Source organism: Malus sylvestris, chromosome 2 (assembly GCF_916048215.2).
Source record: "Malus sylvestris chromosome 2, drMalSylv7.2, whole genome shotgun sequence".
In the NCBI taxonomy this organism is placed as follows: Eukaryota; Viridiplantae; Streptophyta; class Magnoliopsida; order Rosales; family Rosaceae; genus Malus; species Malus sylvestris.
In genome coordinates this window covers 35630124-35895658 of record NC_062261.1, presented here as the reverse complement: position 1 = coordinate 35895658, position 265535 = coordinate 35630124, and the positions used below count along the sequence as shown (strand labels likewise).

The 265535-nt window shown below is 37.8% G+C and overlaps 27 protein-coding genes, 5 long non-coding RNA genes and 4 pseudogenes across 39 annotated transcripts; 13 read left to right on the top strand and 23 right to left on the bottom strand.

The window, feature by feature from the left end:
• Window positions 1-10233: 10233 nt before the first annotated feature.
• Window positions 10234-12391, bottom strand: LOC126597682 (phenylacetaldehyde reductase-like). The gene is made up of 5 exons (XM_050264496.1): window positions 12254-12391; window positions 11484-11653; window positions 11198-11389; window positions 10815-10977; window positions 10234-10696 (listed from the first exon to the last, which is right to left on the bottom strand). The coding sequence occupies exons 1-5, from the start codon at window positions 12369-12371 to the stop codon at window positions 10377-10379; spliced, it is 963 nt and encodes a 320-aa protein (XP_050120453.1). The 5' UTR covers window positions 12372-12391; the 3' UTR covers window positions 10234-10376.
• Window positions 12392-29314: 16923 nt separating this feature from the next.
• LOC126597591 (phenylacetaldehyde reductase-like) lies at window positions 29315-33625 on the bottom strand (annotated as a pseudogene).
• Window positions 33626-35203: 1578 nt separating this feature from the next.
• LOC126597541 (phenylacetaldehyde reductase-like) lies at window positions 35204-41325 on the bottom strand (annotated as a pseudogene).
• Window positions 41326-41543: 218 nt separating this feature from the next.
• Window positions 41544-45064, bottom strand: LOC126597600 (phenylacetaldehyde reductase-like). The gene is made up of 6 exons (XM_050264399.1): window positions 44836-45064; window positions 43923-44092; window positions 43340-43531; window positions 42715-42883; window positions 42157-42343; window positions 41544-41894 (listed from the first exon to the last, which is right to left on the bottom strand). Exons 1-6 carry the CDS (start codon window positions 44951-44953, stop codon window positions 41750-41752), a joined length of 981 nt encoding a protein of 326 aa, XP_050120356.1. The 5' UTR covers window positions 44954-45064; the 3' UTR covers window positions 41544-41749.
• A 1759-nt stretch (window positions 45065-46823) lies between these two features.
• Window positions 46824-48153, top strand: LOC126597736 (uncharacterized). Its single transcript, XR_007614310.1, has 2 exons — window positions 46824-47778; window positions 47816-48153. It is a non-coding gene; the product is annotated as an uncharacterized LOC126597736 (long non-coding RNA).
• A 15278-nt stretch (window positions 48154-63431) lies between these two features.
• On the bottom strand, window positions 63432-69424 carry LOC126603662 (phenylacetaldehyde reductase-like; annotated as a pseudogene).
• A 221-nt stretch (window positions 69425-69645) lies between these two features.
• On the bottom strand, window positions 69646-73309 carry LOC126597609 (phenylacetaldehyde reductase-like). The gene is made up of 6 exons (XM_050264412.1): window positions 73089-73309; window positions 72081-72250; window positions 71436-71627; window positions 70748-70916; window positions 70153-70339; window positions 69646-70032 (listed from the first exon to the last, which is right to left on the bottom strand). Exons 1-6 carry the CDS (start codon window positions 73204-73206, stop codon window positions 69888-69890), a joined length of 981 nt encoding a protein of 326 aa, XP_050120369.1. The 5' UTR covers window positions 73207-73309; the 3' UTR covers window positions 69646-69887.
• A 3087-nt stretch (window positions 73310-76396) lies between these two features.
• On the bottom strand, window positions 76397-78283 carry LOC126597570 (uncharacterized). Its single transcript, XM_050264371.1, has 2 exons — window positions 77141-78283; window positions 76397-76829 (listed from the first exon to the last, which is right to left on the bottom strand). The coding sequence occupies exons 1-2, from the start codon at window positions 78201-78203 to the stop codon at window positions 76792-76794; spliced, it is 1101 nt and encodes a 366-aa protein (XP_050120328.1). The 5' UTR covers window positions 78204-78283; the 3' UTR covers window positions 76397-76791.
• Window positions 78284-85104: 6821 nt separating this feature from the next.
• LOC126597661 (phenylacetaldehyde reductase-like) lies at window positions 85105-87325 on the bottom strand. The gene is made up of 5 exons (XM_050264479.1): window positions 87140-87325; window positions 86392-86561; window positions 86077-86268; window positions 85795-85957; window positions 85105-85714 (listed from the first exon to the last, which is right to left on the bottom strand). Exons 1-5 carry the CDS (start codon window positions 87255-87257, stop codon window positions 85395-85397), a joined length of 963 nt encoding a protein of 320 aa, XP_050120436.1. The 5' UTR covers window positions 87258-87325; the 3' UTR covers window positions 85105-85394.
• Window positions 87326-88926: 1601 nt separating this feature from the next.
• LOC126597653 (phenylacetaldehyde reductase-like) lies at window positions 88927-90678 on the bottom strand. The gene is made up of 5 exons (XM_050264469.1): window positions 90493-90678; window positions 90080-90249; window positions 89775-89966; window positions 89488-89650; window positions 88927-89411 (listed from the first exon to the last, which is right to left on the bottom strand). Exons 1-5 carry the CDS (start codon window positions 90611-90613, stop codon window positions 89092-89094), a joined length of 966 nt encoding a protein of 321 aa, XP_050120426.1. The 5' UTR covers window positions 90614-90678; the 3' UTR covers window positions 88927-89091.
• Window positions 90679-91106: 428 nt separating this feature from the next.
• On the bottom strand, window positions 91107-93450 carry LOC126597673 (phenylacetaldehyde reductase-like). The gene is made up of 5 exons (XM_050264486.1): window positions 93239-93450; window positions 92423-92592; window positions 92095-92286; window positions 91777-91939; window positions 91107-91640 (listed from the first exon to the last, which is right to left on the bottom strand). The coding sequence occupies exons 1-5, from the start codon at window positions 93357-93359 to the stop codon at window positions 91324-91326; spliced, it is 963 nt and encodes a 320-aa protein (XP_050120443.1). The 5' UTR covers window positions 93360-93450; the 3' UTR covers window positions 91107-91323.
• Window positions 93451-94126: 676 nt separating this feature from the next.
• On the top strand, window positions 94127-97155 carry LOC126597740 (uncharacterized). Its single transcript, XR_007614316.1, has 3 exons — window positions 94127-94228; window positions 96026-96183; window positions 96268-97155. It is a non-coding gene; the product is annotated as an uncharacterized LOC126597740 (long non-coding RNA).
• A 10387-nt stretch (window positions 97156-107542) lies between these two features.
• Window positions 107543-112166, bottom strand: LOC126597630 (phenylacetaldehyde reductase-like). The gene is made up of 6 exons (XM_050264440.1): window positions 111957-112166; window positions 110199-110368; window positions 109867-110058; window positions 109260-109422; window positions 108414-108600; window positions 107543-107937 (listed from the first exon to the last, which is right to left on the bottom strand). The coding sequence occupies exons 1-6, from the start codon at window positions 112072-112074 to the stop codon at window positions 107799-107801; spliced, it is 969 nt and encodes a 322-aa protein (XP_050120397.1). The 5' UTR covers window positions 112075-112166; the 3' UTR covers window positions 107543-107798.
• A 1061-nt stretch (window positions 112167-113227) lies between these two features.
• LOC126597617 (phenylacetaldehyde reductase-like) lies at window positions 113228-123367 on the bottom strand. Of its 2 annotated transcripts, none has more exons than XM_050264432.1 (6): window positions 123155-123367; window positions 117212-117381; window positions 116706-116897; window positions 114557-114719; window positions 113777-113963; window positions 113228-113655 (listed from the first exon to the last, which is right to left on the bottom strand). In XM_050264432.1, exons 1-6 carry the CDS (start codon window positions 123255-123257, stop codon window positions 113517-113519), a joined length of 954 nt encoding a protein of 317 aa, XP_050120389.1. In that variant the 5' UTR covers window positions 123258-123367; the 3' UTR covers window positions 113228-113516. The 2 variants fall into 2 exon arrangements, with proteins under 2 accessions (XP_050120389.1, XP_050120381.1); XM_050264424.1 differs by having other exon boundaries at window positions 123196-123367.
• Window positions 123368-124541: 1174 nt separating this feature from the next.
• LOC126603644 (receptor-like protein EIX1) lies at window positions 124542-128229 on the bottom strand. The gene is made up of 2 exons (XM_050270569.1): window positions 125140-128229; window positions 124542-124941 (listed from the first exon to the last, which is right to left on the bottom strand). Exon 1 carries the CDS (start codon window positions 128227-128229, stop codon window positions 125155-125157), a length of 3075 nt encoding a protein of 1024 aa, XP_050126526.1. The 3' UTR covers window positions 124542-124941; window positions 125140-125154.
• A 740-nt stretch (window positions 128230-128969) lies between these two features.
• LOC126597722 (uncharacterized) lies at window positions 128970-129782 on the bottom strand. The gene is made up of 2 exons (XR_007614305.1): window positions 129378-129782; window positions 128970-129289 (listed from the first exon to the last, which is right to left on the bottom strand). It is a non-coding gene; the product is annotated as an uncharacterized LOC126597722 (long non-coding RNA).
• Window positions 129783-130040: 258 nt separating this feature from the next.
• Window positions 130041-132236, top strand: LOC126597692 (uncharacterized). The gene is made up of 5 exons (XM_050264503.1): window positions 130041-130412; window positions 131063-131140; window positions 131329-131428; window positions 131650-131792; window positions 131943-132236. The coding sequence occupies exons 1-5, from the start codon at window positions 130101-130103 to the stop codon at window positions 132144-132146; spliced, it is 837 nt and encodes a 278-aa protein (XP_050120460.1). The 5' UTR covers window positions 130041-130100; the 3' UTR covers window positions 132147-132236.
• A 123-nt stretch (window positions 132237-132359) lies between these two features.
• LOC126597549 (RNA polymerase sigma factor sigD, chloroplastic) lies at window positions 132360-136018 on the bottom strand. Its single transcript, XM_050264352.1, has 5 exons — window positions 135394-136018; window positions 134018-134248; window positions 133802-133942; window positions 132862-133062; window positions 132360-132718 (listed from the first exon to the last, which is right to left on the bottom strand). The coding sequence occupies exons 1-5, from the start codon at window positions 135997-135999 to the stop codon at window positions 132440-132442; spliced, it is 1458 nt and encodes a 485-aa protein (XP_050120309.1). The 5' UTR covers window positions 136000-136018; the 3' UTR covers window positions 132360-132439.
• Window positions 136019-136646: 628 nt separating this feature from the next.
• On the top strand, window positions 136647-141146 carry LOC126597711 (structural maintenance of chromosomes protein 5-like). The gene is made up of 7 exons (XM_050264526.1): window positions 136647-136856; window positions 137392-137569; window positions 137660-137813; window positions 138405-138478; window positions 139492-139641; window positions 139724-139831; window positions 140707-141146. The coding sequence occupies exons 1-7, from the start codon at window positions 136819-136821 to the stop codon at window positions 140746-140748; spliced, it is 744 nt and encodes a 247-aa protein (XP_050120483.1). The 5' UTR covers window positions 136647-136818; the 3' UTR covers window positions 140749-141146.
• Window positions 141147-141792: 646 nt separating this feature from the next.
• Window positions 141793-146322, bottom strand: LOC126597582 (50S ribosomal protein L1, chloroplastic-like). Its single transcript, XM_050264381.1, has 7 exons — window positions 145929-146322; window positions 145241-145420; window positions 145090-145144; window positions 143680-143807; window positions 142859-142942; window positions 142310-142435; window positions 141793-142215 (listed from the first exon to the last, which is right to left on the bottom strand). The coding sequence occupies exons 1-7, from the start codon at window positions 146268-146270 to the stop codon at window positions 142078-142080; spliced, it is 1053 nt and encodes a 350-aa protein (XP_050120338.1). The 5' UTR covers window positions 146271-146322; the 3' UTR covers window positions 141793-142077.
• Window positions 146323-148136: 1814 nt separating this feature from the next.
• On the top strand, window positions 148137-148928 carry LOC126597729 (uncharacterized). Its single transcript, XR_007614309.1, has 2 exons — window positions 148137-148340; window positions 148474-148928. It is a non-coding gene; the product is annotated as an uncharacterized LOC126597729 (long non-coding RNA).
• A 10880-nt stretch (window positions 148929-159808) lies between these two features.
• On the top strand, window positions 159809-164370 carry LOC126597523 (disease resistance protein RUN1-like). Its single transcript, XM_050264321.1, has 6 exons — window positions 159809-160442; window positions 160717-161815; window positions 161898-162197; window positions 162295-163167; window positions 163288-163924; window positions 164030-164370. Exons 1-6 carry the CDS (start codon window positions 159934-159936, stop codon window positions 164182-164184), a joined length of 3573 nt encoding a protein of 1190 aa, XP_050120278.1. The 5' UTR covers window positions 159809-159933; the 3' UTR covers window positions 164185-164370.
• A 185-nt stretch (window positions 164371-164555) lies between these two features.
• LOC126597703 (50S ribosomal protein L1, chloroplastic-like) lies at window positions 164556-167588 on the bottom strand (annotated as a pseudogene).
• Window positions 167589-174206: 6618 nt separating this feature from the next.
• LOC126584352 (protein RETICULATA-RELATED 4, chloroplastic-like) lies at window positions 174207-178538 on the top strand. Its single transcript, XM_050248759.1, has 8 exons — window positions 174207-174963; window positions 175457-175525; window positions 176196-176327; window positions 176422-176475; window positions 176560-176604; window positions 177489-177628; window positions 178146-178271; window positions 178364-178538. The coding sequence occupies exons 1-8, from the start codon at window positions 174424-174426 to the stop codon at window positions 178410-178412; spliced, it is 1155 nt and encodes a 384-aa protein (XP_050104716.1). The 5' UTR covers window positions 174207-174423; the 3' UTR covers window positions 178413-178538.
• A 148-nt stretch (window positions 178539-178686) lies between these two features.
• LOC126584356 (uncharacterized) lies at window positions 178687-186768 on the bottom strand. Its single transcript, XM_050248763.1, has 9 exons — window positions 186622-186768; window positions 186301-186470; window positions 181539-181610; window positions 180799-180979; window positions 180581-180717; window positions 179620-179854; window positions 179344-179383; window positions 179159-179257; window positions 178687-179048 (listed from the first exon to the last, which is right to left on the bottom strand). The coding sequence occupies exons 1-8, from the start codon at window positions 186706-186708 to the stop codon at window positions 179223-179225; spliced, it is 957 nt and encodes a 318-aa protein (XP_050104720.1). The 5' UTR covers window positions 186709-186768; the 3' UTR covers window positions 178687-179048; window positions 179159-179222.
• Window positions 181424-198287, bottom strand: LOC126603635 (uncharacterized). The gene is made up of 14 exons (XM_050270558.1): window positions 197550-198287; window positions 197347-197448; window positions 196479-196645; window positions 196158-196327; window positions 193856-193960; window positions 190356-190484; window positions 189878-190151; window positions 189603-189642; window positions 189419-189516; window positions 189199-189308; window positions 188741-188802; window positions 186622-186788; window positions 186301-186470; window positions 181424-185704 (listed from the first exon to the last, which is right to left on the bottom strand). The coding sequence occupies exons 3-10, from the start codon at window positions 196509-196511 to the stop codon at window positions 189291-189293; spliced, it is 867 nt and encodes a 288-aa protein (XP_050126515.1). The 5' UTR covers window positions 196512-196645; window positions 197347-197448; window positions 197550-198287; the 3' UTR covers window positions 181424-185704; window positions 186301-186470; window positions 186622-186788; window positions 188741-188802; window positions 189199-189290.
• Window positions 198288-199449: 1162 nt separating this feature from the next.
• On the bottom strand, window positions 199450-202056 carry LOC126584388 (uncharacterized). Of its 2 annotated transcripts, XM_050248794.1 has the most exons (6): window positions 201767-202056; window positions 201547-201684; window positions 200277-200510; window positions 200032-200071; window positions 199848-199945; window positions 199450-199737 (listed from the first exon to the last, which is right to left on the bottom strand). In XM_050248794.1, the coding sequence occupies exons 1-6, from the start codon at window positions 201878-201880 to the stop codon at window positions 199720-199722; spliced, it is 642 nt and encodes a 213-aa protein (XP_050104751.1). In that variant the 5' UTR covers window positions 201881-202056; the 3' UTR covers window positions 199450-199719. The 2 variants fall into 2 exon arrangements, with proteins under 2 accessions (XP_050104751.1, XP_050104754.1); XM_050248797.1 differs by lacking the exons at window positions 199450-199737; window positions 199848-199945 and having other exon boundaries at window positions 200033-200178.
• Window positions 202057-202088: 32 nt separating this feature from the next.
• Window positions 202089-205224, top strand: LOC126584363 (uncharacterized). Of its 6 annotated transcripts, none has more exons than XR_007610022.1 (9): window positions 202089-202416; window positions 202928-203113; window positions 203198-203311; window positions 203421-203489; window positions 203621-203640; window positions 203737-203789; window positions 203934-203960; window positions 204065-204146; window positions 204707-204724. XR_007610022.1 is itself a non-coding variant. In XM_050248772.1 (9 exons), the coding sequence occupies exons 1-9, from the start codon at window positions 202233-202235 to the stop codon at window positions 204916-204918; spliced, it is 951 nt and encodes a 316-aa protein (XP_050104729.1). In that variant the 5' UTR covers window positions 202089-202232; the 3' UTR covers window positions 204919-205224. The 6 variants fall into 6 exon arrangements, 5 of the variants coding, with proteins under 5 accessions (XP_050104729.1, XP_050104725.1, XP_050104737.1 ...); XM_050248772.1 differs by having other exon boundaries at window positions 203934-203964; window positions 204707-205224; XM_050248768.1 differs by having other exon boundaries at window positions 203934-203964; window positions 204062-204146; window positions 204707-205224.
• Window positions 205225-211480: 6256 nt separating this feature from the next.
• On the top strand, window positions 211481-216061 carry LOC126598701 (agamous-like MADS-box protein AGL15). The gene is made up of 8 exons (XM_050265061.1): window positions 211481-212032; window positions 213325-213400; window positions 214096-214166; window positions 214251-214350; window positions 214485-214526; window positions 215009-215050; window positions 215161-215336; window positions 215603-216061. The coding sequence occupies exons 1-8, from the start codon at window positions 211851-211853 to the stop codon at window positions 215685-215687; spliced, it is 774 nt and encodes a 257-aa protein (XP_050121018.1). The 5' UTR covers window positions 211481-211850; the 3' UTR covers window positions 215688-216061.
• Window positions 216062-216437: 376 nt separating this feature from the next.
• On the bottom strand, window positions 216438-217391 carry LOC126603628 (protein BPS1, chloroplastic-like). The gene has a single exon (XM_050270546.1). It carries the CDS (start codon window positions 217389-217391, stop codon window positions 216438-216440), a length of 954 nt encoding a protein of 317 aa, XP_050126503.1.
• A 2856-nt stretch (window positions 217392-220247) lies between these two features.
• LOC126598661 (probable hexosyltransferase MUCI70) lies at window positions 220248-223839 on the bottom strand. The gene is made up of 6 exons (XM_050265023.1): window positions 223282-223839; window positions 222639-222856; window positions 222158-222334; window positions 221926-222081; window positions 221259-221535; window positions 220248-220655 (listed from the first exon to the last, which is right to left on the bottom strand). The coding sequence occupies exons 1-6, from the start codon at window positions 223610-223612 to the stop codon at window positions 220423-220425; spliced, it is 1392 nt and encodes a 463-aa protein (XP_050120980.1). The 5' UTR covers window positions 223613-223839; the 3' UTR covers window positions 220248-220422.
• A 3001-nt stretch (window positions 223840-226840) lies between these two features.
• Window positions 226841-228538, top strand: LOC126598736 (formin-like protein 7). Its single transcript, XM_050265099.1, has 3 exons — window positions 226841-227331; window positions 227868-227935; window positions 228025-228538. The coding sequence occupies exons 1-3, from the start codon at window positions 226897-226899 to the stop codon at window positions 228053-228055; spliced, it is 534 nt and encodes a 177-aa protein (XP_050121056.1). The 5' UTR covers window positions 226841-226896; the 3' UTR covers window positions 228056-228538.
• Window positions 228539-233248: 4710 nt separating this feature from the next.
• LOC126598766 (defensin Ec-AMP-D2-like) lies at window positions 233249-233916 on the top strand. Its single transcript, XM_050265122.1, has 2 exons — window positions 233249-233367; window positions 233477-233916. The coding sequence occupies exons 1-2, from the start codon at window positions 233304-233306 to the stop codon at window positions 233638-233640; spliced, it is 228 nt and encodes a 75-aa protein (XP_050121079.1). The 5' UTR covers window positions 233249-233303; the 3' UTR covers window positions 233641-233916.
• Window positions 233917-243677: 9761 nt separating this feature from the next.
• On the top strand, window positions 243678-250192 carry LOC126598644 (serine carboxypeptidase-like 40). Its single transcript, XM_050265008.1, has 7 exons — window positions 243678-244163; window positions 246496-246603; window positions 246701-246975; window positions 248984-249244; window positions 249339-249550; window positions 249661-249766; window positions 249884-250192. Exons 1-7 carry the CDS (start codon window positions 243776-243778, stop codon window positions 250040-250042), a joined length of 1509 nt encoding a protein of 502 aa, XP_050120965.1. The 5' UTR covers window positions 243678-243775; the 3' UTR covers window positions 250043-250192.
• Window positions 248894-251110, bottom strand: LOC126598779 (uncharacterized). The gene is made up of 2 exons (XR_007614966.1): window positions 250947-251110; window positions 248894-249221 (listed from the first exon to the last, which is right to left on the bottom strand). It is a non-coding gene; the product is annotated as an uncharacterized LOC126598779 (long non-coding RNA).
• Window positions 251111-251912: 802 nt separating this feature from the next.
• On the top strand, window positions 251913-252818 carry LOC126603619 (uncharacterized). Its single transcript, XM_050270536.1, has one exon. It carries the CDS (start codon window positions 251913-251915, stop codon window positions 252816-252818), a length of 906 nt encoding a protein of 301 aa, XP_050126493.1.
• Window positions 252819-265535: the final 12717 nt, after the last annotated feature.

Sequence of the window (265535 nt, the reverse complement as noted above, 5' to 3'; positions counted from 1 at the left end):
GTGTAATGTTTAAGTAATGTTTGATATCATTTTTCTTTTGATATTAATTTTTAATGATATCTAATGTAAAAGTAGACTTTTTAATGCATTTAGTGAATTTTTGTTATTAATGTACAAACGATTAGGAGTTAGAAAATTCTAAGATCCTATTTTAAAAGCTCGATAAGACCCTCAAATTCCGAAGGCTAGCCTTAGACTAATTGGAAAAGAAAAAGCAGTCGTTGATTCTGTATAACATGAAAACAAAATATTTAGAGAATTTAATATTGACACACCTAAACAACTAGTACTCGTCTCTTGTGAAATATATAAAATAAATTGCATGCCTGCAGCATGATGATTATTTTAGAATGGCAATTACAAATTTCTTATAAAAATAAAGACTGAATATTTGTTTACAATCTTATTGTTCATCGTTATATAGTTTTAATTTTAAAATTTGTATAGTAAATAAATTAAATCAAACTCATTCAATTATAAATTAATGAATATATAATGAGCAAGCCGTCACTTTAGGCTGATGAGGAAAATGTTTAAAAAAAATATAAAAGAGAAATTGCATGCCTGATGATTTATTTATTTATTTATTTTTTGTTGAAGACCTTTTTCTAAAGGAGTTGAGCACAAAATCTAGGGTGCAAACATAAATTTTCTTTGTCGACTGCTACAAACCCTCTGAGAGTTTTATATTTTATTTATTTTAGTTTAAGACCACAAAATTCTAGAGTGTTTTGATGCTAATATGCATAGTATTAATAAACAAAAAGAATGTTATGATATGATTAGATTGGTAACTCCATGTGTTCATATTACAATCAACGTTGTGAGTGAAGCAGATTTTGGACTCTCATATTGAGTGGAACCTACTACTGTCCTATACAAGAATGGTATAATATCTAATATTATAACCACATAGTGTTTCTAAATTAGAAAAGACTAATCACTTAATATGATCTCTTCTTAGCCAACACCTTCTTTAAGAAGAGAGAAGAACATGTGATCACCTACAAGAGTGGGTCGTCAAAAACACAAATAGATTTTCTTCTAATGAGGAAAGGGGATCGTATAACTTGTAAGGATTGCAAAGTTATACCAGGAGAGAGCGTGGCTAATCAACATCGCTTGTTGGTGATGGATGTACATATCAAAAGAGTAAGACAAAAGAACAAGACTTGGAAGTGCCCAAGGACTAGATGGTGGAATCTAAAAGAAGAAAAACAAGCCATTTTTAAAGAGAAGGTAATCACCCAATGTGTGTGGGATAGAGAGGGGGAAGCTAGCCAAATGTGGGATTCCATGGCTAGTTGTATCCGAAAAGTAGCAAAAGAGGTATTAGGAGAGTCCAAGGGCTTTGCCCCACACCAAAAGGAATCTTGGTGGTGGAATGAGGAGGTACAAACAAAGGTGAAGGCTAAGAAGGAATGTTGTAAAGCCTTATACAAGGAGAGGACCGATGAAAATGGTGAAAGGTATAGAAAAGCGAAGCAAGAGGCGAAGAAAGCTGTCAGAGAAGCTAAGTTAGCGGCTTACGACGATATGTATAAACGACTAGATACCAAAGAAGGAGAGTTGGATATCTATAAACTATCTAGAGCAAGGGAAAAGAAGACAAGGGACCTAAACCAAGTGAGGTGCATCAATGATGAGGATGGAAAGGTTCTTGCTACAGAGAACGCGGTTAAAGATAGATGGAGAGGTTATTTTCATAATCTTTTTAATGAAGGACATGGAATGAGTGCTTCTTTAGGGGAGTTGAGTAACTCAGAAGAGTGTAGAAACTACTCTTTTTATCGTCGAATCCGGAAGGAAGAAGTGGTTGTAGCTTTGAAGAAGATGAAGCATAAAAAAGCAATAGGCCCAGACGATATACCAATCGAAGTGTGGAAACTTTTGGGAGAGACAGGTATAACATGGCTCACTGACCTTTTCAATAGGATTTTGAAAACGAAGAAGATGCCAAATGAGTGGCGAACAAGCACTTTGGTGCCTATCTACAAGAATAAGGGCGACGTACAAAATTGCATGAACTATAGGGGTATTAAGCTAATGAGTCATACAATGAAGCTCTGGGAGAGAGTCATTGAGCATAGATTGAGGCAAGAGACACGGGTTTCGGACAACCAATTCGGGTTCATGCCAGGGCGCTCAACCATGGAGGCAATCTATCTCTTACGAAGATTGATGGAAAGATATACAGATGGGAAAAAGGATTTACACATGGTCTTTATAGATTTGGAAAAAGCGTATGATAGGGTCCCAAGAGACATTCTTTGGAGGATTTTAGAGAAGAAAGGAGTACGAGTAGCATATATCCAAGCTATAAAGGATATGTATGAAGGAGCAAAGACTGCCGTAAGAACTCATGAAGGACAAACCGAAAGCTTTCCCATAACTGTAGGATTACATCAAGGCTCATCCTTAAGTCCTTACCTTTTTGCGTTGGTAATGGATGAGTTAACAAGACATATTCAAGATGATATTCCTTGGTGTATGTTTTTCGTAGACGATATAGTGTTGATAGATGAAACTCAGGAAGGGGTAAATGCAAAGCTTAACCTTTGGAGAGAAGTGTTGGAATCTAAAGGTCTTCGCCTAAGCCGATCAAAGACAGAATATATGGAGTGCAAGTTCAGTGCAAATGGAGGCCAAAACGAGGTAGGGGTGAGGATCGGAGATCAAGAAATACCAAAGAGCGACCGTTTTCGTTACCTAGGATCTATCTTGCAAAAGAACGGAGAATTAGATGGAGATCTCAACCATAGAATACAAGCTGGATGGATGAAGTGGAAGAGTGCATCCGGCGTGTTGTGTGACCGCCGTATGCCACTAAAGCTCAAGGGAAAATTTTATAGGACGGCAATAAGGCCGGCGATGCTGTATGGCACAGAATGTTGGGCGGTGAAACATCAACACGTACACAAAATGGGTGTAGCGGAGATGAGGATGCTTCGTTGGATGTGCGGGCACACGAGAAAGGATAAGATTAGGAATGAAGATATCCGGGGTAAAGTAGGAGTAGCCGAAATTGAAGGAAAGATGAGAGAAAATCGGTTACGGTGGTTTGGACATGTGCAAAGAAGGCCTACTGACGCTCCGATTAGAAGATGCGACTATGGGACAGAGGTTCAGGGCCGAAGGGGTAGAGGAAGACCTAGGAAAACTTTGGAAGAGACTCTAAGAAAAGACTTAGAGTACTTGGATCTAACGAAGGACATGACACAGGATCGAGCACAATGGCGTTCTAAGATTCATATAGCCGATCCTACTTAGTGACTTGGATTTTCCAAGTCCCCAACCAAGAAGTTTTCCTCACTCGGGAAATTAAGGGAACACTACCCCAACCTACATGCTCCACTCAGAAAGCTTCAACATACAAGCTTCAACAAAAGAAAATTCAAAGAACTTAACGAAGAAGGCTTTGGTGTATTTAACACAATACGTTGAAATGAAGGAAAGCTTATTTATTGATATCCCCGATAAGCTACAAATATGTACATATACATGAGTCAAAATAAACACACAAGAGGGAGCCTTCACAAAGGTTGCTTAGGAGAAGTCTCAGCAGTCGGTAGAGCCCCAGAAAGAGAAGGCACCGGAGGGGGATCATTTGGAGCCTCAGTACTGGACAGAACCCTAGAAGGAGGAGGCATCAGAGGTTGATCATTTGGAGCTTCATTACGCGGTACAGCCCCAGAAGACGAAGGCAATAAATGCCTTTGGAACAAACCCACAAATCTCTGATGATCAAGTAAAACCTGACCATCAGTTTCCTTCATCTGGTCAAGCTTCCTCTTCATGTTTGTAGCATAGTCATGTGCGAGCCGGTGCAACTATTTATTCTCATGCTTGAGCCCTCTAATCTCCTGTTTGAGACTCATCACTTCAGCCGCCAATGATTCAACTTGGCGGGTTCGAGCAAATAGGCGTTGGGCCATATTAGACACAGAACCTGCACACTGAACACTGAGAGCCAGCGAATCCTTAACAGCTAACTCATCAGACCGTTTGGAAAGTAGTCTGTTATCTTTGGGAGTGAGAAGGTTCCTGGCCACCACCGCAGCGGTCATATCATTCTTCATCACGGAATCCCCAACGGTAAGAGGACCAGTAGGGGAGACGAAGGATGGGCGCCATATGTTGTCTGGAGAAGGCGGGGCTGCCTCTTCAACAAGGTTCAAGTCAAAAAGACGGTCGGAGGGGCCAGACATTTTCAAAGGTGTTGAAGAGAGAAGAGGTCGGACAAATCAAGATCTTAAAAGTGCAAGAATGAAGCTTCTACTGGTGGAGATTCAAGTGTGATTTGGAACTTAATGCCAGCCCCTATAAAAATCTGCACTCGACGGAGCTTCAGAAATCGAAGAGGCGCCTGCTCAGAAATCGAAGAGGCGTTTGCTTTCTCAAAAGCTGGGCTGCATAGAGATCACGAGGGTTGATCTCAGAAATCGAAGAGGCGTTTGCTTTCTCAAAAGTTGGGCTGCTCAAAGACCACGAATGCTGATCTCAGAAATCGAAGAGGCGCTCGCTTTCTCAAAAGCTGGGCTCCCCAGAGACCACGAGGGCCGATCTCAGAAATCGAAGAGGCACCTACTTTTCCAGCCTTTTCTAGCCTTGTCAGCACCTGTCACACGCACACTCAGCTTTGCGGAAATTATAGGCATTCTGTCAAAGACTTCTGGGGAAGTAGAAAACACATGAATCTTACTGTTCAATCACCCACTTCCCACACGCAACAATAGCTCATGGGTACCACAGATAACTTTGCCAAAGTTCTCTGCCAAAGTTGAGCACGTGAAGCTTGCAGCTCCCACTACATCGCTCTGACCAAGAAGGGTAAAAGAAAAGCAAAGAAACAACACTAACAAAGTTTAGACCCATAAATTTTGAAGGTCTAGCTACCATATTATTACCCACAAGGGTAAAGGAACAGTACCACTGCTGGATAATTGGAAAGTCCCTGTGTGTCAACCTCTGTGCTTCGTGGCAAGGTAGACTAGCAAACATGCCCAACCTTTACTCACATTCGAGAAAACACTCCCAATAAGATTGCTTGCTCCAAAATCGAAGAGGCACCGTCCTCCGAATCTCGAGAGCTAGACTAGACTAGCAAACATGCCCAACCTTTACTCACATTCGAGAAAACACTCCCAACAAGATTGCTTGCTCCAAAATCGAAGAGGCACCGCCCTCCGAATCTCGAGAGCCAGACTCCCAACATGATTACTTTCTCAAAAATCGAAGAGACACTGCTCCCCGAATCTCGAGAGCCAGACCCCCAGCATGATTGCTTTCTCAAAAATCGATGAGGCATCGTTCTCCGAATCAATCGAAGAGGCGCTCGCTTTCTCAAAAGCTGGGCTGCTCAGAGACCATGAGGGTCGATCTCAGAAATCGAAGAGGCACCTACTTTTCTAGCCTTGTCAGCACCTGTCACACGCACACTCAGCTTTGCAGAAATTATGGGCATTCTGTCGAAGACTTCTGGTGAAGTAGAAATCACATGAATCTTACTGTTCAATCACTCACTTCCCACACGCAACAATAGCTCATGGGTACCACAAATAACTTTGCCAAAGTTCTCTGCCAAAGTTGAGCACGTGAAGCTTGCAGCTCCCACTACATCGCTCTGACCAAGAAAGGTAAAAGAATAGCAAAGAAACAGCACTAACAAAAGTTTAGAAACATAAATTTTAAAGGTCTAGTTACCATATTATTACCCGCAAGGGTAAAGGAACAGTACCACTGCTGGATAATTGGAAAGTCCCTGTGTGTCAACCTCTGTGCTTCGTGGCAAGGTAGACTAGCAAACATGCCCAACCTTTACTCACATTCGAGAAAACACTCCCAACAAGATTGCTTGCTCCAAAATCGAAGAGGCACCGTCCTCCGAATCTCGAGAGCCAGACTCCCAACATGACTACTTTCTCAAAATCGAAGAGAGGGTAAAGGAACAGTACCATTGCTGGATAATTGGAAAGTCCCTGTGTGTCAACCTTTGTGCTTTGTGGCAAGGTAGACTAGCAAACATGCCCAACCTTTACTCACATTCGAGACAACACTCCCAACAAGATTGCTGGCTCCAAAATCGAAGAGGCACCGCCCTCCGAATCTCGAGAGCCAGACTCCCAACATGATTACTTCCTCAAAAATCGAAGAGACTGCTCTCCGAATCTCGAGAGTCAGACCCCCAGCATGATTGCTTTCTCAAAAATCGAAGAGGCATCGTTCTCCGAATCTCGAGAGCCAGATACCACAGACCACTTTTTCAAAGTGCTCTGACAGAGTTAAAACATGTGAAACTGGCAGCTCCCACTACCGTGCTATGACCAAGCAAGGTAAAGGAATAGCATTACTACTTGTTGTTAGGGAGACTCCTATATATGTCGACCTCCATCCCCAACGGACAGGCAGACCTGCAAAAATGCTCAACCCTTCATCATATCTAAGAGGGCACTCCCAACGAAGCCTTTCGAAATATTCAGCTTTCTTTCCCCCCGATAATACCTCTGCAAACAAGCTATACTAGAGCAAGAATATCTCATATCATCAGGGTTAAAAGCAAGAGTATCCCATATCATGCTTTTTCCCTGTCTTTTCTTTTGGCCTTGTTTTTACCTGCAAGACAAGAAGAAAGAGAGCAATCAGTCAGCACTTGGAATCAAGCTTCCAGCCAGGAACTGACTGCCTGGAACCCCTTACCTGATTACTTACCTGACATTGCTCTCGAGTACTCATCTTCAACATCTTATGTTTCCAGGGAAGATTCCGCATCTGCTTGAGGAACAGATAGGGCAAGTGCGAAAGATACAAGGAAGCATGTGGAGACAAGCGTAACAACACACGTGCCGATACATCCATTACTCTGTCAAAAGAAAAAGTATCCCATATCAGCAGGGTGGAACATACTCTAGATTTGATGGACTTGTTTTGACCCTCAAATTCTTCAGTCGGCCTTATACTTTGGAGGAAACCAGAAAACCCTCCAGCTCAGTTCAAGAATAAGCCTGTGGAAAGTTACTTCTTCAAAAGCAAAAGTATCTCATATCATCTCTTCTCATTTTTCTTCTCTTTATCCTTCATGCTGCTGCAAGATGGGGAGAAGGTGAACAATCGGTCGGAGCTCTGATTGCTTACCTTGTCTATCACCTCTTTCAGCAGACCCCCTAGCTCGGCGACTTGGGGGACTCCTACTACATGGTTTGTATCGCGCTTGACCAAGCCTGAAACTACAAGTAAGCTTCAAGTGAAATTGATACATTACCTTGTGCATCTCCACCAGTTAAAGATACCACCCCTGGGTGGAGGAAGAGTACTTCCAGAGAAGATGCCACATCTACCTATGAGACAGATAAGGCAAGTCAAGACGACACCACACTCCGATACCTAGAAGTTTCGTGATTATGAGATCATTCTCCCACAATATTTCCTAATGTCATTTGTACTAAATCATTCACTTGTACTCACTAAAGGAGAGCTTGAACCTATGTACTTGTGTAAACCCTTCACAATTAATGAGAACTCTTCTATTCCGTGGACGTAGCCAATCTGGGTGAACCACGTACATCTTGTGTTTGCTTTCCTATCTCTATCTATTTATATACTTATCCACACTAATGACCGGAGCAATCTAGCGAAGATCACAAAAAGCGACCGTTTTCGCTACCTAGGATCTATCTTGCAAGAGAACGGAGAATTAGATGGAGATCTCAACCATAGAATACGAGCTGGATGGAAAGAGTGCATCCGGCGTGTTGTGTGACCGTCGTAGGCCACTGAAGCCCAAGGGAAAATTTTATAGGACGACAATAAGGCCTGCGATGTTGTATGGCACAGAATGTTGGGTGGTGAAGCATCAACACGTACACAAAATGGGTGTAGCGGAGATGAGGATGCTTCGTGGGATGTGTGGGCACACGAGAAAGGATAAGATTGGGAATGAGGATATCCGAGGTAAAGTAGGAGTAGCCGAAATTGTAGGAAAGATGAGAGAAAATCGGCTCCGGTGACCTGGACATGTGCAAAAGAAGGCCGACTGACGCTCCGGTTCGAAGATGTGACTACGGGACAGAGGTTCAGGGCCGAAGGGGTAGAGGAAGACCTAGGAAAACTTTGAAAGAGACTCTAAGAAAAGACTTAGAGTACTTGGATCTAACGGAGGACATGACACAAAACCGAGCGCAATGGCGTTCTAGGATTCATATAGCCGACCCCACTTAGTGGGAAAAGGCTTTGTTGTTGTTGTTGTTGTTGTTGTTGTTGTTGTATTTATCTTCACTTGTAAAATGATAGGCATTAGATTCTAGTGAATGGCGAGTTCGAAATATTTATTCATTTATCTCTTTGTGTAAATATTCGTTGTATAAATAAAAATAAAATATAAATGATCAATAGAAGAGTATATAATATATAATATTCTTACCATATTTTATAAAAGAAAATTGGACTAAATATCTCATATAGGATACATCTAATGTTTTAAAGTTGATGATTTTGTTTCTTTGCATATGCTTGTCAGTTTTTATGCCCCGCCGTTTTAAAGTTTCTAAATTTTGGTTTTGATACATGGCAATATTTTACATTGAAGGGGTTTTGACGTTTTTTTTGTTGCATGTGCATCCCTTTAAACCATAAAACACAATTAATCCTCCTTTTACCTTGCACAATTTATCTACTAATAAAAAAGGAACAACGAGTGACCAAGACGTCGTTTGGGGAGTTCCAAATGATGTACCTCAACGATTTGTTCAAGTATTACATGTCTTTTTGCACTTTTTAAAAAGATTTGTTCACCTTTTGCTAAAACAATCAATATTTTCAAGAGAACAACGACGAAGTACGAAGTATAAGAATTACAACAGTAAATTCTTAAAGAACTAAAATTTGAAATTCACCTTTTGTTTAAGAGAAATACCAAAGAGTTATTTTATTAAATATTGAATTGATGATTTATAATGAGAACATCAACGACTTAAATAAGTCACTTATAACTTCGTTGGGCAAATTAAAAGCTTATGAAATTAAAATGACATTAATTAGCCGGAAATCGAAAAGTCTAAAACTCATTACAAATTTATTTTGCAGTTTTGGAAGCCTAAACAGTCGTTTTTGACCTTAAACACGACGGAATCATGGCCTTGTTCTCCTCGCGATTCTCTTAATAAAAGTGAATCCGAGTACCATGTTTCATCCATAACCACATCAGATGTTAGAGGGTTCCAGTCATCTTTACTGAAGCCATAGAAGATGTTAAAACCACTTCTTGACGGAAATTTCATGCATGATTTTAAAACATTGTGTCCCCTTTAACTGCAGGGCCAACTAAATCTGCCTGAAATAAGGAGAAAAATATTCTGGCTTTACATCGATTTTGTTCAACTACCCGTCGAAAGACCCTTCTTAGACTAAATCAGCTTTGAACAATTGAAGCCTTTCATAATTCATTTGCTCCATCAAGTGAGTGCAATTGCTCTGTTTTCTTAGAATCATATTCCGTGACATAGACAAATAGAACTATTGAGTTGAACTAAGATTGCAGCGAGGCCTTTTGAGATAAAACCCATAACCAGTTCCATCGGATGGGCTGAAGAAGTTAAAGAGGATGTGGGCTCCAACACAGTTGGCCTAAAGGTTTGCCTTATATGACAAGTAGGTTTCAGAACCACAATTGCCTTTCCAGATCAAGATTTCAGAATATGACTTGGATCCTATAAATGGTTCTTTTTAAAAAAAAAAAAAAAAAAACGAGAACAGAATAAAAAACACAATACAGAATACAAAATCCAGACTTTGAAAATGAACACTAACAAACTAACTGTTAGGTAAGTTTACTGACAATACTTACTCGGATCACAAACAGTACTTTTGACAGTATAACCTCTTTGTACTCAGGGCTTCACAAGCCATGACGCTGTGTAGCCAGAGTCTCCTGTTGCAAACACAACCTTTGTTTCTCCACTCATTTTTTCTCTGTGTCTATCTCTAACAACTCCGTTACGTAAACGGTAGAGTTGATGTTTCTTAGGGTGGAAATTCACTGAAACTTCAGTTATGTGATCGGCACCCTTGTTTATTATGAACAAACACTTCGAGATCAACACCTCATCGTATTTGTTGCATAGAGATTAATTTCCAACATTTTATTTCACATTAATTGATTCAAAATTGAGTTTTGCCATGCATTTCTAAAATTTAAAACAAAAGAATTGAAATGAACTAATTTAAGAGAGTCTCAAGTCGTAACCGGAACAAATATTATTTACTGCAAATACAGTACTTTACCAGGAAATAAAATTCAACGGATTCAAACCACAGTATGGCCAAATATTTCCTTTGAGCATGTTTTCAAAATATTCGACCGACATGCATGTAAGTTGCACACTTCAGATATTGAGGAAGCCCTTCTCCTTGAGGCTTTCAATAGTGTCCTTGAGACTTGCTTCCAGAGGAAGGAAATTAATTCCCAAACTTTTTGCTTTCTCCTTTGACACTTGATACTTTGAGTCAGAAGGATTGCCAAACTCAGGAAGGCACAAAGTGGGGTAAAGTTGTCGTAAAATCTGTAGAGTATCGGGGCCGTCAGCTACTTGGCCAACTAAACAATATCTGCCATTAGCTGAAGGAACTTCGAATGCTTGAATATGGGCAGAGGCAACATCTCTAACGTCTACAAATGTATAATTTAGAAATGGTGTTTGGATACCTGAGCCCGAAAGAGAAACAAAGCACAGTGAATTGCTTGGGGATTTTTAAACGCAAAGGGGGTGAAAATTTGTCTATTGGCTAAGAACTCAAGAAGTAATTAAGTTGCGGAATTGTACCACTTATGATATTTGCAATCAGCTCCACGGAGCCATTAAGAGTTGGCTGTAAGAGTGGACCAATCACAATCCCTGGATTCATCGACACCAAGTCGATCCCATTTTCTTTTGCAAATTTCCAGGCAGCCTCCTCAGCTAAAATTTTGGAGAGCGGATACCATCTCTGAGCACATGATGAAGGAAGTTCTTATGTGATCAATAAATTGGCAGTCTTTTGAGTATTAGAAACACAATACACATCCAATGAATGTTGTTCTTTCTATTACAGAACTTCATCCATACACGTAACTGATGTAACTAGATTAAATCTTGTTGCTACTGATATTGAAATCAAACAAACTAACAACGAATACAAGGTGAAACTTGGGAGTATGCAAGCGTACCTGGTTCTGCTCACAAACAAGTGGATCTGAGTACCATGTTTCATCCAAAACCATATCAGAAGTTATCGGTGTTCTACTAAACGATACTGAAGACATAGAAGATGTTAAAACCACTCTCTTGACAGTGGGAAATTTCGCACATGATTTTAGAACATTCAGAGTTCCCTTCACTGCAGGCTCAACTATTTCTGCCTGAAATATGGAAAAACTTATCATTTCGATTTTTACATCGGAAGTCTTGAAACACATGATGGAATATTCAAAGCGTGAAGTGAAAAGGACAAACCTGTGGGTCAGTGGCTGAAAGTTGTACAGGCGATGCTGTATGAAAAACACCAACGCATCCATCAATTACGGGGTCGAAAGCTCCTTCTTCTAATAAACCTGCCTTGAACAAATGAAGCCTTTCTTTTGCTCCATCAAGTGAGAGCAAGTGCTCTGTTTTCTTTGGATCATCTGTGGCATTACACAAACAGAACTGGTGAGTTGAACTAGGATTACAACCACCCCACTGGACATACATTGAATTTTAAGCTGTCAAAAATATTAGCTATTGGGTGTCAAATACAATTGTCTCATGTCGGAGAAGTGAAAGTTCATAAGGGGTATATTAAACACTCGTTTGCTAACCATTTTGTTTTTAGGTTTTAGTTATCATTTTTGCGTTGGAGGTCGAGGAGAAATACATGAGAGAAATGAGGGATATAGAAGAGTGGAGCAAGAATGATGGGAGGAATGTAAAAGAAATGTACAAGGAAAGGCACACGAAGATTTTGTCTTCATTCATTCTTCTTTATATCTTCTCCCTCCATCTCAATACTTTATTTTTCCCTCGTTTCCATTTATACTTTTCTCATGTCACACACACAAAAGTCAAAAACTAGTAACAAAATTGTAATAAGACGGGCCATAAGTGGTAGTTCTCCCTAACTTGCAGTGAGGTGCTTTGAAATAAAATGGTGCAGATCCCACCTAGGATGCACCTAGATGCTGAAGTTAAGGACAACAATATTGTTGTAGGTCGGAAGAAGGTTATGAACTAGAAGTAATACTTACTTGGGTCGCGAACGGTAGCTCTGACAGTATAACCTCTTTGTAGCAAGAGCTTCACAAGCCACGAGCCTATGTAGCCGGAGGCTCCTGTTACACACACAACCTTCGTTCCCCCACTCATTTCTCTCTGTGTCTATCTCTTACAACTTCAGTTATATAATGGTAGAGTTGGTGGTTACTTAAGGTGGAAAGTTAGCTAAACAACTTATGTAATGGTCGAGTAGATGGTTTCTTATGGTGGAAATTTAGGTGAAGGGCTGGAGGTCTGGTGTAGGTGAAGTGGTTCTGTTGTGTAATGGAAATCATTGTTTACTATGCATATTGAAAAAAAATTAAAAACAATATGAAAGGAAAACGTTAATTATTATTTTATCTGGTTGGAAGTCATTGTTTATGTATCAAACTTTGGTTTAGAAAGGATCTGCTTATTTCATATGCTAAAACACTGCAAACCGATAAGTCCTCGGTATTATTGCGCATGATTAAAAATCAAGTTTTTTCCATGCAATTCTACCATTTTATTGAATCATACAAAACGATCTGAAAGCAACGTGACACGTCCCGACCCCGATATCACCAAATATCAGGATAGGTACGTGCTGGCTGACACCCGAGGGTGACAAAGCCATTTTAAACATGCATACAAATCAAATACTTAATTAGAAAGAAATATGTCAATGCAGAAACATGTTCAAAGCATACAACTAATCAAGAATAATTATACAAATATACGAATAAAGGAATGGGTCTTACACAGAGAAGACTCGAAGATACCTATACGTAAGTGCCCTGATCGTGGGATCGGATGCCTTGTTTCTAACTCCTGAAGGGGGGCGCAAAACAAAGGGTAAGTGAACCAAAGTTTATAATACTAATACTAATAATAAGAAAAACCATTTTCTTTCTGAACATACTAACCCCTTGTTTTGAAAACACATATACAGTAAGGCTGGGCACGGGCGGGGCCGGGCCTAAATTTGGAGGAACCGGACTCTACCCATTTTAAAATGTAATGGGTGGGTCGGACCGGGTAGAAGAATTATGAGTTTAGGAACTGAACCTAACCCGACCCATTTGAAACGGGCCAGTTCGGGGGTCTACGGGTCCAATTACTTTTTTTTTTTTCGACTTTTTGGGCATACTGCTAGTTTCTTTTTTTCTTTCTCCTTTTCACAACATCTTCATTCTTGGGGACGACAACTTGTTCAACAGCTACCCAGAATTGCAGATGCTTTGGTATAGATCTACTTCCACTCGAGCGTTCCCAAATTTAACAAGGTGGAGTGCTGAGGCCTACTTGTCGACACAACAGCACCTTCTAGACTTCTAGTGGGTCATCAGGCGATGCCCACAACCAAGAATACAACAGCGGCGAGGAGGGGAGATGAGGCAGAGGAGTATGATGGTCTGGGTTCGGTGATTGGGGTCGATTTGCCGGAGGGCTTGAAGTCGAAATCGGAGGTCAGGAGACCCTCGAAGTCGTTTATGGCGATTGGGATTTCTGGGCCTCCCTCTCTTTCCTTCCTCATCCTTGTGTTATTGGTTTTTGGCTGTATAAAAACAAATGGAAGGATCTCTGAATTCTCTCAAAGGGTAGATGTGGAATTATATGAAAAGTTAAAAAATGTTATCTTGTTGCAGAAGAGGACAGGTAACAGGGTAGATTGAGGGAGACAGTAGAGTGAGGTGGGGGAAGACTTTATTGCTTCTGTCTTTGAGTGTGGCGTGTGTGTACTGTTTCCAACAAAAAAAGCATATGTGGCTTCTTATACACCAAGCATCTGTCTTGGTGATTTTATATTATATTAATTTATAACTTTACAAGATGTGCATTGTTCGAGATGGAATTAGAAGAAACAAGTTGGGACCTAGGAAATGGTCTGGGCTGGGGGCTCGTTTCCTCAAAATCTGTTACTCGCCCCGTTAATTACATGGATCCGCCTGGCCTCGGTCTGTTCTACATTTTGAATTTTTGGACCTGCCCTGTACCTGGCCCGAACTGCATATAGCCGCCCCGACCCGGGGGTCCAGGACCCGTTTGCCCACCCCTAATATATAGTACTACATAGTAGGTTTTTTGAAAACTCTAGCATGCCATGAAAAACATTCGTAAAACATGTACGTGTAAACTAGTGCTTAGTAAAGGTAATATAAACGCCTGAAGGTAAATCCGTAAAACATCCGTAAATCACATCATTGAGGTACTCAACTAGGGGTGTCATAGTCGCCCGAAGGCATAACCATCACCCGAAGGTGAAGTTGTACGACATTGGGTTATGCCAGTGAAGAAATAATGGGTTCATCACCTGAAGGTGAAGCTGTACAACTCTGGGTTACGCCAGATAAGAAACATATATAATGGGTCCATCACCTGAAGGTGTACTTGTACAACACTGGGTTACACTAGTGAAGAAATAATGGGTCCATCACCTGAAGGTGAAACTGTACGACTCTGGGTTACGCCAGAGAAAAACATATATAGTGGGTCAATCACCCGAAGGTGAAGCTGTACGACATTGGTTTACGCTAGTGAAGAAATAATGGGTCTATCACCTAAAGGTGAAACTGTACGATTCTGGGTTACACCAGAGAAGAAACATATATAGTGGGTCCATCACCCGAATGTGAAGTTGTACGACATTGGGTTAGGCCAGTGAAGAAATAATGGGTCGATCACCCGAAGGTGAAGCTGTACAACTCTGGGTTACGCCAGAGAAGAAACATATACATATAACATAACGCACTGACACTAGCCATGGCTAGTGAAGCTGGGAGTATGTCATAAATATCATCAATTGTGTCTTATGGCCATAGACATCTACATACTCGTATTCTATGTATGTGTTGTATGATAACCCACTAGATAAACACATAAAACATATCTCACAATCTCATATCAAATCACCGGAGCTCAAAAGCTCAAAGCATCAATTCATAATCATAAATAAATCATATTCGTAAATCCATAGAATTTCATATACGAAAATCCAATAATTCATAACCTTTAGTAAAACGTAAATTCAATAAATCATCAATATTTCGTAGAAGCAATTTAAATAAATCATAAATTTTCCATAAAACATACTCAATTCATGAAATATGAAATGCATGCAAGCCTAATATTTTATAAAAACATGCAATTTGAGAAAGGGTCCACTCACAGATATTTTGTTGCCGGAGAGCTGCTCGAACTAGGGAGGATGGGATCACATCCAACCGACACACATAAACAAAAATAAAGACCATTTATAAAACTCTACTAAAATGATCGAATTTGGGAAAACGGATAGCGGATTCGGATTCGGCACATCGAAAAACCTAGTAAGGGCCTAGTTATTGGATTGTGCTTGGTTTTGGGTTGCGGGTTAGGTCGACCTGGTTTCAAGCTGTGGGTTAGCCCCTACTTTAACAAAGAAGAAAAATGGAGCTTGGAGAGCTCCGTTCATCCCCAAAACCAGACTAAAACTAGTAATTCAATATACCAAATTGAAGCCTAAGGAACAAGGAAGAATAATATACATATCATGTAGCTAGCCGTGGTCGGAGTTGGCTAGAAAATGGCTCGATAGTCCACAGGTCCTCGCTGGAAAACTGGAAAATGAAGGACAGACACGAACATGGTTAAAACCCTCGATCTTCAACCCAAAATCCACCCATATAACTAGAAAATGTCACCAAAAGTTGAGGTAAATCCTATTGTCATGCTCACCTTCGTTTTTAGGTTCTAAGTTAACTCGCTGGAGAAAATGGTGATGCTAGTCTTGGCTTAGTCGTTCTATGTAGTGGGGAAGACAAAGACATGAGACAGAGGGTCCAGGGTGTGGTCTCCGATTCCTAGGTTTTCACATATAAGAAGTGATGGTAGCCTAATGGTATGTCAACCTCGTCGTAGTCAGCGATGACAGGTGATCACCATTCCTGTTTCTATGCAATGGACACAGAGTTTAGAGAATGAGAATGAGAATGAGGGGGTTTAGAAAACCAAAAATGAATGGGTGATGGTGCGGTGGTTGTCGGAGTGGGGAGGCCAATGGTGCCTCAGTGGTTCTCAGAGGACATAGAACGGGGAAAAGTGTTTTAGGTGAGGGGTGATAGAGAGTGATGAGGGAAAGTTTCGAGAGAGTCCGAGAGTATTGGGGGAAAGGAAGACACAATGGGGAAGAGGAAGTGAGGTGTGGGCCCCATGACTACAAAAATCCACCAGAAAAATTAATAAAATAAACAAATATCCAAAACCTTAATATCTAGAATAGTGAATTGACTACTTTGCCCCTCGACTTCGTAATTCTGTAAAACGTTCATCGTACCTCCAAATTCGATTTTCCTTGTGCCCACACATTCGTAGCGACGAGTGCAACATGAATTAATTAAAGGAAAAGTTTCTACATGTCATAGAATGAGAGTCAACGGAAGTCAACGCTTTCCTCCTTAGGGGTATTTTTGTAAATTAACATTTTAAAATTATAAAACCGTAATATTTAGGGACGAGTCGTTACACAACGTCTGAGCATTTGCGTAATCAACCCCTGTGGGTGTCTGCAGATTAACGTAGGAAAGTCTCATTGCACTAACTTAACAAGTTCATATGGAAATTGCATATTTCAAATCTTGAGGAAGCCTTTCTCCTTCAGGCTTTCAATTGTATCCCTAGGAGTTGCTTCCAAAGGAAGGAAATTAATTCCTAAACCTTTTGCAGCGGATACTTGATATTTCAGTTCTAAAGTACTACCAACCTCACATCTGCTAGTAATAACAACAACGAAAAACTTAGAAGTATGCCACTTTCAGTGTAAAATTTGATCTCTCTTTTCAAAATGCATATTTTAATATCTAAAAGGAACAAAAAAATGTTTATGCAGTGTCACTGTCAAATGCACATTGTTATGAAAGCTAATGTTATTCTTCTCCCATTTGATTTTGGCTACTCATGAGTAATCTTAGTTAATGGAAGGGCATCAATTACTCACAGAAATTTTCCAATAACTTACTTGCCAGGAAGGTGCAAAGTGGGATAAAGTTCTTGTATAATCTTCAGAACCTCATAAGCGTGTGTAACATTTGAAACTAAACAATATCTTCCACTTGCTGAAGGAACTTCAAATGCTAGAATATGAGCAGTGGCAACATCCCTAACATCAATGGACCAGTAATTTGAAAGGGGTAGTGTTTCGGTACCTGCACAAGAGAGAACCAAAAGTAAATCGACTGCATGACTCATGGATCTTAAACAGAGCGATTGAATAATTCTACTGGCTAGTATAATTTAACTGCCCATAAAATTACTGTTTACCACATCAGTTGTATATTTCTGACCTTCTGATATGGTAACTTTTATAAGAGAAGGCCTTCATCTAAACTTGCCATGATATCTACCGTACATGAAAATAATTTTGACCTTCCATCGTACATTCATATTGTGCCTTAATCATGCAAGATTAGAAGGATAGTTGCTGAAGTTAACCTGTACCGATTATGACCATGATGTTCATACAAAATTCTCTTTCCTGGAGCAGACTTTAAATACGCTAAAATTCGCATAACTGCAGCCATATGATCCACACTTTGTAAGTGCAAAAACTGAATCACCACACTCACTGCATAGGCAATATCTGGACGAGTGTGGGCCAAATAAATTAGTCTCCCTACTAGTCTCTGATATTGGCCTTTGTCAATTGGGTTTTGATCCGGAAAAATCCCTAAGTGATGTTTCTCCACAATAGTAGTGTCCACAGTTATACACTCAAGCATACATGTTTCCTTTAACAAATCTAGAACATATTTACTTTGAGACAAGAAAATATCTTTGGATGAACGAGCAACTTCGACTCCAAGAAAATACTTTAAATCTCCCAAGTTCTTTATCTCAAACTCGGCATCAAGGTTTTTTTTTCTAATTTTACAATCTCATCAAAATCATCACTAGTTATTATCATAACATCCACATAAATAATCAAGGTTGTCACTTTACCGCTTCTCCGTTTCACAAACAACTTGTGATCAAAATGACTCTGATAATACCCATTCTTTCTCATGACTTGAGTGAATCTACCAAACCATGCATGAGGTGACTGCTTAAGTCCATAGAGTGACTTTCGCAATCGTCATATCCCGGAGGAAAATCCATATATACTTCTTCCTCCAAATGCCCATGAAGAAAGGCATTCTTTACACCAAATTATTTCAGTGGCCAATCCAAATTTACAGCTTAAGAAATAAGAACACGTACCATATTCATCTTAGCTACTAGAGAAAAGGTTTCCTGGTAATCAACACCATATGATCCTTCAAAGCTTCCTCCACTCGAGTTGGCACTTGAATTGACTCCACATTATTTACCCATGCTTGACGTTCAGGTGCCAGATTCTTGCACGACACATAATTGGCTATTGGATACTTCAATTTTCCTTCTGGAGAAAACCGATTAGGAGGTACACCATGATTTTGCCTTGGTGGTAACTTATATGCACTTACAACATTATTTGTGACACGCCCTGATCCCGATATTCCCCGAATACCAAGGTAGGTACGTGTTGGTTGACACCTGAGGGTGACGAAAGCCATTTATTGAAGGCAAATGCTGAGAACAAGAAATAAAGACTTATAAATTTAAAAGAATAATGAATATGCATTTTAGGAACATATTCAGAGCACACATCTAATCTAGAACACTAAAAGAATTTATATAAAAATTGAATGAATAAAAGAATGGGTCCTACACCGAGAGAACTCGAAGATGCTGTTGTGGAAGTGCCTTGACGCCAGGATTGTATGCCTCGATTCTAGTCCTGAAGGGAGCGCAAAACAAACATGAGTGGACTAAGTTGATATAGATATAATAAAATAGTTATAAACATACTAACCCTCAGGTTTTATGAAAACTCATATAACATGATTAAAATAGGTTTTCTGAAACCTATCATGCCATGCAATGTCTCAAAACATATCTCGTATATATAATAATCACTAGTGAATGTCCAATATCCCTCCAAGCCCCATGCCAACTCCCCGTCCCTGTGCCAATTGCCAAAGGAAAATCATCTTTGCGCCCTATGCCAACACCTTAACCTCGCCTGTGATGGAATCTATCCCTTGTCCCGTAGCGGAATAGAGACCACTAGGTAAGTACAAAACCATTGAACATACATATATTTGAAAAGCAACTTCATAGTATAAAGTCATCCATCATCTATACTATAAAGAGGTGTTTGAAACATGTTCTAAATATTATATAGTCATCCATCAAATCTTCTATAAAGAACACGGGTTATAGGAAAAATAGTAATAATTCAAACTAGTCTCAATAAGCATGTTATCTTATAAAACGTAATCATTAAATCATGCTTCTCATGTATGCATTTCTACTAATAACACATGCATTTTATAAGGGGTCCACTCATAGTACTTTGTTTTCGAAAAGCCACGCAACCTAACAAAGAAGGAAATGTCACAGATAATTGCCGTTAAGCACATAAAGGGTACAATTAATAAAGCTATATCCAAACGATTTAATTTGGAAAAACGGTCGTCAAAAACAGATTCAGGACGTCGAATTACCCTAACAAAAGCCGCAGGTAAATTTCTGAAAAGTCAACACGAGAATATTCCAGAGAATGTTTCAGAATATTCTTGGAAGGTTCCAGCCAGGTTTGGGTTTGGGTCCTAAAGGTGGTTGGGTTCCAAGGCCCAAAGGCCTAAACTAAAAGGGTTTTGGGTTAAAGGGTCTACGGGCCCAATGCCCTAAAGGAAACGGCCCAAAGGCCTTTAGGTTTTATAAAAAGAAAAACAAATAAATAAAAATAATTTGGTTGGCCTTATTTCGGCCCAAGGCCTAGACTTAAAAGGATTTCGATTTGGGGTAATTGGGCTAGGTCTTAGCCCAAATGGGTTTGGGTTTCAAGGCAAACGGGTTGGGTTGACCTGTTTTCATGCCAGCTTTTGGCCAGTTTCTGGGTTCCAAGGCTCATAACGTCTTCGTTACTCAACCAAATCGAGTGATTCAAAAATGAAAGTCATAGTTCTCGACAAGGCGAAGAGAATGGTACCTCGCACGACACTAAATCGCCATGGTTTGGCCGGAAAATGCCTCGAAAGCCTTGGAGGTCGCCGAAAACTGGGTAGGATTCAAATGACAATACTCAACGAAATTGGGTGATTCAAAAAGGAACGTTGTAGTACTCAACGAAACGAAGATATTGATACCTTGCATGTCGACCAACTCGCCTTGGTTTGGCCGAAAATTGCCTCGAAAGGGGCGGTGCTCGTAAAAAAATTTAGAAAAGCTACTTTGAGCTATTTTCTGTAATTCACACGTATACACCACTTAAAACAAGTTTCGATCTAACCCGAAAACATAACCCAAGGGTTTCTAGAAGCTTACCAACATTGGAAAAATGTGAAACACATCGGAGAAGACAATGAACAGTGACAACTTCACTGTGGGGCTTCCTGTGCATGGCTTGGGGTTTTTTGGGGGCTCTTCCATCCAGGTGTGCAGGTAGTGGTGCGTGTGTGTGATCACAAAGAGGAGGAAGGTGGGTTTGTAAAGTGGTGAGAGCTCGGAGAAAAGGAGTCCGAGAATGAAGAGATGGAGAGAGATAAAGGCACGGCATGAAGGGGGAGAAAGAGAAAATAAGAGGGCTAGGGAAATGCCACGTGGCAGAATAGGAAAAGGGGCCGGGGACAACCAAAATACACACAATTTAACACCAAAAATCATTTTTTTATAAAGGAAAATATCCACAAACTTGGTGAAAATACAAATATACCCTTTTTGTTCTGTAAATCCCGAAACAGGTTATTACCCGCAGAAAACTCTCTTACTATGTCTTAAAAAGCGCCATACTCAAACCAAACAAAACAAAAAATGTCGTCGTAAAACTCTATCTAGCACTAAGCATCCTATCTTGCTCAGTTTTTCTAAATGTGATCAACTACTCCAGTGTTTTGCCAACAAAGAACCCACTTGAAAACTGTACCTTGGGATTCAAGAGAAGTGGCTACCATGTTAATAGCATACCCAAAAGCTCGAGCCAAGCAAGCAGAAAACCAGAAGTCATCTTCCTCGACAAGAAGTATCTTTAGGGAGTTGTTGCAGTGCTCAAACCACCTCTCCATTTTTCCTTAGTTGCAGACTTCTAGTCAAACAAGGTCAATGTTGGTAGAAAGAAAAAGGACTCGCAAGTGATCAACCTAAAAACCCAATGAGAGCACACACCATTCAAGAGAAGTGTAAAGATCTTCTGATTCTCACCTCAACTGCGCTGTGGTGCCATTCCAGAGTGCACCAAACAGATCTCGACGAGACGAAGAGAATGATACCTCACACGACGGCTAACTCACCGTGGTTTGGCCGGAAAATGCCTCAAAAGCCTCGGAGGTCTCCGGAAACTAAGTAAGATTCAAATAAACATAACTTCTTCAATACTCAACGAAATTGGGTGATTAAAAAGGAAAGTTGTAGTACTCAACGAGATGAAGAGATTGATACCTTGCACGCCGGCCAACTCGCCTTGGTTTGGCCAAAAATTGCCTTGAAATGGGCGGTGCTCGCTGGAAAATTTGGAAAAGCTACTTCGAGCTATTTTCTGTGATTCACACGTATACACCACTTAAAACAAGTTCGATCTAACCCTAAAACACAACCCAAGGGTTTCTAGAAGCTTACCAACGTAAGAAAAATATGAAACACGTCGGAGAAGATGATGAACAGTGATAACTTCATTGTGGGGCTTCTCGTGCACGACCTGGGGTTTTTGGGGGCTCTTCCATCCAGGTGTGCAGGTGGTGGTGCGTGTGTGTGATCACAGAGAGGATAAATGTGGGTTTGTAGAGTGGTGAGAGCTCGGAGAGAAGGAGTTCGAGAATGAAGAGATGGAGAGAGATGAGGGCACGACATGAGGGGGATAGAGAATAAGAGGGCTAAGGAATTGCCACGTGGCAGACTAGAAAAGGGGCCCGGGGACAACCAAAACAGGGGTGGGCCCCTTGGGCACACAATTTAACACTACAAATCTTTTTTTTTAAAAGGAAAATATCCACAAACCTAGTGAAATACAAATATACCCTTTTTGTTCCGTACATCCCGGGACGGGTTGTTACAATAAATTCTGTCACATCCCAGTCCAGGCTCCGCCGTAGCACGATATTGTCCGCTTTGGGCCCCGACTACGCCCTTACGGTTTTGTTTCTGGGAATTCACACGAGAACTTCCCAGTGGGTCACCCATCCTAGGAATGCTCTTGCCCAAACTCGCTTAGCTTCGGAGTTTCGATGGAACTCGAAGCCAGTGAGTTCCCAAACGATATTGTCTGCTTTGGGCCCCAGCCACGCCCTGACGGTTTTGTTTCTGAGAACTCACACGAGAACTTCCTAGTGGGTCACCCATCCTAGGAATGCTCTCACCCGAACTCGCTTAAATTTAGAGTTCTGATGGAACCCGAAGCCAGTGAGTTCCCAAAAAGCCTCGTGCTAAATGGAGGTGGGCATGTACATATAAGGCACATCACCCCCTCTCAGTTGGTCAATATGGGATGTTACAATTTGGATTAGTTACATGAGCATCTATGGTACTTACCTCACGGATATTCAAAAAAGACGTATTGGATGACACTATTGAGCTAGAGAAAGAGATGGTGATATAGGTTCAGCAAGAGTCTACATATCCTCTGTTATACCAGATTTGGCAGCAGCCTGCTGCTAGTGTGACAACCCGTCCCTAATTTTATATTTTATAAATTTTAAAAGTGTGAATTGACAAAAATGTCTCTTGAGGCATGAGTGTTGACCTTCATGGACTAGCATATAGTGAGACGTACGAAATATTCTTTTAGCATATCCTTGTAGTACTCGACAATACGATCACATCGGTTAAAATTTTAGGGAACTACGAATGTGAAGTGCGATTTGATAAATACAATTGGGAGATATTTTATGTCTTGTGTTGTAAGCCATATGGAGCCCACACCCCATATTTTTCTCTTTGCCGTGTCTCCTATTTTCCTGACCTTTCATTTATTGGTCACTCCCTCTTTTTACTCACCACTCCCTTGTTGACAACTCAATCTCTCTCACTAAGGTTATTATTTTAAAAACTCTCTCTTCCCTTAATTATCATATTCTTCTTCTCTGAAAAACCAAGAGGCCATTAAAGGCTAGGACTCTGGTGAACCATAATCTAGGCCACAACCCCAGCTTCTGTTTTTCTCTTTTCCCTTACCATCTCTTCCTCTCACTTAAAACTATATGAGGTTCCCTCTCTTTCCATGTGCATCGACGCACCACCAAGCCCGTCACCATACACACACCATCATCGCTGGCTTCGACGAGCCAAATCATCAAACTACCACTACACCTCATTATTCCCCCTCTCTGTTAAGCTCAGATCGATAACATCAAACCCAGACGTGGAGTTGCCACTGTTCATCATCTTCTTCAATGAGTTCTAGTCGATTCCAACTAAGGTAAGGCCCAACAACATTAGATTTAATTTCTCTCATTGAGATTATGGATATGTGACTTATTTTAGGCATTTTGGTAAAGGGTGACGCTGAAATAACTCGAAAGAAGAAAGTTCTACAGTTTTTCCAACAAAGGCCAATGACCATTTGATAATCTTTAGGCCATTTTTCCGACCAACACCGACGTTAACTCGGCCCCACTTTGGTATGGTCTTGTTCCCTACACTTCAAACTCCAAAATGACTTTTGAAACATCAAGTTTGGTTAAGTTCAAATTAGAAATTAGCTATGAAAGTTGGGAAGAAATTTCCAGATTTCTGGAAAATCTGGCCTTGACCATTTGGCCATTTTCAGACCATTTCCCCACCCAACTCTGGCCACTATTCGACTTTAAACTGGTACAAACATGTTCCCCACATTTCTACCTTCTAGTTGGCTATTGAATCATCGAATTTGGTTGAGAATCAAGCTCGTAATAAGCTCTGAAATTCAACAGAAAAATTTGCAAAAATTATGGTGACGGTGCGTAGGCTGCGCGTGGTTACCTGTGCAGCCACCTTGTGGCGGCACATAGCGGCAAATGCAGCGACGTTGGGAGGAACCCGAGGTTCCTCCTTAGGGTCATCGACGTGCCGAACCTGAATCCGCACTCTGTTTTCCAAAATTCGATCGTTTTAAAATAGTTCCTTTATTAACCATACTTTGTACGAAAAACTCGTTTATACGTTAATACATTATACATAATTACATAATGGTTTCGATTCTAGGTGAAACGCATTGCAAGGATCTTCGAAGCCCGCGAGGCGGGTTCGACCCGACGTCATGTTCTGTGAGTGGGCATTTTGTTTTCGTATATATATAAACTTTATAGTTTCCACAAATGCTTTTAAACTGTTTTATGCATATTATGCCATGAGTTATATAATTTTAAAAATGTTGTTATGTGGTTGAGATTTATATATTTGATCATGGCATATTCATATGCATTTTACCTGCTCATAAATATTATGCTATTGTGAAATGCTAAGTCATTCTACGAGACACGCAAGTAAGTCGAGGTGAATTTATTGTATTGTTGGAATGATTGAATTGTATGGCATGCTCATATTCATATAGTCGGCTCATCATTGCTACATCAGGTGTTAGTGCTCAACCCAGGGCTAAGCTAGTCCTTCACGTGTATGTTCACCTCCCGCACCGCACGCTCACCTTGGATCTAAGTAGGTGTTAGCCTGTCATATAGGTCACATTAGGCAACTCCGACTCGTAGGTGATATGCGCATAGCCCTAGCTTCACGTGATCGTAGCATTAAAGCGTATATTATTATTACACCTAGCCTGTCGTACAGGTCACATTAGGTGACTCCGACTCGTGTGTTAGCATAAATGGATGATCAATAAGCCCAGTCGTACAAGTTGCATTAGGTGACTTCGACTGGTGTGCTAGTACAGGTTGTTGCACACATGATTATATTCATATTGCTGTTAAGATATTCTGTTGTGGCATATTTCTGGATTTACTGTTGGCATGCATTTGATTTAATACTTATACGTAATATGATTTTTGGAAACTATACTTATTTTACAACGAGGGGTTAGTTTAACTGAAAATAAATGGATTTTATAAACCTTTGTTTTTGTGCCCACTCACCATTCTGTTTTTCGCCCCTCCAGGTTTTAGCTGCTGAACATTTGTATCGACGAGGATTCTTAGCAAATCTCAGTATATGTGGCTACCTCTGAGGGTATAATCCTTATCCATTCTACTGTATTTTACTTATGCTCTGAAGTCACGTGTGAAATGGGTTCATTCACGCTCACCAGTGCACTCTTATATTTAGGCACTTTTAGGTTTAAATTTATTCACATTTTCCACATCACTACACTTTATAGCTTCGTCACCCTCCAGGTGTCAGCCAGCATAGCTCGATTCGAAGTCCTAGTGGACATACCAAGTCAGGTTGTGTTAGTTAGAATGTTGTATCTTCGGCAGAAGCTGGTAGAACACCAGCACAATTATCGACAGGACCTAGCTGATAGTCTGCCATGTTCTCGGCATATGGCAGCTGAGGCCCTACAACAGTTTCGGCAGGAGCTAGCCAAGACACCCATACACCATATTTGGTGTGTTCTTCAATGCACACTTCCCCTGATACATGACTCACATCTTCTTGTACGTTTAACCACCCAAAATCACCAAGATCAACACTAGTGTTCTTCCCTTCTTGATCTAAAGGTGATAATAACAGAGTATAAAAGTATTCAGACTCCAAAAAAGTAACATCCATCGTCATATACATATGCCGAGTTTCAGGATGATAACACTTATACCCTTTATGTTAAGATGCAAAACCAACAAAAACACACCAAAGGGCACACAGATCCAATTTACTATGATGAATCTTGTGAATATGCACATAAGCAACACATCCAACCTGTGGAATAAGGGTATTGGTAAACACGACTGAGACGTGTTCAATGAGCACTTAGAGAGGTGTACGAAATTCCACAACCCAAGAGGGCATGCAATTAATCACATAAACTGCATAGGTGACGACTTTAGGCAACAACCCTTTGAAACGGATGCACCAATAAGCAATGCACGAGCGGTTTCCAAAATATGACGATTCTTTCTCTCAGCCACCCTATTTTGTTGCAGGGTATGAAGGCAAGTTGTTTCATGAAGTATCCCGAAGAAAACTAGACAACTCAAAATTAATAGATTCACCTCCATTATTAGAGCGGAGAACTTTAATAACGGAGGAATATTGTGTTGTAATCATTTGAGAGAAAGACCGAAACACCATACTAACATCACTCTTATTTTTCGACACATAAATCTAGGTCATACATGTGCAATCATCAACAAATGTAACAAACCATTTAATTCCAAAAAGAGTACTAACAGGAGAGGGCCCCCAAACATCTAAATGTACAAGATCAAACGGAAACAATTTTTTATTCATACTAGAAGGAAACGAGGTGGGATGACTCTTAGCAAGAATACACATTTCATGATGTAAGTCTGATTCTCTTATTTCATGAAATAAACTAGGCAACATACGCCTTAAGTAACCAAAAGAAGCATGTCCTAACCGACGATGCAATAACCAAACTTCTTGCAAATTACTGGTATGGGATGCTCGAACTACACTAGCTCTGCCAAGAATGACGTCATCCACATAATATAACCCCTCTCTCTTAGTGCCACGCCCAATTATATCCTTGGTCTGAATATCCTGAAGTAAACAAAAAAGTATCCTATATATGTACTACACAATCCAATTGCTCAGTAACCTCATGTATAGATAACAACTGATGATAAAACGATGGAACAAATAAACAGTGATGAAGAAAAAGGGATGCTGTAAGGTCCACGGTGCCAACTCCAAGAATCGGAGAAGTGGTACCATTAGCCGTTGCTACACACTTTCAATGAGTCGTTGAAATCTATTTAAACATACTTTTATCAAATGTCATATCGTTTGTTGCACCAGAGTCCAAAATCCAACATGTATGATGCTCAGTGTCAGAGGCTAAAAATAACATGTCCCATAGTACCTGTATTGGACGACAACTCACTTGAATTGGTCCTAGTCAACAAGGTCTGACTTGGATCTCCAGGGCTGGGCACATCCTCTTTAGCACTAGGTGTGGCAGCAACTACAGATGCACGGCTAACACTTGCTCCATTAGCAGCTCGCTTCTTTGCACGCAATTTTTTCTTCAAATCAAGGAACCGCTCCTGTACTCCATGTTTTTGAAAACATGTATCTTCAGTATGACGGATTTGACCTTAAAAAGTGCACTTTAAATCATCTTTATTTTCTTCGATAAAAAGACAAGGATCTATCAAGGAAGATGAGACATAGGGCCTACCAATAGAAGGTGACCGAGACACCATACCATTGGTGGTGTCGGTGTTCCCCCTTGGTTGTTGATATTGCACCTTCCCATCATGGTAGCATGGAGTTGTGCTTCATGCCTAACAATAGAAAACACTTCCTCGACAAATGGCAAGGGTTGAGGCCTCAAAATATCACTACGTACCTTATCAAATATGTCATCTAGGCTTGCTAGGAAAGCATAAACACGATCTAGTTGAATTTCTTCTTGGAACGTCTTCAAGGCAATAGCACACTCCATCTTGATTATCCTTCTCTAATCCAGTTCTTGCCACACAACTTTGAGATCAGAATGGTACACCCTAATAAGACGCCCTTCTTGACAAAGCCAAAAAACTTTACCTTTAACTCATAAATTTGAGGGGTATCAGAACCATCATAATACGTTCAAGCAACTTCTTCCCATACTTCTTTGGTGGTACGAAGATGGATGAAAAAACCCATGATGGTAGGATCCATGGAATTACCAACCACCCCTTTACAATTGCATTCTCAGTTTCCCATGTCTCATACTCAGCACTTTCTTCCTTGGGTTCCTTAATACTCTTGTCATGAACCCCTTTTTACCACGTCCAACAACATGCATCTCCAATATCTTGGACCAAAGAGGATAATTTGATCCATTGAGTTTCACGGTATTCGGTACACTTGAAGCATCATTCTGTATCACTACGGGACTCAAAACTGAATTGTTGGTTGTTGCATGACCCTCCAATTTCAGCTTTGAGCTTTCCTCGATACCTGCCATCTCGACAACGCAGCAAATACACAGCACAGCATCACAGCACGGCAGCTTTGTTTTTCTGTAGAAACGCAGCAAGGAACAAGGCTGTAGATCTTCCAATACGAGCAGCAGCAGCAAGGTGGAAAAGAAAAAAAAATGTGGTTTGGGTTTACGATAACTAGGCTCGGATTCCAAATAGAATTTTACGGCTTAGTTTTCATGTATTTCATAATCCTGAATATAAGTACAAAATACAATCTTGTTCTCTAAGGAAATAATAAAAGACACGAATATATCCTTCCTAATAAAAGGACTATAATATTTACACAAATTCTATTTTTTCTACACATTGACTCGCACCAATACTCAATACTTTATTTTTCCCTCATTTTGCTTTATACTTTTCTCATGGCTCACACACAAAAGTAAAAAACTAAAAACGAAATTGTTATAAGACCAGCCATAAGTGGTATTTCTCTCTAACTTGTAGGGGATGTGTTTTGAAATAAAATGGGGCAGATCCCACTAGTATGAACCTAGATGCTGAAGTTAAGGACAATATTGGTGTAAATCGGAAGAAGGTTAAGAACTAGAAGTAATACCTACTTGGGTCTCGAACGGTAGCTTTGACTGTATAACCTCTTTGCAGTAAGAGCTTCACAAGCCACGAGCCTATGTAGCCGGAGGCTCCTGTTACACACACAACCTTCGTTCCTCCACTCATTTTTTTCTGTGTCTATCTCTTACAACTTCAATTAAACCATGGTAGAGTTGGTCGTTACTTAAGGTGGAAAGTTAGCTGGCCTTCTGTGGTTCTGTTGTGTAATGGCAATCATTGTTTAGTATGCATATTGAAAAAAATAAAAAACAATATGAAAGAAAAACGTTAATTATTATTTTATCTGGTTGGAAGTCATTGTTTATGTATTAAACTGCGATTAAGAAAGGATCTGCTTATTTCATCTGCTAAAACACTGCGAACCGACAAGTCATAGGTATTATTTCGAATGATCATAAATCAAGTTTTTTCCATGCAATTCTACAATTTTATTGAATTATACAGAACGATCCGAAAACAATGTCTGAGCGTTTGAGAAGTGAACCCTGTGGGTGTCTGCATAATTAACGTAAGAAAGTCTCATTGCACTGACTTAACAAGTTTATGGGGAAATTGCATATTTCAAATCTTGAGGAAGCCCTTCTCCTTCAGGCTTTCAATTGTGTCCCTGAGAGTTACTTCCAGAGGAAGGAGATTACTTGCCAAACTTTTTGCTTTCTCTGTGGATACGTGATATTTCGGTTCTAAAGTACTGCCAACCTCACATCTGCCAGTAATGACAACAACGAAAAACTTAGAAGTATGCCACTTTCAATGTAAAATTTTCGCTCTTTTCAAAATGCATATTTTAAAATCTTAAAGGAACAAAAAAAAATGGTTTGTGCAGTGTCACCATCAAATGCACATTGTTATGAAAGCTAATGTTATTCTGCTCCCATTTGGTTTTGGCTACTTATGAGTAATCTTAGTTAATGGAAACGGCATCAATTACTTACGGAAATTTTCCAATAACTTACTTTTCAGGAAGGTGCAAAGTGGGATAAGGTTCTTGTATAATCTTCAGAACCTCATAAGCGTGTGTAACATTTGCAACTAAACAATATCTTCCACTTGCTGAAGGAACTTCAAATGCCAGAATATGAGCAGTGGCAACATCCCTAACATCAACGGACCAGTAATTTGAAAGGGGTAGTGTTTCGGTACCTGCACAGGAGAGAACCAAAAGAAAATCGACTGCATGACTCACGGATCTTAAACAGAGCGGTTGAATAATTCTACTGGCTAGTAGAACTTAACAGCCCATAAAATTACTGTTTACCACATCAGTTGTATATTTCTGACCTTCTACTATGGTAACTTTTATAGGAGAAGGCCTCCATCTAAACTTGCCATGATATCTACCGCACATGAAAATAATTTTGACCTTAATCATGCAAGATCAAAAGGATAGTTGCTGAAGTTTACCTGTACCGGTTATGAAATTCCAAATCATCTCCACGGTGAGATTCAGTGTTGGCTGCAAGAGTGGACCTATCACATATGCTGGATGCATTGTAACCAAGTCAATTCCATTTGCTTTAGCGTATTTCCAGGCAGCCTCCTCAGCTAAAGTTTTTTAGAGCGCATACCAGTTCTGAACAAATAAAATAGTTTGTACTCAGTTCGTAGTTCATACTAAAGGAAGATAATACAGCACTGTTTTATGTTAAGGTTACTTGTATTTCTAATATAAGTCAAAGACTCGGGTTAACTATTTGGCAGACTTTGATTAATATACAGTTATACAGCCTAAATATGTTGTAGTCTTCTTTTTTCTTCGGAGCAATAAAAACAACACACAACAGATTGTTCAATGCTGATGATTGTGCTTGATTGTGTGCAGGTTTTGGTCCAAATTGAACTGCAAATATAGAAGGCAACCAGCGAGACATTTTGAACTCCGTCAACGCACAAACAAGTAAAGAATGGGGGAAAACAAAAGCAAGGATAAATTCCATCATTCATATCTTCTATAATTGCATCCAGACAACTAAGGTCACACTTCACAAAATCAGATTAAGTTTCCAATGGACATGGAAATAGAACAAATTAACAACGAATAAAATGTGAAATTTGGAGAAAGATAATATGTATTCCATTCGTAACTTGATCTTCTCACAATCAAGTGGATTCGAATACCATGTTTCATCCAAAACCACACCAGGGGTCAGAGGTTTCCCAATCACCGATACTGAAGCCGTAGAAGATGTTAAAACTACTCTCTTGACAGTAGGAAATTTCGCACATGATTTTAGAATATTAAGTGTTGTTCCCTTCACTGCAGGCTCAACTAGTTCTGCCTGAAACATGGAGAATAAGTAACATTACAATTTTTTTACATTAAAGTATTGGTTCGTTAAACATGTATAGAAACACACATGCGCTCGCGCCATGCTCCAGTAGAGAGAGAATGGATACAAGGTCAAGATTTATACGTTTTCATGCAACTGCCTTAGTCATTTCTGTTTTGTCTGGACTCTTGTTATAAGTTTGCTCTTGGACTGGATATTTCTCTGTAAACAACTGATGCAATACTATTTTCTTTTTTCTTATTGATAAAGACTTGACAATGCTTATTTTCAAAATTTTCAGCAACATAGTTGATGTTGGATAACAAGTTATGTATGTTTGGCGAAAAAAAGACCTGTAACCGACACACCATTACTAGAATAGTAGAATATTGGAACAATGAAGTGAAGGGATAAACCTGCGGGTCTGTGACTGAAAACTGGACAGGAGATGCTGTATGAAAAACGCCTCGACATCCATCAACTACAGTGTCAAAAGATCCTTCTTCTAATAAATCTGCTCTAAACAAATGAAGCCTTTCTTTTGCTCCATCTAGTAAGAGCAAGTGTTCTGTTTTCTTTGGATCACCTGCGGAATACACAAACACGACTAATGAGTTGAAACGAAGAAAACAACACACGTGTTGGGACTTATGTGTACTAGGCAAAGTGGCGAATGCTGACTACCCACAGTGAGGGTTAAACGGGAAACTTAGCTGCCCAGAAGTAGATTAATACGTTCTTTTGGGACCGATAATATTACTACAACAAAATTTATGAGTGAGGCCAAATGAACAAATTGAGACCCTACTTCTGCAATGTTTTGCCTGCTTCTAATAGAGTTTACTGTGCTGATTGCTGGTTAAGGGGCACACCCAAACATCATTACACCCACTTAGTTCATGCCTTTATTGCAAACTAATTTGGAAAAAGTTATTTCTAAATTAATTAGGATCAAATTTTGAAGAAAAATCATTTTAGTAACCCAAAAATGTAAATTGGTGACATACACAATTCGGGATTCAAATTTCAAGCAAAGCCCTGCTGCAACTGTATCGTTTTATCTATTCGCAGAAACTTTGGGCTAATAAGCTTGAGGCTATCTCCGAACGGGGATAAAAACTTAAAATTTAGGCCGGAATTTTCAACTATTCCTCTATACGTATGCACTCAAATTCTTCATCTCCCAATGCACGGGGACTCATAGTTTGAACTCCGGAGTCCAGGTCAAGATATATCAGAAGAATATGACTACTAGATGCTTCATTTTTCTTTCGGAAAACAGAACAGTAAACAACACCCAGAATTCAAAAACGAAAAGTACTCATAGAATTGTTTCGAAACATGAAGATTACATAAGAGCAAGTACAGAAATACTGACTTGGGTCGCGAACAGTGGCTCTGACAGCATAACCCCTTTGTAGCAAGAGCTTCACCAACCATGATGCTATGTAACCTGAGGCTCCTGTTACACACACCGCCCCTCTTTCTCCACTCATCCTCTCCCTGCTGGGGTAGGAGACTATCTCAACAGCTTACAATAAAAAATTGGGACAATGGGTGTTTATTTATTTCACAAACTTGTGGCCAAAATGGAAGAGTCCAATTCCACCGACTAGGTAAGTCGGTTTAGCAAGCTTATAAATATGAGTTTTAATGAAAAATTGTTAATACGGTTCATTTTTAACGTTAAGAATATTTTTAGCTTAAAAATCACTCATGGTACTATTCACTTACATATTTACTTTGTCCTTATAGTTTAAAAGCTAAAGTAGCTAAAGTTTTCAAACAATTTTCCGTTAGTTTTCTTATAAATATAAGACAGATGTATTGCGTTGTCTTTTGCTAAGCTTTCCTTTATGTCATTAATTCTAGGGAAACCAGATCAAGGATTTCGCTGACTTTTGAGTATTAGAAGCATACATACATACAGAGATACATACATACCTCGTTCTTTTGACAAATAAGTGGATCCGAGTAGCATATTTCGTCCAGAACCACATCAGAGGTCAGAGGTATTTCTTTGATCACCATAACAGAAGTCATGTAAGATGTCAAAAACCACTCTCTTGACAGCGGGGAATTTCACACATGATTTTAGAACATTGAGTGTTTCTTTCACTGCAGCAACTATTTCTGCCTGATTGTGGACAAACATATCATTTCGGTTCAAAAGTCTTGAAAGTATGTTTGGTTCTACCTGTAACCCAGTGCCGCATACACACGATAGAATATTTGAAGCATGAAATGAAAGGACAAACCTGCAGGTGAGTGGCTGGAAATTGTGTAGGCGATGCTGTATGAAATATTCCTTCACATCGATTGAGCACAGCGTCGAAAGATCCTTCTTCTAATAATCTGCTTTGAACAAAAAAAGCCTTTCTTTGGCTCCATCTAGCGAGAGCAAGTGCTCTGTTTTCTTTGAATTATCTGAAGAATGCATGAAATAATAGAGTACTATCACTAGGGACTTAAGATACTATTAAGTTACCTTTAACTTTCTTGAACAACCTTGCAGGTTGATAAATAAAAGGCATATGGTTTTGAGTTGTGGGTTGGGTTGTTTTAGTGAATTTTGTCCTTGGTTCTAAGGACAAGTTTGCTACAAGTTTTATGCCAAGTAAAAGTTTTGTCAGGGTATGTCAAACTCCCTAAATAGAACTATTTGGACGTCAAATGAAGTTATAAAACAGGCCCAAAATGGTGGTTCTCCATTTGAGGGCATTTTGAAATAAAATGGTGCATATCTCACCTAGTATGGACCTAGAAGCTGAAACTTTGACAGCCCAAATATGCCAAAAAGTCACTTTGACAGCCTTGCAGGTTGATCTTTTATTTCATCGTCTTAAATTAATCGCTTGATAGAAAATTTAAAACTTTAACATGAACAAGCTGAGAGACTCACGAACATCCTACAATTGGAATTACTCCAAATTTCAACCGTTTCGTCACTTTTTGCTCAAGAGAAAGTTGCATGTCTTACATTAGAAATATAAATCAAAGTATCAAAATTTCAACAAAATAATAACTAGAACATACTAAGAATAGAGTAAAATATATAGTATAAAATTGACTCAGCACAGGCCATAAATGGTAGTTCTCCCTAAGAGGCATTTTGAAATAAAGTGGTGCAGATCCCACTTGGTATGGACTTAGATGTTGAAGTTGAGGACAATATTGGTATAAGTCCTAAGACGCTTAAGAGGATGTGGGCTCCAACACACTAGGATGAGGAGGGCAAACCCAAGAGCGAAAACTAAGCAAGCATAATTGTGGGACTATGACCTAGTTTGGGAGTGAGGTGCTTAAAAAAAAAGCACCCATGAAAAAAAGCTGTGAGGGTTTTAGGTGTTTGGTAAACTGAAAAAAAATGGCTTATTTTGGAAGCTGCTGCGAGAATAAGCTGAAATCAAAGGAAAAAACTGAAGCTACCATTTGCAGCTTTGGAAAACTAGCTTTTTTTCAAAGCACATGAAGCTACAGTGCTTCTTTAATGAAAAGACCCACTATTAGACTGCTTTTTTTTCCAAAAGTACTTTTACAAAAAAGTTTACCAAACACTCTGCTGATTTATTTCACAGCCGCTTATTTTCACAGCACAGCCGCTTATTCTCACAGCAGTTTTTTTTCAAAGCACAGCAATACCAAACCAGCCCTATATCCCTTCAAACATTAAGTCCAAGGAGACATAACTTGATTTCAGAACCACGTTTGACTGCCCAGATCAAGATTTTCAGAATCTGAATTGGATCCTATAAATTTTTCTTATTGAAACAAAAACAAAATACAAAACCCGTAATTTGAAAATGAAAGCATCTGGTTGGAAGTCATTGTTCATGTATTAAACATTGACTAAGAAAGCATCTATATATTTCATCTGCTCAATATCCGCGAAACAACACATCATCGGTATTATTAAAAAAATTAAAGTTGACTTTCTTCCGTGCATTCCTGCATTTTTATTGAGCCATACAGAAGGATCTGAAAGCAATTTCTGAGCGTTTGTGTAGTTAATTCTGTGAGCGTCTGCAGTTTGACTTAAGGAAGTCTTAACAGGAAACAACTTAGTCAGGTACACGCAAGAGTTGAAGACGGGATTAGCGACCCCATAGTTTTTTGGGGGTCTCGCTAAGACCACTTAGTAAGGTACACTCTTTTTGGGGGTCTGCAGATTAACATAATAAAGTCTTAACAGGAAACATATTATTTTTCAGCATCTTATTGCCCTAGATTAACAAGTTTCTGTTTCAATTGCATATTTCAAATCTTGAGGAAGCCCTTCTCCTTCAGGCTTTCAATTGTGTCTCTAAGACTGACTTCCAACGGAAGGAAATTAATTCCTAAACCTTTTGCTTTCTCTGCTGATATTGGATATTTCGGGTCTGAACTACTACCAATCTCACATCTGCCAATAATGACAACAACAAACAACTTAGAAATATGCCACTTTCAGTAACTCCCGGCGTAAAATTTGATCTCCCTTTTCAAAATGTACATTTTAAAATACAAAGGGAAAAAAAAAAAGAATGGTTTGGTTCACTGTCACTGTCAAAAGAACATTGTTATGAGAGCTAATGTTATTCTATTCCCATTTGGTTTTGGCTACTCATGAGTAATCTTAATTAATGGAAACATCATCAATTACTCACGGTAATTTTCCAATAACTTACTTTTCAGGAAGGTGCAAAGTGGGATAAAGGTCTTGTATAATCTTCAGAACCTCGGAAGCGTGTGTAACATTTGAAACTAAACAATATCTTCCACTTGCTGAAGGAACTTCAAATGCCAGAATATGAGCAGAGACAACATCCCTAACATCAATGGACCGGTAATTTGAAAGGGGTAGTGTTTTGGTACCTACACAAGAGAGAAACAAAAGCAAATTGACTGCATGACTCACGGATCTTAAACAGAGAGGTTGAATAATTCTACAGGCTGGTACAATTTAACAGCCCATAAAATTACTGTTTACCATATCAGTTGTATATTTCTGATCATTTGTATAAAGTTTATTTGTTACTGGAAGCAACAAGTTGGTAAGTTCAGATAAACATTCATGCTTTAAGCCTGCCACATCTAATACGGTAACTTTAATAGGAGAAGGCCTCCATCTAAAGACTAAACCTGCCACGATATCTACCTCACACGAAATTAATTTTGAGCTTCCGTTATACATTCATACTGTGCCTCAATCATGCAAGATCAAAAGGATAATTGCTGAAGTTTACCTGTACCGGTTATGAGATTCTGAATCATCTCCACAGTGAGATTAAGTGTTGGCTGTAAGAGTGGACCTATCACAAACCCTGGATTCATTGTAACCAAGTCAATTCCATTTTCTTTAGCGTATTTCCAGGCAGCCTCCTCAGCTAAAGTTTTTGAGAGCGCATACCATCTCTGAACAAATAAAATAGTTCATACTGAGTTCGTAGTTCATATTAAAGGAAGATATACAGCATTGTTTTATGTTAAGGTTACTTATACAGTTATACAGCCTACATATGCTGTACTCTTCTTTTTTCTTTGGAGCAATAAAAACAACAAACAACAGCTAGTTCAATTCTGATGACTGTGCTTGATTGTGTGCAGGCTTTGGTCCAATATGGGCTGCAAATATAGCAGGCAACCAGCAAGACATCTAGAACTCCGACAATGCACAAACAAGTAAAGAGCGGTGGAAAACAAAAGCAAGGATAAATTTCATCATTCATATCTTCTATAATTGCATCCACACAACTGATAAGGTCACACATCATAAAATCAGATTAAGATTCCATTGGCCATGGAAATAGCACTAATTAACAACGAATATAATGTGAAACTTGGGGAAAGATAATATGTATTCCATTCGTACCTCGTTCTTCTCACAAACAAGTGGATCCGAATACCATGTTTCATCCAAAACCACATCAGATGTCAGAGGTTTCCCATTCACCGATACTGAAGCCATAGAAGATGTTAAAACCACTCTCTTGACAGTAGGAAATTTCGCGCATGATTTTAGAACATTAAGTGTTCCCTTCACTGCAGGCTCAACTAGTTCTGCCTGAAACATGGAGAATAAGTAACATTACCATTTTTTATATTAAAGAATTGAACATATATTGATTCTTTAAACACATACAGAAACAGACGTGCACTCGCGTCATGCTCCAGTAGAGAGAAAATGGATACAAGGTCAAGATTTATACGTTTTCATGCAACTGCCTTAGTCATTTCTGTTTTGTCTGGACTCCTGTTATAAGTTTGCTCTTGGACTGGATATTTATCCGTAAACAACAGATGCGATACTATTTTCTTTTTTCCTATTGATAAAGACTTGACAATGCTTATTTTCAAAATTTTCAGCAGCGTAATTGATGTTGATTAACAAGTTATGCACGTTTGGTGAAAAAAGACCTGTAACCGACACACCATTACTAGAATAGTAGAATATTGGAACAATGAAGTGAAGGCATAAACCTGCGGGTCAGTGACTGAAAACTGGACAGGAGATGCTGTATGAAAAACGCCTTGACATCCATCAACTACAGTGTCAAAAGATCCTTCTTCTAATAATTCTGCTCTGAACAAATGAAGCCTTTCTTTTGCTCCATCTAGTGAGAGCAAGTGTTCTGTTTTCTTTGGATCACCTGCGGAATACACAAACACGACTAATGAGTTGAAACGAAGAATACAACACACGTGTTGGGACTTATGTGTACTAGGCAAAGTGGCGAATGCTGACTACCCACAGTGAGGGTTAAACGGGAAACTTAGCTGCCCAGAAGTAGATTAATACGTTCTTTTGGTACCGATAATATTACTACAACAAAATTTATGAGAGGCCAAATGAACAAATTGAGACCCTACTTCTGCAATGTTTTGCCTGCTTTTAGTAGAGTTTACTGTGCTGATTGCTGGTTAAGGGGCACACCCAAACATCATAACACCCACTCAGTTCATTCCTTTATTGCAAACTAATTTGGAAAAAGTTATTTCTAAATTAATTAGGATCAAATTTTGAAGAAAAAAACATTTTAGTAACCCAAAAATGTAAATTGGTGACATACACAATTCGGGATTCAAATTTCAAGCAAAGCCCTGCTGCAACTCTATCGTTTTATCTACTTGCAGAAACTTTGGGCTAATAAGCTTGAGGCTATCTCCGAACGGGGATAAAAACTTAAAATGTAGGCCCGTATTTTCAACTATTCCTCTATACGTATGCACTCAAACTGTTCATCTCCCAATGGACGGGGACTCATAGTTTGAACTCCAGAATCCAGGTCAAGATATATCAGAAGAATATGACTACTAGATGCTCCATTTTTCTTTTGGAAAACAGAACAGTACACAACACCCAGAATTCAAAAACGAAAAGTACTCATAGAATTGTTTCAAAACATGAAGATTACATGAGAGCAAGTACAGAAATACTGACTTGGGTCGCGAACAGTGGCTCTGACAGTATAACCCCTTTGTAGCAAGAGCTTCACCAACCATGATGCTATGTAACCTGCGGCTCCAGTTACACACACCACCCCTCTTTCTCCACTCATCCTCTCCCTTGCTGGGGTAGGAGTCCTTCTCAAAAGCTTACAATAAAAAGTTTGGAACAATGGGTGTTTATTTTATAAAATGTTAGGTGAGGTGAACTTTACGGTGTCGTTATTATAATTATTGGGACCCAATAGTGGCTAGATGTTAAAAATCTATTCACTTTCTTTCAACTCGTGTTTCACGCTCGCAAAATACAAAAAACAGAAAAGTCGGGTTCGAGGCTCAAAGTTAGTACGTTTGTTTTATTGCGGTTAGGGAGTTGTTGAAATACATCGGTGAGTATTTCCGGCTCCAGAATAGGTGGATAACCATGATTTGCTACAAGTTGTTTCTTTTTTTTTTAAAAAAAAAAATAGAGTTTTCATGAAAAGAGCTTAAACTAAGTTTATTTTAACCAAAAAATCGTGCTATAACTTTAATTTTAATAAAAGTGACAAAAAAACTTTAAATTTAATGAAAATGACACAATTTTAATATAAAAAAAATAATGTGCAGATTCAGACACGGTTTATAAAATTGAAAACTATTTATAAAATTAAACGGTATTACACTATTTATTGGTCTAGTTTCATAAATGGTGTCTAGTTCTTGGTCATGTTTCATAAATAGTGCCTAGTTACTGGGTCCAGTTTCATAAATAGTATATAGTATTTAGTACAATTTCATAAATAGTGCATCTTTCTTGGTCCAGTTTCATAAATAATGTCTACTTATTGGTCCAGTTTTATAAATAGTGTCTAATTCTTGGTTCAGTTTCATAAGGTTTGAAACTTAGACCCTTTTTGGTCCCGTAAAAAGCACTAATTGAGCCAAAAACGATGAACCTATAAGTGATCATTTAGATCAAAACCTTTTTTGTCCTTAGCAAAAGTTTTCTAAAGCGGATACCATCTCTAAGCACATAATGAAGGAAGTTCTTATGTTCACCAAATCAGATCAATAAATTGGCAGTCTTTTGCGTATTAGAAACACAATACACATCCAATGAATGTTGTTCTTTCTATTACAGAACTTCATCCAGAGACGTAACTGATGTAACTAGATTAAATCTTGTTGCTACTGATATTGAAATCAAACAAACTAACAATGAATACAAGGTGAAACTCGGGAGTATGCAAGCGTACCTGGTTCTGCTCGCAAACAAGTGGATCTGGGTACCATGTTTCATCCAAAACCATATCAGAAGTTATCGGTGTTCTACTAAACGATACTGAAGACATAGAAGATGTTAGAACCACTCTCTTGACAGTGGGAAATTTCACACAGGATTTTAGAACATTCAGAGTTCCCTTCACTGCAGGCTCACAACTATTTCTGCCTGAAATATGGAAACACTTATCATTTCGATTTTTGCATCGGAAGTCTTGAAACACATGATAGAATATTCAAAGCGTGAAGTGAAAAGGACAAACCTGTGGGTCAGTGGCTGAAAGTTGTACAGGCGATGCTGTATGAAAAACACCAACACATCCATCAATTACGGGGTCGAAAGCTCCTTCTTCTAATAAACCTGCCTTGAACAAATGAAGCCTTTCTTTTGCTCCATCAAGTGAGAGCAAGTGCCCTCTTTTATTTGGATCATCTGTGGCATTACACAAACAGAACTGGCGAGTTGAACTAGGATTACAACCACCCCACTGGACATACATTGAATTTTAAGCTGTAAAAAATATTAGCTATTGGGTGTCAAATACAATTGTCTCCTGTGGGAGAAGTGACAGTTCATAAAGGGGTATATTGCACATTTGCTAACCATTTTCTTTTTAGGTTTAGTTATCATTTTTGTGTTGGAGGTAGAGGAGAAATACATGGGAGAAATGAGGGATATAGAAGAGTGGAGCAAGGATGGTGGGAGGAATGTAAAAGAAATGTACAAGGAAAGGCACACGAAGATTTTATCTTCATTTATTCTTCTTTGTATCTTCTCCTCCATCTCAATACTTTGTTCTTCCCTCATTTACGTTTTATATGTTTCTTTCTTATATCTTCTTTCTTATATCTCACCCTCACAAAAGTTATAAACTAAAAACGAAATTGTTATAAGACCGGCGATCAGTGGTAGTTCTCCTAAATTGCAGTGAGGTGTTTTGAAATAAAAGGGCAGATCCCACCTAGTATGAACATAGATGCTGAAGTTGAGAACAATATTGGTGTAAGTCGGAAGACGGTTAAGAGGATGTGGGCCCCAACACACTAGTCTAATGAGGGCCAAACCCAAGAATGAAAACTAAACAACAATAATTATGGGCCTATATCCCTTCAAGATTTCAGAACCACATTTGAGTGCCCAGATCAAGATTTTAGAATCTGAATTGGATCCTATAAAGTTCTCTTACTGAAGCAAAAATAAAATACAAAACCCTGAATTTGAAAATAAATGTTACTGAGTTGAGAAAAGGAGAAAGAAAAGAACTAGAAGCAATACTTACTTGGGTCGCGAACGGTAGCTATGACAGTATAACTTCTTTGAAGTAGGAGCTTCACAAGCCACGACCCTATGTAGCCGGAGGCTGCTGTTACACACACAACCTTCGTTCCTCCACTCATTTTCTCTCTGCGTCTATCTTTTACAACTTCAGTTATGTAATGGTAGAGTAGGTGGTTTCTTAAGGTGGAAAGTTAGCTGGAGGACTTCTGTGGTTCTCTTGTGCAATGATAGTCGTTGTTTATTATGCATATTGAACAAATAATAAAACATTATGAAGGGAAGAAATTAATTATTATTTTATGTATTAAACTTTGATTAAGAAAGGATCTGCTTATTTCATCTGCTCAAAAACTGCGAATCAACAAGTCATCGGTATTATTGCGAATGATTAAAAATTTCGTTTTTTCCATGCAATTCTACAATTTTATTGAATTATACAGAACGATGTGAAAGCAACATCTGAGCGCAGATTAACTTAAGAAAGTCTTAACAGGAAACATATTATTTTTCAGCATCTTATTGCACTAGATTAACAAGTTTCTGTTTCAATTGCATATTTCAAATCTTGAGGAAGCCCTTCTCCTTCAGGCTTTCAATTGTGTCTCTAAGACTTACTTCCAACGGAAGGAAATTAATTCCTAAACCTTTTGCTTTCTCTGCGGATATTGAATATTTCGGGTCTGAAGTACTGCCAATCTCACATCTGCCAATAATGACAACAACAAAAAACTTAGAAATATGCCACTCTCAGTAACTCCCGGCGTAAAATTTGATCTCCCTTTTCAAAATGTACATTTTAAAATATAAAGAAAAAAAAAGGAATGGTTTGGTGCAGTGTCACTGTGAAAAGCACATTGTTACGAAAGCTAATGTTATTCTACTCCCATTTGGTTTTGGCTACTCATGAGTAATCTTAATTACTGGAAACAGCATCAATTACTCACGGTAATTTTCCAATAACTTACTTTTCAGGAAGGTGCAAAGTGGGATAAAGGTCTTGTATAATCTTCAGAACCTCAGAAGCGTGTGTAACATTTGAAACTAAACAATATCTTCCACTTGCTGAAGGAACTTCAAATGCCAGAATATGAGCAGAGACAACATCCCTAACATCAATGGACCGGTAATTTGAAAGGGGTAGTGTTTTGGTACCTACATAAGAGAGAAACAAAAGCAAATCGACTGCATGACTCACGGATCTTAAACAGAGAGGTTGAATAATTCTACAGGCTGGTACAATTTAACAGCCCATAAAATTACTGTTTACCATATCAGTTGTATATTTCTGATCATTTGCATAAAGTTTATTTGTTACTGGAAGCAACAAGTTGGTAAGTTCAGATAAACATTCATGCTTTAAGCCTACCACATCTAATACGGTAACTTTAATAGGAGAAGGCCTCCATCTAAAGACTAAACCTGCCACGATATCTACCTCACACGAAATTAATTTTGAGCTTCCATTATACATTCATACTGTGCCTCAATCATGCAAGATCAAAAGGATAATTGTTGAAGTTTACCTGTACCGGTTATGAGATTCTGAATCATCTCCACAGAGAGATTAAGTGTTGGCTGTAAGAGTGGACCTATCACAAACCCTGGATTCATTGTAACCAAGTCAATTCCATTTTCTTTAGCGTATTTCCAGGCAGCCTCCTCAGCTAAAGTTTTTGAGAGCGCATACCATCTCTGAACAAATAAAATAGTTCGTACTGAGTTTGTAGTTCACATTAAAGGAAGATATACAGCATTGTTTTATGTTAAGGTTACTTGTACAGTTATACAGCCTACATATGTTGTACTCTTCTTTTTTCTTTGGAGCAATAAAAACAACACACAACAGATAGTTCAATTCTGATGATTGTGCTTGATTGTGTGCAGGCCTTGGTCCAATATGAGCTGCAAATATAGCGGGCAACCAGCGAGACATCTAGAACTCTGACAATGCACAAACAAGTAAAGAAGGTGGAAAACAAAAGCAAGGATAAATTTCATCATTCATATCTTCTATAATTGCATCCACACAACTGATAAGGTCACACTTCATAAAATCAGATTAAGATTCCATTGGCCATGGAAATAGAACTAATTAACAACGAATATAATGTGAAACTTGGGGAAAGATAATATGTATTCCATACGTACCTCGTTCTTCTCACAAACAAGTGGATCCGAATACCATGTTTCATCCAAAACCACATCAGAGGTCAAAGGTTTCCCATTCACCGATACTGAAGCCATGGAAGATGTTAAAACCACTCTCTTGACAGTAGGAAATTTCGCGCATGATTTTAGAACATTAAGTGTTCCCTTCACTGCAGGCTCAACTAGTTCTGCCTGAAACATGGAGAATAAGTAACATTACCATTTTTTTCATTAAAGAATTGAACATATATCGATTCTTTAAAGACATACAGAAACACATGTGCACTCGCGTCATGCTCTAGTAGAGAGAAAATGGATACAAGGTCAAGATTTATACGTTTTCATGCAACTGCCTTAGTCATTTCTGTTTTGTCTGGACTGGATATTTATCCGTAAACAACTGATGCGATACTATTTTCTTTTTTCCTATCGATAAAGACTTGACAACGCTTATTTTCAAAATTTTCAGCAGCGTAGTTGATGTTGATTAACAAGTTATGCACGTTTGGTGAAAAAAGACCTGTAACCAACACACCATTACTAGAATGGTAGAATATTAGAACAATGAAGTGAAGGGATAAACCTGTGGGTCAGTGACTGAAAGCTGAACAGGAGATGCTGTATGAAAAACGCCTTGACATCCGTCAACTACGGTGTCAAAAGATCCTTCTTCTAATAAATCTGCTTTGAACAAATGAAGCCTTTCCTTTGCTCCATCTAGTGAGAGCAAGTGTTCTGTTTTCTTTGAATCACCTGTTCAGTACACAAACATAACTAATGAGTTGAAAGCTGACTACCCAGAGTGATGGTTAAATGGGAAACTTAGCTGCCCAGAAGTAGATTAATACGTTCTTTTGGTACCGATAATATTACTACAACAAAATTTATGAGTGAGGCCAAATGAACAAATTGAGACCCTACTTCTGCAATGTCTTGCCTGCTTCTAGTAGAGTTTACTGTGCTGATTGCTGGTTAAGGGGCACACCCAAACATCATAACACCCACTTAGTTCATGCCTTTATTGCAAACTAATTTGGAAAAAGTTATTTCTTAATTAATTAGGATCAAATTTTGAAGAAAAATCATTTTAGTAACCCAAAAATGTAAATTGGTGACATACACAATTCGGGATTCAAATTTCAAGCAAAGCCCTGCTGCAACTCTATCGTTTTATCTACTTGCAGAAACTTTGGGCTAATAATAAGCTTGAGGCTATCTCCCAACGGGGATAAAAACTTAAAATTTAGGCCCGTATTTTCAACTATTCCTCTATACGTATGCAGTCAAATTGTTTTTCTCCCAATGCACGGGGACTCATAATTTGAACTCCAAAATCCAGATGAAGATATATCAGAAGAATATAACAACTACTCGATGCTCCTTTTTTCTTTTGGAAACAAAACAGTACACAAAACCCAGAAGTCAAAAACGAAAAGTACTCAAGGAATTGTTTGAAGACATGAAGATTACATAAGAGCAAGTACAGAAATACTGACTTGGGTCACGAACAGTGGCTTTGACGTTATAACCCCTTTGTAATAAGAGCTTGACCAACCATGATGCTATGTAACCTGAGGCTCCTGTTACACATACCACCTTTGTTCCTCCACTCATCCTCTTCCTGCTGGGGGTGGGCGTCTATCTCAAAAGCTTGCAATAAGCTTTGATTAAGGTGATTTAGGAGTGTCTAAACATGAACCTTTTTGGAAATTCAGAAAAATTGGTGTTTATTTTATGAGTAAATTGTACAAATGGTCCCTCAACTTTAATCAAATTGGAGCAATGGTCCTTCAACTAAAAATCCATTACCTTTGGTCCCTTAACTTATCAAAACGTGCAACTATGGTCCCTCAACTAAAAATTCATTACCATTGGTCTCTGAACTTTAATTCAAGTAGAGAAATGATCATTTAACTTTAACCCAATTGTAGCAATGGTCCTTCCAATATAACTCGTTTTGACAAATTTTTTGACATAATTGACGAAAAGAACCATAATTATACACTTTGATGAGTTAATAGACCCTAATTATATAAATGGTCATTCCAACATAGCTTATTTTGACAAAATTTTGACAAAATTGATGAAAAGGACTATAGCTACAAATTTTGATAAGTTGAGGGACCAATGGTAATGGATTTTTAGTTGAGGGACCATTGCTCCAATTTGATTAAAGTTGAGGGACCATTTGTACAATTTACTCTTATTTTATAGAAAGTCTGGTGAACAGTAAAGTCAAACTAGTAAGTCACTGTTGTTATTATAAATATTGGGACCCAATTGTAACAAGATATTATAAATCTATTCATTTTCAACTCGAGTTTCATTAAGCTCTCTAAACTCAAATTCTTAATTTTCTATTCACTTGCAATCTATTGTCAATATATCCATAAAAAATTGTTTACGTGGCACGAATTATTACTTTTGTCCAAAGGAGGGGAAATTGCACTATTCATATGAACAATGTTCTGGATCACATTTCAGTTTATTTACAAGATTGCCACTAGGTGAAGGCGGTTGGGTTGGTTCGTTTTGGGTTGTGTTTGTTGGGCTTACCTCAATTGTTGATGAGGCCGGTCCTTTGGGTGTTCAAATGATGGGAATGCCCTATAGGGTTAAGATCGGACGGCCTGGATTAAAAATTTGGAGGGTACTTTTGTCATCTTAATTGTTGGGACTGATTGGGATCGATGGTACTCTCTGCAAACCCTAATTGCTTCGTATCGTTCCAGTATTCAACAACAAACCCAGATCCCTAAACGCAAATTTCTTCATTTTTTCCCTCCTCCTGTTCCTGCAAGAGCGTCAGATGTATCCAGATGAGCAGATCCTCAAGTCCAAGATCGAGCTCCTAAACATGACCGACACGGTCGACTACGCCATGGACATCCACAAGTCCCTCCATTGCACAAAGATGTTCCCCAAGGTGATTAATTTCCATATTGGGGTTCCATTTTTCTTCATTTCTGGAATTTGGGTTTTAATTTCAGTAATTTATTTCTATTAATTTTATTCCCCTTTTCTTTTCCTCTTTTTCTTTCCCCTATCTCTGTAACCATCCATCAAATCCCCTCATCCCTCCCTTTTCTCGTTCTGTAATTTCCCTAAAATCCCTCACCGATTCTCTCTCACCATTCTCAGTCTCACTAGCCGCGAGGTGTTCGAAGTCGATGAGACGATTGTTATGGAGTCGCACACCATCAAGCAGATGGTGGAAGACGACTACGCCAATAATCTGATCCCTCTCCCCAATGTAACCAGCCACATCGTCACCAAAGTCATCGAGTACAGCCAGAAGCATGTCGAGCGTCGAGACGGCGATAGCACTGACGTCGGCAACAGCGACCATTAGACTATCAAGAAGTTTGTCGGACTTCATCAATGAGATCAAAGCTTATCAGGATGTTCTCTTTGACCTGGTCTTGGTGAGTATCGTGATCCTAACTCTTTGTTATTATTAGTTCAATTTTTCTGTTCGAGTCACTGCAGAGTTTTCTGTCACTCAAAAGCAGGAGTTGCTTCAGCTCTCGATTGTTCAGCAGCTGCACCAGAAACGATTTGATTTGATTAGGAGTCTTAATCTGTTTGAATAATTATATATATTGTTTAGCTGTCTGCTATACAAATTACCACAAATGAATGGTTTCTTATAGCATGCATATTCATACATAGCAAGCAAAGTTTCACTTCATTGGTTATTAAACTTGGATTTCTGGATTTTGACTTTTAGGTTGTTTCTCTGTTGCAGAGTTGGCTTCATTTCATTCCAGTGACTTTAAATAGGTCCAAGAACTCACCAAATAGGTAATTGTCTTATATCTTCTTCTCTCTTTGTGTTTACATTTATTTTTCCTGAGTTGTGTTCGAATATGACAAACAAGAACTACAAAGGCAGCTAAGAATAGCAATCCATTACCGGTTGAACAATTAATTGGCCATATATCTTGGATTTGCAGCATTTTCGTTTCGGAAACATGGGAGACTTTATGCATCATGTATATCCCTTATATATTTATTGTACAAAATATTAGTTCACTTACACTTTAATTATATTCATGGTTGTGGTTTTCAGGGTAAATGGTTTATATTGAAGTCTATTTATACTGCAATTTAATTCTATTCAATAACACTTTTAGTTATTTCTGCTCAAATTTTGGTATCTAGAAACGCTTTTAGCCTTACCAAAGCCTTCCCAGACACGCTCCTCAAGTTTATCAATCATTTGTTTTGTTCAACATGTTGCTCTTTAATATTTATGTGTACAACAACAACAACAAAGCCTTTTCCCACTAAGTGGGGTCGGCTATATGAATCCTAGAACGCCATTGCGCTCGGTTTTGTGTCATGTCCTCCGTTAGATCCAAGTACTCAAGTCTTTTCTTAGGGTCTCTTCCAAAGTTTTCCTAGGTCTTCCTCTACCCCTTCGGCCCTGAACTTCTGTCCCGTAGTAACATTTTCGAACCGGAGCGTCAGTAGGCCTTCTTTGCACATGTCCAAACCACCGGAACCGATTTTCTCTCATATTTCCTTCAATTTTGGCTACTCCTACTTTACCTCGGATATCCTCATTCCCAATCTTATCCTTTCTCGTGTGCCCATACATCCCACGAAGCATCCTCATCTCCGCTACACCCATTTTGTGTACGTGTTGATGCTTCACCGCCCAACATTCTGTGCCATACAACATCGCTGGCCTTATTGCCGTCCTATAAAATTTTCCCTTGAGCTTCAGTGGCTTACGACGGTCACACAACATGCTGGATGCACTCTTACACTTCATTCATCCAGCTTGTATTCTATGGTTGAGATCTCCATCTAATTCTCTGTTCTCTTGCAAGATAGATCCTAGGTAGCGAAAACGGTCACTTTTTGTGATCTTCGCTAGATTGCTCCGGTCATTAGTGTGGATAAGTATATAACTGGATAGAGGTAGGAAAGCAAACACAAGATGTACGTGGTTCACCCAGATTAGCTACGTCCACGGAATAGAGGAGTTCTCATTAATTGTGAAGGGTTTACACAAGTACATAGGTTCAAGCTCTCCTTTAGTGAGTACAAGTGAATGATTTAGTACAAATGACATTAGGAAATATTGTGGGAGAATGATCTTGTAACCACGAAACTTCTAAGTACCGGAATGTGGTATCGTCTTGACTTGCCTTATCTGTCTCATAGGTAGATGTGACATCTTCTCTGGAAGTACTCTTCCTCCATCCAGGGGTGGTATCTGTAACTGGTGGAGATGCACAAGGTAATGTATCAATTTCACTTGAAGCTTACTTGTAGTTTCAGGCTTGGTCAAGCGCGATACAAATCATGTAGTAGGAGTCCCCAAGTCGCCTGGCTAGGGGATCTGCTGAAAGAGGTGACAGACAAGGTAAGCAATCAGAGCTCCGGCTCATTGTTCACATTCTCCCTATCTTGCAGGCAGCATGAAGGATAAAGAGAAGAAAAATGAGAAGAGATGATATGGGATACTTTTGCTTTTGAAGAAGTAACTTTCCACAGGCTTATTCTTGAACCGGGCTGGAGGGTTTTCTGGTTTCCTCCAGAATATAAGGCCGACTGAAGAATTTGAGGGTCAAAACAAGTCCATCAAATCTAGAGTACGTTCAACCCTGCTGATATGGGATACTTTTGCTTTTGCTTTTGACAGAGTAGTGGATGTATCGGCACGTGTGCTGTTACGCTTGTCTCCACATGCTTCCTTGTATCCTTCTCACTTGCCCTATCTGTTCCTCAGGCAGATGCGGTATCTTCCCTGGAAACATAAGATGTTGAAGATGAGTACTCAAGAGCAATGCCAGGTAAGTAATCAGGTAAGGGGTTCCAGGCAGTCAGTTCCTGGCTGGAAGCTTGATTCCAAGTGCTGACTGATTGCTCTCTTTCTCCTTGTCTTGCAGGTAAGAACAAGGCCAAAGGAAAAGACAGGGAAAAAACATGATATGGGATACTCTTGCTTTTAACCCTGATGATATGAGATATTCTTGCTCTAGTATAACTTGTTTACAGAGGTATTATCGGGGGGAAAGAAAGCTGAATATTTTGAAAGTGGTGCCTCTTCGGTTTTCGAACAAGCAATCCTGTCGGGGATCTGGCTTTCGAGATTCGGAGAACGATGCCTCTTCGATTTTTGAGAAAGCAATCCTGCTGGGGGTCTGGCTCTCAAGATTCGGAGAGCGGTGTCTCTTCGATTTTTGAAAAAGTAATCATGTTGGGAGTCTGGCTCTCGAGATTCGGAGGGCGGTGCCTCTTCGATTTTGGAGCAAGCAATCTTGTTGGGAGTGTTTTCTCGAATGTGAGTAAAGGTTAGGCATGTTTGCTAGTCTACCTTGCCACGAAGCACAGAGGTTGACACACAGGGACTTTCCAATTATCCAGCAGTGGTACTGTTCCTTTACCCTCTCTTCGATTTTTGAGATAGTAATCATGTTGGGAGTCTGGCTCTCGAGATTCAGAGGGCGGTGCCTCTTCGATTTTGGAGCAAGCAATCTTGTTAGGAGTGTTTTCTCGAATGTGAGTAAAGGTTGGGCATGTTTGCTAGTCTACCTTGCCACGAAGCACAAAGGTTGACACACAGGGACTTTCCAATTATCCAGCAGTGGTACTGTTCCTTTACCCTCTCTTCGATTTTTGAGAAAGTAATCATGTTGGGAGTCTGGCTCTCGAGATTCGGAGGGCGGTGCCTCTTCGATTTTGGAGCAAGCAATCCTGTTGGGAGTGTTTTCTCGAATGTGAGTAAAGGTTGGGCATGTTTGCTAGTCTACCTTGCCACGAAGCACAGAGGTTGACACACCGGGACTTTCCAATTATCCAGCAGTGGTACTGTTCCTTTACCCTTGTGGGTAATAATATGGTAGCTAGACCTTCAAAATTTATGTGTCTAAACTTTGTTAGTGTTGATTCTTTGCAATTCTTTTACCCTTCTTGGTCAGAGCGATGTAGCGGGAGCTGCAAGCTTCACGTGTCTCAACTTTGTCAGAGAACTTTGGCAAAGTTATCTATGGTGCCCATGAGTTACTGTTGCGTGTGGGAAGTGGGTGATTGAACAGTACGATTCATGTGCTTTCTACTTCGCCAGAAATCTTCGACAGAATGCCCATAATTTCCGCAAAGCTGAGTGTGCGTGTGACAGGTGCTGACAAGGCTGGAAAAATAGGTGCCTCTTCGATTTCTGAGATCGGCCCTCGTGGTCTCTGAGCAGCCCAGCTTTTGAGAAAGCAAGCCTCTTCGATTTCTGAGATCGGCATTCGTGGTCTTTAAGCAGCCCAGCTTTTGAGAAAGCAAACGCCTCTTCGATTTCTGAGATCGACCCTCGTGGTCTCTGAGCAGTCCAGCTTTTGAGAAAGCAAACGCCTCTTCGATTTCTGAGCAGGCGCCTCTTCGGTTTCTGAAGTTTCGTCGAGTGCAAATCTTTATAGGGGCTGACATTAAGTTCCAAAGCACACTTGAATATCTACTAGTAGAAGCTCCATTCTTGCACTTCTAAGATCTTGATTTGTCCAACCTCTTCTCTCTTCAACACCTTTGAAAATGTCTGGCCCTTCCGACCGTCGTTTTGACTTGAACCTTGTTGAAGAGGCAGCCCCGCCTTCTCCAGACAACATATGGCGCCCATCCTTCGTCTCCCCTACTGGTCCTCTTACCGTTGGGGATTCCGTGATGAAGAATGATATGACCGCTGCGGTAGTGGCCAGGAACCTTCTCACTCCCAAAGATAACAGACTACTTTCCAAACGGTCTGATGAGTTGGCTGTTAAGGATTCTCTGGCTCTCAGTGTTCAGTGTGCAGGTTCTGTGTCTAATATGGCCCAACGCCTATTTGCTCGAACCCGCCAAGTTGAATCATTGGCGGCTGAAGTGATGAGTCTTAAACAGGAGATTAGAGGGCTCAAGCAGGAGAATAAACAGTTGCACCGGCTCGCACATGACTATGTTACAAACATGAAGAGGAAGCTTGACCAGATGAAGGAATCTGATGGTCAGGTTTTACTTGATCATCAGAGATTTGTAGGTTTGTTCCAAAGGCATTTATTGCCTTCGTCTTCTTGGGCTGTACCGCGTAATGAAGCTCCAAATGATCAACCTCTGATGCCTCCTCCTTCTAGGGTTTTGTCCAGTAAAATCTGACCATCATTTTCCTGCAGCTGGTCAATTTTCCTCTTCATGTTTGTGGCATAATTGTGTGCAAGCTTGTGCAATTGTTTATTTTCATGCTTGAGTCCTCTAATCTCCTCTTTGAGACTCTGTATTTCAGCCACCAACGATTCAACGTGACGGGTTCGAGCAAATAGGCGTTGGGCCATGTTTGACACAGAACCCGCACACTGCACGCTAAGAGCCAGAGACTCCTTAACCGCCAATTCATCAGACCGTCTAGCGAGCAGTCTGTTATCTCTGGGAGTGACAAGGTTCCGGGCCACCACCGCAGCGGTCATGTCATTTTTCATCACTGAATCCCCAACGGTAAGAGGACCAGTAGGGGATATGAAAGATGGGCGCCATATGTTGTCTGGTGAAGGCGGAGCTGCCTCTTCACCAATGTTCAAGTCAAAACGACGATCGGAAGGGCCATACATTTTCTGAAGGTGTTGAGAAAGAAGAGATCGGACAGATTCAGATTTCGGAAGTGCAAGAAGGGAGTGTTTACAGGAGGGAGCTCAAGTGTGTTGTGGAACAAAATTAACGCCTCTATAAAAAGAAGAAATCAAAGAGGCGCTCCTCAGAAATCGACAAAGCATCCTCTCGCAAATCGAAGAGTCGGGGCTCCTTTCTCAAAAGCTGGATTCTTTTATCAAAAGAGGAGTTTCCTTTCTTAAAAGTTGGGCTTGCTCAGAAACCACGAGCCGAACCCCGGATTTCGCAAGATCAATTTGTCCAGACGTGTTGTCACTCGTCACATGCAACTGGTAGCTTTGCGGAAATTACGGGCAGCTTTGTCAGAAAGCGCGTAATTTGTACTATTCATCCATCCACCGGCTGCCGACAATGAGTGAGAGAATAGTTCCGGTTGTGAAGAAAAGTCCTATAAGTATCTACCTTTGCCTTCCACAGCAAAGGCACACCCTCTCAGCACTTCTTCATCTCCGAGAATGCATTCCCAAAGAATCCTCCTAAGTTACTCAGTGTTCCTCATTCCTTGGGATACTCCTGCGAACAACCCATTCAAAGCAAAAGTATTTCATATCATAAAGGTTGAAAGCAAGAGTATCTCATATCATGCTTTCTCCATGTCCTTCTCCTTGTCTTTGTTTTACGACAAGGAGAAAGCGAGCAATCAGCCAGCACTTGGTATAAATCTTCCGATCTGGAGCCAACTGCCTGGAACTCCTTCCTGATTGCTTACCTAGCCTTGCTCTCGAGTACTCATCTTCTTCATCTTATGCTTCCGTTTTGTCTACCACATCTACTTGGGGGACAAGTAAGGGAGGTGAAAATGATACCTCGAAGCATGTGGAGACAATTCAGCTAGGGACAAGGAGAAAGAAAGCAAGAGGTGGGCACTTGGAAAGATTGAAGAAAGAAACAGACCAATACCTCTACCTCGTGCCTGCTCGCCGTGCTGAAGAAACAAGTAGAGAAGAATGCATACTGTGCAATTCTCGCTCAGAATTCCAAACCAGTTCGAGATCAAAGCTGTGGAAAGTCAACAAGCACGACCAATGATCACTTATTAGTTCTATTCATTGTCTTTTATCGTGATTTTCAATTTTTCGTTTGCATTATTTCTTGTGTTACTTAACTGAATTATTTCTTTTCTTTGCAGGAACTTTTGGTTATTTCCACCCTTGAAGTTGATTGCAGAATTTTTAGCTTGGGGGGTCATCGCTTGATTTTACTGCAAACTAGGGAAGTTTTCAGTCCAATTGCTTTATTTTGTTTATTATTATTATTTATTTTATTTTTATTTGCATTATAGTGTTTTCTGACATTGGGGACAATGTCCAGTTTAAGTTTGGGGGTAAAGAGTATAAAAAATGACCAAATTAAATTTTTTTGTACCTTCGACTACGAACTGGTTTCATTTGTTTTTGTGTTGTTGCTTTTTGTTTTCTTAATTAATTTTGCTTTCTTTAAAAAAAAAATTAATTAAAAAATTAGAAAATTTAAAAATCCAAAAATATTGTCTTGTTTTCCTTATTGTATTTTTGTTAGTTTCCCGACCCAATGATATAATTGGATCAAATTTGAACCATGATCATCAAGAACTTAGTTAACATGTGTTTTGTGAAATTCCTAATTCTCTTGTTAGTTTTGTACATGTTTGATCATCTTTGAAAAACCAAATGCACATAGCCTTGTTGATGTGAAACTAAAGTATGAATTAAAGCTTCATATGTGAATTTAGTGACCATATATATCCTATGTGAGTTTTTGAGCCTATTGAAAGTGTGTGCATTTTTCGTACACTCCTATTCTTTCATGTGTGATGAACTTATGTGAGATACATCTCTAGAACTTGCGTAATGATCTTTCGAAATGTTTGTCATTGATTGCATGAATTTGGAAATGATAGAGGCATTAGGTTTACCACTATGGCCCAAATAACCATGTTTCCCAAATAAAAATGATATCACTAGATTGCCAATTTGAGCCGTGTATGTTGAGCCTTTTATTTCTTATCACCAGATATGTCTACCCTTATACCTGAAACATTTTTCCTTACCCTTTCCAAGCAAGCTAGTGAGCAATGTGAGATTGTCTTATGAGAAATGTTTGTGAAGTACTTTGAAGGTGTTTGGCAAAAGAATAAGTGTGGGGGTATTTCATGTTTGTATTAAAACAAAAAAAAAAAAAAGAAAAAGAAAGATTGTATACAAAGAAAATAAAAAGTTTTTAAAGTTTCAGTTTAAGGGTGTGGTTGGAGGTATCAGAAGAATCGTTGGAGAGCTTGAGTTTTTATAAATCTAAAGAAAAGAATTGCTTGCAATGTAGCTTGGAACTTGTGTTTTCCTATTCTTTCGTTTCAATAACCCTATCCCTAAGCCTCATTACATCCAATAAAAGTCCTCTTGATTTAAGTTTTGCAATTATGACTGTGGAGAAGTGATCTTTATGCAAGCTTATGGTAGAAATTTCACATTTGATTCTTTGAGTGAAACACATTAAAACTAAACACATGTGTGATTGAGTGCATATCCCGTGAGAGGGTCGCTAGTTTGCATATGATGATTTTTAAAAATAAAAACTTGAAATTGCATTAGCATGGCTATCTCACACACTACACTTCAAGGATGATTTAAAGATTACTGCTCATATTTGAATAAGGAAGATGAACTTGGATTAACTTGTTTGGTGCTAGCTATGGTTCTTGATGATTTGTGTTCTCAAATGAAATTCTATGAGGGTCACATAGGGGGAAACTAATATTTTTCATGTTAGTACTTTTTCATGTTTTCTTTGTTTTGCTTGAGGACTAGCAAAAGCTAAGTATGGGGGTATTTGATCGGATCATATTTATATATTTTTTACTTCAAATTCACTCGTCTTTTCTTAGTTAGTTCCTTATATTTTTGAGCTATTTACCTTATTTTTATGTATTATAGGATTTGTGATACTTTTGTTTTTTTTTAGGGAACGAGTCCAGCTAGCATTAGCATGAGTGCTTTTTGCACCTACCACAAAACACTCACTCTTTTCTTATTATTGTTCTTCTTGACCACCCATTGTGGGATACCAGCTGGAGGCGTGGGAGGAGAAAAGCAGCAAGCTGCTTTGCTGCCTTAAAGAAACAAAAGGAATAATAAGTGAGGGGTCGGCAAAGGCTGTTTGGGGGGTGGAACAAAAAAAAAACAAAAGAATAAAAAAAAGAGCACTAAAGCTTTGGCAGCTAGGCACAGCATTTGGATTGGCATGAATGATGGATGACAGGAGGAGAAAAGCTGCTTAGTGCAGCGGAAAAGAAAAATAAAATAAAACGCTGCCTTGGCAGCACCAGCGCGAGAGAAGGCCACGAACAGAAAAGAAAACGCTGCCTTTGTGCAGCGAAGAACAGAATAAAAAGAGGAGGGCAACGAGAAAAAAAGGAGGTCAGGGGCGCAGGAAATTGAGGGCTGCCTTTGGCAGCGTGAGAGAAATGGCAGAGGAGGACTGACAGAAAATAGGAAGAAATAGAGGAGACGGACAGAAAACTGTGCGGAGAAAGCTGCCTTGCAGCACGGAGGCAGCAGGAAAGAAGGCATGACAGAGAGCAGACTGGCGTGAGGGCAGAAGCACAGAAACGCAGCAGATCTTATTTTCTTGGTTTTATCTTCTCAAACCCATGTTTTACTTTTAGTTTAATTTGTTTATAATGTGTAACTAAATTTATTTTGGCTAGAGATTAATTCAAAGCCATGAATATATTTGTAATATGATTTGATTACCTTCAGTTGTGATTTAATTTGCTTAACTGCTTGATTGATAACTTATTTTTGTATGTCGATTAAGGATGCATACTTAATTTACATGCATGAATTTGATGCTAGAATATAAGTGAGTTTCACCTAATCGTTATGAACTTATATTCACAAGTAGTGAAGGTTGCTAGTCACAATCACGTTAAGTAAATTCTTGGCATAAGTTTCATGCAAATCATAGTAACGAGTGCCTCGTCAATGCTTATATTTTTCATAGAACTTAATGATTTTTGCTTGTATCTCTATTATGCAATTCATGTAGGGAATGTTTTGGGTTGTCGTATGCAATCATCCAACCCAATAACTTGTGGAAAAACTGAAGGTTAATTAGTGCAATTCACGGTTAATTTGGGGCATTGAGATTTACAATTTATTGAAAGAACAACTGAAAAATCAATTTAGGTTGCATATGTGTCATGTGTGGAGAAGAACCCTCTAGCTAGTCCGTCACCTATCCTTTCACCTTAATTCATGTTTTTGTCAATTCTGTAATTTATTTAAGTTTAATTTACTTCTCGTCAAAACCAAACACCCCCCATTATTAAATTATATTATTTAGTTAGTTTTCATTGTTGTTAGTCTTTTAATTCAATTTCCGTCCATTTCAGTTCCTAGTGTCTAATTTGATTGTTTTCATTATTTTGAGTCATTCTAAGTGTGTTTCGAGTTATTAGAGTTTTTAGCCTAGTTTTGTGTCCTTGAGTCTTGTTTAATATTTTTAAATTAATTTAGGATAGATTAGGAATCCCTCCTAATCCCCGGCCTAGAACGATACCCTACTTACATCTATACTACAATTGTCAAAAAGAGGGTTTAATTTGTGTGTCAAGTAATTCTCACATCAGGGATCGGCTATATGAATCTTAGAACGCCATTGTGTTCTGTCCTGTGTCATGTCCTCCGTTAGATCCAAGTACTCTAAGTCTTTTCTTAGGGTCTCTTCCAAAGTTTTCCTAGGTCTTCCTCTACCCCTTCGGCCCTGAACCTCTGTCCCATAGTCGCATCTTCTAATCGGAGCGTCAGTAGGCCTTCTTTGCACATGTCCAAACCACCGTAACCGATTTTCTCTCATCTTTCCATCAATTTCGGCTACTCCTACTTTACCCCGGATATCCTTATTCCTAATCTTATCATTTCTCGTGTGCCCACACATCCAACGAAGCATCCTCATCTCCGCTACACCCATTTTGTGTACGTGTTGATGCTTCACCGCCCAACATTCTGTGCCATACAGCATCGTCGGCCTTATTGCCGTCCTATAAAATTTTCCCTTGAGCTTCAGTGGCATACGGCGGTCACATAACACGCCGGATGCACTCTTCCACTTCATCCATCCAGCTTGTATTCTATGGTTGAGGTCTCCATCTAATTCTCCGTTCTTTTGCAAGATAGATCCTAGGTAACGAAAACGGTCGCTCTTTGGTATTTCTTGATCTCCGATCCTCACCCCTAACTCGTTTTGACCTCCATTTGCACTGAACTTGCACTCCATATATTCTGTCTTTGATCGGCTTAGGCGAAGACCTTTAGATTCCAACACTTCTCTCCAAAGGTTAAGCTTTGCATTTACCCCTTCCTGAGTTTCATCTATCAACACTATATCGTCTGCGAAAAGCATACACTAAGGAATATCATCTTGAATATGTCCTGTTAACTCATCCATTACCAACGCAAAAAGGTAAGGACTTAAGGATGAGCCTTGATGTAATCCTACAGTTATGGGAAAGCTTTCGGTTTGTCCTTCATGAGTTCTTACGGCAGTCTTTGCTCCTTCATACATATCATGTATAGCTTGGATATATGCTACTCGTACTCCTTTCTTCTCTAAAATCCTCCAAAGAATGTCTCTTGGGACCCTATCATACGCTTTTTCCAAATCTATAAAGACCATGTGTAAATCCTTTTTCCCATCTCTATATCTTTCCATCAATCTTCGTAAGAGATAGATTGCCTCCATGGTTGAGCGCCCTGGCATGAACCCGAATTGGTTGTCCGAAACCCGTGTCTCTTGCCTCAATCTATGCTCAATGACTCTCTCCCAGAGCTTCATTGTATGACTCATTAGCTTAATACCCCTATAGTTCATGCAATTTTGTACATCGCCCTTATTCTTGTAGATAGGCACCAAAGTGCTCATTCGCCACTCATTTGGCATCTTCTTCGTTTTCAAAATCCTATTGAAAAGGTGAGTGAGCCATGTTATACCTGTTTCTCCCAAAACTTTCCACACTTCGATTGGTATATCGTCTGGGCCTACTGCTTTTCTATGTTTTATCTTCTTCAAAGCTACAACCACTTCTTCCTTCCGGATTCTACGATAAAAAGAGTAGTTTCTACACTCTTCTGAGTTACTCAACTCCCCTAAAGAAGCACTCCTTTCATGTCCTTCATTGAAAAGATTATGAAAATAACCTTTCCATCTGTCTTTAACCGCGTTCTCTGTAGCAAGAACCTTTCCATCCTCATCCTTGATGCACCTCACTTGGTTTAGGTCCCTTGTCTTCTTTTCCCTTGCTCTAGCTAGTTTATAGATATCCAACTCTCATTCTTTGGTATCTAGTCGCTTATACATATCGTCATAAGCCGCTAACTTAGCTTCTCTCACAGCTTTCTTCGCCTCTTGCTTCGCTTTTCTATACCTTTCACCATTTTCATCGGTCCTATCCTTGTATAAGGCTTTACAACATTCCTTCTTAGCCTTCACCTTTGTTTGTACCTCCTCATTCCACCACCAAGATTCCTTTTGGTGTGGGGCAAAGCCCTTGGACTCTCCTAATACCTCTTTTGCTACTTTTCGGATACAACTAGCCATGGAATCCCACATTTGGTTAGCTTCCCCCTATCTATCCCACACACACTGGGTGATTACTTTCTCTTTGAAAATGGCTTGTTTTTCTTCTTTTAGATTCCACCATCTAGTCCTTGGGAACTTCCAAGTCTTGTTCTTTTTTCTCACTCTTTTGATATGTACATCCATCACCAACAAGCGATGTTGATGAGCCACGCTCTCTCCTGGTATAACTTTGCAATCCTTACAAGTTATACGATCCCCTTTCCTCATTAGAAGAAAATCTATTTGTGTTTTTGACGACCCACTCTTGTAGGTGATCACATGTTCTTCTCTCTTCTTAAAGAAGGTGTTGGCTAAGAAAAGATCATATGCCATTGCAAAATCCAAGATAGCTTCCCCATCCTCGTTTCTCTCCCCAAAACCATGGCCACCATGAAAACCTCCATAGTTGCCTGTCTCCCTGCCCACGTGTCCATTTAAATCTCCTCCTATAAATAACTTCTCCGTCTGAGCAATTCCTTGCACCAAGTCTCCAAGGTCTTCCCAAAATTTCTCCTTCGAACTTGTATCCAACCCTACTTGAAGTGCGTACGCACTAATCACATTGATAAGTTCTTGTCCTATTACAATCTTGATTGCCATGATTCTATCTCCTACCCTCTTGACATCTACAACATCTTGTGTCAAGGTCTTGTCCACGATGATGCCAACACCGTTTCTCGTTCTATTTGTGCCCGAATACCATAGTTTAAACCCTGAGTTTTCTAGATCCTTTGCCTTACAACCAACCCACTTAGTTTCTTGTAGGCACATAATATTTATCCTTCTCCTCACCATAACTTCTACTACTTCCATAGATTTTCCCGTCAAGGTTCCTATATTCCACGTTCCTAAACGCATTTTGCTCTCTTGAACTCTACCCTTCTGTCCTAGCTTCTTCACCCTTCCCCGTCTAATAGGATCAAAGTACTTCTTTTGTGTGTCCCGTGTAAAGTTGATAGGAGCATATGCTCCCAAACAACTTTGAGCGGAGTCGTTCGAAAAGAAGTTTCTATAGCTCTCTTGCTCATTTAACACTGCATCCGGGTGCCGATGGAGATACAACGACCCTTGCTCACTTATCACTGCATCCGGGTGCCGATGGAGATACAGCGACCCTTACGGGTGACGCCCTAGCTTTTGCGCGATTTCGTTCTGGATTCATTTTCATAGTGGTCAGGATGGTAAAGGTTTAAAAATGTCTAATTTTATTCACATGTGTGTTCTTTTTCATGTGCATAAGCAAATGTACATGCATAGGCGTGGTTTGTACGTTCTTTGATTTACTTTTATTTTTATTGAGATCTGGTTAGTATTAAATTGAAATTGATATTTTAGACTCTACTCCTTATGTGGTTTTCGGGACCCAACATGTGAAGGGTTAATTCTATTTTTAGGTTGAAGGAAAATACAATGTATAATTTGGGAAGTGCTTTCAATTCTACTCTCATCTCTAATATGAATATAGATTACAACCCTGGCCCTGAGTAATCCAAAAGCTAAAATCACACCCTTTTAATCTGAACTTCATTGTAGACGTACCTCTCTTTCCCTCTTAATTGCTTTTTAGGGCTTCTTTGTTTTGATTTTCATCATCCAATTTGTTAAATTTATTGTTAATTTCAGGGTACTATCAGTTTTCTGCTGGCTCTGATTCCACACTTCAGAAAGGTATGCCTCTAATTTATGATAAATTTTGCCAGTTTGCTTCTCTTGATTTGGAAAGGTACGACTCCAATTGCTTTGTTTTCCAAAGCCATCTTAGCATCTGCATCCCCAATTGTAGAACAAAAGCTAATCCAATTGCTAATCTTAGCATCTGCATCACCAATTCACCATTATCTTTTGATTTTGAGTGCCTTTAACTACACAGTTTTATATCTTCGATATACAAATATCAGCATTGTTTTCTTTTGTTTACTAAATACATGCATAATCTGTGGTTCGTTTGAACTTTGATATATGTCAAAATTATAATCTCGCTTTATCTCTTTGTTCGCGGTGCTATAATCTGCCTTCCCCCGCCCTTTTGTCTGTAAAATGTTTGAATATAGTCATATTAGGAGTCTTAATATGATCATTCTTCTATTTCTTAGATTCGAAATGTTTTTAATCTCATTTATTTGGTGTAGCTTTGGTCATTTGTCTAAAATTTAATTAGATTTGGTCCTCGAATTTCTCTGAATTGCTAATGAATTTATTTTCTTTGGAAATTTCAGAAATTCTGGTCATGAGAGGAAGAAACTGGTTCCTTGCCATTTTTAGGTATATAATTATGCGCCCTGATTGCATGTTCAAAGCCTAATTAGTTATGTACATTTTTTATTTATCTTTGTAAAGCTTTCATGCTTGGATTTTAAATATATGATTGACTTGTGAGAAATAAATGAAAAAAAGAATCTAGGGGACATTCTTATTTTTGGATTTTCTCCTCTGCATTGTTTCTTGAATGAATTTGGATTAATAGATGCAAGGGTAGAGCAACAGGTGGGGTGTAAATAAAAGGTCTAAATGTAACCATTTCTGGGTTTAAAATTGATTAGAAAATATGAAAGAATATTGCGTTGTCTGATTTTTTTTTTGCTGTTTGCTGTTGTGACAGGTTAGTTTATTATACTCATTTTTAAAGAACTATGTATGGTAGTTGTTAAATATTGTGGCATTTGAAAATCCTTAGTTTTGTATTGGATTTCAATATTGTCCCCTACATGTAGTGATTAAAAGGCTATTGATTATTTTCAAATTTTTTAGTACAATTAGGCCAGGTTTTGGGGGATGGTTGCCTCTTTATATATTTGCTTCATTTTCTCTCATTTTGGGTATTCTTCTCTCTGTTCTGCGTATTTATTCTTTTTTTCTAAGGTCAGTTGCCTATTTTTATTTTTATTTTATGTTTTTTTTTGTGGGTTTTCAATTCGCTAATTTGTGACTCTGTGTTTAGATTTTAATTTCTTCTTTCGTTTATGATTAAATCGATGTTGAGTTTTGGTTGTTGAAAATATGATTTTTTCTGCTTAAGCTTCTTGGCATTTTTCCGGGATTTTTAGGCTTTCAGTTGCAAGGGTAACAGAAGACCCTAAAATCCTAGAAATCGGTATTGGTATTTGTATTAATGAATTTCCATTTTCTCTCCCAAAACAATTTGTTAATTGAAAATTGTTTTCTTTCTGCAGAAGGTGGTAGTGAAATTGGATTTACATAACTCCAGCCTTATAGGTATCAATTTTTTTTTTAAGCATGTCGGTTTAATTTGGCTCCGTGAAAAACTTAGAAAATAATAAAAATGTAAAAACAATTCTGAATTATTTTTCATTCATCAGCACCCACTAGGTTCTTTGTATTGGTTGAGAAGTTAATGAAAATTTGTCAAGTTTTATGTTTTTATGTATGCTTATTGTGTATAAAATGACCGTGTTTGTAAAAATTGAACCTTTGGCTTATTTCTATACAAAAATTAAATTTTTCAATCTGCTTTTCATATTGTGGAATGAGTGTTTTGTAAAAACTTGACCTTTGGCTCATACATGTGTAAACCTGAGGATTTGGAGTTGTTTTCTGTGTTGGTTATGAATTTTAGGTGACTAAATTGGTGGTTTCGTATATTAGGTTAAGTTACAAAGTAAATTTTTCCTTCGTTTTGGAAAAGTGCGTAGCTGAGATTATTTTGAAGTTCCTATTCATTACAATATTGTGATTTTGATAAGAGCTTTGTCTACATGTTTTTTGTTGAGTAATGGTTTACTTGGTTAGAAGAAACTCTTTGAGGTTATGTTAAAATTTATTTTGTAGATGAATCTAATTAGTTAAATTTGTTTGAGGTTATGTTAAAATTTATTTTGTAGATGAATCTAATTAGTTAAATTTGTCAGGTTTAAGTTATGTATGAAATTTAATTGCAAAGTTGAGTTTTTTTTTTCTGAGTTATGTTGATAATTCTTCCTAATTTTTTTGTAAATTCATAGTTGGGTTTAAGTTATATTATAAAACATGGATCATTCAAGTCTCAGTACAACTGGATGTTTACTTGCACAAATTTTTTGTGCATAGAAGTTTGTTTCTGCTTCTCAGGTTCCTTGTCCCCGTGTTTATTTAATTGTGTTTTTCTCTATTCATTTAGGCTGTCACAGTGATTGAAGATCTCAGTCAAGGTTCTTTCCCTATCATTTCAAGCTAGATTAGCTGGTGAGTGATATGTACTGGTGCGGTATCATTGGTGCTCACTTTGTATTTTACCAATCCCTATATATCTGCTCAACTCTTGGGTCAATTATTTGCCGGTAGGAATGTTTAATTGTTTGATCAATGATGTCGATTCAATTTGAAGAAGAAATAGGACTTTTGTTCAATAGGGATTTGAAATACGGATTGAGACTCACATATGAGTAAGATGTCCCAATTGTTCATTGATTCTTAGGTGCTACGTCTTTTTAGTTGCTTTGTGTGGAAACTATTCATGCCTATTGTGACTAATACATTCAAGTTCCGCAGCAACGCGCGAGCATATTTTCTCGTATGAACTAAACCTAAATCTAAATGTCTGCTAACACATTATGTCATAATTAGTGTAGAATATCGCTTGTACTAAAAGTTCAAAAACAAAAAGTACAAAACACCTTATTGGAAAATGAAAGCATCTGGTTGGAAGTCATTGTTTATGTATTAAACATTGATTAAGAAAGTATCTGATTATTTCATCTGCTCAAGCAGACATACACTGCGAACCAACACGTCACCGGTATTATTAAAAAAAAAATTTGAGTTTCTTCCATGCATTACCGCAATTTTATTGAGCCACCGATCTGAAAGCAACGTCTGAACGTTTGCATAGTCAATCACGTAGGTGTCTGCAGATTAACCTAAGAAAGTCTTAACATGAACCATTATTTTTCAGCAACTCATTGCACTAAATGAACAAGTTTTAGTGCCAATTGCATATTTCAAATCTTGAGGAAGCCCTTCTCCTTCAGGCTAGCAATTGTGTCCCTAAGACTTACTTCCAAAAGAAGAAAATTAAATCCTAAACCTTTTGCTTTCTCTGCGGATACTTGATATATCGGGTCTGAAGTACTGCCAACCTCACATCTGCGAATAATGACAACAACAAAAGAAAAAACTTAGAAATATGCCACTTTCCGTGACTCCCTGCATAAAATTCGATCTCTCTTTTCTAAAGATGTATATTTCAAAATATAAAAGGAAAAATAAAAAGAATGGTTTGTGCAGTGTCATTGTCAAATTGATATTGTTACGAAAGCTAATGTTATTCCACTCCCATTTGGTTTTGGCTCCTCATGAGTAATCTTACTTAATGGAAACGGCATGGATTACTCATGGTAATTTTCGAATAAATTACTTTTCAGAAGGGTGAAAGTGGGATAAAGTTCTTGTATAATCCTCAGATCGGAAGCTAGTGAAACATTTGAAACTAAACAATATCTTCCACTGGCTGAAGGAACTTCAAATGCCAGAATATGAGCAGAGACAACATCCCTAACATCAACGAACCGGTTACTTGAAAGGGATGGTGTTCCGGGTACCTGCACAAGAGTGAGAGAGAAGCATATCGACTACTTGACTCACTAGGTTCTTTTAAACAGAGAGGTTGAATACATTCTAATGGCTAGTTGAATTTAACGGCCCAGAAAATTACTGTAGCAACAGGTTAGTAAGTTCAGATAAACATTCATGCTTTAAGCCTGCCACATCTCGTACGGTAACTTTACTAGGAAAAGGCCTCCATCTAAACCTGCCATGATATCTACATCAGACCAAATTAATTTGAACTTCCATCATACATTCATACTGTGCTTTAATCATGCAAGATCAAAAGGATAGTTGCTGAAGTTTATCTGTACCGGTTATGAGAGTTTGAATTATCTCCATGGAGAGATTGAGAGTTGGCTGTCAGAGTGGACCTATCACAAACCCTGGATTCATTGTAACCAAGTCAATTCCATTTGCTTTAGCGTATTTCCAGGCAGCCTCCTGAGCTAAAGTTTTTGAGAGTATATTATGAACAAACACTTCGAGATCAACACCTCATCGTATTTGTTGCATACAGCCTGATTTTCAATCTTTTATTTCACCTGAATTGATTCAAAAGTGAGTTTTTCCATGCATTTCTAAAATTTAAAACAAAAGAATTGAAATGAATTAATAAAGATATATGAGATTTAAATGCCAATTAATTTCTACACTCTAGACAAGATCGTTGTAAAGAACGATTAACTGGTTTAAAATATTGTTGGATTTGGCATTAAATCAACATGACTAAACTAAAACAAGAATCAAATAAAGATTGGGATATCTTGGACGCAAGATATCTGGATTTATGTTTCCTAGTTTGCTTGGAATTCGGTTTTAGTATAGGATTTGGTTTCCTATATTCTAGAAACTTTGTGTAAACCCATGACATCTATCAGTATAAATAGATGGATGTGGGATAGAGTTTTTTGTGTGAGAGATTTGAGAGGCATAGTTTGTATACTTGAGAACACTTTGTGTTTGTGAGTTCTCTTGTATTCGTTAGTAAACAATAAAACTTTCGTTGTTAGAGAGGTACTCCTATATTGAAGGAACTCTGAAATCGTTTGTGTTTTGTTTATTGCTTGATTGTCTTGGTTTAGTTTACAACAAGTGGTATCCGAGCTTAGGTTCTTACGTGGGTTGTGACTATCAAGCAATGACAAAGACATGATTCCACTAGTGGTGATGATGTTGAAGAAAAGTCTGGCACTAGTGGAACCAAGACGACGGTTCAAAGTGCTAGGTTTGAAATTTAGAAATTTGATGGAACGAACAACTTTGCTATGTGGCAGTGTGAGGTTTGAGATGTCTTGATACAACAAGTTTGGTTGTTGTGTTAGGGGATATGCCGTTATCAATGAAGAAAGAAGAAATGGAAAGATTGAATGCTCATGCATGTTCTACGATTCGGCTATGCTTGGGAAAGCAACAGAAGTATGGTGCGATGAACATAACTTCTGCGAAGGAATTGTGGGTTGCATTGGAGACAAAATATATGAAGAAGAGTGCAGAGAATTGATTGCATCTTAAGAGCAAGATGTATAGGTTCAAGTATAGAGAGGGAATGAAGATGATTGGCCATCTAGAAGAGTTTAACAAGTTTCTAGCCGAACTGGTAAATCTTGAAGAGATAATCAAGGATGAAGACAAAGCTTTGATTCTAATGAACTTATTGCCTAAATCCTATGAGCCTTTCGTGACTACTTGGATTTATGGCGGGGAGACAATTAAGTATAGTGAAATCTCAAGTGCTCTTATGAATCATGAGGTTAGACACCTTGATAGGCAAGAAAGGAATAACTCTAAAGCTTTGATGGTGAAAGGGAGAACGAAACAAAAGAAAGGTTCGTACAAGAAAAACAGTAGCTCTCGTGCTAGAGGAGTCTCAAATAATAGGAAGTTCTTGGACAAAGATGAATGTGCCTTTTATCATGAGAAATGACACTAGAAGAAGGTAGGAAAGAAGGAGGATGGCTCAAAAACAAATATGGTTGAAGTCGAGGATGAAGAATTTGCCTATGTCCTACCTGCATTGAGCACTGTGGATTTTATGAAAGAGTGGGTGCTCGACACAAGTTGTACTCATCACATGACTTCTTAAAGGCATTGGTTTTCAAGCTTCAAAGTTATGAATGAAACTATGTATATGGGAAATGATAAGTCATGTACAACTCAAGAAATTGGAAGCATCAGGATCAATCATCATGATGTTGTGGTTCGAGAATTGTATGGTGTAAGATATGTCCCGAATCTGAAGAAAAATTTGATCTCACTAGGCACCCTCGAGTCACAAGGCTACAAGTTTTACTCTGATAACAATGTGCTCAAAGTTACTAAAGGAGTACTTGACGTAATGAAAGAGTCCTGTAATGGCTTGCCTTATGCTACAAGGAAAGACTTTGGAGAATGGAGTGGCTATGGTAGCTGATGAAGTGCAAAGTGCCAAAAGTGATTTGTATGCATTATGGCACATGAGGTTGGGACATGTAAGAGAAAAAGCATTGCAATGATGTTTAAAATTAGCAAAAACTGGAAAGATAGAGTTTTGTGAGCACTGCGTTCTTGGCAAACAAACAAAGAGTTAGCAATAATGTAATTCAATCAGTTGCTTATTAAATAATATTTTCTCTATTTTTAAACACGTTCAAATTTAACATCCCACGTCGACCAACGGAGAAGGGGTGATGTGCCTTATATGTATATGCACACCTTCATATAGCACGAGGCTTTTTGGGAACTCACTGGTTTCGGATTCCATCAGAACTTCGAAGTTAAGTGAGTTCGGGCGAAAGCATTCCTAGGATGGGTGACCCAATGGGAAGTTCTCGTGTGAGTTCCCATAAACAAAATCGTGAGGGCTCGGTCGGGGCCTAAAACGGACAATATCGTGCTATGACAAAACCGAGATTGAGATGTGATACAAAATGTCTTAAGAGGCGCATAGTACCAGTTATAAAAAAAAGTATTTCGCACGTGCATAATAATGTGATTCAATTAGTTTGCAAATGATTTTTTTTTTTTGCACAAACGATATTATCTACACTAAAGGGAGGGATAATGCTTAGCCTCACAATGAGCTAGTAATAATGTGATTCAAAAAATATGCAGCCGGGCGTAGCACGCTGTGATTCAAAAAATGTCTTTTACACGCGTGCATGAAATGCATGAAAGCTAGTGTCCTCATTAATTATAGGGAAATCAGATCAATGATATGGCAGACTTTGAGTATTAGAAACATCCATACACACCTCGTTCTTCTGACAAATAAGTGGATTCGAGTAGCATGTTTCGTCTAGAACCACAGGTCAGAGGTGATTCTTTGGTAACCATAACATAAGTCATAGAAGATGTTAAAACCACTCTCTTGACAACGGGGAATATCATGCATGATTTTAGGACATTAGTGATTCTTTCACTGCAGGCTCAACTATTTCTGCTTGAATTATGAAGAAACATATCATTCCGGTTTCTACATTTCAGAATTCTTGAAAGTACGTCGGGTTCTACCTGTGCCAGTGCAGCAAACACACGATAGTAAAGTACAAAAAATTACATCAACTATTGATGTCACGACACTTTCATACCTCATCTTTTAAAATTGACAATGTCATACCTCATCTTTAGAATTTGTGTCAATGTCATACATCTGTCAATTTTTCTGTTAATTTTTCTGTTAAGTGTTGACATGGATATATTTTTAATAATTAAAAATTAAAAAAATTAATTTTTTTACCCAACCTCTTGCAACCCAGAAAGAAGAAGGAGGATGAAGAAGAAGGGAAAAAAAAAAAAACCAACCCCCCAATCTGTAGAAGAAGAAGAAGAAGAAGAGAGAGAAGGAAAAGAAAAAAAAAAACCTACTTCGTCCCGACAAAAGTGAACTGGATTCCTCCAAGTTGGACCAGGTGGTCCCGACAAAGGCGAGACTGAAACTGATTTGGTGAAAGCCAACTCCGCATCATCAGGTGGTTCACAGGAACCAGAAGGGAAGCAGAAGTCGCCTGAAGCGGAAGCTCTTTCTGAGAATCCGGAGCCAGATGGTGGTGTCTCCAGTCCCCAACCTCCAAAGCGTGCCAAAATCAAAGAATAGGTCACATATCATCTGTTAAATCTCCATTAGACCTTTTGAAAGAGCTTCTGTGATTTTAAGATGGGCGCTGAATATTGTGAATGCATTTTTTTTTTTTTTTTTTTTTTTTTTTTGTGTAGTTGATAATTTGTAGCTAATTATTAGCCAAGTTTTGAAACTAATTATTCTCAAAACTTCAATCTCAACTTTTAAATTTGCTGTTAATAAGAATAATTTCTTATTCAGACAAATTTCCGAGCCTTTAGAAAAGTGCTTTTTTCTTTTTCCCCGAAATTCCCCAATTCGTCCGTCCCCCCACCCAACCTGCAGAAGAAGAAGAAGAAAAGAGAGAAGGAAAAAAAAAAAAAGAGGGTCCGTCCCCCCCTCCCCCGCGCACCCACCCTCTTCTCTCCACATCCCATTCCCCCCATTTTCTCCGCGCCCAAGTTCTCAACCATGAAATCGGCCTGGTGAAGGTTTCCCGATTCCACCTCAACGAGATCTGGGTTTTTTTTATTTTTTATTTGGTTGCAGGTAGTGGGTGCGAAGGTGGGGAGGTTGGGTGCAGGGAAGACAAATTGGTTTTTCTTTGTTTTTTTGTCTTTTCTTTTTTCTGGGTTGAAGTTGCAAGAATGGGGAAGAATATGAAGATGGGGAGAAGAGAGAGAAGGGGACGAAGTGTTGGTTTTTTTTTTTTTTTATACTTTTCTTTATTATTTTAATATTTAAAAAATATTAAATGATTTTTGTTTAGTTTTTAATAATTTTTTAATAGTAAATGGGTTTCGGATCAAGCTACGTCAGCATTTAACTGAGAAATTCACGCCAAGTTAACGGAATGTATGACATTGGCATAAATTCTAAAAATGAGGTATGACATTGTCAATTTTAAAAGATAAGGTATGAAAGTATCGTGACACCAATAGTTGAGATAGTTTTTTGTACTTTATTCTAAAATATTTGAATGATGAAGTGAAATGACAAACCTGCGGGCCAGTGGCTGAAAATTGTGTAGGGGACGCTGCAAGGAAAACTCCTCACATCCATCGAGCCCAGTGTCGAAAGATCCTTCTTCTAAATAGAACTTTAACTATTTAGACGCCAAATGATACAGTTTTAAAACAGACCATAAATGGTAGTTCTCCCTAAGAGGCATTTTGAAAAAAAATGGTGCAGATCTTACCTAGTATAGACCTAGATGCTGAAGTTGAGAACAATAGTGTAAATCGAAAGAAAGTTAAGAGGATGTGTGCCCAATACATTAGGCTAATGAGGGCCAAACCCAAAACTAAACAACTATAGTTATGGGCCTATATCCCTTCAAACATAGAGCCCAAGGAGAAGTATCTTGACTTCAAAACCACGTGTGACTGCCCATATCAATATTTTAGAATCTGAATTGGATCCCACAAATTTTTCTTACGGAAAAAAACGAAAAAATACAATCCCTAATTTGAAAATGAAAGCATCTGGTTGGAAGTCATTGTTTATGCAATAAACATTGATTATGAAAGCATCTCATTATTTCATCTGCTCAAACACTACGAATCAACACGTCATCGGTATTATGACAACAAACAACAACAACATAATTTTATCCCACTAAGTATTATTGAGCCATACAGAATGACCTGTTGATTAACTTGAAAGTCTTAACAGCAAAACATATTATTTTTCAGCGCTTCATTGCAATCAATTAACAAGCTTCTGTGTCAATTGCATATTTCAAATCTTGAGGAAGCCCTTCTCCTTCATGCTTTCAATTGTATCCCTAAGACTTACTTCCAAAGGACGGAAATTAATTCCTAAACCTTTTGCTTTCTCTGCGGATACTTGATATATCGGGTCTGAAGTATTGCCAATCTCACATCTGCCAATAACGAAAGCAACAAAAAAAACTTAGAAATCTTTCAGTGACTCCGCGTGTAAAATGCAATCTTAATTAATGGAAACAGCATCAATTACTCACGGAAATTTTCCAATAACTTACTTTTCAGGATGGTGCAAAGTGGGATAAAGTTCTTGTATAATCCTCAGAACCTCGGAAGAGTGGGTAACATTTGAAACTAAACAGTATCTTCCACTTGCTGAAGGAACTTCAAATGCCAGAAAATGAGCAGACGCAACATCCCTAACATCAACGAACCGGTAATTTGAAAGGGGTAGTGTTTCGGTACCTGCACAAGAGTGAGAGAAAAGCATATCGACCGCTTGACTCACTAGGATCTTTTAAACAGAGAGGTTGAATACGTTCTACTGGCTAGTAGAATTTTTTTTTTGAGAAGATACTGGCTAGTAGAATTTAACAGCCCAGAAAATTACTGTTTACCAGAGCAGTTGTATATTTCTGATCATTTGCATATATTTTATTTGTTACTGGAAGCAACATGTTGGCAAGTTCAGATAAATATTCATGCTTTAAGCCTGCCACATCTAATACGGTAACTTTACTAGGATAAGGCCTCCATCTAAAGACTAAACCTGCCATGATATCTACCTCAAACGAAATTAATTTTGACCTTCCATCATACATTCATACTGTGCCTTAATCATGCAAGATTAAAAGGATAGTTGCTGACGTTTACCTGTACTGGTTATGAGATTCTGAATCAGCTTCACGGAGAGATTAAGCGTTGGCTGCAAGAGTGGACCTATCACCAACCCTGGATTCATTGTAACCAAGTCAATTCCATTTGCTTTAGCGTATTTCCAGGCAGCCTCCTCAGCTAAAGTTTTTGAGAGTACATACCATTGCTGAACAAATAAAATAGTTTGTACTGAGTTCGTAGTTCATGCTAAAGGAATATATACAGCATTGCTTTATGTTAAGGTTACTTATATTTCTAATATAATTCAAAGACTCAGATTAACTATTTGGCAGACTTTGAGTAATATACAATTATACAGCCTACATATATTGTACTTTTCTATTTTCTCAGAGCAATAAGGACAACACACAACGGCTAGTTCAATGCTGATGACTTTGCCTGATTGTGTGCCGGTTAGGTCCAAAATGAGCTGCAAATATAGAAGGCAACCAACAATACATCTTTAACTCCGAAAATGCACAAACCAGTAAAGAACATTGGAAAACAAAACCAAAGAAGATAAATTCCATCATATATATCGTCTACAATTGCATCCAGACTACTGATAAGGTCACAATTCACAAAACCAGATTAAGTTTCCATTGGACATGGAAATAGAACAAATTAACAAATAAAATTTGAAACTTGGAGAAAGATAAATATGTATTGGAAATTGCTTTCGTACCTTGTTCTTCTCACAAAACAGTGGATCTGAATACCATGTTTCATCAAAAACCACATCAGAGGTCAGAGGTTTTCCACTCATAATTACTGAAGCCATAGAAGATGTTAAAACCACTCTCTTGACGGTAGTAAATTTTGCACATGATTTTAGAACATTAAGTGTTCCCTTCACAGCGGGCTCAACTATTTCTGCCTGAAATATGGAGAATAAGTAACATTACCATTTTTCACATAAAGTATTGAACGTATATTGATTCTTCAACACATATAGAAAAACACGTGCGCTCTTGTGGTCATGTTCCAGTCAAGAGGAAATGGATAGACAAGGTCTAGATTAATACATTTTCATGCAACTGCCTTATGCATTTCTGTTTTGTCTGGACTCTTGTTATAAGTTTGGTCTTGGACTGGATATTTCTCCGCAAACAACTGATGCAATACAATTTTCTTATTTCTTGTTCATAAAGACTTGACAAAGCTTATTTTCAAAATTTTCAGCAAAAGCTTACTTTCAAAATTTTCAGCTACATAGTTGATGTTGATTAAACAAGTTATGCTTAAATTACTACGCATGATTGGTGAGAGAAGACCTGTACCAACATATCATTACTAGAATAGTGGAATATTGGAAAGTGAAGTGATAAACCTGTCGGTCAGTGGCTGAAAACTGAACAGGAGACGCTGTATGAAAAACGCCTTGACATCCATCAACTGCGGTGTCAAAAGATCCTTCTTCTAATAAATCTGCTTTGAACAAATGAAGCCTTTCTTTTGCTCCATCTAGTGACAGCAAGTGTTCTGTTTTCTTTGGATCACCTGGGGATTACGCAAAGAGAACAATTGAGTTGAAACGAAGAATACAACACGAGTTGGGACTCTTATGTACTAGGCAAAGTGGCGAATGTTGAATACACAAAGTGAAGCTTAAATGGGAAATTGAGCTGCCCAGAAGTAGATTAATACGTTCCTTTGTACCGATAATACTACCATAGCAAAATTTATGAGTGATGCCAATTGAACAGAATATGACACTACTGCAATGCTTTGCTTGCTTCTAGTAGAATTTACAGTGCTGACTGCTGGCCAAGGGGCACAACCAAATATCATAACTTCCACTTTGTTGGTGCCTTTAATTCAAACCAATCAGGCAAAAAATTATTTCTAATTAGGATCAACTTTTGAGGAAAAAATATTTTAGTAACCCAAAACTGTAAATTGGTGACATACAAATTCGGGATTCAAATTTCAAACAAAGCAATACTGCAGCTCTATCGCTTTATCTACTTGCACAAAGTTTGGGGTAATAAGTTTGAGGCTATCTCCGATGCAAGGGGATAAAAACTTAAAATTAACCCCGTATTTTCAACTATTCCTCTATACGTATCCACTCAAAATGTTTTTACTCCCATACACGGGGACTCATAATTTGAGTCCACAACTTGATAAACTGTTTACCTGGACTTCAAGAACCAGACTTGAACTCCAGAATCCAGATGAAGATATATCAGAAGAATATGACTACTAGATGCTCCTTTATTTTTTTCTTTTGGAAAACAGAACAGTACACAAAACCCAGAATTCAAAAACGAAAAGTACTCACAGAATTGTTTGAAAAACATGAAGATTACATAAGAGCAACTACATAAATACTGACTTGGGTCGCGAACAGTGGCTTTGACAGTATAACCCCTTTGTAATAAGAGCTTCACCAACCATGATGCTATGTAACCGGAGGCTCCTGTAACACACACCACCATTGTTTCTCCACTCATCCTCTCCCTGCAGAATCGTAGACGACTATGTCTAACAATAAGCTTTGATTAAGGTGATTTTGGAGTGCCAAAACATGAACCTTTTTTTGGAACAAATGGTGTTTATTTTATAAAAATTTCGGTGAAGAATACCGTCAGCTGAGGAAATCATTGTTGTTATTATAAATATTGGGACCCAATAGTGACGACATGTTCTAAATGTATTCACTTTCATTTCGTGTTTTACTAAGCCCTTGCCAAAGTCTATCAATATATCTGTCAAAATTGTTTACATTTCACGGATGTAACCGATTGTTGCTAACATGTGCGTGCTACATATAGATCATATGGTCATAAAAGTAAAGAAAAATCATATTTATAAACTCAAAATTCCTTATTTTGCAAGTGGTGGATTGCTTAGTAGTTAGGACATTTTTCTTTAACTCATTGCGTCTCGAGTTCAAACATTCTTCCTTCTCTTAATTCAAAAGCAGAAGTACTCAAAGAATTGTTTGAAAATATTGAATTTTGATGTGTATTTGATACCTCTAACAATTACAAGATGAAACTTATATATAGGGAAAAGAAATAGGACATAAGCCTAACTTGCCTAACTTGCCTAACACTTGCCTAATTTCCTAACTTGCCTAACTTGCCTAATTTACACAAAGAATGTTGACTAGCCTAACTTCACTAGTCATCCAACATGTTTATTTCATGCATTTTAACACTCCCCCTCAAGTTGGGGTGTGGATGTCAATGACACCCAACTTGCTAAGTAAGACCTCAAATTGCGCCGAGCTTAGTGGTTTGGTGAACAAATCTGCAGGTTGATTCGAGGTTCGTATGTAAGCTGTTTGCACCATTCCCATCTGAATCTTCTCACGTACTAAGTGACAGTCGATCTCTATATGCTTCGTTCGTTCATGAAACACTGGGTTCGAAGCATGGCAGCTTGATTATCACAAAACAATGTGACTGGTTGTGCATGATTCACTCGTAAGTCCTTCAAAAGGTTCTTTAGCCATATAACTTCACAACAGGTGGTAGCCATAGAACGATATTCTGCCTCTGCACTAGAACGAGATATTGTGCTTTGCTTCTTCGTTTTCCAAGATATCGGTGCTTGCCCAAGGAAGATACAATAACCGGTTATTGACCTTCTAGTGTCTTTACACCGAGCCCAATCAGCATCACAAAAAGCTTGTAACTGTAGTGAACCTGTAGAAGGCAAAAGAATTCCCTGGCCAGGAGATTGTTTGATGTATCTGAGAACCTTATGCACTGCATCAAGGTGTGGTTGTCGCAGCTTGTCCATGAATTGGCTTAACATATTAACCACGTAAGTCAGGTCAGGCCTCGTGATGGTTAAGTAAATTAGCCTCCCTACGAGTCTCCTATATGAAGAAGGATCATGTAGGAGCGTCCCTTCAGTTTGTGTAAGGGACAAGTTTGGTTCTATCGGCAATCGTGAAGGCTTCGCACCAAGGAACCCAGCATCTTCTAGTATCTCCAACGCATATTTGCGTTGGCACAAGGCAATCCCTTGTTTAGATCTTGCAACTTCTATCCCCAAAAAATATTTGATTTTTCCCAAATCCTTTAGCTTAAAATGTTGGGAAAGGAAGAGTTTAGTTTCTTCAATTTCTCTCAAATTGTTACCTACAAGTATCACGTCATCAACATACACAAGTAATGCCATGAAACTGCCTTGACGGTTTCGGACGAACAATGAGTAATCTGACCATGATTGATGAAAACCAGCAGTCTTGAGAGCACTAGACAGCTTGATAAACCACTGTCTTGAGGCCTGTTTTAAACCATAAATGGATTTGTATAATTTGCATACTCGTGTCTCCCCCTTTCGTCCGAACCCAGGAGGTAGGGACATATAAACCTCCTCGTATAAGTCACCATGCAAAAATGCGTTGTTTACATCAAGTTGGTGAAGATGCCAACCACGGATGGAGGCAATACTGAGGAGGACACGGACGGTGGTGAGCTTGGCAACTGGAGCAAATGTTTCCCGATAATCAAGCCCTTCAATTTGACTATAGCCTTTAGCAACGAGACGTGCTTTGTAGTGTTCAACACTGCCGTCAGGTTTAAGCTTCACCTTATAGATCCATTTGCAGCCTATGGGATGTTTGTGAGGTGGTAAGGGCACAAAAGTCCAAGTGCGATTGTCATGGAGGGCAGCAATCTCTTTTTGCATGGCGTCACACCATTTTGGATCTTGAACAGCCTGCGAAAAACTGGTGGGTTCTTTGATAATGGTGAGGGTGGTGAGAAAGGTTTTGTGAGTGGTGGAGACATGGTCATAGGATAAATAACGAGAGATGGGAGGGCCACCTCAACGTGAAAGTCCTGCAAAAATGTGGAAGGTTTGTTGGTCGAGTGCTACGACGGAGTGGAGGGGGTGGATCTGGTGATGGAGTGGTTGGAGGTGGGGAAGAGTGTAGGGTAGGTGTTGATAAGGTATCTGGTGGTGGAGGTGTTGATAAGGTATCTGGTGGTGGAGTTGTAGAGGGTAAAGGAGATGATAGTGGTGTGATGTCGGCAAGTGTGGGAGATGTGGTGTTTATGTCTGCTGGTGCAAGGCTTGAATGCGACTCAAGGGGAGAGGTCGAGTCAAACGGGATAGGTGTAGTGTTTGATGAAGACGGGGCAATGGAAGTGTTACAATTTTGGAATGGAAAATGATCTTAAAAAAATACGACATCCCTAGAAACAAAAGTCTTATTGTGTTTTATATCAAACAATTTATAACCCTTTTGACCATAAGGATACCCAAGAAAAATGCATTGGATTGCATGAGGGTCGAATTTAGAGGGCCTTTGGGCATGTGTAGAAGCAAAACACAAGCTACCGAAAACCTTCAAATGAGAATAGTTAGGTGCTTTGTGAAACAGTTTTTCCTAGGGTGTTTTACCTTGGAGAAGTGGAGTGGGTGTTCTATTGATGAGGTAGGCTGAGGTTAGGATTGCATCTCCCCAAAAACGTTTTGGCAGACAAGCTTGAAAGAGCAAAGCCCGAGCAACATTGAGCAAGTGCCGGTGTTTACGTTCGGCAACACCATTTTGTTGTGGTGTGTTGACACAACTAGATTGATGTATGATGCCTTTGAGAGCATAAAATTGCTCAAGTTTAAACTCAGGGTCATTGTCACTTCGTATGATTTGAACTCTGGTATTGAATTGAGTCTTAATCATTTGAATGAATTTGACTAAAATGTCTTTTGTGTCAGATTTATGTTTCATCAAATGAACCCAAGTGCTTCTAGTGTAGTCATCTACGATGGTAAGGAAATACTTGGCACCTGAAATAGAAGCAACTTGATAACCACCCCAAATATCAATATGCAATAATTCAAAACATGATTTGGTAGAAATAGAGCTCAAAGGAAAGGGTGATCGTGTTTGTTTGGCCAATGGGCAAATTGAACATTTTTCCAAATCACAAGCTTTATTGTTAAAGAAAGGTAATAACGAAGTGGCTTTATGAGATGGGTGTCCTAGGCGTTGGTGCCAAAGCTTTGGTGCGATGGTTTGAATATTGTTGCATGTTCCTTTCCTTGATGAGTCGAGGTAGTAGAGTCCATTCCTTTCAGTTCCCATCCCAATCATCTTCCCCGAGCGAAGGTCCTGAATGACACAAAATTGGGTGAAGAAAATTGTGACATATAAGGAATCATAGGCTAGTTTACTGATGGATATTAAATTTAATTTAAAGAACGGCACACATAGGACATTGTCAAGGATAAGATTATGAGAGAAAACAACTTGTCCAATGTGAGTGACTTTGGCAACAGAACCATTTGGCAGTTCAACTGTATGATTTTCAACTGCTCGTGAGTGTGTAAAGAGACTAGGGCTGCAAACTATGTGATCCGTGGCACCACTGTCCAGGATCCAAATACTTTTGGTTCCTTTACAGGAAAAAGATAAGGCTTTACCTGAAAGTTCTTCATGACTAGAATGATTACCGACTTGATTGGCAAATGATGATTTGTTCTTGTTCAACATTTGAAGGATTTGCTTGCAATCCTGCTGAGAGAACGGGAAATTGGGCAACGTCTCATGCTTGTTACTTTGTGAAACTTGATTCCCTTTTGAAGAAAAAGGACGACTGTTTTCTGTTTCTGTGGCTGCTTTCCGTTTTCGACAGAAATCGAAGGTGTGACCTTTCCATCCACAAAAAGTGCACTTGAGATGTGCACGACAGTTTTTGGTGATGTGATTGGTTCTATTGCACTTTCCACATCGCATCTCTTTGTCTTCCGGTGTAGGTTCTTGCGACAAATTCTTCACTGCAAAGACAACAGCCTCTGGTTGTGTACTCTTCCCATTGGAAACCTCTGTCTGGCGTTCATGTCGAAGGACCAACGCATATGCCTTGTTCACCGTAGGCAGTGGTTCGAGAAGAAGAGTATTGCTTCGAACCGTAGCATACGATTCGTTCAATCCCATAAGGAACTTCATGGTTTTCTGAGTTTCAACATATGAGTTCATCTCATTCTTTGTTCCACAACTGCATGCTGGAATGGAACACAAAGTATCACGTTCATCCCATAAACTTTTAAGTTTAGTGAAGTAAGAACTTACACTCATATTGCTTTGGACGCAATCATGGATCTCGTTCTCAACATGGAACAGCTGAACTATATTCACATGTGAGAACCTCTCATGCAGATCGGTCCACATTTGTCGAGCATCCTTGTAGTTGATGACACTCCCTGAAATCTCCTTTGACATGGAGCCTAGTAGCCATGTCTTGACCAAGTTGTTGCAACGATTCCATTGCTGCAGCTCATCAGAATTGTCCTCACTTGGTTTGTTGATTGTCCCATCAACAAAACCAAGTTTGTTCATGACCGTTACGGCCATACTCATGGATTGAACCCATGTGTTGTAGTTGTCTTCCACCAATGGTTGTGGTACGAGGATTGCACCAGGTTGGTCCGAGTGGTGGAGATAGAGTGGGTGGTTGGGATTTTCCCATTTTGAATGAGAAGCCATGCCTGGAATGGTTGACCTCGTGACTGCCTTAGAGCTTGTGTTTTGTGGTTTTCCCAGATCACAGCTCTGATACCATATTGAATTTTGATGTGTATTTGATACCTCTAACAATTACAAGATGAAACGTATATATAGGGAAAAGAAATAGGACATAAGCCTAACTTGCCTAACTTGCCTAACACTTGCCTAATTTCCTAACTTGCCTAATTTACACAAAGAATGTTGACTAGCCTAACTTCACTAGTCATCCAACATGTTTATTTCATGCATTTTAACAGAAAACATGAAGATTACATGAGTGCAAGTACAGAACAGACTTGGGTCGCGGACAGTGGCTTTGACATTATAACCCCTTTGCAAATAAGAGCTTCACCATGATGCTGTGTTACCTGAGGCTCTTGTTACACATACCACCTTTGTTTCTCCACTCACCCTCTCCATGTAGAGTCGTAGACGGCTATCTCAAAACCTTACAAGAAGATTTGATTAAGGTGATTTTGGAATCAGGGCCCGCCCAGCCCAGTGCAGGCAGGGCAACTGTTCAGGGCCCAAAAAAATTAGGGGCACCAAAATTATTAGAATTATATATTTATATATATTTTTATGAGAGTATACATTTATAAAATTTGGTTCAAAGATATAGAAATTTAACTAGAAGTGGTGGTTTGTCATTTGAAAATAATAAGGAGGTCTTGGTGTTTCAAAACACCATGTGTGCTTATTTGCTTTCCATTTTTTACAAATTTCTTTTTATAAGAGTATAAATTTATAAAATTTGGTTAAAGGATCAAGAAGTTTAATTAGAAACAATGATTTTTGTTATTTAAAATTAACAAGAGGTCCTAAGTTCGAAATGCTAAGTGCATGTTTATTTTTTTCAATTTTTACAAATTTTTGTTTGGTTGTTAATTTATTTTTAGTTACTATCTAGTAGCTATGTGAGTTGTTATTTTTAAATATTCGTTTTTTATAAGAGTATAAATTTATAAAATTTGGTTAAAGGATCAAGAAGTTTAATTAGAAACAATGATTTTTGTTATTTAAAATTAACAAGAGGTCCTAAGTTCGAAATGCTAAGTGCATGTTTATTTTTTTCAATTTTTACAAATTTTTGTTTGGTTGTTAATTTATTTTTAGTTACTATCTAGTAGCTATGTGAGTTGTTATTTTTAAATATTCGTTTTAATTCAAGTCTAATCTTTAACAAAGAATAATACGTAGACCAAATTTGCAAATTATATGATGTGTCATCAAAATGTTTAATTTAGTGCCCATTTATTAATAATGCATATCAATTAAAAACTCGAAAACATCATTATTTTTTAGTCCCATATTGATAAGGTTAGTAAATAAGAAAAAAACATCTCACGATTTATTCAAAAACACATTTAAAGTTCAGATAGAAAACAAAACTCATCATCTATCTACTTGTAAGCCCAAAGTCTTTTTGTTTCCCTCTCTCAATACAAAATAAATTAGTCTTTCTGTGTTTCTAAATTATTGAGTTTGAAGCGTTTTTCTAAGTATAATTTTTTCGATGTCTTATGTGTGAAAATAAATAATTTTCTTACATAAAGTTATGACACTTTTTTTGACGTCGCCCTGGACCTCAAAAATCTCTGGACCGGCCCTGTTTGGAATATGCCAAAACATGACACTTTTTGGTATAATTGGTGTTTATTTTTATATGAAGTTTCGTGAAGATTACGGTCAACTGAGGAAATAACTGTTGTTATTACAAATATTGGGACACAATAGTGACAAGATATAATAAAAGGCACAGATCCTATAAGGGAAGGATCATCATTTTTTCCCTACATTACATCAAACTTTACTGAACCGAACCATTTATTTTTCAAATTGCATTTCATAGATTATCCTTACAAAATATCAACCAAATCGAAAATGTTTGAGATATCTAATTGAGTTAAAACAAATTGACGAACACTATATTTTAAGAAACATTGAAATTCTCTAGTGACAATAAAAAAGGTAGATGATTTCAAATTGAATTGATTTTTTGTAAAGATAATATATGAATGAAGACTCAAATGAATAAAGATTTTCATATTGAACTGTTTTTTTTTTTTTTTGTAAGAATAATCTATGAATCAAGACTCCAAAAATAAACGGCTCAGATTTGTGAACGCAGGACACGGTGAGTAAAAGAGAAAGGCTCTAAACACTAGAGCAATCCATACTTGCAAATAAATAAATTTGAGTAAACAATATTATTTTTCTTTACTTTTATGGTGAGACGACCTATATGTAGCATGTACATTTTAGCAACAATGAATTCATTCCTACCACGTAAACAATTTTAATGGATATAGTGACATATTTTAAAGATAGACTGCGAAGTGAATAAGGAATTAAGTGACAACATTTTAGTTTTAAGAGCTTAGTGAAACACGAGTCGTAAGTGAATACCTTTATCGGGCCATTTAAGGAAAAGAATCTCCATTTTTTTCATAAAAAAAAAGAAGAAGAATTAATTTACCTATTTCACACAAAACTTTAACTATCTAAATTGTCTATTTTGTAAATCACGATTCATAGATCATCCTTGCAAAATTCAATTCAATATGGAATCATTTGCTTTTAATTGTCATAATGAAATTTCAATGTTTCTTAGAACATAGTGTTCAACAATTTTTTGAAACTCTATTAGATGCCTCAAACATTTTCAATTTGGCTAAATAATTGGCAACAATGATCTATGAAGTGAAACTTGAAAAATAAATGGTTCGGTTAGTTAAAATTCGATGCGGAGGGGGCTCATGACATGTCCCCATTTTAAGAAAAAACGAGAATCCCTTGGATAAAAAGTTCGTTATAGAGATAACACTTAATACCACAAAAATAATTGACACTTAGTATTACAGTCTAGTGTCTTAGGTTCGATTTTCGTTAAAGAATAATATGAACCACATTATTGCTAGCTCATTGTGAGGCTTAGCCCACTCATCCACCCTCTTAGTGTAGATAATATCATTTGTTAAAAAAAAAAACTAACGAAAAGGACTTGCAAATTTTGAATTTTAATCAAAATGACAAAAAAGTGTTGAAAGTGAATGGTATCATGAGTAATTTTTTTTAGATTTAAAATATGATTTTTCGTTAAAGTGAACAATACCGAAAGTGTTTTGTTAAAACTCAAAACAAAAAAACCATAAAATAATTATTAACAATGCTATTAAAACACAAATAATTGCTTAAAATAAATATTAACTCTAGAATATAATTGAAAAATGTATAGTTATAAATATTTTTACAATCAAACAATTTACATTTTTTAACAAATTTATCATGAATCAAACTGAATATGGCTATGTCAACTCTATAACAAATGGTGTTATAAGCTACTACCGAATTCCGTTCCCGCCCGCGAACTTGAATTGTACTCCGTGGCAATCTGGTTGGGACAGATATAAACAGTGAATGCAGTGGCCAGGGCTTAAATGAAAATTAGGTTGCCTAAAAATAGATTAGCATGTTTTAGTACTGGTAGTTCAATTTCAAGTTTGATAACCATTTTGTTTTTAGTTACCTTTTTTTTTAATTGTAAATTGAAATCTTGTTTAGCAACTACTTTCATTAAAACAAAAACAAAAACAAAAAACTCAAAGCTCAAAACCAAATTTTGAAAATTCAAGAGAATAGTTTTCAACTTTCACTTTTTTTAATTGAAAACTAAAATGTAGTTACCAAACAAGATTTCATCTTTCAGTTAAAAATAAAAGATAAAACCAAAAGTGAAAACGATGGACATCAAATAGCCCTTAAGTTATTTTGCCAACTTTATTTTACTTACCCACAACCGTAAAGGGAATGAGAACCACATAACATTTTCTCCTCTTACACACCTCTATGTTCTCTATTTTTCTGAAGCCATCAGATTGAATAAATCAAACAAAAAAAAGATACATTTTTAAATAGAGTTGTGTAGGGGGGAGAAAAGGCAATGTGTGGTTATCATTTCTCTTGCTTTTTTCCCTTTATTTGTGTTTACTTGCCAGTAATATACATACACAAAATAATAATAATAATAATAATCTTCCAGATCTTATAGGATTCATACTCTAGCTTACACAATAACACTATATTAAATACTAATTATAACAAGGAGAAATTTTTTGTTGGGTTTTATGCCGAAATGATCTAAAATCAAATCTCAATGTTGAAATGATTAATGTTTATTATGTTGTCAATATCTTATCGATGTCTCTTCAATATTTGATTGATATTGTATTGTTCTACTGTTGATATTTAATTTTCTCAACATCTAGCGATTTTCCAGTAATCCTGATCAAGATATTAAAAATTACATTGGTTGGTGAACCATGTGGTTTTTAGCATGAAATCTTAGTTTTTCAACATGATACGTTCGAATCTGGCTAGTTTTATCAAATTATAAATGTGAGCGTGGATAATATCTTAATACTGGATACGATGTTCACTAGTAGAAAAAACACTTTGCGCGACGAAAACTTGCGCGACGCAGAAAAATTCGTCGCGCAAAGTGTGTTTGCGCGACGCTAAACACAAAACGTCGCGCAAACGGCTTTTGCGCGACGGCACTTTGCGCGACGAAGACCTACGTCGCTCAAACCAGTTTTGCGCAATGTAAGAAGACCTACGTCGCGCAAACCAGTTTTGCGCGACGTATTGCGCGACGTAGGTCTTCGTCGCGCAAAGTGCCGTCGTGCAAATCAAACTTAAAGTTTATTTATACTTTCATTAAGTATAACATAAGATTTTGTGATATCCACTTGTGTTAATACTTTAAATTGACGATCGAATTAGTTCATTGTATTCATATAGGATCCAGGAGTGTAGCTGTAAAAAATCATCAAAATCGGAGTTAAAACTACTGTTAAATCGTGATTTTTCCTTTATAACCGTCGAAATTTTTTGTCTCGTTACTTGATCTTTGCATGTTTGTTTTTTTCCATTTTTGGCGTATGCGATCTCGAAGCATATACAAACAAGTTTGACGGTTGGATCGTTCAAATTAGTTTCGTACAATGCGTTTCCCATCAAAACGATAGATTCACTAACACTTAGAGTTTATTTATACTTTCATTAAGTATAACATAAGATTTTGTGGTATCCACTTGTGTTAATACTTTAAATTGACGATCGAATTAGTTCATTGTATTCATATAGGATCCAGGAGTATAGCTGTAAAAAATCATCAAAATCGGAGTTAAAACTACCGTTAAATCGTGATTTTTCCTTTATAACCGTCGAAATTTGTTGTCCCATTACTTGATCTATGCATATTTGTTTTTTTCCATTTTTGGCGTATGTGATCTCGAAGCATATACAAACAAGTTTGACGGTTAGATCGTTATATACAAACATATAACTTATATATGTTTCCATAATTTTACAACATTTCACTGTAAATATATAAATCCAAATGCTCTTCTTGAGAAAACATTAGAAATTCGTGGTTTCATAGCAACTAATGAGTTATTTAAAAAGGTTTAGAACAAGAAAATAATTTTCATAACACAATCAAATTAGCTTTTGGTGTTGTTAAGCTTCTTTAGTCCTACAAATGTATTTCATTTCAAGCTGTATATCTTGAAATATGCATACCAAGAATGACAAAGTTCATGTTCAACCGAATCAATGATTTACCAGATTATATGAATATGTCATGACCCAATCTATGGTATGACTAATATCTCTCCTTCATAATTATTTTACAAGTAATGATAGAGAGACTAAATTGTTGACTGAATTTTGTAGACAAATTATCATGGAAGTTGATGACTAGATTATTACTTAAGTGTTGATTAACGTGGTTATTTCTTATTAGTGTCACATCATTTAGTTTGCAAATTTTGTTTACATAGCATTACTCTTACTTTACAAGTTGTCTTTTTGTCTATTCTGTATAATTACTTTTAAATTCTATATTTTGGTGTATGCGTTAACCACTAGAACATTGTCTCTTCCTCGTCATCGTCTACATCAAGAGGAGGAACGGGAGCTAGTGGACTTGGAGGTCAAGCAGACTAGACACCCAATCTTTCTCGATTTAGTGGTCCATGTGCCAACGCCGGTGGAGAAGTGAAAGAGAAAATGTAGTATTGGCACGGAATGTCAGCTGTTGGAATTTTGGAGACAACACCCCAAATGTGTATAATGTAACAACATTTATGTGCATAAAATGATCAGAGAGTGGTTTTAGTTTGTATTGCCAAATGTAAAGGAGGCTTTCGATTATTAATGTAGTCATATTTTGAGTCAATTAATTAGAGGACTCAACTTGTGTGTCTAATGTAATTAACGTGATGTCATCTATCACGAAAGAAGTTTTGTATGAGTACAACTTTGTTGTTTTATTAGTGTTTTTTGAAGTTCTTGATGAGAGAGGGCCTCTCGAATCCCTCACCAGCGAGCATCTAGGGTCTCTCAATTCCTATTGTTTGAACTGCAGCCGGAACATGATGTGATCTGTGTACTAATCCCAGCAGACCGTATTCCAGTAGGCATGTGTTGCTTTTCATGTAACGGAATCTAATGGAATTTGGAGTTCGAGAATTTTGACTTAACGAGCATCCTCCTTTAAAGATGTCATTTTTCACAGTGGCTCTTTAAAACTTAAGCTTTAGGTTTAAGGCTTAAAACTCAAATGTTTCCTTGTTATTTAAATGATTTTTTTTGTCTTTGATTCTCTATTTATTTGTCTGCATTGGTTATTTATCAAATGGTTTGGTCTGTTCGCTTACGTAAAGTTGAGACGTTGATCTAATCTGACAAGATTGCCTTAGCCAGTGTAACCCTCCTGTATGTTGCTGGACTTTACTATTCTGGACACTCTACATGAATTGTTGTCATATATTCAAGGTCTGATTGGTTTTGAGGGCAGTAAAGTACTCAGCACTGGAATTAATAATGTGTTCACAACTTTATATTATTCATAGCCTGACATGTATAAAGATCTGTAACTTGCCAAAATTACACATGATTAACATGCAGGAAATACCAGCCATATATAGAGATTAATTTGAAGGCAACTTCTGACTTTTGCAGATTACTTTCAAAAGTCTTAAAAGGAACAACATAATCTTCAACATCTCTTTGGAGTATTTTAGTAGAAGACAAACTTTATTTGCCAAAATTAAACCGATTCGTCAATCAAATTAACAAGTGCATGTCTATAAGTTGCACAATTCAAATCTTGAGAATACCCTTCTCCTTGAGGCTTTCAACCGTGTCTCTTAGACTTGTTTCCAGAGGAAGGAAAGTGATCCCCAAACCTTTTACTTTCTCCTTGGACACTTGATACTTTGAGTCTGAAGGATTGCCAAACTCAGGAAGGCACAAAGTGGGGTAAAGTTGTCGTAAAATCTGTAGAGTATCGGGGCTGTCAGCTACTTGGCCAACTAAACAATATCTGCCACTAGCAGAAGGAACTTCAAATGCTTTAATATGAGCAGAGGCAACATCTCGAACGTCCACGAATGCGTAGTTTACAACTGGAGTTTGGACACCTGAGCACAAAAGAGAAACAAATTAAGCACAATCAACTTGCATCACAAGGAATAGTGTTTAAACATGAAGGGGGTTGTACCACTAATGAAATTCAGAAGAAACTTGACGGAGAGATTAAGAGTTGGCTGGAAGAGTGGACCAATCACCATCCCTGGATTCATCGACACCAAATCAATCCCATTTCCTTCAGCAAATTTCCAGGCAGCCTCCTCCGCTAAAGTTTTTGAGAGTGGATACCATTGCTGAACAAATGAAGAAGGAAGTTCATATAAGTTTGTAGTTCATCATCACGTACTGTTTTTTCTTGTGTTAAGCTTACCGCTATGTCCAATATTTTTCAATTGTATGGGAACATTCATACCTTGTGCTTCTCGAAAAAGAGTTGATCCGAGTACCATGTTTCATCCAAAACCACATCAGATGTCAGAGGAGTTCCTGTCCCCATTACTGAAGCAATAGATGATGTTAATACCACTCTCTTGACAGTGGGGAATTTCGCGCACGATTTAAGAACATTGAGTGTCCCTTTCACTGCAGGCCCAACTATTTCCGCCTGAAATATGGCGAGAAATATCATTTCGGTTTCTACGTCATTTGTCTTGAAACTATGTTGGTTTTCTTTGTTTGCACATGGGACATGATAGAACATTTGAACCGTGAAGTGAAAGATACAAACCTGTGGGTCAATGGCTGAAATTTGTGCAGGCGATGCTGTATGAAAAACACCTACACATCCATCAACTACAGCGTCGAAAGATTCTTCTTCTAGTAAATCTGCTTTGAACAAATGGAGCCGTTCTTTTGCTCCATCTAGTGAGAGTAAGTGTTCTGTTTTATTTGGATCATCTGTGGCATTAGACAAACAGAACTAATGAGTTGAACTTGGATTACAACAACCGCACGAGATGGGACTTACATTGACTACTCTAGCTGAGGGTTAAATTGAATTTTAAAGTCCAAAATATTAGCTATTGTGTATCAAATACAATTGTCGCACGAAGATTTTATTTTCATTCATTCTTATTTATATCTTAGAGGTCGCACTTGGTGCGATGGCAAGTGCCTTCGCCCATGAGCGGTAGGTCTCGGGTTCGAGACTTGGGAGCAGCCTCTTCATAAATGGGGGTAAGGCTAGCCGACATTCACCTCTCCCAGACCCTGCGTAAAGCGGGAGCCTTGTGCACTGGGTACGACCTTTTTTTTATTCTTATTTATATCTTCTCCTCTATCTCAATACTTTATTTTCCCCTCATTGTGCTTTATACTTTTCTTATGTCTCACACACGCAAAATTTAAAAACTAAAAACAGAACTGTTATAAAACTGGTCATAAGTGGTAGTTCTCCCTAAATTGCAGTGAGACGTTTTGAAATAAAATGGGGGCAGATCCCACTTAGTATGAAAAGAACTAGTAGTAATACTTACTTGGGTCACGAACGGTAGCTCTGACAGTATAACCTCTTTGTAGTAAGAGCTTCACGAGCCACGACGCTATGAAGCCGGAGGCTCCTGTTACACACACAACCTTCGTTCTACCATCCATTTTCTCTCTGTGTCTCTCTCTTACAAATTGAGTTATCAGTTATGCAATGGTAGGGTTGGTGGTTTCTTAAGGTGGAAAGTTTGGCTCAGAAACTTAAGTGTAATGGGCAGCCATTGTTTACCATGAACATTGACCAAATAAAAAAACATTATGCAAGGAAAACACTAAGTATTATTTAATCTGGTTGGAACGTTGTTTATGTATTAAACTTTTGATTTGGATCCCATTCGGATCCAAATTGTAGCGATCCTAGGAATTCTCACATCTAAGTCATTCATCGTGCATCGTGTGATCAGAAATTTTTTGACTTTTTTTTATTTAAAATTAAACACAAATAATACATAAAAAAAACTACCACATAATATACAATAAATGATTAAAATATGAAGATTCATAGGATTCCCACAAAGATCCGAAGAAGATCCTTTTTCATAAACTTTGATTAAGAAAGCATCTGCTCAATCACTACGAATAGACACGTCATTGCTATTATTGCGATGGATTAAAAACGGAGTTTTTTTTTTCCTTGCACTCCTATAATTTTATTGAGTTGGTGATAAATAAATCTTAATGACACCTAATGTGAGAATAAGTGAGAATATTTAAATACAAAAGTTAGCGCAAAGGTGAGAGGTGACAACCACTTCCCAATCGAAAAAAATACAGAATGCAACTTATTAAAGCTCATATTCTCTGTCACTCTGATATTCACATGTTGTGTGATTTAATGGTATGCATTTGCGATGTATTTAGGGGTGTGTGGATATATTTAAGGGTGTGTTATCCACACACTCCTTTTTACTTCTTACACATCATTTATTAATTTATGTCCGTTGATCTTCTTCAATTCATCCGATCCGACGGTCGAAAATTAGAAAGGTGTGTGAGAATTAAAAAAGGGTGTGGATATCACACCTCTATATTTATGGAGCGGCGTGGAACACGGAAGTTTGTTAAACTTTTTTATTTTGTTTTGGCTTTATTATTTGAGTGATGTTAAGGAGATTATATATTTATATTATATTAGTAGTGTATTATTTTATGTAGTAAGTGATGTAAACAATTAACATCTAATAAAATAAGTTTATTAATTGATATGGTATATACACGTCATTTATCACATCAAATAATACATTTATAATACAAAAATATGATATCTTTAACATTTTTCTAATAATTTATGTTACGCGCTACCATTGAGTCTCACTTTGTGTATAATTGGTGTTTTGTTTATATAAAAAATTTGATGGTCAACTGAGGACTATTTTTTGTTATTATAAATATCAGGACCCAATAGTGACAAGATATTTTGAAAGGTACAGGCCTAGAAGGGAAGAATTTTGATTTTTTGGGGTCAATTTTAGGAGTGGGCATAAAAATCGAGAAACTGTAAAACCAAACCGAATCGGATGAAGAAAAAATCGTAAAAAATCAGGTTGGCTAAAACTGTTCAAACTTGGACTAGAATCGAACTGAACTAGTTTAAAATGGTTCCGGTTCCGATTCCGATTTTTAATTCTCAAAAATTGTAAAAGCCACACCAGACCGTCTCTATTAATTTTAAATCTAATACTTTAGCCCTTGATTTATATAAATACTGAGCCCAAACTAAAAAAATCCTATTAAAAAAAAAAAATAAAAGCCCAAACTAAAAATCTATATAAAAAAATTTCGAGCCCAAAAGCCAAACTTTTGCAGATTACTTTCCACATTCTTAACAGGAACAATATAATCTTCAGCATCTCTTGGAGTACTTCAGCAGAAGACATACTTTATTTGCCAAAATTAAACCGACTCGTGCATCAAATTCACAATCGTTTATAAGTTGCACAATTCAAATCTTGAGGAAACCCTTCTCCTTGAGGCTTTCAACCGAGTCCCTAAGACTTGTTTCCAGAGGAAGGAAAGTGATTCCCAAACCTTTTGCTTTCTCCATGGACACTTGATACTTCGAGTTTGAAGGATTGCCAAACTCAGGAAGGCACAAAGTGGGGTAAAATTGTTGTAAAATCTTGAGTGTGTCCGGACTGTCAGCAACATGGCCAACTAAACAATATCTGCCACTAGCTGAAGGAACTTCAAATGCTTGAATATGAGCAGAGGCAACGTCTCTAACATCAACGAATCTGTAATTTTTATTTGATGTTTGGATCCCTGACCACGAAACAGAAACAAAATCAACTGCTTGCATCCCAAGAAATAGTATTTAAACACAAGGGGTGAAACATACCACTTATGAGATTACGAAATATCTCGACAGAAAGATTAAGAGTTGGCTGTAAGAGTGGACCAATCGCAATCCCTGGATTCATCGACACCAAGTCAATCCCATTTACTTCAGCAAATTTCCAGGCAGCCTCCTCAGCTAAAGTTTTTGAGAGAGGATACCATTCCTGAACAAATGAAGAATGTTCATATGAGTTTGTAGTTCATCATCATGTACTACTTTTACCTTGTGTTACTGTTAAGCTTACCTCTTTGATCCAATATTTTGCAGTAGTATGGGAACATACATACCTTGTTCTTCTCACAAAGAAGTGGATCTGAGTAACATGTTTCATCCAAAACCACATCAGATGTCAGAGGGGTTCCAGTCCCCGTTACTGAAGCCATAGATGATGTTAAAACCACTCTCTTGACAGCGGGGAATTTCGCGCACGATTTAAGAACATTGAGTGTTCCTTTCACTGCAGGCTCAACTATTTCTGCCTGAAATACAGAGAGAAATATCATTTCGGTTTCTACATCATTTGTCTTGAAACTGTTGGTTTTCTACGCGTGCACGTGACATGATAGAATATTTGAAGTATGAAGGGATAAACCTGTGGATCAGTGGCTGAGAATTGTGCAGGCGATGCTGTATGAAAAACACCTACACATCCATCGACTACATCATCGAAAGCCCCTTCTTCTAACAAATCCGCTTTCAACAAATGAAGCCTTTCTTTTGCTCCATCTAGCGAGAGTAAGTGTTCTGTTTTCTTTGGATCATCTTTGTTTTGCAAAAATAGAATTATTGAGGAGGTTCAAATTGGTAATTTGGCTAGGCCAAGCATAGCACCCCAAAAAGGATGGATACGCAGGAGCTGTTATTTGCACTCCAAATAGTCGCCCTGCACTTCCCCTAATGCTTAGAATAAGAGCCAGGTGTGCATGATGACTATTTTCGAGTGCTAATGTAGATAGGATAGCAGTTTTATATTATATGATATGAGCAAAGTTTGGAAATACTAACTTGGGTCACGAACAGTGCCTTTAACAGTATAACCCTTCTGTAGTAAGAGCTTCACGAGCCATGATGCTATGTAACCAGATGCTCCTGTCACACACACAGTCTTTGTTTTGCCAGTACTCATCTCTCTCTCTCTCTCTCTCTCTCTCTCTCTCTCTCTCAAAATAGAGTTAATAAGCTTTGGTTTGGTTCAGTTTTTGTTTTTTGTGGTGAAAAGTCATCTGGACATTAAGGTCAAATAAGGCAACTTCAGTCTTCTTCAGCTCTGAATAATTACTTTATGGCAATTCATTGTGTGCTATGAATGTTTGACTAAATTTGATGTCATTCTTTATATATTGAAGTACATGTAAATTTCAAAGGGAGAAAAAAGAAGAAAATTTTGAATCGGTCTTTCATCTAACACTTAAGGTGCAGTACAAAGAACAAGAGGGAGAAATTTCTACAAATATTACGTTGGCGATGTTCATCAAATAGTTTCGAGCAAATGAGATTTGAGTTCTTGTCAAAGTGCCTTTGTTATAAGCAAAAAAGGTTAAACACGAGCAAAATATTTGGAGACCTATTAACAAAAAGAAAAGCGACAATTGGAGTGGGAGAGTAAGAGTTGAGACATCTCTTCAAGACACCAATTCATTGGGTTAACATACTATTCATAATGAAAATATTGAGTTTAAAGCGCTGCCAAGACCAAAGATTACATTACATTTTATTGTTCATACTTGAAAGCATCACTAGAGGTTGCATATGTGTTCAATCCTTCTATAAAGATTGAACTTTTTATTTAGTGTGATTTTTACACATGATTAACATGCGGCAGGAAGACTGAGGCGTTTAAATCTTGAGGAAGCCCTTCTCCTTGAGGCTTTCAATAGTGTCCCTCAGACTTGTTTCCAGAGGAAGGAAAGTGATTCCCAAACCTTTTACTTTCTCCTTGGACACTTTATACTTTGAGTCGGAGGGATTGACAACTTCATTAAGGGTCAAAGTCGGGTAAAGTTGCCGTAAAATCTTTAGAGTATCAAGGTCGTCAGCAACTTGGCCAACTAAACAATATCTCCCACTAGCTGAAGGAATTTCGAAGGCTTGAATATGAGCAGAGGCAACATCTCTAACGTCAACGAATGGATTACTGAAAGTTGTTGGGGTACCTGAGCAAGAAGGAGAAACAAAACACAATCAATTGCTTGCATCACAAGTCAAGGACAACTGTTTAAATACGAAGGGACTGGTTGATGATGTTTTACTAGCTATTAACCCAAGAAGTAATTGAGTAACTGAAAATACCACTCATGAAGTTCCGAAGCAGCTCGACGGAGAAATTAAGTGTTGGTTGTAAGAGTGGACCAATGGTTAACCCTGGATTCAACGACACCAAGTCAATCCCATTTCCTTTAGCAAATTTCCAGGCAGTCTCCTCGGCTAAAGTTTTTGAGAGCAAATACCATTGCTGAGCAAAGGAACAAAGAAGTTCATATGAGCTTGCAGTTCATGCTAACCTAACAAGATCAGATTATTTTTCCTACTGACATTGAAATATAATAAATTAACGAGGAGTAAAATGCAAAACTCAAAGAAAGATAATACGGGAACATTTATACATGCCTTGTGCTTCTCACAAAAAAGTGGATCCGAATACCATGTTTCATCCAAAACCACATCAGAGGTCAGAGGGGCTCCAGTCATCATTACTGAAGCAAGTGAAGATGTTAAAACCACTCTCGTGATGCTACGAAATTTCGCGCATGATTGTAGAACATTAAGTGTTCCCTTCACTGCAGGGTCAAGTAGTTCCCCCTAAAATAGTTCCAGATTTAACATTAAATTTCTGGAAAGTAAGCCAATTTTCAGAAAGTAATTAAATACAATGCTTTAGACTCTTCAGATTTCTTTTTTCTGGACTATGCAATCATGATGTAAAAGGGCGACGAACCTGAGGGTCAGTAACTGAAAGCAGTACAGGGGACGCTGTATGAAAAACACCTTGGCATCCATCAACTACGGCGTCGAAAGACCCTTCTTCTAATAAATCTGCTTTGAACAAATGAAGCCTTTCTTTGGCTCCGTCTAATGAGCGCAAGTGTTCTGTTTTCTTTGAATCATCTGCATGCATATACAAACGGAAATAGTGATTAGTGAACTGATTAAATTTAAACACAAAATAAGCACACATATGACAAACATCGACTGCACTAGGGAGATTTAAGTGGGCAATTAAGTTGCCCAAAAATAGATTAACATGTTCGTCTTTTGGCACCGGTGGTATTATTTTAACAAAATTTCCAAATTAAAAATCAATTAGTTTAAGAGTAGGGCCATATATGAACAAAAAAGATACTACTTCTGAAATATACCGTAATTCAAACTAATTAGAGGGGGGAGGGGGAAAGGCTCGTTTTCTTTCTAGATTTTTTTTTTTTTTTTTTTTGACAAAAGAGAGGAAAATTTTTATTAAACTATGAGGAGGAAGATTTGAATACGGGTCCTGGATGCAAGGGCGAATGCTCTTAATCTACTGAATTACATGCCAATTGTCTCATTTTCTGTCTAATTACAATTAGTTTCTTAAGCAATGAGAAGCAGAAATGCTAAGTTAGTATACCAATTTATTTTTACTAACCCAAAACTATAAATTGTTAATATACAAAACTTAACATCCAAACGAAAGCACTGCTGCAAGTCCTGTCTTTTGCATAAAAGTTTTGGATTCCAAGAACCACAATATATGAGCAAGTTAAGAAATACTGACTTGGGTCACGAACAGTGCCTTTGACAGTATAACCCTTTTGCAATAAGAGCTTCACCAGCCATGATGCGATGTAACCTGAGGCTCCTGTTACGCACACAGTCTTCCCTTCTACAGTACTCATCTCTCTCTCTCTCTCTCTCTAAGCTTGATTGTTAGTTTTTAATGGGATGATCATTTTGGCACTCATGGTCCGCCACTCTTTTTTGGCACTATCCTCCACCACTCATTTGAGGTGTTCATGATGAGGTAAGCGATTTTTGGAGTGTATAATTAGCACTCTAGACTTTAACACCTACTCCAGTCTTATGATATTGATGTGAGAGATATTTGGTTTGAATCTCATTAATAATGATTCAATACCAATTTAGTTTTCCAATTGAAGATCCCGAACTACATCTAGCTTATTATTCAAAGAAATCTGCTTTGACCTTCCTTCTAGAAAGTGAGTGAGGGCAATTTGAACATTTAGAGCATCTCCAGTAGTTCCCAATTGCGCTTGTAATTGGGTAAAACTAGGGGTGGGCACTTAAAACCGAAAACCGCAACCGAAACCCGAACCAAACCAAACCAAACCGAACGGTTTGGTTTTGCGGTTTCAAAACGGTTTCGGTTTGAAACCGAACCGAATAGGGGGAAAACGGTTTGGTTTCGGTTTCGGCCCTCCAAAACCGAACCGAAACCGAAACCGCATACCTTTATTAAATGTTAAATTTTAATTGGTTATTTTCATTGAGTCCATACATTTAGTATGGACTCAACCACATCATAACATGGCCACATAAAATAACCTTTTATTTTCTTTCTTCTAGTCTAGTCCGTGGACTAACCAAGAGTCTAAGACCAAAAACTTCTCTTTCTCAAGTTTTTATTCATCCGTGCACTCTTCCACTTCTAGTCTCCAGGCGCTGTCTCTCTCTCCCCTTCAGCCTCATTCCCTCTTCATTCCAGGCTCTCCAGCTCCTAGCTTCTAAATTTCAGAGTTCTAATATGGTAAGAACTATGATTTATAACTTGTTTTAGTTAAATTTACTTATAGATTTGAGATTAATTTTAGGGTTAGGTTTAGGGTTGGGTTTTGAATCAAAAGGGGATTTGGTTTTTCGTTGGTTAGTCTTTGATTTTTCTTCGTTCAAGAACATTAGAATGTCAATTGAAAGCATATATGATATTTGCATATTGTAGGGAGGTACTAGTTAACGTCGTGAATGATTCAAAATTTCGTAGAAAATTATGTATTTTTACCTAGAGTCTTTAACCTTGGTCCTAAAAGGCTCAAACTGCATCCTGATTATCCCGGGGTGACATGGAAGACTGAAAATGTTGTTGAACGAATGGGTTTTAATGCTTTTTTTTTGTTCTGTAGCTTTGTCTTCTTTGTTCCTTTTTGGTTGATATGGACTCTTATTTTAAGTTAAATTTTAATATTGTCACCATCAAGTTGAATTATTTTGTTGCGGTATGAATTATTTTTTTAGTGCTGAAAACTTTCCTCCGTCTCCTTAACTGGTTATGTTTAAGAAAATTCTAACTACAATCATTAATGATGCCAAATTGTTTTACTTTTAGTTTAGCTTATGAAGTAGTGTTTGGCTATTCATACTTTCCTGTGACAGTAACAAAGATAGCATACAATGTAGTTTTTAGCATTATAATAGTTTTTTCAAACAACGAAACCAAACCAAAACCGTTTAAAACCAAACCAAACCGAACCAAATGGTTTGGTTTCATTTCGGTTTTAGCTTCAAAACCGCACCAAACCAAACAGCAAAAACTTGCGGTTTTGGTTTTGGTTTCACTCAAAACCGCACCAAACCAAACCGTGCCCACCCCTAGGTAAAACTGCCTTCTTGCCCAAAGAAACTTTGCTCCACTTTTGGAAAAATGAGAGGCCTATTGGGGGAAAGGCATATGCCCATCCAGCCGCCATAAAAGTTCAAAAACCCTGACGTGGCACAATCCTGGTGTTCCATTGGTTATAATGTTGAAATCAATGGCCAAGATTATTCTAATAATAAAAAATTCAAAAAATTACTAAAAATGGTTTTATATAACTCAATATTCTTCATTTTTTACACCATAACTCAATATTTATTTTTACAACAATCTCTCACATTTATTCTCTACGTCCCAAATATTTATTTGAATTAGATTTTATTTGAGAAATAATGACATGTGAGATGAAAGCCAAGAAAACATAAATAAATAAAATAAAAAATATATTTGCAAAAGTAATCACATATTGAAGAATGATGATACAGGCCCGAGAGACCTATTCTAATAACACCGATAGTAATCACCAATTTAGTAATTATAGGTCTTACCACAAAAAATCTCAATGTTAGTTAGAGTAGGGTAAACCTATTTAAAGTCCTTATTTTTCTTTTAGCCCATTAGCCCACCGATGTAGTGTGGACTTGGATTGTCTGCCCTCTAATTGTGGTGCCCTCCCCGTGCTCTCCTGTTTTTGTGATCACGGTTAAGCCACGTCAACATTTTATATTACTATTTCTTTTTGTTTTATTATTTTTATAAAAAAATAATATAAAATATTAACGTGGCTTAACCGTGACCACACAAAACAGGAGGGCATGGGGAGGGCACCGAAATGGGAAGGCAGACAATCCAAGTCCCCAAATATATGCAAGATTGTCCGTGGAACAAATAACAAATAGGCAAGAGACAAAAGGGAAAAGAAATCTCAACTTGCAAAGATATCAATATTGCCTTAATTAAGATTTCTTAAAGACAGTGGAGGATAACAATTTCAACTTGAAATTTGTCATTTAGCGCACAAAGATGGATTTATTTTACAGCAGCGTCGACAAGTTTCAAATAAGCGACCAATTGAGGGTGCTCAGGTTGACAGCGATGTCAATTTTCGTCATAAGAAGAAAGAAGTGTTTATGCCTCCTCAATTTGATGATCATGTGCCATTTGAGAGAGATGTATGTGTTTCCTTTTCTCTCGTGACTTCTTCTGCTTTCACCATTTTGGCTTTTGTTTCTAACATCTTTCTTTATCTTCTTTAGGTTGGGCCTTCTTGTCCTTTTGATTTGGTAACTGCAGAGTTTTATTCCTATACGGAGATGCTATTTGGAGGCGACCTACCTATAGACATGGAGATCGGGGATCCGCCTGGTACAGAGCTTGTTCCAAATCCGTCGAACTTCCCGAGTTTGCCATATGTAGGTCGAGGTATGCAAGAACCCGTCATGCGTCCAACACCTTTGCCAGCTAGCTCTGAGATCTCTTTGAAAGGGCCGAACCTTAGTAGTACTGAGTAACTCATCCATCGCATCAGTCTTAGTGCGGCAAGGGATATCAAGAGCCATATTGAAGAGATGATTTATAAGTGCCCGTTGGAAGACCTTACGTTGCTCAATGAGGATTTGTCGAATCTTGTTTCTGTGATTGACAACCTTAATGTTGATTCTTCATCCTTGAAGATCATAATTGCCTAACTTATAGCCGCTTCGACTAGTATTCTTCCTTGCGTGCTATTTCCTTGAAAAAGTTGAGTCCAGATGTTAGAGCTCATCAACTAGCAACAATAAACTTGTCACTGGCTCAAGTCCGGTCTTCTCAGCAAGTTGCTTCGGGGGATTATCAAGTCACGTGGACTTCTTTAACTTCTGTCTAGGTGCGTCTAGATGCGTTGGTGCGAGAGCGAGAGCAGTTGGTAATCGAAGTATCACAACTTGAAAGTGTTATCGCGGAGCAGGGAACTACACTTTCTCAGTACCAATAGGAGATTTCACGCTTAAAACGAGAGAAATGCATGACTATGGAGTTACCCATCTTGTCTCCCACCGAGGTAAAGAGTTTGAAAACTTTGAAAGGCTTGCTTGAAGATCGCCTTCGTAGTTTTAGGGACATAGTTTTCAAGTAGTATCTTCTATTTTTCTTGTAATAAGGCTTTGGAGCCGACTCCTTCTTTTAAAGAAATAAAGTATTTACATTCTTGAATTTACTCTTCATTCTTCAAAGTGTTTTTTTAGATGGTGTGACTGTACTTGAAGTTTTGACGTTTCAAGTTGCCTACGTACCCTTGGTTGAGGAAGGATCAAGTCATAACGTAGTTCAAATGCTTTTTTTTTGTACCGTACACAGTTTATACTCTTGTGGGCCAGGAGTGTGGAGCATTTGTTTTAGGGGTAGTAGCGCTTCAAGAATCTACCATTGATAGGGCCGATCTTCAGGTCGTCTTCTGCCATGATTAAGTAGGCGCCGTTGGTGTAGACCTCTTGTATTACGTATGGTCCATCCCACTTTGATGTGAACTTGCTTTTTGTCTTGTGAGTTGTGATGATAGGCCTACGCAATGCGAGGACGAGATCTCCAATTTGGAAAGACATTGGGCGGACCTTCATGTTGAATGCCTTGGATAGCCGTGCTTGGTAGCATTCCAAGTGTTGTTGAGCTTCGAGCCTTCTTTCGTCGAGTGCTTCCAACTCTTGAAGGCATAACTTTGCATTCTCTTTATCAGTCAAGCCTTCTTATATAGCCATTCTTAGTGAGGGGATTTGAATTTCGAGCTGTAGAACAGCTTCCACGCCATATACCAGAGAATAAGGCGTAGCTTAGGTAGGAGTCCTATGTGTCGTCCGATATGCCCAAAGTGCTTCGCTTATTCTTTCGTACCAATCTCTCTTTGTTCGGCCGATCACCTTCTTTAGGAGATTGCACAATGTTTTGTTGAATGCTTCTGTAAGACCGTTGGCTGGAGCATGATACATGGAAGACTTGTGCTGCTTGAACTTGTATTTTTGGCATAACTCATCCACGAGTCGGTTGGAGAATTGTTTTCCGTTGTCAATGATGACGTAGCGAGGCACACCGTACCGGTGGATGATATGCTCTTTGATGAAACGGACGACAGTTTCCTTCTTTACTTCCCTTAAGGGTATGACTTCAGCCCACTTAGAGAAGTAATTTGTTGCAACTAGGATGTAAGCTTCTCCTACATATGACTTTGGAGTAATTGGTCCTACGACGTCCAATCCACATGCATCGAATGGCCATGAAGTAGCCGTAGGGTGTAATGGCTCAGGTGGTTGATGTATGAAGGTGGCATGGAATTGGCAGGCTTGGCACCTTTTGGCATGTTCCAAGCAGTCCTTCACCATGCTTGGCCAATAGTAACCCATTCTTTTGAGCTGGAAATGTAGCTTTGGTCCAGATTGATGCGTCCCGCATATGCCTGAGTGTGCTTCTTCCATGGCTTGATTGGCTTCTTCCTCACCGAGGCATCTCAAAAGTACTCATTCGAAAGAGCGCCGATAAAGTGTTTCTTTGTAGTAGAGGAAACGAGGTGCTCATCAACGTATTTCGGAGCGGTGTCTAGGATCATTTGGAAGTTTTCCATGCTTTAAGTAGTCGATCAGCGGTTGTTTCCACTCTTCAACATCGACTAGAAGTACTGAGATGACATTCGTATTATCTAGTAGCATTTCAGTGATGAAGGGGATCACCCATCTTTGGCAGACTAGCACATCTGCAGCTTCATCTTCTCTTAATGTCATGCTTGAGGCTAGGTTGGCAAGAGCGTCTGCCATTTGATATTCTTTTCTTAGTACATGTTCCAGTGTTACAGCCTCAAACCTTTGTAGCAATTGAGTTACCAACTAGAAGTATGGGACAAGATCATCTTTCCTCACCTCATATTCAGTCAAGAGTTGATTAATTATGAGCTTGGAGTCGCCATATACCTCGAGGGCTATGATTTCCATGTTGATCGCCATTTGGAGCCCGATGATCAATGCTTGGTACTCAACGACGTTGTTGGAGCGTAATTTGCTTAGTTGGAAGGAATAAGGTAGTATTTGTCTTTATGGCGACATGAATACTACTCCTGCCCCCATTCCGTCCGCTCGTGCAGATCCGTCGAAGAACACCATCCATGTCGGGAAGATGTCGTTGTAAAACACGTCATCGTCAGGCAAGTCGTCTGAGATTTTCCAATCAGCTGGGATTGGGTGATCGGCAAGAAAGTCTGCTAGCGCTTACCCCTTGACGGCTTTAGCTGAGACATAGATGATCTCATATTGATTAAGAAGCAATGCCCATTTAGCGAATCGCCCTGTCAAGACTAGTTTGGACATGACATATTTGACCGGGTCCGCTTTAGTAACCAAGTGGATAGTGTAAGCATGTATGTAATGCCTGAGCTTCTGGATGACGAACACCAAGGCAAGGCGCATCTTTTCTATTAGGGAGTAGTTCAACTCGGCGCCGGTGAGAGTTCGACTGAGGTAGTAGAGCGCTCATTCTTTCTGGGATTCATTCTCTTACGCCAAGAGTGCTCCAACTGAACTTTCCTGAGCGGCGATGTACAATATGAGTGGTTTCCCGAGCATAGGCGCTCCCAAGATAGGTGGACTTGACAAATATTTTTGTATGCTTTCAAAAACATTGGGGCATGCTTCGTCCCATATGAACGGAACATCCTTCTTCATGAGTCGGCTGAACGATTGATAACGCCCTGCAAGATTGGAGATAAAGCGTCTGATGAAGGCTAGCCGTCCTTGTAGACTTTTCAGCTCGTGCAGGTTTCTTGGCTCAGGCATGCTTTGAATGGCCTTGATTTTTTATTGGTCCACTTCAATACCACGATGTTTGACAATGAAACCGAGGAACTTTCTGGATGTAACGCCAAACGCACATTTTAACGGGTTCATCTTGAGGTTGTATTTTCCCAGCCTTTCGAACACTATTCGTAAATCCTTCAAGTGGTATAATCTTTTCTTTGTCTTGACCACCACATCGTCTACATAGCATTCTACGTTTTTGTGTAGCATGTCATTGAAGATTTTCTGCATTGCACGTTGATATGTAGCTCCAACGTTCTTCAAACCAAAGGGCATCACCTTGTAGCAGTAGATACTTTTTGGAATGCGGAAGGCTGTTAGTTCCTCGTCTTCGAGAACCATGCGAATTTGATTGTATCCAGAAGAGCCATCCATGAATGACAGTGCCTCATGGCCAGTGGTTGCGTCTACCATGATTTGGATGATTGGCAAGGGGAAGTTGTTCTTCGGGCAAGCGTCGTTGAGGTCTCAGAAGTCTACGCAAACACGTATTTAATTAGATTTCTTAAGGACGATGATGATGTTGGAGATTCACTTGGGGTATTGCACCTCTTGAATGAAGCCTGTTTTGATTAGCTTGTCAATCTCTGCCCCGATTTATAGAATGAGCTCGGATCGATAGCGCATTTGAGTTTGCTTTATCGGTCGCATTCTAGGCTTGACTGCAAGATAATGCACAGCGATGACAGGGTCAAGGCCAAGCATTTCCTTGTAGGTCCAAGCAAAGACGTCTTCGTACTCTAATAGCAGTTGGTAATACTCCTCTATCTCATCCACACTTAGCAACGCACTTACAAAAATAGGTTTCTGCTCTTCTTTTGTGCCTAAGTTGAGCTCCTTGAGATCATCAATCGTGGCTTGCCCCTCATCTTCAAGTTGTAGTGGCGCAGCAGTGACATCTTCTTCGGGGATTTCGTCTTCTTTGCCTTCTTGGATCGTGATGTGGAAGACATCTTGGACTTCTTCTTCAGTGTCATCCTGTCGGGTGTTGTAGCTACGAAAATCTATGCAAGCGCGAAGTTCCCTTGATTTTTTAAAGGCAACATTTAAGTCCCATCCTGATTCCATGACCTCTTGAATTAGATCACCTTTGATCGTGTTGTCAATCTCAGCTTCATCCAGGCTTGAAAGTGTATTAACAATGGTTTCTTGCCCCCTTTTCGACTGGTGAATTTATGGATGCAACGTAGGCTTCTTATGTAATTTCTTTGAAGCGACATGAGCCCATCCTTTAACTTCGCTTGACTTGAAGCATGCCCCCAGCGGTCGAGGCTACGACTTTGAGTCGAAAGAGCCAGAAGCGATGTCTTCCTTAGAGATTTCATCTTCTTTGTCTTTTTGGATATTGATGGGGAATATGTCTTGGACCTCCCCTTCAGTGTCGTCCTCTTGGGCTTGTTGGCATGAAGATTGTCCTGTGTGGATGATGGTGCGCTTTCTTACTTTCAGTGGTCTATTTGTGTCAACCTCCAAGATTCCTTGGCTTTTCATCCTTAAAGGAATTGAGCTTCATATATCATCTTTCTCTGCTAACCTGTCGAGCTTTTCTTCCTCTCCATTTCTGGAAAACTTCATGTTGTCTTCAAGTCTTTCCAAAGCTGACCGAAAAAGATGAGAGCTAGCCGTATTGCTTTGCTTCTTAGGTTTTGACAACCGTTCAAAAACAGAGCTTGGGGGTGTTAGCATGTTAAGCCTCTTGAAGATGGAGGTTCGGTTTTGACCACCAATGCGATTAAGTGCTGACGTTCTGGGTCTTGAACGATTCGTCATATCGAAGACTGACGTCTGAGGGACGGATATAGGCTCATTTTGATCTTATTCAATGCTCACACTGATGTGTTAAGTGCTAGCATTTTTTGCTTTGCTTGAAATCTTCACAAGTGCATTTGGTGTGAAACCAAGTCCAGCTTTGTTGTTGTCAACTTCGTAACCATGCTTCTTCAACTTCTTTTGAGTCTCAGTAAGGTCACGTTCTTTATTGTTGACGGTGTTTGAAACCTTATTTCCAGGATTTAAAGAAGAAGCGAAGTCGTACCTCGCTTTCGACATAAGTTTGTAGGCATTTAGATCAAAACCTTCTTCGATCCTCTTGGTTGGGAGAAAGCTTGGTTCCACCCCTTTTGGTAGAGCTTTTATAAAGCCTTGTGGTAGTCTTGCAACCTTAGCATCGCTTAGCTGTGTCAGAGGTAAAAATCCGTTCGTTTTGAGCAACTTTACATTATCCATGTGCTGTTGTGCATCGGCTTTGCCTGCTCCAGTTTCGAACGGAGATTGACCATTCTTTCTTCTCGACATCGGGATGTATCGGAAGACAGGTGTGTTTGGTCCATTTGAGGGCGTCCTACTCCCTTTGGTTGTTGCAGGTTTAGCAAGATCATCATCGCTCTTGCTTGAAGACGGTATGGCTTCTCCTTCTTGCTTCTTGGGCATGGCTTGCCACTCCTGCTTTTTAAATGTTGCTTTGCTCGTGGATTTGATCTCTTTTGGAAGACCTTCAGACACCATGTCTTCATCCATGTAGAACTTGGAGTCTGCAAAATGTGATTCGACTTCGGTGAATGGTTTGGTGTCGCCATAGATCACCTTCACTCCTTCTCAGTAAAATTTTAAGCATTGGTGAAGGGTGGAAGGTACTACTTCATTCGCATGGATCCAAGGCCTTCCTAAGAACAAGCCGTAGAAAGTTCTTGCATTAGAAGACGACTTAGGGACAGTTCATCTGTCTTAATGCCGATTGTAGTCATTGTTGACTTTGGCATGATGTTTATGGCTTATCCACCATCCACAAGCATGCGGTTGACTTTGTGCTCCCTGATGTACCCAGAGACGAAGAGATGACGGTTGTGAGGCTTGGATCCTAGCAGCAAATCTTCGTCAGTGAAGTGGATTGCGTCCTCGGTGACACAACATATGGCACATTCATGTAGTCGAAGCTTCAAGCCTTCGTTCTTGCTTTCTTGCACTTCGTGGTCATCGGGACTTGCCCAGACCGCTACCAATGCTTTTCGCATCTTCTTTGGCAATCATAGCACTTCCGCGACACTAAAGTGTGTTGGCAAACATTCTTTAAGCGTGAGAGTTTTTTCTCCCTCAGTGGCGATAGCTTTGCCTTTTAAGGGCTCTTCCATCTCTACTTCAACCATGTGACAGGCGACGGTAGTGCACTATTGGAAAAAGTCATTCGGGAAGTACTCATGCAATGAGACAGGAATGCGTGGCTCTTGATCCATAGGTTCCCCAGCATACGTTGGTTTGGCAGCTTTTCTGTTTCTTTTAGGCTTCTTACTGTTGCGGCGACGGTGCTTTCTCCCTTACTCTCATTTTGACCTTATAGCTTGTGGTCTTGGCTTCCTCGTCTTCTTATAGTTCACCAACGTCCATCCTTCTTCATCATTGGTAAGTGCACCCTGGTCGTTTGCCCTTGGCAATGGTTGCGTAGAAAGTATCGTGCAACTTGAGCATTGATAGGAATGGTCAGGTGTCGCTTGGAAAGGCACGGGATCGAAGGATCCAAATGCAATTCTAGTAGTATGTGTTGCGGCCGTGTCTTCAAGGTCGAGCTCGATTCACCTTGTTGTGCTAGCTTCATGATGAGCTCTTTGAGGACGAAGCACTTACCAACAGGATGGCTCACGATCGATGGTACTTGCAGTATTTAGGATCGTTTACGCGATTCATCTCTTCAGGCCGCTTGCATTCGGGTAGCTCGATTACCTTCTTTTCTAGCAAGTCATCTAACATTGCATCTATGTCTGAGTCAGGAAAAGGGTACGCCTTCTACTCTAATTCCCTCAAGGTGCTTTTGTACCTGTCTTGGGTGTGAAGAGGCTCATCTCTCTTTATCTCCTTTGCTTTGGTTTTGGAGGAGATCTTGATAGGCGCAGCGTTGAGGGTAAACGCTTTCTTCGCGGGCTTCTTCCCAGTTTTATCTACATTTGGGGCAAACACCTTGTCTTTCTTGAAGTTGGTGATTGGCTTTTTTTTCCATGGTGAACAATGCTCAGCTCCATGTCATGGGCACAGGTGGCTAACTTTTCGAATGTCCGTAGTTTGATACCTTGAAGGATATAGTGTAACCCCCATTGCATGCCTTGGACGCACATCTCGATTGAAGAGATCTCCGAGAGCCTGTCCTTGCAGTTGAGGCTTAGATTGCGCCATCAGTTGATGTAGTCCACGACTGGCTCATCCCTCCATTGCTTTGTGCTTGTCAGCTCTAGCATGCTCACAGTGCGGTGGGTGCTGTAAAAGCGGTTGAGGAATTTCCTTTCCAATTGCTCCTAGCTGTTGATGGACTTAGGCTCTAGGTCCGTGTACCACTCAAAGGCATTTCCTTTCAGCGAGCACATAAACTGCTTGGCGAGGTAGTCTCCTTCCATCCCCGCGTTGTTGCAGGTTTCAATGAAATTGGCGACATGTTTCTTTGGGTTTCCCTTTCCATCGAATTGCATGAACTTTGGCGGTTGATAACTCATCGGCATCTTCAAAACGTCAATCTTCTTGGAGTAGGGCTTTGAGTATAGTACAGAGTCATGCGAGCTTCATTCGTACTACGCCCTGATGGTGCTGGCGATCATCTCCTGCAACTGCTAGATAGAGAGATATCCCATAAATGTCATTGCCTGGTTTGGCTCCGGTTTCTCTTCGACTTTCTCCGCCGGAGGCTCCCCTTCTTCGTCAGCTCCTCTTTTTGGTGCATTACCCTTTAGGTCGGGTTTCTCATCGTGATGCGCCTCTAATTGGTTAACGAGTGCAGCAATTTGTGAGTCTTTTTCTTCCACAGTCCGTGTCAGCCTTGCGATTGTTTCATTCATATGAGCCAGCTGCTCATCGATGGAAGTCGCTCCAGTGGTCATGACTTGCATGGCTGAACTGCCGCTTGAGCCGGCATCGAAAAGCATGGAACCAGAGTACTTCCTTAGGCTTTCCTCCATTGGCGCCCTTAGCGAGGCCAGGGTGATCACAGGTTCGTGCCTCAGGTGCTCTTATTTCTCGGTAGAGTTGATACAGGGGTGGAAGAGGAGGCAGAAAGAGCTCTTGCCTTGCTTCGAGTTATAATGCCTGAAGTGACACCGCCTGCGACGAGGATGCTCTTGTTCTTCGCGTTGGTTACGGGAACAGCTTGAGCCTTACTTGATGCCATGTGTGTTCTTGTGGATTTGAAGATAGAGATGAGAGGCAGAGAGGTCCCACCAGGCATGCCAAGTTTGTAAACACAGAAATTCCTGTAATGAATGCGACAAGAACACGTGTACAAAATAATATTTGTATTAATGATTTAGGAGTTACAATCTCTTCTACAAATTTAGCCTCTGATTCGATCTTCGTGATGTGTAGATTTATGGATTGTGTTATTGATCCGAGTGCCGTTGGGGCTTGATCTTGAAGGTTGACGAACGGATCTTCAAGGGGCTTTTGGGCTTGGTCTTGAAGAAACGGTTGTGCGGATTTCTTCAAGGGGTTTTGGGCTTAATCTTGAAGGTTAATGGGTGAACGGATCTTTAAGGGCTTTTGGGCTTGATCTTGAAGAACGGTTGGATGTGTGGATTTGTTGATGTTTTTGATCCAAAGGGTCGTTGGGGCTTGATCTTAGGATGAACAAACGATGAACGATGAATACTTTCTTCGAGGGGGCGGTCGGGGCTTGATCTTGAAGGAGGATTTGACGAAGAACGAAGAGAGCTTTCTTAATCCTTCGGGATTCGCTTGGGTGCTTTAGAGTTTCAAAGCTTCTTGGTTTTGTTGTCATCTCCCTTTTTTTTTTCAAAATGAATGAAATGGCTTCTCTTTATAGAATTTTCCAAGGCCTAATTTTGAATATAATATTCAGATGAAATAAATCGTTTCTGCCAGGTGTTGACATTTGTCCTGTTTAATGACTTTTCCGATTTATTTTGATTTTTTCATTTAGTCACATGCTACGTGTAAAATTTATGTTACACGTGAGCGTTGAAATTGTAGCTTATTGGTCAACATTTATTTCACCGAAATTTCGATGTCTACAGGGGCGTCGGACTCCACGAAGAAGAAGGCCAGATTTCGGCCGAAAAATTGGACAAACTTTAAATGTTCATAATTTTGTCAATACTCAACGAACTCGAGTGATTCAAAATGAAAATCATAGTTCTCAACGAGACGAAGAGAATGGTACCTTGCACGACGTCTAACTTGCCGTTATTTGGCGTCGAAAACTGGGTAAGATGCAAAGGAATATAACTTCTTCAATACTTAACGAAATTAGGTGAAACAAAGAGGAAAATTGTAGTACTCAGCGAGACGAAGAGATTGATACCTTGCACGCCGACCAACTCTCCGTGATTTGGCCATAAATTGGCTCAAAAGCCGCCGGACTCGTCGGTAAAACTAGGAAAACACCTCCCCGAGTTGTTCGGTTTCCAACCAGTGTACACAAACATCAACCCTTGGGCATGAGTGTGCATGAGGATGTGGGGAGGGGTGAGGTCGCCGTGTTGTGTGAGTGTGCATGAGTGTGTGTAGGGGAGCTCGAGGAAAAGAGAGCACAAAGAGAGGGAGCACAAGAAAGTGAGGAGAGAATGAGAGGACTGAGATAGAAGAGAGATGAGAGGACTAGGATTCCCTTCCTTCCTCTTTCCATCATCTCCTCTCACATTCTCTTATTTTGTCTTTCTCTTACTATAAAAAATTAATATAAGATGTTGACGTGGCTTAACCGTTACTGTTCAATTAAGAGGGGACGGAAGGGAAGGGAGAAAAAAGAAATGAGAGAATCCTACTCCGAGAGAGAGGCTCGGGGGACAAAAATCAGGGGATGGGCCCTTGGGCTCACCAATTAAGATCCAAAAACAATTTTTTAAATAAAAACCCAAAACTTAGTAAAATTATAAACTAAATTTGGGAAGGGGTTTTACAGTAGAAGTAATACTTACTCGGATCACGAACAGTAGCTTTGACAGCATAACCTCTTTGTAGTAAGAGCTTCACGAGCCATGACGCTACGTAGCCGGAGGCTCCTGTTACACACACAACCTTTGTTTCTCCACTCATTTTCTCTCTGTCTATATCACTAACCACTTCAGTTATGTAATGGTAGAGTTGGTGTTTTTTTTTTTTTTTAATGGTGGAATGTTAGCTGAAGAATATCTGTTATGCAATGGCCCGCCGTTGTCTACTATGAAGATGGACCAAATAAAGACGCATTATGAAAGGAAAACACTTTAATCTTGTTGGAAGTCATTGTTTATGAATTAAAGATTGATTTAGAAGGGATCTGCTTATTTCATCTGCTCGAACACTGCAAATCAACACGTCATCGGTACTTGCGGCATGGAGACAGAAAAAAGAGTACGGTACCTGAACTTATTTACTCCAACGTGCACCCAATTTGTGTTTAAAAAGCAAAGAGGGCCAGTGTCTATCACGCGTTGAAGAGATTCTTTCGTGTCAGTAATTCATCACTTATTAGTTGTCTATTGGATGGTATTATACTTTAAAACACATGACAAATATTTATTGAGCGGTGAAATTAAATCTTAGTTGCGTTAGAGATTGTCCATTGTGTGACTAAAAAGTATACTCAGATTTGCCAAATTGTAAAAAGTGTGCAACCGGTGCAGATTTCCTTACCCCCTTTGTATAATCAAAAAAGATAAAATGAGAGAAATACCTGGAGACTTCCTTGGGAAAGTATCAAAGAAATGCTAGTAACAGAAAGAAAAGCAACAACTGAAGTGGAGAGTCCGAGCCAAAAAGACGACTCTTCAAGACACCAATTATTTGGTTTAACAAAATATTTAAAATGAGTTTTAGTGTCTCACGAATAACAATGGCTAGTACTTTCTCCAGACCAAATACTTCACATTTTATTTCACAAACTTTGAAGTATCACGAAAAGCACCCCTACGGTAACATTTATGAGCAGATTGGCATGATAATGTACAAGTACTTGTGTCATGATTATTAACTTAATTGCTCAACATCGACGAGTTCCATGATTAGAAGAAGTTCTTCTGCTTCAAACTTTCAACGGCGTCCTTCAAAGTCACCTCCAGAGGAGTATACACAACACCCAAAGTCTCAGCTCTTTCCTTGGATATCTGGTAAGTTGGTGCGAAAGGTTGATCATCTGCACATCTACCCAGAATAGACACATAAATTGGTTAATATTGAACATTGGAAACTCGTGTCCAAGTATTCTGTGTTGGGAAATCAAGAGACGGTGAACAAATTTACAGTACAGTACACTATCTGACTCTTTAGCACGCCATTTACTTTCAGGATCGATATTTGGGTTCGGAAATTCAAAAATTTAAACCATTCAAATAGCTTATTCAGACCGTGAAGATTCAGAAATCATCCAAAACAACAGAAAACAAAAAGAGCCAGGAATCCCTTTCACAAAACTACGTCTCTAGTGATAACCTCCATCTCAAAATACCTAATATATGCTAATTACGATATTCTCAAAAGGAAAAGCCACAGAACAGGACACTAGAGTGCATAAGTAAACAGGACCCTAGAGTGCATAAGTAAACCCACACTATCCTTAGAAGTGCCTGTAACACATGTATAATTAAGATGCAATGATGTGGCTATGTTTAGCAACTTACTTTTCCGGAAGATTGAGAGCAGGGAAGAGATCACGCAGAATTTTAACGGCCACAGAATAGTGTGCTACACTTCCAACTATAGAATACCTCCCACTAGCTGAAGGATTCTCAAAGGCTAGAATATGTGCATTAGCAATATCTCTAACATCAACCCATCTGTGAGTTGCATTTGGAAATTTTCCGGTTCCTGCATAAATGATAAATTAGGAACAATAAGTTTTCATAGATTTAAGTTTCCAGAGAAGGAGCAGCATATTGATGACACTTGAATACAGAAGAGACTGCAAATGATGAGCTCAATAAGGTCCCAATCCCAAACAATCATAAAAGATCTGTGCAAGAAATAGTAAAACGAACTTTCAATGATTGAGTTGCATTGGTTAAATGCAAGTCCTCTATTTTGAATAATGCAGAAGTTATGACAGAGCAACAGTAACTTTGCGATGAAAACTAAAAACGATGAACTCAATTATCTGAGATTCATAAATTACCAAAGAATTATGGATATGAACACACTACAAGATATGGTCTACAATATGGTACTGGATATGCGGATCCAGCGATTAAAAGCATGGTATATGATACCGCAGATATGTGCTACAATAATATTTCATATGCCTAATAGCTTTTCTGTTATATGGTCAAATATCTATTGTTGAAACCTGAAGAACGCAAGCATGCAAGCCTTCAAATGTCATTTTTATTTTTCAGTAAGAGTAAACAGGTTTCCCAACTTCAGTAAACACGTGTTTTAAGATTTCTTATAACTACAAACTTAGTCCTCTTTCCTGACTATGCTCCTAAAATTTCGTGTCTAAAGATTTTATTCTACTTCCGTAAGCGTACCATCAAAGAGTTTGAGAAGTAGCTCCGAGCTTGAGTTCAGAGTTGGCTGTAAAAGAGGGCCAATCGCCACCCCTGGATTTACTGCAACTAAATCGATTCCATTCTCCTTCACAAACTTCCAAGCAGCTTCCTCAGCTAAGGTTTTTGAAAGTGCATACCAAAGCTGATGAAAACCAAAGACGATAAGAACAATGAATGCATTTTTTTTAAAGAATGAAAGCAATCAGATTTAAATCGTATGATTCTTATCACATAATTACAACAGGTATGTCAACCAGACCAAGATAAGCAAACAAACATATGAGCATGAATTGTGCGGTTGACAAGACATGTTTAAAGAGTCGTAAAAGTTGCTCATAATCAAACTCGTTAAGAGAGAGAGAGATAACAACTGAGACATCCTTAGAAAAAGCACGATAAGCACAATCGACTTCTGCAGAGTATGTGAACAAATAAATCATTGAGAACGGAGACAGAAAAGAAAAACCAAGGGAGGACGAGTTCTTATATTAATGCATGAAACTGGAAGCTAGCTGGACGCTCACATTCCCCTTACATAAATGATAAGTCTGTCGTAAAATTAAATTAACATATGTACTGTACAAACCTTTGCTTTTTCACAGAAAGCTGGATCTGAAAACCAAGATTCATCAACTACAGTATCAGCAGAAAGAGGCTTTCCAGTAAATACAATTGATACTATGGAGGATGTTAGAACCACCCTTTTGATAGACGGAAATTTCGCGCATGATCTGAGGACATTCAGTGTTCCCTTCACAGCAGGGTCAAGTAGTTCTGCCTGACAAGATATTAAACTACCAATATTTTAGGGTCTGAATTTTAGAATGTAACAGATTATATAAACAAACAGCTCGAGATGCAAAACTTAGGTTCATGCCGCATGTAATAAAGCTCTGACAATGAAGGTGAAGAGATTACCTGTGGGTCAGTGACTGACATTAGTACAGGCGATGCCATATGAAAAACTCCTTCACATCCATCAACGACAGCGTCAAAAGATCCCTCTTCTAATAAATCTGCTTTGAACAAATGAAGCCTTTCTTTTGCTCCATCTAGTGAGAGTAAGTGTTGTGTTTTCTTTGGATCATCTGTGACATACAAAAACAGGACTGGTGAGCTGACTTACGAACACAAGTTTCCAAGAATTAAAACATTCCTTTACTCTTCTTTATCAACCATAGCTATTGTGGGAGCGAGGTGGAAAGAAATGTATATGCAATAATGTTATCGCTATCCTTTTGTATTGGTTACGAACTTGTTTGTGCCTAAAATTGGCAAATTTCACTCATTTGGGACTAAAGCCAAAGTATGGCATTTTGTGGGGATATTGTGAAATTGGGCTAGACTTGCATCAAGTGGCACATGTTAGGCTTACAGATATCAAGTGACACCCATGATTATATGATATATATACATATATATATATATATATATATATGTTTGTAGATCTTTCTCATGCAAGTGATTTGGACGGTGGAATGCATCAAATGGCTTCTTTTGATATCATTTCCTAAGGAGGTGGGTTTGGGGGAGATAGAAGTTGCATTAAGTGGCTTTGTTTTCAAACTAGGCGTTGTTTTCTATATAAAGGAAACCAAGGCATGATTATGAGGACACTCAAACAATCAAACAAATCTCTTTACAGCTGCACCATTTTCATTTCAAATTTCAAAGCTTTCTTCAATATTGCAAGCTCTTTCATTTCTTTCAATTAAAGTCAAAGCACTCTTTCAATTCATTATATCTTTGTTGTCTTTACAAGTATTCCTCCATTGCAATACGAATTCTCTTTTTGAATTGTTATTGTCATTTCAATACAAGGCACTTAAACAATTTCTCTTTCTCTTCACCATTTACATATTGTGAGTTATTTCTCTATATAAGTAAAGTCCTTATCATATAAGGCAAAGAAAGAACCTAAGTCGAGCCACTCTCACTTAATGACACAATTTTTTTATTAGAAGTTAAATAACGCAATCTTCATCACTCAAATCTCATCTACCAACAATAACTAGTGGTGCCAAGCTCGCAATCACCAATTTATTGACTAAGTAAATCTCAGCTTGCCCGCAAGGCCCATTACAAATTTGGGGGTGAACAATTTTAAATGTCCAATGGGACCCTTATGTAGAGTAAGATCTTTCTCTTTTGCCCGAAGGGCTTCACCCAGTTTGCCCCAAAGGCCCTTTCCCAAGTTGCCGGATTGGGCTGTTTCCACTTTTGCTTGCTCGACTTGGGCTTTTCCTTCTTTTGCCCGAATGAGCTCCTTCAGAGCTCAATTGGAGAAAATAACTCCTTATCTATTAATTTGAAGATGTGATATCCACACACCTTAATTAATTTTTCGCATACCTTTGTAAAATGGGATGTGTGAATAACACCCCTCTTAATTTGTTGCAGTCATTGATTTCTTAGTTGTGAAATCCCTTTGGAGTTACAGCTTAAGTCGGGTTTTTTTGTTTATTTTTATTTTATTTATAGTACTGCGTTTAAAGTGTTTTTTTGCTAATATATGAAGTTATCGAGGACTTACATAAGAAAACCCAAAAATAAACACCGAACTGAAACCCAGAAACTTGAAATACAACAATTTGACGAAGCAAGCTAAGAGAAAAAACAAATAAATTAATTAAATATCATATATATATATATATATATGTATGTATGTATACTTACTTGGGTCACGTACAGTGGCTTTGACAGTATAACCCCTTTGCAGTAGGAACTTCACCACCCATGATGCTATGAACCCGGATGCTCCTGTTACACAAACCACTTTACTTCCTCCGCTCATCCTTTCTCTCTCTCTCTCTCTCTCTCTCAGACAGTGAAGGCCTTGCAGTTGCCGATCGGTGCTTTTATATGTAGTTAGTTGCCTTGCAGTTGCCGATTGGTGCTTTTATATGCAGTTAGTTTATTGCTCTTGCTTTCTTTTTATTTATTTTTTTTTTTTTTGCCTTGGGCTTTGACTCAGTCAAGTTTTTCGTTTTTTTTCTTAGTGTTTAATTTTAGTCATTGATTTTAGTCTTTCTTTCTTTATTCTGTTTCATTTTTCTTGCAATACTACCGTCATCACAACTAAATATCTACTTAAGCAAACTATTAGTTCAAACTCTCACATATGTATTTTTTAGGATCACAAACTTTGCTTTAACATCATTTGATTCAGAGCCTAAAAGTAAGTTGTCACATCATTTGGAACCGAGACTGCGTGAGGAGACGGATTAGTCATCGATGTCACGTGGGATACCTCCTATATTAAAAAAATTGATGAAGACAAAGTACTTTTGATTTGGAGCGCTTGTTTATGCATGTAATTATGAATTCTTACTTAATTTCCCAGCACCCTCCTGTTGACTGTTAGTTAATAGTCTTGCAAAAATTGAAACTTCTGATTTTTCTCACCAGCATTTGTCCTCTGCCGCCCCTCTTCTCCTCGTTCCCAGTTGCGTTTGATTTCGTAAGCAATTTAAGGACAATTTTGAATTTTTTATTATTTAACTGACTTCAAATCGCAATCCAAAACTTAAAAAGTCGTTGATAATGCTGCTTGTTAATGCACCAAAATTTTGCTCCATCTTACCAAGCCATGAGTCAAAACCAACCATAGATTTTGGACTTGAGGTGTCGCTATGTTCGAGATGCCACTACCAAGTTAAAAGCTTGAGAAGAGAGATTCGGAAGGAAGAGAATCCTACTCCGTTTTAAAACTTGAAATTCGGTTTCTAGTTTATATAGATAAGCATATTCGGACTACTTGAGCCAAGGAGCAGACAAACTTGGACACCAAGTCAATGCCGCCATGCCGGCCACAAAGAAGTTGACAACGTTGGACACCAGCTTATACAAAAACTAATGCAAAAATGGAAAAACTAATGTGTCTGGGAGCGTTTGTTTCTGCACATATTTATAAATTGACTACTAGTTTATGAGGGAAAGTTCTAAAATTAAATTAATTTCCAACTCAGAGTGGTTGAGTTGGGATTCCACTTAATAAATTTTCGACTTGTGATGTCGGAATATTCAGGATCCAATACAAACTTCAAACTTCAAACTTCAAATTTATCCCAGCAACTAAAACGCAGTTGAAATAAATTCCAAAGTACAATTAAACTTCACAGAACGGGGTCTCGTGCAAGAGTTTTGTGAAGCGCCAATTATTTTCTGCAACGTATTTTTACGTAGTTGATAAAACGGGATTTGATGTTGCAACGATAAGTCCAACGTGACCCATGATCAGAAGAAGTTCTTCTCCTTCAAACTTTCCACGGTGTCCTTCAAAGTCACCTCTAGAGGAGTAAACTTAACTCCCAAACTTTGGGCTCTTTCCTTGGATACCTGGTAAGTTGGTGTGAATGGTTTGTCATCTGCACATCTGTGAAGAACACAGACGTTAGTTTTTTAATCCCAGACTTTAAATCTCCTTAAGTCCAAATTATCCGTCACACAAATTAGCAACTACGAAGAATGTGGACAGTATTAGCATAGCAACTTACTCCTCTGGAAGCTTGAGAGCAGGGAAGAGATCCCGCAGAATATTCACGGTGTCAGAACAGTGTATTACTCTTCCAACTAGACAATATCTCCCACTTGCTGAAGCATTCTCAAAGGCGAGAATATGAGCAGTAGCAACATCTCTAACATCAACCCATCTATAAGTTGTATTTGGAAATCTTTCAGCTCCTGCATAAATTGAATATCAGCAATGAGAATTTCTTAGCAGATTGTACGGTTTCGCAGAAAGCATGAGATCCAAACATGACCTTTTAGTTTATGATCACTCAATAGTAAATACACCTCCATGATACCCTCTCTCTTTTACAAGAAACCAATTCACCGTAGTCTACATCTCATATATACCAAGGAATACATTACCCATGTGAAGTGACATGCCAACGTAGTAGTTACACGTTCACGATGGTGCCCCCAAACCATTATTCAAGTTGTGCTAAAGGATCAGTGGTTATTCAAGGAACATAATTCCATAACTATTAGCAATTGGAGGCACGGATTTAAAGTCCACTCGTCTGTACAGAATGCAGAAGTTCAAGTAGAAAGAGTAAACCTCAAAACTCATGATATTTCATATATCCCAATGAGGAGAGTGTTCTGCACTGAAGGTTTAGTCGAAAAAGTGTAATCTGTGTACTATGCAGCTTCTCTTATGTAATAGATCCTGCCCTCAAAATAGGTTCTCCAGTAGGAATGATTACTTGATAAAATGGTGCAATATATTAATGAGCAATGAAATTTTATAAATACTGGCTCAGGAGTACCATTGACGAGTTTCAGAACAGGTTCCACGCTTGTGTTCAGAGTTGGCTGTAAGAGAGGACCAATCACCAATCCTGGATTTATTGTAACGATGTCAATTCCATTCTCTTTTGCAAACTTCCAAGCAGCTTCCTCAGCCAACGTTTTTGAAATCATATACCAAAGCTGATGAAGGAAAAGTCTTAGTAAACACAATGGACTTGCATTTAAAGGATGAAATATTTAACTCTTCCACAATAAAAATTAATCATTTACGTGAGATATGCTAACAACCTGACCAGAGCCAACAAAAATATGAGCATCAATCGTCTCACAACAAATAATTATTCCTTTCAATTTACATCCAAATTTGACAAAACAGGCTAAAGAACCCTAAAAGGTTCTCGTATTCAAGCACATTAGAAGGTGAAATACACAACTAAGGCATCTTAGGCGAAGCATGATAAGCTGAAAGTGATTTCTGCAGTTTTGAATAACTATGGTTGTGTTTGTTGCACCGGACTGTCTCGGACTGGACTAGCTGCAGGGACTAAGCTGGACTGGCTTAGACTAGACTAAGCTGGACTAGTTTAGTGAAGCGTTTGGTGCAGTATCGGACTAAGAAGCAAGATAATCATAACACAGGAACTTCACAAACAACCATCCATTCAATCAATTGTTCAAATTGATGGTCCGAGCATATTTCTGCTATATAGTCAAAGAGTTTGTTTTCTAATTGTTCATTACTTCATTTCATCTCAACATGCAAACAAAGAACAAATCTGACTTTCAAAAGAATGAGTTCTGACTCTCTGTAGAGAATTAACCCCAAGAAAATGTTGCAACTACGAACAAAGAATTTAACTTCTTTGGTTGCAAAAGATACCAAACCAGCAGGGCAGCAAGTTGTTCAGTAACACCACTAAAATTGGAATTCTTAAATGTGAGAACCAAAATCACACAGAAAACAAAGTAATAATTTTTCAAAAAAATAAGAATTGAAGTAGTAGAAGTAATGAGTAACATCCCCAAATCAGTTGAATAACCAATCAAATTTCATTTCAGTTGGGTATTTCTTCAAACACCTTATAGGCAGATAAGCTTCGCACTTCGCAATTGAAAATCCCAGAAAATATACATAAGCAACAAGGATTACATGAACCACCATCGTATTTCATTCCCTACCAAGATAAAGATTTAGTTTCCCATATCACACTTATTTTGGAGAACCCAGATGCTCAAATTAATTAACATTTCAAAATTAATGAAAAAAATATGTTATATAAGTCATATTCTATAAACCTGATCAAACATAATCAAGTTTAAATAACAACTCAGACTTTGGTTTTAAAAAAAAAAATAACAACTCAGACACCAAAAAATAAAACTTGTTCCTGCAGATCCATGAAATGACATAACAACAGTAATCAAACAGACAAAGCAAGATGAATTAGGAAGAATCCCCAAAGCCTGCAAGACGAATCCCCAATTTGCAATACAAATAATCTCCCCTCGCTGCAAGACGAATCCCCATTTGCAAGAAGACGAAGATGAGTGGGGTGGGTGGGGCTATAGGTGCAAAGAGAAGACAGAGAAGCAGACGGGGAATTGAACAACTGCCCACCACTATCAGAGAAGATGATTGGGGTGGGTAGGGCTGTCGGTGCAAAGAGAAGACATAGAACAAAGGAGAACGAAGGAGAGGCTGCTGCTGGTGAGGATCTGTTGGTGAGGTTGCTGCTGGCGAATGAAGGAGAAGACGGGACTAGCAATCCTCTCATTTTTGGGGGGACTGGCTAAGACCTTCTAGTGAAGGTGCTAGTCCATGCTAGTCCTCTCGAGTCCCATTAAACTTAGTCCCTCTCTGCAACAAACACAGGACTTCACTAATCACTAGTCCAATCCAGTCCAGTGAAGGCTAGTGATGTCAAACAAATGCACCTAAGAACAGGATATAAATAAAAAAAAAAAAACAGATAAAGATGAACACGCATAAAAAAATAGAGTTGGTAGAGATATGTATGAACAAGACTGGATGTCAAGTGCAAATTAATATTGAAAAGTTCCATACGATCTATTATGTTAACCAGTTAAGTCTTCGTACTAATGTTCACAGAGAACCTATAAATGAGATATTTTTTGTCATAAAATTAGAATGAGAAGTGCACAAACCTTTGATTTTTCACAAACAGCTACATCTGAAAACCAAGATTCATCAACTACTACATCAGGAGCAAGAGGTTTCCCATTAAATGCAACTGCTGCCATGGAGGACGTTATTACCACCCTTTTGATAGATGGAAACTTGGCGCATGATCTAAGGACATTAAGAGTTCCCTTCAAAGCAGGGTCAATAAGTTCTGCCTGACACAAGAAAACATTAAAACCAGCAGCTTATCGGATCTTAATTTAAGAATTTGCAGACAAGATATAATTAAAAAGAAGGTAGTTAGAATCCAGCAACCTTTTAGCATAATCAAATGAACTTTGAAGGCAATAATTTTATACTAATGAATCCATGAAAGAGATACTTCCAGAAGAAAAAGCATGGCATAGAACATCAAAGCATCATAAACTTTCAGTAAATCCAGCAAGAATGCAACGTAATTGGTAAATTATGCAGACATATCACGACTGATGGTTACGCAATGGAGCAATTAAAGTGACACAGGATGTACCTGTGGGTCGCTGACATTGTGATAAAACGGAGAAGCTGTATGAAAAACACCTTCACTACCCTCAACTAGGGAATCAAAAGAGCCATCTTCCAGTAGATCTGCTTTGAATAGTTGAAGCCTCTCCTTAGCTCCATCTAGCGCAAGCAAGTGTTCTGTTTTCTTCTTATCATCTGCGGTATAAACCATAAAAACTATAACTTAACAAATGAATCATTTGATGCCCATTTCAACACTCCCAATCCACTACCTTTTTGTAATCACCAAATTTACCAGTTTACATCTATGGATCGTCGCAAAGCGCTCAAGTTTCTTCCTTCTATGATGAAGAAACCGGTTATTGGTCTAGTCTTGAGGGTTAGTTTGACGCTATCAATACTTAGTTAAAGTCCTTAAACTGGATCAAACTAGTCAAGTAATCAAGTTACCAAGGTCCTAAATTCCTAAATCACACAAAACCATACTGATCAAATCAATTAACTGTTATGAATTAGTCGCTTAGCTTATAAACTTAGTGATTATCTTAATCGCTGTTTAGTTTTAAGATTTAATAGCTTAATTAATCTATTAAGTGGTTGTAATTGCCATCTGGCATCTTAGTGGTTGCAAAAGTTGTATAAGACCCAACACAAGTATCCGTGGGAAAGGCATTGAATGAATTAAGAAAATACTCTCCAAAAAAAAATATACTCTCTCTCTCTCTGCTTCTCCTTCCTTCATCTCCACACCATTGTTCTACAGTGCAACTTGCAGGTCTGAGATAGGGTCAGAGTGTTGGTCTTATCATTGGTATCAGCCACTCTTTCCTGGTGTCCCTCTTGTATGCCCCGCCCATCCAACACTTCTCGCCAAGCCGCCATGGATGCTCGCTTAGCCACCGTGGAGTCTACTCTGGAATCTCTTCCTCAAATGATCCATTCCTCCATTTCCGCTGCTCTGCAAGCTCATTCCCAAGACATGGACACTAAACTCGCGGTCGGATTTGAGCAGTTCCGCCGTGAGCTTCCTTTTCTGCAGGCCGGTGGTGTCTCGTCGTCCGATCCGGGTATCCCTGTCCCAGATTCAGGCGTTCCCTCTTCGATTCTGCCCGAGGATGTGGAGTTTCGCGGGATGACCAACCCCCGATACCCTCGCCGCGATCAATTTGATGGCGGTGGCTTCACGCCCCGCCCTCCTTGGCCGCACCGCCTCGATTTCCCTAAATTCACCGAGGGTGATGATCCTCTTGCTTGGATTTATAAATCTGAGCAGTATTTCAACCTCTACAATGTTACTGATGCTTCTAAGGTCCTCACAGTCTCCTTTCACTTGGAAAATGAGGTACTGCAATGGTTTCGTTGGCGCGATTGTTTGAACTCTACTCTAACTTGGAGCGAATTTTCCAAGGCTCTTTGTCAAGAATTTGGACCCTCAGAGTTTGAAGACTGCACCGAGGCCCTGTTTAAGCTCCGACAAACAGGTAGTCTTCGCGATTATATCACTGAGTTCCGCCGTTTGGCTAATCGAACATCTGATGTCGGCCCTAGCTTGTTGAAAAGTTGTTTTCTAGGCGGTTTAAAAAGAGAGTTGAAATTTGATGTTAAGTTGTTCAAACCTTCTAATGTTCATGACGCCATTTCTCTTGCCTTACAACTTGATGCCAAATTGTCTGAGTTAAAACCTCTAGCCTCCAAACTTGTCACTCCTCCTCGAGCTACCCCAACTCCTGCACCTCCTGCTTCTTTGCTTAGACCCAAACCTTTTGCTTTGCCCTTCAAGAAACTTACACCTGAAGAGGTCCAACGGAAGAAAGCGAAGGGTGAATGCTGGTTTTGTGATGATAAATGGGTTATTGGGCATAAGTGTGCACATAAACAACTTCTCATGCTTGATATCCTTGCTGATGACTTGGTATTGGAGGATTCGGATGCGATTACACCCACGGAGCAACCTGAATTACATCACATGGAGTTGAGTGAGAGTGCCTTCTATGGCACACCTCCTCTTCAACCCTTACACACTATGAAAGTAGCTGGATTAGTGAATGGTCATACAGTACGCATACTCCTCGATTCTGGAAGTACTCATAACTTTGTGGATGGCCGGTTGGTTAAGAAATTAGGATGGCATATGCAGGGCACTAAACCTTTCAACGTGATGATTGCGGATGGGGGAAGGGTTAGAAGTCAGGGATATTGCAAGCAGGTGAAAATGGTAGTAGGGGGTTACCAGTGTGCTACTGACCTCTATTCTTTGCCCTTGGGGGGTTGCGATGTAGTCCTAGGAGTTCAGTGGCTATCCTCGGTGAGCCCGGTACTTTGGGATTTTCAACTTCTGACCATGGAGTTTGAAGTAAATGGCCAAAAGTATAGATTGGAACATAGTACACTTCCTTACCCTTCCATACAGGAAATATCTCTTCAGCAACTCGACAAGGAATTCTACAATTCGAATATGGGCATTTTATTGTACTCCATGGAAACTAAAAAACTTGAAGCCTCAGAACTTACTCCATTGCAGCTCAGTGAATTGCAGGCTTTATTGGGTACCTTTGAGGAGATTTTTGTGCTTCCTGCCTCACTGCCTCCGCCGAGACCGCATGATCACCAGATTCCATTACTTCCAGGTTCTAAACCACCTAGTATCAGGCCATACCATTACGGTCCTACACAAAAAAATGAGATTGAAAAAGCAGTTCAAGAGCTCTTACAATCTGGATTCATTCGACACAGCCGCAGTCCTTTCTCGTTTCCCGTTTTGTTGGTCAGAAAGAAAGACGGCACATGGCGACTTTGTATGGATTACCGAGAGTTGAATGCAATCACAGTAAAGGACAAGTATCCAATCCCCTTAATCGATGATTTGTTGGATGAGTTGTTCGGGGCACAGTATTTCTCCAAATTAGACTTGAGAGCTGGATATCACCAGATTCGAATGCATCATGCAGACGTTGAAAAAACTGCATTTCGGACACACGAAGGGCACTACGAGTTCCTTGTGATGCCTTTTGGTTTGACCAACGCCCCTGCCACCTTCCAGAATCTAATGAATGACATATTTAAGCCCTTTCTGCGAAAATGTGTGCTAGTGTTCTTTGATGATATCCTAGTTTATAGCAAGAGCTGGGAGGACCATTTATCTCATCTCCACTTGGTTTTTGATTTACTGAGGAAGCATCAATTATATGTCAAAAAGCAGAAATGCTCATTTGGGCAAAGTAAGGTTGAATACCTTGGGCACATCGTGTCTCGAGACGGAGTTGCTGCGGACCCTACCAAAATACAGGCCATATTGAACTGGCCAATTCCTTCTAATGTTAAAGAACTCAGGGGATTCTTGGGCCTCACGGGTTACTACCGGAAATTTGTGCCGGGTTATGGAAAGATATGTCAACCACTCTACCACTTGACCAAGAAAGATGGGTTCCATTGGTCTAGTGATGCTCAAGCAGCCTTCCAGGAACTCAAACAGATCATGACATCTCCCCAGGTCCTTGCCTTACCTGATTTTTCCACTACTTTTGAACTAGAATGCGACGCATCAGGGAATGGTATTGGAGCAGTCTTGCAACAAAGAGGCAGACCAATCGCTTTTACAAGCCAGGCCCTCGGACCCAGGAACCAAGCTCTCTCTACCTATGAGCGAGAACTAATTGCCATAGTGCACGCCATCAAGAAATGGCAGAATTATCTTCAAGGGCGCCATTTTGTGATTAAGTCCGACCACAACAGCTTGAAATACTTTCTAAACCAGCGAGCTAACACCCCATTTCAACAAAAATGGGTGGCAAAATTGCTGGGATTTGATTATGAGATCCAATACAAGCAAGGGGTGGACAATTTTGTAGCAGATGCATTGTCTAGAGTTCATGGAGCCCCGGTACTACCTGACAATCATTTTCCAAGTTCCAGACCTAGTTTGGAGTGCACAGCCATCTCATATCCTTATTTTGGGTGGTTGGATGACCTCCGAAGGAGTCTTGAGCATGATCCGTGGGTTTCACAGAGAATCAGTGAAGTTAAAACTTTGCTCCAGAACACTAACTCCCCACTGGATCCCACGTTATCTAAATACCAACTAGACAATGGCTTTTTGAAGTACAAGACTAGAATTGTGATTGGTCCAACTTCTCCCTGGAAAAAGACCATATTTGAAGAACATCACTCCATTCCGGCAGCTGGACATGAAGGAGTTATGAAGACCTACCACAAGATTAAACGCAGTTTCTATTGGGTGGGCATGAAGAAGGACATAAAGACTTGGGTGGCTGAATGTCGAGTGTGCCAGCAAAATAAGTACGAGACTATTGCCCCTCCTGGTTTATTACAGCCACTCCCAATACCTTCTAGACTGTGGACAGATATAAGCATGGACTTTGTGGTTGGGTTACCCATTTGCAAAGGTAAATCAGTCATCATGGTGGTGGTCGACAGATTATCTACGTACAGTCATTTCATTGCCCTGAATCACCCATACACTGTTGTGATTGTGGCCCAAGAATTTGTGGATAAAGTATTCAAATTGCATGGCATGCCAGCCACAATTGTGAGTGATAGGGACACGGTGTTCCTTAGTTCATTTTGGAAGGAATTCTTCAAATTACAAGGGTCTAGGCTTTGCATGAGCTCTGGTTATCACCCACAGAGCGATGGGCAAACTGAAGTAGTGAATAGGTGTTTGGAGACTTATCTTCGGTGTTTCACTAGTGGGCAACCTAAGAAATGGGTGGAATGGCTACCATGGGCAGAATAGAGCTACAATACATCTTACCACACTTCTGCAAAAATGTGTCCTTTTGAGATTGTGTATGGATACCCCCCACCCCACATCAGGTCCTATGAAATTGGTTCGGCCAAGTTAGACATGATTGAGCAAAGCCTTATTGCCAGGGACAAATTGCTTGCCATGCTCAAAACAAATCTAACTGTAGCACAGAACCGAATGAAAATGCAAGCTGATAAGCATAGGAGTGAAAGAGAGTTTGCAGTGGGGAATTTAGTGTACTTGAAATTGATTCCTTATCAATTACAGTCACTAGCTTCACACTCCTATCACAAACTCCATCCAAAGTTTTATGGGCCATTTGAGATTTTGGAAAGAATTGGGAAGGTAGCCTACAAGTTGAAACTGCCTGATACTACAAAGATACACCCTGTATTCCATGTGAGTTGTTTGAAGAAGCACTTGGGTCCAGCTGCCAACCCTCTACCAGTTCTGCCAGCAGTCACAGATGATGGATTGCTCCCTCAAGAACCTCTTCAGGTGCTGCAGCGAAGGATGTATAAGAAAGGCAATGTGGCGGGTGTCCAACTACTCATTCACTGGAAAGGGGGCAACTTGGAAGATGCAACTTGGGAGGATTTTGACGAGTTCACTGCACAATTTCCTGATTTCAACTTTTAACCTTGAGGACAAGGTTATTTCTTCAAGGGGAAGGCAATGTTATGAATTAGTCGCTTAGCTTATAAACTTCGTGATTATCTTAATCGCTGTTTAGTTTTAAGATTTAATAGCTTAATTAATCTATTAAGTGGTTGTAATTGCCATCTGGCATCTTAGTGGTTGCAAAAGTTGTATAAGACCCAACACAAGTATCCGTGGGAAAGGCATTGAATGAATTAAGAAAATACTCTCCAAAAAAAAATATACTCTCTCTCTCTCTGCTTCTCCTTCCTTCATCTCCACACCATTGTTCTACAGTGCGACTTGCAGGTCTGAGATAGGGTCAGAGTGTTGGTCTTATCATTAACCTCAGCAACACACAAAATTTCTAGGAATTTACAAACTTTGACGAAAATATTCAAAAGAAAATTAGCAAAATACACAAACCCAAAACACAGATTAGTTTAATCATACATTTTTCCAAAAAAGAAGAATTAAATAATCAAATTAATCGAAAAGAAAACGAAGTAGTGGGGATTAAAAATATCAAATAAATAAGTATTTTGCAATTAAAGAGAAATTAACCAATTGAAGAAGTGAAGTAAGAGTGGTGAGTGATGACTGACGTGGGTCGCGAACTGAGGCTTTGACCGTATACCCACGCTCCAGCAACAGCTTCACCAGCCATGATGCTATGTAACCGGACGTTCCGGTTACACTCACCACCTTTGTTGCTCCGGTGTCACTCATCCTCTCTCTCTCTCTCTCTCTCTCTCTCTCCTTTTTACTGAACTAGTCCAACTGAACTGTCCAACCAATTTTTTGTAAAACTATAAAAGAAAAGGACACAGCTTTTTTGTGTTAAAGTGAGTGGGCGGAATGTTTTATTTTGGGTAAATTATATTTGTGCATTTAGTGTAATTATAACCTCATACAATATTTTAAAACATTTCAATATTATACATTTATTTTATTTCATTTTAATTTCATATCATTCTTAGAAAATTTGTTAAATTAACCGTTAAGTGATGATATGAAAAATATGGAGACCACATTTGTGCTGACCTGGCAACCAATTTTGCACTGTGTGAATAAAATTAATTAATTAATAAAAAATTGTTTTTTGTATAATTAAAATTTTAAAAAACATAAAAATAAAATAAAATTCTTTCCCTTCTCCCGTCTAACGACCCACCGTCCTTCATTCCCCGTCCCGCCGTCGCCACCTTCGTATCAGTACACAAAACATCATCTGCATAGTCGAAACCCATCTTGAACATTCGCAAACCCATCTCGAAACTCATAGCAAGCATTTGTTTTGATTAAACAAAGGCTTGACACACCTCCACCACCTAAACAAATGGGAAAATCAATATTATAATATCAAATCACTCCAATTGCTGCCAAATATCTTGCCAAGTTAGTCTTCTTGCATATTAATCCTTCAAATGCCATATTTTACCCAAATGACCCAAATAAGTGAAATGGTGCACATTTTAGGTGCAAACACCACTAACAACTAACAATTTATCCACTAAAGTTATATCGTTTGTCAAAAGAAAAAAAACTTCACTATAAATTAATCCGTACGTTCAATTGAAAGAATGTTATGTCTATAACATTAGGTTCATCACATTTTCACTTTGTTTTTACTACAATTAGTTATGTGTAAGTATTTGATCAACAAATAACTTGTTAAAAATATATGACATCCATATTCTTCAATTCAAACTTCAAACTGAGGATGAACTAAATGGCTTAGCTCCATCCTTGTTATGAGATTACGACACTATTTTAGTTGTTAGATTCTTCATATCTTGATTGAGTTCTCTCTTTCTTTCTTTTCTTTTTTTTTTTGGACAAACGTTAGAATAATTTACACTAAATTCATCTAAACTACGAGAAAAGAGTTCAAATTTGGACCAAGAAAGTGAAGCACACTGCTCTAACTAACTTAGTTTAGATTTGCAAGTTTGAATTGTAAAGTGTATATTTCTGAAATAAATATGTATACTAAGAAAAATATATTGATAGACAATCCACTATTATTCACCAAAGTCTTCAGATGGTACATAAAGAGTAAAATATCACAAACACCACACATTAACGAAGAAATTTGCAACAGGTGACGGTGCCTGGTCCTGTGATGCACTCCTCTCCTGTTTCTCAAGCATGACACATTCACTCTGAAACTTTATCGACGAAAGAGAAATATGCATCACTCCAAGACTTTCTACTTGCTGCAAATCCCAGTCCAACACTCAAATAATATCACTTATCGATGAAGTCGTTGTCACCACCATCGTCCTCCAAAATCCTTTCGTTGTCACGATCACCTGGACAGCTTACGACAGGAGGAGGACCACAAAGGCCTGGATTTCAACCATAAGAGGATTCATTAAAAGTTGTCAAATGAGCTGCATATATACGATCCTTACCAGAAAACTCATTGTTTGACAAATTTAGGTACCCGAAAGGTGAAAGTTCTAAGTACCGAAAATGTAATGGATGATACTATTGTATATAACAGTATAAAATATAAAATGCTTTTTTAGCTCAAGTGATCGTACCTGGTCCTCTGATTCTCAGGCATGACATTCTGATATTCTCTCCAAAACTTGATCTACCAACCGAAAATAAGCAACGCTCCAAGATTTTCTGATAGCTAAAATAAAGAAAGGAACCAGAACACCCGATGCAAATCCCAATCCGACACTCAAACAGAACCACTTGTCAATGAAATCGTTGCCATCACCATCATCCTTCGGAGTCTTTCCCTTATCCGGATCATCATCTGGGCAGCTTACAAGAAAAGGAGCACCACAGAGGCCTGGATTTCCAGCAAAAGATGGCGCATCGAAAGTTGTTAATTGCCCTGTGTATGGGATCCTACCAGTGAAGTCGTTGTTTGACAGATTCAGATACCCCAGGAATGATAGTAAAGACAAACTTCGAGGAATTGGACCTGTGAGCTTGTTGCTTGACAGATCAAGTGACTCTAACTGTTTCAACTTTGAAATGCCTTCAGGAATGTGACCGCTTATGTGGTTTCTGGATAAATCCAGAGCAATCAAACCAGCCAAATTAGTTATTTCTTCGGGAATATCTCCACTCAATTGATTTCCAGAGACGTCTATGCTGATTACGAGGAAGAGAATCTTGGTGTGTATTTGAAGCGAGCCTTTTAAGTTCACAACCAAGCTTTCTTCATAGTAAACACCCCTGTACTTCCCATAGAATAGATGACGGTTCGTGTTTTCCACTTGCGCCATTGCTTTGAAATCTCCAAAACTAGCTGGAATGCTTCCATTCAGTTGATTTTCTGCAAGGTCCAGGACATGCAATGAACTTAAATTTGATAGCATGATGGGAAGTTCTCCGAAAAATGCATTTGACCTCAACCTCAAAATTCTCAGATACTCAAAACCTTTCCCGATCCATGGTGGAATACTTTCTGTTAGCATGTTATTTCCGATATCCAGTGTCTCCAAACTTGACAAATTCTGCAAAGCTTGTGGGAGCCGTCCAGAGAGTTTGTTGTCGCTTAAGTGCATTGTTTGAAGCAGACTTAGCTGACCTAATGAGCTTGGAATGTTTCCAGATAGATTGTTCTTGCGAAGGTCTAGAGCCCTTAAAAAAGAACAGTTTGCTATGGTAGGAGGAATGCTTCCATTTAAGCTGTTATTTGAAAAATCGATAACTTCAAGAGGCAAAATTTCGCCTATAGAAGCAGGGATTTCACCTGTTAGTTGGTTTCCCGAAAGAGAGAGGAAGATCATGTTTGGTATGGTTTCCCCTATGGCCTTTGGGATATGACCTGAAAATACATTGTTGGATAAATCTAGTAACGCGACATCAACAATCGGAAAAGGAATCGGTCCTTCAAAGAGGTTGTAGCTCAAATCAACATCTGCATAGAGAGCAGCATTAAAAGGATTTGGGACCTGCCCTCCCAGCTGATTGATTGAGATATTTAACAGTGAGAGGTTCGATGAGATTTCCCAAAACCAGTTAGGAATGGAACCTGAAATGCTGGCATTTGAGAAATCTAGATACTCGACCTCCTTTTGGGATCTTAACCAAGCAGGAAACGAAGGACCCAAATGGCATGACCCTAGATCAAGATTCCGGACTAGAAAAGGGGGGATCCAATTTGAACTGACGTTTAATGTTAAAGAGTTGGAAGACAAATGCAAGATTTTCAACTTACTAAGCTGCGAAAAATGTGTTTCGGTTACAACACCTGTCAAATGATTGGAAGAAACATCCAACACAGACAACTCAGAAAGTTTCCCTAAACTATCTGGGAGAGTCCCATTTAGTTTATTATATCCAAGATCTAGCGCAGAAATATTCGTTAATGATCCCAATGTAGAAGGGATGGGACCATAGAGGGAGTTCCCGGACAGACTTAGCTCGACGAGATTCTCAAGCTGACCCAACCATTCTGGCAATTTACCCACCAATCGATTGACAGACAAATCCAGGAGCTGCAGGCTAGGTAGTGGACTGCTACTTTTGCAGATGCCCATTCGCAGAACTTCAGGTAAAGTTCCTGTTAGGTTATTGCCTGATAAGCGGAAAAACTTGAGGTTGCAAAGTTCACCTATAGAGCTTGGAATCCCACCCTCCACATTGTTGTGAAAAAGATCAAAATAAGTGAGAGCTGTCATGTTGCCAAAGGAAGCAGGAAGTTTACCATGTAATTTATTGGAAGCTAGACTAATAACTTCTATCTTTTCCCATCCTGCTCTGAAAAGCTGAGAGCAACTTGCCGTTAGATTTTCATTCAGAGAAAGATCAATAGACTTTAATCTCGAAAGTTCCCCGAAACCAAGCGGAATCCTTCCATGCAAGCCACAGCTGCTCATACTGAGAGTTTCAAGACTACTGATATTGACAAGCCAATTAGGTATCTCTGACTTGAAGCTGTTACAATCAAGTTCAACTACAGAAAGTGAAGTGAAATTGACTACAGTGAGAGAGGGAATAAAACCGGATAAGCCACAACTCGACATATGCAATTCAGTTAAGAACAAGAGTTTATTAAGCTTTGGAATCCAGTCCGGTCCTACCATTGAAAGATCAGCTCCATTCATATTGAGATACTCCATAGATACTATACCAGTCACCCATTCAAGGTTATCAACAGATATAAAATTAGAGGACACATCAAGAAACTGCAAGCTAGAGAGGTTCCCTAAATTTGGGAGAATTCTACCACTAAACCCAGCATATGACAGGTTTAGATACTGCAAATTCTTCAGGGATCCGAAAAATTCAGGTATTGGAATTCCATTAAATGTATTGAAGCTCAAGTCTAAATGCTTCAAGGACTCGAGCATTTTCAGCGACGGACTAATTTCACCACTAAGGTTCCAGAATCGGAATCCGTACCTGCTTGGAGAACCCTGCGGATGCGGGTTATGGAGATCAACTGTTAGAACAGCTCCAGTTGTATTATGACAGTGTATCCCCCGCCATTCGCAGCAGTTGCTTCCTTTCCATGATGAAAGCCGGTTTTCAGGATCTTCAAGACCCTTTTTGAAGTCAATGAGAGCCTCTCTCTCGCTTTCTAGGCAACCTATCAACCGAGCATTACCACCACAAGAAAAATGGTTTATCAAAAAGAAGAGAAGCAGCAAGAGTGGATGAAGCATTGTGAATGATTCTGTAAACTCAAAGTCTCAGACTCTCAATAACCAAACACTATGAACCATGAACAATGATGATATTTCTGATATATAATCTTCGCTTGCGTGCGAAGAAAGAAAACTAATTTCGCTTTCTTCAGAAGAGTTAAGAAAAGTGAAGGTTCATGGTAAGACCAGAGAAAATAATTGAACATAAAAACATTTAACTGCAAGGAACATTCAAACCAGTTCCCCAGAAATCAATGTATGCCCTTATAATAATCACATTCTTAGAACATATTAAACGTTTTCTTTATCCTTAAATTAAAAAAAAAATGATTAACTCTTTCTGGGCCAATCAGTTTTCTCTTAGTATTGACTTGATGCAACAAGTTTCTCATCATTCCTGACTATTAAATTATGCAGGCCTGCCTGGAAATTAACCAAGTCAATGCATGCATCATGCATGTTTGTTATAAATAACGAGTGGGATCCTCGCTGGATCCTCAAATCACATCCGTTCATCATACATCGTGCAGTCAGAAATTATTGTAAATTCTTTTATTTAAAATTGAATATAAACAATACCTGATGAAAACTGACCGCACGATGTACGATGAACGGATGTGATTTGAGAATCCTCGGAATCCTTACAATTATGAAATATAAGAAAACTATATATTTTTCAACAAAACCTAAAAAGGTTTTGGGTTGGGTCAACGGGCCTCAAGCCTTGAATGGCACGGCCCAAAGGCCTTTTGGGTCTTAAAACAATTTAATTAAAAACAATTAAAACAAACTGGGTTAGGGTTTTGGGCTAGACCCACCACGGGCCTAAGGCCCGCTTGTCCTAGAAACGGCCTGAAAGCCTGGAGTCGACGGAGAAGAACGCCGGAGCTTCTACAGCTCCGGTCGACCACAAACTACAACCCTAGACCCTGATCTAGATACCAAAACGAAGTACAAGACGAGAGGAGTGTTTTTATACCTTCCTTTCGCCGTAAAACGGCCGGAGATGGACGGAAAGTTCATCGACACCACCGAGTTCACCGGAGATGGGTGTGCTTACACCCAAGTCGATTTCGTCCTAAAACCTCCACAATCACGCAATAAAACCCATTTAAAACTCATTCTCACATGAATTTAGGACTAAAGAGAGGGAAATCGAGGCTTACCTAACCGGAGAATTGAAAAATCTCGCCATAGTTCCTTTCCGGGTTTCTGTCCTCACAGCACGGGAAATAGGGAGAGAGAGGATGAGGAATGATGACGATGATGGCTTCTCCGAGTACGAGTGTGCCTCAGCGTGTGGGTGTGTGTGTCCCTGTGCTATTTCAGTGAAGAGAGGAAGAGAAGTGAGAGATCCGAGAGGGAGAGACGGGAAAGACGGAAAGAGGAAGAAGAAGATGGGGTTCACGGGGGGGGAGACAGAGAGAAATGAGAGGAGTGATGGGGTCCTGCCACGTGGCAACTTGAGGAAGAAAAGAATCCAAATTTTAGATCCTGATAGGGTAGTCAACATAGGATCAAAATGATAGATTCAAAACATTTAAGGGATAATTACATAAATATATTTTATAAATGAGGGTGGGTGTTACATGATGTAACTCAAATTTGCACAAAAAATTATAGTTGGTTCGGATAAGTGTTTCCCAATTGAAGATTAACCACGGGCCAACAACAATCGTGGCCCGTTTTGTGTTGTGCGGATGACTTGACTTTTCAGTTTTCCCTCCGCCGTCCATCCAGTATCGGCTTGAAAGTCCCACGCTCCCGTAACACGCGTGAAGGCCACTTACGTTCCCAATTTACCGTTACTACCCGCCAACCAAAGTCACAGAAAATTCTCAGTACTCTAGCTCTCTCTCTCTCTCTCTCTCTCTCTCTCTCTCTCCATAATGGCTCTCTTCACTTCTATCTCCACCTCAACCCTCTCCGTCTCGGCGGCAATCCGTCCCATCGGGCCGTCGAACAGCTCTAAGCGCTTCTCTCATTCCATCGCTGCTTCTTCTCTGAGCTCCCCACAGTCTCCGGAATCAAAATCAACGGCCCCAAATCAAACCGCAGTCTCCTCCTCCACTGAAACTTCACCAAACCCTTTTAATGGTGCGTCGTCAAGACCCCCAGAGCCGGCGGGCTTCAACTACGCCCTTGCCAACGGCAACCCCTTTGTTCGGTTTGCCCGTTCCGCTGAGTCTTCCATTGAAAGGGTAACTGAATTTTAATTTGTGTTTCAGTCACTGTACTTGCTTAGTAATGATTACTTGGTATAAATGTTCAGAGATCCATGGGAATATTGGAACTTTTGGAATTTGGATGTGACAAAAAGAGTGAATTTTCCTCTTTCTTTCTTTCTTTCTTTCTTTTTTGGGTTTGGACAAAAATGAAAATAAAATACAGAACAGAAAAACCCTTCTAGTTGCAGTGGAGGCTCTTCTTAACTTAGGGCAGTTTGATACCATATCGTTTTCAGTTTTCAAAACAAATGAAAACCAAAAACGAAATGGTTATCAAACGGCCACTTAGTAATGTGGCCTTTTCTTAATTTTGGTGACCGGAGCTTTTTATTGTGTGGCTTTGTTCCGCCATAGCTTGTGTTACATTTTTTATGTAATGCTGGAGTTCATCAACTCTCTAAAGAATTTCTTGCGCTTTGATTAAAATTAAAATGACAGGGGAGGGGTTTGAATAGCTTGGAGGACTTGGTTGTGATATTTTTTTGATAATTTACAGATTATTGTTTGACAGATTGCTGCTGAGCAATAATTAAGAAAGTTGTGCAGTTTCTTCTTTCTGTTTAGAAATTTTTTGCATCTAACAATATGTTCTAAGCGTTCTTTATGTGTCCATGGTTAAACAGACAATATTTGACTTCCGGTTTTTGGCACTGTTTGCTGTTGGAGGTTCGTTGGCTGGTTCACTGTTGTGCTTTCTCAATGTAATTTCTCTCTATCATATTTTATATTCTTACTTAAGTACTAAGGAGAAGAAATATTTTCTTTCTATGAGGTCTTCGACCCTGAAAATATAAATTCAGGCTCTGATTGCGATTTCAAATATAATCTCTGTGCTACACATAATGTATGACTGTATCCGTACATACTCATACCACATTCGAATCTGCAGGGTTGTGTTTATATAATGGATGCGTATAAAGTTTATTGGACTAGTTGTGTCAAAGGGAATCACACTGGACATATGGTTCTCCGACTTGTTGAAGCTATCGGTATAATTTCAGAATCCTCTTTCTAGAATTGCTCTATGTTTCTGTTTCTTGAATATGCTTTCAAATGCTAACCAAAATACATTTCAAATGTCGTGACTTCTGCGTAAGCGGCAGAAGTCACTCCTTTCTTAACAGGGTAAAACTCATCGTATGATGTCCATATTTCTATGTTTATTTTTGTTGTTATAGTCTGTATGTTGATGCAATGATGAATGATGCAGATGTTTACCTTGCTGGGACTGTCATGTTAATATTTGGCATGGGACTTTACGGATTATTTATCAGTAATGTCCCTAATGATGTGCCTTCCATTGATGATCGCGCTCTAAAGGGATCTTCTTTGTTCGGGATGTTTGCTATGAAGGTAATTTTTACTTCCCATATGCATTGGCTTAAACCTCCACCGAGGTATTAAATTATTAATAGATGCTAACACAGTCCTATTACATCAGAACTAATCTGTCTTATTTTATTTTTTGAACACTGCCAAGTTAACTGGATGATGGTTTTTCAGGAGAGACCTAAATGGATGAAAATTAGCTCACTCGATGAACTGAAGACGAAAGTGGGGCACGTAATTGTCATGATTCTTCTGGTAAAGATGTTTGAGCGGAGCAAGATGGTGCAGATAACCACCGGTTTGGATCTATTGAGCTATTCTGTCTGTATTTTCCTGTCTTCTGCTTCTCTGTACGTCCTTCATAATCTACACAAGTAAGGATAAGGCTTTCAAACACATTATGTATAGGGTTTAATGTAACGTTTAGCTTACAGCTTCAAGTGAATATACGTCTTCCAAATTGAAATCCAGGTTCTGCTATTTTGATTTCGACTTCTATTGCTCACACATTAGATAACACTTCTTTTCTCGTTAACACCAACATTTGGTGGAATTGTTACTGCGCTGGGAGTTTAAGAAAAGAATTACTGATGCAACAAAAAATGCAACCGCTTCTTTTCTCGTTATGCTATTTACCTTTCTCTATCTTAATATTTTGTTCATCGAAAAAACTATACAATATACAATTTTAGATTGTCGAATGTACTAGTCTGCTTTAACTTTGATAACGCAATTCCATTAATCTGTCGAACCCTCTCCCTCGAAAGCTTTAACAGTCTTCCTATGTCCTCAAAGGACTTTGGGGTCTCTCCGTGTAGCCCAAAGTGTAATCTCAACACATATGCTTCTCTATCGCTCAGAGTCTTGAGAAGCTTCTCGACCTCTTGCTTCATTAGCTGTTTTGTAAGCATCTTTTCTGGCATCATCTCCTCTGGCCCTTGCATGATCTCCTGCGGCAGAATGCGAACTAATAAATTAAGATCGACTAATGAAGCGTAACTGATACACTTTCCACAATCGTTTGAGCTGCTAATGGAGCATAGCCATGAAAGCAAACATTCACTAAAGTGGAAATAAGATTCAAGAAACAGACCTGCAGTGACATGCAACCCCGAACAGTTACCACTCGATCCAATGAAATTGGCGGTCTGCTCCTCTCGCAAACAAGCTTTACTGTTGCAGCATGCACATTGACCTCTTGAGCGATTTCGTCATATGTAGGCAGTCGCTGTATTCTTTGGTTGAAGGAATTTTTAGCTTTTGTGATTTTTGCCATCACACCGCACATGTTAACCTGCAGAAATGAACTAACCATACTTCTGTAATCTTTCAATCAATGCAATTCTACCAGGTTATCTCGCAAGAGTTGTATAAAATATGTGCAAGGAAAGGAACTCATTTTGATACAAATTTGCTATCTATATCATCTCAAACAAGTTTTAACGCCATCTATACGCCAAAAGAGCATCTCCAGCTGCAAGCTAACCTCAGCATCTATATTCAATAAAATTCACCTTTAACAGTAGAACAATCTTGACGAAAACATTTCAAACAAATTCTAACAAGTATAGTCACGTCTGATAAAAGTTGCTTTAACCATCAATATTTTTTCTTCTCAGACGTACCATGGTTTCGATGCACCAACTGATATATACAATAAGCAAGAAGCAAAGGCGCAAATTCTCGAGAAAACTTTGGGCTGACAAGATAACCTGGTTTACTATATCCTACCCCCAGCATTAGAACTTTCCATTGAAATGCAACGCAGGAAATGTACTGTTTTCGTTCAAGAAGTAGTCCCCATTTCCAATTAAGAGACATTGAACCTAGTCGTGAATGTGGTGCAAAACTCGAAGCATCAGAAAACCAATAAACACCCGAGACCCATAGAACTAACTAATTAATTACGTCACTAACATAAAATCTGTAGCTCAGTGATTAGGTAACCTCAGTCAAAAAGCAGAAGCAGTGTCTAACAAAAAGAACTAAATCCAACTGTTTAAGAACAATGGTTAATTAGGTTAGCTTCTCACTGGTAATCTGATTATTCTAGACTTCTTCTCTAGGGCTCTGATAATAGCTTGCCTGATCCACCAGTAGACGTAAGTTGATAACTTACATCCTCGCTCATGATCAAACTTCTCTGCCCCTCGAAGTAGCCCAATGCTCCCTTCCTGCATAAATAGATACTTAGTTTCGTGGAGCAACTTATGGAAAGTGTTGGACAGGAGTAAAAAAGGTGTAGGAACCTGAATGAGGTCTTGAAAGCTTAACCCTTTGCCTTGATAACTGCTGGCAACAGAGACAATGAGTCCCCGGTAGCTCCTGATGATTCTTTCTTTTGACTCTCTTTTCTTACAAAGCACCTTATCTATACTTCTCGTCTTCATTCCCATTGCCTTGGCTAACTGATTTGAGGTCGGCTCCTGCTCTTCAGCTTCTACGACTCTTAATCTTCGTGATTCTAGTCTTGCTCCCTCCTGTGTCATTAAAGGCCATACACAGATTAGAAAACTCTGCAAGAAGTAATTTGAGAACTGTTCTAAAACAAAACACGGTTCCAACTAAAGCTGTTCCTAGTAATTGCATTTGAAAACAAAAGGAAAATCATGTGAACCGAAGTATAAAGATTAGCAGAAACTTAAAACTTTTTTTAAGGTTTATGCAACGGCCACCAATTGAATCATGTTAGTTTCATCATTTACAAGGAGCAGTAGATAGGAAGAAAACTAAAACTAGAGGTGAGAATGTTGCTAGCTGTAGTGATCATCATATACAACATCAAACTGTACAGTTTAAGAAACATTATAGTGTCATCTAGCATTAAAAAGTATATGTTCAGTTCTACAAATGCCTAGATGTGAGAATTTCTTATAATACAAAGATGAGATGCAAGAAAGGCGAGCAAGTAAACGAATTTACAAAATGTAACCCATAGCAAGACTCCATTTCTTAAATAATGCACTTGAACTTGGCAAGAATTGATGAACTCGAATATTGAAACCAACCAATCATTCTCCAAACTCAAATCGGAACAAACAATGATGCGCAATATGCAGTCTAAATCGAGAAATAGAAGAACACCCATCAATTATTTATACGACAGAGTAAATGGCAGTTAGGCTTTTCACATATAAGCACATAACTACTTTACACCATAGAGAAAAACACTTCAAGGCCAATACTTTAGAAAACATCCTACTTTTCAACAGGAGAGACCCTAACGGAAGTTCGTGCAGTAAGATTCAGTTAGAACATGGCAGCTGGCTGACACATACGCTTTTTCTTTAATTGGGCGCGTTGTAAGCTATGTTTGAATCAGGAATTTGCAAGTACCAAACATTCGAGGTAAATTAGTTACAAATGAATCGCAAAACACTAGATGAAGGGATTCGAAATGCGCAAACAAGGATTCACAAATGACGACTCCATTCAAGTAGCCATTTGCAAATCCCTTTAAACACATTGTATTTACTCATTTCAAAATCATCCACCAAATCTTTTTGCGGTGCATTTTTAACTAATTTAGTCTGTACATAGCATGAACGTTTTTTGTATAAAACTAACCATTCTCGGAATACTAGTACAAATTTGCTATACAAAGAATCAAGGAGAATTATAGTACCTTGAGACTTAGACAGCATTCTGCTTCTTCTTTTGAGCCCAGATGCCCACATCTCACTAACCCAAACGACAACTTTCCATCTCCAACGCCCCTCTCCCTCTCCTCATCCAAACCCTCCAACCCTTTTCTCCTTTTCCTCCTCCTCTTCCTCCTCATCACCAACCCACCACTCCCATTCCCACTCTCCCTACAACTCCAAGCCTTCACAATCTCATCCCTCGCCGCTGCAGCATCTCTGGCCGCCTCTACAGCAGCCCGGGCCAGCGCCAGCGCCTCGGCCGCAGCTGCAACTACCAATGCGTCATTGGAGACCAAACTGGCGCCAAATTTGGAGGTGGAAGAGGAAGAGAGTGGAGGGAAGTGCAGTTGGAGAGGGTGGTGGGTTTTGAGTGGAAGTGTTGGGAGAGTTGGAGGTTGGTTTGGTGATGAACATATGCTGCTGGTGATGGCCATACAGATTACAGAGAGTACAAGGAGTGAAGTGTGAGCAATTGATTTTTCTTTCTGGAGAGATATTTGTGTGTTTTGCCATGTGAGTCCAACGGACAGAGAGAGAGGATAGAGGAGTCCGTCCGGTGCTAAATTTTTGCTATCTGTGGATGTCATTGATTTCAGTCTCGATCATCGGATTCAAATTATGTCTTTTAATTTTTTTTTCTGCGTATTTATGTTTATTTTTGGTATTTGATTTTCTTTTACTCTATTTTAGAGTACCGATAGGATTATCATTACGGGATGGTTCATTGATTGAAGACGGAATGAATTTTAGATCTGTATTTGATGAATTACACGATGATGGCCATTGGTCAGAAGAGACTAAACCATCCGCTAATACTTTTTTTTAAAGCATTACCACATATTTATACCATAATAGCTGGTACTTTTTTATAAAAAAATAAAAGGCTTACCGCATATTTGTATCAAAATTCGTGTCATCCTTAATGGATTTATGACTCATTAGCACATATAGATCTCATATCTATAAAGAGATAATAAAAATATATGGTAAGAAGCATTTTTAAAATAATTTGAAAAAAAACTTTTTACGCCAAGCTGTCTAATTTTATTTAAAGTGATGCTATTTATAGACTTATTTTTACTTCTTGTATATCTTTTGTTAGTTTTCTTCATTTAATGGTATTTAATTTATTCGATCTTGACCATAAAAATGAAAATGACGTGTCCGAAATAAATTTATGATCAAAATAGTAAAACACGTTACTCTCCTTTTGCGGCTTACAAAACGGCAAACGCATACTGGTACTCCACTTTTTCCATTTTGGCGCCAATTCTTTTCTCTTTCTCTTCCCAAAGCCCAAGGTTTTAACTTCCATACCCGTCCCAAATCGATCACGGGTTTCGCAGATAGACCTCAGAAACCCCAATTTCTCGAAGAATCAGAAAGCAGCACGGCAACGTTCAGGAATGGCAGACCGTCTCGCAAAGCGCCTCAAAATTACAAGGTCCGGAGACTCGTTTCACTCCACTTTTGAAATTGAATTTGAAATTCTTATATGTATTCTGGTACTCAGTTTGTCAGTCTTGTTTAGAATTAGGGCTTTTTCATTCTAATTGCAATTTTTCCTACTGTCTGTTTGGTTACCCAGAAAATTTTATGTCTTTATGTTTATATTTTGCTTTATTAATAATTATTCGTGTTAAATGAAATGTTTAACCTTTTCTTTTGTCTTCCATGGTTATGTTAAGAAATTAAACTGAGGATTTTGGAATTCACCGTAAAACCTTATTCTGCTTAACACAATGGTAAAGATTTAAAATTTTGTCATTTGGGACCTATAGAAATTCTGAGTCAATGCAGAAACAACAAAATATCTATTTAGCTATGTTGAACCGATTGTCTTGTTAAACTCAAGAGGATACTATTCAAATTTTTTCTTGATATACAGAAAATGTGAAAGTGAAATTTTATTTCCTGTGTTGTTTTGATTTGTTCAGCAATTATGTGAAGGTTTAATGCTTATCATCTCTTTCTTTCAGGGGTGAAGATGACTATAAGCCAGGAAGCATAACTAGGATTGAGCTCCATAATTTTATGACCTTTGGTCACATAACGTGCAAACCGGCCCCTCGTCTAAACCTTGTAATTGCACCAAATGAGCCCGGAAAGAGCTCTCTCGTATGTGCAATAACACTAGGTTTTGGCGATGAGGCTCAGGTCAGTTAATATCAGGGAGCATATTTTATTACGTTTCATAAGTTTGTTTTTGCTAGACAATATATAAAGAAGAGGGTTTGGTAACTACAGTTACTTGGGAGGGCGACCAGTGTTGGAGCATATGTGAAGCGTGGTGAGGAGTCCGGTTATACTAAAATAACCTTGAGAGGGGATACCGAAGAGGAGCATATTGAAATTATGCGTGAGATTGATACACCGAACAAATCTGAATGGTTATACAATGGTAAGTAGTTTCGCACGTGTAACATTCTCAAAGTAAATTATTTCATCATTTCTCTTGAATATATTTATGGACCAACCAACAGTGATCTTTAGGCGATAACTTGAGGTGGTTTATAGTCATTAAGATAAATGTTTTTATACTTGTTAGGCGCCCCTTAAAGTATTATGTTTAACCAACATTTTCCCAGAGAACGAGGATGTTTAAACTACATTGCTATGACTTGTGTTTTAGTAGTTTCTGTAAATCATTTTATGCGTTACTTTCCATTCCAAGAATTGCGCTTCCACGCATGTAGCTCTTATTTTGCATTTATTGTTGTCTTCACTCAGCATAAGTGAAGTACTTGTACACAAGCTTGTTTTCTTTTCAAATTGTGTCAGTTTTAATATTTACAAATTTTGGCCACTATTATGCAAGTGGATTACATGTCTTGATTCACTATAGACGAAAGTAGAAAATTGGTTGATTTTATCTCATTCTCTCTCATGCATTATCAAGGGAAATAAGCTACTTCCCAAATAAATACTGGTTTATTGAGAAGACACAGGAGTAATCTCAAGGACTAACTTATCAACCTTCTTTGTATTCAAGGAAGGGTGGTGCCTAAAAAAGATGTAGTTGAAATCAGTCAAAGGTTTATTGTTCAGGTCAACAATTTAACTCAAGTGAGTTTCTTTTTATAATTACCATCAGATCAGGGCATGTCTTAATTTTGTAGTTTTTATGTTTGGATGCAATATGACTTTTGATATGCATGCACATGTTTTTGTTTGTTGATATTCCTTTTGGATATCTGCACCTTGTAATTGAATTTTGTGACTGAATTTTTTATCTTAATCAGAATTCGTTGTTGTTTTTTAGTTTTTAGTAGAAGACAACAGTTTGAAGGTTATACATGCATAGAATAGGCAGTACTTTTACAAACTTGGTACTGTACAGATTCAGAGTATACGTACAGACAGAAATAATTACTTAGTAAGGACTGCAATAGATGGTAGAAACTGTTACTTAACATCCTCACAAAGTTGATGCTTTATTTCTTGATTTTTTGGCGCCTTGGTCTTTAACCCTTTATAATTATAGAAAAATGCCAAGTATTTTCTTAAAGTTGAGAGAGATGAGGAGTGTCTTGATTTAGTCTTATTATAGGCAGAAAATTATTTAAAGAGACCTCTATATTTCACTTCTTCTGCATTCCATTGTTCGTACTTGCTGTGCTAGTAAAATTGAGAGCTTTTGTTGCGTGAACCTTTTGAAATGCTACTCCTTTCTTTTGATAAAAGTGTGTGCTAAATATTGGTTTATTTAGGGGCATACTTTTGTTTTTCATCTTAACTGATCATTCCTATGCATTTTAAATTCTTCTAAATGAACTAATGTTGAGAAGAGTAGGTAAATTATATATTGTAGTAGTAAAAGTTGTGAGGGATGCACTAGCTGTCAAGTTGTTTATGTGCGACTGCGAGTGTACCAATGCATGTATATGACATTGTTTGTTTGATTTCCTGTTATTTGTCTCCCTTGAAGATATTTCAGTTTTAACTCATATTTATGATACTATTTGAAACTATTGCTAGCAATTTTGTTGCTAAATATGAATTTTGGTCAGTGCTTTTCTCTCTTTCTTCTATTTTTTTTATCATTTTTTTCCTTATGAATTTTGGGGGTGTGCTTGTAGTTTTTACCACAAGATCGTGTCTGTGAGTTCGCCAAATTAACTCCAGTGCAACTTCTGGAAGAGACTGAAAAGGCTGCAGGTGATCCTCAACTGCCGATCCAACATCGTGCACTTATTGAGCAAAGCAAGAAATTGAAAAGAGTTGAGCGAGTGGGTTTCTAATTTGTCCTTACGTCAGACAATTATAATTAGCTTTATCATGCTACTTAGACATTTTACCTTTTTGATTTAGGCTGTTGAAAAAAAAAATGGAGAAACTTTGAATCAGTTGAAGGCACTGAATGCTGAACAAGAGAAAGATGTTGAGCGTGTCTGCCAAAGAGAGGAACTTCTCGCAAAGGTTTGCCTTTTTAGTTTTGTTGGATGAACTGAATCACAACAAAGTATTTTTATGATAAGATACAAGCTCTTAGTAAAAAAAATTATAGCACATACACAATAAAGTGCACTGATATCCATTTAGAGCTAGTACACGTACTCAACACTATCAGATTCACCATCCATGAAACAGCATCGAACATCACAAACCAAAACATCTGAAGGAAAACACTGTAAGATAAATGTGATTCATTCCTATTTCCTACCTACCCCATCAGGCCATACTAGAAGGAAAGTTAGATCCTTAAATGCAGGTGAAACTGAACCCTATACGGCAACAATGAGAATCTGACTTTATCCCGTAAGTTCTCCTCCCATCTCCCTTATAGTTCTAGAGAAAGAAAAAAAAACTGAACTCCATCTGCCTCTATAAGGGCTGGTTTGGTATTGCTGTGCTTTGAAAAAAAACTGTTGTGAGAATAAGCGGCTGTGCTGTAAGAATAAGCGGCTGTGAAATAAATCAGAGTGTTTGGTAAACTTTTTTGTAAAAGTGCTTTTGGAAAAAAAAAAAAGCAGTCTAATAGTGGGTCTTTTCTTTAAAGAAGCACTGTAGCTCCGTGTGCTTTGAAAAAAAGCCAGTTTTCCAAAGCTGCAAATAGCAGCTTCAGCTTTTTCCTTTGATTTCAGCTTATTTTCACAGCAGCTTCCAAAATAAGCCCTTTTTTTTCAGTTTACCAAACACCTAAAACCCTCACAGCTTTTTTTCATGTGTGCTTTTTTTTTAAGCACCTCACTCCCAAACTAGGTCTAAATCCCCTCCCCACCCTCAAAAAAAGCCCTTCTGCTTCCCACACAATTAAGCTGGAATTAAAATTTATTTCTTGATGTCATCTACAGGCAGAGACCATGAAAAAAAAAATTGCCATGGCTAAAGTATGATATGAAGAAGGCTGAATGTATGGAAGCTATGGAACAGGAAAAAGATGCAAAGAAGAAGTTGGAGAAAGCTGCAAGAACTCTAAATCAACTGAAAGAACCTATTGAGTATGATGGCTTCATTGAGTTGATATATTCGTGCATAATATATTGACATGACATACAGTCCATTTATTGCTGACTGTGCTTTTATTTTACGTCTGGTGTACTAATCTTTTACCTGCTGAAGGAAACAAAAACAAGAGAGAGTGGCGACAGAGTCTAAGAGTACAAAAGTAGAAAAAAACATTAGTGAAAAATGAAAATGCAAACAAACGAATGAAACTTATGGAAAATGTGAACCGCTTGGTATGCTAATGTGGTACTCTATTCTCTTAATGTGATTTTAGCCTTCTCTAGTATGTAGTGTGGATAATTGAGTTTTTCTTGTGCTTCAATTTCATCCACATGTTTATAGGGAGTGTTAATAGAAGAAAAACACAATGAAATGGAAGATTTGAAGAAGCAAGAAGAAACTCGTCAACAAAGGATCTTCAAAGCAAAAGAGGATCTAGCTGCTGCTGAGCTAGAACTTGAAAATCTGACTCCTTATGAACCCCCTACAGATGAAATTGTAAGTTATGGATTCAGTCTCAAAATGTCAGGATCTACGGGCAGTCCCTGGTATGATTAACAAAAATGGATCAAATTTTTACCTATTAACGTGAATGAAACTAGTTCTGTGTGAACCAGTTTTAAGAATTTATGGTTCCCATGCCAACATTTGCCAATCAACTTTTGTTCGGTTATTAGACTTTAGATTTGTTTGCCTGCCTAGAAACAGTTTAGCAGACTGCTTATTAGACTTTTCAATCAAATATGTACTTTTGATTTGTTTGCCTGCCTAGAAACAGTTTAGCAGACTGCTTAAACTTATCTAGGAAGAAGAAATTATTCATTTCAAATGATGTCTGGCTCCAGCAGACATTGTTTTCTGGTTAAACAACCACTTTGTCCCGACCGAGATTAACCCAGATCAGCAGCTCGAGACCTGGCAGACATTGCATATACTATGTAAAATTTCTCTCATTCATAAACAAGAAACCAAAGTGGTGAGTGGATAATATCGATCGCAAAATTAGTACATGGCCTTTCTCACTCGGTGTAGATGAGATTCGTGTGCTCTTTTATGGGACAGTCTCAACCAAGATACCATGATATCAAGGTCACCCTCCGCCTTCATCCCCTTACTCTCTCCTACCGTCTTTACCAACTACAGGGGCAAAGATTCGACAGTGGCACCTAAGAGGCTGAATGAACAATTTAAAGACATGTACAAGTGGTTCGTGTTCTTCAAGCATTTGTCGGAAGCTTGAAATCGAGCATCTCCCTTATATTTAACCGGATGGAAGGCCCCATCGAAGAGCATATGTGTGCACTCTTCCAGTAAACACCTTTTGCACCTGGTGGCTTATTTGCTTCTACTGATTTCTGCCAGGTAAAATATAAGTAAATGAATATCATGGCCAATTGGGTGGAATTCAGACAGCAATCAAAATTAGAAAAAAAGAAGTGAAGAACATACAACTGCTGCAAGCAAGTTTACGAGAAGGTCTTCTTCAGAAAAGTCAGCTTTTCCAAAACGCAAATGAACTATACCAGTTTTATCTGCTCTATATTCAACTTTCCCCTGCTTGAATTCTGCTATGGCCTGAAAAAGAGAATACGAATAAATCCATTTTAAACAGTAAGCTGAGAAATCAAATCGTCGTGAAGTTTGCCCAGTCGCAAGGAAATCCATTCCTGAACTACCATGATGATCCTTTGGATGTTCCTACCATATTTCATTTCATTTTCCCTCACTGTATTTATTGTGCCAAAATTCATTCAATTCCTATTGAAAATTTGGATCATCCCCTGTGTGTGTGTGTGTGTGTGTGTGTGTGTGTGAGCCTAAGTTTTTACCTAATGACTTCTGTCAATTTCATTGTTCTTACTGTGTCAGATATATAAATGTATATATGCATACAATGAGACATGCGGAAATAACTAAAACAGACGCTAGGATTTAGGCTAAGAAAGCATATCCAAAGAAGTGCAGAAAGGAAACAAAACATCACAATCCAAGCCATACCTGTGGAATATTAGGCGTGACAGTACCAGCTTTCGGGTTTGGCATGAGCCCTCGTGGTCCTAGAATCTTTCCTAGGCTAGCAACCTGAGACAAGTAGCAAAGACAATAAAATGAAAACTTAATGGAGAACATGGATAAATTGTGAATTTACTCTTGACTTTGTGTGCCGACCCCACTTAGTGGGATAAGGCTTTGTTGTTGTTGCTGCTGTTGTTACTCTTTTACTTCGTGTTAAAGAAAGATACCTCATAATATGATGTAAGAGGTGAAAGTTAAGCACTTCTAAGAAAGCCAGCTGGTAGAATCATAAAAGCAGACCTGACCAGCCAGTCTAACATGAGTCACTTTTCACTCCATTTATGAACAAACACGAGGAAAACAGGGCAGCACCTATTGTTCTTTTTCTTTCTTAGCTGTATTTATTTAGTTATGTGAAGCGGGATCTCAATATAAGATGCATACTGATGCAATTTGTTTGTTCTTAATTTCACTTATGAATAACACGAACTTCACCACTATCAACCAAATAATACACACAAGCACCTCATCATGCACATCAAGTTTTAGAGTCAAACTATTATGAAGCTGACTAGTTTATTTTTCTGCTGCAAAACTAGTTTTTTCATTTCAATCACAGGAGCCTAGCATTTCAACCATATACTCTAATTTTGATGACCAAAAACCAAACCAAGAACATAGCATTTAGCTTTACCCTTATCAAGATGCTCTGTAAAAGCGAAAATGATTTACATGCCTTCTTGTCAAACAGACAGTAGAGGCACATCACTTATTTTGATTAAAAAAGAGAATGAAGGCAACACCTTAGGCATCATATCCGGTGAAGCAATTAGCTTGTCAAATTCCATGAACCCTTCCTTTATCTGTTGTATCAAATCATCTCCACCAACCAAATCTGCTCCAGCATTTTTCGCTTCATCAAACCTTTCACCTGCAGATATTAAAGAAGATAACCTGTGAACATGACATATATGAAACCAAAAACATTAAATAATTTGTGCACAGAATAGATACTTAGATATAAAATGAGCTCAAGCATAAAGAACACCAACTTTTTGCAAATTATGAACGGGGAAACATGAGAACCAGAATATTTAAGATTTCTGGAAAAGTAGAAGATGTACACAATCTTGACATTATTCAAACAAAGTACAGAAATGCCTGTTGAGATCAACCGGTAAACTCCTACTACTGATGAAATACCTAAGGTGCAAATTATCAGATATAGCACATATTTTCACTAACTTCTGAGAGAGCATTTATCTGTAAATATAAGCTATAAAGTACGACAGTGCAACATCTCTAAGACAGTGCAACATCTCCAACACCCTATGTAATGAACTACCAAGACTATAAATTATAACAACATACTCCAATCAGGACTGCTTCCATTTATTCTTATAACAACATACTCCAATCAGGACTACTTCCATTTATTCTTAAAAAAAGGTTTAAGAAAAACCTTATAATTACTAAAAAATATATAAACCTCCTTTGGACTCAAATGACTTAGAGATCGTCTTTTCATCAGGAAGAAGAAAGTATAGGAAAATTTAAACTCAGAGAAGAAAGTGACTATACCTTACATGAAAAACTATTAAGACTACATACAAGAGAAATGGTCACGATCCAATCCAATTTGAAGTTCAAAAGGAGTGATACACTAACTAGAAATTGGCAGGTACAGAAAATTCACCAAGAGTAGAGGAACAACGTCTCATCAATCATTTCAAGACCAGTTCATGGAAGAAATGAGAATACTATACTAAACCCTCCAACTAATTCATTTGCAAAATGTCCCCTTGGCAGAAAATAAAAAACACTTAGAGATGCCTAGATTCAGCCAAGAAAGTATTTTTCTGTTCTTATCAACCAAGGTAGTAGCATAAAGAGCACAAAACACCACTCAGTAAAGGTGTTACTTGTTTTCGCCTTTTACGCTTAATTGACAAAACAATTACCTATAGAGAATTCAAATAACATATTTTCAAAATAATGGACACCTACCTAATACATGCTAATGCGGAAATTGCCTGCATAGTTATGCTCCTGTACTTTTTTTCTCTAGGTTGAAATCTTCAACTTGTATAACTAGGTTCAAATACGTGGATTACTTTATACATCTCCTTAGCTCATACCGAATGACAGATATGATTACTCTTTCTCCACTAAGGACAGTAGTGCAGAGGTGAGAAATTGAGAATCGTAACTACCTTGAGTAAGAACAGCCACTTTAACAGTCTGTCCGGTTCCCTTGGGCAGGTTTACCTAGTAGAAGAATTCCACAATAAATGAAAGGATATAATATAGTGCTAAGCATTGATAACTAAACATATCTCTGACCAACAAGATCAGAAAACTCACAGTTGCTCTTAGCTGTTGGTCATTATATTTTGGGTCAATATTGAGGCGGAAATGGGCTTCAGCAGTTTCTACAAATTTCGTATTCGTCATTTCTTTCAGTAAAGCAATGGCAGGCTGCAGCGCATACTCTTTTTTGGTTTCCCTCAATTTCTGAATTTCCAAGAATCTTTTGGACCTTGTCTGACATTTACAAAAGAAGACACCCGAGCACTTGAATACTACCGATATCTTGGAAGAACTTAAAAATAAGACATTGCAGGATTATATCTAACAACATAAATGATAAACATAAAAAGAAACTAGAACCGGATTATCAAATGCAACTTCGGAGCATTCTCCATCTTTATAATTATGCAAAACCATAAGAAAACCATCAAACTTGAAGGATGTAAATATCAAATTTTGCAGAACTAGTCTCTTCTCCAAGATAACGAAATGACCTTAATTACTCAAATCAATCCTTAATTTTTAGAATTTAAATTAGTATAACAAACAAGTATTAGCTAAATTAACCGATGTTCATCAAACTAAAAACTAAATATAAGAACAACGCATAAAATTTGAATCCCAAAACCGTAATCAAAACCAAAAACAAGCAAAACCCACCAAGGTAACCGAAATAATCAAATTTTACCCCAAAACAATGAAAAATCCGAACTTGCAGAAGAAAAACCAGAAAAAGACTCACTCTGTCTCTCTTCAAAAGCAATGCAGCCTTCCCTTTCTTGGGCTTTGAAGAAACAGCAACAGCAGCAGAGCCATCACCTCCTTTCACTTCTTCGTTCCCATCCACATCCTCAGCCACCTCTGCCTCCGCCGTAAGAGCCGCCGCGGGCACTCGGTGAGGCTCGGAATTGGCCCATTTGCTTGGTTTGATCTCGCGAGGCCTAAGAGCCAGCTGGCAGATGCAGAAGGTTTTGAAGAGCAGCTTGGGCTGGAAGGAGAGGAGGGAGGGAGTGAGGTCTTGTGGGTGCCCGTAGGAGGAGGCGTACGTTAGCATGAGGGACGAGGGTGTGGTGCTTGTAGCCATTGTTGGAGCTCTCTGTAAATGAAGGATTTTGATAAATTGCTATCTATCCATTTATGCTCGAGATAAGAGGTGGCTGCTATTGTCTGCTATAGACCTTATGGATGGTATGGTACACCACAGTTACCGTCAGCAATAGTAATTACAATAGCGCAGTAAATAAGACGTAATATTAATGAAGTTTGGCAAGTGTGTTTGCATTTTTGGAACAGCGGTATTAGTAATCTAAGGAAACTTATTGACACTAAAAATTTAATGGCTGAATTTTTTTTTGTGGTATCGTACTTTTAATGCGACATTCGTAGTGAAAAAGTTGTTAATTAAACCTTCATGGTAAGCTCAGCTAGCAATTAGGCCTCATTTGGCACACCGTATAGAGCATCGGATAGGACTAATTATACGGAACCGGTTGTTTGGTGCCCTCCCGTTTAAATAATCATCGGATTAATTTAGTCAGTCTGCCAATTTAGTAGGGTATACACCTACATAATAAACCCTTCCAAAAGGAGTGGATTATTAGTCCAGTTCCCTTCCCTCTCTCTCGCACTTCGTTCTCCACAACACCTCCTATCGCAGTCGTTGTACTCACCGACGTCGTTCTCCCCATCGTCGTTCTTGTCGGCACCGTCAACGCCTACGGCCTCGACGTCTTCCTCTGCTACAAGAGCCCTGAGGCCTGGCCCTCGCAAGTCAAAGGCTCTAAGTCCTGGCCGTCGCATGTCTTCCTATGGGCTTCTTCTACAACTGGGGAGAGATTCTTGACTAAAATTGCAGGGGAAGAAGAAGAAGGGAGAGAGCGGGACGGAGTTTGGTGGGTGCGGCGGAGAGATCTGGGGAACAAAAGAAATGATTTCATTTCTTCTGCAACTGGGTCTTGCAAAGAAACATGGTGTATTTGTAGAGGTTCTTGACTGAAATTGCAGGGGAAGAAGAAGAAGGGAGAGAGAGGGAGGGAGTCCCAGGGTGAGGCGGAGAGATGGGGAACAAAAATGATGATTTTTTTTTAATTTTATTTTAAGTTTGATTTAAATAAAGGAAGATTTTGTTTGAATTCCTCATATCCGATATAATACCAAACATATTATAAATAATACGATTATTAGTCTGATACTGCATCAAACGCCTGATTAATTTAGTCAGTACTATCCGGTGACTATTTATCCTATCCGACAGAAATAGTCAGTACAGTCCGAGCTGCGAAACGAGATCTTAAAGTTCAAATCTAAACTTTTGTTAATCTTCCATTAAATAAAGAGAGTAAATACGTCCTTTCAAAATCAGAAAGTAAGCATTTCCAAAGAAGATGTTAAAATCAAAACATCAAATTTAAATTTGATGGCTGATTTGGTAATTTGATATATTGTCAATTTTCCTTCTATGTCAAAATTTATTGCTTCATTTATGTTTATTTAAACAAAAATAATAAACGTTGGGTATGAGAAGAAAGACAGTGAGCGTTGTGAGAGGCGCAGACGGGTCTGGGAAGAAGCTAGAGGGTTTGGGTTTTGGGGGGCTTAATACTAGGCTGGAATTACCCCTTTCAAGACCAAGAAACATTTGGGTCTTAAATGGGCTTCACGCACTAGTTAGGCCAATATTTGATTGAGCCAGGTCTGTCTCATTTGATTAGCACTTTTTTTCACATTCACCGAGAGCAACTTATTGTCATTTAGTACTATAGTCTAGCGGTATTTATTTTTATTTGTAAGTAAGATGTCTTATGTTTGATTCTTACTAAAGGCGAATTTGAACCACATTATTGCTAGCCTATTGTAAGGTTAAGCCCTCCCCTCCCCTCCCCCTCCCCCTTAGGCCTTGTTTGACACACCGTATAGTACCACATGATAGTATTAATAATACAAAACGGATTTTTGGTGAGCTTCGTATGAAATAAGCACCGAATTATTTAATCTGGGCCTACTTATTTTATACCCCTCACACCCGATTATTTATCCCCTTCTAAAACCTATGTATTATTAGTCCGGTGGGATCCTTTCACTCACTCTGTCCCTCACTTGCAGCGCTCTCCTTCCACTCTCGCATCTCTTGCTCGCTCTCTCGTATGGATAGCAGGTTCATCTCCATCATCTTCTTCTTTTTCTCTCTTTGTTCCTCCCTTCTCCTTTACACACACACCTCCCACCTCCTCTGTTCGCCCTCAATCTCTGACAACAACAATTTTAATCGAACTTTCCATGGGTTGAAGGAGGAAGACAATGATTCAAATTCTTCCTATCTAGGCACTGACGAGGAAGGGAGCTGGGCTCCGACGAGTAGAGGGATAACAATTTTTATCTAGGCTCTACCGAGAAGGACGAAGCCGAGGAAGGGAGCTTGACTTTCCCTGATTATGGTTGATTTCTGGGCTTCAACGAGAAGGACGAAGACAAGGAAGGAAGCTTGACTTTCCCCGATTATGGTTGAAAATATTTAATTTCTGGGCTCCAACCATTAAAAATATTTATTTTTGGCATTTTTGTTTTTGGTTGATTTGTTTATGGATTTTACAAGGATCCTAAAAGTTGGATTTTTTCATAAATTTTTGTAATTTTTTTGGAATTCTGCTTAAATTCATATGTATATTGCTGAAACTGTATTCAAGAAATGTTGTATACCAAACACAATATAAATAATCCAGTCTTAGTCCGATATTGCACCAAACGTTCGACTAATTAATCGATACTATCGGATGACTATTAATCATATCCGACTGATATAATCAGTATAATCCGAATTGTCAAACGAGGCCCTAGTGTGGATAATATTTGTTCAAAAAAAAAACGAGAGCAACGTATTTACTATTACAATCTAGTGATATTTTTCTTCATTTATAAGTGATAGATTTTACGTTCAACTCATGTAAATAGCTAATTCAAAACTAAATTGTGATGTTTGGCTCATTGTACGGGTAGCCCGAACTCCACACCTCTTAAATAAATAATAAAGACGTACTTACCTGAAATAGGGTGACATATTGCATGTATCCCAAGCAAGGAATTAAATATCGATATTATCGGCGAAATATCGCCGATAATATCGTTTTTTTCCAACAGCGATATTTTCAGAGTATTCCAATTGATTATCGTGATAATATCGCTCTCTCTCCGTCGTCGGAATGGCAGCCGAGCTCCGTCGTCGCAGCTGCCAAGATCTGCGCCTCTTTCTGCCAAGATCTTCGCCTCTCACAGGTGGTGATGGTGCTCGCCGGAGTGTGCGCCACGGTGGAGGTCACGGTGTCATCTGCCATTCTCGCAGAGGCTGGAGAGAGAAGACTGATGATGTGTGATGATGGTGGTGTCGTCCTCGAGCTGCTCGAGTCGAGCAGATGGTGCTGCTGCTGTGTGTGTGTGGTCACGGCAAGAGAGGGAGAGAGGTAAGAGGATTTTGAGAGAAAGAGAGAGAGACAGTGCAGAGAAGAGAGAGAGAGAGTCGAAGTGAGTGAGAGAAGGAAATGGCTTGGTCCCTGGTGTGGATTTGCACTTTGAAGTGTGTCTGTGCGTGTGTGTGTGGAAAGGAAAGAAATAATAGAAAATGAGGGAGGTAGTACATCCCACGTGAAGAAGGAAGAAAGGTAGTAGATATTTGATGGGTGCAGCATTATGTTAGGGTAGATTTAAAAACTAAAATATGAGTTTTACTTGAAAAGTTGTAGTAAATCATTATATATAAATGATTATGGTGTGTTTAATTTTTTTTTCATTAATTACTATATATTTTATTCACTCACAGTATTTGCCAGCTCGCTGTATAATTAACTTAAATCAATTAAATCCATCATGTAATGCATTTTCTTCCAATTTTTTGTGATAAACTAATAGATAATTGACTAAATAAACATCATGCAAAGTTTCAATCAAAATTTCCAAGTTTTTCTTACAATTTCCGTGGTTTCCATATAATTTTTATCGATATCGATATTATCCCGATATTTCCATCGATATTTCCGTGTTTTCGGACTACCGATATTTCCGATATTACCGATATTTTCTTCCTTGATCCCAAGCCAATTTTATAACAGTTTCCCTCCAATCTCTCCCTACCTCCTCCAATCCCTCAACGATGGCTTGATGTCTTTTGTTTGTGGATTCGGAATGCAATTGACCTAGCATGCTTGTTTTATGTTAGTCTTTTATGCATTCAACACAAAACCATATATTTTTCATAAGGTGAGCACCATACGTAGGGATTGTAAATATGCTCGAAGTAATTCGTTTATGCTCAGTTTTTAAGTGAAAGGGTTGAGCTCAAAAGAAATACTAGACTAGTTAAAAATATGAGTACCTATGGAGCTTTGGTATGTTAAGCTCATAAAGCTAATGAACAACTCATATCTTTAATGAGATAGTTCGACTTGTTCGATAAAGCTTGGCTCATAAGTGAGTGTACTTTATCCCTATTACCAATCTAGAAATACTCGTCTCTGGAAAAGATTCAAATTATTAGATAAGGTAATATTGTGAGTTGTCCCACTATCTAAAATATGAATAAGTTTTTAGAATGGGTTATCAATCAAGCGAGCGATCAGTAAGAGCAAAAACAAGCAACTCATAGCAATAGCACAACAAGAGGAATTGTTAATTCTGGGAGATCGATTAGTTTGGCCAACTCGATCGGTTTGGTCAACTGATCGATTGGTTTGGGGTGTTTCTTGTTTGTTGTTCAGCGTTTTCAAAGTCTGTTTAGAGTAGGTTTTGGGGTTTTCATGGGATTCCTTTCTTGTAACTAAAGCCCATACATATAAATAGAACTTTATGGTTTTATTCTTTGTACGAGAGACATAAGAATTACAAGGGAAATGCTTTCAGAAATTGTGGGGGTGTGAGATACCAGAAAATAGGGTTTGCAAAAGCAAATGGGGTTTTCTTGTAAAGTGGCCAAGTTCAACATAAGTACGAGCTTGTTTCCAACATCCAAATTATTGAAATCCAAAACTACAACACGTGCACGACCACCCAACGTATCATTGTATTCTATATACAAGATAAACAGAGCTGAAATTTAAGCAGCAATTTGATTTTGATTTGAGCATATGCAACCATATCTGCATGCATTTGTCTTGTTCGAGACTTGGGAGCAGCCTCTCCATAAATGGGGGTAAGGCTAGCCGACATTCACCTCTTCCAGACCCTGCGTAAAGCGGGAGCCTTGTGCACTGGGTACGACATTTTTGATCAAGTACTGTTTGATTTTATGTAAGGGAGTTTTAATGGAAAATGTTTCACACAACAAAATTTTCAATGAAAAACACATTAATGATTTTTTTAATAAATTTTTTGAAGAAATAATTGTCGGTTTTATGAAGAAACAATTGTTCACTTAATTGTAATATTGTCACTGCGCCTAAATTTTAACTTATTTACAGTACTGTCACCCCCTTTTGTCATTTTAATCAAACAAAATTCATTAAGTGTTTTTGGATAGATAAAAAAAAATTTGAGATCCTTTTCATTAGCTTTTCTTTATGTAAATGATATTAAAAGAAAAGGAATTATTCGAAAAGAAAAAGAGTTGTTCGAACCTTATGCATCTTTGTCTATAACTCCTTACACTGTAAATAAGAATTAGGACCAAAGTTGTCCTTCTGCAAATTCATGCTTAAGACAATGAATGAGGCTTTCCTACTGTAATACTTTAATATAATTCCATTTAGCAAACAAGTGAAATTGGAAACTTTTTGACCCAATTTACTGATCAGCTCCACGTCAATACAAATTTGAGAGTATAGGTTTCCTCTTATTTTGTTTTTTCGTTTTTTTACTGATACATTCAATGTTGGAATTTATTAGGTTTATTTAGGAAATTAATTAGAGATTTGATTTGATCTTGTAGTAGGGTATTTTTGGCATTTGTGTATTAGGGTTTCTTAGGTTTATTGCTCTATAAATAGAGCTTGGAATTTAGTTTGAAATCAAGTTAGCCACAATGTAGTCTCTTAGGGTTTTATAGCCGTCTTGTCATTCTCGTTTGTTTAATAATATTCTTATTATTTGTTAATCTTGTTCGTTGCACACTTTGATATTCAACTTGGTATCAGAGCAGGTTTGATTCTTCGGAATTTAATCTGTTATAGATGGGTATCAATTTGTTCATCCGTTTGTCCGCTGCGTATCAGTTTGTCATGAAGTTGGTTCAAAAGTTCGCAATTGGCATGGAAATCTTGCACTGGCACTGGCATGGAAATCTTGCACTGGCACTGGCATTGGAATCTTGCATTGGCATTGGCACTGGCACTGGCACTGGCACTGGCATTGGAATCTTGCACTTGCACCGGTGAAATTCCATATTGAAATTGGCATCGGAAATTAGCATAATGAAGTCTTGCAACCGCATCTGCTTGTTGGCAACCTCATGACGTGTACCGCCATGAGTTTGACGGGGGGTGTTGGAATTTATTAGGTTTATTTAGGAAATTAATTAGAGATTTGATTTGATCTTGTAGTAGGGTATTTTTGGCATTTGTGTATTAGGGTTTCTTAAAGTTTATTGCTCTATAAATAGAGCTTGGAATTTAGTTTGAAATCAAGTTAGCCACAATGTAGTCTCTTAGGGTTTTATAGCCGTCTTGTCATTCTCGTTTGTTTAATAATATTCTTATTATTTGTTAATCTTGTTCGTTGCGCACTTTGATATTCAACTTTCAACCCCCTATATCTTCACATTATGTAGTCTCCTATATCAACCCCCGTACATTTTTGCATGTCCTCTCCTAGTATTTGACCCGGTTTGAAATGGTATTTTATTCTTTTAATATTAACAAACATGTGAAATTAAAATTGAAGATCTCTGCCAAAACTAAAAAGATAAGTGTTATGACTGACTCCAGCCCTTGAACCCATATTCAAATATTTGGGTCAACTAGAAGACAGAATTTAGCTTTGTAAACAGTGAACATCACCCAACCCTCCAAACCTAAGTTTCGGAACTTAAAATGTATTAATTGTTTTAGAGAAATTTTGAGTTATATTATCTTAATTTAGTTTTAAGAATGTATTTGTAGACATCGAAATTTCGGTAAATAAATGTTGACCGATAAATCAAAGTTTCAACGCTCATGTATTACATAAATTTTACACGTAGCGTATGTCTAAACAAAAAATCAAAATAAGTTGGAAAAGTCATCAAACATGACACATGTCAACACCTGGCAGAAACGACTTATTTCATCTGGAATATTATATTCAAAATTAGGCCTTGGAAATTTCTATAAATAGAAAGCTAATTCATTCATTAGAAGGAACCAAAATCATTACGCAAAATTCTTGAAGCTCTGAAACTCCGAAGCTCTCAAGCATCCAGGTTCCCGAAGAATCAAGAAAACTCTCTTCGTTCTTCGTTCATCGTTCATCCCAAGATCAAGCCTCAACGGCCCTTTGGATCAACAATCATCCACCAATTCAAGATCAAGCCCCGACGGCCCTTGAAGAAAGTGTTCTTCGTTCTTCGTTCATCGTTCATCCCAAGATCAAGCCTCAACGGCCCTTCGGATCAACAATCATCCACCAATTCAAGATCAAGCTCCGACGACCCTTGAAGAAAGTGTTATTCGTTCTTCGTTCATCGTTCATCCTAAGATCAAGCCTCAACGGCCCTTTGGATCAACAATCATCCACCAATTCAAGATCAAGCCCCAACGGCCCTTGAAGAAAGTGTTCTTCATTCTTCGTTCATCGTTCATCCTAAGATCAAGCCTCAACGGCCCTTTGGATCAACAATCATCCACCAATTCAAGATCAAGCCCCGACGGCCCTTGAAGAAAGTGTTCTTCGTTCTTCATTCATCGTTCTTCCAAAATCAAGCCCCGACGGCCCTTGGATCAACAAGCCACTGTTTCTTCAAGATCAAGCCCAAAAGCCCTTGAAGATCCGTTCATCATTGTTCTTCAAGATCAAGCTCAAAAGCCCTTGAAGATCCGCTTATCACCGTTATTCAAGATCAAGCCTCAACGGCCCTTGAAGAAACACCCATCCTCAAGATCAAGCCCCAATGGCTCCTTGAAGATCCGCTCAAATCCACTTTCAAAGATCAAGCCCATGGCCCTTAAAGAACGTTCATCCAAGATCAAGCTTCGACGGCCCTTGGATCAATCACACATCAACAAATCAACACCTTACGGAGATCGAATCAGATGATCAAAATAGAGAAAGATTGTAACCCAAAATCATCAAAATACAAATATTTGTTTGTGCACGTCGTTCTTGTCTCTTTCGTTTCAGGAATTTTCCGTGTTCACAGTATTAACCTAAAAAAATTTTAATTCCGACAATTTCCAAAACAGAACAAACTACACCAATCAACCACTAACCGACCAAACTTCAATACATAATACCAAATATGCATATTATTTTGACCATTGAATTTAAATCTCAGCACTAGATCGTTTTTACCGTTGGATTTGACAAAAACAAATATGGATTGTTCGATCAATTTCAAAGGATCGACCAAAAAAGGGAGTTTGATTTGGACCATTGAAATTTTTTAGGTATGAGTCTTAGTTTTAGGTGGCAAATTTTGCGTTTAAACCCAAATATTTGAGTTTGGGTCCAAGGGCTGGAGTTGTCTAATAGATCAAAAGCTAAATCTTTGAAAAATAGATCTGTGGGACCATAATTTTCACCTCTCCAGAACATAACATGTCCACATCTTAGCCCTAATACAATGGCGTCAAAGGAAAGGGAAAAATGAGAAGGAAACTGCTGAGAGTAGAGAGAAGGAAAAGTAGAAAGGAAATGTAGAAAAGGAAGGGGTGGGAATGAGAGAAAATTCCGGAGAATAGAGAAAAGAAGAAGGGAAAAGAATAGAGCAAATTTCGGAGAAAAGAGAAAAAGGAGAAGGGAAAAGAAGAAAAGGAGAGGGAAAAGAAGAAAAGGAGGGGGAAAAGAAGAGGGAAGCTTCGAATAGTAGAGGAAAAGAGGGAAATGGAAAAGAAAAGGAAAGTCACCTCCATCATTGTGTCTACTAACTGTTTCGCATTTTTTTACAAATGGGAGTGAGAGACTGAAAAAAAGATGAAAAAGAAATAAAAAACACATGGTCAAACATTTAGAAAATATACAAATATGCCAAAAGAGCAAATTGCTCCCAATTTCTCTTGTTTCTTACATTCTATATATACTAAAATCCAAACATTTGGTTACTGTTCTAGGGCAATGTGCGGACCAAAATGCCCCTCAAGTTAGTCTTTAGCAGTTACTCTTTGTCTTTTTTGTACAGTAAAATTCCGAAATTGCCCTTTCTATTCACCCATTCCTGATCATCCTTTGTCCTCCCGGGTTGCATGTCTACGATCGTTGAGTTGTGGCACAAAGAAAGATAAAATAATTAATTAAAAAACTGATAAAAAATTATTTAAAAATATGACTTAAATCAGGCCACATGGTTTGTGGTGCACAACACAATAAAAAATTATAAAAACATTGAATGCATAGACAAAATAATTATTAAAAATTGTGAGAAACCCATCTGTCCCCATTCCTTTGCCTTTTGATTATTTTATTTTTTTTATTTTGCTCGGCTTTTGTCTTCCACGCCAAGTCTCATGCAGTAGGTGACACGGATTTGTCAGAACACAATAAAATATTATAAAAACATTTGAATGCAGAGTCTCCTGCAAACTGTGGGTACAAAGAAAGATAAAATAATAAAAAAAACACTAACAAATATTTTAAAAAATGAGTTAATCCAATTTTGTGGCACATAACACAATAAAAAATTTTGAATGCATGGACAACAAATATTAAAAATTGTGAGAAGCCCTACTGTCTTCCACCTTGCCTTTGGTTATTTTATTTTTGGCTAAATCGGATTAATGGTCCCTGTGGTGACATGGTGTTCGGAAGATAGTCCCTATGCTACAAAAATTAGGATTTAAACCCTTGTGGTGGAGATTGTTAGCAAATTTAACCCAAACTGACATTTCTGTCAAATGTCAATTAGATGTAGGGATAAAATTGTAAAAACGCAGCATCGAAAGTCAGAAGAGTCGCCTGGGATCACGAACAGATGAAGATCGCGTTTCACCAACTCAAATCTCAAATCCCAGTCGGTCTCCTCCAAGTATCCATCCATCTAATTTATCTAATTTTCTCAAATTTCTCGCACCTATTTCTGTATTTAATGGATACTTGGTGAAATGGGTGTCAGACCCGATAACCTGGAAACGGTATCCGGGGATTTCGAGCTGGTTTTTCCAGAATTCCAGAGAGATGGTTTTTTGTTGGAGTTTTCTGGTTGGTTTTTAGAGAGAGAGAGATGAGAGAGATGAGAGAGAGAAGGGAAGGTGCTCTTCTGGAAAATTCTTATGTTTTTGGCTTTCTAACTTACTATGCTTTTGGGCTTTGAACACTCTGACTTGGGTTTGGGAATTTGGGTTTGTGTGTGCGTGTGACTTTTCTAACTTCTTGAGAGAGATGGAAGAGGAGCAGAGAGAACCAAAATTTGCAGTCTTCGTGGGACTACAGTTTGGTGAGAGACAAGATGTTGGAGGCTGAAGAAGTCTTTGCATCTCTCACAATTCCATTAATGAAGCTTGTAGGTCTCCAGACGCCGGAGATGGCGACGGAGGGCCGGTTCTCCACCATCGTCATCCAAACAGACCAATTCTTCGCATTAGGTTTCAATTTCAAAACAATTCAATTGAAATTTCTAAAAAAATTATGAATTAATAAAAGTTAGAATTGAGATTATTTGCAAAATTTATCGTCGGATTGGAATGGCCACGGGGGTTCATTATTCATTTGAAAATGTTGGTGGAGATACAGATTAGAGAGAGAATGGAGATGAAGAGAGAACGTGAACAGAAGGAATCGTGGTTGGACAAAATTACATATTTATCCCTTGATTTAACGGACATTGGATGGAAATGTTACTTTTGGGTTAAATTTGCTAACATTCTTCACCACAGGGGTTTAAATCCTAATTTTTTTACCACATGGGCTATTGTCCGAACATCCTATCACCACGGGGATCATTAATCCAATTTGGCCTTTATTTTTTGGTTTTGCTCTGCTTTTTGTCTTTCACATGTTGATCATCGGGGGACTTTCTGCTGAGAGGGCTTCTCCCTTTTTCTTTCATTTTTATCTATTTCTTTCCTCAATTTTTCCTTTTGTTTTTCTGCTTCTTTCTTTGGCGTTTTAGCAAATGGAGCTTCGTCTTTTTTTCGTTTGTGTGTCGTCATTGTTATTATGGGTGCATTATTTGGTGTATTTTCAGGAAACGGTACTTAACTTTTTAAACCCATGTATATCTGATGGGAAGACAAAAAAATATTTAAAAAATGTGATTAAAACCGGTTCACATGATTTGTGGCACAATAAACAATAAAAATTTATACCCATCCACGTGTCAGTCATCGCCACAAGGTAGTATCTCTACTTTTGTTCTTCTTTCTTCCGTTTTCTTTTCAAATTTTCTTTGTTGTTTATCTCTACTATATTAATGTTGCATGATCATTCAAATCAATGAATCTGACGAAATTTAAGAAGTTGATCCAAGAGAATGTGATGAGGTTCTGATCAAGTTATTAAAAAAAAATCACCTCCTACTCAGGCAAACCACACAAGAGCACTGGAAACAATGATTAGGTTAGTATGCTTTCAAGTTGTTTTATCTTTTCCACCATCACCATTTAAATGTGATTCTAAATCCTATCTAAATATGTTTTGTTCTATTCCTCTTTTGTTCATGTTGCTTTATCAATGACAACAAGGGCTGAAGACACCTTTCTTTCACTACTCTGATCAAGAATGTTTACCGTGTTTTGTTTATCTATATTAAATCATGTTTAACATGTTTAAAAACCTGTACATATTTTTTTTTGCCCAAAACTCAACAATATTGTTTGCATCCCCATACAAATGCATCTCCTCTTTTTTTGTATGCAAAAGCTGGAACACAAAGTATATTAGATGGGGTTATTAGAAGAAATTCAGTTATTATAATGTTTTTTGTATCTTTGTACCACGAATTTCTATTTTTTGTAACTGAATGTAATCCTCCTGGTCCAGAAATACATAGAGCTGCTACAATATAATGGATGACTATAATTTGTATCTTTTTATTATCTAAATTTAACCTTTTTCCAAATTCATTGTTATTATCGTTGTTCCTATTTTGTAACAGAAAGTTTTTCATTTTTAACATCTCATCTAACTTCAAACCCGCGGCAACGCGCGGGTATCAAGCACTAGTTGTAAATTATATTTCATGTAATGAGAAACCAGTATTGCTACTCCGAGGACATTGTCACAATTTGTCAAACCTCGTAAATTTGTGTTTTATATACATTTCTTGCCAGTTTATATATTTAGTATATATGTACAAAATATGTTCCAACAAGATCCTTAACGTGTAGCTCAAACAGTAACAAAAGAAAAATTCCAGAGAAAAGAGAAAAGAAGAAGGGAAAAGAAGAGAGGAAATTTCGGAGAATAGAGAAAAAGGGAAAGGGAAAAGAAGAAAAGGAGAAAGGGAAAAGAAGGGGGAAGCTTCGAAGAGTAGAGGAAAAGAGAGAAAAAGAAAAGAAAAGGAAAGGAAAGTCACCTCATCTTTATGTCTACTAACTGTTTCCCATTTTCTTACAAATGGGAGTGAGAGACCAAAAAAGAAGAAAAAGTTAAAAAAACACACATGGCCAAACATTCAAAAAATATACAAATACACCAAAGAGCAAATTGCTCTCAATTTCCCTTGTTTCTTACTTTGTAAATTATATTTCATGTAATGAGAAACCAGTATTGCTACTTTAAGGACGTTGACACAATTTGTCGAACCTCGTAAATATTGTGTCTTATATACATTTCTCGCCACTTTATATATTTCGTATATATGTGCAACATATGTTCCAACTAGATCCTTAACGTATAGCTCAAACAGTAACAGAAGAAAAATATTTACAAAATCTACTTGTCCGCAATTTTTTTTCATGCTTCGCTCTCTGTTTTAATCTAAAAACTTGGACCTAACACTGGGACCCCAAGATTTGAATTATGGACCAACCATTACCGCAAGTGTTCTCTTTTGGTCCAGCCTATAACTATACAAAAAACATATAACTGCACAACAATTGGATCAACCACCTCAAGTTCAACCATACATGTACCCAGATTCAGGTTATTCCCAACTTACCTTATGAAAGTAACTAAACATTACTGTCACATTATTATGCGGTTCTATTTTAATTTTTGTCTTATAACCGCATCATCTTTAGGACAATTGGTAACACTAGTTGGTGGAATGACGATCGGTAGAAATGACTTCAACATTTCAAGGACGAGAAATAGGTATGAAGCACCTATCAAAACGTGCCGTATTTTATCACAAAAAAATCCGAGTGCAATTAAAAGTGCATTTTATCACAAAAAAAGTGAGCGACGACCAATATAAATTATAATTTATAAAATCACATATAAAACAAGAAGTGCTCTTTCCTTTTTCTTTTCATCTTTGCCACTAGTGGCCGACCATGACTTAAAAGAAATGCTTTTTGGGTCAATACATGTGAACAATCCATTTTATAATTGTTTGTAAATTTCCTGGAAGTAGATGGGAATGATCCATAAGACAAAAAAAAAAAAAAAGATAGGAATGACCCAATTAAATACTTACCCTGCACACAGACATTTGTAATGCAGCTAGCAAAGAGCTGTTTGTCCATCGATCCACATCAATGGCTCTTGTGAGAACATCTGAAGGAACCTCTTCTGATTCCAAAACTTTTCGGGGTTATCGCCACGACGTGTTCTTGAGCTTCAGAGGCGACACTCGCAAGACTTTTACCGACCACCTCTACACAGCCTTGAACAACGCAGGATTTAACACCTTCCGAGACGACGATGAACTTGAGAGAGGAGAAGATATAAAGCCAGGACTGGAGAAAGCGATCTGGCTGTCACGAACTTCTGTTGTCGTGTTTTCGAAAGATTACGCGTCTTCCAGATGGTGCCTTGATGAGCTTGTGTTGATCCTTGAACGCAAGAGGACTACCTCGGATCATATAGTTTTACCAGTCTTCTACCATGTCGATCCGTCCGACATGAGGAAGCAGACGGGAAGTATTGGAAAAGCATTTGCTAGACACCAGAAAACTCAGTCGCCGGAAAAGGTGAAGGGATGGAGGGAGGCAGTTGCAGAGGTTGCAGATCTAGCAGGCATGGTCTTACAAAATCAAGCTGATGGGTAACTTTCATTTTCTCCATTTCTCCTCTTTCTTCAGTTAATTTGATTATATGATCCGCTGGGACCTTGATTTTTATATTTTTTTATTCAACCTCAGTAAATAATAATCCTAATTTCGGTCAACTGAAAGAAATCACACTTGACTCAACTTAAGGATTAGTCATTTTCCATGTTAGTCTACTGGTTTGCAGTTGCTTAAATTTTTCATTCATCCAATACTTCTGTGAGACATAGCATGTTTGATTTATTTTTTATTTTGTTTGTAAATTCTTAGGTATGAGTCAAAGTTTATCGAAAAAATTGTTAAAGTGGTTGGAGACAAGTTAAGTCGCACACCATTGAGTGTTGAACCAAAATTGATTGGAATCGAATCTCAAGTCAAAGACATCAATTTGTGGTTACAAGATGGATCAACCGATGTCGGTATACTGGTTGTGTATGGCATGTCTGGAATAGGGAAGACAACCATTGCAAAACATGTTTACAATTCAAACTTTAGAAGCTTTGAAGGAAGTAGTTTCATTGAAAATATCAGAGAAACAGCAGATCGACCAAATGGCTTAGTTCAAATACAAAAGCAACTTCTTTTTGATATTTTGAACGGCAGAGAAGTGAAAATACATGGTGTTAGTGAGGGACTAATAAAGATTGAAAGAGCCATAAGCTCTAGAAGAGTGCTTCTTGTTCTTGATGATGTGGACCATATGGACCAATTAGATGCAGTACTAAAGATGAAAGATCGATTTTATCCGGGAAGTAAGATAATTATAACAACTAGGCATGAAAGGTTGCTAAAGGCACATCAAGTTACGAAGGTGCACAAAGTTGGAACTTTGTATTACAATGAGTCATTAGAGCTTTTCAGTTGGCATGCTTTTCGCCAGGACCATTCCCCTAGAGGTTACATGGAATATTCAGAAAAGGTTGTACACTACTGCAACGGACTTCCATTAGCTCTAAAAGTTTTGGGCTCTTCTTTATTAGGGGAAAGTATAGATGTATGGGGAAGTGCATTGGAGAAGCTAAAAGTTATCCCTAATGGTGAAATCATAAAAAAACTAAGAATAAGCTATGACAGTTTACAAGATGACCATGACCGGAAATTATTCCTCCACATAGCTTGTTTTCTAATAGGAAGGAATAAAAGCTACATTGTTAGAATACTCGATGGATGTGATTTCTATACAATCGTTGGGATTCAAAATCTGCTTGATAGATGCTTGGTGACAATTGATGGATGCAACAAAGTGCAAATGCATGACTTGATCCGTGACATGGGAAGAGAAATTGTTCGCCACGAATCAGAAGAGCCTGGAAAACGCAGTAGACTATGCTGCCACAAGGATTCTTTCGAAGTATTGAAGGAAAAGAATGTAAGAAACATGCCTTTTATGTCTATATTGTATTTCTTCTTGTGAAAATTATCCATATTAATGTTTCCTTTTTATCTTTTAGGGTACAGAAAAAATCCAAGGTCTTGTCCTGAATATGCATATGCACCCTGCAAACAGTTCAATAAACACAAATGAGACAGTCTTGGAAACCAATGCATTTGAAAGGATGCGCAATTTACAACTACTGCATCTTGGTCATGTACGACTGGATGGATGTTATGCAGATTTCCCTACAGGATTAAGATGGTTATGTTGGCTTCAATTTCCTTTGGATTCTATACCTATTGATTTTTCTTTGGAGAAAGTGGTATGTCTTGAAGTGCAATATAGCAGCTTGAGACAAGTCCTCAAAGGAACAAAAGTACGCTTATCAATTTCTTTTTCCTTCTTTCTTTAGGTTTTAATTCTTTAACTCCTACACAAATAAATTTTTCTTTGTTTGTTTTTATTTTCCACAGGTTCTTCCATCGTTGAAGATCCTTGATGTGAGCCATTCTCATGGCCTCATTGAAATCATGGACTTCTCACAATGCCCCAGTCTAGAAGAATTGATTCTTGTAGATTGCACAAGCCTGATTGTTGTTCATGAATCCATTGGAAACTTGGAGAGACTCGTGTACTTGAATATGAAGAATTGCAAGAATCTTAGGATGCTTCCGAAGAGCATGTGTATGCTTAAATCACTTGAAACACTCATTTTATCTGGTTGCTCAAGTCTTGATGAGTTTCCATTCGAGATGATGCAGATGATGGAGTCTCTGAAAGTGCTTAAAATCGATGGAATTCCAATACGTGATCATGTATGGCCAGAAACAAGTTCAAGTATCTTGAGTTATTTTCCATGCTCTTTGGTAGAGTTGAATCTCAGTAGGTGCAATCTTTCTGATGATGCATTTCGTGGGGATTTAAGTAGTCTAACCTCAATACAAAGACTATATTTAAATGAGAATCCAATTTGTACTCTGCCAATTTTCATCAAAGGTTTGATGAAGCTCAATCATCTCTCTTTCCAGGGTTGTACGAAGCTCGATTCGCTTGTGGGTTTGCCGAAAGTACACAAAGCGATGGATTTAGAAGTGATGAATTTAAAAGGATGCATATCATTAAAAAAAATAACGTATCAATCCGGGTTCGACGATTATGTCCATTTGTCGGGCAACTGCAATCTAGTTGACTGGGAGTACTGGTACAAGTTAGAGCCTATTGATAGAGTTGATGTGGAAATGATCAAACTTTTGAGCTTGTTCAACTTAGGATCCATGCCATCCATTAGAATGTACCAACCATACGAAAATTCCGATCGATGTGAGGGTAGATGGAGTCCCATCCAGGTGCGCGCCTCTCTCTCTCTCTCTCTCTCTCTCTCTCTCTCTCTCTCTCATAAGTCATATATATTTATAATGGGAAATAAATGACTTAGTAATGTTGTGATGATCATGGAAAATGCACAGGGACTGTATCAATTTGGTATATTTAGCACATTTTTTGTTGGGAATGAGGTTCCAGGCCGGTTCAGCTATAAAAGTACCAAGTCTTCTATATCTTTTATGGTCCCTTTACTCCCTGCTACTCACAGAATCCGAGGCTTGAACATCTTTGCTACCTATGCAACCAAAGAGAATTCTAATAATGACGATTATAGTATGTATTCTCCAATAATGACTAAAGTGAGTAACAAGAGCAAGGGTCTGAAGTGGATCTATGCCCCATTGTTCTATGGAATTCCAGGAGAGGGGGAAGATATGATATGGTTAAGCCATTGGAGGATGGAGAGTGAAACAATTTTACAATGTGGAGATCAAGTGGCTGTTTTGGTAATGGCCGGATTTCCTGAGCGGTTTCGCATAAAGGAGTTTGGTGTTGAGCTTGTGCAAGAGCACCATAATAATATGATGATAAGTACTCATCATAACACCAAATCAGATCCTCATTATCCTTATGTCATCAGTGGAGATTTGTCGATGTGGGAGCATAAACCAGGAATATACGTCCTAGGTTTCTCTAAAGAAAATATTGAAAAAGAAATTGATTTCCGTCTACAGAGAATGCTTAATCGCCTCATCATGGACACTGATGAAGAAGACACAGGTATGCTATTTTTATTGCAATGAATTATACTCCATCCAAACACTTCCAAGCCCATCTGTATTCAATTCAAAAACATAAATTTTATGTTATTTGTATGTTTTTCAGGCAAAGAAGAAGGGCAAAAGGGTGAACCTGATTACACAATAGGAAGGATGAGGACTGCCAGCAACAACTGCAGCCTCGGAGGCTGGAAGGTGCTCCTCACAGCTGCCGGCTTATTTTTCACGCTTGCTCTTGTAGTTCGGTCCTCCATCTCTTAAAAAAAGAAGCGACAGTAGTCCACAAGCCATCCATGAGTTTGTAATTTTACTTGATACTGACATATCTTTGGATTCCCTCCTTGCTTTCAAGATGTTTTCTGCCTACAAAATATCGAAGTTCAAATGTGTTCAACATCATCAAATATTGCATAAATATAGCATAAAATACATCCAACATTATCGATACTTAAGAATTTTTCTTTCCTGCCACTGATTACATAAAATCTCGTACCAGAGAATATAAACAGATGGTTGTATGTATACTAGCAGTAAATAACCGGAAGAAAAAAAATTGATTCTACACATATAACGAAAGGACTTTGACATAGGCAATACCGGGCAAGAATCAATTTTTCGATTGGGGGGGAACATTTCGTCACCGGGGAAAGCAAAAACATCCTATTTGCTTATAAATGTCAAATTTACAGATATTAATTGTCATTTACAACAAAATCATGCTCGACTCCCATTGAAAAATTGCGTAAATTACATAAATATTAGTACAACAAATATTAGAATAATATATCAAATAAATTAAAAGCAAACAATTTCTTAGCCTGAGATCTAAAGGAGTATACAGCTGATTCAGCCTTGCATTGCTACCACACTACGGAAGCTGGTTGCTGCATATTCAACCCGAACAAATTATTGAGCTCAGGAAGCATAGGAGAAAAGGCCATGGTCTTTGGAGCCATGAAATTTAATGTGTTCTCATAAACATTGTACCTGCAAAAGCATAATGCAATAAGCCTTCAACAATCTGGCCTAGTTTGCTCAACAGTGCTCCAAGATATTCCAAAACAAAATCACAGCAATTTCAAATAGGGAACTGAAGAATCTATTGATACCTTATCATGCGACTCTTAGAGGCTCTTCTATCAACCATCTTCCTCTTCTTAGCATGCAACTTTTTCAAAGAATAAAATGTTGTCTCTGCGGATAATCAAATAAACAATAGAAGTTCAGGATCAATTAGGTCATGATTGTTAACGGAAATAACTGCTGGCTTGTTCCATTTTTAAAGTTACAAAAACACAAACACTTGAACAATAGAAGTTCAGGATTGATTAGGTTCCAAGCCCCATATAAGCTGAGACAATACACTATCATTGACTTCAATAGCTGCAGATACAGATTGTTTGAATGAAACTTTCCTCTTGACTCAGACTTCGTTACTTAAAGTTGGTTAGACGAGTCCAAATTGTTTGAAAATCATGTTTCATCCACTCTATATAACGATAGCAGCAAATTAATAAGGATACAGGACATCACTTGGGAGGTTACAATCCTTAATAATTTCAAAATACACACTTTTTATATGCAATCTGATTGCATGTGTTTTGAACTACAGAAATCTTATAGATTAGGTAAACCATATCGCATATCAAACCTTTTACTTATTCTTAAAAAAAGGTTAAGAAAAACCTTATAATTACTAAAATATATAAACCTCCTTTGGACTCAAATGACTTAGAGATTGCCTTTTCATCAGGAAGAAGAAGGTATAGGAAAATTTAAACTCAGAGAAGAAGGTGACTATACCTTACATGAAAACTAATAAGACTACATACAAGAGAAATGGTGATGATCCAATCCAATTTGAAGTTCAACAAGGAGTATAATACACTAATTAGAAATTGGCAGGTGCAGAAAATTCACGAAGAGCAGAGGAACAATGTCTCATCAATCATTTCAAGACCAGTTCATGGAAGAAATGAGAATACTATACTAAACCCTCCAACTAATTCATTTGCAAAATGTCCCCTAGGCAGAAAATAAAAAACACTTAAGAGATGCATAGATTCAGCCAAGAAAGTATTTCTTCTGTTCTTATCAACCAAGGTAGTAGCATAAAGAGCACAAAACACCACTCAGTAAGGTTGTTACTTGTTTTTGCCTTTTACGCTTAATTGACAAAACAATTACCCCTATAGAGAATTCAGATAACATATTTTCGGAATTATGGACACCTACCTAATACATGCTAATGCGGAAATTGCCCGCATAGTTATGCTCCTGGACTACTATGCGCCTGTACTTTTTATTCTCTAGGTTGAAATCTTCAACTTGTATCCACTAGGTTCAAATATGTGGATTACGTTATACATCTCCTTAGCTCATACTGAATGCAAGATATAATTACTCTTTCTCCACCAGGGACAGTAGTGCAGAGGTGAGAAACTGAGAATCGTAACTACCTTGAGTAAGAACAGCCACTTTGAGTCTGTCCAGTTCCCTTGGGCAGGTTTACCTAGTAGAAGAATTCCACAACAAGTGAAAGGATAATATAGTGCTAAGCATTGATAACTAAACATGTATCTGACCAACAAGATCAGAAAACTCACAGTTGCTCTTAGCTGTTGGTCATTATATTTTGGATCAATGTTGAGGCGGAAATGGGCTTCAGCAGTTTCTACAAATTTCATATTCGTCATTTCTTTCAGTAAAGCAATGGCAGGCTGCAGCGCATACTCTTTTTTGGTTTCCTATATTTCTGAATTTCCAAGAATCTTTTGGACCTTGTCTGACATTTAAAAAAGAAGACAACCGAGCGCTTGAATCACTACTGAAATCTTGGAAGAACTTAAAAATAGGACATTGCAGGAATATATCTAACAACATAAAAATAAACAAGAACCAAACTATCAAACGCAACTTTGGAGAATTCTCAACCTTTATAATTATGCAAAAACATGCGAAAACCATCAAACTTGAAGGATGTAAATACCAAATTTTGCACAACTAGTCTCTTCTCCAAGATAACGAAATGGTGATAATTACTCATATCAATCCTTCATTTTTAGAACTTAAAGAAGCATAACGAACAATTATTCGCTAAATTAACCGCTGTTCATCAGAATAGAAACTAAATGTAAGAACAACACATGAATTTTAATCCCAAAACCGTATACCGAAAGCAAGCAAAACCCACCAACGAGATAACCCAAAAAATCAAATTTCACCCCAAAACAATGAAAATCGGAACTTGAAGCAGAAAACCAGAAAAAGACTCACTCTGTCTCTCTTCAAAAGCAATGCAGCCTTCCCTTTCTTGGGCTTTGAAGAAACAGCAACAGCAACAGACCCATCACCTCCTTTCACTTCTTCGTTCTCATCCACATCCTCAGATACCTCTGCCTCCGCCGTCAGAGCCGCCGCGGGCACTCGGTGAGGCTCGGAATTGGTACATTTGCTTGGTTTTATCTCGCGAGGCCTCAGAGCCAGCGGGCAAAGGCAGAAGGTTTTGAAGAGGGGCTTGGGCTGGAAGGAGACGAGGGAGGGAGTGAGGTCTTGTGGGTGCGCGTAGGAGGAGGCGTACGTTAGCATGAGGGACGAGGGTGTGGTGCTGGTAGCCATTGTTGGAGCTCTCTGTAAATGAAGGATTTTGATAAATTGCTATCCATCCATTTAATGCTCGGAGATAAGAGGTGGCTGGAATTGTCTGCTATAGACCTTATGGATGGTATGGTACACCACAGTTACCATCAGCAATTGTAATTACAATAATACAGTAAATAAGACGTAATATTAATGAAGTTCGACAAGTGCGTTTACATTTTCGAAGCAGCAGTATTAGTAATCTAGGAAACTTATTGACACTAAAAATTTAATGGCCGAATTTTTTGTGTGGTTTTGTGGTGATACTGTACTTTCAATGCGACCTTCGTAGTGAAAAAATTAATTAAACCCTCGTGGTAAGCTCGGCTAGCAATTAAAGTACAAACGTAAACTTTTGTTAATCTTCTATTAAATAAAGAGAGTAAAGTCGGCCTTTCAAAATCAGAAAGTAACCTAAGAGCATCTTTAAATGAGACGTTAAAATAAAAACATCAAATTTAAATTGGGAGTTTTAACGAAAAGTCTGAAGTACTGTTCACTTTAACGAAAAATCACATTTTTACACTAAAAAGTCAAACATGGTACTATTCACTTTACCCTTTATTTTGTCCTTATTGTTAAAACTCAAAATTTTTAAATCATTTTCATTAGTTTTTCTATTTAAATTTGATGGCTGATTTGATAATTTGACATATTGTCAATTTTCCTTCCACCTGTATGTCAGAATTTATTGCTTCATTTATGTTTATTTAAACAAAAATAATAAAAGTTGGGTTGTTGTTGTTATAAAATAATACTTAAATATGCTGACATTTAAGGTAAAACAAATGGAATGCCTTTGGAAATAACAAAAATAAAATTTGAAGGCAACTTCAAATTTGACATCTCTTTGCCCATGTTAGCTTAACCTTGTTTTCCATGTCATCTTTGACATCTTAGTTGGAGTAAATGATACGTCATTTGTTACCGTTGTGGTATTTTTGATATTTTCTTTGGAGATGGTTTAATAGCTAGAGCACCTTTATCTTGTATTTGCACATCCACCTTTAGCCATAACATTTGCTTTGCATCTGCTTCTTTCATGGGAAGCTGTAAACATGAAGGAAGGTTCACTAATTCATCCTCTGTTAGGCAGTGAACAAGCAATCAAATGACATATAAATCGACATAAGAACTCATAGTAGTTATAAGTTTGATTTTGAAAGGACGACTTACCCTTTTTATTTAATGAAATACTATCGGAAGTTTAGGTTTGGATCTTAATTGCTAACAGAGTTCACCACGAGAGATTAATTAACAATTTTTTTCACTACGAGTATCATATTGAAATGCAAATATTACCATAGGGCTGCAAAAAACAATTAGGAAAACTAATGAAAAGAACTTTAATACTTTGAATTGTAATATAAAAAAATCATGTAATAACTTTATTTATTTAATAGTCATGACAATACTCAATATCAAACCAGCTCAATAAGACTGCCCAAAACAAAATAATTTATTGAGCTTTCGATTTCACCCTGGACATCGGTCTTGGCCTCTAAACGTCAGGTTTAACGACTTGTGCCATTGATGAGCCCTGCGCCCATGGAGGTCGTTTCCATACCCGGTTTGAATTATCGTCCCGAAATGCTGGTCTTCAAGGAAGTAAGGATTCTCTATCTCCTTGTCGATGTTGCCCTTGCCCCTCGAACTCCTCTCTTTCTCGTGTGTAAAAACTTCCCCTTCTCCTCTGCGTCGTCCTCCTCTGCTACTCCTCATGCTCTCTCTGCTCCTCCTGCTTTCTCCTCTGCTTAATGTAGTCGGCGCACTTTCTCTCACACTGTTGCTTCTGCCATTTCTCAAACCCTCGCCGGTGTTTGCATTGGTGATTGCACTGCTTCAGCTCCATGGCTTTTGTAGCAGTGGACGAGGACCACTGGTGTAATATAAAAAATGGATACTTGGATGCGGTCCTTAGACCCTAACGCTCTTTGATTAAAACCTTAATGATATTCAAAGTTTGATCAAAGTCCTTTGACTTTGTACATATCATTATATTACTATTAATATTTATATTTTTATAGTTTTGACAATAATTGTTTGATATTTTATGAGATTTATAATTCTATAAATTTAAAATCTCTCATTTTAATACTATTAGAAACAGCTACAATAAAAAAATTCAAACATTTTGATTGAATAAATGGATAAAAACTATGTAACAATAAGAAATAATAAATGGTAAAAGAATGTACCCATGGTACATTTCACATATAACAAAATGGTACATTAATAAAGAATAATGGGTACATTATAAATAAACTAGGGTACAAATAAAAGATTAAAAACATTATGAGTACAAATGAAATTTTTTAAAATATGGGTGCAAAAAGAAATTAATACATGGGTACAAATTAAAACTAAAAAGAAAATACTACAAATTAAAAAAAAATGTTGCAAATTAAAAGTGGGTACAAACTAAAAATATAAATATATGATATAAAGTTTAGCCATAAAATATAAATATACCATATGTAATTTTTCTATCATTGATTAATTATACAATATCACGTGACGGTAAACACATAGGCACAAAAACAAATAAAACTTTAAAAAATATGGGCAAAAAAAGAAATTAATATATGGGTATAAATTAAAACTGAAAATAAAATTGGTACAAATTAAAAGAGGTTTGCAAATTAAAATGGGTATAAACTAAAAATAAAAATTTATGATAAAAAATTTAGCCATGAATATAAATATACTTTTTTTTTTTTGACAAAGAAATAATCCATTAATGTAAGGTAAAATACAATTTGTGAGAGATGGGCCTAAGTCCAAACAATACACAAAGCCTTACATAAAACAGAACATGACATAAAAGGAAAACAGACCCAAACCAAGTAGAGCACCAACCCAAAACACAAAGGGATGCCCATACATCATTAGGCATGTAGGCAGCAAAAGTAGAAAAGCTACAAAAAACCTAATCTTCAGCATCCAAAAAACCACCGATGCCGCCACCGCACCTCCAACCGCAATAAAATCCGTCGCCCTAAAAGAAAAAGAAACCCGAACCATAAACTAGATCTGAGAGGGTTATGCAAAATCTGTCCACCAAGAACCAAAGCCTCCACATCCACACATGCAAGGAAGGTCACAAAACGTAACAGGAGGAGGGGGAAGGCAAAGGGGGTGTGTAAAACACCCTTGTTCCGAAGAGAATCGTTCCACACTTCGCCCAAATTTTCCGGCAAGCCGGTTTGGTAATGGGATGGGAGGGTTTGGTCTTGAGTAGAAGAAGAGCCCAAAACTCCAAGATCTAAATCGTGGTTGAGAGTCGGAAAAGAAGAGTGGGAGCAGGAGGAAGGACGAAAAAGTGGGTGCGAAGGTGAGGGGAAAAGGGGGAGGCAGAGAGCAGCTTATGGGTGAGAAGTAGGTATAGATCTAAGACAAAGGCTCAGAGATTTGAGCGGCGATGAACACCGAAAAGGCATGCCAAGGACACACAAACCGGCGGAGCCGATTGGAGCGGTGGGAGCCAAAAAAGGATGGAGGAAAGGAAGAAAAAAGAAGAGGACAACAAGAAAGACAGCTGATGAAGGTGGAGGAAGGTGGGGAGGATGCAAGTAGGAGGAAAGGAGAGGGTGCCGCTAGCCCAAGCCGAAGCAAGGGCCAGCGACGCCATGAATGCTAGGGTTTGGAGCTCTTTCAAAGAGAGAGAGAGATGGAAATTGTAACATTTTTAACACTAAAAAAAAATATTTTATTATTAAAATAATTAATGATGTTATTAATACACAAAGTCCTTGATAAAAAATTGAAAAAGAATAAAGTTTTAATCAATGGATTAGAGGGATGGAGGGCTGGTTTGGTATTGCTGTGCTTTGAAAAAAAACTGTTGTGAGAATAAGCGGTTGTGCTGTGAGAATAAGCGGCTGTGAAATAAATCAGCAGAGTGTTTGGTAAACTTTTTTGTATAAATGCTTTTGGAAAAAAAAGCAGTCTGATAGTGGATCTTTTCATTAAAGGAGCGCTGTAGCTCTGTGTGCTTTGAAAAAAAAGCATGTTTTCCAAAGCTGCAAATAGCAGCTTCAGCTTTTTCCTTTGATTTCAGCTTATTCTCACAGCAGCTTCCAAAATAAGCCCTTTTTTTTTCAGTTTACCAAACACCTAAAATCCTCACAGTTTTTTTCATGGGTGTTTTTTTTTTAAACACCTCACTCCTAAACCATCCCGGAATCTAATTTATCTTATGAAAAATTACACCAGTAGTTGACTTGAACGTGGCTACCATTCCTAGATGTACATCCTCGGGGGTGAGGCCGGCAGCCAAAAAATAAGGAGGAGGATTGTCTGCCCTCCTAGTTTCAATGCTCTTCCATGCCCTCCTGTTTTGTGTGGTCACGGTTAAGCCACATCATTATTTTATATTGTTTTTTTATAGATATAATAAGACAAAAATAAATAGTAATATAAAATATTAACGTGGCTTAACCGTGACCACACAATCAGGAGGGCATGGAAGGGCACTGAAACTAGGAGGGCAGACAATCCTCCTCCAAAAAATAAACCTCTTCTCTCCGCAATTAATGTTCTGCAACTTGATTAAGTTCAAGTCTGCATTATTCTATTTGATTAATGTTCCGTGTTATTCTATTTGTTTATATTCTCGTGTTGGGATTTTCATATTTTAAGGGATACTTAACACAAAATATATAGGAGTAGGATTCTCTCCTCTTTTTTTTTTCTTTATTTCCTATTTGAACTGTCATGGTTAAGCTACGTCAATATTTTATATTAATTTTTTATAGAAAAAGAAAGACAAAATAAAAAATGTGAGAGAATGGAATGGAAAGAAGAGGAGAGAGAATCATACTCCAAATATATAAACCATACTATGCTAGTTTCCTCTAGAAGACCCATTATGACTATAGTTAGTAGTAGTATAGATTTGTAGAACAGAAGATGAGCCCTTACTTGATATTATATTAGTAAAGCATTAGCCTTTATAGAGAAAGGCTCTCTTCTGGATGGAGTAGGATTCTATCCTCTTTTTTTTTCATCTTTCTTCTTATTTGAACGGTCACGATTGAGGCACGTCAATATATTATATTAATTTTTATAGTAAGAGAAAGACAAAATAAGAGAATGTGAGAGGAATGGAGATAATCCTAGTCCCTTAGAGCAAGTCCACCCCTAAGGACTTTGTGCCAGCACCCAGCGCATTTATCCACTCAAGTGAACAGTAATAGACTGGAGTGAACAGTAATAGGCCAAGGCATCTCCACCCCTAAAAAAATGGGCTGGCACCCAGCGCATTTATTTGGTGTGTTTTTTTTTTTTAAGTTTATTTCGAATAAGAATTTTTAACCAATTTCAGATAAAATTTCAAATTAACTTAAAAAAAAACACACTAAAATAAAATTACATAAACTCATCAAATAAACTATAAAAAAAACACACTAAAATGAAATTACATAAACTCATCAAATACACTTTATTCTTCAACCACAAGCTTTTTGGTATTTTTTTTCACACAAAAAGTATATGAAAGCTTTGGTAGAAAGTGTAGAAAATATTGAAATGTGGTGTAAGGTGGAAGATGAGGGTTAGGTATTCATAAATAAAAAAATAATTTTTTTTAAAAATTTTATGTATTTTTTAATAATTTTTCTGTATTTTTTAATAAATATTAATTTAGTTAATTAACGTGGACCGTTGATCTGTGATCGGACGGTCCAATTTAAAAGTCAAATTTAAATTTTTTTTACCATTAGAAATCCAACGGTCTAGAAAAACTAGCCGTTGGAAATCCAATGGCATATAGCGTGACACGTCGCCTCTCCTTTGAGAACTGAGTGGGCCTGCGCCGCGGACCCCACCTGTCGGCTAGATGGACCGGGCCACGCCTCAGTCAATTTTGGACTGGGCTAGAGACCGGCTTGGGCTGGGAGCTGGGCAATTGGGTCGGCTGGAGGGGATTCCCTGTGTGCTGGCCTATTTATTCGGCTGGGTGCTGGGCAAAAAGCCCTCCGGTGGAATTGCTCTTAGCTGATGCGTCAGCCATTGGTTGAAAAAAAAAAATGGTTTTGCATGGGTTTGTTTCTTATTTATGAGGCTTTAGTTTTTGTTCTCATTAATTAAATTTCAAACCTTTTATATTAAATAAAATTATTAAATGATTTATTTTAAATAAATTTAACTCAAACGCTTTTAATTAAAATGTCTAAAATAATTTGACCAAATTTAATTATGCAATATTTAAATATAAAAAATTTAGGATTATTTTATGAAATGAATAAACTAACCATAGACACATAACGGTGTGCAAAAACGAACTAAAAACCAGTTGCATGAACTTTTAATTATTATTTTTTATATATAAGAATGATCTTTTGCCTCCGGATTAGGATTCTTTCTCATATTTTTTTTCCCTATTTTTACATTTTCTTTTATTTGAGTGGTCACAATTAAACCACATCAACATCTTATATTAATTTTTAATAAAAAAAAGATAAAATAAAGACTATGAAAATAAAAGATGAAAGAGGATTAAAAATAGGAAATGAGAGAATCCTATCCTTTTCCAACACAGTCCAGCCTTGGCTGTCGAAAAGACGCATGAACTTTTAATTAGTCGCTTTCTCCAAATGTTCACTCCCCAAAAAATAGGTTCTTCTTGTCCACAAAAATCACATTCAAATCGTTTCATCAAAACCCAAAAAATAAAGAAAGAAAGAAAACTGAAAGAGGAAGAAGACCAAGACCCAGTTGGATCCACCAACCCATTTTCTCTCAACAACCTTCATTTCTGATTCTCCAATTCTCTCTCTACTTCTTCAAAGAGGAGAGAGAGAGAAAGAGAGAAGAGAAAGAGGGAGGTAGTGAAAGTAAAGTGCTGCAAAACAACCAACGATGGCTGCAGTCACCACCATCTCCAACTTCTACACTTCTCACTCTCAATTTCCCCCTTCACCAAACACCCCCCGCCATTTCTCTCTCTCTCCAAAAAGCTTCACTCTCACCATCATCTCCCGCACCAACATCACCGCAACTCCCTCCCTCCAACTCACCACCTCCCGCCTCCACCGATCCCCCCTCGCCGCCGCCGCATACGGCGGTGAGCCCCCATCAGGCGGAGGTGGACACGGCGGAAGTGGAGGTAATAACAATGACGGTGATGGAAGTGGTGAGGACCGAGATCGAAACAAGGCGGAGGCCCTGGCGGCAATGGCTGAGGCTGGGAGGTCGTCGGAGAGTCTGCCGAAGGACTTGGCGGCGGCTATAGAGGCGGGGCGGGTGCCGGGGTTGATTGTGAAGAGGTTCTTTGAGCTGGAGAAGTCGGCGGTGTTCAGGTGGTTGCTTGGGTTTGATGGGTTCAAGGAGCGGTTGCTTGCGGACGACTTGTTCTTGACTAAAGTTGGCATCGAGTGCGGCGTTGGGATATTCACCAAGGTCCATGCTTTTCATTTACTCTCTTCCTTTTACGAGACAAAATAGTGATTTTCGCCCTCCCATTTTCTCGCCTCCTCATGTTATGTCACTTGATTTAGTATGATTTATTTAAGAGTAAATTCTTCTTATTAGAATTTGATGTTCACATTTGCTTGTGATTATTCTTGTTGATGCCAAAAATATAACAAAGTCATAATTCTTAGAATTTTGAGAGGAAGAAATCTTGACCGTATTGTGGCATCAACCGTTCTTATTTGGGACAATTTACATGTATTGGGTTTACTGCCATGTGGCATCTTTTATCCAATAATGCATTGCCATGTGCTGCCAAGGACGGCACATGATGGTGAACCCGTTCTGTGTAAGTCCTTCTCTCTCAACATAGATGGTGTCCCTATAATGCATTGGATATCATTGACTTTTGAACATGAAGTACACTTTGGAGTATCTCTTAGTATGGATGTAAGCTCTTTCCATGTTGCTCATTTTTCAGACTGCTGCAGAATTGGAGCGGCGCCGAGAAAATTTTACCAAAGAGCTCGATTTTGTTTTTGCGGATGTGGTATGTCTCTTATATAAATAAGAGCTTTGATTTCATTGTGCTATAAAATGGAAAATTATCATCACAAATCAAAGTAGTTTCCATCTGCTTCATAGATGAGCAGTTTATACAAGTGGTGTTTGTAAAATTAGCGCAACAATCCTCTGAAACGCTTTGGCAGAATCTGAGATATGCCATATGATATAAAGTTAGAAATAAATAAGTTAAACTAGGAAATTCTGCCTTTCAGCGAAGCATGTTCTTCATTTTGGGTCATGGATTGTAATGGATGCAGAAAACTATCTTTGTTCGTTTTGAGCTCAATGCAAACTATTGTTAGCAACCTTATGTGCAATTTGTGCACTTCCAATTACAGAATCATTGAATCATATTCATGTATTTGGTCATTTTTACTCTTCTTTTTTATTTACTTCACGCCCTTTTGTTTTTTCAATCAGTCGATTTAGTTTTCCGTTTGTTGTTATAAGCTTTAATATATGTCAAGCTATGAGTTGCTTTGAGTGCAAAAGTCTGCAGCGATCCTTCAACTTTCTAGCAGAAGTCTTTTGGTCCAATTCATGCTATGTGTTCTTGCCTTCCTTTTCTGGTAGTGTTTCTGTTTTTGGTTTGTTCCACCTTTTTGCCGCTTGACCGTTAAACGGATATTTTTTCTTTTCCTTTTAAAACTTAGGTGATGGCCATCATAGCTGATTTTATGCTTGTTTGGCTTCCCGCTCCTACTGTTTCACTTCGACCACCTCTTGCTGTCAGCGCAGGCCGTATTGCTAAGTTCTTCTATGGGTGTCCAGATAATGCTTTCCAGGTTATTTCTTGCTTCATTATTTTTGGCTTTACAAGTTACCACTTTATCATATACCATACTATAACATCATGTGAGTCATCAATATTGCCTGCAGGTAGCTTTGTCTGGAACCTCTTACTCACTCTTACAGAGAATAGGCGCAATAGTGGTATGTGATTTTGTGTTATGTCATCTAAAATTATTTGACGTTATGGCGCATTGGAGTTTATAGTATTTTGATGGTTTTATTCAGAGAAATGGAGCTAAACTATTTGCAGTCGGGACTGGTGCATCTCTGGTAAGTGAAACACCTTACATGTTTCGAAATGCCTTAGCTTTAGCATTTCTTAGAATTATCTGTAACATCTACGCAAGTAAAACATTATGGCTGTCCTCTTCGTTTTCCCTTTTATCATGAACTTTTCATGTGACATTAGAACACCGAAGATGGCCAAAGCTTCCCGTAAGATACTTGATATTTGTTCTATCTTGGTTGGAAACAATGGAATTTTCAGCAATCATCAAATACTGTTCATACTTTTTAAGTTATGTAGGAAAATCTATATCAGCTTTTGTTTGGCATATAAGCTAAATCTACTAGCATTTGTACTAAACATGCCGGATACTTATGCAGTATATGTCTTATCAAAATTTTCTTTCCGTACTCAAGATTAAAATCCATTACTGATTCTAATTTAATGATCACACCACTGGTTGTCTGAGCTTTGTTGTCTAAAAATTAAATCTAATCAGGACTCGATTTTGGCAAACTTAAATTAAGCCATTGGTAGAACGCCATTAGTTTTAATGCTGTATCAACATTCAAGTATGGTAAAGTTGCAAATTTCTTTTTCTCCAAATAATATACAAAGGCATGAGCTTCTCCAACCAGTCTGAGAATTTATTCACCATTCTGAGGCTCTGGTGTGCTTTATTGTCATTGAAAGTAATGTAATTCTCAATTGCTGTCTGCAATATTATACATGCAGAGAAAGAAATGGGAGTTTTGATACATTGCTAGATTGTTTTTGTCTTGTTTTATCGTTGCAGAATGTACATATGAAGTGTTCTTCGAATTTTGATTCTCTTTTCTCTTATTCGACTATGTCAATATTGTTGACATAGTTAGTAGCCGTTTGGTGTCATATGATGGATTACAGTTTTGATTAAAAATCATTTCAGGTTGGTACGGGTGTAACCAATGCCTTGATTAATGCACGAAAAGCTATCGATAAATCTTTTGCTGGTGAAGCAGAGGATGTTCCCATATTGTCAACTAGTGTAGCTTATGGAGTTTATATGGCGGTTTCTAGCAATCTAAGGTACAAGGGCTTTTTCAGATTTAAGTATTCTACTTATTGTTTACTCTAACCTTCACGAACCATTAGTTTAGGCCATTAACAAACATTTCTATACTGACTGATGCATAAAGAATTTCGAGGCTTTAAATACTGTCATAATCATGGAGAATCGTATCGTTTCAAAAATACCATTTGTGGCATTTCTAGATAGAACTGGGGCCGTTCTGGTTATCATGAAGCTTTGGGTCGTAAGCATATGACTAAAGAGAAACAAGCTCTTCTAACTATTTGAATCCATATATTGTCTCCAAGAACATGGTAACGGTAGAAACCGTTTACAAAATTCTTGCAACAGCAATATATGTGAAAGGATATCTTAAAATACAATCCGAGTAGCTTTAACTCCTCAACTCGTATCGTGAAGATGCACATTCATGTTTATGTGTCTGAACTATAGTCAGTGATGTGTTTGAAGAATCTGGAAATTCATCGTAGCTTAATTATTCCTACCGTGCATGATGAAATCTCTTTTTCAAAGGTACCAAGTTCTCGCCGGAGTAATTGAACAACGCCTTCTTGAACCCTTGCTGCACCAAAACAAGCTTATACTGAGTGCAATCTGCTTTGCTGTTCGAACTGGCAACACGTTCTTGGGTTCCTTGATGTATGATCTGAATTCTCCTTGAATGCCATTTTATTAGTTTCTTGTGCTCTGAGTCTTCATATTCTCATAAGGCTCTTTGTATTGTGGAACAGGTGGGTCGATTATGCACGTTGGATTGGAATTCAAAAGATCCGAGAGTAGAGCGTACCGCAGATGACCAAAGTTACGTGATTGTTGTGAGTAAATTTGTGTTGGATATTGATTTCATTTTACGGAATTACAGATTGTACATCAATGGAATTATACGGGTGCTTTTGGTTTGGTTCATCCTACGAGGTTCAAAAGAAAGAACATGAAATTTTCCTTCATACTTTAGATGTCAGTGTCAACTGCCGGAGAAAACCCTTATAGCAGTAATAGACACCACAGTGGCAGTGTACTCGTCCAATGGAAGTCCCCAAACAAGACACCACAGTGCCAACTCAACTCAACATATTGATATATCGTTATATCGTTGATATTATTTGATTCTACCGAGGTTTCAAAAGCAACAAACCGTGCCTCGAAAGAGGGACGCTACACGGGGCTTTTCTAACCAGCCAGTGTCTTTCCTTCTATCTATTCTATCTATTAGGCCGATAATCCACTAGGCAAGTGAAACAAAACCAAGTCTCATCTAAAATCACAAAGCAGTATAAATTCAACATCATCGGAAGCACTCAAAGGCCACTCAGATCACGCACAAATGCTTCGACCACCGCAGCAAGTACAAGGAGTCATTTCTCTAACATGTCTGCCAGCATAGCACATTATATTTCTTCATAAAATCTCAGAAATCTGCAATCCAACTAACCGTATATCAAACGAGTGCCCATCTACGCGAGAGAAACAGAAAGGAACAGGGTGGCTAAACAAAATGTGGGAAACGTAAGCATTGACAAACTCACATGTATGGGCATCTCAGCTATGACCAGGTTGCCACTTTCTTCAAGACTTTTGAGAGTTATGACCTCACCCCCCAACGACCATGTTGATTACAATCCCATCTGCATGTATTTATACAAAGTTGTCGCAAGAGAGCAAACCCCATTAATGTGCAACCAACAAAGTAGTACAACTTTGTAGGACAAACCTCCAGCCAAAAAAGTTGTCATACGCCTCGTATATGTTTCCTGCACAGAAGATTGTAAGGAAGGAAGCTATATACATGAGAAATAGAAGGGACGCGGCATGTAATACATAAGGTAGCAAAAACACATGCAGTCCCAAGTTAACAACTGTTATGACACAGAATTCGGTCATTAACGACCTTGAACATGGCACAACAACAATAACTGTCAGCATAAATCGATGCATGAAATTGTGGTACATCTAAGTCCAATTCCCAAAGGAAGAATGAGAACTGTACCTTCTTTGTCGGTAACTCGTAATTTATAAGAACACGAGCGGCTATAGGTGACTCCCCAGGAGCAAGCAGCGGAAGGCATGCATCTGTTGCAACTATCATATGAGATTTTTGTTCATCTTTCACAGACGCACTATCAACTGCTGGTTGAACACTGACTTCTGGGTTCCACCTCATTGTTGCTTGCCGAAAATGCTCTAATATTAAAGAACAGTCTGCTTCGGCAAGGTCAGTGTACCGGGATACAAGATATGATGAACGGGCTATATTAGATACACTAACGGTAATTGGAAATTCAAGTTTCAACGTCTCAAAACATGGGTAATGAAGTTTTAACTATTAAGCATAATAATCAAAGCACACTGCAAAGTCGAGCCAGGTCCGATTACTGTTCCTTTCTGGCAACTAAGGCAACTCAATTCCAAACTCTTACAGGAAGTTACGTTAAGGGTGAGAGACATTGGTTATAACTGGAACGAAGAAACCTTCTCATAATCGAATCGCGCATTCCTAATAAAACTAGAACTCCCTTATAATAAGTGCGCATTCCTACTAGCAAAGGTCGATTGAAAACAAGAAGAAACTCTAATGCAGTTCTTCCTCCTCGCAATCTAACTTAACCATTGAATACTCTTTGGTCGAGCACCAAGCCCACACTAAAGCTTCTTCCAATGACCAATCTCTTCCAATTTTTTTTATCAGCATGAAGGTGGACATGATCCTAATACTTTATTCATCACACATTGTCAAACTAATACCCTTTTGCCTATCAATCAACATGCTTCATAAGTTATGGAACACAACTGAGTTAATAAAAGTTACGAAAAACCCGGGGTTATTCGCCTTGGGTCGATGCATATTGAGGCTTTTCGACGCCATTAGCTGCTCATGCACATAAATTTTAAGAACTGAATCAAACAACAACACTGAGTGTGGGTGGAAGAAGAAAAATGGAAAATTTACCAGAGAAGCCAAAGAGATAAAGGGGACATTGGCGACGGCGGAGCAGACGGCGTCGAGCTCGTCTCGTGAGCTGCAGCAGACCACCATGGGCAACCCCGAACGCCTACCCGCCAGGCCCAATAGGTCCATCAACGTGTCCTGCACAATTAAATTTCACAACTTCTAACTCCCAGGGGTCAAAAATCTCAATTGTTACGCAGATGGGCGCGGAGAAATTACCATCATGAAATGGAGTCTGTCGACGGCGAGGTAGAAGTTGCGCTGCGGGCTGAAATGGGAAGGAGAGTGAAACGGAGGAGACAGGGTTTCAATAGCTGCATCCACCGCCATGGACGAGGATTTTTCGGATGTGATACAGGCCGAGAGGGTGCCGGGGTTGATTGTGAAGAGGTTCTTTGAGCTGGAAAAGTCGGTGGCGTTCAGGTGGTTGCTTGCTTTTGATACCGAGTGCGGTGTTGGAATATTCACTAACTTTCTTTTTTGAATAACTTCACTATTATTATATATATATTATATATCAGGCCCAAAGGAATGAAAAGAGATCCTCTCCATATCTCTTCCAGCAAGATCACTAGATCAAATGATCCGGATCTTTGAAATTTCATCCAACGGCAGAAAATTATTATAGTTTTTAAGGAACCAAAACAGGAGGGCCGTTGGATGAAATTTCAAATACCTGGATTATTTGATCCGGTATCCTTGATAGAAGAGATCCGAAGAGGGGCATTGTCTTTATTGTGAGATAGGGGCTTTGTCTACTTCACAATTAGATAATTTACTTCTTATTAAGGGTAAATTAATGGAAACACCAAAAAAAGCTTCTTTTTTATCATAAGGTCAAAACTTTTCAAAAATGCCAATGTTACCCTTAAAATATATGTGCAAAAATGGTCCAGTATTCAGCAAAGTTCACGTGGTCTTTATTAAAGAATACATCCAAAAGAAGAACTAACACTTTCAGATAACATTTGAATGCAAAATAGAAGGTGGCAAAACATTGCAGTAGCCAAGCCAACATGGATTCACATGACCTTCATTAAAGCAAAGACAAGTCAGATAGCTTTCAGAAACAGTGCTGACAACTTTCAAAAACAATATACTGTCATTATTAAAAAAATTGTAAATGGTTGAAAAGTTAATTTGTCTTTTAGGGATTAGGTTTTGTATGTAAGGGAGCTTTTCCTCCATGCAGAACACACGGAAAACACCTCAACATCTCAACACCACAACACCTCAACACCAGATACACACCATACTCACACCATACTTCAATCCTCTTACACTCAAGCATCCGAAACCTTCCTAACATCATTTGTAAACACTTCTTTATAAACACTTCTCTTTGTAAACAATCTATATATCAATAAAAGTTCAAGTGTACAGATTCAAATAATTTTCAAGTCTTAAGTAAATTTTCTTTCTTTCTTTAGTGTGTTTGTTTAATTAAGACTTCTAGTCCAAAACAGAAAAACATTATTGTAGTTATATTATTAACCTGCTAAACTGACGATCATACTTCGTTCAAGCACTCTGTTATAGTTGAATGTTTATTATACAAATAACTAGACATTAACCAGTGTACCTCTGAGTTCTTCATACCTCTGAGTTCAATTGTTAAGGCCTTATACTTGTATTGTGAGTGGTCGTAATGCTGAAATATGTCGAGTTCCATGTGCAAGGTTTTATGTCTAGTTGTTATAATGGTCATTTGACTATTTAACTGTGCCTGCTTTACGAATTTGGTATCAGAGCCAAGTTTAGCATTTTAATAGTATAATTATAATCGTAAAGTACCTTGAGGACGAAAGTCATTGGTACAACTAATATCACACTCGTTTATTTTGTATGAACAACTTATATTATTGTCCTTGTAGACCTTATCAACCACAACTAATAGGCATTTATTGGGTGTCTAGGAACCCAACTATAAATAGCATAAAGAAAAGATAACCCAATTATAACTAGCATAAAGAGAAGATTAGCATATATATCCAAAAGACTTAGCAAGACTCTAAAGAAGCAGAAGTTTTATCTTGGCTATCTTGAACATCGTTCATTTATTTGTAAATAAAATGACATAGAAGTGCAACATAAAATTTTAAAAGCAAAAAGAGCAACAGATCAAGTTTTAGAGACTTTAAGAGAATAAATGGAGTTTCTAAGAAACCAGTTAGCTGTAACTTTAGAGAAAGGTAGACTGCAGTTTATGATAGATTATCTTAATTTGGAAATTAGTGAACCACAAAAAGAAAAATAACCTTAGACCAAAATAGTTTAGTTTGTTACTTTCCATTGAGAAAACATAATCATATTTTGCATAGTGAAGAAAATTCACAAGCCTATAGTATTGTAGATCTTATTATTAATCAAGCAGAAAATATAAAATTAGAAAATTTAACTTTAAGTGCAAATAATCATATTAGAAGAACTAAGATAAATCATTTTGATAATAGAAAATGGAATTCTTTAGGAGAAAAGGAAAAGAAGTAGTTAGAGCTGAAGATATTTATCCAAATGAAGATGAAGCACAAGAATTTATTAGAAGAGGATTTGAGAAAATATTGAAAAATAAATATAATTTGTACCAATTAGGATTATTTGAAAATAGAAGTAGAATTATAAGTAGCATCAGTTAATATGAAGTTAGCTATATTGATAAAGAAGTCACACTTAATTTTCTCAGTAAAGAAGCAATTACTCATTTAAGAAAATCACATTTCAGTCAGATTAACATAGGAACAATATTAATTGGAATAGCATGATAACCATAGCACAATAGGCACAAAAAATTTAGTATACATATATGATGATAGATGGGATAATCACCAACAAGCAGCAATAACAACAGCTGAAGTAGACTTATATTCAAACTTGGCAGTCATAAGATGTATTCCAAATTACGTTATGACAATTAATGAATTTAGTAAATATATTAAAGTTAGCATAAGAACAAAAAATTACAATATGAAATGACAGTATAAAATATGTATATTAGTTTAATGTATATTGGAAAAATGTCTGATAAATATAATCATAAGTTTAATTTAAAATTTCAAAATTTAGTTCAAACATTTGATAGTAAGCATGTAACCCGTAGATAATAGCTTTTTAGAAGGAAATCAACGAACATTACCTAATTTACAAGTAGTAAAATATAAACAACCAGATAGAGTACAAATATATGAAACTAGTACAGGTAAAACAACAATTAGGTTTAGTAATTACAGGCAACTAGAAAATATAGAAGAGGATGAGATTGAAAATGAGAGTATTCATATGACTTTTGACAATTTAGATATTAATTTAGTTGAGCAAAATTTTGATAAGCTTATAGAAGATATTGATCATTTAGATGAAAAACAATAATTTCATAAGGATTCGACGTAACCATGGAGTGCCGGCTGTCAACTACCTGACGCCCTCCTTCTTTATCCGGGCTTGGGACCGGCAATGTAAGATAAACTTACACAGGTGGAGTTATTTAGATACTAAGACATATGATTTAGGACTACTTAGAATTTCAGATGAAGAAATTAATCTTAAAAATATGAGTAGCACATATAAGATATTGGACATGTAAATGCTAATACATAAAGCTCTAGATAACCAGTTGTAATTAAACACAAAAACATCAAAGTGACAGAAACAGTTCCAAGCTTTAAGTTAAGCCACACACCATCTAAACCTCTCAAATTGAGTTACATTTAATTGCACATGATAGCAATGGGTTGAATTGCTTCCGCCTCAATATTGAATCTCCATAAGGAAGATGATAAGGAAAAATTGGGTATTTTCCCCCTAATAGTGCTCGTGGAGCCTTCTCATTTATTGCCTATCTTTTCAAAACTTTGAAGTAGCCGTCAACTCCCCAGCTATTTCTTACTTTCCAATACCCTGGTCCGTATATGTTGACGTGGTGAAAACCGAATCCGTAACCGCATCATTTGCAATGATACTTTGCATCTTTAGTATATAGCTCGCAATCCTGATCATGACATTTGTTGCAATGTATTAATATATCCAAGTACTGCCTACATATGAAACAAGAATAAAAATCGTTTTCTATCCCGATTGAAAAGGTGAGAAATATTTTTCAAATATTTTGAATATTGTTCGGTTAGGTTGGAGACCATGGCTCATTTTCTATATAAACTTTCCATCCCATCCTACGTTCGTTGAGGGAAAATTTATACAGAAAATGAACCATGGTCTCCAACCTTAACGAACAGTATACAAAATATTTGAAAAATATTTCTCACCTTTTCAATCAGCATAGAAAACGATTTTTATTCTTGTTTCATATGCAGACAGTACTTGGATATATTAATACATTGCAAAATTGCAACAAATGTCATGACCAGGATTGCGAGCTATATACCAAAGATGCAAAGTATCATTGCAAATGATGCGGTTACGGATTCAGTTTTCACCACGTCAACATATGCGGATACGAACCAGGGTATTGGAAAGTAAGAAATAGCTGGGGAGTTAACGGCTACTTCAAAGTTTTGAAAAGATTGGCAAGAAACGAGAAGGCTCCACAAGCACTATTAGCGGAAAAATACCCAATTTTTCCTTATCATCCTCCCTACGGAGTATTCAATATTGAGGCGGAAGCAATTCAACCCATTGGGCCCATTACCATCATGCGCAATTAAATGTAACTCAATTTGAGAGGTTTAGATGGTGTGTGGCTTATCTAAAGCTTGAAACTATTTCTGTCACTTTGGAGATGTTTTTGTGTTTAATTACAGCTGGTTATCTAGAGCTTTATGTATTAGCACTTGCCCTTTACATGTCCAATATCTTATTGCACTTGCTTTCATCCTTTTTTATTGTAGTTGCTCGTGAAAAAACTGATGAAAACAACAATAAATCTTCATGGACAGACTGTAGAGAGGCACACATAAGGAATACAAAAGCATGAAATAAACAAACATTCATAGAAGTTTCAAAATTTTTACCTGCTGATCCAGCAACAGCCCCAATTCAAAGGAACTAATAAGATGTTACAGTGCTGCCTCATCAAGCATTTTCTGAATGTCATATAGGTATATTGCCTTGCTTAAAAGAAAATTATACATAGAGAGTGATGGCAAAGGCATTTGCCGAGCCAGATAAAACCCTGCAAAGACCAAAAATCCTTGAAAACCAATATATTATACATCTATATCAAATAGTAGTACAATTTTCTTTCACAGTGGGCCCAACGGTACAAAAATATATCTGATCATCTGAGCCATGATTAAAAAGAGATGCATTCATACACAAAGAATAAAAAAACCACAACAGTTGTTTGCCCTTGCAAACTTAAGTATGCCTATGCAATTTGTGCAATAAATTAATATCTGAAATCCTATAAATTCACTTGTGAATGTAGCAAGTTAAATACAAAGTCTTATACACCTAACTACAGAAGAAGGAAAATAAAAAACATTTCTTCTGATCTGGGACTTCTTTCAATTAAAACGGGTGGTGGTATAGTACTATGATACTACAAACTGCCACACTTATTCGAATCTAACTTGCCCTGTTTCTGCAATTTGAAGTTTTAAACCAACGATCTCTGATCGTGAAGCTTATACCTACTTTGTTCAGCACTAAGATTAACTCAGTACATGTATAGGGGAGTGTGTGTGTGTGTGTGTGAGAGAGAGAGAGAGAGAGAGAGCGAGAGAGAGAGAGAGAGGAAAAATAAAACAAAGAAACAAAATGAATCACCTTAAGGAAGGATTCAAATCAATCTTGTCACTGAAGTCAGAATCCAACCCACTTAAGATACCTCTGATCTCCTCCTCAGAATACATTTCTATGAATGCCTTTATTTTCACCATTAAAGGTGGCAAATCTCCAGCCATAACTTTACCATTCTGATTCTTCAATGAATCAAACTAAAAAGCACAAAAAGTTTGCAATTAACTCAAAGCCACTTGTTAAAGAAAAACTATCATATAAGATCCACAAATACCACAAGATATCAAAATTCAGATAAACCTCCTACACTTTTAAACATCAACTGGCTAGGGAACAAATTATACATACTTTGGATTCTAGACTGCGAAGCTCAATCTGCATTAACTGGCTTTGAAGCGATTGATCCCTAATGTGAATACCCACATAACTTGACATCTCCACCAATTTCCAAATGGAGAACAAAATGATTTCTCAGTTTTTCAAATCTTCCTCAGATTCCACCGCTGGAGAAAATCCTAGTACAAATATATCAAGCAATAATTCAGTACTCAACACCCAATTCCAGAATCAGAATCACATCAATTCCATTTAACATAAACCTAAATAAATAAACACAAAGCACCCAAGCAGCCTGATGATTGTGCTCTATAAAATCACCAACCTCTCCTACTCTGTCCCTAATACTCATCATGATGAAAATGTTGAATTAAGGCATAAATTTAATTACTAAATCAATGGAATAATAGTGAAAATTTCAAATCGGAAATCCGAATCACAAAAATATTGTCTGCATATGAAGCACCAAATCTAATAAAACAGTCAAACACACAACATCAACATGTTAAAACATCCAGTGGAGTACAATTCTGCGTTTGTTCATCCTCCGTCATGCTAATCATGAACATAAACAAAGAAAATGTAACGATTTTGAATCAAACCCAATAAACAAAACGCAGATGTGATCAAAACACAGAATTCCAAATACCAGTAACTATCAAACGCAGAAGAGCTTCCATTCTCAAAAGTGCTTTTTTAAGAACAAAGTTTGCAAACGAATCAATACCCAATAAAGAAAACGTACAGTGGTTGTCAGTCAGCTTTGGAGTTACAAATTAACATTGCAATAGAGAGGACTATCAGAATTCTACATCTAGATAAAATAAGAACCTAAAATAAAGTTAACACGAATCCTAAAACCCAAAATGTTGGGGATATTTTAAAATGGTGGAATATCATTAAAGCTAGTAGTCAGTCATCATTCAAGTCTGGATCTTTCACTTTCCAGTAAATTTCTTACTTGGCACATGCAAGACGCGCATTTTTTTTTTGAGAAGAAACAATTTTATTAAAGAATAAAGAAATACACAGAAGTGGATAAGAAGTCCACCACAAATTAGAAAGGAAAATCCCAATAGGATTTGGCTACAGCAGCCAATTCTAGACCTAGCTCACTTAACTGCTGCTAACAAATCCCACAGTATTTGAGATAGAGAGCAATTATTAAACTCTTTAGTGACCGAAGCCCAAAAAGATGCCCAATATTTTACTCTCCCCCAAAGTACTTCTGCCCCCACTCCAGTATAGTCTTCAAAAATCCTTTTGTTGCGTTCCAGCCATAAAAAAGGTTGTACCCAGTGCACAAGGCTCCCGCTTTACGCAGGGTCTGGGAGAGGTGAATGTCGGCTAGCCTTACCCCCATCTATGGAGAGGCTGCTCCCAAGTCTCGAACCTGAGACCTACCGCTCATGGGCGAAGGCACTTGCCATCGCACCAAGTGCGACCTCTTATATATTCCAAAAAATTGCCGATACCAGGCAACCCACAAAGCTTTGGATTTTTTCCCTTTTCCAAGTGCCTTAAAATTGGTGCTTAGTAGCTCAAAACACCCTTTAGGAATGACCCAACTTACTTTAACCTCCTGAAACAGTTTCCACCACAGTTGGATCGAGTAGGAGCAATGAAGAAAGATGTGATTTACACTCTCCTCCTTAGCTTTGCATAAACTACACCAATGTGAGGATAAACACATCAGAGGGTTTCTCCTTTGAATCTTTCACTTTCCATATAGCGGGGGGAAAATGCTTTCTTTTCTTGGATAAGACTCTTAGAACAGAAAAGCTCAAGATAAGTGGTTTCATTCTTCCCGCCTCAAAACACTCCATGCTCAAATTTCACAGAAATCGGCTACCCTAATTTCATTCTTTCAAGTTTTGCTCTTCTACTTAATCCCTAGTTTTCACGTGGGGAATTCATTGGGTTCTTTGATAGGAAACAAAAACTTATACTGAAAGAGTTCTACTTTCACTCGAAGGGCTAGAATTACATGTGCACTAGCCACACAGACACAAAAATAAAATAAAAATATAGTAGTCATAGATAGAGACTTGAACCATGTATAACCAAATTTGAAAGTTCTTGCAGCAATTTACCAAAGGAAAAAGAAAATCCAAATTATGACATTACATACTTCTTATACGCAGCGCGTCCAACCATTACACCATGGGCTCCTGCCCTTCTTGCCGCACCGACCTAAAATTAAAGGGGGAAAGAACATGAAATAAATATCAATGGGAGTCAACATAAAGGTTTTGTATCAACCAAAAGACAACAAAATGAAATTGTCGACAGCTTTGTTGTATCACTATCGCCATATATCCCCAAATCATGTTAGAACCAGGACAGCCAGTTCATATATATATGCACAAATTGAAACATCAAGATAATAACAGTAAATTTTGCAAATATGCTGTATTGACTAATTACAATGAAGAAAGTTTCAGAAAACACAATCTTCTCAACAAAAAGGAAATGACAGCAGGGACACAATAGACCTGTAACCCAACGTCAATCCGACCATAAGCCGAAAATCTCACAAAACTAAGCACAAAATTCAAAAATTATAAGTTAGAGAGAACTTAGACTTACAAAATTCAAAAATTACAAGTGCTTCGACCACGGCAGCACGTACAAGGAATCATTTCTCTAACATGTCTGCTAGCATAGCACATTATATTTCTTCATAAAATCTCAGAAATCTGCAATCCAACCAACCATATATCAAACGAGTGCCCATCTATGCGAGAGAAACAGAAAGGAACAGGGTGGCTAAACAAAATGTGGGAAACGTAAGCATTGACAAACTCACATGTATGGGCATCTCAGCTATGACCAGGTTGCCACTTTCTTCAAGACTTTTGAGAGTTACGACCTCACCCCCAATGACCATGTTGATTACAATCCCATCTGCATGTATTTATACAAAGTTCTCGCAAGAGAGCAAACACCATTAATATGCAACTAACAAAGTAGCACAACTTTGTAGGACAAACCTCCAGCCAAACAAGTTGTCATACGCCTCGTATATGTTTCCTGCACAGATGATTGTAAGGAAAGAAGCTATATACATGAGAAATGGACGGGATGTGGCATGTAATGCATAAGGTAGCAAAAACACATGCAGTCCCAAGTAACAACTGTTATAACACAGAATTCGGTCATCATCGACCTTGAACATGGCACAACAACAGTAACTATCAGCATAAATGGATGCATGAAATTGTGGTACATCTAAGTCCAATTCCCAAAGGAAGAATGAGAACTGTACCTTCTTTGATGGTAACTCGTAATTTATAAGAACATGAGCGGCTATAGGTGACTCCCCAGAAGCAAGCAGCGGAAGGCATGCATCGGTTGCAACTATCATATGAGATTTTTGTTCATCTTTCACAGACTCATTATCAACTGCTGGTTGAGCACTGACTTCTGGGTTCCACCTCATTGTTGCTTGCTGAAAATGCTCTAATATTAAAGAACGGTCTGCTTCAGCAAGGTCAGTGTACTGGGATACAAGATATGATGCACGGGCTATACTAGATACACTAACAGCAATTGGAAATTCAATTTTCAACGTCTCGAAACATGGGGAATCAAGTTTTAACTATTAAGCATAATAATCAAAGCACACTGCAAAGTCAAGCCAGGTCCGATTACTGTTCCTTTCTGGCAACTACCATCCTAGAAGGCAACTCAATTCCAAACTCTTACAGGAAGTTACGTTAAGGGTGAGAGACCTTGGTTATAACTGGAACGAAGGAGAGTGAAACGGAGGAGACAGGGTTTCAATAGTTGCATCCACCGCCATGGACGAGGATTTTTCGGAGGTGATACAGGCCGGGAGGGTGCCGGGGTTGATTGTGAAGAGGTTCTTTGAGCTGGCAAAGTCGGTGGTGTTCAGGTGGTTGCTTGCATTTGATACCGTGTGCGGCGTTGGAATATTCACTAATTTTCTTTTTTGAATAACTTTACTAATATTATATATATATATATATATATATATGTGTGTGTGTATATATATATCAGACCCAAAGGAATGGAAAGAGATCCTCTCCGGATCTCTAATTTTCTTTTTTGAATAACTTTACTAATATTATATATATGTATGTGTATATATATATGTATGTATATATCAAACCCAAAGGAATGGAAAGAGATCCTCTTCGGATCTCTTCCACCAAGGCCACCGGATAAAATGATCTGGGCCTTTGAAATTTCATCCAACGGCTGAAAATTATTATAGCTTTTAAGGGACCAAAACAGGGGGCCGTTAGATGAAATTTCAAAGGTCCAGATCACTTGATCCGGTGGCCTTGCTGGAAGAGATCCGGAGAGGGGCATTGTCTTTACCGTGAGATAGGGGCTTTGTCTACTTCAAGATTAGATAATTTACTTCTTAATTGATTTAAATTTCATTTCAGTTTCTATCTTTAAGATCATCTTTGCTTGAAAAAAAAGGGTACTTTTGGGTCTGTGAAGTATTGGAACCTTTGCCTAAATTGCTTTTGGGATATGTGAATACAACATCTCTTCCTGTGCAATTCACATATTAAAATTGCCAAGTTTTATAAAGTATTGGGAATTGATAAGCTTGGTTCTGCCAAAGGTTTTATGCTGTGAATGTAGACGGTGCACGTCTATATAGGATTTTATTTAATAACATGGTATATGCAATTCTTCTATCAAATAACATGATATATGCTTCTCGGGAGTGCTTATTATTCTCAAACATCAATCTGTGATGAATTCTCAGAGTGCAAGTATATACAAGTCATTAAAACAATATTATGTGTTTGTGTTCTTCCTCATTGGTTAGTTTTATTAATGCTTTGATGTGTAAACATCACGTAAATTTATGCTAACCTTTTCGTAGTCAAATAAGGATGCGTCGACACTGAGTCCTGCCACCAATGGGGTGTTGAATCGGAGCATGGCTTGCCGCCTATGAGCAAACAAATAGTCATGAATGCAGATTTTTGGTCTGTGCTCTTGAAACCATATAACGTAATGTCAATATTTTAGTTCTGAACAATTTGCACAACACAAAGAGTCTAACTTACAAACTGAACAGTTTGCAGAGAGTTTTGTTCTGCCAGTTGAAGATTGCATCATCCTAGAATAGTGGAGTTGAAGAAAATTTGAACTTGTCCTCATATAGTTGTGACTATAAGGATGTCAACGGGGTGCAAGTGAGTTTAGTACTACAATTGAGCTTAGATTATTTCACGAGTCTTAAAGAGATATTAGTATTTGTGATCAGTCTAGTGTGATGAGTTAGTTAGCATTGTATTCATGTTAATCAAGTAATGAAATACAGTTTTGTCAACTCAAAATCTTCTCTATTTTCAAAAGTATTATAATACAAGTACTGGATTGTTAGCTAGCTTACATTGATTGGAGGTCTATTGTATGGCCAATCGCGCCCCAGTGCAACAGCGTGCTCCATGATAAAATCGAAAGCATCGTATACGTAGTCGCCCTCCTTCTCAAACGAAAGCTCCACTTTGGGCTTCGGCCTCCACAGTTTTCTTGAAGCCCTGTCGACGATGTGTTGGACAGATAGCTTAACTCGGACTCCCTTTTCTTTAAAGTAGAGTGCTTCAACGCATTCCACAGCCGCTATTGCCCAACAGTCGGCTGCAAGTGAACATTAAAGAAAAGGGAGTCCGAGTTGAGCTATCTGTCCAACACGTCGTCGACAGGGCATCAAGAAAACTGTGGAGGCCGAAGCCCAAAGTGGAGCTTTCGTTTGAGAAGGAGGGCGGCTATGTATACAATGCTTTCGATTTTATCATGGAGCACGGTGTTGCACTGGAGCGCAATTGGCCATACAATAAACCTCCGATCAATGTAAGCTAGCTAGCAATTCAGTACTTGTATTATAATACTTTTGAAAATAGAAAAGATTTTGAGTTGACAAAACTGTATTTTATTAATTGATTAACATGAATATAATGCTAACCACCTCAGCACACTAGAATAATCACAAATACTAATATCTCTTAAGACCCGTGAAATAATTTAAGCCTCAATTGTAATACTGAACTCACTTGCACCCGTTGACATCCTTATAGTCACAACTATATGAGGACAGGTTCAAATTTTCTTCAACTCCACTATTCTAGGATGATGCAATCTTCAACTGGCAGAACAAAACTCTCTGCAAACTGTTCAGTTCGTAAGTTAGACACTTTGTGCTGTGCAAACTGTTTAGAACTAAAATACTGACATTACGTTCTATGGTTTCAGGAGCATGGACCAAAAATCCGCATTCATGACTACTTGTTTGCTCACAAGCGGCAAGCCATGCTCCGATTTCTCAACACCACCAACACCCCGTTGGTGGTAGGACTCGGTGTCGACGCATCCTTATTCGACTACGAAAAGGTTAGCATAAACTCATAAATTTACATGATGTTTACACATCAACGCAATAATACAACTGACCAATGAGGAAGATCATAAACACAGAATATTGTTTTAATGACTTGTATATACTTGCACTCTGAGAATTCATCACAGATTGATGTTTGAGAATAATAAGCACTCCCGAGAAGCATATATCATGTTATTTCAGATAGAAGAATTGTGTATATCATGTTATTAAATAAAACCCTAGCATACTAAAAATCTTAGATAGAGAAAGACTAACAGAAACATATAGACGTGCACCGTCTACATTTACATCATAAAACCTTTGGCAGAACCAAGCTTATCAATAAAATCAATTCTCAATACTTGATAAAACTTGGCAACTGTAATATGTGAATTGCACAAGAAGAGATGCTGTATTCACATATCCCAAAAGCAATTTAGGCAAAAAACTAACCGTATCTACATTCACAACATAAAACATTTGGCAGAACTAAGCTTATCAATAAAATCAATTCCCAATACTTCATAAAATTTGGCAATTGTAATATGTGAAGAGATGATGTATTCACATATCCCAAAAGCAATTTAGGCAAAGCCACAAAGGTTCTAGTACTTCACAGACCCAAAAGTACCCTTTTTTCAAGCTGCTGAAGTTAGCAAAGATGATCTAAAAGATAGAAACTGAAATGAAATACGTAAATGAAATTTAAATCAATTATTAATAAGAAGTAAATTATCTAATCGTGAAGTAGACAAAGCTTCTATCTCACAGTAAAGACAATGCCCCTATTCTCATAGGAATGATAAACTCTGAGAAAATTGAGAGCTTCCAAATCCAAAAATAAAAAAATTGTAAGGAGATCAATAATCTTACAGATGAGTGATCACACTGTTAGCAGTAAAATTTCTCAGATGAGAGCGTAGAGGTCTGCAGCTGCAATCCGAAGACAAAGAAGAGTCGACTGCTAACTGGTGAAAGCTACACCAAACCCAGAAAAGAAAAAGGTAAAAGAAAAAAAACAACATAATTGGAGGGACATGCACTAATAATATCCACCACTGCCTAACATCAAATGCAAATGTTAACAACATCCAACACAGCACACCACAACTCACACTTCGACAGCCCAGAAAACTTACACAGAATAATAAGCACAGCCCAATGAATTTAAAAAGTAAATTGATTGCTATTTCCGATCGAGAGAAATTTCTTAGGATCTGTGCGACCAACAAATATCTCCTCCCGGTCACACAATGGAATAGCAGTCAACAGCAGTCAACCTACGTAATTTGGTATCATATATAATATAAACCATCAAAACCGGTTATTGCTGCCTGCCACGAGAGACATGTATACAGAAAAATTCAATAACCAATTCTTCTAGCAAGCAGCTTATATAACCACAGCCCAAAAAAATTTCTGTATAAATTTTCCCTCATCGTTTCAATGAACAGACGGAATGGCAGAACTGGACTGAGAAAATGACACAAAAGTAAATAGACTTTCTAAAAGTTTCCTCCTCTGTAAAAACTTACACAGAGACGATGTTTGAGGGGCGTTGAGGGAAAATTTATACAAAAAATGAGTCCATAGTCTCCAACCTAACCGAACAGTATACAAAATATTTGAAAAATATTTCTCACCTTTTCAATCAGCACAGAAAACGATTTTTATTCTTGTTTCATATGCAAGGAGTACTTGGATATATTAATACATTGCAAAATTGCAACAAATATCAAGACCAGGACTGCGAGCTACATACCAAAGATGCAAAGTATCATTGCAAATGATGTGGTTACAGATTCGGTTTTCACCACGTCAACATATGCGGATACGGACCTGGGTATTGGAAAGTAAGAAATAGCTGAGGATGTGGGTGGGGATGGGGAGTTAACGGCTACTTCAAAGTTTTGAAAAGATTGGCAAGAAATGAGAAGGCTCCACGAGCACTATTAGGGGGAAAATACCCAATTTTCCTTATCATCCTCCCTACGGACTATTCAATATTGAGGCGGAAGCAATTCAGCCCATTGGGCCCATTGCTATCATGCGCAATTAAATGTAACTCAATTTGAGAGGTTTAGATGGTGTGTGGCTTATCTAAAGCTTGGAACTATTTCTGTCACTTTGGAGATGTTTTTGTGTTTAATTATAGCTGGTTATTTAGAGCTTTATGTATTAGCACCTGCCCTTTACATGTCCAATATCTTATTGCACCTGCTTTCATCCTTTTTTATGGTGGTTGGTCGTGAAAAAACTGATGAAAACAACAATAAATCTTCATGGACAGACTATAGAGAGGCACACATAAGGAATATGAAAGCATGAAATAAACAAACATTCATAGAAGTTTCAAAAATTTTACCTGCCAATCCAGCAACAGCCCCAATTCAAAGGAACTCATAAGATGTTATAGTGCTGCCTCATCAAGCATTTTCTGAATGTCATAGCTATATTGCCTTGCTTAAAAGAAAATTATACATAGAGTGATGGCAAAGGCATTTGCCCAGCCAGATAAAACCCTGCAAAGACCAAAAATCCCTGAAAACCAATATATTATACAACATCTATATCAAATAGTAGTACAATTTTCTTTCACAGTGGGCCCAACGGTACAAAAATATATCTGATCATCTGAGCCATGATTAAAAAGAGATGCATTCATACACAAAGAATAAAAAAACCACAACAGTTGTTGTTTGCCCTTGCAAACTTAAGTATGCCTGTGCAATTTGTGCAATAAATTAATATGTGAAATCCTATAAATTCACTTGTGAATGTAGCAAGTTACATGCAAAGTCTTATACATCTAACTACAGAAGAAGGAAAATAAAAAACATTTCTTCTGATCTGGGACTTCTTTCGATTAAAACGGGTGGTGGTATAGTACTATGATACTACAAACTGCCACACTTATTCAAATCTAGAGAGGGCAACACACATATGTAGCCTTGCCCCGTTTCTGCAATTTGAAGTTTCAAACCAACGATCTCTGATCATTAAGCTTATACCTACTTTGTTCAGCACTATGATTAACTCAGTACATGCATAGGGGAGAGAGAGGGAGAGGGAGAGAGAGAGAGAGAGAGAGAGAGAGAGAGAGAGAGAGAGAGAGAGAGAGAGAGAGAGAGAGAGAGAGAGAGGAAAAATAAAACAAAGAAACAAAATGAATCACCTTAAGGAAGGATTCAAATCAATCTTGTCACTGAAGTCAGAATCCAACCCACTTAAGATACCTCTGATCTCCTCCTCAGAATACATTTCTATGAATGCCTTTATTTTCACCATTAAAGGTGGCAAATCTCCAGCCATAACTTTACCATTCTGATTCTTCAATGAATCAAACTAAAAAGCACAAAAAGTTTGCAATTAACTCAAAGCCACTTATTAAAGAAAAACTATCCAATAAGATCCACAAATACAACACGATATCAAAATTCAGATAAACCTCCTATACTTTTAAACATCAACTGGCTAGGGAACAATTTATACATACTTTGGATTCTAGACTGCAAAGATCAACCTGCATTAACTGGCTTTGAAGCGATTGATCCGTAATGTGTATACCCACATAAGTTGACACCTCGACCAATTACCAAGTGGAGAGCATAACGATTTCTCACTTTTTCAAATCTTCCTCAGATTCCACTGCTGGAGAAAAATCTAGCACAAATATATCAAGCAAAAATTCAGTACTCAACGCCCAATTCCAGAATCAGAATCACATCAAATCCATTTAACGTAAACCTAAATAAATAAGCACAAAGCACCCAAGCAGCCTGATGATGCTCTATAAGTTGAACTCGGAATGGACAAGGAGAGATGGGGAAGAGAGAGAGAGGGGGAGATCGAGGGAAAAGAGAGAATTGTACACTGAGTCCGACCAAAAAACCAAGGTGAACTGACTATTAGGTTGTAGTATTGTGCTCCATTTCATCGACCGCCGTTGAAAACATATACAAGTTGATTCAAGGCACCAGATTCTGCCACATAATAAAAAGAAAAAAGCCCATTGGGCTTTCGAAGTAAACCTAGTCTTAGCTAGCTTTAGCGGGACCATATTTGTCGTCCTATCAAATAAAATAAGAAAAAAAAACAAAAAAGGTGGGAAATCTGTCTGTTTGCTTGCTGCTCCTAGCCGCCGCCGCCTCCTCCTCAACCTAAATTATATTTAAGTTAAATCTATTCTTTGTGATTGCCTGATTGGGATCTCGAACGATTGATTTCTGATTGTTCTATTTGAATTTCAGTTTTTGATAAATTAGAATTATGTTGTTGTTCATGTTGGAACGGACTGATTCAGTTGTTGTTTTGCTGTAAAAACAACACAACGTCAATCCAAGAAGTGTATACAGTTACCTTACCTAGGTGATGGTAGTATTAAAGGACGATTCTCATGATCAATGGCACAAAAGTGCTTTCACTAAAACACTCGGAGCAATTTAGACTTGTTGATTATCGTGCTCCTACATTAAAAACAACAAAACCCTAGTTCATATTTACCTACAAAACTCCGAAAAAAGAAAAGAAAAGAAAAAGCGAAGAAAAGATGGTTGAAAGCGAGTACCATGTTTTGCATACGGAGCAACAACTTGCCAGGAAGAAAAAGTCTTCTTCGAGGAAAGAGATGATTGTGCAAAGGGTTTCCTTTTGGAGAAAGTGGACTGTGGTCAGAGCTTTTGCTCTTGAGATTCTGCTCCGTGGAACAACCTCCGACGGTGCCGTTCCCTAGCTATATCTGCCTGCATCGGTGTTGCGGAGTTTACCAGTCCCATAAAGAAGGCAAAAATGATTGTTCTTTCCACACAAAATCGATTTAGTCTTGGGTGTTGTGGATGGAATGTATAAAAGAAGTGAAAAAGGACTCTTCACTCCTCCCTCTCCCGCAAAATCGAATCGAAAAGTTTTGAGATCGGATTCCATTTGATGAAACAAGGGTAAATAGTCTCCCAAAAGCTCTAAAGCAATGTCACCCGATTCGATGGAAAAGATTGGGGCTTTAGGAATTGGGATTTTCTAGGGTTCTTCTGGAGAGAGAAACAAAGAAAAAGATTGTGGCTTTCTATTTCCTTGCTAGATAAATTGGGATTTTTCAGGGTTGTGGGGCAGAGAAGATTGGGGCTGTTTATCTTCTTGCGATCTGGGATTGGCTGAACTCGGATTGAACAGAGAGAGATGGGGAAGAGAGAGAGGGAGAAGAGAAAATTGTAAATGGCTAGCTGGACACGAGAGATAGGGGGAGATCGAGGGAGGAGAGAGAACTGTACAAGGAGTCCAACCAAAAAACCAAAGTGAACTGACTATTAGGTTGTGGTATTGTAGTATTGTAGTATTGTGCTGCTATTTCATCTACAACCGTTGAAAACATATACAAGTTGATTCAAGGCACCAGATTCTGTCACGTAATAAAAAGAAAAAAGCCTACTGGGCTTCTGAAGTAAACTTAGTCTTAGCTAGCTTTGGCGGGACCATAATTGTCGTCCTATCAAATAAAATAAGAAAAGACAAAAAAAAAATGTGAAATATGTTCGTTTGCTTGCTGCTCCTAGCCGCCGCTGCCTCTCCTCCACCTAAATTATATTTAGGAAGTTTTAAGGAAAAATTTACGGTATTGTTCATTTTAACGAAAAATCATATTTGTACACTAAAAAGTTAAACTTGATACTATTTACTTTACCCTTTATTTTGTCCTTATCATTAAAACCCAAAAATTTCAAGCATTTTTCATTAGTTTTCCTTTATATTTAAGGTAAATCTATTCTTTGTGATTGCCTGATTGGGATCCCGAACGATTGATTTCTGATTTTTCTATTTGAATTTCAATTTCTGATAAATTAGAATTATGTTGTTCTTGTTGGGACGGACTGATTCGGTTACGATAATCCAGTTGTTGTTTTGCTGTAAAAATAAAAACTCCCAAGTGATTTTTGGTGTTGCTTTCACAAAGCTATTTTGTCTAGACTTGTGTAGATTTTTGCTCAGAAACCAATTTAACTTAACATTTAGGTCTTACTGGCAGTGTCGGTGTCTGAGTAGACTAGTTCTCGGATAACATGGCATTGGCATTGGCTCTCCGCTTCCGCTCTGTGGTCGGAAAGTTTGGGACGTGCAGTGGTGCTCCTGCTGCTACTAGTATTGTTAAAAGAGCAGGACTACCAAGGCCACCTCCAGCGTCGGCAATATTCAACAACTTGTCCCACCACAACATTAATCAACTCCAGCAGCTGGACTACCTCTTTGGTCTTCTTGCTGATGGGAGATTTTTAAAACTAATTGATAACAGACATACAAGCCCGAAGAACCCACGTACAACAACTCCAATTGATACCAGAGGTACCGAGTTAAACAACAGCATGTTACTTTGATGATCATTTCAAGTATAATTTCTTAATCTCCACTGATGCTTGTCATCTCTAATGTTGTTGCTAGTAGCTACACCTGGGCAAAAGTTCCGCTAAAGTATCAAGTTTTGGAATTTGTTATTTTGTTGCCTTCGTATTTATTCTTTTCTTGAAAACAATAAAGGTCAAAACTTGTTTGGATTTAGTATGTCTTCCTCCTTCATGTATACTACTTACCAAACAAAGTCTCATCCAAAATCACAAATCAGTATAAATTCAACATCGTCGGAAACACTCAAAGGGCAATCAGATCTCGCACAATTGCTTCGACCACCACAGCAAAGTACAAGGAATCATTTATCTGACATGTCTGCCAGCATAGCACATTATATACCTTCATAAGATCTCAGAAATCTGCAATCCAACCAACCATATATCAAACGAGTGCCCATCCACGTGAGAGAAACAGAAAGGAACAGGGTGGCTAAATGACATGTGGGAAACGTAAGCATTGACAAACTCACATGTATGGGCATCTCAGCTATGACCAGGTTGCTACTTTCTTCAAGACTTTTGAGAGTTACTACCTCACCCCCGACAACCATGTTGATTACAATCCCATCTGCACGTATTTGTACAAAGTTATCGCAAGAGAGCATACCCCCTTAATATGCAACTAACAAAGTAGTACAACTTGGTAGGACGAACCTGCAGCCAAACAAGTTGTCATACGCCTTGTATATGTTTCCTGCACAGAGGATTGTAAGGAAGGAAGCATATATACATGAGAAAATAGAAGGGACGCAGTATGTAATGCACAAGGTAGCAAAACCACATGCAGTCCCATGTTAATAACTGTTATAACACAGAATTCAATCATTAACGACCTTGAAATGGCACAACAAGAGTAACTGTCAGCATAAGTGGATGCGTGAAATTGCGGTACACTGTACCTTCTTTGTCGGTAACTCATAATTTATAAGAACACGGGCAGCTATAGGTGACTCCCCAGAAGCAAGCAGCGGAAGGCATGCATCTGTTGCAACTATCATATGAGATTTTTGTTCATCTTTCACAGACTCATTATCAACTGCTGATTGAGCACTCACTTCTGGGTTCCATCTCATTGTTGCTTGCCGAAAATGCTCTAATATTAAAGAACGGTCTGCTTCAGCAAGGTCAGTGTACTGCGATACAAGATATGATGCACGGGCTACATTAGAAACACTAACGGTAATTGGAGATCCAAGTTTCAACGTCTCTAAACATGGTTAATTGTGTTTGGCACGTTTACAACATAACCATAATAACTAACTTAAATGCAACCAAATATCACCTATTTCGATTGTTATCATTTGACCATCACGAAAAGCTTCAAATTCGATAAAAAAAAAAGGTCGTACCCAGTGCACAAGGCTCCCGTTTTACGCAGGGTCTGGGAGAGGTGAATGTTGGCTAGCCTTACCCCCATTTTATGGAGAGGCTGCTCCCAAGTCTCGAAAAGCTTCAAATTCGATAACAGCAAATAATTATCACTAATGGCTCGGAGTTTAACTATGAAGCATAAAAATCAAAGCATGCTGCAAAGTCGAGCCAGGCACAATTATCTGTCCCTTTCTGGCATTTTCTGGCAACTACCATCCTAGAAGGCAACTAAATTTCGAACTCCTACAGGACGTTATGTTAAGGGTGAGACCCCTTGGTTAAAACTGGAACGAAGATACCTGCTAATAATCCAATCACGCATTCCCAATAAAACGAGAACTCCTCTACAATAAGTGCATTCCTACTACCAAAGGTCGACAGAAAACAGGAAGAAACTCTAATGCGGTTCTTCCTCCCCGCAATATAACTTAACCATCGAAGACTCTTTTGGTCGAACACCAAGCCCACACCAAAGCTTCTTCCAGTGATCAATCTTCCATTTTTTTTATCTTCATTAACGAGGACATGGTCCTAATAACTTATTCATCACACATTGTCAAATTCATATACCCTTTTGCATACTAATCAACATGCTTCATAAGTTCTAGAACACAACTGAGTTCATAAAAGTTACGAAAAACCTGGGTTTATTCGTCTTGGGTCGATGCATATTGAGGCTTTTAAACACCAATAGCATTTCATGCACATAGATTTTATGTAGTGAATCAATCAAACAATAACACTGTATGAGGGAATGGCTAATGAGTGTGGGTGGAAGAAGAAAAATTGAAAATTTACCAGAGAAGCCAAAGAGATATAGGGGACGTTGGCGACGGCGGAGCTAACGGCGTCGAGCTCGTCACGTGAGCTGCAGCAGACCACCATGGGCAACCCCGGACGCCGACCCACCACGCCCAATAAGTCCATCAAGGTCTCCTGCCCAATTAAATTTCGCAAATTTTGACTTCAATTAGTTAAAAAAACTCAACTTTTACGCAGATGGGTGCGGAGAAATTACCATCTTGAACTGGTGTCTGTCGACGGCGAGGTAGAAGTGGCGCTGCGGGCTGAAATGGGAAGAAGGGGAGTAAAACGGAGGAGACGGGGTTTCAAAAGCTGCATCCACCGCCATGGCCGAGGAGTCGGTGAGTCTGCCGAAGGACTTGGCGGCGGTGTATAGGCCCGGCGGGTGCCGGGCTTGATGGTGAAGAGGTTCTTTGAGCTGGAAAAGTCGGTGGTGTTCGGGTGGTTGCTTGGGTTTGATATGGACTCGATGACCCTTGTTTGGACTGAAAATGTCGCAGGCCTAGATCAAGGGCCCAAATGTTATTGCCAGGCAGTCCCAATTCGAAGCCCGACCTCACTTCCCCATTCTCTCTCTCTCTCTCTGTCTCGTACTTTCATTTCCTTTCGTCGACTGTTCACCAACTGAAGTCTAGTCAAATCCACTGAAATCATCAGAGCAGCAGCAGCAGCAAAAGGAGATGTTGAGGGACGAGTCGAGCTGCAACACCTACAACTATGGCGACGCCCTCTACTGGGACGCCCGCTACGTCCAAGAAGGTGGCTCCTTCGACTGGTACCAGCGCTACTCTTCCCTCCGCCCTTTCGTCCGCCACTTCATCCCCATCTCCTCTTCTGTTCTCATGGTCGGCTGCGGCAATGCCGGTACTCTTTTTCCACCCACCCACGCATTTCCCTTATTCTCTTTTTCTTCCCTTCCCCTTTTGTTTTCTATATATATACTGACTCTCTACTTTAACTGCTCTGTTTGGTTGCTGAGAAACTCAGAGGAAAGTGCAGAAAAGAAATTTTTTTGATGTGGGAATTTGGCTCATTGACTGATCGTTGTGCTTGTATTTATTTATTGAGACTTTTGTTAAGAGTATTGGTTTCAGAAATCCAGTTGTTCTGATCATTCCCGCTGCATTTTAGCTATTTTTTTGGTAATTTTGAGCTAGGTTTTTTTAATTATTGAGAAGTTATGGTAAAAAACAGAGAAATTGGGGTTTAGGGTTACTGCAGTGGTTGGTTGAACATTGTCTACTCAAATTTGACCCCTTTTATTTTGGGGATTTTGGCATGAGTATAAATTCCCCATATTAAGGTTTTGTTTTGTGTTTTCCCTCTGTTTTGTTTGATAGATATATGATTGCCACGGCGGATGCATTCCGTGTAGGTCATAGAATGAAAAAAAGTTGCAAAGAATCATTTTCTTTCCCACTATTTAGCAAATTTGATGTTGAAGGTAATAGTGTACCGGATGCAGTTAGGGTCCCTAAAAGTGGCATTGTCCTTGCCATCCGTAGGAGAAAGATTTTGATGCCAGTTATGCGGTGTCTAACCAGAGGGCACCCTGACATCTGTGATTTCGTTGTATTAAGATACTTCCTATGGTTCTGTGTAGTTGTTGACTAAGGTAATGATGGAAAAATGTTCTCTTTCCCAGTTATGTCCGAGGACATGGTCAAGGATGGATATGAAGACATAATGAACATTGACATTTCATCAGTGGCTATCGACATGATGATAAGCACATATGAGCACATACCTCAGCTGAAATGTATCCTTTTGGGAATCTACTTCATCAAAATCTCTAGAACTACTTTTATCTGTTTTTTTATTAGTAACTATTGGAGACTCTAGGTATGTTTCCTATATGGATCGTATAGACATGCAAATGGATGTTAGAGATATGAGTTTCTTCCCTGATGATTTGTTTGACGGTGTCATTGATAAAGGTATGAATCTATTTCTTTGTGTACTCATTTTAGAAATATACAATGTTGTGTACTAATTTTCTGTTTAACGTCTTGGTAAACCCTTGTTGCTGTCATCACCTTTTGCACCTGTGGTTTGTGGTCTGTCAAAGGAACTCTTGATTCACTGATGGTATGAATCGTCTGATGCATGTTGTGATGTTCTTATGACTCCTCCTAGTCATTACTGGGCGCACTCTGATTCTCTTATTTGTGCTTATGTTTCTAGTGTGGTAACGATGCTCCAATTAGTGCTGCTCAAATGTTAGGGGAAGTGAGCAGGTTGTAGACTTTAAGACTCAATTTACAGATGCAATTTCTTATATTACTCGACCATTTCACAATTTCTTTTTCCATTTAAACTTTGCTAATTATCGTTTGCTTTTATATTCCTTCATCAATCCTAGTTGTTATTTTTTCTTGTAGGCTTCTTAAACCTGGAGGGATCTATATGTTGGTAACTGTGCATCCTTAAATGAAGCTTTATATTTCTCAATGTTCTTTCTTTTATTGAAAGCTAAAAATATATGATCTGTTCTTAAACTTCTACATAGCAGATAACGTACGGTGATCCTAAAGTAAGAATGCCTCATTTGAGACGGCCAGTGTACAACTGGAAAGTTTGTTTGTACACTATACGTAAGTTTATTTTCCTTTCATAATAGTCGTCTTTTTCTTGCTGTTCAAATATCTACAGTTCCCCCTCATTCAGTTAGTTCGCCAAAAGTGATCTTGCTTCCATGTTATTTGAATATGTTTGATAATTGCTTGTGATTTTTAGTTAAATTTCGTTTTATGTATCTTTCAATGCCAAATGGTCATATTTTGTTAGTGAGTTTGAGGCAATTATAACACATGGTGAACATCCGTTCAAGTATAATGGTACGAGATTTTTGTTGTCCCACATCTATGTACAAGATTAATGGTACAAGATTTTGGTTTATTCAGTTAGGAATTTCAGTCCATATTGTCCGAGCTTCATATATTTGTTGCTTGTGCATAGCATACATGCAAGCTGAGTATTTTTCGAGTAGTAAACTAGGCTGTACTCACCTTTTCCTGGGATCTTTCTTGGATAGTCAACAAACAGTCAAACAGAGACGATAACTCTATGAATTTGCTTGTTAATTCAGTGTTTACGATTCCTGATAGAGGTGCCTTATCTAGTTTTTTGTGTCCTTGTGACTATTGTTTCACAGCCAGACCAGGATTCCAAACGCCTGAAGGCTGTGGTTTGTCATCAAAATCAGATCTGGAACCTGTTCCTATCACCGAGAAGGGCTTACTTCCAGCTGATTTTGTTTTGGAAGATCCAGATTGTCACTTCATATATGTGTGTAAAAAGGACGATGCGGAGCTAGGTAATCCATCAACTGACGGCTTGGGTCAATTGACAGTTGATGACTTATAGTAGTCACTTGCAGCGAAGATAGCTCGTGCCCTGTATACTAGCATTCAAGCGCGTATCGTCGTCATTTGTATGGTAAGTAGTATTGTACCACCTGCTAATCGTGTTCGTCCTTGGGGTGTCTGTAAGAGAGGATTTTGTTCAGTGCATCTGCCTAGATCTTAGGCATGAAATTCTAAAACAAATGACTCAATAAAATAAAAGCCCCCATGGACACATTGTCCTCATCTTTTGGTTTCTTGTATTGTATCAGTTAGCACTAAGTGGCTACCGAGAACACTTACAAAATAAAATTCTGATATTAGCTTTTTTTTTTTTTAACATTTTTACTCGGTTTTTCTCAATTATGTGATGGTTGTTTATGAGGGCGAGCGTTAGCATAATGGAAATGTTGTTTCTTTGTGACCGAAAGGTCATGGGTTCAAGTCGTGGAAACAATTTCTTGCAAAGTGAGGGTAAAGTTGCATATGATAGACGTTTCCCCCTCCCTCCCACCCTTGCAAAGCGAGTCACCCCTTTACATGATGATTATTTATCATATACTGTTTAAGTAAATTGTAGTAATAGTCCATTAACTTTAACTTAATTGGAGCAATGATCCTTCAACTAAAAATTCATTACCATTGGTCCCTCAACAAATAGTCCATCAACTTTAACCCAAATGGCAATGATCCCTCAACTTTAACCCAATTGTAGTAATGATCCTTCCAACATATCTCATTTTGACAAAATTATGACGAAATTGACAAAAAAGATCATAGCTACACGTTTTGATGAGTTAAGGGACCACAATTGTCACGCCCTGATCTCGACATACGTTCAAGATCAACACGTGACGTCATCAAATACTCATATCTCTAACATACCCCGACTTCGGGATATGGGCAAAGCACAACTCGAGATCCAACTACGTAATAATTTTTCGTATACTTTATGGTTGCATCTAGCCTCCTCGTTAGACTGCCTACGTACCCTCAATAGGGATCAAGTCATTCATAGCTCATCATTTCACTACACTCAAACAACCATCACATAAATCGCTTTGTCTCAACAATATATCACAATGCATACCATGCAATATGTCAAAGAACCAATGACGAAGCACAATATTCTTCTCAAGCCACATTGATCAACTAAAATAATCATAATAATAACATCCATATCCAAAGTCATTCCGCAATCTCGTCAATTAATCAATTCATGAATAAAAAATGCATGATCTTAGCATTTACTTACGTTAATCAATCACTGTGATAACTTATTATTTCACGAATTTAACTAAGGAACTCTATATAATTCCCTACTTGGATTATGAGTAATAAACATGGTAATTCTAATTTATATTCACAACATCTATTAGGGGTAATTCTCATTCACTCGAATCTAGGGTTCTAGACTAACCTTATGGAAATGAGCAAGAGCAAGGATTCCGGACCACTTAATGGAATCCAACAATCTTGGTTTCTCAACCACTCAATGGAACTAAAATACCAAGTGGCTTCTCGTAATCTACCAAGACCTATCATATGTACAATCATGCCTACATCAAGGAGATGGCACACTGGGCAAATCAGACACTCGGATAAGCTGCGAAACTCGGGTGAGTGACAATAATACAAGTATGTGATATTCAATAAAAAGAAAGACCATCGATCACAGTTTATAAACCTCAAATATAAGTTCATAATTATGAAAACATAGTCAAGTCTCTAAAACTCCGAATGAGTCACCCAGACATCCAACGGCTTTTCCAATTCAAACCACAAAGATTCTAAAAAACTATCGTTCATAAATACACTAAAATCTAGGGCTAGAGAGACGCAGTTCGACCGAAGCCTACATAAGTAACCAAATAGGAAGTGGCCCCCCATAGCGGATTAACCAAGCAGAGCCACCCCTGAGTAACCATATAGGTAGTGACCCCCATCACAAATTAACCAAGCAGAGTCACTCCCACGAATCTGTTAGGCAGTGATCACCCATCGCAGATTAACCAAGCATGATCACCCCTAAGTATGTATGGCCATAAGGATCGCCCATTGCGGATTAACCAAGCATGATCCATAAAAAATATGGTCCCCCATCGCGGATTAACCAAGCAGGACCACTAGTGACCCCCCATTGCGGATTAACCAAGCAGGGTCAAGATAACCAAGTAGGTAGTGACCCCCCATAGCAGATTAACCAAGCAGAGTCACACCTTTAGAATTGTTAGGTAGTGATCACCCATCGCGGATTAACCAAACATGATCATTCCTAAATATACATGGCCATAAGGATCGCCCATCGTGGATTAACCAAGCACGATCCATAAATAATATGGTCCCCCATCGCGGATTAACCAAGCAGGACCACCCATGTACCACTGCTACATGGTGCAAACTCGGTGTCACCTAACCCTGTGACACTAGGGTAATGGTCCCCTACTAGCCCTCGCATTTCTCAACATTTCAAATATATATTTATAACATAATTCATAAACATTTCAATACGCACTTCAAATCACCTTTTCACAAATATTTCCAATCCATGAGTCAAATCATATTTCATAAAAATAGATCGATGGCCAATTATAAAATAATCACATTTTAATAGAAAACACATTTATAAAACCGAGTCATATCCACAAAGGATACTAATATAAGAAAATTGGGTAATAACCATGTCACATATATTAAAATCACTCACCGAGACAAGACCGCAAAGCCTCACAGAGTCTCTAGTAATACTAATTTTAGTAATTCAAATGGTTCAATACCTATTGACCAAAAGTCAACTTCTGATCAACGGTGGGGTCCACATCCCTACGTAATTTGATCCGGAAGACCGCACATCAGATTTTGGATCTGTAATCTTCTAAAATCCACATTATGCCTCTAGAACAACATACTAAAATTTCATCGCGATCCAACGGTTGGATCGTCGATTCATATTTTGGTCAAGTAATGTATCATAATGAAATTAGGTTCAAACGATCAAACCACGTCATACAAATATCAAATACAAATTCAGAACATCTAATTGAACTTAGAAAGGCATCGTCGGCCCACTGGCCAAAGCGCCGCCGCCGATGGCTATTGGCCACCCCAACCCACCGGAAAATTCAACAATTTCCAAAAATTACCAAATTTTACAAGCAATTTTCATACCTATGCCCAAGTCCAATTCGGCCGGAAAGTGTCCCAATTTCATCCAAACCCGCCGGAAACCTTAGAAATGGGTGTTCCTCGATTCATCACCAAAACGAACTCCGACGCCACATCCAATGCTTGGGCCTTGCTCCAGGGGTTGAGGGGAGTCTATTGGTGGTGGTGATAGACGGTAATCATTGTCGGAATCACCGTAAAATGAGAAAACTCGCCGAAAAACCCTTGGCATTTTGGGGCTTCGACCTTGAAAAATGGAAAAGAAAAATGGAAATCTAACACTACATAGATGTAGGACTTGTCAAGAGCTTTCCATGGACACCAAGATCACCCAAAACGGATGTCGGATGAAGGAGATATGCCCGGGTCAAAAATGGTGATTCGCGGGTAAAGAATGACCCATTTCGGGTCTCTCCTTCCCCTCCTTTCTCTCCTCCTTTTCTGATTGGTCCACCCTCCAACCTCTACTTCTGATTGGCCACAAAAGCACATACCTCCTTGGGCTTTTTCCACCAAGTGGGAGTTTAAATAATTTCTAAAATCTATAGTTTAGTAACACAACTTCAAACGTCCGTAACTATACCCTTATAATCCAGACTCGCAGACAGCTTTTGTCTACGCGTTCGTGGTTTCGAGATCAATTTGAAAATATAAATTGTGACCTCGAAAGGTCTACGGATTTTAAATAATTAATTTCCAAACTTCAAACTTGTAACTAGTTCAATTAAAATCTAAACTACTTAATAAAAGTTAAACTAAATAGAACATAAAAAGGAATTTATTGGGTAGATCTACGACTAAATTAAGCTTGTAGTAAAATAAATTCTGATTATCAGGATGCGGCTGTATAAAATATGTAAAAAGTTATATATATATATATATATATATATATATATATATATATATATATATGTGTGTGTGTGTGTGTGGAAATTTATATACCTGAAAATCTATTTACAATAAAGAACAAAATAGGTGTCCTGGGGGTGGGGTGAAAATCTATTTACAATAAAGAACAAAATAGGTGTCCTGGGGGTGGGGGGACTATTTATACACATGAGGAATAAAATAGGTGTTCAAAGGTGGGGTTCTGCATTGTCAAAATACTTTTCGTAGAACTAAAATTTTTCTTCTCACATGGAGATGTTTTCTTTTGTCTGTTACAGATTGAAAATATGAAGGTTGGTAATGTAAATAAATGACAGTTCTAGCGAAAATATGTAAATAAATAATAGTTTTAGCGAAAATGAGTGAGCAAAATATAAATGTAGTTTGAACTTCAGATGATAACAATGCAGATAAGTTGAAGAGTGTTAAGACATTTTTGCCTTCTACCACAACAAAAAAGTTAAAGACAATAACGTAATTTTACAAAACAAAATTTTGTTATTTCTTGTTTAAGCCTTGATTTTATTATCTCTAATTTTATGAAAAAAATATATATATCTCCCTCTCTCCCCACTCTCATGTTCTCTCTCACTCTCTTCTTCTCTCCTTCAATTTTAAAAACAAAAGTAAAAAATTTCACACACACAAAGTGTATGGGGTTATACTAGTAACACTAATTAAAAGTGGTGAGCCACTAACTTCATTACAATGACAAAGTAATGAACAATAACAACAATCAAATTTTATTCCACTAAGTGGGGTCACATGTATCAACTCTAAAGTAACGAAACTTAAACAAAAGGAATCGTATATGCTGTGAAGAGGCTGATAAAACTTCAAATAGTCAATCGATAACAATAACTATTGCAATTCCTCGAAAATTAATTCCTCATGACAAATTTAACTTGTTTCGTCATCTAAAAGATTTACTACTAAATACATAGTTTACTATAAGCAACATGATCCTCTCCGGATCCTTTTGGTGAGGATCCTAGGGATCTATGAATCGTGTCCATTCATCGTACATCATGCGGTCAGTTTTTGTCAAGTATTGTTTATGTTTATTTTTAAATAAAAATATTTCAAATGATTTCTGACTGCACGATGTACGATGAACGGACACTATTAAAAAATCTTCGGAATCCTCACAAAGAGGATCCAGCGAGGATCCAAACTCTTACTATAATAGGCACTTGGACAAATTTAAAAGAAAATTCCAAGAATAAGAATGGTTAAACTTAAAACCTAAAAATTTGCATGTATGCATGATATATTTATACACATATTTATTTATGAATGTTACACACTTATAACCCTTCTCTACCCCAAAACTATATGCAGCAAAAAAATCACTTAACCCAGGGAAAAGATAGTTTGCTAGCCCAATGAGTAATGAGACCCTTCCCACTTTAAGCATTACTTCAAAGAAAAGAAGTGCTTTTAGTGTTTCTACAAACAAACTAGGCAATGACCAATTCTCGAAAATTGGAAGTAATGCAAAAGTGATTTTCCAAAGCAACTAGCCAATTCTTCTCTAGTCTAAAATTGGAAATGGCTTTACTAAATGAAACACTTAAATAGTTGAATGTAACCAAAAACTTCTAGACGTGGCAAATAGGGAAAACAAAGACAAAAATTGAAATGCCCAAACTGGGCTCCACAACATAGGCCCAAATACAAATGTGGCAAATTGGATAGCAAAGGCATTAGTCATGCACTCTCTCCCTCCCAAAATAGAAAAACCACACAAAATTTCCCTCTCAAATTTTGGCAATGGATTTATTATACCTAGCACTTTTTTTTTACCTTCTAAAAACGATATTATTTACACTAAAGGACAGAAGAATGCATCAAATTTTACGATGTGCTAACTATAATAATGCAATTCAAATTCGCCTATGGTGAAAATTGAACTTAAGACCTTTCATTTACCAGTAAAGAAAAATACCACTAAATTGTAGACAATTAAAAACAAATCAAGTATTTTTTTAATAAATAATGATTATTTACACTAAATTCAGAGGAAGAGGATTCTCTCTGTATTCATTTTGTGGGGATTCTAAGGTTCCCATATCCTAACCGTTCATCGTACATCATGCGGTTAGTTTTTATCAAGTATTATTTATGTTTAATTTTAAATAAAAAATTTCAAATAATTTGTAACCACATAATACACGATGAATGGTTAAGATGTGAAAATCCTTAGAATCCCTACAAATTAGATTAAGGTAGGATCCAAATCCAAATTCAGAATAGTTTATATCGAAGACGTATAAAGGTGAAGAAAATGACCACATGCAATTCACGACTTACATAAATTAAGTTTTGAAACGTCCAAGTGGGACCCACAAGCAAGACCGACTAAACAGAGTTTCCATCTCAAAATAATAACGCAGTAATAATAAATAAATAAATGGTAAGGAAATAAAAGTGGGGCCCGCAATGCCAAATGTGGGAAAACAGAGTCATGCATCCACTCTCTAAATAGTAAACAGAGCCATGCAAACTTGCCGTTTCCAAGCTTTCGCCATTTGGGGTAAAATCGCTCTCTCTCTTTCTATTTCTCTCTCACACCAACACCAACCCACACACATACACGCACGCCCCTTTATCTTCTCCCCAATCTAATTTTGGCAACCCCCCTCTTTCCCAAGGAGCCAAACCCTCCGAACAACGCCTCCTAGATAGAGAGAGAGTGGGGAGAGAGAAACAGCACACACCTCTTTTGGACTTTTAGTTTTAGAGAGAGAAAGAGAGAAAACCCAGAAAGATTTTGAATTGGTATTCAAGTTTTTCTGCTAAAGTTGGCTCCGTTTCTGGGTTTTTGAGCATTTGCGCATTTGGGGTTTTTTTTTTAATTTATTTTATGTTAGAGGGGTTATTGAGAACTTGAGAGAAAAAATGGGAAGGGGGAAGATTGAGATCAAAAGGATTGAGAATGCAAATAGCAGACAAGTCACATTCTCAAAGAGACGTTCTGGGCTGCTCAAAAAAGCTCAGGAATTGGCTATTCTCTGTGATGCTGAGGTTGCTGTCATTATCTTCTCCAATACTGGAAGGCTTTTTGAATTTTCAAGTGCTGGGTACGCTTCTGAATTTTTACTTTTTACTTTTTAAATTGTGGGTCCAAATTTTCCTTTTTTTTTTTCTTCTTCTGAATTTTTTAGGTTCATGCATGTGTTTCTGATCATGTTTCTCTGATGGGTTTCCTCTTTTTTTTTTTGGAAAGAGCTTTTGTCTTTGAATATGAATTTATCTGGGGGTTTTGGTTTTTCCATTTTTTACTGTTGATTTTTTTCTCTCTTCAGTATTTATTGTTTTTATTTTGTTTTAGGGACTAGTGGATGCTACTGTTCCCCTTTTCCCTTTTTCTTAGTTTGTGTGAATGTCTAGGATGGTCATTTTATTAATGAACTTGGGTTTTATTTTCTTATAAATTCTTCCCTACCCTGTTGCCTGTAATCTTATAATTGTTGATTTGGGGGCGATTTCTCCTATGATGTGATCTTCTTATGAACAAATTTTGAAGTGGTAGTGCAAATATTTGAGTATATTGGTTAACATTGTCGTGTTTGCAAGTATTTTTCTGAGACTTTGAGTGGATTTTGTTCCACTTTTATGATGTTTGATCAATTGAATCAGCAATGGACCTTGGTAAGCTACTAGTATTGTTGATGCTGAACTATCAGAAAGGCCAATTTCAGCTGATAGCTCTGGTGAATTTAGTGCTTAATCAGATAGCAGAATTGAAAGAACTTCCACTTTTTTTTTAACTCCGTCAAAGTTGAAACTCCCTCGCTGTTTGGTTGTTGCTCCTTTGTGCATCTTATAAAGTGGGCTGTGGTTGATTGTAGGGATCAGAATGTCCAGATGTGTTTTTTTCTTGTCCAAGTTGAGCTACATTGTATTAAAATGGGGTATTAAATTTGAATTTAAATTTTTTTGTCTTAGTTTGAAATACCTGATGCAATGCTGTTGTGAGAAAGCCTTTAATTATCCTCTAAAGATGCCCTACACTCTATGTTGAAGGTGCTTCCTTCCTCCATCAGATCGATCCATCTGAAATGCTTCACTGGCAATAAGCCAGCATTTAGTAGCTCTTTAGTTTAAACATGAATTGAGGAATGAAGCAATGTTTTGGCTGATGAGCTTGTAATATGGATATTGGTTCAGATTTCCACGGAACCATGTTTGTCTTTCTGCTATATTTTTGTTTTCTGGAAATTTTGGGCAAACTCATTTGGGTGGTTGCATTTACCTTGTGAAGCAACTTAGAATTGTTGGTGCAAATGAAACGATGAAGTTGAAATTAACTGTGCCCTGCATGTATAAAAAGAACACTAGTGTTGATGTTTATTTGTTCTTCTTTTTGTAGTATGAGACAAACTCTTTCAAGATACAACAAGTGTTTAGATTCTTCAGAAGATGCACCAGAAGAAGGCAAGGCAGAGGTATCCATCTTAACAAGTTTATGTACTTGACACTAGTTGATCTTTTATATTGTAGCACTTCAAATTTTAGATGGACAAATTTTTTGATTTGTTGTCTTTTGGTTTTTCCTGCGTTATTTTGCTTGTCCTCCTGTTGCGTGTCAGTCATTTTTATGGAACTTTGACGAAGTGCAACAGATGATTGTGCAAATGTTTCATATGTTCAAAATTGTTCTTTTTTCCTAGGTAAATTATGCTAATCTCCCTAGGAGCAAGGACCTCCCATAACATTTCCAAAAATTATTCTGATCTTTGCGGATAGAGTTGGTAACACGATGAACTTTGGTAGAGTTTTGGGTTTAAAATTATGAAAGGTTCTAAGTATTGTTCTGCTTCTGGTAACAATGTTTAATTTTGCAGTAGGATTAAAACAAAATAGTGAATATATAAAGAGTGAAGCCACATAGCCACTGTAAGTTCATAAAAGGACCGAAGGCCATAGTAAACAGTACCCTGTTTTTGCACAAGTTGTTTCAACAATGCACTATATACGAAAAAGAGTATTGAAACACGATGTTCTTTTTATAAAGCTTTGGCCTGCATGAGATGATTGTTGTTGAGACATATATCTGAGCAGTACCTTCCTTGAAAATTTTGTCTGTTCGTCGTATTATATGTTTTTTCTTCCAACAACTTTGTTTTTCTCCTATTTGTAGATTCAGAAGCAAGACTCCAAGGAGCTGGATAATCTAAAGGATGAATATGCAAATCTACAAAAGAAACAGTTGTATGTATTTACTCAATTATTAGATCTAATATTTTTCGAGTTTTGGAGTCATGCGTATAAGATTATTATTTTCTGATCGTGTAGAAGGCTATTGGGTAAGGAATTGACTGGTTTGAGCTTAAAAGAATTGCAGCAACTAGAACAGCAATTGAATGAAGGATTACTTGCAGTGAAGGAGAGGAAGGTACAAATTATAATTTCCACTTTTTCGTTATTTTCTTTTTAAGTTTTTCAGTAGGGATGTCAGATTGTATTGCAGATTAACATCTACTCATTTCTGTAATCTGTAAGGCCTAAGTAGATGTTCTAATATTTCAGGAGCAATTACTGACGGAGCAACTAGAGCAATCAAGAATACAGGTATGTGGAAGTACCGAATTAGCACCGAGTCTTAGTTGAAGCTTGAGATGTAAGCAGTAGCATTGAGCAGCAAGTTGAAGTATCAGTGTTCTAAAGAACTAATGAATAATATTCAATCCCGCAAAACATATGAGACATAGAATTTCAGTTTCAGTTCACTTAATATATTATTGTTCTAAATGAGCTACTTTTTCTTTGAATTTGAACTGAGGATACAAACAGTGATTTAAAGCAAAAGACGGATAGAAAGAGGGATAAAAATGATAAAAACACACAACATTCTGCAAATTGAAAAGGCGAAAGGAGAAGGAAGAAAGTAACTAATCTAGATTGGGAAGTTAAACATTTATAATTACTTCTGTTGTGGTTTAAAAAGTTTGGCTTCATGGTAAAAGTTGCACTATGACCTTGCATCTTTGCCAGTGGTGTCATAAAAAGGGAAAATTCAGGTTTTAATTTGTCATCTACTTTGTTTCCTCCAGGAACAGCGTGCTGTACTTGAGAATGAAACGTTGCGCAGACAGGCAAATAACATTCTTCATGCTATATGCAAATTTTATCGGTTTCACGTTACCTGGTCTTTGAGTGATTTTCTCTTACGCAATGTCTACTCTGGCATATTCTTACTATGTAGGTTGAGGAGCTTCGGTGTTTGTTTCCACAAACTGACCGAGCAGTCCGCTCTTTCATTGAATATTATCCAGTGGAGAAAAGGAAATGCCTTGTCAACCGTGGTGTCACAAGTAGTCCTGATTTGGTCAGCAATTTTGCATTTCAGAATGGCGATTCTGACACCACCTTGCAGCTAGGGTACCGTTCTTTCCTTAATAACAAACTTAATTTTTCATTCTAATATCGAACTCATCTGTAATAAGTAGTCGTATGCTCAAGTGTACCATTTTTACTGCAAGGCGATGAGTAAACCGAAATATGCCCTGGTCCTGTTAAGAAAACTTCAACTTTAATTCCTTATACAATTTTTCGATTTACAAATGATTTGAAAGAAGTTTCTCAAGTGAAAATGAACTTTGCTCTCTTACTCTGTCGGTTTTACATTTACTTTATCGTTTTGCTAGGCTGCCAAGTGATGCTTATGGGAAGAGGAAAGCTCCAGAAAGAGAAGCCCAATCCAATGACTCAGGGAGCCAATTAGGTCTGTAATTGTTTATGAGGATCTCTTTTCTGTAGAATCAACAGATGCTAGAGATGAAGGTGATACAATCGAGAGTTTAGTTTGTTGAAAGGTCAGTACCTTGTAAAAGAGAGTGTAGAATCGTTAGACGATGCCAAAATCATCGATGTGGTGACATAGAAGTTCCTTTCCTGGGAAGGTTTGGCGGATGAAGAGAAAAATGTCCTAGTTAGTTTTTACTATTTGGTTTGTTTGTTCTTTCAGGTCAGAGAAAAGAAACAAAGGAAAATGCTTGTCTGTTTTCGAAATTGCAAGTTTTAGCTCCCCTTTTGTAGTCGGATCAAGATCTTTAGAGCACCTAGAGTACTTTCTGAAGTTTCTTAATCTCAGCCATTATTTGAAATTGAAAGGTTCAAATTATACACCAATGTTATAGAGAATACCAAACCCTTTATGGTTGCATAAAATGGTCTGCGTTTATGTGAAGTCTAAACCGACTGACGTTGAAGAATCCGCGGATGAGTTGTGCATGGTTAAGGGTGAAATGCCGCTCGAACTCAGAGCGAGCTGGTTCTCCCCGAAATGTACCAAAAACAAAGTGTCCTGTACTTTTATTGTTTATCCGGCTTCTACATTTTCGAAAACAAAATAAACATTGGTTCGATCATTAGAAATGCGAGTTTTAACTTTATTTTTGCAATATACAAACTCTAATTTACAAACTAAAATCAATCAAAATACAACAATGTTCTGTACACAGTAAATTATACAATTGATCTCTATTTCTTCTGCTGTGGAAGGCCATTGAGCAATTGATTTCTCCCAGCCAAAACCTTGTCGAAGACGGAATCCACCTCCTTTCCCAAACCATCCACGAACTTCTCAAACACCTCTAATCTTCTTCTCAATTCCTCAGCTTCTGCTCCACTGTTTTTTCCAGTTCTGATTGCCGCAGCAAGACCCGCCACTGCATCATTAAGCTCCTTCACCTCCTTCAATCCACCATTTCTCTCCATTATTTCATCCAGTCTCGAATTTAACCCCGAAAGCAACGGGTCAACAATCCTTCTACTTGAATTCCTCACCTCCAAGTATGGTTCGGGATTCCCAGCTAATCCAGACATCAAAATCCCGCCCACCCAAAATACCATTCCCTGCATAATATCCAAAGCTTGATGAATCACTGTTTCCTTGCTAATCAAGCAACTTCCTTTCCCAACCTCTTCATTTCCTTGGAATCTGATTCCCTTGCTCAAACCCTTTGGTTGGAATTGGATTGCCTTCAGATGCTCCAAAGCCGAAGAAGGCGATGAATTCTCCACCAGGCTCAAGCCATGAGCCAGGGAAACCCTAGCCTTCCCGAGATTAGACAGAGAAGAACTGACAGAATTGCACAGCTCCAACAGACTCAAAGAGTATTTGAGATACCTATCCACAGAAGCAGCTTCCCATTTGCTCATGGGAAAGTCTACTTCCACAACCAGCTTTGCAAAAGCACTTTGGATGATAGGCACCAGCTCAAAACACTGCTGAATCCATGGAAATGATGGAATCTCTGATCCTGCAGATTTTGATGAACTCAGGGGCAACAATTTTTTCAGGGAATTTGAAACATGGGTTTGGAAGGCCTCCATAGATGCCGATAAGGCGGGTTGCGACGGGTGGTGGTTGTGGTGGTGGTGATTCGCCAGCTTGGTGCAGATTTGGTTAAACTTTTGCAACAAGAGAACCATTGCAATTTGCAAACTACGGTTTCGGTTTTGGAAAGTTTATGTGGCGAGTTTTTGGAAAATGTGGGCTTGTAAGATTTTATGTTGTTGGGTGTGGGTTAGAAAATTCCACGTGGCGTGTTTTTGTTGGCTGAACAGATAGACACAGAAAGAGTGGAAAACCAGGTCTGCGTGCGTGCGCAACATAAAGGAAGGAACCGGATCCCCTTCAGACCCAAATTCACCGAATCTCTTGAGCAAATAATTCAAATAATTGAAATTTGATTTAACAGTTGCAAATAGAAAATTCATTAAAAATTATAATAATTGTAACCGTTTGATCAAATTTCAACGATCTGAATCCTTTGATCATTAAACTCAGTTTATTTGGGTCGGAAGAAATCCAGTTCATAAAGGTAAGCCGAAAGTACACCGGGCATTCCAAACTGAGAAGTATAAAATATTGGCGGCGGTCAAATGTTCTTATCTTGTTTTGTTTGGACGTATCCTTGAAAGACACGATATGGGGCAACTGGATCCACTTGGTGTTGCCTTCAGATGCAAGCTACGTACAGGAAGGATGAAGAAATGGAGATTGACACTGTTCATTTTGTATTTGCCAACTGGAGCATCGGATTCAAAAGCAATTGAAAATCAAGTGAAATGGTTCAACAACTTAAAACGTTAATAATAAGTTTTGTACTCCAACGATAGATGTATTTATTCTACACATATTTCTGTGTAAGTGTTTTTATTTGTGACATGATATGTGAATAACACATATTAAATGACATAAGAGCACATGTTGCTAGAAAAAAGTGATTGTCTCATTCTTCTTTTCTCCACCCTCACTTCTTTTATTTCATCTATAGTCTTGAATTTTGAGAATTCAAATAAATAAATTAATTAAAGGGATAGAAACAAGAGGATGAGTGATATCGCGTTAGGAGTTGGTGTCCAGCTCAAAACCAATTTGCATTTTTTTTTTTTGCGATTACATAATTTTTTTTCTTCATGATTGCATCACTTTATAGTTCTATCTAGTATCAATTTTTTTACAACTGATTTTTCTAGTGTAAAGTCTAAACCCAAGTTACAACTCAAATATCTAAAAAAAGACATGGTTTTTGAACAAATACAAGCTCAAAACACATGGAATCAGATCCTCTCCGATCTCTTCCATTCGAACCCTTTAATGCTGTCTGTTCATCTGAAAATCGAACGGTCAGAAATTATTTCGTGTTCACCTTCACCTTATTCAGTTCATCTTCACTTCTTCTAATCATCTTCTTTTATTTTCTTCCATGTTCACCTTCTTTTGTTCATCTTCTTCCCTCTTTTCCATCTCTCTCTCTAGCTTCAGAGTTAAAGAATTCGGAAAATTCAGATAAGAGGAATCCGGAGAGAATCCTATTTCAAAAGACAGTAGAATAGTAGAATAGAATCCTATGCTTGTTTTCCACTCTCATAAGAAAAAGCAAAATTTCAGCCTTTTTCAGATTAGACAGAAATAGAAATAGTAGTTTTGGATAAAGTCATGGGTGAAGAATATCCATTGATTCCTTGTCCTTGTCCTTGTCCTCAAAAGCAAAAGAAATTGGGAGGTGGACCGTGCAGCACATTGGTTCCTAACTTCCTATGCTTTTATTGGTCCAAAGTTGCAGCAGCACGTTGGATTATTGAGAAAGGTTTCCTCGCCGGATCTTTTCCTAAGAATTTTAGAATCCCGTGATCTCATTCATTTATTATATATCATGCAATTAGAAATCATTTCAAAATTTAAAATTAAATACAAATAGTACCTAACGAATACTGACAGTATGATATAAGATAAACGGGTGAGATCATATGAAAGTATGAATTATAATGTTAAACATTTCCTTATCAACGTTATTGCTTTGTCTCTACAGGTCCTCTCCAATTTTTTATTGCCAATATGTATCTGGTAAAGTATAAATATTCATATGATGCAAACACTTACACGAAACAGTTGCCGACTTTCCTTTAGTTAGCTGTTTTATAAAATATGACGTCTTGAGTTGGAACTTCATTTGCTGTCTGTGTCACCGTAGGATGGTAGAATCTTTGTACAAGTGTTTGTAGAAATTCACGTTTCGCTCATTTGTTACTAATGGTAAGGGACTTTCTTGGGTACTCGGGAGTAATGGGTACTTCGAGTATTTTAACTGTTGGATTTTTGTTTAAAATTTTAAATTTCAAGCTCTAACGGTTAAAACATCCGGAATACGCGTACTTCGAAGTAGAGCTGATAAGATGAACCCAACTCGTTAACACGACCCAATACGCTTGCAAAATTTTAACTAACGGGTCTGGATTGTTCATGCTTTGGTTTGTGGTGGTTCTGTTCGTGAGGCCATGAACGAAATGGTTGACACGTTAATAGGACGAGTCATTTCGAGTTCAACTATTTCCACCCATAAGCTTAATGTGTTGAGTTTGGTGATCCATTAAAAGAATTAGTTCATGATGAGTCCAATCATTTGTCAGATCTACTATGAAGCATCCTAAAATTTTTGCTAATGGTAAATAGAAAAACGCTAAGGAGACTCTCAAAGTGAGACTCCCTTTTGAGAGTCTCCTTAGCACCACTGGCATTATTAGTATGAGATCCTTAACTGCGTAAGGGCAATCCATCTTGATGACGAATACCATGACAATGAGCAATAGAAACTAGTAGTTCCATGCCTGCTGGCCAAATCCGACCCAAGAAAATGGAACACTCGTTGGAAACTCACATCAAAAGTGAACGTTTAAGTTACACACTATAACAAGAGCCGTTATATTGTTTGTTCTAACTGGATCTAACAACTCTTGTTTCATGTGAACTTTAGATGTGCATTGGAGAAAACACACAAATGCTAAAGCTAAAACTTTTTCTTCTCTTCCTGTAAAATGTTTATGAACAAAATTCAAATATGGAAGCGCCGACTGAAATTACAAACAAATGAAGGAATTTACTACAGCCCAGGTATGCCCGAGAGTGCCCCAGTACACCCCTGTTCAATAAATTGGAAGCACTACCCTATTACCAGAGTCAATTTCTCAGTGGCTTAGCCTTGCGTATGTGACCCATACTATTAACAAGATCCTTCCGGGTACATACAGGGAACACGTTGATGTTCTTGAGCACTTTCAGCCGCCATAATACATATGGGAAACTAAGCTGGTCACGAGAAGTGAATCGAACCACCTCGTTGAACCAGAGGCACATAAATATATTAGTCAATGGTGTATGCTCCCTCACGATAACAGATGCTTCAGATAAAGCTGCACGGGTTAACGATGCAATGGTTCAGTATAGGAGCAAATTCAAGGCAATGAGATAACCGGCTTCTAGATCCCTTTAACTCTCAAGTATCTAAATAAGCTTGTGGCAGCAGAATGCAAGGAAGGGGATCATAACCCACTGTAAACACAAATTGTGAAAATATGAATCTGATGTAGACTGATGTGCAGCGGACCGGCATCCGTGTATGACAATGATGTGCAGAGGAGCAAGTCCAAATATGCAGAATTAAAGCAATCAACAGACTGGTTTTAAATTCCGAACAGATAGACAAGAAAACATGAATAAACAGATAAGAAAACTTGAATAAACAGATTGATTTTAAATTTCGACTTTTCTTCTCAAATTCAAATTTTAAGATATTTACACTCAGTAAAACCCAGGAGTAGGTCACTTTTCATGAAGAATTAAGGCAAGCAATAATGCATGCAGTAGGCTTAACTACTCCTACTTTGTACTCAACAAAGAAGTAAAGGAATTCAAGAATTGCTACTCAGAATTAAGAATTGCTACAATCATGACATAAATAGCAATATTTCATAAGAGAGATCAAGCCGGAACAAGTGAAAGAAAAAGAAGCATACCCTTCTTTCCGTTGAATCTCTTGTCTTCTGGCAAGCCATCATGTCGGTATTGAGTCAACTGCACCTCAACTTCTTCTGGTTTGGCCTTGTTTTTTTTTACAACAGCCTTCGACTCATCATAAACGCTACTCCGTGCTCCATGTTCTGAGATCGCAAGAACAGAATTTGAACGCCAAAGCAGGGCTTCGAGCACACCTAAAGGGTCCCTCCTAAATTGGGACTTTGAGTCTACCCAAATGGAATACTTTGCATGAGGAAAAAGACGATGGGGCAACATCTAACACCAGAAAAAAAATATACAAAGTCTCAGAGAAATATCCACATACACCTATTTGTGGTATGTGCCTAGCACTTGTAACAGAAATTTTGATATTTGACATTCAGCTTAAACCTACCATATCATGAATAACAGATCCAGCACCCCTTTGACTAATATTCTTCTGCTTAAATTATCATATTTTACTTTATTAATGTAATTACAGAAAATAGATTCAATGTTGCAAAAGCTTTCATGAATCATGAAAACAAAAATGTTTGGAAAAATAAGAAAATGACAGATGACAAAAGATAGCAACATGATCAGGATAAAATTTTCAAACTGAATTAAACAAACTAAATGAAAATAGAGGAAAAGATAACAATTTAACCTAACTTTGAAAGTTGTTACCTTTGGGATCTTTCCATTTAACCTTTGGTCCAAAAAGGGAAGATCTTTAACAACCACAACGCGCCATTTCCCAACAAATCCATCCCCATCAATTCTATGTTCAGCCGCTTCCTGTGTACTTAGAGTAATATCATCCCAAAAAGCAACATAGCAAACCTGCATCCATTCAATACCTCATAAGAGTATAGAACTTCTACCGCTAATTAGTAATATTTGACTGAAAGACAAAAACCTTTCGAAGTGATGCCTCTGACATTCCAATAGGCTGATAAAGATCATCTCCACCACCAAATGCACATGTGGACACTACAACCTTGCAACTATTCATGTACTCCTTGTCTTCATTTGAGATTTTAAACCCTCCATTTTCACTGTAGAAACCACAGTTCATAGTAACAGTTTCATTTACCTGTGAGAAACAAATTTCTAACTATATGAACACTGCCTCACAATACAAATTATTATTATTATCTTTGTTTAAAATCGGGCTCAAAGTAAAAACCTCGATGTTCTTCACAACGAAAATAGCATCTCATCAAAAACCAAAGAAATTAGATGCCTCTTAAAACTTGTCCTTTAACATGACAAAAAAAAAGGTCGTACCCAGTGCACAAGGCTCCCGCTTTATGCAGGGTCTGGGAGAGGTGAATGACAAAGACCAAATAAAATACTAAACCAGTTCAAAGGTTCAAAACAAAAATGCAGCTTCTTACCTTAAACGATTTCTCTCTCTGATCTAGTGTTTGAGTTCCAGTAAATGAATTAAATCTTGTGGCCTCTGGTTGCCCTTGAGAAAGACTGTTGTTCCCTCCTAAAAACGAAGTGTCATTCTCTGATCTGTATAATACTTTCTTAACAGGACTATCGGACTCTTCACGCACAGGAATTTCGAGTTGCTCAAGTTCTTCAGGAGATAGAATGTCCAAACAACCTACATTATCCGCAAATTTTCGGCACAGATCAAAATGTTTCAATACTCCAATTCTAACAAGAATAAATTTTTCCACCTACAGTATGCACAACCCATTTATCAGTAACACTAAAGAAACAACAAAACAAATCTCTCCGAATCGTAAACTGATAAGGGTATCAAGCAATGCATGATAAATGATAATCGACTTTTGCGTACTCACGTTAATCTAACAGGTACAATTCTAGCTCACAGTAACTGAAATTTACAACTTCATTAGAAACTATGCAACTTATAACACTATGTAGATTGCAAAATTGTTTCTTTATATTCTTAAAAAAAAAATGAAAAAGTAAAGATCTTTAACTCGTTCTTCACAAAATTCCGATTACCCATTTTTCAATTGCATCCCAAACGTATGGAAATTAAGCAAGAATTGAACTTACGTTGTCTAACGCCTCCAACAACCCGAGTCGTATGATCAAGCCGATTCAAATTCGCATCCGAGTTCTTCTCCAAACTCGGGTTCTTCACCGTATTGCGTTCCGACTCAACCAAACTCGGCTTCTTGCCGATCCTGGAAGCCTCGAACAGAAACAACCCGAGGGCCGGAATAAAAATGAGAAGCGCCCAGTACCTGACGAGCTTTCTAGCGATTCGGTGCTTGAGTCGCTGGCCGAGTTTCTTGCGCTTTCTTCGAACTCGGACTCTCATCCGGCCGAGCTCGTCCGCTTCGTCGTCGGAGACTGAGATTGATATGCTGTTGTCGTTGAACATTGACGATGGCTGCTTCGATCGCGGGAATTGATATCAATGATTGGAATTTGGAAGTGGATGTGGGGAAATTACGGGTTTACTAGATCAGATTTTTCAAAGTGTGACCTTTTTCCTGCTGTGAAGTTTCTAACGTTGGACACTATGAACTGACGGAATCGATTTTTCACGTTATTTCTTTGGTAATTTTATTATTTATTATTATTTAATTACCATTGAGGAGTGTATTTTTGCACTGTGAAGGTTCAAAATTAATATAATAATTTAAGGTAAGGGTTTCCAACTCGGTGAAGGAAAAATTATGAAAATAAGTTCATTTAAGTAACATCTATGCATGCAATTAAAGGCGGAATCATGTTTGTATGAACTCAAAAATAAAACATTTCTTATGAAATTCAAGGCCTAGTAGTTGGGGGGCTTTCATGCCCTTTATGTTTTCAAGTTATCATACAACTTGAGTTATTGGACTTGACATTCAAAGCCCATTAGGCCTTGAGGCCCAAAACTAATCCGAGGTTTAAAACAAACTTATTCATTTGATTAATTAACATATTAATTAATTCTAGCCATAAATAATTAAATCATTTAATTATCCTTACTTATCTCTGTTGTTTCTTCAATCTCTACCTTACACGGTATACGATCCGTTAAGTTCCTTTTAGTAAGGCAGTGGGTGATTATAACTCTTTAAATCGATTGTGAATTGAAACTTACTTTCAATTCTCCCTTTAATGATTATATACCCTTAGGACTTTCACAAACCATGAGTGACACCTAACAGTATGTCATGTCTACCCAAGCCAATCAGAAGAGGTGGAGAACCTATTTAGGGTTGGTTTGGTATTGCTGTGCTTTGAAAAAAAACTGTTTTCTACTGTGCTGTGAAAATAAGCAGTTGTGAAATAAAGCAGCAGAGTGTTTGGTAAACTTTTTTGTAAAAGTGTTTTTGAAAAAAAAAAGCAATATTATAGTGTTTGATAAACTTTTATGTAAAACAGATATGAAAAAAAAACTAATTTTCAAAGTTAGGTTTTGCAGCTTTGTGTTTTTAGTTTTTTTTTTCACCCAAAACTGTGAAAAAAAACTGAAGCTGAATATTTACCAAACATAAAAAAGCTCCCAGCTTTTTTTTATAGCCAATTTTTTTCAGAATCACCTCAGTACCAAACCAGGGCTTAATTTGGGATTACAATGCAATACGGTATTTCTCTAATACAATATTTTGACCACATTATTTGATTTGATAGTTTATTCATGTCCACTATCCAATGTGATTCTCTTACTTATATGATTACCTTGAATGTGATTTGGAACGACTTCCTAAATCTCATTCATACTCTGGCCAGAGATTTTTAATCATATCATAGAGTATTCTTCCTCAAACTGTTTGAAGGTTAGAGATCCCTTGTTGTGCATTCATTTGCTTCCACGACTAAGTGGCTTAACCCCAACTATGTCGTGGACACCCTTTGACTGTGTGACTTTGACATAGTCAAAGATCAATGACCTAACCACAAGACAACTATGATGCATCAAGTCAAATGACTACTTTGCATTATCCCAATCATGAGTTTTCATGTGACATAAGTATGAGAACTCCTTGTTGATTGTGTTCAGTGGACTCATTCTCTATTGAGCACCTACATGCTTATCTAGGTGTCAGTCACACCAATGACTTGAGACCAGTCACTCTCTCTAAGAGAAGACATAGCACGTACTAATCTTAACAAATTATCAATGCCCAATTGGCAATCCTATGATCAAGAACGTTTATGATATGTATACGAAAGATAATGGTCTCATGAATCTAACTTTTTTAGATCACATTCTCCCAATTACATATTCCTTGGACTTATTGTTTTAAGCATATAACATTGATATGAGATGGCTTTAAACAATAATCTTTGCCTTTTATATTAAACTGAATTAGTTTAACATGTGAAATGTCTGTAAAGTATCATCATATGATTAGTTTTAAGACACATTTCCAACACTCAAAATGAATACGCAAATGATCAAAAGTTTAATTTGTTTTAAAAGTACATAGTTTTTCAATTTGAAATGTATTTGCATTGTTTTAAGTATTAATGGGATAAAACGAGCGTGCGTTTGACACGCTTTGGAACTTAAACAAATAAACACATATAATATGCTAATAAGACATTAAGAATGAGTATTCAAAAGATCAAAAGAAAAGTAGACAGTTTTTCTATTTGGAGTGTATTTGCACTGTTTTAAGCATTTATGGAATAAAACGAGCATGTGTTTGACACACTTTAGAACTTAAGTAAATAAACAAATGTAATACATTAATAATATATTAAGAATGCATCTATTATGATATTAGACCGCATGCATCTTCTTTTTTTTTGGTAATCATGTACCATTGTAACGATGTCTTGGTATAGCCAAAATATTGGCAGCCGTTGTGAAAAATTATTAATCATATTTTAGTTATTTTTTATTATTTAAAAGATTTTTTTTTTACGATTGACAAAATAATTCATGATAGACGAACTCAAGAATAATTATATCAATTTTAAATCTTAAGAACCAAAATAATGAATTATGTTAATCTCATAAATTATTTTGATTAAAAAACCTATTTTTATTTATGTCAGTGTGACTTTATACAAAATCTCATTTTAACCTTTCCATTCTATTATGTGCATATTATTTCTTCGCAATTGTGATATTCTTTTGTTTCGCACTTTACCATATTACATGAAGTGACTTGAGTAAAACGTTAATTTCATTGACGTGGCATGAGCTATTGGGTCGTTTCAATAGTGAGTATAGGAATAAGTTAAGAAGTTACAATATTTAGGTACTCACTAGTAAATACTTTATATATTTACTTTTTATTTTGATCCAATAATATTTTAACACATATTTTATTATTTTTTTAAAATATAATAAACATGTGAATTAATTTTTCTTGATCTTTTAAAAAACAAAAAATATGGCCACTTAGTACTACAGTTTAGTGGTATTCTTATTCACTTGTGATTCTCCCCAAATACAAATTTGAGTCACATTATTGATAGCTCATTATAAGGTTTAGCCCACCTCCCCATCTGTAGATAATATCGTTAGTGAAAAAAAAGTTAAATTACATTTTACTATCTTAAATTTGAGGTCTATTACAATCTCATATAACATCTTCAAAAAATTTCACTATCATACCACCTCACGTTCTTTTATTTCAATATAATACATCTGTTACATTTTTCATCCGTTAAGAGCTAACGAGACTGACACATTTATGCCATGTGGCTGCCAAATTTATGCTACGGGACAAAAAATTAATTTTTTATGCATTAAAAAATATTATAATATTAACCCTTAAAAAAAAAAACCAACCAACAAACCCGATTCCCCCCCCCGCCGCGACCCTTCTCCCTCTCCTCCACTCTCTTCACCTCCCCTCTCTTCACCTCCCCTCCCTTCTCTCTCCCCAGAGACCCACCAACCCATCCATCCTCGTTCGTCGTCTGTCCGCTTTTCCCCCTCCGTTTGTTCCCCTCCCTTCCCAACCAAAACCACAACCCACTCCCCCACCGCCACCCCGATCCGACCCATTTCAACTCATCCCTCACCTCTCCACCTTCACCTCTCTGGTCCTATTCGACCCGCCCACAACGAGGATAATCCTAATCTCACAGCCAAACAACTGTTGCTCCAACTCTCCAGGCTGTCCGCGCCCATTGTTCTTGAATCTGGTTTATATTTTCAGTTTTTTATTATTTTTTTGGTTGGGTTTCCACCGAATTGGATTTTTTATTTGGGATTTTTTGAATTGGGGATTTTTATATGGGTTTGATTTGGACTCTTACCTTCACCGGCCTCCATTTTTTGATTTTTGATTTTTTTTTATTCTTTGGGATTAAGGTTGGGTGCAGGTTGATATGGGGAGAGAGAAGGGAGGGGAGGTGAAGAGAGTGGAAGAGAGGGAGAAGGTAAGACATAGGTGTGTGGGGGGGCTTGCGGTGGAGGTGGGGTGGAGTTGGGGAGGGGGGGGTGGTTGCGGGGGAGGTGGGAGTGGGGTGGGATGGGGTGGGTTTCTAGGTTGGTTTGTTTTTTTTTTTTTTTTTTTTTAATAGGGTAAATTATTTTTTTAATTAGTAACTTTTAATTTTCTCGATAGTTCTGAATGGCACAGCACCGATCTGGCAGCTCCACAACAACTCTATATAACAGGGCTTGCAAGGTCACTAATCTTCACATCGATCTAACTCATATAGTATATTTCATATAGAAAGATGGAGCGTTCCATGCGTTTGTTTTCGACTGCCTTCGTCTTTGTTCTTCTTTTGGTGGCTACAGGTAACCTAAATATATACATATTCTTCTCCAGCTAAATTGCCTCTTGTTAACATATTAATTTCGGACTTTTTAATAACCATAATTGGCAGGGATGATGGGACCAATGCTTGCGGAGGGTAGGACCTGTGAGTCTCACAGCCGCAAGTAGAAGGGAACCTGCCTGGGTAAAAGCAACTGTGCATCTGTTTGCCAGACTGAGGGCTTCCATGGAGGCCATTGTCGTGGCTTTCGCCGCAGATGCTTCTGCACTAAACATTGTTAATTAGCTATTAATTAATGATGAGATGATCATCATTAATCATACATGTATGATATATATGTGTGACATGATGAAATAATCGCTTAATTATCATTCCGTGCATGGATACCTACGTGCGTCCATGCTTGTGTGCTACTAGAATAAATTAATAACCCAATCTTTTACAGCTGGGTTATCATTAATTGTTCTTTTGTTCTTGTTTATTAAGTAAAACTATCACCGCGTGAGTTACTTTGTAATCTCTTATGGATATGTTCATTTTATGTAACTTCCCTATTTCAGAACAATGTCTTTGTATTACCCTACCGTTTGCAATGCAATAAATGATGAGTTTCTCGGTACCAGGATCACAGTTTATTAGGCCATCTCCAACCGAAGGGTCCAGAGGGCCAGAGGGCCGAAAATAGCCCTAAAACCGTCTCAAACCGAGAGCTAGGCCAGAGGGCTCGGGAATCTGGGAGGGCCCCACGGGATCGGAGAGGGCTGGAGGGCTGGAGGGCTGGCTGGCTATTTTTTTTTTTAATGTTTCTTATTTCTGTCGGTTATAACCGACAGAAATAATATAATATATATTATTTCTGTCGGTTACAACCGACAAAAATAACATTTTGAATTCAAACTTCCAACGGCTAGCGCCACTAGCCGTTGTAAATCCTTTTTTTTTTTTTATGAATTTAAACCTTTTTTTTTTCTTTTTTTTCTATAACTTCCTATAACTTCTATTTTACAAAATTTGTTTCAATTTTTTTTTAATTCTATTTTTTTCCTATAACTTATATTTTACAAAATTTGGTTCATATTTTTTTCATATAACTTCTATTTTACAAAATTTGTTTCATATTTTTTTTTTTAAATTCCATTTTTTTCCTATAACTTCTTGTTGACCCTAGAAACTACAAAGCCTACGTGGCGCGCATGCCGAGTAATTAATGAGCTAACTACGTCCTTCGGTGAATGCGGGGCGTGCCAACTCGTCGGCCGATGAGTAAATTTGTTGATGTTGCGTTGGGTCGCGCTACTGACTTCTGCGTCTTGCGATTGCGGCCAAGAAAGGAACACGTCTCGGCCTCTTGGGCTCTCGAACCTGAAGACAAGGTTACTATTCTTACGAAGTTCAATATCAAATTCGGCTTTCAATGTGCCGAATGTAATAACTGTAACACCTCACTTTGCCGAGAAGGCTGATGAGATGACCTCGACCAATAAGGATTTAGAAACCCTTCTCGACCGAGACTTGGATAGGTAATCAATTGTTCTCGCCGCAGTGCTGTTGATGCCAACGGAAGATACTGCGAGACCGACTGACTCTACGGTGACAGAGCTATCTATGCCGACTTAAGATATCACCGGTTGCTTCCACAGTGCTGTTGATGCCAACGGAAGATGTGTCAGCGAAAAAGGAAAAAGAAAAATCACAAGTTGTGAGAGTTTGCGCAGGGCAATTTTGTATTAATTTTGTAGGGCTCTCGACGTTGCACATCGCCTTGTATTTATAGGGCCTTGCGTACCCAAGTCGCGAAAACCAATTTCAATTGCACTGTGACTTTGAGTCCTTATTTGTTGCTAATCTTACGTCTTATCAAAACTTGTTATCATCTTGCAACCTGATGCCAAGGATATTCCACCATCAGAACCTTTATCCACGCATGCATAGTAACCTTTTCCGCCGAAGACCACTTATCAAATAATAATTAAATGATGAAATATAATCACCATTTACCAAGACAAGGCCACGTGTAGAATCATCTTTCAAGCACATCACCATTTTCACTTCACCTTTATCCCATTGTTCCACGTGGTCCATTGTCCAAGACTTGCAGATCCATGTGATAACATCCATCAAGCAACCTAACCTACTTAGGTTTTCTATTCACCATTATCAACAAATAAATGTTAGCTGTTGAAAGTCCATCACCACTTTCAACTAGGTGGGCATATTGCGATGGTCTCTTCAGACTCTAGACCATGAATAATCAGGTTGTGTGCAGGCCCTTGAAAATCGCACCTAAAGCCGTCACTTCAAAGACTCTCAAAAGAGACCATGTCCATTTCCAACTATACTTCCATTCTCATCCGTGCAAAACATGAGAATTTAATATATTATTAAGGGCTATTATCATGACCAAAAAATCACAATATTATTCCTTAAAAATTATCCCGACTAGGTCATCTTACAGTTAGAACTTCACTCACTTAACGGCCTCGATTGTTCGGGCCGATTATGTAATTTTGGGCTTAAACACTTCTATTTCACAAAATTTGTTTCATATTTTTTTTAAATTCTAATTTTTTCCTATAACTTCCTAAGCCATTATACAACTGTTTGGGCCCAAAATAACAGTTTGGGCCCAAAATAACAGTTTGGGCCGAGTGTAGGGTCATTCTCGGCCCTGGAGGCCTTGCGGCAAGAATATCACGGATCGTTCAGTATGTGGGCCTCCAAACCCAGGTCGGCTAGGTCATAACGCAAGAGGTCGAATCCTAGTGCAATAGGGACTCTCGACGAGATCAATAACCTAGAAAGCGAATCCGGCTCAGTTAAGGACTAGATTCGTAGTCCTAGCGGAGATAGGACTGGTCGAGGGGATGTTAATCCGGAGAAGGAGACCTAGTCCGAATAGGATTGGAACTCGGGCTCGATGTGTTGCTACTATAAATACAAGCCATTCAGCAACTGTAAAAAGCCCTACAAAATCAATACAAAATTGCCCTGCGCAAACTCTCACAACTTGTGATTTTTCTTTTTCCTTTTTCGCTGACACATCTTCCGTTGGCATCAACATCACTGTGGAAGCAACCGGTGATATCTTAAGTCGGCATAGATAACTCTGTCACCGTAGAGTCAGTCGGTCTCGCAGTATCTTCCGTTGGCATCAACAGCACTGCGGCGAGAACAATTGATTACCTATCCAAGTCTCGGTCGAGAAGGGTTTCTAAATCCTTATTGGTCGAGGTCATCTCATCAGCCTTCTCGGCAAAGTGAGGTGTTACAGTTATTACATTCGACACATTGAAAGCCGAATTTGATATTGAACTTCGTAAGAATAGTAACCTTGTCTTCAGGTTCGAGAGCCCAAGAGGCCGAGACGTGTTCCTTTCTCGGCCGCAATCGCAAGACGCAGAAATCAGTAGCGCGACCCAACGCAACATCAACAAATTTACTCCTCGGCCGAGCTCGGCCGACGAGTTGGCACGCCCCGCATTCACCGAAGGACGTAGTTAGCTCATTAATTACTCGGCCTGCACGCCACGTAGGCTTTGTAGTTTTTAGGACCAACAACAACATTAAATTAAATTAAGTAACATGAAACAACATTAAACAATATGAAACAACATTAAATAACATTAACCGACATAAAAATTATACAACACTAACCAACATGATTTTTAAATAAAATTAAGTTGTAGTTTTTAAATAATAAATTATGTTTGGCCCTATGGCCCTCGGTTGGAGACGGTTTTTTTTTACAGGGCTAAAACGAGCCCTTTGGCCCTCGGTTGGAGACGGAGGCAAATATGGCCCTGTACTGTTCATTAAAATATTAATATCTTGGAGAATCTTGGAGGGCCAGAGGGCTAAAATGAGCCATCTGGCCAGCCATCGGTTGGAGATGGCCTTACACTAAGTAAAATAATACAATTGGTTGGACATCTCAAGAAAAAAAAAAAAACAAAAAAAATTCAATCAATTGTATTATGAAACTTAGTATACCGAATCTTGTTCTTGACACATTGAAAAATGTCTCCTCTGTAGATGCAAAATGAGGACATTATTTTGACCTTATTATATAAGAATGAGGCAAAGGCCATTGGCCTGCCACGTCTCTAAGAGATGAGGTTAGAAAAGAGGTTTCCCACAAAGCTTCAGTACCAATTCTACATGTTTCTGAAGTTTTACCATGGAAATAATTTAGGGTTTGCATTAACTTTATGACAATGGTTGCTAGTTTGGCTCATTTTTTTAATTTTGCACACCTATTTTAATTATGGTCTTCGGTCAAAGATTATTTTCAATTTTTTTTTGTAATGACCAAACCAACTTTAATAAGAATGTAAAGATTGGTGTCACGTTAGTTGATATGTAACAACAAGATAGGCGGATCTAAACTTCTGGTCCTTGTGCTACTACCGGTAGTGCTCGTGGTAATTAATTTAGAGATTACTATTAATTGACTCTTTTAAAAATTAGAAAAAAAAAAAAACCTTCAATTCTATGTTTATTGGAATACTTTTAGACTTGTCCCCTTCTCTCTCGTACTAAATAATGAATTAAATTCAAGCTTTTCGATTCTCGAACAATCTTACTGGTTATGATTTTGGAGATGGCTAAACCCTAAACTATTAAGCCTAACTAGCTATAACATGTTCATGATCAAGTTAAGTGATGAGTCTGATGACTACCATTGGAGCAGCGAAGAAAAGAAGCATTTTTCACAGCACTGTAAAACTTGGATTAATTGACGTCATGTGGGGAAAAAGGACAGAGAGACATGACTGACTCACTCATTCATTTTAGCACAGAAATATGCATGGCTCCTGTTGTTTCCCTCTTTCTTTAGAACTTGTCTGCCCTTCCTCATCCTATCATTTTCCCATCCTCTTCTATTTATGGTCACGGTTAAATTACATCAATATTTTATATTTTTATTGTTTTTTATCTTATTATTTTTATATAAAAAATCAATATAAAATGTTGACGTGGCTTAACCGTGACCACAAAAATAGGAGAGGATGGGTCGGACTTGGATTGTCTGCCCTCCCTCATCACATTCCCTTCCCATCCTCTCTTATTTATGGTTACGGTTAAGTTATATCAACATTTTATATTCCCATTGTTTTTTGTCTTGTTATTTCTATAAAAAAATCAATATAAAATGTTAACGTGGCTTAACCGTGACTACAGAAATAAAAGAGATGAGAAGGGTATGGGATGAGAGAGCAGACAATCCAGATCCCTTTCTTTATTGTCGTTTATTTGTGAACGGCATGGTCCAATCACATCAGTAATAATGCTAGCACATGCACATATCTTATCTTCTCAATCTCCAGTCTATATAAGGGCTGCTAGGTTACGACTATAGATAATTAGATACATATAAATTATATAAGATGGAGCGTTCCATGCGTTTATTTCCAACCGCCTTCGTCTTCCTGCTGCTTTTGGTAGCCACAGGTAATATTTCTTTTCCCTCGATCTTGTTAATAACTTCGTCGCTAATATATATTATTACGATTTTAAGCAAGCATGTTAACCGTTTGTTGTTTGGAATAATTGTTTAAAGGGACGATGGTTGCTGAGGGTAGGACCTGCGAGTCTCAGAGTAACCGCTTCAAAGGAACCTGCGTGAGTAAAAGTAACTGTGCTGCTGTTTGCCAAACTGAGGGCTTCCCCGGTGGCAATTGTCGTGGCTTACGCCGTAGATGCTTTTGCACTAAACATTGTTAATTAGCTAATTAATTAAGCTAGTGATGAGCTGATCACTTATCACTTAATTATCAGTGGATGAATGGACGTAGGTACTTTGATACGAGTGTGGAACTAGCTAGAATAAGTTAATGGCCTTCACAGTTGGGTTGTTAACCTCGTATCCCTATTATGGTTCTTAGTGTTCTTGTTTGTTAAGTACCACCGTCGTGAGTTTTTCGTAATGCCGTACTATGTACGAATTTCAGTATTTCTGATGCCCTACGTTTGAAATGCAATTAATCATCATTTTCTCAAGAGTTCTGCTTTAACTTCATTTTATTAGACTTAGCCAAATTAACTAAAGCAACATAATCTTCCTCCACACCTAAAGTTCAAATCATGATCTATAATTTAGGTTAATTTGGTGTAGACGTACTAAAACTTGTGTAAAAACAATCATTTTGTTATAAGGATATGATCCTTTTAAGTGAGATATATGTCACTTCATTTACGTATAAAAAAGTGAATAATAAGTCAAATGTGCCTAAATTCAAGTATTCCATTTTTTTTTTTTTTTTGGGATTAAGGTTGGGTGCAGGTTGATGAGGGGAGGGGGGGTGTTTGGTTTGTGTTTTGCGGGGGAGGTGGGGGTGGGCCGCGGCCCAAACCACCCCTTCTTTCGCAGGCAACGCATCTGCTTGCAAAGGAGAAAATACATCATGGAAATTCCTGCAGTATGGCGCCACAAAATTTCCAGCTTTTTTTCCCTCACAATTAAACCCACTCCTCCGACTTTTCTTTCGTTGTTCCATGCTCCATTAAAATATAACAGTCTAAAGAGACTTTAAGAAAAAATTTGAATTACTTGGATCTAATAGAAGATGTGACATAAAACCGAGTGTAATGACGTTCTAAAATTTATATAGTCGACCCCACTTAGTAGGATAATACTTTATTGTTGTTGTGGTAGGTTCTTACTCTTCTTTGTCGACGTTATATTAAAATTTCCAATTTTAAGGATAATTATACTTTTTCTGAACAGTTTGTTGTTTTCCAATTTTCTTGCACAGTGAATTTGGTATCTGTAATTTTATTGTTTGTAAATTGTAATCAATCTCTTTACTTGTAAACCTTATTCATATAAGATTGTTTCGTTGTACGTGCCAAAGAGATTATAAGAAGAAAAGCAAGGGAAAATGAAAGGAATGGGACAAATTTACATGCCTTTTACTATGTTATTGTCAGACTTCGTGGAACTTCAAATTTCTTCACATCAAGAGGAACACAAGAAGACTTCAGAATCCTAAACGACGACTAAGGGAGAAAAAAACTCATGCCCTTATGAGAAGGGAATTTCATAAATAATAGTGGGTAGGAAAATAGCGTTTTAATTATATAACTTTTTATTGTGGGTGGAATTACAAGAGGAGGATAATTAAGCTCAATTAGGCTAGTAGAAATGGGTTGGGCTTTGATGTGCATCAAATTAACTAAGGTTATATGACTCAAACAACCTTAAAAGACTTAAAACAACTTTAAACAATCAAATTGACTCAAACTAGACACTAGAGATGACTTTGAACGAAAATTGATTTGATTATGACTCAAGACACTCAAAAACACAAAATAACATAGATTCTAACCTAATTGACACTTAAAGCAAATTGGGGTTTTGGTTTTGACGAATTTGAACTAAAACAAGACAGAAACTAAACTAGACAAATTTTGGTACGAATTTGGATTTCTAGATGGTTTGTGGGCTTAGCTAGAGGTTCTTTATCCACACATAACTTATATGAACATGAATCGATTTCCAGTTACTCTTTTGTTGAATTATGAACGACAATGCCCCATATTAACCGTGTCAATCACTAATTAACCCTCAGATTTTCCTTTAGTTATTGGATTGGATGACATCATTCGACAACCCAAAGCATTCTTCAAAAGTTCCCTACATGACATCATAATAAAGATACAATCAAAGATCATTACGTTCTGTGAAAATCATAAGCATTGACAAAGCATTCGTAACTATGACATCATGATACTCATGCCAGGAATTTAACTTAACGCGATCGTGACTAGAAACCTTCACTACTTGTGAATATAAGTTCCTAACGATTATGTGAAATTCCCTTATATTCTAGCATCAAATCCATGCATGCAAACTAAGTGTGCACCCTTAATCGACATACAAGAATAAGTTTTGAATAAAACAGTTAAGCAAATTGCATTCATGATTCACAAATTCATAACTGGATTTAATCAATTCATATTGCATATAAAATCATGGCTTCAAAGTCTCCCCTAGCTCATGTTCACAGCAAAAGAAACAAAATTGAATTTAAACATTGAAAACAAAAGATTGATTACACCTAAGAATGATCCAGCAATCCAAACTTGAATAACAACCATTCCAAGGGTCCTCCTTATTCTCTTTGGTGCGACACAAGAGTTGGGTGAAGGTTTGGATGGTGTATTGTATGTAAGAATGGCTCAAAGTGTGTATGGTGGTGTATGGATGAGTTGATGGCTACGACAAGGAGTGTTTGGATGTATTTTTGGTTGTGTTGAATGGTGGTGGATTGTGGTGGAAGATGGATGAAATCTGGTGAAGGATGGATCATTTGAATGGTATGGCAAAGGCTTTTATTTATAGGAGAAGGAAATGCATAGGGGACAAGGAAGGGTTATGACACAAAGTGAAAGGGAAAGAGGAAGTTATGACACGAAGTGAAAGGTAAAGAGAAAGTTATGACACAAAGTGAAAGGGAAAGTTTGATGCAACAAGGGGACATGAAAGGGAACACATGGCTCCAAATTCTTCCCTCCTTTATGACTTAATTCCTTCATCTTCTTAGCACATTCCTAGTCTCTTTTGGTCTTCAAATTCGTCTATCCACTTTGCTCCATGCATGTGCTATCCATTCCAAGCCCAAAACTGCTCCAAAATGCCCCAAAATACATTTTCTTGCCACTTTAGCCATTTGGACCTATAAACACACGAAAACTATTTAAAATAATAAAATAACAAGGAACTAACAACATAAATGCCAAGAAACAAGCTAACTAAGTCGTATAAATATGCTCCTGTCACTTATCACTTAATTATCAGTGGATGAATGGACATAGGTACTTTGATACGAGTGTGGAACTAGCTAGAATAAGTTAATGGCCTTCACAGTTGGGTTGTTAACCTTGTATCCCTATTATGGTTCTTAGTGTTCTTGTTTGTTAAGTATCACCGTCATGAGTTATTTCGTAATGCCGTACTATGTACGAAATTCAGTATTTCTAATGCCCTACGTTTGAAATGCAATTAATCATCATTTTCTCAAGAGTTCTGCTTTAACTTCATTTTATTAGACTTAGCCAAATTAACTAAAGCGACATAATCTTCCTCTACACCTAAAGTTCAAATCATGATCTATAATTTAGGTTAATTTGGTGTAGACGTACTAAAACTTGTGTAAAAACAATCATTTTGTTATAAGGATATGATCCTTTTTAAGTGAGATATATGACACTTCATTTACGTATAAAAAAGTGAATAATAAGTCAAATGTGCCTAAATTCAAATATTCATATTCCATTTTTTTATTTTTTGGGATTAAGGTTGGGTGCATGTTGATGAGAGAGTGGGGGGGGGGGTGGGTTAGTGTTTTGCGGGGGAGGTGGGGGTGGGCCGCGGCCCAAACCACACCTTCTTTCGCAGGCAACGCATCTGCTTGCAAAGCAAGGGAAAATGAAAGGAATGGGACAAATTTACATGCTTTTTACTATCTTATTGTCAGACTTCGTGGAACTTCAAATTTCTTCACATCAAGAGGAACACAAGAAGGCTTTAGAATCCTAAACAATGACTAAGGGAGAAAAAAAATCATGCCCTCATGAGAAGGGAATTTCATAAATAATAGTGGGTAGGAAAATAACGTTTTAATTATATAACTTTTTATTGTGGGTGGAATTACAAGAGGAGGATAATTAAGCTCAATTAGGCTAGTAGAAATGGGTTGCGCTATGATGTGCGTCAAATGAATTGAAGTCGTCTGCTATTGACTTTTTTTTTAAACAAACAATAATATTTACACTAAGGGGAAGATGGTGGGGTAAGCCTCACAATGTGTTAGTAATAATGTGGTTCAAATTTGCCTTTGGCGAGAATCGAACCGAACCTCTCACTTACAAGTGAAGAGGAATACCATTAGACTGTAGTACTAAGTGGCAGCCGTCTGTTGTTAACTTAAAAGATGCATTGGCTATATGGAGCCATATATATTAGTACTCCCACCAAATTGCAAGTTAGGCTAAGATCCATAAAAAATAAGACACATTACATAATTTAAAACGTATTACTATAATGGAAAATAAATTTCGTATTGTTTTTTCTATTGACCTCAGTCACGGTTAAACGGTTAAAGAAATACTTTAATTTCATAATAGTTCTGAATTTTGCTTTGTTGGTTTAGAATTTGTCAGCACAATGATATTTTCTTAGTAGTGAGTTGACAACGATGTTAAGATGCCTGATGTGTTCTTTCTTATCTTTCTTAGTGTTGTTTTTCAGATAATTATATCAGATCAAAGCATTATGGACCAACATATGTAAACTTATCTATTTGAGTTTTAGTCAAGTTCCTTGTATAAGGACAAGGGCTAGAGAATCTCTTCAATTATTGAGTATTGCCTTGAGTACCCAACTCTAATTTTATAAAGGTAAATTAGCTACAGTTGATCGAACAAACTCCTGGACAAATGCTCCTTGTGCCTGAATCGATAACCGTCCAAGAAACATGCTAAAATATGTTTCTTTTGAAGAAGGAATCCCTAACCACCCATCATGTACATTGTAATCCATATTATACGAGTTATGAGTTATTCACTATGATTGAGAAGGACATGTTAGCTACATTTTCATTCGGACCTTCTCATTTTTTTCTTCTTATCCTATAGTGTTGCTTAGTGATATAATCATCTGCTCTATAGATCACCATATGAAGATTAACTTTGCAAAAAGACAACTAAAATTTGTAAAGGTGAGCTAGAAAATAGAGTAGACGATTTATTAAATGAGGATTTACAAGACAATTTTAGATTTAGTTAATTTTTTCTTGCAGATGTGATTTTTAAAAAATATTCTAAAAATAACGTTTTCAAAACATAATAAAACATTACAGAATAAGAATAAATATCAAAAAAATACAACGAGAAACTCTAAATGAGCACGTTGCTAAGAAAGAAAAAGATCACCTTTTGTTTCAAAGATTGCATCACAGTCCAAACCCACTTATCCTCTCACCTTTTGTCCTTTCAATCTTTTTTTATTTTCTGTTTTTTCAAAAAAAAAAAAAAAAAAGAGATTGTACCATTAAAAATGAAACAGGAAAAACTGAAGAAAGTAACAAACACCCACGTACACATTTTTTTCACCATTTTCAGGTAACTGTTTTCAAGGGATAAGACTGATAACAGGTATATTTATTGGAATTTGGAGTAGGGGCTAATATTCTGTTATATTTATAGAACCAATGGCGTAGTGATATTACTCATATACTTTGAATGAAAGAGCTGGTTGGCTGAAATTTCAGCGGCTGCTGAACAATTATTGTGCGATCTGGAGATGGATTGTCTGCCATTCCCTCCCCATCAACTCTTTATGCCCTTCTGTTTTGTGTGGTTACAGTTAAGTTACGTCAATATTTATTTTTTGTCTTACTATTTTTATAAAAAAATTAATATAAAATATTAATGTGGCTTAACCGTGACCGCACAAAACAAGAGGGCATGAGGAGGGTATGGAAAGGGGAGGGCAGACAATCCATCTCCGTGCGATCTGATCTCTATAGCCATCTGATATGATCTGGGTGGATTGTCTGCCCTCCCCTATCCCATACCTTTCCCATTCATTCCTATTTTTGTGGTTACGGTTAAGCTACGTCAACATTTTATATTCTCATTACTTTTTGTCTTATTATTTCTATAAAAAAAATCAATATAAAATATTGACATGACTTAACCGTGATCACAAAAATGAGAATGGATGAGAATAATATAGGATAAAGAGGGTAGACAATCCAGGTCCTATGATCTCTCCTAGTGCCATATTCAAGGGAATTTGCGGAAGTGTACGATTGCATCTCTGGTCAATTCAGAAAAAAATTTCATAATGGTAGCTCAATCAAGTCATGGGCTGGCCTATGTTCCTAGTATAAAATTAAATGATCATACGTGCTCCATATTATTATGTTTGTGTTGATTACGTTTTAGACTTGAAAAATCTCGTTTGTGTTAACCACGTGTTAAACTTGAAAATTCATTAGACATGGACATGTTCAGAATGAATCTTATATTAATGAGATGAAGGATCTTACATTGGTTTATACGTAAATTGAATTATTTCTCATATTGACAATTAATTTTATAATGAAACCTCAAATTTTTTCGTGATAATTGCACATTCATATAATTTAGCCTTCGACACATCCTTGCAAATGTAGATAAGATATACTTGTCATCAACTTTTTCATAAAAATGCGTGAAAAAATCAGACAAGTGAGCTAAATGTGGGACCGGATCCCCTCCGGACCTAAATAAACTGAGCCTGATGAGCAAATGATCTGGGCCATTGAAATTTGATTCAACGCCTACAAATAGGAGGCCTCTATAAAAGTTATAATAATTGTAGCCGTTGAATCAAATTTTAATGGTCCGGATCTTTTGATCCTTAAGTTCAGTTTATTTGGATCTGGAGGGGATCTGTTTCTACTAAATATAGATAGGATAAACCTGTCATCAACTTTTTCATAAAAATGCGTGAAAAAATAAGACAAGTGAGCTAGAATAGCGACTCTATTTATTATGAACCCTAAATTCTGTACATATATATAAGTAGTATCAAATTAGGGCAAAATGAGATCGTCTCATTCGGGTCCTCATCATGAAAAGTAGGTGACATAAAAATATAAGAAGAAATAATAAAAATAGTTACATAATTGAATTTTGAAAACAGGAGGCCATTATTAACGCTTTAAAAAAAGGAGTATGTACTATGTACAACTTCGAATGCAAGAATGCAAGATATATTTTAGAGTGCTTTTCTAAAAGCGTGGCCATTATTCCTAGTTCCTTTTTATTATCGTCCCTAGTTTAGAGATCTATCTCCTACATGTTACATATATATGATACAATGTTGGTATTGTAGTTAAAATGGTTTCTAAGATTGTTATAATTCATCAATTTCATCATTAAGATTTGAAATCGATAAAAGTTGTCTTTGAATTTGCCCACCGTCAATCATTTTGGTCATTTCATGAAAAACTTTGTTAAATAAAGACCAAAATGATAAAAATACCCTTAATTTAATAAACAATTTTCCAAAATGATTTGATAAAATTGAGAATATTTTTGTCATTTTGGTCCTTATTTAACAGAGATTTTTCACAGAAAACTAAATTGATTAATAGTGGACAAACTCAAAATTAGTTTTATCAATTTTAAATCTCAAAAATTAAAGTGAGGAGTTATGTCAATCTCAAATACTATTTTAGTTGAAAAAACCTACATCATCCCTTGACTTTATCCCTTTTGCGAGGATTCTTTCACGCGAGGCAATTATAGGACAGAAGAATGCGTTGACTCTGGAACTTTCCTTCTACAATAGGATTAGGAGGGACACTTTGCAGGTTCTCTCCTTTTCTTTTATAAACGAAGTGATGTATATACTTTTTCTTTCATAGAACATTGTCCTTTACCATATATAAAGGACAATTCAGGAGAAATTCTTATGGGTAGCAAAAATATAAGATACTTGATGTCTTATTTTATGTGTTATAATAAGAGTGAATGATGTGGTTAATATATTCCGGTTCTATAATTATATTAATAAGAAACAAGTTTTTGTGCTTTATTTGAATGAAATAGTAACATATCATGATCCTATCCTGAGTACACCGAAAATTATTCACAAGAAAAAATGAAATATATTGGTCCTTTTATTGCTGCATTTATTATTTGTATTCATCTCACCACTAAAATAAAAACTAGTTACAGGTGCGTTGGTTATATCAATTGACTAGGATGATGAGTCAGGCTATTTGCACTCAACTTCAAATCTCTTTCACCGTAAGTTAGAATATTTAAAAATAAAATATGGCATTGCCGAAAAAATAAAAAATAAAAAAATAACTCTTAATTTAGCTCAACTAGCAAAAGTGCTTCATACAAAAAGAGTCTCAATCGAACTCTGGAAGCGCTTTATGTAATGTAGGCCGTAGATGTTTTCTAGGATTCAAAAGCATTTTAAACTACATTTTTAAAAGAAAACTTAAAAGCGCGAATATGCATCCTAGAAGCGCTTTTTAAGCAAGTGCTTCAAGAAATGCTTGGACTTTTAATAAATCTTTTGACTCGCAGCTGCGGAGCTGAGGTTGGCGTTGCCTTCATACGAAAACAATCCTAAACAAGCTCTTAATGTCATTCTTAAGACTGCCAACAACTACAGCAAGAATGTGTGTTACATCATATATAGGTGTTTGGCCAAAAAAATTTACATATCATAGATCGTAGTATAAAGGTTAACTAGCATACGTATTCTTCATCACAATTATTTAATTAATAAACACATGTAATACGCAAAAATAAAAATCAGTGAAATGATAATGATGTGTCAAAGTTAAAGGTTGTGTGCAAAAACTGAATTCTTCCTACTAATTGAGTGCAAGTTATAAAATATATATCTTTTTCATTATCTTAGATGTACGTACCATCTCTCTCGTGGAAATGGAAAATGAGTGAAAGATAAAAAGATGGAAGAGCAAGTGGTCCATTTCAAGTCCCACGCAAATGATAGGAATTAACTTCTTGTGATCATCATCTTGAAATGGGAAATTTATTAGGAGGGAAGCTAATGATCACCAAGAATACTAAAATTATAATTTTTTTAAAGAAGTGATGAGTAGTTTGTGAGGGTAATTTAAATGGTATGGTTATATAATATTGTGATATTTTTGTTAATGACATAACATAAAATTATGTGGAGAGAAACTTAAACATATCTTAGCACGATTATGTTACCATTGAAACGTTAACGGTATGCGCATATCATTCTTATTTTATTGACACGATTACACCACGGTCAAAACGTTATAGTAACGGTATACGCGATAATATGTAAATTGTTCTCGGTTTGTTGAGGCAAGTTTGGAAATGAGTGACAATTAATACACAGAATCTTGACGAAGGGGGATTTTCCTTAGAGCCCGGTCCTGCACTGGCTAAGACCATCTCCAACCGAAGGGTTTAGAGGGTTGAAAATAGCTCGAAAACCGTCTCCAACCGAGGGTTAGGCTAAAGGGCCCATGGGCCCTACTGGACAAAAAAGGGCCAAAGAGCCAACTGATTGGCCCAATCCAGCCAGCCCCCGCCCAGATTGGATTTTTCATTATTAATACATTTTCTGTTGGATATAGCCGATAGTATTGTCCTCTTTAGTGTCAGATATATTCGACAGTATTGTCCTCTTTTTCTTTTCTTTTTCTTTTTTTTGGGGGGGGGGGGCAATTTTTATTTTATTTTTTAAATTCCCCTTTTTTACCTATAAATACCTAAGTCATTCCTACACCATTTTCACATAATTTTCATCATTTTTAATTTAAGTTGTTGTAGTTTTTAAATTTAAATAATAAATTATGTTTGGCCTTATGGTTTTTAGCCCTCAGTTGGAGACGGTTTTTTGTCACAAGGCTAAAACGAGCTCTATGACCCTTTGACCCTCGTTTGAAGATGGAGGCAAATATGACAATGTACTGTTCATTAAAATATTAATATCTTGGAGGGCCATAAGGCTAAAACGAGCCATATGACCCTCATTCGGTTGGAAATGGTCTAAGGTTGTTATACTTTCTCTTTGTTGGAAATTTTCATTTATTTAATTAATTGCATGTGTTATTAAATGACCCCAAGCACTTCCCAAACACTATTCACATGGCGTAACATGATTGGTGACTAACACATTTGGTCCCACTTTTGTCATATAAAAATGTGAGCTCTCGTACCCTTTCATAGGAATTTCAGTGAAACCTGAACATTTAAAACAATCATACTCTTTGGATCCAAAACCCACAAGCCCTTTCATTCTTTCTTTCTCTCTAAAAAGACAGCGAAATATACTAATACCATGAATACAATCAAAATGCAAACAATTAGGCCTTGTTTGGCACTTTTCTCTCTTCTCGTTCTTTCTTGCTTCGTAGCTCAAATCCATGGAAGCAAGCAATCAGAAGCACTTTCACGGCTCTACAAGTCCAAATTGAAGAACGCCGCCCCCATCGACAAGAGCCCTTTCGTGGCGATTTTTCACGCAAACACAACAAAAACTCATACTCAGGAGGGATTGAAGGAGAAGGATAGGATCGATAAGTTGCCTGGACAACCCAAAGTGAAATTCTCTCAGTATGGCGGGTACGTTACGGTGGATAAAAAAGCCGGTCGTGCACTATTTTACTACTTAGTTGAAGCTGAGAAAGCTAAGGATTCTTCACCTCTTCTTCTATGGCTCAATGGAGGTAAGTTGCTATCCTACTTGCAAATTGTAATGTCAAAGTCACCAGCTCAACTGATGGTGTTATAATTTGTCATTTGCTGCAAATAGTTGGCGTGGTTGCGTGGTTGATTGTGATCTCTTTGTCAAAGTCTACATTTTTTTTCCTTTATTTTAATTATTGGTAATTGATAGGAGTGAAAATATATGAAGTATTCCACGGTTCCACCAATATCCCAACAAAGTAGCACGCTTGAGTTTGGCTAAAATGGCTACATCAATGTGCTCATTTTTCTGAAGTCAAATTTTAATCTATTGTCTTATAATTTAAACAAGTTTATGTAAAATATTGCTTTTATAAAAAATAAAAAAAATAAAAAAACCGTATTGTGTATGGTACTAGCTACTCCAAACCATCTTATCTTTCTGTGTTTTCCCACGCTGTGAGTCTGTGTAGTTTACGACTCCTTTGGATGATGATGGTTCCTAGTTTTCTTGGGCCGGATATGATTGTTAAAAAAATAATATTTTATAGCCAATATTATACCCCTCAATTATATATTAATGATGCCCTAAACAATAATTTTCATCTCCCAAAAGGTTAATTGTTAATCAGTTGCTTGTCCTGTAAATTTGCATTAATTGTCTTTAGGTTGACAACCACATATTATATTGTGATAGTCTCACCAAACACACATGGCTCACTGTTAATCGTTGATGTTTGTGAAATTTAATATAAAAATCACGTATGTCAACTAATGACAATGATTCATGTACCTAATAGCATCCACTGACTTTGGTATTATTTTGACCATAATTTATTATCAACATTAATTACGATCATGGTCTAAAATATCCATAATATTCTGATATTTCATCGAAATTTTCGTGTTTTTGCACTACCAATATTTCCGATATCATCGATATTTTAGACCTTGCTAAGTCACTCATGTATCTTACCATGCAATGTATACAGTGTAAAATATTGTACTAATTCATTATATATAAATGATTATGGTGTGTTTAAACTTCTTTCATTAATTACTACATATTTTCTACACTCACAATGTTTGCCAGCTCACTATATAATTAACTTAAATAAGTTATATCTATCATGCAATGCATTTCTTTCCAATTTTTTGTGATAAACTAATAAATAATTGACTAAATAAGCATACAAAGTTTTAATAAAAATTTCCAAGTTTTTCTTACAATTTCCATGGTTTTTATTCAATTTTTATCGATATCGATAATATTTCGATATTTCCATCGATATTTTCGTATTTTTAGACTATTGATATTTCCGATATTATCGATATTTTATATCTTGATTACGATCACCTTTTTATTTAAATCACAATTTATTTGTTCGAAGCATTTCAACTTTCATTCACATTCCCCACATGGCTAATCCTGCCACCCCTCTTTAATTTCCGGAAGCGCTGGGATTTAAATCCTAGACTTCACTCTTGTGGAGGATATCTCGGCGCTCTTTCTGTTGATGAAGCTAATATATCTCTAAGTTGGAAAATGTGCGTAATTTAAATATGACGTTGAAAAAGTTTGTGATTGATAAGTTGAAATGCAGCTCAATTATTTATCAGATAAATACAAATAGTTTTATTGTCCACATGCTAAATAATCATTTATTTATACAATTGGGTTAACGTATCCTTTTGATCATTAGTTTTTAAGGAAAACTAATGAAAATGGCTTGAAAATTTTGAGTTTTAATGATAAGGACAAAATAAAGGGTAAAATGAATAGTACTAGGATTGACTTTTTAGCGTAAAAATATGGTTTTTCGTTAAAGTGAACAGTACCGGGAGCTTTTCGTTAAAATTTCCTAATTTTTAAGGAAAACCAATGAAAAATGCTTGAAAACTTTAAGTTTTAACGATAAGGACAAAATAAAAGGTAAAGTGAATAGTACCAGGATTGACTTTTTAGTATAAAAATGTGGTTTTTCGTTAAAGTGAACAGTACCGGGAGTTTTTCGTTAAAGTTCCCTAGTTTTTAATGATTTGGTATAAGACTGCTATGACTTACTCTTGCAACACACCGGTGTATGGAATGTCCTGGTATTTGAACTGTTATATTGAGACTGTTACAGTTCAGCCATGTAAATTTACCAGTTCAATACACCGACCCATCTCATAGACATGTGTAATATTGTAGAAGTTTCTTAGAAAACCATTGTCATTTAGTCTACTAACTTCCACTTGAATTCCGTGTTAATTGGATCCAGTGACATAAGTAATAGTTACTTTGATGACTTTTTTAAAATTTATTGCCCATCAAATGGTACAAATTAAGTGACAATGTAATAAGGTTGCCATTGCTTAATATTTTCACAGGACCTGGTTGTTCTTCTCTTGCCTATGGAGCAATGCTCGAGCTTGGACCGTTCCGAATCCACAGCGATGGAAAAACACTTTACAGAAACAGATTTTCATGGAATTATGGTATTATAAATATGAAACAATTAACAGATATTAGTCTATCATTTTCAAAGTTTACAGAAATTACCTAATCTTTTTAATATGTTTTACTTTCCTTCAGCTGCCAATGTGTTGTTCCTTGAGTCTCCTGCTGGGGTGGGGTTTTCTTACTCAAATAGAACATCTGATTACGATGCAAGCGGGGATAGAAACACAGCTGCAGATAATTATGTATTTTTGGTGAACTGGTTGGAGAGGTTTCCTGAATACAAGGGCAGGGAGTTTTATATTTCTGGGGAAAGCTATGCAGGGCATTATGTACCTCAACTTGCACATACCATTCTCAACCATAATAAAAGGGCAAACAAGACCATTATCAACCTCAAGGGCATTATAGTATGTGCCTCTCTCTCTCTCTCTCTCTCTCTCTCTAAATTTGGGAAGTTCTCTCTCTCTCTCTCTCTCTCTCTCTCTCTCTCTAAATTTGGGAAGTTCTCTCTCTCTCTCTCTCTCTCTCTCTCTCTAAATTTGGGAAGTACAAATATATGGCAAATAGTATTTTTGCTTTACAAATAAGCAACATTGGGGGAGGGTTATCAACGCGGAACTTAAGAGAAAATGCTCTTAATCAATTGATTGAGTTGCTTACAAATCACTGAAAAATAATTAAGTTTTAGATTAATTGGCAAGCGTAATCTATAGCAAACAATTAGAACATAGACTCCATGTGGTTCTATGTTCTTGGATTCTTGGTAGTTAGTGAAAGTTGTTAAAAGGTCATAGGAAAAATGCTTGCATTGGAGTGATTGGTAGGTCCTAGCAAGTGTTGGCCAACTGCCCCCATTTGGTGGTGCAAAATGGTAGGCTATTTGTAATCATATAATCCCTTTTATTATTGGTTTTCCATAATTCTTGGTCTGGTCATCATTTTTGTTTTTGATGGCTAATGTTACACACGTTATGGGCCCGTTGCCTATTTTTGGTGGGTGGGTGGAAAATCTGTTATTATATGATGAGAAAGTATTTTTGCACTCCTTTTTCACTACACATTTTTATATATTTGTATTGAACAAATTAAAAAAGAATTAAGGAAAAAAAAATTAAATAGATGCATGCAACATGGGAAGGGGGTTGCAAAAATTATTTTCCTTTTTTATATATGTGGAGTAGTATGTTGACTTCTTACTGTAATGGATGCGAGATTCATTATTGTATATACCATTCACATCAAGTTGATTTGCTACCATCCTATTATTGTTATTGATTCATTTAACTGCCACATAACGTTATTGATTCATTTATGTTATAGCACATGTATTAATTAGTGCTATATTTGAGGTCAATCAAATTTACCATGTCATGTGTTTGTATTACAATATGTATTTAGTAACATCATTTGACGGTGTGATGGCTAATATCTAAAAACTTTGTCACCATGACATGTTAAAAGCATTGATGACTAGGGATGGGTAATGGTTATGGCGGGCGGGTAACCGCGGTTATTTATTCATAACCGTTTATTCTCATACCCGCATAACCGTTTACCCGTTGGGTAATTGTCTAAACGGTTATATCCATACCCATAACCGTTTATAAACGGTTAACCATACCCATAACCGTGTACCCATTTAATCGTAACCGTTTAGTACCCGTTTACCAATTTATCATTTTTAAACCCATTTATCCTTTCTTTTTTACCATTTACTCCTTTTTCACCCGTCTACGTGTTTTTTTAACAACTTGAAAATTAAAAAAGAAAAATTTGTCATAATTTTATTTTTCTAACAATTAAACACCGTTATAGGTACATTTATCATACATTTCCGCATTTTAATTTTTTTAAGTCCGTATACCATTCCAATAATTGAAATAATAGTTTACAGACGATATTTTTAACTGTTAGCAATGAAGGTAATATAAAATTTGCTAAGTATTCTTGGGTTATTTGACTCGGAATGTAAAATATTAACATAATATAATGGTCCACGAAATTTAAAGTGGTTAAGAAAAACTATATTATATTAGCTATAGAAATCATGCACTATAGTCAATAGTATTGATCTAAGTTTTGTCCGATAGGGAACATGGTTTGTGTTAATTTTACATATATAAAATAAATGGGTAAATGGTTACCCGTTTATAACCGTGGTTAATACCCATAACCGCCCATTTAAATTTCGTGGGTAAACGGTTATACCCATAACCGTTTATTTATCTAAACGGTTACCCATAACCGTAACCGTGAAATTTAAATGGACGGGTAACCGTGGTTACCCATAACCGTTAAGTATTTGCCCATCCCTACTGATGACAATGAAGCAGAACGTTTCACTAAAATTTTAGCAACATTGCAAATACCCTATCTCACTTCTTTACTCAAAGCTTTCTTTGTTACATCTTGCAGATTGGGAATGCAGTGATCAATGATGAAACTGATTCAAAAGGAATGTACGACTACCTTGCGAGCCATGCTCTGATTTCAGATAAAACTGCCAACAATATAAACAAGTACTGTAACTTTGCAGCTAATGCCACCACTCAACCTAAGGAGTGCAATGATGCCACTGATGCTGCAAATAAAGATACCTACTACGTCGATATTTATAACATCTATGCCCCTTTATGCTTGTCTACGAACCTCACTGCAAAACCCAAAAGGACTTCAGTAAGTTAAAAGAAAACCCTAAATTTTACTGCATGTAGATATACGTAACACCTGCTAATTACAAAACATAATCTTGCGGTAACATGTCGTGCAGATTTTCGAATTTGATCCGTGTAGTGAGTACTATGCATATGGTTATTTGAATCGTCCTGACGTCCAACAAGCTCTCCATGCCAATGTCACCAAACTGTCACACGACTGGGAACCATGTAGTGATATAATCACACACTGGGGCGATAGCGCATCAACCGTACTACCTCTTTTACATGAGTTCCTGGATAATGGACTTCGAGTGTGGATTTTCAGGTGAAGTTTCGGCGTTTTCTTCTTCAATATATACTTGAGAAAAAGAAGGCCTTGCAGTTTTAGTGTTGGGGGTACAAACGATCTTATTTTTATGAAAATATTGAGTGCAGTGGCGACATTGATGGGAGGGTACCAGTGACTTCAACAAAGTATTCTATTGACAAGATGAATCTTGCAGTAAAGACTGAGTGGCATGCTTGGTTCCTTAGTGGAGAGGTAATTTCCGACGACATTTTTTTCTTTCTACTTTTCTTTGTTTCAGTAATTGAATTTTCAGAAGACCTTCAAAGTCTTAATATTTATTTTGGATGTTCTATTTGTGTTATTGAACAGGTTGGTGGGTACACACAAGTGTACGAGGGAGGCCTAACATTTGCTACAGTGAGAGAGGCAGGGCATCAAGTTCCAAGCTATCAGCCTGCAAGAGGACTTTCTCTCATCAAGCACTTCCTTGATGGCACACCTCTTCCTGATACTACAAGATATAACTAACTAGCTAATTTCTTCAAATCTTTCTACCTATTCGACTGTCACTACCTTGTTATTAATATTTTTTTATCCACGCAAGGTTAATTGATTTGTCAATCTCCTATTTGTAATTTATTGTTATTGAAATTAATAAAAATTCACTGCAATTTTTTATCTCCTCTCACTACACTAATGCTTCACATAGAAATATGACTTCTTAGATTAATTATTAAACAATAGTACATACGATATATATAGGATTACATCAAATCCCTATGACGCCAAAAATTCTACAATAATTACAACTCCACCATTCTCAGTCCCCACCACCACCCATCACCACCATTGTTACCACAACCACCCTCCACCATCATTGCTGACACCAATCACTCTCCACCACCACCACCACCACCACCACCACTCCCCATTACCATCACCATCAACACCACCAACACTCCAACTACCATTACCCCCTCCTTACTCCGCTATTGTCACCATTCACATCCAACTACCACCATCATTGTCACCTACCACGATTTAGTGGTAATGCTCTTTACTTATAAGTGAGAGATCTTGTATTCAATTTATACACATATTCCTTAATGTAAATGTATTGCTGAAGATATGTTAACCATAGACGGGAGATAAGTAGGTTCCCCTAAGGCACATATACATTGTCCTTGGCTAAAATACATTACCAAGAACATAGGCAATTAGCCAAATTAAATATCAGTCACATATTTATTATGTAGAACAATGTAAAAACCAGATCATTTCAGCATCCAAATATCAAAATATGCATATTTTTGCCAATTTCCCTAAAAACATTCTCAAATCCTTTAAAATTCCAGAATTAAGAAAGCAAAAATCCCTTTAAATGTTTATATTTGTGTATAACGCTACTAAAATCAATTTATCGACGGATTACCAGCAAAGATGGATATCTCTCTCCCTGGCGACAAGAAGAGGTCGGGTAGAAGCTCAAGAGCAAAAGCTCCAACTACACCTCTCTCTCCAACACGAAATCCTTTGCACCACATCTTCCCTTTCCTCGACTTCTTCAACCTCACAAGTGATAAGAGAGGACACATGGCAAGTTTGTAGGTATATCTGCCATGTTAGAAAAGACAGCTAGGATTTGTTGAAGAGTGGTTATTTTCGATAAGATTTGGTTGGATTGGATCGGTTAAGATTTGGTTAGATTGGATAAAATATTTTCTAGTCATTAAGTCGGTTAGTAGCCTTTATATGTTAGCTTTCTGAAAAGACTTATTGTATTGAACAATTACATTGAATGAATATTCATCCTTTGAGTGCACTATTCTCTCTCTCCGAGTTCTTCTTTCTTGCTTCATTTTTTCAGCTTTCTTGATCAAACTTTAGTAGATTTACAGTAGTTAATATGGTATCAAGAGCCAGCGATTCTCCTGTGGTGTCTGAATTTTTGATTGGTTTTCTGAGGCTCGTCGTCACTTTGGGCATCTGAAATTTCAGTCGGCGACGGCACTTTGGGCATATGGAAGTTGAGTTGGTGTATTTGGGTTTCTCGAATTGTCTTGCTGGGTTTCTCAATTCATCAATTCCCTGTAAGTGTATGATTTTTTTAGTTTTTTTAAGAAGTAGATTGTTTGTTTTGAGGCACGAAGCCATCACGGTTTATTTGGGGCACGAAGCCATTACTGTGTGTTTGCGGCACGAAGCCATATGCGATCAAGATTGTATGTTTGGGTACGAAGCCATTACTGTGTGTTTGCGGCACGAAGCCATCTGCGATCAAGATTGTATGTTTGGGCACGAAGCCATCTGAGAAATTGTTTGTTGTTCTTGTATCTTTGAAAGTTGAAATTGTTCTTTTTCTACTTGTGTTCTTGAAATCTGCATAGTTTGTGTAGCAATGGCGTCTAATACTGTTCGAATTGAAGGTCTTTTGGGTATGCTTACAATCAAGTTGAATGATAAGAATTTTTCGAAATGGGTTTATCAGTTCAAGTCTGTTATGAAAGGGTACCAGATGTTTGATCATTTTGATGGCACTGCAGTTTGTCCTCCTAAATTTGTGATTGATACAGAGCATAAGGTTACTAGTGTGATTTCTGAGGCTTTTCTTGAATGGGAATCAGTTGATTTAGCACTCTTGAGTTTGTTGATAGCCACTTTGTTTGATGAATCTATTGAACATGTATTGGGTTGTAAGACAACACATGAGGCTTGGTCTAATCTCCAAGATCGTTATGCTTCAATTTCGAAGGCTAGGGTGAATACTTTAAAGATTGAGTTTCAAACTTTGCAGAAAGGTGGTGATTCGATAGATCAATATTTGTCTAAACTACGGAATATTAAGGATCAATTAATTGCTGCCAATGAATCTGTCTCTGATAATGATTTTGTGGTGGCTGCATTATCTGGTTTACCTAGAGAATTCTCTATTATAAGAACTGTTATTCTTACTCGAGATAATTCTATTACTCTTAGGGAGTTTAGGGAGAAATTGTTGCGTGCTGAAAGGGAAGTTGACTCTATGGTTAATACTATGACTCATAATTTTTCTGGGTTGTATATGCAAGGCTCTTCTTCTCAGTCTGTTCAGTCTCAAGGTTCATTTAGCCATTCTGATGACATTCCCTGTGCTACTGGTGGGACAATTACTCGAGTACCTAATGAGGGTTCTAATCTGAGTATACCATATCATCATCAAGGTTCTGGTGCTTTGCCTTTTAATTTTCACAGTTCTGCTGCTTTGCCTTTTAATCCTCAAGGGTCTTCCTTTTCCGCGCCACCATTTTCATCCAATGGTCTCTAGTATTCTCCTGATCAATTTCCATTAAGTTCTTATGTCATGCCACAATCTCCATCCGTGTATCCAGAGTTTTCAAACTCATATGGTTTTGTTGGCAATGGTAATGCTCCTAGACCATTCAACAACTCTAATAATGGTCCCAGACCATTTTTTGGCCAGAAGTCTAATGGGGGGTATCGAGGTTTTAATGGCAGAGGCCAGTCATCCGGTACTAAGTCAAGTGGCAGTACTTGGCAACCTTGGTCTGGAAACACATAAAATAGAAGCTATATTGTTCGAGAATGCCAAATTTGTTCCAAGAGAGGGCATACCGCTCCTAATTGCTGGAAAAGATCTACTAATCCTAATCAAGTAGGTCAGGTTGTTGAGTGCCAAATCTGTGGAAAACGAGGTCATAGTGCCTTGGATTGTCATCATCGTAATAACTTTGCTTATCAAGGCACGGCACCTGCACCTTCTTTAACTGCTATGCACACACAAGGTCCGGCTACATTCTTGCCTCAAGATTCCTGGATAGTTGACATTGGTGCTTCCCATCATATGACCGCTGATGTCAATTCACTTCAACAAGTCACTCCTTATCAAGGCACTGATAAAATCACTATTGACAATGGTGAAGGTTTGCCAATTCAACATATTGGTTCTGCTCAATTAAATACTCTCCCTACTTCTTTACTTTTAAGAACTGTTTTACATGTACCAAATATTGCTGTGAGTTTAATGTCAGTGCAACAACTTTGCAAAGATAATTTTTGTTGGTTCATTTGTGATGATCATGAGTTCTTTGTGCAGGACAAGGTAACCAAAGTTGTACTTTACCACAGAAGGAGTAATGGGGGAGAGTTGTTTCGGATACCAGTTCAGTTGCTATTTGGTTCTTCTACTCATTCATCAAATAAATCAGTGGCTTTACGTGGACATAAAGTGAAAACAGCAATCTGGCATTAAAGATTTGGACATCCCAGCAATGCAATCCGATCTGCAATGTTGAAACAGTCAGATATAGTTAGTATTCCTGATGACCAACAACACTTATGTCATCATTGTATTTCTGGGAAGATGTCTATGTTACATTTCTCTGCTAAAACAGAAACTTGTACCTTTCCATTTCAAAAAGTTCATACTGATCTTTGGGGACCATCACCTACTAAGTCCATAGAAGGTTACAAGTATTATGTTAGTTTTGTAGATGAGTTTACCAGATTTGTATGGATATTTCCCTTAATCAATAAATCAGAATGTTTTGATGTTTTTCGACAGTTTTATAGTTTTGTCTTGGCTCAGTTTAATGTTGGTATCAAATGTTTACAAACGGATGGTGGTGGTGAATATGTTAGTACCAGATTTGCGAATTTCTTAAAACAAAAAGGCATCATTCATATGCTCTCTTGTCCATATACCCCTCAGAAAAATGGTATTGCTGAGAGGAAACATCGACATATTGTGGAGACAACCATTACTCTTATGACTGCTGCGAAATCACCTCAAGATATGTGGTATCATGCATGTGCTCACTCTGTCTTCTTAATAAATAGAATGCCCTGCTCAGTATTAGCAATCTCCATATCAGAAGTTGTATAATATCAATCCTCAGTTACAAGGTCTCAAAGTGTTTGGTACTGTAGTTTATACATATATTAGACCTTACACTGCAAACAAGTTACAACCAAGGGCTTCATTGTGTGTTTTTGTGGGATATGCTCCAGGGTATAAAGGAGTCATTTGCTTTCATCCTCCAACTAGGAAATTTATTATTTCCAGGCATGTTGTGCACGATGAAAGTCAGTTTCCATATAAGAATGTTTCTGTTACCCAGAATGGTTCTTCTGATCAAGCTTCTATTTCTCAGTCCTCGCAATCTTCCGTGCTAGTTCATGTTTCTCTTCAGCCAGGATCAGTCTCCTCGGTCTCTACAAGTTCACAGGGTATTGAAAGTCATCGTAGTACTGATTTGTCTTCCTTAAATGATATTGCTACATCTGCCACTCCTTCAGCGAATACTGATCATACTGGCCCTTCATCAGCATCTGAAACAACTCCCTCATCTTCTTCCACAGCTTTGGTCTTACCTGTCCTTGATCCTGCACAACTGGAGGTAATTCTTCCTCTTAACTCTTTTCCTAATGATTTATCTCATTCTGCTCCAATTTCGAGAATGCAAACCAGACTACAAACCGGTGCTATTTCTCGGAAGAATTATGCTGGTTTTATTGCTACATTCCCTCAGTTACAAACTCTGAAACTTGATCCTTCTGATCATTGTCATAGTGGCTTTTCTTTTGCTGCTGCAATACATGATATTTCAGAACCTACATCTTTTCGAACTGCTGCAACTTATGCTCATTGGCAAAATGCAATGCAAGAGGAGTTCGACGCTCTACAAAGTCAAGGCACTTGGATCCTTGTTCCTCATCCTGCACATCGGTCTATTATTGGTAGTAAATGGGTTTTTAAACTGAAAAAGAATCCTGAGATTGAGCACCTTGATACTGACTTCCACTTCGTTCGTGAGAAAGTCCTGAAAAAAGATTTATTGGTGCAATATGTTCCCACTGAGGATCAGACAACTGATGTCTTTACAAAGGGGCTTCATGGACCTGCGTTTCACAAACATTGCTGCAATCTCAGGATTGGTTACCCTACCTGAGATTGAGGGGGGATGATAAGAGAGGACACATGGCAAGTTTGTAGGTATATCTGCCATGTTAGAAAAGACAGCTAGGATTTGTTGAAGAGTGGTTATTTTAGATAAGATTTGGTTGGATTGGATCGGTTAAGATTTGGTTAGATCGGATAAAAGATTTTCTAGTCATTAAGTCGGTTAGTAGCCTTTATATGTTAGCTTTCTATAAAGACTTACTGTATTGAATAGTTACATTGAATGAATATTCATCCTTTGAGTGCACTATTCTCTCTCTCCGAGTTCTTCTTTCTTGCTTCATTTTTTCAGCTTTCTTGATCAAACTTTAGTAGATTTACAGTAGTTAATAACAAGTTGTTCGCGGTGTCCAAAATCTGGTACTTGCTTTTTTCTTCGCCTTCCACTACAAAAAAAATGAGCACTGCACACAATAAATTATCTGTGCCCTTTAAGGTCAAAAAGCACCAACGATTGTGCCCATAGACCAATAGCAACAATGCAGCTACTATCTTTGGGTATGTGCCCTCTATAGGCGTCACCATTTCAGAAAGCGCACAGTATGATGATTTGTGCCTAAAGGCTAAGCACAAATACAACCCTTTTTGTGTCTCACCTCTAATAAAGGCTATTGAATGTATGGTGTAAGATGGGCACAATTGCTATTTTAAAGGCTAAGATTGTTGTATAAATGTTAAAGCAAAGACACCACAACTTTAAAATTGTGCCACTCTATTATATTTTAAAAAATACAATAAAGCTCCAGCACAATTGTGAAAGTGTGGCACAATTGGATAATTAAAATTTTTTTTTTTGGTAAAATTGGATATTTTTATTTAAATATAGAAATCATCAGGGTTGCTCACATGACCTAATTTCCACCAAATTTGAGGAACTTACAAATCATCCATTACAAACTAAACATAAATCAACATTAGATTCATTAACATCAGCACTAAAATAGTGAAGTTAATATATTACATAACCCATGTTCTTGGCTAAGACCGATTCATGCAACCTAACAATACAACCCATCCAAATGTTAAACAAAAAAATACATGTTATCCTATACTGGACATACTTGGGATTTTCTATATACAACAAAATATAACATATCTAAGCTTGTATCCCAATTCAAACCAGCAATATATAAACAAAATACACATCTACAAGGGTTGCTTGATCACAACTAACCAGCATTCTCACTTTGGCAGTCCTCATGCATCATAGCACTAGAAACTGGAGGTCCAAACTGCACATTCTTGTCATTTCCACCTTCGAAAAGCGTTGAAATATGAGGGTGTGAGCTTCCACACCCTTGCTGTTGAGTTGAAGTACTTTGTAGAGCACCCACTCCAAATGAACCAATGTTGATGCCCACATGTGCCAACATGGCTTTCAATTGCTCAGCCATTTGCACCTTTGCTAATCTCAAATTCTCCTCATGTAACTTTATATTCATCTTTAATATACAGTCAACAAGAATATACATTTACACCAATGACTATACAATCAACAAGAATATACATTTACACCAATGAATATACAATCAACAAGAATTATTACATGTTTTAAGTTTGTGATTCTGCACACATCAGTTCAAAATACTTCAAAAACTAAAATTTAGCAGTGCCACTGCCAACGATTCATTGTTACCATGCATTGATGGTCATTGGCCAAGAAAGTTGAGTTTGGACTACCTATGCCCATTAACTAAATGACAAATCCATAGTCGAGAATTCCTCATACCTATCTATTCACTTAATGGGTCTAACCATGCCCACTAAAAAGACAAGTGGTATCGGTGAAGACCACTGGGTTATGGCTACCCAGGTTCAAGTAAATGGTTTTCTAAGCTGCATTTTTTTCTTTTTCTTTACAAGTACAGTTTTAGTTCCAATACTTTAGTAATAAAAAATAGTTTATAAACATAAAACAAAAGGATATCCCAAGTAAACATAATCACAGATGTCTTAATAATATCTTAAAGTACATACCCACCCGTGGAATGTGAAAACTTCAATGAATAATGCATCTACAACCTTAAAAAAACATAAGAGATCTCCTAAAGGATGATAACAAGAAAGGAGTAAATAATAATCAAGGTTCGTTATACAGAGAGTACAGATATACAACCAGGCTTTGGAAGAAAGAAAAAAGGGATATAAGGAGGTAGCAACAAAAGTTACCGACTAAAACTTCCGATGAGCCTGGCCCTGCAAATCATGCAGCTGTTGAACCATATTCTACAAAACATATGTTATAGCCAAAAGTTACATTCTCTATATGACAGCAATACACAGAGTAATACGCTTCATATTACTCTGTATTTATTGGCAGTAGTGTCTACTATGGATTGTACACTGCAATTTTAACAAACCTATCATAAAAAAACTTGGCTCTACTTGCTCTTCAAGCATACATTACATATGTTTCGGGATGATCCCCAAGTACTTGTGTATAGCAAGCATCTAATTTATCTTCTATCTGTTGAATCCATGGGTACTCTATCAAGAAGTTGCTCAAAACTTGTAATTTAAACCCAAGCAAAAAAGTTGTATGAGTCATTTTCTGACAATTTATAAGAACGAAATTCTAATTTATCAGTAACATCAACGAAAGGAGAAAACTCAAACTATATAATCAATCTTATTTGTCAATTTCACATAAACATAAGCAACACTACAATTTCATAAATATACACATAATCAACCCTAGCTCTATTTGTCAATTTCATACCAAGCAAAAAAGCTGGAGTCGTTGCACCCACCTACCCTCCCAATGACCTCCATGTCCTGCACCCACCCTAAACCGGAGCACATTGGATTGTAATGTGAATTTGTTGAACAGTTTAGTTAGTTTTTATTCGTGTTCGAAGAGTTTGGTGGGATGTGCTTGCATTGTGTTTGATAGATATCCTCAGAAGACTGTTGTGACAATAAATTGTATGCTTTCTGGTTTTGTGAAGAACATCTTGTTTGGTGTGGCGTTGGATTTGTTTAACCGAGTTTTGAGTTGCGATTTTAGTTTGGGATTGAAGCCAAATTATGTTACTTTGGTTGTTTTGATTTCAAGGTGTGTGGATTTTGATGAGTTTAATGTGGGAAAGGCACTTCATTCATATTGTTATAAGGCGGGTTTGGATTTGGTAAACGAGATTTGTAATGTGCTTATTGATTTGTATTCAAAGTTTGTGCATGGAATACCATGCTGGAAGGATGTTTTATGAGATGCCTGAGAGGGATTTGGTTTTATGGAATACCATGATTGCAGGATATGCTGGAGTTGGTGATTGTAGAAGAGCTTTCTCTTTGTTTAGAGAAATGAAAGCCGGGGACTTTGGATTCGATAAAGTATCGCTGATTGGTTTGATTTTGGCTGCTTGTAATAGTAGAGATCTTGGTATGGGGAAGATGATTCATGGGTATATGACAGCTAATGGAACAAAAAAAACTATAGATATTCGGACGGCACTAATTAACTTTTACTCCATTGAAACCCTTTTAATCCCAAACACCTGCACCCATCCTAGATTCCTAATCCCAAACCCACTGTCCTGAAACCATAAACTACATTCGACAAAATACACATCCAATTTGACCCTAAACCCTAAAGAACAAAAACCCATTGAAAAATTGAATTTAAGAAACCTCACCTGGATTTTGGGCCTCCCGTGTCTCTGTGTGTGTCGCCGGAAGAATGCCTTTGAACTGGACAGATGAACGGTGTTCAAGTGGATGGACTCGAATGAAGAGTGGGTTCGAAATAGAAGGAGGAGCGGGGAGAAGCGGCATTCGAATTTTAGAGAGTGAGGGTGATCCGGACTGAGAGATAGAAGGGGAGTGAGATAGAAATAAGGTAGAATTTTAATTATTATTGTAAGTAGTCGACACAATTTTTATTATAATAACTATTTTTAAATTAATATTATAAGAGTTAGTGGGCACAATTGTGTATTGCAGTGGTGGAAAGCCCATTTTTGAATTTGGTGGTGGGAATTGCACCATAAAAGAGAGGGAGAAGTCCAAAACCTTTAATATTACTGTATTCTGCCGCTCAAGCGAAGGTGGTATTACTTTTTTCGATTATCTAAGCGAGCCACCAAATAAGAACAGAAAAAAAAAACATATATAAAATTCAAATACCTGAAGAAAGCCACAATAGATGTGCGATTTGGAGCAAAACGAGGAGTTGAGTAGGAACTAAGCACCGGTCGTTCAGAAATTACTGGGATAAAGATAATTTTGTGTTTGTAGTTATGATTCCTCTGCCCAGATGGGCAGGCTTGGATTTTCCTTTGCCCAGATGTGCAGCTACATTTACAGAAACCCAAACTGAATATGTTAGATTTACAGACACCCCAATTGATCAATTCTGAAAAGGAATGGGATAAGTACCTGAAATCGGAAAGAATCGAGGGAAGCGAGAAAAGGGTACAGGTGGGAATTCAGGAATTCTGAATTCGCATTGAAGGAAGCCTAAAAAGTGCCAACTTTTGGAGGAAGAAAGTTTGTTCCTTTTCCGTGGAATGAAGCTACGGTGCCAAGCAGGCTTGGATTAGCAAATTAGCATGATCAAAGGCTTACGTGTCAGGCTTGATTTGTTCTTTCATTTTTTTTCCTTTTTCTTTTATTTTTTCTTTTCTTTATTCTTTTCTTTTACTGGTAAAGTGTCATAATGCTTGCGTTGACACGTTGTGAATTCACTGATTTGTGCGGTATGAACCAGACGAGAAACATAATTATAAACAAAAAAATATACAATGCTGGGAGTATCTATATCATGGGCCAATTAGAAAGAAAACATTATTTTATTGTAATACTACATAAGTTGATAAGCGTACCCAATAGGAGTCAAGCATAGCATAAGATAATTATATTTTTCACACACCAGTGAAATATAACATAATACAAAATATATTAATTGTCCTCGTCGTCACTGCTTAAAATCTCAACGGTAACATTCTGCATATTTCGTGAGGTCATCTGTGGGACAGACAAGCCTGTAGGACGAACTTGTGCTTCATAAGTGCGTGGTTCTTCAATAATAAGGACAGAACTAGTAAACTCTTCAGTTGTTGTTTCAGCAGAAACCAAATTGACAGGGTATTGTTCTGTCCTACCTGGGTTTGCCCATGCTGGCAATACACGTCCTTAAGGTGCACGTACATAGCCGTTATTGGAGGGTAATGCGTAGCCAAGGCGACCATCAGCAACAGTAGTAAGAATGTACTAATTATCAATAGAACGAGGTATGCGCCCACCATTAACAGGTTGTCTTGGACGTTGAGCTGTAGGATTCGTTGTGGAATTTGCTGTTGTAATGTTGGAAGCAATAGATGAATGTGATGCTGGAGATTCAGTTCCAATTCTAACTCCGCGACGTCGCCTGTCTGCCATTTTGAATGATGTAGAACTTGATCAAATTCAAAAGAAACACAAGTGTATGAAGCAACCTTCTAATTTTCCATATACAAATTAGTAAGGGAGTGTAGAGGTTTTATACCAGAATTTGGGCACAAATCCATAATTGTGCCAACATATTCCTTTGCTACAGAGTGATTTATTATTTATTAATATTTACTAGACACAATTTCTAACATTTGTGTCAGAAAAAAGAATTTATAATTATTAAGATATATTCTCTATTTGAAGACCCAACGACAGTAGAGTGATTTATTATTTTTTTAATATTTAGTGGGCACAATTTCTATTATTAGTGTCATAAAAAGGAATCTACAATTATTAACTCATTTGTCTACCAACACTAAGGGCACAATTGTTGGTTATGTGTCACTGCATAAAGGACTTTTAATACAGTAAAAAAAAATTGTTGGTTCTGTGTCATTGCGTAAAGGTCTTTTAGTACAGTAAAAAAAAAAGAAACACTTACTATAAAACCAAAAACCATATCACCAAGTATAGAAACCAAACCTGCAAGAAGATAACAATCCAAAAAGCAGTTCAAAATATACGAATCTAACAAACATTCATTGCAGCTGGAAATGATCCTTTGTTAATCTAAAACACGTCACTTAGTACTATGGTGTAGTGGTATTCTTCTTTACTTGTAATTGAGAGATCTGAGGTTCGGCTCTCGCTAAAAACGAATTTGAACAACATTATTGCTAACTTATTTTGAGGCTAAAATATTGTACAGTAATAAACAGCTCCATACCATTATTTACCACAATTCTATAAATTTAGGCACCCCGGATGCAGTGTTAAATGAGCAAGGGGGCCATAGAAACTTCTTTTCGAACGACTCCACTCAAAGTTGTTTGGGAGCATATGCACCTATCAACTTTACACGGAACACACAAAAGAAGTACTTTGATTCCATTGGACGGGGGAGGGTGAAGAAGCTAGGACAGAAGGGTAGAGTTCAGGAGAGTACAATACGTTTAGGAACGTGGAATATAGGAACCTTAACGGGAAAATCTATGGAAGTAGTGGAAGTTATGGTGAGGAGAAGGATAAATATTATGTGCCTACAAGAAACTAAGTGGGTTGGTCTTAAGGCAAAGGATCTAGAAAACTCAGGGTTTAAACTTTGGTACTTGGGCACAAATAGAACGAGAAACAGTGTTGGCATCATCGTGGACAAGACCTTGACACAAGATGTTGTAGATGTCAAGAGGGTAGGAGATAGAATCATGGCAATCAAGATTGTAATAGGACAAGAACTTATCAATATGATTAGTGCGTACGCACCTCAAGTAGGGTTGGATATGAGTTCGAAGGAGAAATTTTGGGAAGACCTTGGAGACTTGGTGCAAGGAATTGCTCAGACGGAGAAGTTATTTATAGGAGGAGATTTAAATGGACACGTGGGCAGGGAGACAGGCAATTATGGAGGTTTTCATGGTGGCCATGGTTTTTGGGAGAAAAACGAGGATGGGGAAGCTATCTTGGATTTTGCAATGGCATATGATCTCTTTTTAACCAACACCTTCTTTAAGAAGAGAGAAGAACATGTGATCACCTACAATAGTGGGTCGTCAAAAACACAAATAGATTTTCTTCTAATGAGGAAAGGGGATCGTATAACTTGTAAGGATTGCAAAGTTATACCAGGAGAGAGCGTGGCTAATCAACATCGCTTGTTGGTGATGGATGTACATATCAAAAGAGTGAGAAAAAAGAACAAGACTTGGAAGTGCCCAAGGACTAGATGGTGGAATCTAAAAGAAGAAAAACAAGTTATTTTCAAAGAGAAAGTAATCACCCAGTGTGTGTGGGATAGAGAGGGGGAGGCTAGCCAAATGTGGGATTCCATGGCTAGTTGTATCCGAAAAGTAGCAAAAGAGGTATTAGGAGAGTCCAAGGGCTTTGCCCCACACCAAAAGGAATCTTGGTGGTGGAATGAGGAGGTACAAACAAAGGTGAAGACTAAGAAGGAATGTTGTAAAGCCTTATACAAGGATAGGACCGATGAAAATGGTGAAAGGTATAGAAAAGCGAAGCAAGAGGCGAAGAAAGCTGTGAGAGAAGCTAAGTTAGCAGCTTATGACGATATGTATAAGCGACTAGATACCAAAGAAGAAGAGTTGAATATCTATAAACTAGCTAGAGCAAGGAAAAAGAAGACAAGGGACCTAAACCAAGTGAGGTGCATCAAGGATGAGGATGGAAAGGTTCTTGCTACAGAGAACGCGGTTAAAGACAGATGGAGAGGTTATTTTCATAATCTTTTCAATGAAGGACATGAAATGAGTGTTTCTTTAGGGGAGTTGAGTAACTCAGAAGAGTGTAGAAACTACTATTTTTATCGTCGAATCCGGAAGGAAGAAGTGGTTGTAGCTTTGAAGAAGATGAAACATAGAAAAGCAGTAGGCCCAGACGATATACCAATCGAAGTGTGGAAAGTTTTGGGAGAGACAGGTATAACATGGCTCACTGACCTTTTCAATAGGATTTTGAAAACGAAGAAGATGCCAAATGAGTGGCGAACGAGCACTTTGGTGCCTATCTACAAGAATAAGGGCGACGTACAAAATTGCATGAACTATAGGGGTATTAAGCTAATGAGTCATACAATGAAGCTCTGGGAGAGAGTCATTGAGCATAGATTGAGGCAAGAGACACGGGTTTCGGACAACCAATTCGGGTTCATGCCAGGGCGCTTAACCATGGAGGCAATCTATCTCTTACGAAGATTGATGGAAAGATATAGAGATGGGAAAAAGGATTTACACATGGTCTTTATAGATTTGGAAAAAGCGTATGATAGGGTCCCAAAAGACATTCTTTGGAGGATTTTAGAGAAGAAAGGAGTACGAGTAGCATCTATCCAAGCTATAAAGGATATGTATGAAGGAGCAAAGACTGCCGTAAGAACTCATGAAGGACAAACCGAAAGCTTTCCCATAACTGTAGGATTACATCAAGGCTCATCCTTAAGTCCTTACCTTTTTGCGTTGGTAATGGATGAGTTAACAGGACATATTCAAGATGATATTCCTTGGTGTATGCTTTTCGCAGACGATATAGTGTTGATAGATGAAACTCAGGAAGGGGTAAATGCAAAGCTTAACCTTTGGAGAGAAGTGTTGGAATCTAAAGGTCTTCGCCTAAGCCGATCAAAGACAGAATATATGGAATGGAGGCCAAAACGAGTTAGGGGTGAGGATTGGAGATCAAGAAATACCAAAGAGCGATCGTTTTCGTTACCTAGGATCTATCTTGCAAAAGAACGGCGAATTAGATGGAGATCTCAACCATAGAATACAAGCTGGATGGATGAAGTGGAAAAGTGCATCCGGCGTGTTGTGTGACCGCCGTATGCCACTGAAGCTCAAGGGAAAATTTTATAGGACGGTAATAAGGCCGGCGATGCTGTATGGCACAGAATGTTGGGGGTGAAGCATCAACACGTACACAAAATGGGTGTAGCGGAGATGAGGATGCTTCGTTGGATGTGTGGGCACACAAGAAACGATAAGATTAGGAATGAGGATATCCGGGGTAAAGTAGGAGTAGCCGAAATTGAAGGAAAGATGAGAGAAAATCGGTTACGGTGGTTTGGACATGTGCAAAGAAGGCCTACTGACGCTCCGATTAGAAGATACGACTATGAGACAGAGGTTCAAGGCCGAAGGGGTAGAGGAAGACCTAGGAAAACTTTGGAAGAGATCCTAAGAAAAGACTTAGAGTACTTGGATCTAACGGAGGACATGACACAGGACAGAACACAATGGCGTTCTAAGATTCATATAGCCGATCCCACTCAGTGACTTGGATTTTCCAAGTCTCCAACCTAGAAGTTTTCCTCACTCGGAAAATTAAAGGAACACTACCTCAACCTACATACTCCACTCACAAAGCTTCAACATACAAGCTTCAACAAAAGAAAATTCAAAGAACTTAGCGAAGAAAGTTTTGGTGTATTTAACACAATACGTTGAAATGAAGGAAAGCTTATTTATTGATATCCCCGATAAGTTACAAATATGTACATATACTTGAGTCAAAATAAACAAACAAGAGGGAGCATTCACAAAGGTTGCTTAGGAGAAGTCTCAGCAGTCGGTAGAGCCCCAGAAAGAGAAGGCACCGGAGGGGGATCATTCGGAGCCTCAGTACTGGACAGAACCCTAGAAGGAGGAGGCATCAGAGGTTGATCATTTGGAGCTTCATTACGCGGTACAGCCCCAGAAGACGAAGGCAATAAATGCCTTTGGAACAAACCCACAAATCTCTGATGATCAAGTAAAACCTGACCATCAGATTCCTTCATCTGATCAAGCTTCCTCTTCATGTTTGTAGCATAGTCATATGCGAGCCGGTGCAATTGTTTATTCTCATGCTTGAGCCCTCTAATCTCCTGTTTGAGACTCATCACTTCAGCCGCCAATGATTCAACTTGGCGGGTTCGAGCAAATAGGCGTTGGGCCATGTTAGACACAGAACCTGCACATTGAACACTGAGAGCCAGAGAATCCTTAACAGCCAACTCATCAGACCGTTTGGAAAGTAGTCTGTTATCTTTGGGAGTGAGAAGGTTCCTGGCCACTACCGCAGTGGTCATATCATTCTTCATCACGGAATCCCCAACGGTAAAAGGACCAGTAGGGGAGACGA

What these genes read in the sequence shown, in the direction of transcription:
- LOC126597653 (XM_050264469.1), bottom strand. Translation starts at nt 90,613, where the DNA reads ATGAGTACTGGCAAAACAAAGACTGTGTGTGTGACAGGAGCATCTGGT. An exon ending in AGGCACTGTTCGTGACCCAA is followed by an intron (nt 90,250 to 90,492) that starts GTTAGTATTTCC and finishes TGCAAAACAAAG; the next exon opens with ATGATCCAAAGAAAACAGAA. An exon ending in TCTCAGCCACTGATCCACAG is followed by an intron (nt 89,967 to 90,079) that starts GTTTATCCCTTC and finishes TCTGTATTTCAG; the next exon opens with GCAGAAATAGTTGAGCCTGC.
- LOC126597682 (XM_050264496.1), bottom strand. Translation starts at nt 12,371, where the DNA reads ATGAGTGGGGGAACGAAGGTTGTGTGTGTAACAGGAGCCTCCGGCTAC. An exon ending in TTGTTTGTGAGCAGAACCAG is followed by an intron (nt 10,978 to 11,197) that starts GTACGCTTGCAT and finishes TCATGTGCTCAG; the next exon opens with AGATGGTATCCGCTCTCCAA. An exon ending in GATTGCAAATATCATAAGTG is followed by an intron (nt 10,697 to 10,814) that starts GTACAATTCCGC and finishes TTTCGGGCTCAG; the next exon opens with GTATCCAAACACCATTTCTA.
- LOC126597661 (XM_050264479.1), bottom strand. Translation starts at nt 87,257, where the DNA reads ATGGATGGTAGAACGAAGGTTGTGTGTGTAACAGGAGCCTCCGGCTTC. An exon ending in AGCTACCGTTCGTGACCCAA is followed by an intron (nt 86,562 to 87,139) that starts GTAAGTATTACT and finishes CTAATGCCACAG; the next exon opens with ATGATCCAAATAAAACAGAA. An exon ending in TCTTCTGAATTTCATTAGTG is followed by an intron (nt 85,715 to 85,794) that starts GTACAACCCCCT and finishes TTTTGTGCTCAG; the next exon opens with GTGTCCAAACTCCAGTTGTA.
- LOC126598701 (XM_050265061.1), top strand. Translation starts at nt 211,851, where the DNA reads ATGGGAAGGGGGAAGATTGAGATCAAAAGGATTGAGAATGCAAATAGC. An exon ending in AATCTACAAAAGAAACAGTT is followed by an intron (nt 214,167 to 214,250) that starts GTATGTATTTAC and finishes CTGATCGTGTAG; the next exon opens with AAGGCTATTGGGTAAGGAAT. An exon ending in TAGAGCAATCAAGAATACAG is followed by an intron (nt 214,527 to 215,008) that starts GTATGTGGAAGT and finishes TGTTTCCTCCAG; the next exon opens with GAACAGCGTGCTGTACTTGA.
- LOC126584352 (XM_050248759.1), top strand. Translation starts at nt 174,424, where the DNA reads ATGGCTGCAGTCACCACCATCTCCAACTTCTACACTTCTCACTCTCAA. An exon ending in ATTTTGTTTTTGCGGATGTG is followed by an intron (nt 175,526 to 176,195) that starts GTATGTCTCTTA and finishes TTTAAAACTTAG; the next exon opens with GTGATGGCCATCATAGCTGA. An exon ending in AGAGAATAGGCGCAATAGTG is followed by an intron (nt 176,476 to 176,559) that starts GTATGTGATTTT and finishes GGTTTTATTCAG; the next exon opens with AGAAATGGAGCTAAACTATT.
- LOC126597600 (XM_050264399.1), bottom strand. Translation starts at nt 44,953, where the DNA reads ATGAGTGGAGGAACAAAGGTGGTATGTGTAACAGGAGCCTCAGGTTAC. An exon ending in AGCCACTGTTCGTGACCCAA is followed by an intron (nt 44,093 to 44,835) that starts GTCAGTATTTCT and finishes TGTACTGAACAG; the next exon opens with GTGATTCAAAGAAAACAGAA. An exon ending in GAATCTCATAACCGGTACAG is followed by an intron (nt 42,344 to 42,714) that starts GTAAACTTCAAC and finishes TCTCTTATGTAG; the next exon opens with GTACCAAAACACTACCCCTT.
- LOC126598766 (XM_050265122.1), top strand. Translation starts at nt 233,304, where the DNA reads ATGGAGCGTTCCATGCGTTTATTTCCAACCGCCTTCGTCTTCCTGCTG. An exon ending in GCTGCTTTTGGTAGCCACAG is followed by an intron (nt 233,368 to 233,476) that starts GTAATATTTCTT and finishes AATTGTTTAAAG; the next exon opens with GGACGATGGTTGCTGAGGGT.
- LOC126598736 (XM_050265099.1), top strand. Translation starts at nt 226,897, where the DNA reads ATGCTACGGGACAAAAAATTAATTTTTTATGCATTAAAAAATATTATA. An exon ending in GCCCATTGTTCTTGAATCTG is followed by an intron (nt 227,332 to 227,867) that starts GTTTATATTTTC and finishes TATTTCATATAG; the next exon opens with AAAGATGGAGCGTTCCATGC. An exon ending in TCTTCTTTTGGTGGCTACAG is followed by an intron (nt 227,936 to 228,024) that starts GTAACCTAAATA and finishes CATAATTGGCAG; the next exon opens with GGATGATGGGACCAATGCTT.
- LOC126597673 (XM_050264486.1), bottom strand. Translation starts at nt 93,359, where the DNA reads ATGAGTACTGTAGAAGGGAAGACTGTGTGCGTAACAGGAGCCTCAGGT. An exon ending in TTTCAGTTACTGACCCTCAG is followed by an intron (nt 92,287 to 92,422) that starts GTTCGTCGCCCT and finishes GAACTATTTTAG; the next exon opens with GGGGAACTACTTGACCCTGC. An exon ending in GCTTCGGAACTTCATGAGTG is followed by an intron (nt 91,641 to 91,776) that starts GTATTTTCAGTT and finishes CTTCTTGCTCAG; the next exon opens with GTACCCCAACAACTTTCAGT.
- LOC126597523 (XM_050264321.1), top strand. Translation starts at nt 159,934, where the DNA reads ATGGCTCTTGTGAGAACATCTGAAGGAACCTCTTCTGATTCCAAAACT. An exon ending in AAGTATTGAAGGAAAAGAAT is followed by an intron (nt 161,816 to 161,897) that starts GTAAGAAACATG and finishes TTTATCTTTTAG; the next exon opens with GGTACAGAAAAAATCCAAGG. An exon ending in GTAGATGGAGTCCCATCCAG is followed by an intron (nt 163,168 to 163,287) that starts GTGCGCGCCTCT and finishes GAAAATGCACAG; the next exon opens with GGACTGTATCAATTTGGTAT.
- LOC126603635 (XM_050270558.1), bottom strand. Translation starts at nt 196,511, where the DNA reads ATGCAGGTTGATCTTTGCAGTCTAGAATCCAAA. An exon ending in TTTGCAGTCTAGAATCCAAA is followed by an intron (nt 196,328 to 196,478) that starts GTATGTATAAAT and finishes TGTGCTTTTTAG; the next exon opens with TTTGATTCATTGAAGAATCA. An exon ending in TTTCACTCTCCTTCGTTCCA is followed by an intron (nt 190,152 to 190,355) that starts GTTATAACCAAG and finishes AATTGCTGTTAG; the next exon opens with TGTATCTAGTATAGCCCGTG.
- LOC126597692 (XM_050264503.1), top strand. Translation starts at nt 130,101, where the DNA reads ATGGCTCTCTTCACTTCTATCTCCACCTCAACCCTCTCCGTCTCGGCG. An exon ending in CTGAGTCTTCCATTGAAAGG is followed by an intron (nt 130,413 to 131,062) that starts GTAACTGAATTT and finishes ATGGTTAAACAG; the next exon opens with ACAATATTTGACTTCCGGTT. An exon ending in CCGACTTGTTGAAGCTATCG is followed by an intron (nt 131,429 to 131,649) that starts GTATAATTTCAG and finishes TGAATGATGCAG; the next exon opens with ATGTTTACCTTGCTGGGACT.
- LOC126597630 (XM_050264440.1), bottom strand. Translation starts at nt 112,074, where the DNA reads ATGAGCGGAGGAAGTAAAGTGGTTTGTGTAACAGGAGCATCCGGGTTC. An exon ending in CTTTCTGTGAAAAAGCAAAG is followed by an intron (nt 109,423 to 109,866) that starts GTTTGTACAGTA and finishes GGTTTTCATCAG; the next exon opens with CTTTGGTATGCACTTTCAAA. An exon ending in GCTCTCAATCTTCCGGAAAA is followed by an intron (nt 107,938 to 108,413) that starts GTAAGTTGCTAA and finishes TATTCTGGGTAG; the next exon opens with ATGTGCAGATGATCAACCTT.
- LOC126603619 (XM_050270536.1), top strand. Translation starts at nt 251,913, where the DNA reads ATGGCGTCTAATACTGTTCGAATTGAAGGTCTTTTGGGTATGCTTACA.
- LOC126597582 (XM_050264381.1), bottom strand. Translation starts at nt 146,270, where the DNA reads ATGGCTACAAGCACCACACCCTCGTCCCTCATGCTAACGTACGCCTCC. An exon ending in TCACGCCTAATATTCCACAG is followed by an intron (nt 142,436 to 142,858) that starts GTATGGCTTGGA and finishes TCTCTTTTTCAG; the next exon opens with GCCATAGCAGAATTCAAGCA. An exon ending in TAAACTTGCTTGCAGCAGTT is followed by an intron (nt 142,216 to 142,309) that starts GTATGTTCTTCA and finishes TTTACCTGGCAG; the next exon opens with AAATCAGTAGAAGCAAATAA.
- LOC126597711 (XM_050264526.1), top strand. Translation starts at nt 136,819, where the DNA reads ATGGCAGACCGTCTCGCAAAGCGCCTCAAAATTACAAG. An exon ending in GTTTTGGCGATGAGGCTCAG is followed by an intron (nt 137,570 to 137,659) that starts GTCAGTTAATAT and finishes TGGTAACTACAG; the next exon opens with TTACTTGGGAGGGCGACCAG. An exon ending in AATTGAAAAGAGTTGAGCGA is followed by an intron (nt 139,642 to 139,723) that starts GTGGGTTTCTAA and finishes TTTTTGATTTAG; the next exon opens with GCTGTTGAAAAAAAAAATGG.
- LOC126584363 (XM_050248768.1), top strand. Translation starts at nt 202,233, where the DNA reads ATGTTGAGGGACGAGTCGAGCTGCAACACCTACAACTATGGCGACGCC. An exon ending in GAACTCTTGATTCACTGATG is followed by an intron (nt 203,641 to 203,736) that starts GTATGAATCGTC and finishes TTATGTTTCTAG; the next exon opens with TGTGGTAACGATGCTCCAAT. An exon ending in ATGTTAGGGGAAGTGAGCAG is followed by an intron (nt 203,790 to 203,933) that starts GTTGTAGACTTT and finishes TTTTTCTTGTAG; the next exon opens with GCTTCTTAAACCTGGAGGGA.
- LOC126598644 (XM_050265008.1), top strand. Translation starts at nt 243,776, where the DNA reads ATGAATACAATCAAAATGCAAACAATTAGGCCTTGTTTGGCACTTTTC. An exon ending in TCAACCTCAAGGGCATTATA is followed by an intron (nt 246,976 to 248,983) that starts GTATGTGCCTCT and finishes TACATCTTGCAG; the next exon opens with ATTGGGAATGCAGTGATCAA. An exon ending in CTTCGAGTGTGGATTTTCAG is followed by an intron (nt 249,551 to 249,660) that starts GTGAAGTTTCGG and finishes TATTGAGTGCAG; the next exon opens with TGGCGACATTGATGGGAGGG.
- LOC126603628 (XM_050270546.1), bottom strand. Translation starts at nt 217,391, where the DNA reads ATGGTTCTCTTGTTGCAAAAGTTTAACCAAATCTGCACCAAGCTGGCG.
- LOC126584388 (XM_050248794.1), bottom strand. Translation starts at nt 201,880, where the DNA reads ATGGCGGTGGATGCAGCTTTTGAAACCCCGTCTCCTCCGTTTTACTCC. An exon ending in ATATCTCTTTGGCTTCTCTG is followed by an intron (nt 200,511 to 201,546) that starts GTAAATTTTCAA and finishes CTTGTATCGCAG; the next exon opens with TACACTGACCTTGCTGAAGC. An exon ending in GACAACTTGTTTGGCTGCAG is followed by an intron (nt 199,946 to 200,031) that starts GTTCGTCCTACC and finishes AAATACGTGCAG; the next exon opens with ATGGGATTGTAATCAACATG.
- LOC126597549 (XM_050264352.1), bottom strand. Translation starts at nt 135,999, where the DNA reads ATGACATCCACAGATAGCAAAAATTTAGCACCGGACGGACTCCTCTAT. An exon ending in AATGCTGTCTAAGTCTCAAG is followed by an intron (nt 134,249 to 135,393) that starts GTACTATAATTC and finishes TTAATGACACAG; the next exon opens with GAGGGAGCAAGACTAGAATC. An exon ending in GGGGTTGCATGTCACTGCAG is followed by an intron (nt 132,719 to 132,861) that starts GTCTGTTTCTTG and finishes ATTCTGCCGCAG; the next exon opens with GAGATCATGCAAGGGCCAGA.
- LOC126597570 (XM_050264371.1), bottom strand. Translation starts at nt 78,203, where the DNA reads ATGGCTTCTCATTCAAAATGGGAAAATCCCAACCACCCACTCTATCTC. An exon ending in TAGTCATGAAGAACTTTCAG is followed by an intron (nt 76,830 to 77,140) that starts GTAAAGCCTTAT and finishes TGTGTCATTCAG; the next exon opens with GACCTTCGCTCGGGGAAGAT.
- LOC126603644 (XM_050270569.1), bottom strand. Translation starts at nt 128,229, where the DNA reads ATGCTTCATCCACTCTTGCTGCTTCTCTTCTTTTTGATAAACCATTTT.
- LOC126597609 (XM_050264412.1), bottom strand. Translation starts at nt 73,206, where the DNA reads ATGAGTGGAGAAACAATGGTGGTGTGTGTTACAGGAGCCTCCGGTTAC. An exon ending in TTTCAGCCACTGACCGACAG is followed by an intron (nt 71,628 to 72,080) that starts GTTTATCACTTC and finishes TCCATATTTCAG; the next exon opens with GCAGAAATAGTTGAGCCCGC. An exon ending in GAATCTCATAACCAGTACAG is followed by an intron (nt 70,340 to 70,747) that starts GTAAACGTCAGC and finishes ACTCTTGTGCAG; the next exon opens with GTACCGAAACACTACCCCTT.
- LOC126584356 (XM_050248763.1), bottom strand. Translation starts at nt 186,708, where the DNA reads ATGTCAAGTTATGTGGGTATTCACATTAGGGATCAATCGCTTCAAAGC. An exon ending in TTTGCATTCAAATGTTATCT is followed by an intron (nt 180,980 to 181,538) that starts GAAAGTGTTAGT and finishes CGACTTTTCCAG; the next exon opens with CTCAAAGAACCTCTTCACAA. An exon ending in ACGAGTTACCGACAAAGAAG is followed by an intron (nt 179,384 to 179,619) that starts GTACAGTTCTCA and finishes TCTTCTGTGCAG; the next exon opens with GAAACATATACGAGGCGTAT.
- LOC126597617 (XM_050264424.1), bottom strand. Translation starts at nt 123,319, where the DNA reads ATGAGTGACACCGGAGCAACAAAGGTGGTGAGTGTAACCGGAACGTCC. An exon ending in CTGTTTGTGAAAAATCAAAG is followed by an intron (nt 114,720 to 116,705) that starts GTTTGTGCACTT and finishes TTCCTTCATCAG; the next exon opens with CTTTGGTATATGATTTCAAA. An exon ending in GCTCTCAAGCTTCCAGAGGA is followed by an intron (nt 113,656 to 113,776) that starts GTAAGTTGCTAT and finishes TGTTCTTCACAG; the next exon opens with ATGTGCAGATGACAAACCAT.
- LOC126598661 (XM_050265023.1), bottom strand. Translation starts at nt 223,612, where the DNA reads ATGTTCAACGACAACAGCATATCAATCTCAGTCTCCGACGACGAAGCG. An exon ending in TAAATGGAAAGATCCCAAAG is followed by an intron (nt 221,536 to 221,925) that starts GTAACAACTTTC and finishes TTCTGGTGTTAG; the next exon opens with ATGTTGCCCCATCGTCTTTT. An exon ending in GAGATTCAACGGAAAGAAGG is followed by an intron (nt 220,656 to 221,258) that starts GTATGCTTCTTT and finishes TAACCCGTGCAG; the next exon opens with CTTTATCTGAAGCATCTGTT.